The sequence below is a fragment of the Poeciliopsis prolifica genome, unplaced genomic scaffold (assembly GCF_027474105.1).
Source record: "Poeciliopsis prolifica strain line A6 unplaced genomic scaffold, Auburn_PproV2 SCAFFOLD021, whole genome shotgun sequence".
Classification (NCBI taxonomy): domain Eukaryota; kingdom Metazoa; phylum Chordata; class Actinopteri; order Cyprinodontiformes; family Poeciliidae; genus Poeciliopsis; species Poeciliopsis prolifica.
In genome coordinates, this window is record NW_026562396.1 from 2,842,409 (window position 1) to 3,130,766 (window position 288,358).

General features: G+C 36.2%; 3 protein-coding genes across 5 annotated transcripts; 1 reads left to right on the forward strand and 2 right to left on the reverse strand.

Annotated features, from left to right (window-relative positions):
• Nucleotides 1-27,707: 27,707 nt before the first annotated feature.
• LOC129369604 (protein diaphanous homolog 3-like) lies at nucleotides 27,708-174,957 on the reverse strand. Its single transcript, XM_055045118.1, has 29 exons — nucleotides 174,427-174,957; nucleotides 170,428-170,460; nucleotides 169,783-169,965; nucleotides 168,341-168,445; nucleotides 164,362-164,492; nucleotides 158,286-158,360; nucleotides 158,141-158,210; nucleotides 155,094-155,230; nucleotides 154,788-154,893; nucleotides 151,460-151,570; nucleotides 150,863-150,981; nucleotides 150,510-150,626; nucleotides 147,365-147,483; nucleotides 147,213-147,277; nucleotides 146,737-146,841; nucleotides 144,958-145,284; nucleotides 142,896-143,010; nucleotides 121,791-121,823; nucleotides 120,879-120,974; nucleotides 117,840-117,934; nucleotides 114,932-115,033; nucleotides 110,641-110,880; nucleotides 104,890-105,019; nucleotides 99,374-99,499; nucleotides 95,265-95,428; nucleotides 87,500-87,635; nucleotides 73,891-73,986; nucleotides 73,441-73,503; nucleotides 27,708-29,511 (listed from the first exon to the last, which is right to left on the reverse strand). The coding sequence occupies exons 1-29, from the start codon at nucleotides 174,544-174,546 to the stop codon at nucleotides 29,165-29,167; spliced, it is 3,666 nt and encodes a 1,221-aa protein (XP_054901093.1). The 5' UTR covers nucleotides 174,547-174,957; the 3' UTR covers nucleotides 27,708-29,164.
• A 3,655-nt stretch (nucleotides 174,958-178,612) lies between these two features.
• On the forward strand, nucleotides 178,613-192,257 carry tdrd3 (tudor domain containing 3). Of its 2 annotated transcripts, XM_055045243.1 has the most exons (14): nucleotides 178,613-178,806; nucleotides 180,036-180,120; nucleotides 181,525-181,590; nucleotides 183,180-183,340; nucleotides 184,684-184,825; nucleotides 184,994-185,065; nucleotides 186,472-186,621; nucleotides 187,027-187,179; nucleotides 187,714-187,891; nucleotides 189,819-189,944; nucleotides 190,108-191,054; nucleotides 191,266-191,391; nucleotides 191,570-191,709; nucleotides 192,020-192,257. In XM_055045243.1, the coding sequence occupies exons 1-13, from the start codon at nucleotides 178,769-178,771 to the stop codon at nucleotides 191,684-191,686; spliced, it is 2,361 nt and encodes a 786-aa protein (XP_054901218.1). In that variant the 5' UTR covers nucleotides 178,613-178,768; the 3' UTR covers nucleotides 191,687-191,709; nucleotides 192,020-192,257. The 2 variants fall into 2 exon arrangements, with proteins under 2 accessions (XP_054901218.1, XP_054901219.1); XM_055045244.1 differs by lacking the exon at nucleotides 178,613-178,806 and having other exon boundaries at nucleotides 180,060-180,120; nucleotides 181,511-181,590.
• An 18,992-nt stretch (nucleotides 192,258-211,249) lies between these two features.
• Nucleotides 211,250-220,418, reverse strand: LOC129369380 (protocadherin-20). Of its 2 annotated transcripts, none has more exons than XM_055044729.1 (2): nucleotides 220,348-220,418; nucleotides 211,250-214,913 (listed from the first exon to the last, which is right to left on the reverse strand). In XM_055044729.1, the coding sequence occupies exon 2, from the start codon at nucleotides 214,896-214,898 to the stop codon at nucleotides 212,292-212,294; it is 2,607 nt and encodes an 868-aa protein (XP_054900704.1). In that variant the 5' UTR covers nucleotides 214,899-214,913; nucleotides 220,348-220,418; the 3' UTR covers nucleotides 211,250-212,291. The 2 variants fall into 2 exon arrangements, with proteins under 2 accessions (XP_054900704.1, XP_054900703.1); XM_055044728.1 differs by lacking the exon at nucleotides 220,348-220,418 and adding an exon at nucleotides 215,338-215,466.
• Between the last annotated feature and the right edge of the window lie 67,940 nt (nucleotides 220,419-288,358).

A 288,358-nucleotide genomic window follows, 5' to 3' on the forward strand; every position in this document is an offset into this window, starting at 1 on the left:
TGGTACCAATAGTTCAATATTGAACTATTACTGAAACTGGACTGTGAAAAAAAAAAAAATGAAAATGGTACGCCTAGGTTGCATTGCACAAAATATTGAACTATTGGTACCTATCTCTTTGTCTCTCTGTCTCTCCCCTCACTCATGAATGTGCACCCTATGCAACCTAACCAACCACATTATCATTCACCAGTAAAAGAAGCCCAATGCTACATTTCTGTTTTTGCCTGGCTTCTAATCAAGGCCTGCCCCATAGCCCCATTGTTCTATTGTCCCTTTGTTCCAATTTTCAGGACGGAATGCCTCTGGCCTCTCCTTCTATCTTTTGACACACTCCTAAATACACACCCCCACACACACACACACCACTTTTAATCTATTTTAGTTTTTAAATTGTCAGAAGAGACGTTGTTTGTGATTATTCTGTTGTGTGTGTGTATTTGGTGGCCTGTAGGGTTGATTTCATTACTTCAAGAGAGACTAAATATGTTTGGCTAATGATTCCTGTCTATCAGGTCGTGGAGTGACTTTTTTTTATTCAAAGAAAATGTAACCCTCTTAATAAATTTATTCACAATAAATTATCAATGCCTGTTGCACAACAGTTTAGTTCAAGACAATGTAACTTTTAACTTTGTGTATAAGCAATACAAAAATTGACAGTTTTACTTGATTTTCTTTTCAATAGTACATTTGTATAAAGAAAATTGCACTGCCAGAGTATGGAGTGCAACCTGCTGTCTTGACTCTGTCTTGTACATAAAAACTGGTACATTGCCTCGAGCTGTTCCTGGGGGGTTTGGCCGAAGCCCACAGCACACCCATGCAACACAATTTTTTCAATGTTGTTAGGAGGGTTAGAGCAACAGGGCAGCAATTCTTTTTCCCTTTAGGAGTTTTTTATTTTTTTTATTTTTTTAAGGCAGCAAATAAAAAAAATAATAAACTGTATTTGGATTTCTCAGAGATGGCTAAATGCAACAGAGGGACCTGCAACAGAGGGACCTGCAGTTGTTTTTCATCTATTTTTTTTCTAAGTAAATAATTACTCAGCTATGTTTTGTTTTGATGGAAGTAAACCTCACCTTATTTTTTCAAAACTAACAATTATTCTGCAAAATCTTAGCCATTCTAAAACAATTTTCTATAGACACGTTCTATTATCACTAAAAATGGCAAACAATCAGTTAAATCCACCCAGTTTCACTGGAAAAATGAAAAATGACTGACTTCAATAACCTGCCAATAGTTTCAGTGTTTGTTGTTGTTTTTTACACATTCACAGGATAGGTAATGGAGTTGGTGTTTTTTATTTATTTATTTTTGCTGTGGAAATACGTATTATTAAGTCAACTCTCATTCAAAGCCCACATGACATGATGAGTAGTCAGTTTTTTTTCTATTTTCAGTTTTTATTTTTCTGTATACAGAAAAAGAATCCACAGCAACAAACAGGCCAGTCCTCTGAAAGATGGGGGACCTCTTTCAAAAATGCATAAGAAGTCTTTGGAGCTTTCTTTAAGTTAAGAATAGATGTTTTAGAACAAAGACTCTGCACCAAGGCGAGGTTGATCCTCTGTGGAAGGGGACACAGATATTCCTTTTATTAAAGATTCAAAAACTTTGGAGTAAGAAAGAATCTGCATAGCCATAGGTGGGTCACAGAGATGCAAAAAGATGTGCAAACACATGAGGAAAATTGGCTCTTTGCACCAGCCGTGTCTCAATTAGAGTGTCTACTATTAGTGGACTGATTTTCAGAGAGAGGTCTTTGTTATCCTGCAAAGAGAAATAAGAAATATTCTTCTAACCTTGGAAACCCGATAAAAATGAACAACTATAACAAGCGGGATATTCAGATAGAGTCAGAGGTAATGAAGCTGCGATAGCTGCTTCGGTCGCCAGGAGTTAGGAAAAAGCTTATCATTTTAAGCTGTTCAGAAACACAAAAGATTTTCTTTTATGAAAGTACAAACAGAAACCAACATAAGATTGCCCAAAGGATGTTTCCAGGAGACTTAAATAAATCAGATTAACTTTAGAGACCACATCATTTACAGAACTTATTTTCTTTTAATTGTGGTATTTTCCCCTTAATTGTGGAAATCCTGTTTGTCCGTAACAATACCAGTTTTATGAGCAGCATGCTATTCTAATTGGAGTCAGGCCACATGTCTATGTCTGGGGTAGCTCTTGTCATTTCCTTTTGACACTCAGCTGACATGGCCTTTCAGTTTACCACGTCATGTCCAGCAGGCAAACAACCTTATATTGCAAGCTTAATGATGCAGATTTTCATGAAACTTTCAAAGAACCTGGTCAGATATTCAAGTACAAATCTGACTAGCGAGAGAGTGGAGCATCCTCATTGTGAAAGCTTTTGTACTATGAAATAAACATAAATTCAGTCATCCGACACCTTGCACTGCCTCTGATAGCAGCTGCGACACCTTAAACAAAGACGGAAGTGTACCGTCGAAACGAGACATGTATGTTTTCAAAAAGTCAAAGTAATTTCAGTGTCTAATAACAGAAGAAACTGTAAGACATTCTCGACAGTATACTCGTTTGTACACATAATTGTATTCTTCAGTTCCATTTTTTAAAATATTCTGCATACAAAGCACTTATGTCTTACAAATAGACAAATAGTTGACTATTTGTCAACTATGACTTCCTATTATTAATTCTTTAAGTTATCAATTAGCTTATATGCCCCGCAAATCTGGAACAAACATCCAGAAAATTGTAAAACAGCTGAAACACTGAGTTCCTTTGAATCAAGACTAAACCTCCCTTAAAGATGCTTTTCAACCATAACAAATGAAATACTAAGATACTTTTGATGTGCATTGATGGCACTTGGCAAAATGTAAACTTTTAAATGTTTACTGTATGTTCTATGACTTTGCATTTTTGTGTTTTTACAATGTAAAGCCCTTTGAACTGCCTTGTTGCTGAAATGTGTAACACAAATAAACCCGACTTATTGATCAGAGCCTATTTTTCATAAAGAGAAGTGGAAATGGCTCACTTGCCTTATTGCATCACACAAAAACAAGCCTAACACCAGATATCAAAAAGCATTTAGAAAAATCAAGGCGTTTGTATTTTTCATTTGTTTTACTATATATAATCAAGAATTGACACTGAGACTCACTATTGTTGAATGATGTGTTTGTATGCATTAGTTGATTTTTTTACTCAAGTAATTGTCCATAACAGCCTTTTGACTCGCTTTTTAAATCTTTATTCATATCCCAATTCTTTAAATGGCTCATAAATGTAAATAATAAGAACATCACATTGACAGAAATGCTAAAGAAGGTTGAGGCTTGCTTCCAGAAGACATGTGACCCAGTTGGCTTAACCTGCCATTGTTCAAGTTTGGTCTCAGAGCCAGCTGCGACACGTCTGCCTCTGTCAACTGGAATCATGAGCTGTAGGACAGATGGGAAGAAAAAGAGACACGCTGCATACATGTGTGCTCTTCTCAGGCTTGTCTGTGTAGGCGAAGATGCCAGTTTAAAGTGCTGCACGTCTGCGCACAGCCAGGCCGCCTGGGAACACACTGACCATATGCACAGTAATGTTGGCAGACCAGCAGTGTTAATGACAGGAGAAAGGCCATTCAGCTCTGCTCATTTGGTCTGGCTTGGCTCCTGTAGTCTAGACAGCCCTGCGAGCGCTGGTACAGCACACACGTTGAATCCAGGTACGGTGCAATTTTATGTAAATGTCAAACAATTCTAACTTTCTTTAAAAAAATGTAACGTCTTTAACTTTCAACATTTAATATACTTGTTTTCAAGTATCTATGATGAGAACATCTATGATGTCCTCTTGCTTTATAAAACGTATATACAGGCACAGAGTAAATGTATCACAACTAAGCACAACTTTAAATAATCAAATTAAAACACTTGCCTTTTATTCAAATGAGTGGATTTTCACATGTTTTGTATTTTACCGTTTTAGCTTTTGGTTCCAGCTGAAGAGTGAGATGTTAATACAAAAATCACATTTCCACTAAAATGGAGGGACTGTAGAGAGTGACACACAGCAAGACGCTCAACACTTCTGAATATACAACTACATGAAAGAAGCCCTACTCTGTAAAATACTCAAGTATGAAGTATTCCTGTACTGGAAGATTTTTTTATGTCTATATATTTATTACAATTATAGAAATAATGACATTTGTTAGAATTTAAAAACACTGATTATTGTGTGTAATTGTTCATTTTTAAAATGACATGAGATACATTCAAACTATATAGCAACTGTGTAAAAATGGAGGCAAATACTTTAATACACATATATTTCCCCCAAACTTGCCTTATCTATGGCTATATTTTACAAATGTTATCTCGTTAATCTCAATCTGTGCATGACCATAATTAATTTTCAAATAATACATATTCCCCCTCCTCTGTTAAGTGCATATAAAGTAAAAAATAAAAAAAGGTCTAAGACATGACATTAAAAGGAAAAGACAAAGCTTCGATCAAGGAATTTAGATGATTATCAGAAAAATACAAAAAATGTAATTTGTTTTATTGGTGTCTGTTCTGGATTTACAATGAGGAAAATCATTGGCTTAATCAAAAACAGTAACAGAAGAGAGCATCTCTGGTACACAGCAAAAGGAGCTGGAGGAAGCAATCCAGAGGAAGAGAAAATAAAGTGTTTCAACTCGAATAAAGACAACATTAAGAGTTGAGGACTTGCTGCTAACCCCTACAACCAGTGGATCAATGTACAACCAGTGCATTTTGCAGCCTTTCTTTGGAATAGTAATAAGGAAGTTATAACAATACATCACAATCGTAGCCTGCTAAAACAATTTTTAAAGGTTAGAACTCTTCTGAAAATCACAACAAAAGGTGTGCTTTTTTACCCAGAATGTTACCATCACTATCCCACCTACATTTTATTTTAATTTTTTTCATAAAATGTTACTATGTACCGTACTTTCCGGACTATTAGCCGCACCTGAATATAAGCCGCAGAAGCTAAATTGCATGATTTGTACATATACAAGCCGCACCGGACTATAAGCCGCAGATTTTTTATGTTTACGTAATTACCATATGGTTCGTGCACAGAGAGGATTGTTGGGAAAGAGGCAACTGTTTGGGGAATCTCCTATTTATTAACATTTCAACACAAATTGCATATTTGCATACGTCAACTGTTACAATTTAGTGCAACAGTAGCTCCCATTTATAAACATTTGAACAAACAAGTTGCATATTTGCCTAACGTTTTCAACCATTTAGTGCAATAGTAGCTACAGAAGCTAGAGAACATATAAAGCTACAACAACAAATAAAGTGCCTGTGACACGACAGTAAGTCTAAATTGCAGTAACACGGCTGCTTAAAATATACGGTTATCAGCCTACCAGTAAAGTTATTACCATAACCCTCCTCTTCATCTTTGGTGAAGTAAACGGCTGTAACCAGAAAACTCAAGTCATTAATCCTCATCTTCGTCTTCTTCCTCCATATTAAAACCACAAAAGTCCTCATCTTCAGTGTCGGAAACAAACAGGTTCAGGGCTTCGTCAGCCACTCTCCCCTCTCTTTCGATGTCGCTCTCAAAACCAACGAACTCCTCTTCGTCACTGTCGGAATCGAACAGCCTCTGAAAGGCCTCAGGTGTGGCGGCGTCCTCCTCTCAATCACGCAGCAGTCTAGCCTTTCTGAACCCATTGGTGATTGTGAATTTTTTTACACTCCTCCACGCCATCAGGATTCACTCGCAAACTTGTGTGAGTGGATAATGAGGGTATCTCACAAACTGTCTTGTGCTGGCAATGTCCGTCTTTCTCGCTGTCGTTCTGTCTCGTACCACTCGCGGTAGAAGTCTGCTTCGGGAGGAACTCCGTGTTCCCGTGTGCGCGGCTACTTGTGTGTTGAAGCAAATGTGACGTCAACATGGTGGATGGTAAAATCCATGGATTTTATGGCAAGCCGTTTTAACATAAATTTGGTTTTGCCAAATTTTGCCAAACATTCCAGATATCTCAAATTGTTTTATGACTAGACATTTTAGCAATTTAAGATATCTCTAATTATATTTTGACTAGACAAAATACCTATTTGAGATATCTCTAATTACATTCTGACTAGTCAAAATGTAATTGAAGATATCTTGAATTATTATTCTTACTAGTCAGAATATAAGTGCAGACATCTTAAAGTACCATTCCGGGTAGTCAAAATGTAGTTTTGTCTAGTCAAAATGCATTTTCAGATATCTAGAATATAATTACGGATAGTCAGACGGAACCGAATTTATGTTAAAATGGCTTGCCATAGAGATTAGGTATCCTCCTAGTGGCCGTTAGCTGTAAAAATCCTTAGATAAGCCGCACTGTTATATAAGCCGCAGGGTCGGAAAAATGGGGAAAAAGTCGCGGCTTATAGTCCGAAAATTACAGTATATGTGGTTTCTGTACTTCCATCATCAATTTCCAACTTAACGCTTCTGGAACTTTACCAGTTTCTCAGTAAATGAGACTACATACATGAAGGTGTTTTCCAAACATTGCTGCGATGTTTGTCTGAAGGCAGAGTACTGGAAAGAGGATATGAACAGCTTTTTTATAACAACTGAAGGTAACATAGTTACTTGCTTGTGCTATAAAATTGCACTATGTGCCTGGAAAATACATAAGACATTAACCCTTTAACATAAGTTTTTCTGAGTATTTGCTGTAGATTATTCCACTCCAATGAACAATTAGACTATCAGGGGATGGCACTAGTGAGTAATTGGGCCTTTAAGCAACATCACAAGAGCCTATTCAGTTATGTTGCATATAGTACTGAGCAGTATGTGGTGAACCTTAACGAGAATAAATGATAGCATAAAGATTCTCCTTTTTACTGTGAAGTGTGTTTTTTCACATGGGATTTGATTAAAGCTGAACTTCTGTATATGTTCTTGTTCTCTCCACTCCCAATTAAAACCGCAGAAAGTCAGACCCAATCGAGTAAGTTTCAATATCAAAAAACACAGGGGTATTGGCCCAGATGCAGGCTTGATGAATTCAAAAAATAAATCCTGTCCTCCATGCAACCTAAATCCTCACATTCTTTTTTTTTCGTCGACATGAACACAGTACATTTAAATCCCTATATGACTAAGAAAATAGACCCCTTTAGGGACTTAACACAGTAATGCACTGTAAGCTAAGAGTATTATGTTATTTTGGTCCTCTGTAAATTGTTTTGTGCACAGAAAAATCATCAGTTCAGAGTCAGGGATTGTTTTTGCAGCCCCAAAGTCTCCCTACAATCACTGGCTGGGTGCTCTGCAGTGATACTGTGTTCCTTATCTGCTGTGACTTGAAGATACTGGAAATGGTACTGTTAACAAGCCTGGTTTCTACTTCCCATTGGGACAAAGCCTTTGCTTTTAATTGGAGCTCCATTCATGAGAACTAAAGCAAATCACAGTCACCATGCCTTTTTTTTTCCATACAAGAAATGTCAGAATTATTTCACAAAGCCTAACTTTTTACGGCTGATAGTTAGATCTAAATATTGCTGAAGTAGGGGGTTGAAAACATCGTGGCACTGGTTGACGACATACTGGTTTTCTCAAAAACTGTTATCAACATGAAAAAGAACAGAAGAAGTTGATTTAATGATGAAGTACAAATGAAGATCCTGCTACTTATTTCCAAAGGAACCTAGCTCAAAATTTAGCAATTAACCTCAGCAAATGTTGACAGTTGTGTTCCCATTCAGGCCCAATTTATGTTTGCTCTATTATCTAAAATCATGTCTTGGTCTCACATGGCTTATGAAAATCTGAAATAGTAAAGTATTCACTGGATATGACATGACAGATGGCTTTTGATAGTCAAAAGTTATGCTACACCAACTGATGCGACTATCTGAGTTTTCATCTCTATATTCTCATTTTACAAGTCATGCTCTTTGAATTTCACTTGTGGCTGTCATCTTAAAATCATTGTTAAACCAGTATCCATGCAACTTGTGCATTTTATCCAGGACAGTCATAACATCCATAGAAATCCCTTTCTTTAGCTACATCTGCCACCTCTCAGGGAACATTGATGGTTTCCTTATCAAGCCATTAAATTTCTCCAGTAAGTCCTGGGTCCACCCCACGTCCTCCTCCCAGTGGGACTGAAAATAACTCCCATGGGAGAGATTGGGAATATATCCTTACCAGATGCCCACACCACCTGAACTGGCTTCTTTAAATTCAGAGGAGCAGCAACTTCACTCTGAGCTGTTCCCAGATGGTTTAACTTCTTACCCTTTCTTCAAGCGTGAGCCTATCTACTTTTTGAGGAAATCTTATTTTGACCTCGTCTTTTCCTCGTCTTTTTCCTCTTGCCACATAGTTCACAACTATTAGTGAAAACTGGAGGTTAAATCAGTATGGAGTCCACATGATTGCGGTGTCTTCCACACTCTGCCTCTCTGTATCTCTCCTCTGATCTGTCCAAATTGTGGCAAAAATACTCATGGGCATTTGAGACCAAAAATTAATTGCAGTGAATACAGTGCTTCTTGGGAATAGTGTTGTTCACATCAAAATCTCATGTAGTACACTCATACTTCTTTGTATATTTAATGAGTAGACAGGTGATTCAAATCAGACTTAATATGTCGTTAAGGACTTGAAATCACTGAGCAATGCCACCAACACTGTGAAGTCCGTCTTAAAAACATAGGTAACACCAGCATCGACTCACTACCACACATGTTAAATCAGCAAGGTTTTATCAAGTTCTTTCTTGAAAGTGTTTTGTATGATTGAATTATCTGTACAAAATTAAAATGTAATTAAGTGCAATTTTGGATTAGTTGACTCAAGTCAACTCATAGTAAAGGGAAATATGTGTATTATAACTGTTACATATTACATTTAAATAACCCTCATCACCTGCAACAAGGAGCTACATAAGAAGGGAAAGTATGTCTCTGCATAGCATATTTTAAGCATTTCCATCAGTTCATTGTAAAATTGTTTAATATTTCAAAGTTCGCCAAAAAACTTTTGTCTTTTAAGGGTGCACCGAAAGTTTCTTATATTAGTGACAGAATATTTTGGAGGAAGCTTGATTTTTGAGGAGAGTTTTTCACCGTTGTGATTTCAAACGAGCGGGGGACTGACTGTTCCCCGAGCGAGAGCTGACTCAGACACTCTAACCCCTGCGCCCCAAATCAAACAGCACTGCTATCTGCCAGAGGATACAATCAAAGAAACACATCAAAGTTACTCTCTGAGGGTGATATGCTCAAATGCATGCGTGCAATATGGGCCCATGTGTTCACACAAAAGCAGTCATCAAATCACTCACTAATTGCAAATGAATACCCATAGCCTGACTCATAACAAAAAGCAATTATGCCTTTATCACTGATGAGAATCTACAACACTTGAATCGTATGCAGCTGTGAAGTTTAGAGAAGGCAGACCATGCCCTGGTATGCGCTACCTGATTTTCAAAACTCAAGGCGGGAGGGGATCAGTGGGCTTCCTGCCCAACAAAATGTCAGTACCTTCTCTCCTCCTTTTTGTCTTCTATTTCAGCTCCTCATTTACGCCACAACCTTCCGGCTCCTATTAGTGGTGTAGCCATGTGTGACATCAGTTGGCATATATTCCAACGCCTGGGACTGAATCCAGAACTAACGCTCATTTCACCCCTGAATATGGGGTCTCTGCGTGCGCATGTGCATGTATGTGTGTGTGTGAGAGAGTGGAAAAGAAAAAGAGTCTGGTTTTGTTTCTTGCTCAGCATGATTATATTCTCATGTTGCATGTAATCTCTGATAATAAAGTTGTTGTGGGAATTTGAATGTGTGTTGCTGTAATAACACCTCTATCTCAGGCTTGCACAGTATGTTTGTGCAAAAAGATGGGGCCCGTTCCCCCCACATCTGCTTTACACAAAACTCCTGGCAAGCCAAACATATAAATACATATTAATGAAAACATTAAGTCATGTATTCACAATCTAATTTACATTGCAGAGCAGAAAGATCATAAATCTAATGGATATCAAAGGATTTTACAAGATTTGCAAATTAGATGAGACAAGCTGTTTATTTTTTAAGCATGCGGTGGCTTTTGCCCCCTAACTTCATTTTAATCTTGATTCCTTCATTAGGCAAATTTGACAGGGGCTGCTTCCACCCTAATGCAATTTGCTGAACATGGCTATGAAAAATTTAAATGTTTGCATGTGAGCGCATGCATTAAATCTTGCCTTGAAACAAATCAACAAATTCATAAGCACGGAAGCACTCGGGCACACCAACAATATGCACCCTCCCATTTTAATCTTCTTTTTGGGCAAGACTTTTTGCCTCAAAGATGTTGTCAGCTTTGGCCCGAAAGCCACTGTCGTTCAAAGCAGCGAATAAATTGGTGGCTTCTGCTGCTCCAGCTACTAAAGAAAAAAAAATGTTTTTTTTTTTCTTCTTTTTTAAGCCTTCTGGGGGAATCTGGAAAGTGACCAAGGCAAGCTTAGTCCAACATCAAGGATGGATGACCTCGGGGGAAGACTGGCATGACTCCAGAAGTCTGGCAGTCTCAGTTGGTCCACTAGAAAGAGGCGGTAGAAAACATGATACAGATCAAAAGATACCAAAAAAGTTTAAATAAAAAAGGATAGAAAGGGCTCTGGAAACAGAATAGCCAGAGACAACCTTAAATCAAACAAAGGTAAGGTGAGGTAACGGGCTGCGCCACTTGAAGTTAAGCACAACTATGACAAAATCTGCAAAGCAACATGGAAGTGCTGAAGACACATCTGAAAGAGGCCCTGGGGGCAGGTTATCATCGAGCAGAATTCAAGCCTTAGTACCAAAGTACTCTTGACAACAGTTTACCCAAAAAGCAAGCACCAAACTAATCAGATGACAGCTAACAAGACTTTTCAAAGGGGAACTCAAGTGGAGCAGAAAATAAAATCCAAGACAGTTAAAGGAGGCACAGTGTCAAAAGGTCTGATAAAAAAATAACCCTAGTGGTTCTTCAAGGGCTTACTGAGGGAACATCCAGCAACAGGCTCTGAAGAGGAAATCGATGAAGCCCTTGGACATTTGACTGCTTCCCTCTGAGAAACAAGACACCAGCCAAGCATCCCAGAAGAAAGAGGAACACGGCTGTAATAAAGGCATTTGTCTCCGTACAAAATGAATGAGCAGAAACATGACAGAAAAGTTACATTTCTGGCTTTTTGGGACAGTTTGAACATAATCGCAAAGTTCAGCCAGTTGACATTTGCAGGAGAAAGAAATAAGTACGGGGGGGAAAAAAGCAGAAGTTTAAGAGAAACAGGAGCAAGTGGCAGAGCGGAGAAGGACAGAGTGAAGATTTGTATGCAACAGAAGGCACCTGTAGGAGGAGTATGTCTGGTCTGTCTGACGCTCAGTGATTCTCAGTGGGTCGGCAGCAGAAGCTCCCCCAGTCTAGGGAAGAGACTTATGAGTTTTATTGATCACAGTCTGGTGTGTATTGGTCAGTGGGGAGAAAGGAGTGGTGGGTGGAGCAGGCTGCAATGACTGACGTTTGTGAAGAACGCATTTGAAATATATCTCAAAAAAAGAAAGCCAGGACAGAAAGCTCCATACAAAAGAGATATTCTCATAGAATACATGTTCTTTTGTCAACTCTGCGGATAAAAAAGATCAATAATCCCCCTATAATCAGATTATGACATCATTGCTAGATGTCAGTGTCATGGCTGAGAGATGATCATCTCACTTCCACGACACTGAAAAAACAAACAAAAAAAAACAAAAAATAAAATGCAGAATAAAAGATGCGTGTATGCTCTGCTGCACATAGCACATGATGATAACATGGCTTTCCCCCTGACCTACTGGAGCATGAAGGCATTATTACATGTCTACACAGTCAGGGTCCATCTTTGGAGCCTTTGTTTTGTATTTGCGTCACACTGTTCAAATCACACCACCAACAGGCCCCACTTCATTGTGTGTTTTTGCAAACCGAATTGTGTGGAACTGAACATGAACGTGAACTTGCCTCGTGTTGAACTGTGCTGAAAGGTTTTATAAAGTGAGCAGTGAATTGGGAGTTTGAAAGAAATGGCATTGAGAAAAGGTCTGCACTCTGGGGCCAGTTGTTGAAGAGATTTGTTTTTCCTTTTTTTTTTCTCACTTTCTTTCTATTTCAGTAGATGTTGGCGAATGCTGTGACCCAGAAAACAGATGTATGTGACTGCATAGACAAGGTTTGAAGCCACGGAGGTTATTGTGGCCAAAGAAGCTGCCTCAGAAAAAGCATGAATTTTCATTTATCCGTCAACAGACTGTAAGTGTTTGATGCAGCCCGTTCAAGCAGCCCGTGGCTTACCTTGCTGCATGCTCATCAACTCCTTGGCAAAGTTCAAAATGACAAAGTTCAATCAATTTACCTTTCTGTCAGAACTTTACCAAGCATTTGCTGTTTTCTATAACACTGTTAAGGGCTTTAACCATTATTTAGAAAAAAAAAAATATTAAAAAAAATTGTCTCATCACATAGGAAGAATTCAGTGATTATCTGACATGTATTGATTTGAGAATATGCTGCTCAGTGTTCCAAGACATAATCAAGCAGATATATATTTTTACAACTAAATAAATAACTGTGAGAAATTAAATGAATAAAATGACACAAATTCTTAAAAACAGGTCCATTTTTAATAGCAAAATAGCACAATAGTTAAAGGACAGAGTGAGAATGAACAAAGAGCTCAAGATTAAATGTCAAGATGCGATTTCAAGACAGGGGTTACGGGTAGAGGGATGGAAAATATCAGACAAAAAGAAGCCAGAAAAGAAAATGCAAAGACCCAAGGACAGTTTGGGGTGTTTTGTTCATTTAAAAAATTGTTAACACAACTATGATTTTTGGGATCTTGAAGTAGAAAAGATAAAGCACACAAAGTTTTATCTTTGTTGCCCATGCTTCAATGACTTGATTAATGTAAACATCCAAAACAGTTACAGCTAGATAACCTTCCTTATCTTGTTTAAGATACATACAAATTCAATAGATTAATATTAACTAATTAATAGGCAAATAAAAAATCCATTAGCAATGCCTGCATTGTACCTTGGCTTGCAGCCTGTATTTAAAAGGAGGATTATATGTTATAATAAACAGTTAAAAAAAAAAAAAAAGAAAAACATAAAACATATATTTGGTCAAAGACCAGTAATATTGAGAAATTTACAAGAACATTACTGAAATGTATAAAACATCTGTGTTTTGTGAAATTACATATTCATCACAAAAATCTTAAATTCTTGGAAGTACATTAAAATGCTGAGAGATGTTTTCAGATGATAAAGTACAATTGCAGCAATTAGTTATTTGCTCTGATCTAACTAATTTATGGTCTTTGTGTTGTTTTTAGCCAGATAATTCAATATATGTATTTTTTTGTTTGTTTGTTTTTTGGGGGGACGGGTTATGTTGTTTGTTTTTTCTACGACAAAAGTTTGGCCATTCTTTTGAGACACACCGTACACCATTTGCCTGAAAAACAGCTTCATCTTTACAAACCATCTTTTTGATACAACACCTTTGCATTTCTATGGCCTTTTTTTTTTCCTTTTTGTGAGTCTCTTGAATCGGTAACTATTGAAAAGTGTTTTTGTTTTTCAGTCAGTAATCCTTTTTTGTTCCTCTGGACCTGCACATAACTACATTTTAATCATCTTCTCAGTGCCCAAAGCAGATTAGTGACTCATCACTAAAAATTACTTTCATCCAATCATCCACACTTCAAACCTGCTCTGCTTCAGCTCCCAGCAACCTTGTTTTCTTCTGGTTAGGAGTTAATGAAGGTTTGCATTTAGTTTTTCTGTTTTGTAAATCCCATTTCCTTTAGTTGATTTGCTGTAATTCAGCAACAAGTTCTGTTTTCCTGCTGTGCTTTTTTTTCAATTAAATATGTGTGGTTTTCAGACAAACATTGCCTTGTCAGATCATTCCCATGTCCCCTTGAATTCTCCCTCATTTTGTCATATTTCAACCACAAACCTTGTGTATTGTCTTTTATTCTATTATATTGAATGTATTTTATTGGGATTTCAAATGATAAACTAAAAACAAAGTAATTTCAAAAAGGAAGGAAAAAGGAACAATTTATACACATGAAGTGTTTCATGCACATATAGTCATTACCTTTTTTTCATGGGGGACTTATCTTTAGAAATGATCTAATTAGTGAGCAAAGTCCACTTGTGTGTAGTTTTGATAATTAATGTATTGTAACCATACATCATAAAGACCAAAAACACAGCAGACAGCTGATGAATAATGATGTGAAGACAGCTTGAAGCAGATTTAGCAATAAAACACAGAGCACTGCTCAAATCATTATCTGAAAATGGTAAAAGTTTGTCAAAGAGACAAAGGCAGCACCTTTGTCTCTGACAAACTGACAGGATGAAAACCATTGTCAGAAGAAATTCAAAAAACATTTTGAAAAAGGTGTTGAGACTAGAAAACATTCTTCTATACCAAAAATGTAACATTTAGATTTTACATGCAAAATTATGTGTCTTGAGGAAAGTTAACGCCACGCGTCTCTTGATGTATGGAGTTAGTAATATGGATGGTGTCACTGCAAATGGGATTGTTATGTGAGGATGCTTTTGTTCACCAAGGACATAAAAGATCTATGGGAATATTAATTTACACAATACAATACAATTTTAGAAGGAAACCCTTTAAAACTCTGAAAAATAAAAAATAAAAAAATTGCAACCAGGGCAGATATTTTCTTTACTGCAGGACAATGACCATACAAATATTTCCCGAGCTACAATGAAAAGCTAAGAAATAACATTGAGAACATCAGATTTCCAAATGATGTTCAGGTTGAAGTGACAACTTCTCATTGCCAGATCCCTGTAAGCTCCTGACAAATGTGTTTGTGACAGTGAAGCTGGCTCTGCTCCCTGAAGCCATCAATGTTCCTGGCACTCTTAATGAGAGACTGTGCTGTTTGAGCATGACGTTTCAGCGCCGTGGCAGATCAGGACCAGCGCCAAAATGACAGACAAGATGGAAGCACACCTCAGAAACAAGTCACCTTGTCTTCCAACATCCATGACGCTTTCCTAAACAAATGGACTGATTCAGACAAGTGATAAAATAGATGGTGGATTTATGTAATGCTTCTGAGCAAGGCAGCACACCACAATAAGTTACTGGAATATCTCCGGAGCATAGCGACACTGACTATATGCATCTTTTCAAAACATATGAAGCTGAAAAATACACAAATTACCAAATAGACCTTGTTGAAAGTGAACTTTAGCAAGTCAGTTCAAAATCTGTGGGGAACTTTGAAGACTCACTTAGTTTGGTCATTTTCACATGAATAATTTCAGCTGAGGAGGACGTTGCCTTTCTGCAGGAGACATTTTGTCTACACCAGAATGAAAATCTGCATGCAGAGGCGATCACTCAGCATGACTTTGCCTTGAATTGGAGACATATTTCCTCCAAAGGGGGAGAATGGACTCACACCATGCCAACAAATTGTGTAGCTGAGCCTTCAGATGTTTTCTCTGTAGAGGTGAAGGGCTTTGGAGGTTCATTACAGATCTGTGGTCTGGTTAAGGATGAGATTGTTAGGAACAAGACTCTACTCGTGTTTATCAGTAACCATGTTGTGCAAACTCTTTGATTTTGGTAAAGAAACAATATTTAAAGGTTGTGGCATTCAGTTTTGGCAGGATCCCATCCCTTTCCTAGCTGCTAATTCAGCTACGAACAGAAAGACAATATTTGGCAGCTATTCTACAGTGATGTTTGAAATAAGATATCTGGAAGCTAATAGTGAAAACTAAAATAGTTTGTGTAAGATAGTTGATGGATATTCAGAAAAGGACAGGTTTATTTCTAGCAGTTGCTAAAACCATAAAACCAACAACAGTTCCTGTGACTTAATAGTTTTTTTGGTTACAAAGGAAACACCTTTGTGTTTCCATTTACCCGTAGTCGAAAACTTCAGATTCATGCAGTTTTTTTTCCATTTTACAGTACAAAAAAAGAGCATGACATTGTCATTGACATTTTTGAGAAAAATTATTTCCACAAAAAGTAAAAAGACAAGAATATTTTCACTGCATTTATTAATTAAATAACATTCAGCGTAATTTGTCCATTTTGACAAACATTTTGGAGAGAGAACATATTCCCAAAAAGTCTTTATCTATGCAATGTGAAAAAAGTTATTTTGAGAAACGTTTTATGTAAGGTGTAACTTTGACTTACGCATATTAAAGCGTGTTCCTTCAGCGCATGCATAGCTTATTTCTGGGTTCTGCTGTTTTGTTTTTCACTGTTGAGATGTACGTATGAGAAAAGTTTACAGACATCTTTAATCTTTAAGTAAGTGAGAAAACTTTAAAAATCAACAATATATCAAATACTTATTTCCCCCACTGTATATCCAGGAAAACATTGAAAAAAAATCAGGGCAGTCTGATTGAGTGTGTCAGACAGCAGTGATTAGGAGGAGATCCACAAGGCAATAACTGAAAGCACCCAGCAAAAGTGACACAGCAATGGTTCAAAGACAAAGGAGGACATGTTGTGGAGTCGCCAAATCAAAGCCCGGATCTCAATCCAATTGAAAACGTAAGGCTGAACTTGAAAGGACCTGATCGAGCCTGGTCCCTGAGCAACCCGATGGAGCTTATGGTTTTTAATGTGGAATAATGGGAGAAAAAAAATACTATCAAGATGTGCCAGCCTTACTGAGACATATTCAAACTCCGTTCTGTGATTTCAGGAGGTACATCTACTAAATACTAACCGGAAGGGGGTGTAGACGCATGCAAACATTGACTTTACCTTGTGTGTGTGTTTTTTTTAAATAACTGTTGATGTTTTCTAAAATAAAATAAGATAACAATAATAATTTATTCAGTTTTATATCTAAACCTTTTTCTCTTTCTTTGTTTTTATAATAAGTCTGGCCAAAAGAGCCACACTGTGGTTCCATTTTAAAAGCAACAAAAGAGGTAAATGCTTATGGGGGGGCGAACACAACTGAAACTTAAGCCTGCATTTCACTATTTCTATGCACAATGCTTTATAATGAGGCTTAGAGTTTCAGACAAAGTAGGCGGGCTGAATGACTTTGGATCAAACCCCACTCTATTTATTGTTCAAAATTATAAAAAAATCATAGAACAGATGGTTTATTCACAGGCGAGATGTACGCCCTTCATATTTATCGGAGTAGGTCCCGGTTTTCAACCAGACCCACAGTTAGCTGAGGTGCAACACCTTTCCACTCATTAGACTCACTAAACAGGATAATGATTCCCCTGAGAGAGCGTCTCCATCGCTCTACATGCCCTGTCACTGCCGCGCAACACCGTCACCATGGTGATCAAAGCCAGATGTGCTCACTGCTGTTGCCACCAACAAAGCACCACTGTACAGAGAGTTTTTACAGTTGTCACTCTGCTCTATACCATAGCCCTTGGGGATTCAGCTATCTGCTTCAGCTGTTGTGCGCAACCCAAAAAAAGCTGTGCTTTCTCATGCGCTGCCACACAGTCTGTGGCGGGACAGCAAATTAAAACAGGATGAAATTGACAGATGAAAGGCGCTCATAATTCAGACTTCTTGGATAGCGGTAAAGCACGGAGGTGCTAATCTATTTTTGTGGTGCATCTGACATCCTAAAATAACTTCTATGCTTACTTGTACTGAAACATTTTCAAACATGTCTCCCCTTTTAGAATTAGAATTCCACATGTTGCCAATAACTTTTGTTTTTCTCCACAGCGAATAAATTATCATGGGACCAATAAAGATCAACTGCTGCACAACATAGAAAAAGCAGAAGCAAACCTCAATAATTTGCTGTGAACAAACAACACAGAGCTTTCAGACCATGGGATGCCTTTCAGCTGTTTGAAGAGGGAATAAATTGGTACATTGGGAGAGAGAGCAAAGTATTCAATAAGTCGTTGTGATTTTTGCATGATTGCCAAGTAGCTGCAATTTGAAAAGCAGCGAGGGACAAATTTTTCTGTCTTTTACCGTTTTAACAACAAACAAAACAAAAAAAAACGTGTCATCTGACATTAACGCATCTCTGCGCGACAGAACAACAAAGGCAAACAACTGCACGAGGGCGCAAATTTACACTGGTGTAATGCAGCAGTGATCAAAGAAATACAGACAACAAACAGAAAAACACCTGCAGTGACAGATGGAGGTAGCCCCAGTAAAGAAAACACAGGGCAACAGAGCACTGCAAGCAATGAAAGTAGACAGAGATGAGGGAGGAATAATAAAGAAGGTGGGAACATTTTATTTCTGATTTGAGTGCTCAGACACTACTTCTCACAGACACAAATGTTGAGTGAAAAAAAGGGGGCCTTGATTGAATCAATAAACAGCAAGGAACAGAGAGAGAGACCACCTTGTCCCCATACAACACTTTTAGGACTTTGGTTTGCCCCGTTACGCTCTCCTTCTGGACGTGAGCCCAGCAGCAAGGTGACTCAGTTTGAGTTTGCAGTGATGTGTCGAGCTCTGCTACAAAGCAATGAGGCGTCTTATGCAGCTTCAGAGTTGCGATCTGAAAATGACAAGTGAAAAAAAAAAATATTAAAATAGCAGCTCTTCAGTTTTAGGAGGCAAAAACAGAAAAAGCATATGGCAGTGATCCAAACTTTTTTTTTTCACTTTAATTTACTATAAGTGGTGTGCAGAATTTTAGGAACAGCTTGCACATTTTGGGTCTGGAACCCATAGCAATTACAGCAATTTTTCAACTCAGACATACAAACAAGAAAAAAGACTGTCTATCAATCACAATGATGGAAAGATCAAAATTTTGTCCTTGAACTGGTTGCCTGGTATTTTTTATTTTTTTAAATAAAAAGTTTAACACATTACTACTAAGACTTCAAATTGGCGTTTTTTTTTTTTAAACGTGCATTCAAGAAAAAAAACTATTTCCATTTTACTCAGAAGAGTCGTCTGTACAGGCATTGTAACAGCTCACCTTTCAGACCCGTAATAAGAATTAATTTGGGATTTGTCAAGTAGTGGAGAACAGCAGTCAGAGCATATCTCTCAGTGAGCGTTTCAGTAACAGAGCCAAGTGAGTGTGTTTACATGAAGGCCGGCCATTTGAAAGAAGACGTTCAAAAGTAATTGTATGGATGATTTGACAGACATGGATTGATCCGTTCTGACAGCGCTCCGCTGTGAAGGTGGCAGTCTGTAAATCTACCAGCTGGTGACAATAAAATCTGTCTGTGAGGGTCACTTGTCTGGATGTTGGCATCAAATGCACACTGGGGTTTTTTAGAATAACTACATGTGCATTGGATTAGTTCAGGTTTTATGTTATTTACAATGGATGGAAACTGCTTCCGTAGATTCAGAGGAATGAAAATTCAGAGATTGATGGAAATGTTTTGAACCACCTTTGCTTTTTTTTTTTAAAATACATCAGCTCCATCAACAGTCCAAACCCTCCTCCAGACTTTCCAGGTTTTCAAAAGCTTTTATTTGGACTGCTACAACTTTGATTCAATTCTGTTCAGTATATTTTTATAGTGCCAGTTCACAACAAATGTCTCGAGGCACTTCACAAAAAAAAGTCATTTCAGTTAAATTTCCCATCCATTCAGATCATTCCTAGTTATCAAACAGTCCATTAAGCTCAATTCATTATTCGAATTCATTGAAAAAGTTTCCAATTTAAGGAAACACAGTTGTTTGCATTGAGCCACTGACTTACAGCATTCACTGCTCCGGCCCCATTCTGCTCAACTGTTCTTTGTTTATAGAAAGGAGAGTAGGGGTAAAATAGTCTTTTTAAATTTAAGAAAAAAAAAGAAAACAATCTAAAACAAACATTTTCGTAAGAGGGAAGGGAGACTAAGAGGGAGCAATGAACAGCTGTCACAAGTCCTAAAAGTCTTTTTATTGTCAAGTGTGGGCCAAGTTTTCATTTCATCTTTCATCATCTCCATGTTGGAATTCATATACTTGTTGAAGTGTAATATTACTACCTTTGATATTTTTTATAGTATTACGTTTTGTCTTTATGACATGTTGTTAGTAATAAGGTGGCTAAATATCAAATATAAAATCGGTTCTTCTTTTGGTAATACCTTGAGAGATTATGTTTGTCTGCGATAGTTGTAGACCTAAACTTAAATGGTTTATTTAAATATGAAAATCCTCTGAACTTGGTCACTGGACTGCCATCAAGAACCCATTAAAAATATTAGAAAAAAAGGAATATGCTGCATGTTAGACAATAACTACTTAAAATATACAACAACTCTAAGATAAATGTTGTGAAAGAGTAAAATGTTGCTGAATTTGAAAATAGGTCAGAAAACCTATTTTGCCTATAGTCATTATGCAAAAGGTGGGGTACACTCTGGAGAGGTCACCAGCCAATTACAGGGAAACACAGATACACACAAGTCAGCTGTACACACTCACACCTAAAGTGACTACACAGAGGAAAACATTGCTAACAAATATTCCATGATGCAACTTTTACTTCAACAACAGAAGAAGAGAGAAACAATCAAAGCAAAACAAAAAAAAAAAACTGAACAATTCAGTAAAGATTACTTTTACACATGGCACTGCAGAATTGCTAATTTGGAGAAGAATTATTTGACCCAATAGATTTTTTGCATTATCATAGTTAATATTCAAACTTGTCTGAATAACAAATATGACCAAGTTATTTAAAATGTTAGATCTAACTTGTTGCCATTGTAGATGTAGTTGTTTGTTCATTGTTTTCACATGATCAGGCTGGTTTGAAGAACTTTTTTCTCTTACCACAACAAATATGTTGTTTGATATTAGATTTAGTGGAACATTACTTTCACCTGTCAGCAGACCAAAAGTTAGAAATTGTATTAACTTGTCGCTGCTGTCCTTGTCAAGGAAACACATTACATTCATTACCTCCAAATTTATGTGAAAGACCGAGTGACATTTTTCTTTAAGTGCATTTTTTCCCTTTAATTTGAGAGTATGATGTTGAACATGCTGTAGCTGCTGTTTACCCATTGGTAGCCTCACATCGAGACAAAATTACAGTCATCCATCAAAGCTTTCTTACATGCAGCCTACAAGAATTGCTGATCTGAGAGCTGCAGCCTTCTCTTTCAATTACAATCAATTTCTTGTCCAAATTATGTAAATAACATCAGTTTGTGTGCTGTAGTTGAGTTAGACATGGAATACAGATGCTAAGAGAGCACAGAGAAGGAAAAAAAAAACATGGAGACAACAAGCCGATTTCCTTCTTGTAAGTATGTAAGCATATTATTTGTTACTCCTGCACCCATCAATCTGGAAACTGTACATGTCAAACTAGTCATTTATTATTGCTCTAATATTTGACAAGTAAGGTTAGGAGAAAAACAGAAGCGGGAAATATGTCAAGTTTGTGTAGAAATCATGAGCTCCAGTTTGTGAGTTTTTGGGGAGTACTGTATAGTTTTACAAATTTTAAAAGTAAATCTCGTTTTCTGACAATAAACACTTGTTTGCATTTGATCCACACAGTTTGGCGAACCGGTCAATGAAATAATCCTTTTCAATTAGAATATTCTTACTGTGCTCTGATCACCAGGTCTAAATGTCTCAGCATTTATTACAGCATGAATTCAGCATCTCATGAAAGAGATCAGATTGTGGCTATCCTGAGGTGAAAAGAAAGCACAGGTGGAAACCTTTAGCTCATCTTGTGTCTCTCGTTATCCTTTTGACTGATACGCCATAGAATCTGTTTATGGTTTGGACTTTGGACCCCTGAGCAACAGTCTAGTGCTTTTTCTCATTAAATCAGGTACTTCAAACATTGTCTGGTGTTTAGGAGTAGCTTAGCTTAAGGAGGGACACAGCCATAAGCCCAAACCCTAGATATCCTGCTTTCACACAAGCTCCCTTTAATGTTGATTCTAAATAACCTGTTTTTCTTGCAAAACTATATATTTTTTTGGTTTACATTTCTAGGGAAGGTTGCAAATTACTGCCGACTGGACAACAATCAAATAAATAGTCTCTGTGATAACTGCTTAAAGCTTTCACTATGTTGTGGCAGAGATCATCTGTAAAAATCTTTTAGTTTTCCTTCCCTTTCCTTCTCCCAGCACTAACTAGAAAAAACCAATCTGAGCCAGGGGGCGGGTCTTAGCGCTGTCATTCACAATCTCAAACTAGCTATGCATAGCTCTGCCAATAACTCTGCCACATTAAGGAGCGAGCACATTAGTGCACTTCCTTCTGGCCTTGGTTAGTTGTTTTTGGTCGGGAGAGGTACATTTCTTCAGACCAAAACAGCAGAGGAGAGGTAGAAGATCTCTATTTTCACAGACTATTTGTCTCAAACATATACGATCACAATATGGCTGCAATTTTATCAAATACAAAAAAAAAAAGAAAACATATTCTTTATAAATGTTAGATACTGAAGCTTTAAGATAACACTTGTGTGTTAATGAACTATTTTTAGAGTCCTCTGAAAAGTGAATTTTGTTAAGTAAAAGCTCGACATATGCAAGTCTGTATGCAGTTAATCTAAATAATAAACACACTTTCCTTTTTGAATTGAATGAGTGCAACAAATAAATTTTTTTATGATGTAATTCATTTGTATCTTTTGGCAAAGTCCGACCAATAAGAGTTTTGGATACTTTTGGTTGGACTGAAATTTATATTCAGTCCCCTAACAAAGCTTCAGCTTTTTGTTAGGGAAAAGCAAAAGCTTCCTGCAAAAGAAATTGATTAGAGTGAAAGCAAAGTCAAACTGCAGTCGGGACCTCTGCAATGAGCTGACAGGTCTGACAACGCTTAGCTTACTGCAAATACTTAAGCAAATAAAAAATAGGCAGGTGAGAGATAGTTCACAAAGAATGGCCAGGTGATGCAAATTTCTAAGGGATTTTCAAATAGTTGTCTTACTTAGCTCAGAATGGAAAGTAAAAATGGTTGCATAGTTGTCTGCTTGGTGTGAAAACCCTATGGAGCTTTGAGCAAACTCTTCTTTGCCTCAATGAAATTTGAATCAGAAACCCTTCTTTGCATTCTTAGGAGGAAAACTGAGAGGCAAAGCAACTTTGTTTGATCCAAATCAATTTTAAATCAACAGATTACAGATTCACTCGTTACAACGAGAGCAACAAGCAGATATAGAACTATTGGTGATACAATGAGCACAAACTGTAGGAGAGTCAGAAAAATCACTTTAAAAAAAAGAGGTGACTTCGTTCATATTTCTTAGTATGCCAACAGTGAAGGCATGTATTCACAGAGCCCCCTTATCAAGGGAATCAGGGTTTTTATTTTATTTTTTTTTACATACTTCATCTCAGAGGACATACAGAATGTCAGCTGAGATGAACTCATGTTTTTGTGCTGATTTGGAAAGAGGGAAAACATATCTAGGAGCGTGATGACAAAGAAAAGTTGGGATTGTCATGGGACAAGCTGATGTGCCAGCCTGATCAAACATTGAGCTTCAGGTTACCTTCCTATTCACAAGGTGCATGTTTGAGTTTCATCTCCATGTCATTCAAAATAAAAACATTCTGACAAGATTCTTGGAAAGAGGAATAAATGATCAAGGTGTCTGTTTGTTTTACATTTGGTAGGGTCTATACGACACTGTTCATGTCACCAAAAAGAGTTGATAAAAAAAAAAAAAAGTTTTCCTCTCATTCTCAGAGAAGCAATTGCGAATTATTAACAGGTGCTATCAGGTGAAAGGGGAAGGGGACAAAAATTTGTGCCAACATTTTTTTGTTGCTATTTTGGTCTGAAAACTGCAAGCCCTCTCATTGGTAATCCACAATTTCCTTTTTCAAAGGTGTAAAAAAAAGATGATGCTACACAGAGACCTAATTTTCTTACCCAATCTTTTAAACAGGAAACAAACTAGAATTAAAAAAGGTAGGCGTGTGTTGATCTTCATGTGTCAGATAATGGCTACAGCACAGCCAATTGTCTAGCCTTGCCCATATCTGCAGTGAGAGCAGTAATTAAAAACTTAAACTGTGACAAACAGGGCTGCACAAGAACTCAAGTTTATCTTTGCGCCTTGCAGTGAGGAGGTGGGTAATGGAAAAAAGGGGTAGAGGGACTTTGCTGCTAAGAAATAGCGATAATTCTACAATCAAATACATATATGCTTAGATAAATGTGTAAATAATTTTCAAGTTTTAATCAGGGGTTCTTATGCAGTTTAGTACATAATCATATTCACAGCATACTTGCTATAATCTACAACAATATGCTGCGTTTACTTGCGTCAACATAGCAACTTAACTAAATTCCTTCAGTACAAATATGTTGTAACAGTAAAGCATAATCTTGGAAAGGTGCTGCATTTCCAGCAGAATGCATTTGACAACCCATTTAGCATACTTTTAGCATGTTTCGAAGGTTATGTGTTGATGAAAACATCTTTCTCCAGCTGCAACTGACACAATCAGCAAAAGATTACAAAATGATTCCTCTAAACAACCTGAAAATAGAAAGCAATCTTAGCACCATGAAATTCCACAATAGACGCATACGAGCATTTAAGCACAGCAGAGTTCTCACTCATTGGGAAAAGAAATCTGCGGATCTGCTTTGTACTTCCTACTATTCTCAAAATTCCTCCGACACACTTTTAACTCCGTCTCCAATCAGAGAAGCCCAAATTGCAATCTGCTACACAATATGTTTTGCTCCACTTTATTAGGCCCGAAGATAAACCTCGTGGATAGAACACAGGCATTTGAGTAATGAACGCTCCCTCAGCATAACAAGATCCTTCCCTCCTTATGCTCTCCTCCTCTCAATTTGCTGCATGTATGAGTTTAGTTGGTCATTTTCCTGATGCACTTTTAGAGCAAAGCCATGTCTGCTATGATAATGCAGCAAAATTTATTCATTTCTGCATCCTGCCTGCATAATAAGGAATTAAAAGCTTAACTCTTGGTTTAATGTCGACGTGTCCGTATGCAATCAAGGGTTAATAAAATAATTTGCAGTTCATGAGTGTGAGATGTTTAAGGTACTTTATGTAAAGTGGGAAAGTTTGTACATCCTGTATTCTGAGGTAATTAATATCCTTAGCCACCGTGAAATTCAGAAAAAAAAAAAAAAAAACCATCTACAAGATCCAGCCACTGATTTTCAGAGGTTTAGGCCAGAGGACAGTGAACATTGTTTCAAAAGCCTCGGCTCATGTTCATATTGGATTTTCAAGCCAATTTTGGATCATTGTCCTGTTGTCTAAGCCAACCTCGTTTCAGCAACTCTACTGGCTCCAAGACGGCTGTATCCAGATTTTGATATTTAGCAGAATCCATTCTTTCCTCCATCTGTTCTTTGTTTGCAGTGCCATCGACTGATGCAGTCGAGACAACCACTTCCACCAGTTGGAAAGGTATTTCATCAACAAATTCAATGACTTATCCTCTTTTAAAACATATATTTTGTAAATGTGACAAGAGCTTATCCAGGTGTTTCTTCACCAACTTCTATCATTTCTTAATACTGGCAAATATGGACCTTGAGGGACTATACACAATCTTTTTTTCCGCTGTTACTAGCATATGGAAGTATGTTTTGCCTTTGTGCCCAACAGATGTCCAGATCTATCAGACTTCTCTCAGTCTGTTGGAACTTGTTTCTACATCAGCTGTTACCTTGCACTGTTTTAAATGACAACCAGAACAGTGGAAAACAAATCTAGGCAAGAATCCCTTTGGTATCTTTAAATAATCTTCCCATTTTTTGTGACATTAATTAACTTCACTTTGAAATCTCAGTTGCTTTAAGGATCACAGATCTGAGTAAAAGCAAGGTGTGAGGGGAGCACTGAATTTGATTGAAATGCCTCAACAAAAGCAAAAATCTAATGAAGTTTTGAGTGCTTTACGTTTATGTACATTAACATTTAAGGAAAGGCTCACAGAAATGTCTCTGCTACAGCAATGGTGTTTGCTTTTTTTTCCATGTTCTAAATTAGCAGAGCTCAATTTGTCCAAGCATATCTCAGCATTTGCATACTATACGTGACCTTTATGTGTAAAAAATATTGTCTGCAAATTTATTCCAAATCTGGTGGCATCTGTGTAGCTGGTGCAATGCTAATAACCCAAACAACATGGAAATCAAAAGTATGTTCCAGCATGCTAATTACCTGAGAAATACCACATATAAGAAACATAGGTGTGTGGGAATTGAGGATTAAAATAATCTCTAAAGTTAAAAAGAAAAACTCCAGCAATAAAAAAATATAGTTTACTCTTGGGTGAAGTGGAAAATGAAAAGGCAAGACAAAAAAAAAAAAGAAGCTTTTCCTCTAACTCACACATTGAACTGATGACTGCCAGACTGGTGTTCCAACCTCACAGAGAAGCATAAAACACCTCAGTTTGATTTTGAACTGAAGCGTGCTGCTGCCACCCGAAGCTATATCAAGGCCTCTGGAGGAGCTCAGTTAGCAACTGCTCTGCTTTCCCCAAACGGTTGTTTGCATCGCTGGGGAGATGTTTGTCTTTGGCTCTTTTCCAAATAAGGACAGTTGTGGCGCTCCCAGCACTGAATAGATTCACCAGCTGCCAGGCTAAAGCAAGCAGACCTCGCCAGATACTGGGTTAACTGGTCTGCAGCTTTCTCTTCCCCAACTGTTCATTCTTGTCTCTGCTTGGATTATAAAAGACTTCTGGGTTTAATCTTTAGTATAGTCATGTACGAGACATTTATGTAATGAAGGAGGCATATGTTCGGTGCTATGCTGTTTAGTCTTTTTTAAACACAGTCAAATTCACACAGGTTTTTCACAAGGTTTTAGTCTGCAGTTAAACTGTTGGAAATATTTAACCATCCAAAGGTATTAAAAAAAGAAGATAAATTACTTTTTTCATTTTCTATGTGGATGATGAGGGATTTAAAAAAAAATAAAATAAAATCTAGGTAACAGTTGAGTGAAATGAAGCCTATTGTTTGATCAATTATGTATACCGAAACAGAATTTCCCAGGAAGCCATGAAAGGTGCACGTCTTAAGGGGATGTACACCTCTCAGTCAGATGCAGATCGTCCCACCTCAGGTGTCAATATCGACCAAAATAGCTGCTGCTTTTACACAGAGGCTGTCTGCAGAGTGCATTTACAATATGCTCACACACCTGTTCCAGTACACATTATGATCAAGCAGTGAAATGAGCATTGTGTCTGTGGTTAAGTTGCTGCAGTGAAGACCAGTACTCCAGGGGATTACAAAAAGTTAGAAAAAAATTTTATATAAAAAAAAAAAAAATACACTGGAAGACAGACAGGTAACAGATGATCTGAACTCCCTGGAGCTGTGTTGATTGTCTCACACCATCCTCACCACAAACATGATTGGAGCTTTACTTGCTGACTGGTGCTGCAAACTGGTGTTCAGTGGTTGTGAGGTTGTCTGCACTTGTTAACAACTGGGAGGTGTTTTGATGGTTTTAAGCTTGTCAGGGTTTTTTTCAGGGTCAGGATGTGAGGATGTAGTCAGTGCTTACCTTCCTTTAAATCTGCTCCAGAACTACATGTATGATGACCATGAGCAATGCTAAAGATAAAAAAAAGTACATACACAGATGACATTACAAAAGAATATTCACAAAAGGCAAAAGAAAACTGCTTAAATTTTATTGTAAATATTTCAATAAAAGCGAATACAGATAGACAAAAACATGTATTTGACGAGTAATGACAGAAGGAATGTTAGAATGAAGATAAACGGCATCTTTAACAGCGCTCAGACAATACTTCGGCTTTTTCTGCAAATTTAGGGGAGGCACACAAAAATTATGAAAAATCAGTGTGCAGAGACAAAATACAAAAACAAATTGACATTTACTAGAAAAACTACACAATGTTTCATTTTAAAATGTTATACTTTTCTAGACTTAAATTTCTGCATGTCTTATATTTGTTTTTATACCTTTTTGGAAATCTCAGAAAATTTGATTAAATATTAGAAAACAAAAATGGAACTGTGTGGCATTCAATCTTTTTGTAAAAATGATAAAAATACAAGATTTGCTCACATTTGACCTGCATAAGAAACATTATTCGGTTCAACCAAGATTTAGAGTCAATAAAAAGTAGTGAAAAATTAAAAAAAACCTCAGCATTTAAATTTTGTATGGGTATATATTCAGTCAACAGGTCAAAAACCCAAATACAGATGTATAAAAAGGATTAAGGACAGATGTATCAAATCAAAGCATTTTATTTAAATATAAATCAACATAAGATAAACAATAGCAATAAAACAAATCACTATGTATATAGCAGTTTTAGATATTTGTCCTTTTTGGGGAAAAAAAGGAAGGAGAAAATCTAGAAAATGAAACATTTGATTATGAAAGAAAATACAGTTCTTTGAGGCGTTTTTAAGATTGTGCAGAAATCTTGATTTAAGTACCATTAAAGTATAATTATGGCTTAATTCTTTGTCCATTATATTTCATTATATACACTTTTAAAGGTTCTTGGAGTATAAAACATATCAAAATCTTAGAAAGGAGTAAAAGTACAAATATTGCAGAAGAAAAAAAAGCGTAAATGTTTTTATTAACAAATATAATTTATTGTGTTAAACTGCTAACATACAAAGCCAGCATCTAACGCACAATCTAAAAAAGCACTAATGTGAAAGTTTTCTGTAACACTGCAAATCTCTAGAATACATAGAGCTGCTTACTTCTATCTATTTTCTACTACGATGTGCTGCAGCTTCAACAGCTTTGCGTAAATGTACTATTTGTATTTGATATTATCATATCAGTATAGAGCTGAAATTGTCTGGTTGATATGTAGCTATGTTGGCAGTACACATATCAGGATCATATTCTGCTAAATCTTTTTGGATATAATTATGTTTTTAATTGCCGTTATGTAATGAAGGATTAAAATCCGAGTATTCAGACTCATTACTTTCATTGTACTAACTGTGTGGCGACTCCTTCCTCTATTTAGAAATGTTGGTCCTGTGAGATAATGTTTTATGCTCACATAAAAAGCATTTATTTATTTATTGCTGTATTGTAACATTTTCTTTCAGTGATAAGAAATTAATCTTACAATGCTCTGAGTCTGGCCAGTAGAGCCTCCACATCAGGTTCTCCGTTAGCGTCGGCGGCCGTCTGGAGGACGGGACTCTCCGCTTTCATTTCTGGCTTTCTCTCAGCCAGCTTGACCACTTCTCTGTCCGCCGCCCGTTCCCTGTCCAGCCCACGGCTGTCACCCGGAGTGTTTTTGTACTTTTGGCCCACTTCAGAACAGGTAGACACCTTGGCCCTGGCTACAGACGGATAGCCTTCAGATTCATTGCGCACCTCCCTGGCAGGGGGAGGTTTTGACGCCGCCGAGCTCGCATTTACATTCTGCCGGGAGCGAGACCTTTGCAAAGGTGCCTTGTTGTTTTCTGCGTGAGAAAAACAAAGGCAAAGGAGTGAGAACAATAGTGAAGAGAAGACGGAGGAGAGCAAGGAGGAGGGAAAGCGTGACTCGTTAAATGAATGAAAAGCCAGAGAGGTTAATCAGATTAAAGATTAAATTACAAAGAGGAGAGGCAGACGAGTGACTAGAAAATGTAGTGACAGTTACAACACAGCAAACATAAAAGTATTAGAAAGTAATAAGCACTTTAGCAAGCATGTTGACGTGCAAAATAAATGGTCATGCATACAGTTCTTCTGGATGAACAGACATAAATACAGTGTATATGCACATTGATGAGGATAGATTTTCTGCAGCAGACTGTGGCGTGCAGCCAACTCGCGATGATGAAATGGATATGGCTGATCAACTGCAACAGAAACTCAATAACATAGTATGTTGGCCTTTTCCAATCTCGTATTCTCTTTCACGTTTTCCTCACAAGTTGCCCCCGCAACTGGCTCCACCTCCCTCGTTTCCACCATCATCATCCATTCTCCTTTTGCAGCATCTCTGCTCGCACAAAAGTCCTCTCTATCTTTTCTTATTCCTCCAAAACATGTTTCCGGGCAGACAGTGGAACAGAGCGACGCCCAGATGCCAGAATCAGACCTGCATTCTGATTTATAATCCCTGTGAGTAGATCTTAGACTTCATCATCAGTATGTGCGCACTGGAAGAGGAGGCGAAATCCATATTCATGTGACCTTGAGTGTGAGACTGAGAGGAGCGGCGAAAGGAAAGGCGCCGGCGCATTTAAAGTTTCCCGAGCCTGAAATGTCTGGCAAACAGGAGTCAACACAGCAGAGCAGAACACAGCGACCCGCTCTGTCAGCCAATCGGTAATGAGTTTGGAGCGTGGCCAGTCAGTCATGACAGTGTGTTTTATGGGCCAAGCTGACGAATGACAAGGAACGTCCCTGAACACCACCTCTGACAAATAAATAAGGATAAAGGGAGCAGAGCCGGGAAGAAGGACCCCAAGTGCAAAATAAGCAAAGAAAGCCAACAATCACACACACACACAAAAAGCAAACAAGAGGCAGTGAGGGGCGAAATGAGTAGCATGTGTTTACTTTGCTGGTATGACTGAACATTAACCAGAGCTGAAGATTCAATCCTTGGATGACTGTCTCACTCTCTTTTTGCCTTTTCTTCCTGTTGTAACAGTCTGAACAGTAACAGCTAACAATTACTCTCCGCAGTCTATCCGTTCCCAGTTTGCCCATCACATCCTGTTCTTTTGTCCTCCCTCTAAAACTCTGGCATCTGCAGCTGTCTTTCTTAGCAGCACCACACAAACATTCTTCCTTAACACATAAAAAAAAAAAATCTCTCAAATTCAAAGCTGAAGCTGTGAGAACAATGCATTGTGTTATTAAGTATTTGCATTTTGACATCTCTTTTAAACCAACACCAGGGAAAAAGGACAGATATTCATTGTGAAGAAATTTTAGGATGAATTTTTATTAGCATACATTTTAATCTCACTTTCAGGACTTCAAGCAGCCTTAATTATTATTTCTGAAAATCTACAATATGTGGTATCATTACATATCTACATTTTGCACTACAAAAAGAAGCAAAAATAGGAAAAATGCATGCTTGAATAAGATGTTTTATCTAAAAACCCATTTTTTCCCTTCTTTTCCTAACAGGGATTTGACTTTAGCACTGAAGATGATCAAAGAACTGGCAAGTTCAGTTCTTTCCTCATTCTGCCTGCCTGTGACACCAAACTGCCCCATCCTTTGAAGCTTCCCGAGCTTCTCAACATATGCCTTCATCTAAGCTGTAAAACACATCAGAGAAATGTAAAACATACCTAATCTCACAGGTTGGACTCATTTAACAAACAGCTGACAAAGGGTGGAAGGGAGAACAAGTCAAGTCAAATTTTAATCAAATTTGCTGCTCTGGACAGCCTTGGGTTTGAACACTAGACCAGCACAGGTTTTCCATAGAACGCATGCTGCGACAGCGCGGGCAGCAAAGAAAAGATCAATCTGGTCTCCAAGCACGTACCAAATCAAATTTAAATAGGTTCTCGGATACCATGTCAGTGACCCAAACCACAGTAACTGGCCGACTAATGGTGGTAAGGGCGCTACATTAATCAATATTGAACTGTTTTAAGGTTAATTAGTGATTGCATGAACAACTTTCTAAACAATTCAACTAAACATTTAGGCACGCTTGCAAGCACTGAAGTTCGATCACCTGACTGTTTGAAAAAAGTACATTGTAAGCTGACTGCCCACATGGCACATGCGAGACATAGAAAGTCAATCTTTATTTCTTTTTAAATCAGCTCAACTTTTCTCACATTTTGACCTTGTTAGCATACTTTTATTCCGATATGCCTCTGTTTATGGCACGATGGGAAATATCAAGAGAGCAGTTTCTAAAAAAAAAAAAGAAAAAATAGTCGAGCCAGAGATGCAGATTAGTGCGTCCATTACCACTTTTACACCCGGCTGATGTTAAATCACAGAATTAAGGCTTGTGGGAGGAGGTCAGAGTTTGCTAGAGAAGGGGGCCTGACTGATTAGCAACACTTTTCAAAATGATCAGCATGGACATCTGATCAGATTTGGAGCAGAAAAAGACAAATTATTTCTCCCACACTTAACAGACCTCAACCCCCATTCCTCCTAAAAAAAAAAACAACAACAACAAAAGCAAGAGTTCTCCATAAATAATTAGATATAACAAAAAGAGTATTCAGTAGAATCCCCATGGATGCTTTCTGCTTTTATATATTGACAGCTCTCTGGCGTTTATCTTAATTGTCGTTCAGTTTCAGCTCTAAGAAAAATAATTTGGTGCATGTCCGTGTAAATTGGGTAGTTTTTTTTTTGTTTGTTTGTTTCACTTACTGCCTTTGACCAACAGCAGTTATGGGGAAATAGGATTAGCTTTTTTTGTTTCCTGCAGCAATAATGGTGTCTTAGAGCTGCAGTTTCCTTTTAAAACCGTTGATGGTTAAGATAGACGAATATTGCTTTTGTGTTCTTTTAAATGATTGACAGGATATCTGGAATATGTACTCTAATCTATGTATGAAAACAGAATACTGATTTTCCAATATCAGCACTCATCTTTACACTTTGAAGTGGCAGTCCATTCGAAAGCTTTTCCTGTCCCATAAGCCTGAGAAAAAGAGCTATGTTCAATTTTCACAAAGCAACAAACAGCACTCCACATTTCCGTTCATAAGATCATTTGTTCCATTTATATTTGTAGCTTCCAATAATGCAGATGAGCCTGAACTCGTTCATCTCCCTCCACCTCCCAGGTGTTCTCCTCCTGTGTGGAAAAGTTGGTACGCAGGCAGGAGACAGTGAATTATGCAACAAAACCTGGCTGCATATTTCACTGTGTGATTCAAAAAGCCATAGTGCCATATTTGCAGTAACAATAAACTCATCTATTTGACTGGCTGTGAAGAGACTGGGACAAAACAGTCAACAGATTCGGAAGACCACTATTTTCCAGAGTGCAAACCATAAACACAATGTGATTGTACTAAAATACCAGTCTATCACAAACTTCAGTCCAACGCTGCCCTTTAGTTTCCTGGAAGGCAGACTTGAGAAGAAAAACATTGATAAACGAGCTGGCAGACGGAACTTCTCGCTTTCAGCTTCTCTGCAAAATGCTCTTTAAAATTGAGTCTCAAAGCCCAGAGCCTTTTACCCAGCGACTGACACCGCTTCTGTTGCAGCAGAAGACAAGTAAAATCTCAAATCAAACAGACATGTTGCAATTCTAAATGGCTTGAAAGCATCACTGGGAATTTCAAGATGGAACAATAGTGGATTTGCCACATATCTAATAAGACGGCATTCTGTGTAAACGTAAAGGGCCAAACGAAACATTTGTTTATTTTTCCCTTCCCCCTGCACATAACTGCTGAAGGAAACACACACTTTCTCCTTGCTTAGATCATTTGGTCCGTTTGCATTTGCCTGTTCAAATATAGATGTAGATGAGCCTCTCCTCTGCTCTTTTTTTTCTGTCATCTTTTATGACATTGGGTGCATTTGATCACTTTAAGAAGAGAGTAGTCATGAAGACTCAGAAAGAGGCACAGACAGTGAAGGGATGTTTTCCCTCAAAGCAATGACTGACACAACGAGTTAAACTTAGCAAGATCAAACATATACTTACTTACACCTGCCATAAATCAAAACGCAGCTTGTTGGCAATGTGTGTTCAGTGTACATGTTGACTTTCCCGACTGTCTTTTACATTTGCAAGTGCACTTGAATCATGCAACAAACAACAAAACCTTTAAAGAAACGGGAATAGTTCAAAATATAAATAAACAAATATTTCAACCAGCGATTAAACTGTCAAGTGTTTGATTACTTTTTAATAGGAGGTTTAGGAAAACAGCAAGAAATTTTCTAAGCCAGTTTTTCACGGCCATAGTTAACACTTTCTAATTGCTCTTTTTGTACAAACTGACAAAAATAAATAAAGCGGAAATACTCTCGCAGGCTAAAATCAGAATAGCTGACATGTTTTCCGCTAAATAAACGTAATAATGACTGCGCTGTCTAGTAATTATTATATGAAAGGGATTTTTTTTTTTTTCTGAAGCGCCTGTTGATAATGTGCAACATATACAATGATGCAGCCTTAATCTGCAGCTACTATGTCTGGGAGGATACATTTATCTTTTAATTTCATACTTTCTAGGCATTTCGATGCTGACTCAATAAGAAAAGCAATGATTTAACAAATGTAAGTGCTACTACAGCTTTTGATGATTTTGCTTATTATTTAAACAGGGTGGGAAAAAGCTATATCATCAGCTTTTATAGGCTCTATTATTGTATGCTTAAAAATAAATAACTTCAAAAGAAAATTATGTATGGTGTAGCAGATTTTATTATAAGAAGTCTGATGTATCTAATAAAGGAGGGTTTTTCAAAGTTAATTATAATACATTCTATTTAACTTTGATGCATTTAAAAATATAAAACAAAAATCTGAGTGTAAAAAATAATAAAGGGGAGGATTGATAAAAAAAAAAAAAAGCTTTATGTAGTTTTAAAATTTTATTCACCAACTGTTTACCAAGGTTCCAAATTAAAAAGCAGAAAAAAAACTTACTGAAATGATTAGATAAATCATTTGAGAAAACCTAAATACAAATAACAAAGCATCTTGTGAAATTATTTACAAGTCTCCACTGTGGCTGAGGAGAAATTGTTTAACAGCTTTGGCAACATTTCTTTAGTTCAGTGAAGTGTATAGACTCATCTTTTCACAACCTTCATTCAAAAAGGTTTGGATATGGACTCTGATTGGACCAAAATGCAGTGCCTGTGGATTTTGTTGCTAACTTTCAATCAATACTCAATTTGTAAAGCTCTGACCTGCCAATAAAGTTTTTGGCCTAATTTGATTTCGCTTTCTAATTTCTCCTATCAACAACAAGAAATCATTTTTTTCCACTTACTGTCTGAATTGAAAATGTACTGTCTAAATATGTTTATGGTAAAATAAAACATTATGTCAAAAATCCCTAATTCCCATAGTGTTGTCTATTTAGCCAATGTCAGAGTCTCTTTTTAAAGAAGACTGACATCTTTAAAAGAAAAAGTCAGAAGAAATCAGACAACATCCATCTTAATGTGGATGTTATGATCCTTCCTGGTTCAGTTTAGGTATCAGTGATGTTTGATTTGTGAAAATGCCCAATATTGTAACTGAGCCCGACAACACGGTAACTTTGATCATGTCTGACTGCCATCACTAGTTGGATTTTCTGTGAATCTCAAATGTAATTCACCGACACTCTTTTCGGTCGCTCTTTAGTAGATTTGTTGCTGTGCCTGGGATGATTATCTGGTAACATTATACGACTTCACTACTGTTTGTCTGTCAACAATTAGTACAAGAAAACAGATTCAGCAACTAAATGGCTTATTTTTATATTCAGACTAGAAAAAATGCTCGAAAGGAAGAAAACAGCCTAAGATAAGCAAACAGTGTTAACTTTCACAGCTTTGATGAATGGTTGTACAAGTTCAGACAGCAGTTGGAAAACAAACCTCATTATTTTGTCTAAAAGAATAAAATTTTATATTTTGTGACTTTGAAAGCGAAGGACTTGCATTTAAAGAAAAGTTACATTTTGGTTTGATCTCTAAAGTTAAGCATTTGGCAGTGTCACAAAGCAAGACTTCTAAGACGTAAACACTAGCAGACAGCTTGTTAGCATTCCTGTGTGTATCCTGGGTAGGCCGGCTGTAATTAAAGATCGTTATGGGGCAATGCAACAATCACCTAAGGTTTGTCCCTTGTTTGTTGGTTGTAGCCTGTTGTGTGTGTGCACACTGATCTTTCTGCAGACTTTGTCACAGAGAAAAAAAAATATCAAACGGGATTAAACATGAGAAGCAGAAGGCACTGAAAGGTGAGTGGAAAGAAAACAAGAGGGGAGGAAAAGTAATAATTAGGAAGAAGATGACAGGGTGGACAGAACCAACAGCCCAGAGACAGTGGCATGATTTGGACTCAATGACTATAATTTGTACTAGACTGAAATAAAGTAGAAAAAGTGAAGGTGTTATAAAGATGAGGCAGAAGAGAAAACAGAGCAGGCTTGGAGATGGATTGTTGAAAGAGAAACGTCGCAGTCCCTCTGGGTAATGTGAAAACAGCACTGTTTTAGGTGACTGAGGTGTTCTTTGCTCTAATGCATGTCAAAGTGTTATCCTTTGTTAAGTTGTGATTTAACACCCTCCGCTCTTGTATCCTTTTTAACACATTCAACAATCTCAAGCACTACTGTGGATGCACATGTAACACACACAAAAGAATGTGCAAAAAATAAAAATATTCCAGGAAACTTAGAAATATGAAGAACTCTGCTGTTTAATTAAAACTTAGAAAATTCCACTTGAGAACAGAAAAAAAAAATAAATAAAAAAACCACTTACATTGCTTTTGCTGCTTTCAGAGGCCTTCATTTAGAAGGTTTTTGGGTTGGTTGTGTTTTTGACTATGTTTTCAATAAATAAAATTAAACAAAAGAAAGAAAACATAGGCGCTAACAAAATGTAAAGTTTATGCAGTCCAAATAATTATTGCAGTAAAGTAGAATTTTACATATAATGACAGTAATATCTATCATAAAAAGCATTAGTTAGCATTTTTTAAAAGTCTGATTTAAACACAATTTGACAAAGGTCAAATTTACATAACTTATTACAAAATGGCAACTTGTAAATGTGCTTTTGAATGGAAAAAAAAAAAAGACTAACTCCATTTATACAGTCTGAGAGAGTTCTCTGTAAATATAAAACTAAATAAATGATCTCTGAGAGTTTAACATAAAGCCACAAAATGTTGAATGATATATCAGTGATCTGTGACCACCATGAGTGGAGTCTGTGTAAGTGGCTCAGAAGAGAGAACGGTCAGTGGTTGCTTGACATTTATAGGTCACCCTGTGACTACAGTCTTGTAAGAATTTTCTTAATGGATATGACAAAGACCTTTTCACACAGAAGTGTACAGACAAAACAGAAGACATCTTCAATATGTCATATTTGTTTAACTGCGTTATCTGAGAAACTGTGGATTTAGGTGTGTATATACAGAGGCATAACATTTGGACCGCTGGCCCAAAATGAAATAATTTCCTTTTTTTATTATTTGCGCTACAAAAACAGCTCCAGTCAGTCAGTACATGGAAAGAGGACATCTGGGGGCTTTCATTTTTAAATGGTGGTTTGGGCCCTGCGGGATCTGAGGTGGGATCTTTGTGGATTAGGTTTCCTTCCCGCAGATGTCATCAAGTCCCGTAACATTGGTACTTGGGGTGTTTGGAGGCAGGATAAACATCTCAGACTCTTTGACATCTTCTTTGAGCCACCTCTAAGAAGATTCAGCACGACCCACTTCAGCCCCGGCTGCTGTTACGGTGAAATGTTGCTGCTGCTGTGTTGGAAATAGGACCACTATTCTAAAAATGTGTCAGGTTCCCCTGACAGGACATTGTGGTGCAACAAGACGGGTAATAATTTAACTGTGGCTATAATGCAATGTCTGATTTGTTCATCAATGTTAAAAGAACAAGGCATTAATAGTGTTGTTAGAATAATTGACTGCTTAAATCCAACAAGACAAATCTGTTGGATATGAAAAGCCTGCGCTCAAGTCCGTTGGCTGAAAGTTTGAACCTAAACCTGCGTGCACTGCAGCCAAGCATGACATTGCATTAACACGCCATGGTGGACCCAATGCTGCTTTCAAAGCAAGCCTGCATTCCTGCTACTAGCACTTCTACCATGTACACATTGGATCATACTGCCAAAACACCCAGCAGAGGACAGAAAACAGCAAAGCCAAAACAGATGAAAAACGTTTCTTTCATGTAGCCGAAAATCAATCTTTTGACCATCAGCAGATAAAGATATGAGAACACATGATAAAAGTAGTTTCCATGTTCTGATGGCACAAATAGATCAATACAAGCAAAATCTCAGCAACGTAATGCACACCCATAACTAGATACAAAATAAAAGAGTAAATATATTATGTAATAATTATTAAGTTATTATAAAGAGAAAAACATTATAATAGCATTGCATTATGGCTTGAGGGATGAATAATCTTTGAGAAATAAGGACTTTTAAATTAATCTCAAGAGAGCTACATGTCACTGTGAGATGAAAGATTAACAAAAAGTCATGGTCATCAAACCTGCAAATATGAACTTTGCATACACTGGTGTAGAAAAAGAGGTGAAATTCTTCATGGAGCACAAATTACTTTGCCTGCTTTACAAAGTGGAAAGACACCTGGCAGATGGTTCCTGCAACCTAGTCTCTTACTCCCGCTTTAAACTAATTATTTCTACATGCAGGGTAATGGACTGAGAATGTTTCTTTATACAAGGACATCATCATTTCCTGGGGTCTCTCATCTCTGTTTGTTTGCCGCACACACACAGAAAAGCAGACATCAGACACAAACATAGGAAGACAGCCTGACAGACACACATCACTGCATTGAAGCAGACACACACGCACACACACCCACACACACAAATACACCAATGTGGTCTACTCCCAATAAGCACCAACTGTTTTACAGATACAGGTTTAGAGCAAGTGCACTCTGCTGCAACTGGCATGAATTAAACATGTCTTGGTTTCAGGCTCCGCTACCTGTTGTTGTTGTTTGTGTGGTTACTGCTGGTAAATATCCCCAGCAGTCGTAACCTAATGCATATGTATTTCCCCTCGGTGAGTTCACACTAACTAAGGATTTCTATCAGCCGCTTTTCTCTCGCAGTGTACACCTGTCACACAAACAGGGAGGAAAATATTGATCCTTCACATGCCTCCAGCCTCAAAGCTGCAACTCATTCGCAACTCAGAAAGACAGAAGCACACATTTCTCTGTTAGCTTTCAATCAGTCAGCTCCAAGAAATAATAAACTTATTAGACTGAAAGGTTTATGAAAAGCATGTCCGGAGGACTATGTCTCATTATGCGCAGAGGCTCACTGAAATGGCAGGGAACACTGTTAATTTTGGGCGGAAAAAAATCTGAATACTTAAGACAGTTTTAGAAATCTTTTTTATAATGAGCAACAACAGTTTGAATGTGGTCAACAATAGTTTAGGATATAAAATGCACAAGAAAATCCCACTATTATGATAAGAGAAAAAAGCATCTAAATAAACATGCACTGATAATTGGTTTCAAGATAGAAATTAGCCTGTTATGAGCAAACACTAAAAATCTTTAAATTAGTTATTTTCCTTTATTTCTGAACATTTTGGTTGCAGCTTCATATTCTGAGGTAGGGGGAAAATATTCAGAGAGAAGAATAAGCTCCACTTCATCATACTCTTCTCAAACAGATTGTTGTCTTTATTGTTTTTTTTTAAATAGGCTCTGACTCTATGCAGGGATATGCTTACATCCAAAAAGGCTTTTCATCTTTATGTTTCATTCTCACTTACGTCCTCATCGAAATAAATACCAGTAGATGTTTTAAGTTCATATTGCTTTTTCCTGTTCGGTGGCTCACTTTTATTGCAGATGGTCATAAACAAAGTGAGCAACCATATGCTTTTCTTGCACATTGTTCAGCTCACTCTTGGAATAATATGTTTCTACACAGTGTAACGCTAACATGATTAAAATGAAGCCCTAATAACACTTAAGTTATTTTTTAACTCTTTGCTTCTTAATGTTTAACCTGTAGAACTATTCAACTTGACAATGTTATGTAAAGACTTTGATGTAGATGTATAATAATTTCATGTCTAGCTGAACTTAAAAACAAGAAGAACATTTAGTCCTGCTGCCTCATCTTGGTGGCATTATTTTCAAACCTCTACAGGCAACATGTGCCGATTATCCTCAGTCTTTACAGTAACTGCTGATTCAATACTTCTACGTCCAATTGAAGTGTTTTATTGTTTGCCTCTTTTATTCCCAGTTTTTTTTCCACTGCCGTTGTTTGCACTGCCAGCTGAGGGGTTGTGTTTAACACTCGGGCCGACTCTGACAGCTCTCAATATGCAGGGCCAGTCCTGCCATGCAGACTTATGAATTCCAAACAGCCTGGAGTCATGCTCCATATTTCATTGAAGTTGAATATTTAAAAAGATCAACCCACTCAAAACCCTATAAAACCTATCGTTCTGGGGCCTTGTGTCCTAAAAATAAATCGCATCTGCCATATCATATTACAGACAGCCACATCAGCCACCATCTCTTAAGCATTTTCCTCTCTGTGTTCCCTTTTCTCTCTCTGACAAAACCCATCTGGTAACCAGCCTGTCTCCATCAACACAGGTTTTCCTCTCTGAAAAAACAAAACAAAAAATCATGCACTTCCTTCTGCCTCCTTGAAATCATTCACTTCCCCTTTATTTTGTCCTGTCTGAAAATCACAAGTTTCTTTTTAGTTTTTGCTGCTACTCATTCGTCAGCTGTCCTTCAACCCCAACTCTTTGTACAGAACCACAGATCACCAGCGCAGATGTGAAAAGTTCTCCATTTCATTCAAAAAGCAAAATGGGAAAAGTGTTCCAAAAACTCCCCCAAAAAACAAAAAACAAAAACTAAATATAGTACAATTACTTGAAACAGACAGTCAACGACAGCATATAATTAATCAGATCAAAAAGTGCCATAGATTAATATTGAGAATAGATCACTATGTCAAAATGTCAACTTTTAACAAAAGTCCACTGGGTGTACAGTAATTTGGATGCTTGGATAATTTTTCAGCTGTTTTAGCATTAATTAAGATGACATTATTTTTATGATGTCATCTTACAATAAGATGACATCAAAGGTCAGAAACTTAAATTCTTCAGCATCGTGCATTCCACGTTCCTTCACTCGTCCTTTGAGGCTATTGTTTCCTCTGCACCACTTTGCATCATAGTTTGTCCTTCCACTAAACTTTTCATAAACATGGCTGGAGCCTTGGCTACAAAAGTCTTAGCTAGATCCTTTAGGAGTAACTTTTAGTCCTAAACAATCAAATTATCATGATTGTTTAGGACATAACATTTCTGTATATCAAATTATTTAGTTGGTCTTATGCAATGCTCAAGATTTAGGATTTCATTAGCTCGAAGATAAATCACCTACATTTACAAAAACAAATACATTATACATAGTAATCTGTGTGCAATCAATGTCAGTCTCAAATATTGACCTAAATGAGTGAAATAAAAACATTTGTTCATTTTACACTGGCCTTTTATAGACTCTTTTAAATGAAATCATTTGTAGGGCTGAAACGATTCCTCGAGAAAGATGTATCTGCCTCGAAGCTTCTTTAAATTATGTTTTATTATGAAGTGCACCATGTTCTGCCTGGATCACTATTTGTGGTGGGCAGCGCTCTTCTGCCTATGAGTTGTTGTGAAGTACTAGCAGCATGGTGTTGAATTGTGCTGCGTTTTGTGAGAGCTTGGGGAGAAATAAGGATTGCTAAATTTTGTGGCACGGTAGTTGGAGTACAACAGAGGAACTGCGTCAGCAAAGTTTTGGAACGGTATGAAATGCACTGAGAAAGAGAGAGTGAGAGAGATCTGATTCCTCGATTAATCGTAAAAATATTCTATAGACTACAGAATTGCGGAAATATTTTTTTACAACAGCCCTAAACATTTGTGTATGAAATTCTTGTTTTTGCATTGTTTGCCATTTTTATTACATTCATACATGTTTTTGTATTGACAAGTTATATGACTTAAAATCATACTAACATTTTTCCAAAACCTTGGCCAAAATGGTGCATTTGTTACCGAACAAAATGGCCGACAAAGTGATCTACACCCTTTTGTGGGATAAAGAAAAATGAAGAAATTACAAAACTCTGATGAATAAAGCATACTAATGTCCCTTCATGCATTGTCAGTTGCCTACATGTATATTGTGACTTCTTCAAGAGTTGAAGCCCTATTGCATTTTGTGTACAGACTTTACTGTGGGTTGGTGAAAATTTAAATATAAATGAACAATGGAGACTCCATCTAGACATTGTTCTACAGAGCACAAAAAAGGCTTTTAATCCACAGACTAACATGTGCAATATGCTAATTTTATGCTTCCACTTTATCTCAGATTTTATCTTTGATGAATAAACATGACACACACACGCAGAAGCCTGTAGGCAGAAGGATATGCATACACCCACCCAACAGTTGGCGGTGGAAAAAAAATGTGATCAAATCAAACCATATCAGAATCAAAACTAAGAAAAAGGCAGAGCATCAGAGAAGAACTGAGCACAACAGAGCGACGATGACACTAAATAAATAACATTATCATAAATCTGGCAAATCTTTGGATGGGCTGCTACTTTCCATTCAACAGTTTGAGACATGTTAAAAACAAATGCAGATCCATACAGTGGGAAGGGCACAAGAAGGGAGGAAATATTGCACAGATTATGAGAGAACAGAGAGCATGCACAAGCTGACAAATTTAATTTGATGATGTTGCTGTGTTCTGTGCGGAAAACAAACCCTTTCTGTTTGAGGCAGCTGCCTCAAACAAAAAAGCCACCACATACATAATTATATCAATTCAAAACATAAGTAAATTAGTGTGGACAAATTATGATCTCCTTGATTTTCAAATTAGGGGGAGGAGGGTAAGGATCCATGCTTCTAAGCAACCATTCAGAAACGCATTGGTCACATTCCAAGCTTTTTGACTTTTTCTAAAATTCACTGTATGGCTGAGGGGCTCCAAAGGCTTTGTCTGCCTCTCATCCACAAAGTTTAGTGCTGCCCTGGCATCATGTTGAGAATCAATCCCCAAGTGTAATGTGAGCGCAAGCATTGGTCTGTCTATTTGTTCTCAGTGGCTTGATTCTGTGAGTCATCAGAGAAAAGAAAGAAAACTCACATGGCACTGCCACAGTGCTTTGGGCTAATATCGCTATGCTCTCCTGCAACCGTTGGAGCTCGCTGACATATCAATGCAATTAGAGTCATGGCTGTGTCACAGTGAAGGTCAGCTAGCACCACTCAGACTAACAGAGAGGGGGAGAAACAGAGAGACAGCAAGCAAGCAAGAGAGCCAGGGAGGCAGGCTCAGATGAAACAAATTAAGTGACAGGGCAGCATGGCTGAGTTTAACACTGCCTCTGTCCAGGGGCCTCCTCCTCCTCCAACTCCCAAGAATGGGCTGGCAATTAAAAATACATGCATCAGTGATCTACATGGCTCTGTGTAGGACATGTAATCATAAATTTTCAGAAGAAGCACACATCTAAATGGATTTAAAAAAAAACAAAAAAAGCTTTTTATGAGTCTGAGCAGCAAAATATTTCTTTGAATCCTGTACGTTGTTGTTTTCACTCAGCAAAATCTTTAATCGGTGAAGTAAACTAATGATGCCATGTAAATATTTCAGCTAAGGGCGACAAGTTAACCCATTCACCTCAATAAGATAGAGAAGAAAGAAGCAGTTATCACACATCCTAGTCATCTGCACAAGAGACAGCAGTAAGCCAAGGACAGAGCTGTTGATGAAATTGGACCTTATTGATTTTAATCAATATAGCTGCAAAGATGAGTCCGCACATTTTGCAGGAGGAGCAGCATTTAAACTGTGAAAGTCCATTTTCCAGCGAGTTGTTAGCAAACAACCAAGAACTGTCTTTCAAGCTGCAGCAATGACCTCAGGGTGAAGGAGCCAGCACAGGGCTGGTGTCGGTGTGCAGAGAAAAATATTCCTATCTATGGATAATAATTGAATGATGCCTGTTTCAGCCGTGATAGTTTTGCACAAAAGCATCCTTTGTAGGTCTAGCTTCTTACGATGCATGTGACATCCATCTTATCATTTCTGAAAGCTCCCGCAGGGCCGGCAGATATCCACGCTCCCCTCAGATATAATTTATGTCTCGACAGACCATAGAGGCTGTTGCAATGGAGGACAATAGAATATGTTAAAACTGTAAATGGCTGGCAGGGGTAACAGCCAAAGGTTGCCACCTATTCAAAGCTTTGACTCTGAGAAAGAGATAAGGAATATAGACATGTAGAATAATAAATGCATTAACAAGCTGGATTAGGAAAAAGTCCTGGTGACCCTGCACACAAATAAATAATTCAGCTGCTTCAGTGTTTATATTGACTCACAAGGATTCTTAAAGCAGATGAGGAACAGAGCCATTTGTGTGCCTGATAATCATCTTTCCCAGACTTAGTCACATGTAAAATTCTCTTCTAAAGTTTTTTTTTTTATTTTTTATAGATAAACATTGCTAATGAATTGAAAGCCAACCTGTGTCTTCACAAACAAACGCACACATACACACACTGACAGTGTTTCATGAAGTGAGATCGATGTGTATAGACCTCATGATTAGATGCAACTGTTTCTATTTTAATTGCTTGAATTAGTGTGAAACTGGGAAGGAAATAACTGAATCAATAGATGCATTTCTGTATCGGAAAGATCTAGCAAACTTTTAACTTCTTTAAAATAGGTAATCACAGATGTTATCAGGGTTTCTACTTGAGCTGCACAGTTTATTGAATGGCAATCATCATCACAATTTCCAAAAATTGCCTCAATCCAATATTTCTGGATATTATATTTTAGCTGCCCTAAATGCAAATTCTGCATGCTGCTAATATGTATTTGCCTGTTGGAAGAACTTTCATTGTCCTCAAAGCTAAAACTGAATGTTTTTTGTTGTGGCTTGGATTCTATTGCTCAGTGGAGGTTGAAATAGAGAAACGCAAAGAGGGAAGTAGGATTGATGTAAGGAAATAATTATATATTTGCACAAATTTTTCTTTGTTCTCTTTCTTCAACAATCACTTTTCTAGATTTTTCAATTAGTTTTTATGACACTATGAACACTTGAGTCCAAAACATTGGCCTTGCTCCATGTTGTTTATGTAGTTCTCTCCGTTCCCCTCATTTAACATTGTGTTGACACTGTCATCATGGCTTCTGGACAATTTTAGAATTAATTAGGTTTTATTTATTTTTTATTTCTTATGAAATGCAAATGCTTTAAACAAAGATGAAGCCAAATAGTTTTACACACAAGCTTTGTTACTCAAAAAAAAAATGTTTAAAGAGTTGGTTACTACCTAGTTTGTGATATTGAAGATCAAATCAAAGAAATGTCGTCTGAAAGGTAAAACGTAAGATGCGTTTTTCAGAAATCTTAAGAGAAAAAATACATAAAATGGTCTGGCAATTCAATTATTTTTCCCTGATTAAGATTTTTCTTTTCCATACTTTTAGGTCCACACTTTTCACAATAGTATAGCAGTTATGAAATTTGATTCTCTTTGTTTTGAAAGGTAAACTTGGGTTATTGAAGGTTTAATTGATTATGACTTTTGGTCAAAAGCAAAAAGAAGAAAAAAAAAGGTAAATTTTTTTTCAAGTATGTATGAAATCATACAAAGATGTTTTTCAAAGCAATGTAAGAAAATAACTCTTTAATAGTTATCTGTTTTACTTAATCAGCCAATCCGGTGAACAATGGCTCGGTGTGAGACATTAGAACATAAAGGGGCTGCCTGCAGCAAAATTGTAGTAGTAATTATCACATTCTACTGCATTCAACAAACACACACACACACACAAGACTAACTCAATAACAAAGAAGAAGGGAGGGAGGGTGAACAGTAAATAACTTCTGAAACAGCGAAGCATCATAACAGCATGCATCACCTTCTGTTTGAAAAAAAAAAGAAGTCAGCAAAGCTTTGGTGTTCTTTTCTGCTTCTGGCATTGATCAGACAGGGAGGAAAACAAAAAGGTAGTGAAAGCATAGCTTATATGTGCACATGTCTTTTGAATGCTTTGAGGAGTTTGTTTATCTGAAACTACTTTACTATAATTGAGAAGAAAGAACTTGCTATGTCCGTAAATATGTGCAGACATTCAAAATAAAGAATGAAACAAAAAACAAATGCATCTCAATTTCTTACATTGCCACCATAAACAAAGGAAAACAGAGCACACTATATAGCTAGTGAGCAGCAATATAAATAAGAAAAGCATGTCTTTAGTTATATAATAAATAAGTTATAAAATATAATAGAAGAAGAACTTATGATTATTGGTAAATGCATCTAGTATATGTATGTATAGAGACCTCAAGGAGGGTAGCAAATACTTCAACGTCATTAAATGCAATAAATCAAAATTTGCCTCGTCTTTCTGTACGTTTCCAAAACTATAAGACCTTTAGCATATTGCCTTCTGTAATTTGAGTTTGTTGTGGCCATCTGGCACATTGAGACTCCAACAGGCTAAATTTCTTATTGGCATGTGAAGTTAAAGCTCACGACACTTAGAATATTATAGCCAGTTATTCTTGCCACTGATATGCTGATATTATAATGAGGATTTATTTGTGGGATATTACGCAGGATGTTGGTTATTACTACCAAAACACCAAAGGGTCTAGCACTGGTGAAAACATGTCAAATAATTTAATTGTTTATTTAAACCCTGTCGAAGCAGATATAAAAAATTCAAAAGACGTTTGGGTGGGTAAAAGTCAGCTGCGAAGAGAACATAAGGGCATACATAGTACATGAGAGCATGTACTCGTGAAAAAAATGGACATAAATGTGTTATTTTCTTGTTAAACAAACTTAAAGCGGTTGCAAAAAACATGACGTGCTTTCCAAAAGCAGCTTGCCAAAGTACTTGTTGGTCTGGTTTCTCCATAATGTATAATCTGTGATCATTGTGTGAGGGATGATCATTCAGAGCTCATTAACTACTTTAATTGTGAAGTGCAATATGTGAATTGAGCCAAGGTAATGATTTCACAAATGCTCGAACTACATGAGCTAGTGAAGCTAGACCCGTTATTACAAACCTGCAAATATGTTCTTTTCTTGCTTCTTTTTGTCTTCAGGTTAATTGAAATGAACAGATCCATCCTCTGATGCGAGCAGACACTATTCATTATGGTGGCCCAGAAAACTGATCTTCTGACTACGAGACTCAAACAATCAATGCTGCCTCCCACACATCCCACACAGAGGACGAGGCATACATGAGCAACAATGAATTAGAGATCACTTGCATGGAGCTAAATGACTAGGTACTGAGAGGAATAAGCTGAGATATAAAATATCCATGACAATAATTATAGTGGTCAATGATGCAATGGTTCGCCACAGGTGTAGGCAACACTACTGGTTGTTTTGAACTGGTTCCAAACTTCTACTGCTGTGGTATAGAAAGTCATATATCTCTATTTTATACATCTTATTTTATTATTATTCTTGGGACAGATTCAAATGACATAAATGAATAGGGACTTATCAGTATTTGCATAAATGTGAATATGAAGGGGGACACACTTTGACCTGTGAGATAAGTCAAAATTGACTTTGGTGTGAAATAACGTCCACCACCATCTCACAGAGATATAATTTAAGCTTTGACAGGAAGTCAGTTAACAATAGAGGTGTCTTACGTTAAAATCAAACAAATCAAATGCTGACATTAACCTAGTAACTATGAAGCAATGGTGAATACTCAGAATATGATAAATTCAAAGGAATACAAAACTGGTAAGAATGTTTCTTCAGTTGCACGCTAATGTTTTTATTTTAAAAATGTCAAAGGGTTAAGACAGGCGGGCAGTCTTTTTAGGTCAAGTCCTAACGTGAAAAATCCCCTCTCACATTGAAGGCGTTTGAAAGATCCTATTTGTGTCTTGATTAATAATCAAGCTGAATTTTTTTTATTTTTTTAAACAAGCCAGCTCTTTTCCAGCCTTTATTAATAATATTTGTTACAAACACCTATTTAGAAACAAAGCTGGGTTGTTCTCATCACAGTCTACATACACCACTCGGCTGAGCCATGCAGTTTCTGCCAATAGACGCAGCCTTGTAAACAGGTAGACCTGGAACAGAACCAGAGCAATCAAGCCAGAGACCTTCTGAAGCAGGCTGCTGTGTGGCACCAGTTGGTGGCTGCTAATGGTTCATTGCCTTAGGTGGGTGGATTAGGAAAAAAAAAACGAGAGAAATAGTCTTTGTGGAGATCATGTTTTCCAGTCAGCATGCACACACTCACTGCTGTGAATAAAAGATGGCATAGAAAAAAGAAAAGGAAGCCGGAAGAAAGGGAAAGGGCATTTGGAGGAGTAATTTTTTTTTCATCTTATAGAGAGACAGATGCAGTTTTTCTGATTTTATGTATGCCTGCATACTTCTAAGCCAATGTTTACTTTGCAACAGAAGAATGACACCCAGTTCGTAGTACATAGCTAAAGCTCATTAATCTATTACACTCCATCCCAGTTTCATTATGCCCAGATTACATGACTTGTTGAACTGATATTTGAAACAGATGTACACATGCAGGTTTGCTGTTGTAAAATGGCCCCAAGATACAGACGATTGTACACAGACACACATCATGCTAATGTCTCCTCCTCTGTGGCTCCTTCTCAAAATGCTGGTGGCATTTTATACTGGAAGACTGTGACGAATCTTGACAGTATCTCCCTTGTTACTACTCCCTCTTCCCCTCACCCCTTATCTGTCATGCAGAAGGTGTTTCGGCAGCAAATGGGCAAAATGCCATCTGGTGCATACGCTTTGGTATTTGGATAAACTTAAAGGATAGATGGTGAGGTTTCCATTGTTTGTCAAACCGTAACTGTATCGACTGGGTTATAAATGTCCGAAATCAATTTAAAGCTGTAATTAATTGTGAGTCTAAGCAGAACTACATAAAAAAAAGTGTGTTGAAAGGAATTAACATTATCTTGAGAGAGAAGGAGACAGCAGGAAATGACAAAGAAGCAAAAGGGTAAAATAGAAATAGGTTCCTACCCCTATTTCATGGGAAAGTCCCACATTTTTTATTTTAAAGTACAAAATTCAACAGTTCGCCATGAATTTTGAATTTCACCATGAAAAAAGAAACAAAGAGAATAAACAAAGACGACAGGAGATGTAACTTGCAGGTGACAGAAGTTGTGAAATACAAACATTTTTCTATATACTAGAGAATACTGAAAAGAATTCCTGACTTTTCCAGACTGCGTAAGAAGCCTGAGGGTTATATGAATGATGGAAACGGATGGGTAAGGAAAGGAAGGACAAAAGAAAACCACAGAGCCTGAAGAGTCACAAGGAACCAGGAAGAGAAGAGTGGGATTTATTTTCACCTGTCAACAGCATTTAGACCTATAAACACATACAAAGCTGTAGCTTTGGGGCACTGGGACAATATTGGTCATGCTGTGAGTGGTTGTGTGTGATAGATGATTCATCACATTTCTTCAGTTTGTCATCAGGGTGTCGGTCATGTCAGTACTTGGGCTGACCCTAATCCTCCATGAGAAATCCCAGACTTGCCATTTTAATGCCTCAACACATGGCACAAAGGTAAATGTTTACCTTAACGGTTTTAGAAATATAGCACTATAAAGGAGCTGATATTTTAACTGATATTAAAAATCTCAACTCATGCTGTTGCTAAAATAGTGAGTGAGGAAAAAACACAAATAAAAACTGGGTGGGGTAAAAAGCTATTTGCGAGTGAAGAAAAAGAGGGTAATAACACAGCGAAATAACTCAATTCATCAGCTTTACAGTTTCTTGTAAATGCATAATGTCCAAAAAGTCTGCAGTGAACTACATTCTCACATGCAAATATAAGATGAATTGTCTTTGTGAGTATGCCCAGAAACAGAAAAGATCATTTTTACATCTACAAAATTTATTTTTTTTCCCATTTCTAGAAATTACCGCTAAAAATGTTAATCTGCAGTGTTGTCCTCCCTTTACAATGTGGTCAATTAAGATCAGCAGAAAAACATGAAGTTCTCTGTCAAGAAAACCATCTGTGTGTGTGGGTGTGTGTGCGTGTGTAAGCGAAAGAGAGTATCTGACAATTACAAGGACATTTGAGAAAATGGAACTACTGGTGTTTTATATCATTTGTCATCAGGGTGTCAAGCAAAGCATGCATTTGTGCTGTGTGTAATGAACAATATGCAAATCCTCAGTTTGCAGGCACTCTCGCTGACTAGAATGAAAGCAGCTGTTAAGCAGTAATAAAATGAGATTCTAATTCGACCGCCCCAGGCCAGAGATGTGAACAAGGTAGAATAATGAATTGATTACTATCAATAAAGGTGTTTCACAGTTGCTTCTTGATGTATATGCTGATAAAAAGTCAGTAACAAGAGCATTTCTAAAGTGACATGTATATTTCTGATGTATTTTATTGACCAATTTGCAAAAAGCCTCAATATTTTAAAATGCTTTCTTCTTGACATCGCAAGGTGATTTAACTACATTGCATTAAATAAACAACAGATGTTTATTTAATGCACTATGCAATCACTGACAAGTTTTTTGTTCTGGTAGACCAATATGTATGTGTGGCCAGCTGTCTGTATCTTCAACTGATAAACCGTGAAACCAAAACAGAAGGAGAAAGATGCTGCAACAGGGAGACAAGGCGGAGGAGAGTAAGAGAGAGCAATGCCTCACATGCCTATAGCCTGCCAGTTTGGCTCTGCAAGACAGTGACCTTGTTTGCATGATTAGTAGAACTACTGAGGCGTGATTGGCCTTGTAACATTATTCTCCCTCTCCCTTCTTCCTTCCTGTCATCTCTTATTCATCACTCTTGCTTTCCTTCATTCCCTTTTTCCTCTTTTTGGCCTTTGTTTAAAAGGGGTTTGACAAAACGCTTCATTTACACAATTGGATATGAAAAGACACTTTAAAAAAGAAGAAGAAAAAAAAAGATTTATTTTACTTTTTTTTCACCCCCAAGTGGTTAAGACAGTATTTTATTCCTGGGCAGAACTGGAATGCTTCACATATAAATATGACAACATCGGTTTGGTGTACCAACAACTGAACCAGGGATCTCCTGGATCTTGTGATAAACATGGTTATCATTGAAGGTACATTTAGAGTTCATCTTAAAATCCATGCATTCATTATCTATACCCACTTCCAGTAGGGTTGGAGAGGAGCTGGTGCTCATGTCCAGTGGCTACTGGGCAAAAGGCAGGATAAATCCTAAAGAGGTTGTCAGACCATCACTGGGAAATTCAAATATAAATTTACAAAGTCGTAAATATGGGCTATGTTGCTAACGCGTCTTTTTCTGAAACTGTTGACTACAATACTTTAATTGCAGGAAATGGATCATTTGCCTTGCTTTAACTAATAAATAAGATGACATTTTTCAATTACAAGTCTCAGCATTTTGTGTTTACAAAACAATGTAATCTCTTCAAGGAGAGCATGTTATTTTTCTTTTAAATACAAAAAAAAAAATCTCTTTAGATTTGTCAAAGAGAGAAAAACTGCTCACATAAATATCTAAAATTTTGTTTCCATTTCGTTTCAGTCATTGTAAATCAAGTTTTTTCATTGACATATGATTGAGATGGAACAGCTCTGACCTTAAGGTAATCATTTGAGATGGGCTGATACAGACAGAGTCAGGTGAAGACATTTGAATGACAGGGGTAAAATGGTGGTTGACGGGCAACCAGTTAGAGGGTGGTTTCAACTGTCAACTCTGTCAAGATGGGAATAGGAGCAGGACAAAGAAAAACTATGTGTGGGTGCATGTGTGAATGGGAGACTTTGTGTATAAAAGAAGGAAAATATAGTAGATAAGCAAGTCAAGGAAACAAAACAAATGTAAAAAACTTTGAAATGCAAAAGTGCTATATTAAGCTACAATCAACAATAGATTTTAGTTACGTAAATCAGTGAAGTTAGTATCATTCTCTCAAATTATTCTTGTTTTTCAAAAAATAAAAAATAAAATAAATTGGCTGCATATTAGTACCTTTTATAGTTATTTTGGAAATAAAGTCATCATAAGAACTTATCGAATTTATCAGAATGACAAACTCAAAATCTTGCAAGATCCTCTAATTTTAACAACATAAATGAACATCTCTAAGTACCATAGGATTCTTCGTGGTCTGACCAGTTTTTCAGTGTGACTATATAAACATCGTCTAAACAAGTAGAGACTATTTTTATTTTTAAGTCAATTCATCTGTACAACAGAAGGACATAGCAGAGCTGTGTTGAAAATGCCTTAACAAAAGGTCCTTACACTTGACTTATGTCAAAGCACAGCTCAGACTTTCACAAGGTTCTCAAAAGCTACGCCATTTCAAAATATCCACTAATGAAACAATTTACTGCCATTTACAGAAACGTCTATTATTTGATTTGAGAAATAATAATTTGTGGAGAACAGTAATTTCACTTCCTTGGTATTTTACAACAAACATATTCATCCACACAGAGTGGTAGCTCTTTGTCTGGACAGCAAGCTCTGTGCCAACTGTTTAATGAACATAGGCTGGCACACCAACAAGAGCAAACTCTGGCCCACACCAGTGTTTGACGATTAGCTACATCCCACAGGGATACACACATGAACCAACACACACATTGAATCAATAACCATACAGCAAAGAGAATGCGTTCAGTATACGGAGAGTTAATAATGGGTTTATTCTAAGCCCACAAAATACTTAATGTATTTGTCTCTCTGGTTGTCCAGTTTTTTGCTTTACACTTAACTTTGCTCAACTTATTTCTTTTATGTCTATTGCTATTTTCCCAAAAACATGATATGGTGCAAAATGTACATATGAACTTCAGGACAGAAGCAAAAGCCCATGTGCAACAGTGTCTGGACTCACACAGGAGAGAAGAAGGACTTACTCAACATAAAAAAGGTTGATTATAGTTTACAAACACATACACCCTAATTTTTGGAACCATGTCATGTGGTCGGTCTGATTAAACTGACATAAAAGTGTCCATTTATCCTGTCTAAAAATCAGGGAACTTTTCGAACCAATCTAAATGTGAACTATCAGGGTGGCACTATTATGTTGTATTCCCACAGGTGGCACTGGTGCACGTCACGAAATACATGGCCGAAGAAAGGAAAGGAATGGAAGAATACTGAAGCAACATCTTAGGACATAACTGAGCTAAAACAACCAGTGAGAAAGAACGTTATGCAACTTTTGCTTAACAGAAAACAGAACAGAAACAGAAAATTTAAATTGTGCTTATTGTACGTTTTTAATATAATTTAAGATTGAAAAGTAGGGTCAGTCCTCTCTTTTCTATTTTGGCTAAATGACTCTGGCATTCATAGGTTACATCATTCTTTAGTCCTCCAGAAACACCTCAGAGATATTTTAAAACTTATACACAAACCGTTAAATATGTTAATACTTACTGATCTAATGGAGTTCAAAAGAACTAAAAACACACTTGGGAACTCAATCATTTCAACACAGCAGAAGAAATGTGCTTGCTGTTGCATCAGTTTGCAAAGGTGGGAAAAAACTAGAAGCAATGTGTGTGTGAGTGTGTGTGTGTGTGTTAAGAATTTAGATGAATTGATAACCTGAGCAGTGTGACAGCAATTCCCATAACTACACCTTTAATTCATCCTTTTCCATCATGCAGTGTTCCCTAGTCATTTTGGAGCAATGTTCTGTGTGAATGATTTCACCCTTCAAAACAAAACAGAAAGGTACATCACATAAGCCTTTGATTGTGTTTCATATACAGGTAGGTAAATGATGAAATATCCTACAAAATATCACAAATATGCTCCGGTTGGATTTTCTTGATTGATGTTTCAACTCAACTGTGACTTGTTTATTTAAGACTAAGGAAGGCACCATGTTACAAAGAAAACTTGGAGAGAAATAAATTAAGGCCACATAGATATTTTATAAACAGATGATTAAGTGATGTCAGACTGCCTGTGTTATTAAAGTAAAGCAGCAGAATAATTTGAAAAACACCCCTCAGGTTTCCTGTATTTCAGGCTAGAACAACTTTTTTCCCTTCCACCACTGGCAAAGATTACAGCTGAACACAAAGGTCAAAAATATGAGTTAAACAAACATATTCTTATTGCGATTGCCACCAGAGAAACAGAAAGATGCGTAGCAGTATAGTCACTGTAAAAGGTTCATGGAGAGGTTTATGGGGTTACGAGTGTAAGGAGCTTCTCATAGTGCTTAGTGTTCATTTCTTATTGCTGTTTGAAATCAAGTTTAATGGGGTATAGAACATTTCAATAATCTTTTTAGCTCCCCTCACCAACATGTGCAGGGTAGGGCTAGTCAAGTCAAACGGTAGACAAATAGATTAAAGCTTAATATGTACTTGCCACATTTCATGCCTTTGTGCCACAAAATAGAAGCAACATATCCTAACCAGAAGAACATTGTTATTCTTGGCAACCTATCACTACTGCCTTGTTGTAGCAACACTGCATTAAAAGCATTAGTTGTCGAGAACAAAACATCTGCTTCCTTTTATGATTTTTTTTAAAACTCCACAAGAACAAAATATGTACTTTAAAATTAAACAATATAGAGGTTAGATTTTGTGGTGCAGACATTTTAAACATTTGGTAGCGGTGAGTCCTTTGCGACAATATCTAAAAAGGTAGAGTATTTTCAGTGTCAGTGACAGTAATACCAATAATATATAAGGGAATTAGGCACTTCATAATTACCAACACTTAATCAAAAGAGTGATGCAGGGAAATAATCAGAAAATTTCCTGTCTTTTAGTCCACAATTGACAGAATATGCTTTTAATTAAGTGAAAGTATTATTAAACAAAGCACCTTTTCACCATCCTTTGTTACTAAACAATGACTTCATTCCAAAATTGTGTCTTAAATTTCTGGAAATCAAAAGAAACTTTGTATTTTTTATTCTTTGTTAAATCTAAGTACAAAAACTGAGCTTGTTTTAAGATATTAAAACAAGCTGATTAAACTGACATAAAAGTGCCTATTCATCCTGTCTAAAAAAACAGGGAACCGTTCGAAACATTCCAAATGTGAACTATCAGGGTGGCACTATTATGTTGTATTCCCACAGGTGGCACTGGTGCACGTCACAAAAAAGAGAAATTCCTGGTACACCTTTGACAAATGTAGCAATGTTTGATTTGTTGACATCATTATTCTGATTGTATTTAATGAATCTCTCTGAGAGATTGTTATCCCTTCAGTGAGTGCATGTTAACTGTGGTGGGAAAATTATTATAAATTAACATCTGCTGATCATGTTACATTAAATGCTTGTGAACTCTCACCAAAATAATCCATCTTTCTTTTGCTGAGAGCTGCATAGGAACCAGAATGTTTCCCATGTTTTTGATTTCTTATCCTTGGTATAAAACCTATGTGTTAATTGTCTTACAAGCTCTGAATAGTTTGCACAATATACAAATAATTCTGAGTGATTTCATCTAAAAGTCCTTGGAAATTATTCTCTTCTACAACATTAACATAAATAAAAAATCAGTACATTTAAATGTAAGTTCTACCGCAGCTATTATTTCTTGTCTGAAATCCTTCTAAATTGTAATGGATGGCTTTTCCCCAGTTTGAAAGGAAAACCAATCAGCAGATGATGTAATTATCTGAAATACCAATGTGTATCAAAGCACATAAGTGTGAAGAAAATGGCCAAAGAAAACACATACCTGCATGCAAATGTCATTCTCATGCTTCAAAACAAAATCAATGACTATACAGAATAAGTCACAATTAGATGGAGAGTGCTTACTTATTGGAATGTTGAAAAACAATAAACTTGAAGCAGCTAAGGCAATGCATTAGCTGAAAGTATAGCAAAGTGCACAATCAACCTTGGGAAAATCAGAATTTTAAAAGACAGATAAGAAGTCTCATGGGGTTGGGGGAGTAAAAGGAGGCAGTACCTAATGAATCTGCTTTTAGATAACATTCTTTACTGAGAGCTGAGTAAATATCAAATGGAAAAAAAATGTGTATAGTCCACATGAGCAAAAGGTATCCTATATGTTTGTGCAGGAAATTGTTCTCTTTTCAAGTTGTCCTGTTTCTTCTAAATTCATTTTTGCATCACAAAAAATAACTTAAAAATTAATTAAATGTTGGGTTGAAGTGAAGTAAGACTTGTTTTCAAGGAATTTCCAAATTAGACTCCTGACAATTGACATATTACTTATCTACAGAGTTGAAACCAGAAGTTTACATACACTGAATAAACACAATTTTTTGCTCACGCTGAAGTTAAATTAGACAAAATGTCTGTCTTATATCCGTCAGAATTACCAAAATTATTTTCATATACTAAAAGTGACAATGAGGGCAATCGTATTTTAGAGATTTATTTATTAATGTTTTAATAATCACTTTGGCACTAATGACCATTACATTTAAGATGGAAAAGATGGTGCTTGTGCTTCTGGGAACAGAATCCCAACTGTGAAGCATTAAGGTGTCTGCATCATATTGTGGGACTTTTTTGGTGCATGAGAAGCCAATACTGACTGACACCAGTTCTGTCAGGAATGAATGGACCATAACTCTAGCAAACTATTATGAGAAACTTGTGGAAAGAAACCTAGAATGTTTGTTACAAGTCAGAGTTCAAAGGCAATGCTACCAAAAACTAAGGAAATATATGTAAGTTTCTGATTTTGAAGACACTAGTAAGTAAATTTCTGCCTCTTATTGTTTTGGCATTGAGAAATAATTTTACCTTACCTAAAACAAGATAAGTTAGTCTGATTTAATCTTAAGACAGCGAGAGAAAAAAGGTGCATCTTGTATTAGGTGTATGTACATTTCTAGTTTTAACTTTCTGATAAACTATTGCACCGACTAAAATTCAAATGTAAATAGGAAAATATATTGTATACTGTGGAGTTTATAAAATTACTCAAAATGTCAATGCACTACCATAACAAACAAAAACAAAGGGCATGTGTAGCCTCAGGAAAGTTTTCTTGGCTACAAATATAGTGTTGCAAATTGGGCAAGTCCCATTCATGTGTAGAAAAGGCTCTGCAATAGGTATTACCAAAATCACAACACACACAAAAAAAAAAAAAAAAATCAAGGAGAGATCCAAAAATGTCCAAAGGTAGACAGTCAAGAGTTTTTATGTTGAGTATAGTCAAAATGAGGTGAGTAAATGGAGGCATATGAAATTAATCAATGACAAAATGGGATCCACCCAATTTCCTAGAATTACTAAATAAATAAGACTGTTTCAATATGTCAAAAATGTTACATTTATTTTTTCCTTCAGAGAAAATATGCAATCCAAATTAGCAATATTTATTGCTCATACTGTCTGTGGTTATCCAACCACAGTGATCTCTGTACAAGCAAAGACAAAACAGATTTGACAGTTTTTCCCTGGTTTGTGTCAGTCTTTTTTAGTATCCCTATGTAAACTTTACTTCAGCTGAAAAAGACCGAAAGACCCTTGGTCCTTAGCTGGTTTTCTTCTACCTAATAAATCAGCTCTCGTCATGCAAGCACATTTTGAATAAATGTGCAATTAAGCAAGTCCACATCATAAATTAACACTAGGGTAGAAATTAGGAAGGATGAAAAAAATATTAAATCACAATCTATAAAGAATATTTAATGAAATGACAGATAATTAGGGGTGGTGTAAAGGTGGCTCCTTCTTGCAAATCCTCAAATAATCAGCAGCCGATTTGCCATGAATCACTGGCTGCATGTATATGTGACCAGAAGGACTGCACGTACACAGTAGTATGAGCAAAAAAAAAAAGGTCATCCGTGAAATCTGATTTTCAGGGCGGTTAAAATTTAGATGTGCTCACTCAACTTGACGCATTGTATGCTTTAAAATTAGGCACGCTTGTAATGCTCAGCAGGTACAATTTTGGAATGAAGTCATTGTTTGGCAACAAAGGATGGTGAAAAGGTGATTTGTCTAACAATACTTTCAGTTATACCTTTGGAAGGCCATTGACATCAAATTATAATTTAAACTTATTTTCTTTCAATCAAGAAGCTTGTTTCTGATCCGAAATTACATTGATTTGCCACCAAAAATTGTATTTAAAACTAATATCAAACAAATCTGCCAGTGCTATGACTTAATCTTGGCTTAAATTTAAATGTGACAACACTGTATTATTTAAATTGTTCATTTTAATTTTCAACACGTATTTACTAACCATTCTTTTCAACTACAATTGATTACAATCAAGAGTGTTACATCTGCTCTTATGATCAAGTATGACAATTATAAAGTATAATTGCAAGGCCTGTGTTACAATGTTGCCACATATTTTCTTTTTCCCTTTCCATGATTATAATCTTTTAGCAAGTTTTAATAAATAAACATTTATAGGAAAAAAAAAAAACACTGCATGAGAAAACACAAAAGAGACAGCTTGTATTGAATACAATGATGCCAAATTTCAGTACTAAAATGAGTGAAAATGAAGCAGAGCTTAATGAGTTTATTTTACCTTTAAATAAATCTAATTATTCAAATTCAAAATACTAGACCAGTGAAGGAGGAAACAATAACGAGTTTCAATGAATTCTCTCCACATCTAAAATCTACACTTACTAAGATATTTAGTGTGCATGGGCCAAACATGCTTTTCAAAGTTTATAAACTTCAGTCTGATATCATTTGCCTATGCATAAATAAAAAAAGATAAATTAGCAAAAGTTGCAGTGTAATGTAACAAGGTACCTAAAAATTGATTTTAATTACGCATTCTTTGCTCACAATAAAATATTGTAGTTGTTTACATCCCACAAAAACACACTGGACTACCACAATTATAATTCGATTCCAAGAGCAATATTGATGAAAATAATTTTTCTTTTTGCATGATTTAAAAACTACTTTGTAAGGTTTATTCACAAACTAAAACACTGTGCTAATGTAAGACAAATGATAATGTAAATTGGCCTTGGTCTGGTCCGTTTCTTTTAGTCCCCAGCTTTTCTAACTAGGTGAACAAGTGATTTCGGCGTGTTGGTAGATGAGTAGACAGGGAATGATTGAAAAGTGAAGCTGCTTACCCGTGGCCCTACTTGACTTTGACAGGGACAAAGCAGCAGTCTGCTGCGCCTGTCACTGACATTTGTTATAAATCACTGCCAATTTCATCATTCAAAACCGACAGAGGGGGGAAGGCGTGACAAAGAAGAAAGAAATAGACACCTGTCTCCCAACATTGTTTATTCCATTAGTCCTCACTTTGAGCTCAGCTCTGGCACCCTTCCCCCCACTTTCACAGTAGTCTATTCTACACAAGACTATTAGGAAAGCTGTGCAGACCCATACACTTTAGACGGTTTGACTCAGAGGAGCGAGGCTGTAACTTGTCTAAAAAAAAAACAACTGTTACAAGGTACAAAAAAAAAAAAATGTTTGCTTTGCCTCTTGTGGCATCAAGCAGTTGGCAGACTTACATTTTATCTGGTCAGATTTTAGTTATCCGTCTCCAGGAATCAATTTGGCCACAACATATGAAAGCTACATTTTCTGGTATTTGGGCCGTCTGATCCTTTGATCCTCGGAAGTTAAGATTAAGGGGAGGGAAGTGTATTTCTGACAAATGAAACCAGTAGTGTATCAAGACTTGTATGTTTTGTTTTGTGTACAAGTCAGTGTGCAGAAAAATTATTATAATTTCCAGACAATGTACTTTTACAATATACAATTAGTGCTTTGTTTAGGAGTTCTCCAAGCAATAAGTATTTGACTATGTCAATATACCCCATTTCAAGCAAAAAAACACGACATGTCAAGTATTAGTATTACAGTTTCTCTTCATTTTCTTTTTTATAAATAGTAATCACTTTTCTTGCAACACTATTGGTTGTAACATTTTTGAAACTGTGAGCTAACAGACATCCTATGTTGTATTATTTTTTTTATGTAGGCATCATGTTATTAAATAAACTACTATCAGAATAATCTCAAATGACTGTGTTGAAATCTACTCAATTCACTACATCTGAATTTATAACATACAGAAGAGATTATTTTCCTCAAAATCTTGTCTTGATTTTGGCAAAGCTTATGTCTAAGCATTTTCAACTTTTTTCAATTGCTTTTGCACAAAATAAAAGAATTGCATATAAAGTAATACAATCAAATATTAGATTTGCATGATCTTTGAATAAAAGTACACAAATCATTTCCCTCACTGGAAAAGAAAATATCCTGGATGTAATATTTTGTAACATAAACATAGACACAGGCTAAAAACATAAGAAAGCTTTGTGTGTGTTTTTTATGCGTCTCTTATTCTCAGGAAGTACAGCTGAAAAAAATGTCTGAAACTAAGAAAGGAGCAAAGTTTAGTTGGTTTGTATTTATTGTTTGTTAGTGTTTAAATCTTCAAAGAGAATCATTTAAGTCTACTAAAGTGGATGTCAACTTCTTTACCCTCTTTCATCTCTGTAGGAATGCTTCAGTCTTGGGAACCGGGACAAAACATAATGAGTGACATCAAATGAGAAGAAAGCCTCCATAAGTAAGATCCAAACCAGTCAGCTCCAGAGCCAGAATGACCTGTCAATGCGTGATGTTGTATTTGCACATGAAAAGCACAGCGGTTTAACGTTAAGTGTTTCATTTTTGATTCCACTACACAGAAAGCAGACGATCAAAGATTTTCCACTGTCCCTCATCTATTTTCGTGCTCATCATTTTCTCCTTCTAACACCTGAGATGCATAATCACCCATTAAAAGGAAGATAAGTGCTACATTTTGTCATCTGTTTCCGAGTAATGTGATTTTTTAGAATATGCCACTGCTGAGTGACGTGTTGGAGGGCAAGCCATTACTGTAATTAAATGGAAAATGACCCCCCCAAAAATAAACAACAAATGAAAAAAAAAAAAAAAAAACTAGAGTTATTATATATTAATTTTGGAAGAAACAGCCTTTCTTGAGGAACTTCATGTGTCCATTTTTCACAATCCTCAACACACAGGCAACTCTTTGCATGTCTTATGAAATAATATGGGATCTTTTTTTTTTTAGTTCTGCCTTTCTGTCATATGTGGAAGAGTCACATAATCACTCAGCTCCCTGGTACATAATTTCTTCTCTGTTGGAGCCCAAAGACCTTCCTTTGTCTAGTTCAGATTCAACTTGCTGTACAGACTGAGAGATGGTTCACGAGCAGTCTGAGTCATCTCTCTAAAATCGCCCTTTGTGGTTAAGTCTCATTCATTAACCCCCTCGCACTTCAGAGCCAGAGGTAGAGGACCAGTCTTACGCTTTGTCTGGTAATACAAGAACAGTGAAGGCTGACTTTATCCAGGAAGCACTACAGCTGTGTCAGTGTATACTTGCGTGTTTAGGAAGGACAAATACGGGTTATTTTCTAAAGGCTTCTAGAAGTAGTGTCACATAAAACACAAAGCTGAAAAGCTGAGCTTGGTTCCAAGGATTTTGTAAATACCAGGTCTCTTAGTCTGTGTTCCTGAAAGATTTTATTTTATTTTTTTATTTTTTTACGTCCTATCCTTCAAGCAGTGTACATGCAGTCTTCAAATGAATGCAGATCAACCTAATTTTTCCAAGGTCAGCACAAGCAGCAAAAAAAAAAAAAATCTATATTTTACTTGATCATATTTATTTAGTAATCATTACATTAATTTCAAAGAGCATGTTGAATTGGATTTAAAAGCAAATTCTAATGGTTGTGTTGGATAAATCAAGTAAGCACTACATTTTTTACCACCTTCATAGCAAAGAAAAACATTTAGATAGATTGTTTAGAAAAACCTAAGAAATGTCCAATTATTTTTAAGAATTGACTGAAAATTTTGCAAAGACAAACTCATACCGTGGTCAAACTACTGTGAGATTTATGGACAGAAACTTCTTTAAGACAGTGATGATCACACATCACCCATTCAGTTATCTGAATCAGAACTACAATGTAATGTTATCTCCGGTTATGCCAGACTGCAACACATTTTTAATCATGTCAACTATCTGTGGCATGAGTATCGCCTCTCCGAGATCACATCTATCATGCACAAATGTCCATTGCTACTGAATTATTATGCACCATTTTAACAATTACTTAAAAAACGGGTGATTTAATATGAAATTATACCTTGCAGACACTATATACACTAATGAAAATCAATTTATTGCAGCATGAAAAATGCTTGGAGTGGCAGCACGGTAGTGGCATCCTAAATCTTGACCTTGATTTAGGATGGAGTATTTTTTTCAACTAATTGGAAAACGCTAATAGACAGGAGCTACTTCTGCAGTTGTAATGTAGGTAACGTCCCTACATATGTTCATGTTATTTGTGTATAAATATAAGATCTTTTCTGTCTGTATTAATTTTTCCTGGTTTCACAAGTTGAAAAAGAAAGCACGTGAAGGGATTGCATTGAAAAATTGACAATGCATCCAAATAAGACACAAGTGGAGTACTTGTGCATATTTTCATTTCTATCGTTGCAGAAAATCTAAATGAATTTGCTGTTACAGTATTTAGAAGCTGTCTGTGTGTGTGCAGCTGTCCCATACAAAGGAAAGGAGGAAACTCATAGGGAGAATAGAGTCACACACAAGTGTAAAGCTAATGCAGTAAAATATGTCAACACCCCTGCTCCACATGTTTCGCCTTTACCAGAAAATTAAGGGAAACAAGCAATATGCTGTTCAATTGTGAATTTACATCAAAGCAAAAGCTAAAAATAATTTAGCCTGGTTGGAGATAGTCCTGCTTATTTAATAGAATGAGTGTGTGCCACTGTGCTTTGAGAAACACAAAACCAACTGTAAAGTGCATTTGTAGTCTTTTTCCTTTCCCGTTGACTCTGCAATTACCATTCAAACTAGCCACACTAATTATCTCCCCATTTAGAAAAAATGAATTAAGTGTGTACACAAATCAAGTTTCGTCTCATACATAAAGGAGTGAAACGCAAAACAATTACATCCACTGAATATAATTTTGATTTTATCATATGTATTCATATTTGTTAAATAATATTAAACCCCAAATCATCCTGCAGCATCACTTGACTTTGTTGATAAAACTTTTGAAATTGTTTTTGTTCCATTTTTAACTACTTTTCTTCCTATGTGGTTCCTATTAGATCAATATTGAAAATCTTGACAACTTTTATTTCATTTGAAACACTTAATAAATAATTTGAAGTTGGAAGAGAATAATAAAACATCAGAATTATTTTTTTCCAAAGCAATGCCACAAAATACGTTAAACTCAGAAATGTTTGAAATCACTCAGCTGAATGCTACAGCTCTTCAATGTCAACACCAATTTCTTGAACCTCAAACTGAACAGTACGAATAGGTCGAACTGTTATTTATGAATATATACATATAAAAAACATATTTCCCCCTTTATTTTCCAGAATGGTTTTGCAAAGGTTTATTTTTAACCTTTAGCCAGTCAATATAAAATACACCTAATTGCTTCATATAATATATAAAAGCTATTTTATTAAGTTATATTGTTAAATCTAGAAAATTTTTACATCACTGTCACATGAAAAAACAGAAATGTGGAGACAGAGGGAAATACCAGCTTGGAAAGGACTAAAGCAATAACTTGAGTCTTTCTAAAGTAATCTTTCTACCCATGCCCTTTACATGTCAGCAGCCAGTTCCTTTTCCTTTGCTTCTCTGTCCAGTACCTGCTTTATTGTGATGCTAAGCAGTCGGTTTTGACATTCAGAAGGGCCCTGCCAAAGGACAGACCAGTGGATGCAGTAGAAAAGAGAAAGCCTTAATGGGTTCAACTGGAATGGAAAGCATGTGCTAGTCTCCACAGGCTGTAGGAGAGAGAAATGTCAAGTATGGCTATTACAGAGAAGGAAGCAGCTCACCTGAATGAAAAACAGCCTCACACCATGCACATCCACAAGCTACAACTCCACACATTAATGTCCTGACAGATGAGATAAATTAACCCTTTCAGACCCAAGTGCTACTAACTAAATAATGTCACATACATATTAATAAGTACACAAAAATCAAGACGACCCTGTTATAAGCAGATTGAACAATCTGTAACTAAAACACATTTAAACAAAGTAAAAGCATTAAAAACAGTTCAAAACACTGTGGATTGAAAGAAGTGTTTTTCAATTTTTAAAATAGCTGTGAAAACGTATTTGCACTATTTCAGATTGTATCTGTTTGATACACTCTTAAATTTGAAAGACAAAGACAACAAGGGCAAAAAAAAAAGAAAAGAAAAAGCATAAAATCAGTTTCCTCAGTGCGAAAATCCATCTGGCCTGAAGTGAAAAATGGAATTGCTTCTTTGTTAAATAATGAATCAACTATGGCCAAACACAATTGTTTAAAGGCTGAATTAAACTTCACTTGACACCAACACCTAATTACGGCCTGATGGACAGAATCAACAAATCTCCGCAATAAAACCAGACTAACAAGAAGTCAGTAAATATATATATAAAAAAAACAATCATTTAATCTAAGAAACATTTAAGGACAGATGAGCAACATGAGATGTTTCCAGTGCAAGAACCTGTTCAGAAATTGTCTGGGATTGTGCTTCTCCCTGCTGCTTTACAGTGCAGAAACCAAGCCGGAAAAAGACAAAACTGCACAGGAATGTACTCAGAAAACAGCCTTTGTGGGAAGAAATTTTTTTTGGGCTGGACCTTGAACTAGAGATGGTGGTTTGTAAAGCAAAGATGTCAAACATTTCTCCCTGCTGAATAAGCCCAGACTGACAACCTTTTCAGGGTGTACTGTAAAAATGATAATTGAGTATAGACAACAGAAGGATGGACAAATAGTTCCAGAATTTCATTTCAGTCATCTCCCTGTTTTTACTTCTCTGTAATTAGTTTCTATATTATTGTAATTTTAAATTAAAGAAGAGTACTACACCAATAAAATCCACCAATTCTAGTGAAAATATCAAATTAAAGGAAGCATGAACTTCCTCTTTCTGAGTTTCAACTAAGATGGAGGAAGAGTAATGATCTCACCAATGTCTGTTTAAGAGATTTGAACCAGTAAAGTTAGAATATTATATGTCCTGATATACAGATAAAAGCAATCGCAAATGCCCAGGATTTTTGATCGCTCACAGATTTTAAGTTTGAATAAATAAGATTCACTTCCGCAGCTGCTTCAGCATGCAAATTCAGTTATAGACAACTCTTTGGTTCCAGTTAAGAAAAATTTGTGGATCATCACAAGCTTTCTCTCAAGTAAAATCTTTTTTAATCAAATTTCAGAGCTTAAATACTATGAAATGATTGTAAACATCTTTTATGGAAGTTTTAAAGTCCTTTAATCTCCCATTTTCAACGTTTTCAACGATACAAGAATCTGATAAACAAATCACAATGATCTGTTAAGACCACATGAATGGTTTGCAGAACAGGTCCATTCTCCCAGTTAGTGAGATCTTTCAGTCACCATCCTGATCATACATGCCACCAGTTCAAAAGGCAGACTGTTTCTGCAGTGTGTTAAAGGATTTAAAGTTTTTTGCATAAAGCTAAAAGTAATGTGATTATTTTACGTTACTTTGATTTAAAGGTAAAACTTAGATGGTGGAAAAACTGTAATATAAAGTGTTCAGATATCAGCAGAAATCTCAGAGCATTTCTTCAGAAGATCACTTCAACTTGTTTTGCTAATTTGCACCCCTGAGGAATCTAATCAAAGCTAGTGCCAGACTAATGAAGCTCTTTAGCCCAGAGGCCAGAAGCGCATACATGGCTCTGTCCTTCAGGGCTCAGTGTGTGTGTGAGTGTGTGTATGAATGCACAAGTACCAGTCTGTGCACGTAGCTGTACACAGTCAAATGTGTGAACGAGGGAGAGCATGGACATAAAAGGGTGGCATCGCAGCAAATCAGGAAAGCCAAAACCACACTCTCAGAGAATCCTGCATCAAACAGATCTTGCTGCCTAAGGGCTGGCCTCCTCGTTCTGTCGGCGTTCAATTTCCCGTTGTTGCACTAAGAGCTTCTGCCTCAGTGAAGAGACACTCGGCTGTTGGAGTGGCAGCAGAAATGACTGCCAGAGAGCACGACACAAAGATGAGGCAGTTTGGAGGAACGTGATCATCAGCACAGTCTGAAGTGGTCCAGGGAATCAACTGCAGACAGAGCCTTGATATCTGTTTCTACTTCTGTGTGAAAATGGTGCACTAGACACAGCTTGCTAAATAAATTATTGAAGGAAGGTAAATCCAATTTTCAATCACACTTTACCTTTTCTTTATTTTTTTTTTAAATTACTCTGGATGAAATTGTGCCTGTGCTTTTATTCTTTTAAGTTACAACAGTTGAGTAGAAACAATCATATCACATGAAAACAGAAAAGCGTGTATTTCTGCCAACGTCCACATTTTAGCCATTTAAGACTGTAGTCTGAAGAACAATAACAGAGAAATGGTTTTCTCAGAATCAAAACAAATAAAAGAAATTTTGTACTTGATAGAAAAATGTTTACTTAGCATTTCACAATCTTACCGAAGGTCTGACAAGAGACCTGCCAGCTCTCCTCAGAGTGAGCCAAGATATAAAGGTATGATAATGCTCACTTCCCACCCAAAACAACATAAGTTCATATAATTATCTCCCTCGTTACTTCTCTCCCTGACGGCTATGTGACATAGCTGCTGGCACTGGCAAATGTGGGAGGACCAGAAATGTGTGTGTGGCTGGAGCGATAAGACTGCTGTAAAATTTAATTAGCACAAAGCCATGGTGAAAATGACTTCATTTCTCACTGCATTATTAACTAGAGTACTGCATAAGAGCCTAGTCTCAATCATTGTAAATAACAGGTTTCTGTGAAAGAGGAATACAGAAAGCGAGAGAGAAAGAAGGAAAAAAAAATTGAATCGTGGGAAACCTCTAAAAAAATATAGGGGATAAAAAATGGGGCACCAAACAGATGTGTGATTTAAGATAATAAATTGCATTCTCTTTCCTGCATGTCTTCATACGGCACATGGTTTTATCATTGCCTTTAGAAAATAAAGAATGTGAAGGGATATCAGAAGTGTGCTGGATAGAAATCCCACATTAGCAGCTTCACCTGCGACTTTGGGCCTGAGCTGCTGTGAATGGACTGATTAGGGTCCTTGGCTCAACATGCTGAACACCACTTTCTATTTCACGACTCACAGCCCTTATTACAGCCAGGCTTCCTCATAATCCAGCTAAAAGTGGATATCTGAGGAGCCTGATCGGCTTAGGACTTGGGCTAAAAAACGCAGGGCGTACAGCACAGAGAGAGGGACCAGAGTGCTGAGGTGTTTGCCATCATCTTTTCTTTTTCTTTTTTAAGGATGGTAAATGGATGGTGATTTCTGCACGTGTGTGTCAACTCTGCTCTCCTTTACACTAAACTCTTCAACAACTCAACGCAATATAAGAATATGTAGCATTCTAATTCACTTTCCCATTTCCTACTATTGTGAAAGCCGAACAAATAACTCAAGTATCACATACAAAGGGTTATGCTGACATAATTATTGTTATACAACTTCATGTTGGCAGGAAGGTTCCATATATGCATCAAAAAACACTCCTGAAAGTTAGAGACAAATTGCACATCAGCCAAGCAAGAAAAGAGAGATTTTTCAATACTCACGTCCTTGATTTTAAAAGCAGCAAAAGAGGCAAACACCATTAAGATCACATTGAGAATGATGTGAGAATTAGAAAACCATAATCCAAATCACACACGGCATATGGTGTCCTTTCAGATACACTACACATACACCAATTTAAATGTTGTTAATTAAGCGAATGGCTTTAAAGGTAAGAGAGGAGGGCCTGCGTGTGTAGATGGTGGTAGATTACTTAATATAAATCCACAGAGCCAACAGACCAGACTGTAGCATAATGTGCCATGTCCAAATATGTCTGTCACCATGCAGCGAGAGTTCACATCAAAACCAAAATAAAAACAAGTTGGACAAATCTTTCAGTTTTGCTTTTTACAGCCTTCAATTATTATTCCATAAGTCACACAACACAGACTAGATCTAATTACACAAGCTACTTTATTAAGGTGCCCTTTTGCTCCATCTGTTCACTGTATGCGTGCACAGGCTCAAACCAGCACACACCAACTGTAGCCTTTCAAATGGACAGACAGAGACAAAGGCATGTCAAAGTACATTTGGCCATCTGTATGTACCTTTGAGTACAAGAGAAATTAAACATCAAGAACAGCATTCAACAGTGCTGATTCTGTGACTCAGAGTGGCCAGATGACTCTTTACACGAGTACAGAGAGGTGGACACATGTCCAAGGCAAAAACGCAGATATTGCTTTGACCTAGAAATCAGCCTGATATTCTCTCCTTACAGGTTTAAAAATAGAGATGTTTCAATTAGGGGGAAGCAATGTGGATTTAAAGGTTCATCATTTGTTGCAATAATAATAAAAGTGATGATGAAAAGTGTTCAAAAATCTACTGCTCTGGTTTTTGGCAATTGATTATAAGACTGTAGCTGCATGTCACTAAAGTGAAAATCGTACAATCACAAATACTGCTGTTAAAAAAACAACAATAAAAATAGATATATAAAAAAACAATAACACAGAACTTTCAGAATATTAACCAGAAATTTTTTTCTATCATTAAAAAAATAAAAATAGAATAATAATCCATATCTTGTTCAGATTTGCAGGTCATAAAAGGAAAATGATTTTTTTTTCTTCTTGATTCGGCTTTTTTTGGGAATAAAAAAATGAAATTTGGCAAAGAAAAAAAACATTTTTCTGCTCTCACATCAACAAACATATACTTTTTAATAAAAAAAAAAGACTTAAGGACATGATTCATAAATAGAGATAATCTTGTAATTCCCTCCATTTTGATTAGATTCAAAACTAATTTCTGTATCAAACAACTTGCAGCACATTTTTTCCCATTCTTATGCATGATAGCCATTTCAGCTCTGTCACTCTGACATGTCTGTGTCACATTTAAATCCCGTCGGAAGATGGACTGCCTTAGGCAAACAACATATAATGAATATACAATTTGATCACCAGGAAAGTCAGGGGGCCACAGAATTATTTAAAATTTTGGAAAATTTATCATGGGTTTTGTAGCTCTCAAGCTCCACACGTATACAATACTGTTGCAAAATTTACAAAACTGCAACTTAAATATGGCAGTACTGACACAAAAGTAGGATCACTCAATCTCATGCAACACTATGAGAACACTCTTTCTGCACTGATAAAAGAATCACTGATCTTACGATGCCCAACATCTGAAACATGAAGATGAATTGATGCTTTGACCTACTGTCTGGCTAAGTCAGCCAAAATAGCCAACCACTTTGGGACACTTGCATAACATTTAGATAATATATTTAATTTTGTAAAAAAATAAATAAATAAATAGTAACAATAAAATAAAAAAAAGATATGGAAAACAAACAACGAGGCAGTGAGACTATGCAAAAATAATGCACCTATCATGAAGAAATTAAAAACCTAATTCCAGCACACTTATCCCAGACCACCAAACCATTCAAACTGGATGCACACATACTTCAAAGATGCTACAGAACTTGATGTTCTACAAAACCCCACTCATTTGCTCATGATTATAACAGTGGAGCATGCATTATGCCATACACTCACATATGCAATAAGGTCAAAAAAACATTAGCTTTTTAAAATAAAAATAAAAAATTAATAAATAAAATTTAAAAAATACATCAGTTAAAATCAGAATAGGAAGGTCAGGCATCACAGTAATCAGTAATCAGTTTTGGTCACAAAAAGGCTGATCGTGCATCTACTTTAACCATGGCTTAAATAGCTATTTCCTATGAATATATGCAAAAGTTTAAACATTTATGTGAGAAAGTGAACACTGACAACAGAAGCTGCCTGGCAATAATCTGTCACTGTAATGAAAAGCGCACATGCGGCATGTGATGTGTGAATGATATATTGTGACTAAATGCAGATAAATCAGCAGCTTCTCCAGTTACACTTTTGAAACCATGATGTCTTGCATCAATTGAAATAGATCAATGTAGGAAAGAGTCTCTGCTCCTCTTTTTTTTTTTTTTTTTTTTTTTTGTTTCGAGCTCACTGAAACGATTTAATAACCCCGCTCCTTTTCTGCTTATGTCATGTCTGGGGGAAAGTAGCAAGGCAAGGGAGCCGATGAAGTGAAGACGAAGCAAAGTCAAAAAGTAAAGACTAGACTTGGAAACTTTGGAGGAAAGCTATCTTATGTAATAGACAATGATATGGAGAGACAAGGATGTGAAGGAAGAATGAAAAAGCGCAAACACATTCTTCAGGATACAGTTAGCCCACAGTGGATTCCACATATCACAGTCTATAAGAGGCCAAATCAAATAGGAAAGTATCTAACAGCATTCCTCTGGAGCTTCAGAATCTCACTTCTAGTGTTTCACATGTGGAAGAGGAGAACACACAGAGAAACAAATTCCCTTTACTTAATTCTACTTTTTATGACTTTCAGTTCAACTTCACATTCCTTCCAGACTCATCCTAGTAATGTTCTGCAGCACATCTCCTTAAAAAGACTGCAGGCTGGGCCTGACATTACTCTTATTATTCCTTTTTCAAGATGTATTTACATCTACACCAAAACCATTTAGTCCTTGAGAACACAAACTTGAGAATACCAAAGTGCTGACGTTGAATATGACATAAATTCAGTAAAAAGGGTTATAAAGTTGACTCTGCAGATATATTATGAGAAAAAACATGCCAAAAACTTAAGGTTTGCTTTTAAGCTAAAGATATTAATGCTTTCAGCTGCAAGTAGGGAAACATAACTTGTCTATTTGGTGGCAGGATTCGCAGACTTTGTGAAGTGACCTTTACATCAATTACAAGCTGTAGTTCAGAGTCAGACCACATACAATAATTGTTAGGTCAGGTGTCACTAAAGACATTTAAGGTAATTGCTCTTAAGCAAAGAAGTGTACCTGACCTTACTCATCATAAAAGATCAGTCTAGGGCAAAATTATTACAGCCAGCACATGCTCTTAGTGGTCCTCTGACTACCTTTGTTTAAAGAGTTGTGGAAGCTCTTCCTCTGTCAAACACAACAGGGGGGGGAAAGGTGTAGTTGTTTGATTCCTTCCCACATGTACATGCTTTCATCCAGCTTGGGAAACAGAAAGGTTGTGACAGGATATTCCAGATGGGGGCTGAAGAGATGTTTCCAAAAGGAGACAGTTAAAAACTGTCGCTTTCTTTATAGATTCAATAAAGAATCTTACACCTGTGTGGCAAACCACCATCGATCCATCATTCTGTGGAGCCCGATCCAATTTAGAGAGCTCAGGAGCCGCAGAGCCCCACAGCCTTATCCTAAACCAGGCCACAGCCAGCCCAAAGCCTGCTTACCTTCATCCCCTAAAGTCAGCAGGTGTGTCAGTGCGCCTTTATGGCTGTTTGTGTTTGTATATGTGTGCTTACGGAGACAGCAAGCCATGCCAAAAACACCTTTGCTGCTGGCTCAAGTCAAAGTGAGCTGAGCTGTAAGGGTGGGTCTGGAGACAAGAGGGGAAAAAAAAGAGGTTGAGAAAGAAACTGAGGAATAGAAGACAAGCCAGACCAGAGATTACAATAACGTATAAAAAAAACAAGAAAAAAAAAATATTTTAATGTTGTAAATAGTGACTTTTTGTAATCCTCGAGGTACTTAACCAAATCTTCCCCTTCATTCATGGCCATATCTTCTGATTTAGATGTTCACTTTTTAATTCTCCTCCCTGCTTCCCTGGAGTGCAGCAAAACCCAAAGCTCTTTTATTAAAGGGTATTTAAAATATCTAGGCTGGGTGGTATGACAGTGAAAAAACCTGGACCTCTGACTAAACTTCAACACCTCCCAAATAAACAAAGAGGGTCATACGGCTTTCACTCACTCCAGCGACTAAACCCAGGGCAATTAAGGCCTGAATCTCTGTAGGAGTAGAGGAGAGAGAAAGGAAATGGGGTGAAGGAGGGGGTCCGTGGCGAGGCAGCAGCAGCGGAGAGGCTCCATACCAATAACAGGCAATTATGTATGGGTAGGGCCATTGCCTGGCCATGAGAGTATAGAAGAAGACAGCAGGGATATGGGATGGTAGGGAAATGAGGAGGAGTGTTATTTAGGAGGCAGATGGCAGAGAGGGGGAAATTAAGATGAATGGGCACAGAGAGGGCTGAGCTGGTGCTGGGGCTGGGCAGAGAAAAGTAATTAGCTGTGGTTGCTTTGGGAGGCTGGCAGTGAGTATGATGCTTGCAGTGACAAGCAAAAGCCTTGAGCTTTATTAGACAACAAGGATGTGTCTGAAGCTGCCAGCAGGGGGCAGTTGGGTCAGCAACCTTTTAGTACCTTCTTACCTTGCCACCACACCATGGGGTCTTTTCACAGCATGGACTGTGAACAGGGGCTCCGTTTTAGTAGGCACTGTATTTTTTACTCTAATCTTCTCTAGAACAAACATATTTCAAGCTTGTTCCCTGTTATAGTCCCTCTCTCACTTGCACACACATCCTCGCAAGAGGGAGTCCAGTCTGTTTCGCCCACACAACTGCACAATCTCACCCTTACAATCTGGCCTTCTGCATCTTCCGCAAACCATCTCTACTGTTACAGTTCCATCTATCCGTCACTTTCCTCCCACCTTCCCCTGTGTCCCTTTCCAATCTAATTTCAAATATACTCTAACAGAATAACAGAGCAACACCTTTTATCACATCTATCTATGATGTGGGTGGATTGTGCGCAAATAATTTCGTGCTTGCGCCAAGCCCACTGGGATTCCGATTACAACTAATAAGATGTAATAAGAGTAACAAGATCATTCTTGAAATACCTAAGTGGATGATCTCTTTAAAAAAGAAAGCTGAAAAACACATGAAACAATATCGGTTCACAAATATAATTATTACACAGATTTAATGGAAAGTAATTACATATACATTCAAATAGCGATGGAAGCTCATACACTTACTTAGAAATGAAGCCTCTAAATATGAGGGTATGATTTTAGCTATGCTTTCTCTCCTGAATAGTTTCCACCTTATTTCTGTCACAATCTTTCTTCAGTTTTGAAAACAAAGCTTTAGACAAGTCAGCATACACACAAAAAAGAAATTCAAGACAAAAATATTCTATTTAAATAATGCCAAAGATTAAATGTGCATTCAAAGACCAAAGAATTTACTGAAAGCACCACTCAAGAGAAAGTTCAGAGCAGCCCACACACCACTCTCAATGCCACCACTACCTCTCTCAGTTTGCATGCTCCACCAACTCACTCAGGCCGATTTTCTTTCAAATGCTCGAAAGATGTATGCAAGGTAAAAGAAAAAAAAGAAAGATGTGAAGCACAAGATAAGCAGGGCATATCGACAGCAGGACAAATTTGCTTTTGTGACACGTGCAAGACTTGCTTAGATGCAGATTCGCATTGGTAGATGAAGAAGAAAGCTGAGAATGCTCAGAGCTTTGAAAGTGTTCTTTCGACAACTTTTTTTTTTTTTTTTTACCATAGTTAACGGGTCTGAGAACCTGGCGGAAGGAGCTGGGGCTGATCGTCTGCTGGTAGTTATCTGTAGGGAGTGCAGTGGACAAACAATGGACTAAGAGCAACAAACCCAGTGGTGAAAGACATATTCCACAGCTCAACGTTAAAATGTTTGCTCACAAGAAAAGCAACGTCTCAGATTTCATTTATTGAATCTCTCTAAAAAAAACAAGAAGAAATAAAAGTTTTTACATGAATTGTTCAGTCTCTCTTGCGATTAACTGAAAATGAGAGTCCAACTATAAAACTATCAGGATGCATTCATTGTGGTTTCCCACTAAAATTAACAGGAAAAAGGACAGAAAAAATGACCTTTATAACTACTGATTTTCAAACATATGACCTGAATTAGAAGAGGAGTATTAGATTTAATGGTCTGTATTTGGGGATAAATGTGAGATGTAAGACTTACCTCTGGGTCTTGGCGCTCTCTTCCTACGCTCTCTGAATGCAGCTCCAGACTGCAGGGCTTCCAGCAAACTATCCATCACACCTGTCTCATCATTCTCTGAAAAAGACAAAGGAGGAAGAGAATGTTAAAAAGAAGAGATATTCTGAAACAAAATCATACAGCACAGCACAACAGTTTCTTTTTGTAGTAAGTGTAGCTATGCCGAGTGCAACAACATATAACTGTTAAAGTTTTAATTCTAGGCTTGCTACATGACGCAATCCAAGAATGGTGTACAGGCCCTTGGCAATGAACTGAGTAAAGCCACAAGAGGGAGAGAATATCAAAACTTCGACACAAATTCACTTTTTTATTTATTTATTTAATTTTTTAAAAGAACTGGTGTATGCATTGAATTTAAACAATGTGTCCGTGTGAATGTGTGGGTTCTCTCTTGGTACTTCAACTCCCCACAACCACATTGCTTGTTAGTTGGTCACCTTGATAAATGCCACACACTAAACCAGTGGTTCTCAAATCCAGGCCTCGAGAGCCGCCGTCGCGCAACATTTAGATGTCTTCCCGGTCCAACAAACCTGAATCAAATGGCTGAATTACCGCCTCAGTACGCAGTGAGTCCTGCAAATGACCTGATTATTTGAATCAGGTGTGTCATCATGTAAATTGCTCCGTTGCTGGAATGTGCTATAAAATATAAACTAGACTTGATTCCTTGCGCTGCTTTATGATGCACTGGCAACCAGGGTGTAACCATTGTTTGTCATAAATAAATGGTAGGGCTTCTTTTTTAACTCAAGCAATTCCTGTTTCGTAAATCTGGTAATCATTTATTTTTTTGTTTTATTTTTTATTTATTTTTTGGCATCTTCATCTTTAAACGTCAAACAGTTTGAAAGGAAACTGTGGGTTCACTACGGTAAATAAACCCACCCTCTGATTGGTCCAATGTGACCCAGGAATAGGTAAGAAAAATAAACCAAGCATGTTCTTGTTTTCAATCAGTGGCTTTTTAATATGTATGGAAGAACTGATTGGCTTAGCAGACTGATAAATCTTTTTTATGTATAATTTGCATTATTCTGGGAAGTCTGCACTGCGACGGACTAGCAACCTGTCCAGGGTGTACCTGCCTCTTGTTCTTAACGTTCGCTGGAGATTGGAACCAGCAACCCTCCCGAACCCATTAGGGACAAGAGTGTACAGAAAATGAATGAATGAATGAATGAATGGATGGATGGATGATGGATGGATGGATGGATGGATGGATGGATGGATGGATGGAAAATCAGCAATTCACTAAGAGCATACTGGTGTTTGAGCACTGTTTAGGAGCAGGACACATGAGGATGGCAGGGAACAAGAAGCTCCATGTAATAACATCAATAAGTGGAAATATAGCTCCACATAAGTAGTTTGCTGCTGCAGCTTCAGGATTTAAAGAATCACATATTGGAAAATTGTTTGAAACCTAATTGACAATCAGTCATTTTAAATCAGAACAGATGGCTTTGGCATTGAACATAAGACATGTTAGTTGTTGATCAACTGGTGTAGAGTGCTAAATGTTATGAGAAAAGAACAGACTGCAGACACACATAATGGAGACTAAAGTATGGCTGCCACAAATTTGCAAATGACTCAACTGGCTGAATAAAACAATTTCTTGAGCCAATATCGCTTGCGTCAATTTTACTTTACACAACTGCATACTGTTCTGCTGCCCTTTTATGGCTTCATGGGGAAGGTCACATGTTTCTCTGGGGACGCTTATTGTGGTTGCATAACATGCTTCTGTTTAAGGTAACTGTCATAGAGAGAAGGAGAAAAGGAACATAAAAGCTGAGGAAAAAGGCGCCTAATACAAAGAAGAAGCAAATCAAAATTAGCTTATTTACAGAACAATCATTTCTCCAAGACATTTGAGCCTCCCATTCTGAAAACGGCAGTCGCTGGGTCTGAGACAATACTCTACATTGAACCCTGTTGAGCTAAACTAAAAACAACTCAAATGGTACTGAGCTATATTCATCTGGAGTAGAGAAGGGGGACCAGATGTCTCTGATTTCCTGTGACAGTCCCTGTTTTAGACTAAAGCTGTCCTCAATTTTAGATATGAGCTCATGTTACCTCATATCTAACATGATCGGGAAGTCAGAGTTCTTGATTAGGAACTCTGACTACCTGATCAGAGCTCATTCAACTCTTACTAGAACTGCGCAATATATCGCAAATATATTGTCAGCATATCAATGCATACAGTTTATACACACATCTATTGATTCAATGATTAAGTAGTAGAAAAGCATTTTACAACACTAACAGCAGGTACAAATGCCCAAAACAAGGTAGGCTGGAATATGCAAGTGTGCAAGTGGATTTGAGTGGGCACGATTGTGATGAAAACATGGAGTCAGAATGTCACGTGTTGAACAAAGCTGGTGTGTTTCTTTTAATGTAATTAGTACAGGAATTAGTCGATGGAGTACCTCTGTATTAAATTTGGTAGTTTCAGCTGTTTACTAAGGCCTTTCCTCAAAATGAATTAAATTTGTTCAGAACAAAACAACATCAAGAATGTTTCGTCTTGACATGAATAAAATGACTCCAAATTAAACATACATTTGAGTCTTATAGTGTTTACTTTGACATAGGTTTGCTCAAGGCTGATGAGGGCAGAAATGGAGTGCGTTATTGACCTCAGAGATGTCTACAAGCTTCTCCCCTGACTCCTTTAAATCTTTTATGAGACATAAGCTATCACCACCAAAGTCTAAATGTACAATGTAGCCTCCAAACTGAAAGTTTCATCTTGTGTCATGCACAAGGCAGACATGAAAAAACTGTCAATCACCACCAACATACACCGTCCCTTGACATCAACACTCCTTTATACTTAAGATTCTGTATTGAGGGCAGAATGTCCCCTTGGTACTAGGAGGTGGTTATATTAAATCCCAACGCAGGATTGTGAAAACACCAGTACAAATTTATAATGACCCACTTCCTTGTCTGCTTGGTCCTACGTGCACATTTTTGTGTTTTTCCATTTGCAACCCCCACTCTCCTCTCTTTTGCTGATACGTGCCTAGTTCTTCATCATTACACTGAGTGGAGAGGCAGCTACAATTCCTGAGTAAACCAAACACTCGTCGGCGTTCAAATTTGTCTCCACTGCTGCTGTAATTTATCACAGGCACTGAGCTTTAAAATTTGCCACAAGACACACACACAAAAAAAATAAAAATACAGACAGCATGCACAGAAAGCAAAAAAAGAGCAGATCAATCTATCGCAACCTGCAGTGAGCGCCTTCTTGTGCAGAGCTCCGTTTGACTCCAGTTTTCAAGAACATGAAACATTTTGTGTGCCTCTGGAGGCGAGGAAAAACGAAGCCCTCGCAGATCTCCTGCCTTAGGAATATATGCTAGTAAAAACAGTCCAATTTTACACTCGACTCAGAAGCAATTCACACCGGCTGCGACACAAAACTCCCTCACAGAACACAGACAAAAGGTAAAGACCAAAAGAACATATATTTATATGCTCAATGCCACATTTTCACTAACTGAAAGATCACAGTCGTGTCACATTGGTAGTAATGGTGGAGGGACACAAGGCAGGAGAGTATTAGTCAAGCTAGCTGCTGTGAAATGGCTTTGAAACAGCCCTTCAGTCTGTGAAAAGATGTGATGTTAGGAACGAAAAAGAGGCCAGAGAAAAGGACGTCAGCAAAAAAATATATTCAAACCACTACAGCTAAGCTACTGATTGGTGCTTTGATGCAAGTAACTTATTTCTATTTTTGTTTGAGTTGATATGGAGACCGTCATAATTTGATTGCGATTTAAATGGAGACATGCTTTATATATGGAAAAAATAAAAGAAGACAACATTCTAACCGGTTAATATTTGTTACAGATGCATAAATGGTGTTTACCTCTTGTTCACAACTTTGCTTTTGAAAACCTATAGCAGTATTCAACACCTAAGCATATAAATGCCCAGGCTATTAAGGCAAACTAAAGAACAAAAAAACAATGAAAAAAATATTGGGATACAGTATATGCAGATTAATGTGCTAGTGTAAGTGTACATGGGAAGGTGTTCGATCTACCAAAAGAAGGGGTTTACTTAAAAATAACAATACAAAAAGGGTGCAAAATCAAGATGAAGCTGGACCTTCACCTCAGGGGGAGAGGGAGCTGCAGCTACCCTCCTGTCTGAAGTGAAACTTCAATCACCATCTATTTAATCAGGGCAAGTTCAGGGCAGAATTGTTCTATTGTCTGGACAAAGAGTCTGTGTGTCGCTGTCTACTCTCTATTCAGTCCAGGACTAATGTCTCCAGCCACTTCACTCAACAGCACGTGGCACTTATCACCAGGACAATGACCAAGTTGTAACAGCGTGTAACTGAGGTGGGCCAGACAAAAAAAGTAGGGGCAAGGGGAGAAAAAACAAAAACACAAAAACACACACACACAAAAAAAAAAACAGTGTTAACAGAGCTGGGATGGCAAAGTTATGGAGAGAAAAAATAACATGTCTGACTACTGTGGTCTCTCAGATACTTGGAAGACAAATGGTACAAAAAGACAGTCAGTCTTTCTTCTACTTTAGTGAATACCTTTTATTGGACTTTACTAATATATTGCCAACAAACAGCAAGTAATTTTTTTTATGAAGACAGGGAGAAACTCAACAGAGCCTGAACTTTGTATCTGACCACTATCACCACAGTAATAAGAAAATGTTCTTATGCACTTTTGTTAGACCTTGGTTAAAATGATAATAATAATAATAATAATAATAATAATAATAATAATAATAATAAAGATAACATCTTTAATTATTCTGAGTTAAAATCCCATTTATTAAACTAGTGCAAAATGTTTCAGCCTCCAACTAAACAACGCCTGATAACGTTCTGTTGATATATTTGTCAGTGATTTTAGGTAAGATGCACCAACAGAGCTATCAAGCTCTTTTGGTTGAATTTTGTGCTGCCATGTTTTTTAAATCACTGCCTTACGTTTCAATGTGTGACTTGCATAACTGCATTTTACGCTGTTCACATTATTTTCAAATTAACATTTTCATTTGGTTTATTCATTTAGATTTTGTTATCAATGTGCTACAAATACATTAAAACAAGATGTCTCGTGATAAAAGACTGGGGCAGCACTAGGAAAAACAAAAACAAGCCAACACGCACACAACCCAAAACAAAACTTTGCCGACTGAATTTAGATCTAAATTTCAACTAGACTTCAAGCATTCTTCAGAACACGATCTGCTTGTAAATATATATTTTTGGCAAGAAATGAAATAAGACATTTTCACCAAATAATGGCTTGAAACTTTGAGCATGTAAAGTTTTTTTTAACTAATAATTGAGGATTTTCCCAAACAGTCCAAGTGCTTTTCAGTTGTTGCAATGATGTAAATATGAAAGAGGCTGTATTGATTTCCACATCATTTGATCAGTTCTTTACACTGTGTGGGAGAGTCTTTACTTATACCACTTTTAAAGCAAAGCCAAAATTTTTCAAGGCAGGACAAATTTTTCTGTCTGCAACACAACTAACTGGAACAGTACTGAAATATGTAATGGGCTAAACTGCCAATAAATCATATCAAAACACTGCACACATATAGAAGGAGCAAAACAGTTTATTGACAAATGAAGCTCCATCTCATCTCAGATATCTTCCACATTCAGAAATACAAGTGCTAAAGCGACATAAGTATTTCAGGTGACGAGCTGTTAGAACAAGACTGTAGCTTAAATGATGAAGCAACTGTCTTGTGCTAAATCCTGTTGGTAAAATAAAATTAAAAAGCTGACCCTAGGCCAAATGATATTAGTGCAGTTTATTCAATACTGATTAAATGTTCTCTATTATTTTCATCCACTTTATATTTATTAAATTTAATTATTATTGGTCATAGTATTTATTTATTTATTTATTTTTACTTTTATGGGTACTTTACCGCATTTCCATTAGAAAACATCTAAGGTTAAAAGAACTGGTTTGATAATGGAGTAAAAAGAGCCATGTTGGAAAATGTGGCATTTCTAATTTAGTCGGACTGAATGAAAATGACTTGTGAAATGTAAATGAGAATAAATTATGCAATTGTTTAAAATCTGTAAATGTTTCAGAAAGCTGGATAAGCTTCAAACATTTCTCACACATTTTGAAGGAAAAAACAAGTGGCTTTGCAGTGTTTGACTAAAGTATTTGGATTTTATTTAACTGGAAGATTTAGTCAGTTTTGTATTTAATTGCACGGCTTGTTACTAAAAGGGGTACTTTTTGAGAGAAAAACAGACGCAAGTACATTCTGGATTAAAATAAAGACAGACATTTAATAAATATCATCTGTTGACAGACTCTTGTTATCTTGTTCTTTTCTTAATCTCAAAGCTGCCATTTAATACCTTGTCAATTTTTCCCCCATTTCATGTGAAATGAAAAAAAAAAATGCATGCATGTGCATATACCTTACTCTTCCAAAAGTATCACAGATGCTGCTTCTTGAATGGACCTTTCCTTTCTCTCATTATTCTCATGGTTCTCGAATATTTTAGCATCCTTGCATGCATTGTTGCATGTCGTGCTGTTCTTCTATTTGACATCTTAATAGTTCATTGCTTGTAGCCATGTAGAGAATGTTAAATAAAGCTCTGATGTGTAATTTGTCGCTCCACAAACAGTTCTGCTCCTGGCCTACCCTGGGAGTTAATGCAACAGATTTGTCATACACAAGCCAGGCACAGCTTGAGGAGGAGGAAAAAACACCTATTCAATCTGAATTTCAATCTCTATAGGGCTCTATGCAAATGCACACAAGCTGACGCTCCCTCTCTCTCAAGTTGCCTGAACACACTGATGGCAAATCCAGACGCCACATTATAGTGTATGTAGAAGCCCAGGCTGGCAGGTAAAAGATGGTGGAAAATGAGAATGAAGCGGGAATGGTCTCACATTTCAAGAATGCATAAGCAGGCAAAACTAAAACCAAAATAAATGCAGATACGTCTTGCAGGTAAGGAAGCAAAAATCCATTTTGATCATTTCCTCCTGAAACCCCTCCTCTTTCCTTTCTTGTCTCTCATTGCTGTGCCCTTCAACATAATGTGGATACAGAGCCTCTCGGAGGCTTTTTAGAGAATTGATGGATAATCAGATGATTACATAGAAAATCTCCATTGAGGACAATCCTTCCCGACAAACAAAGAGAAAGCTCTTTAGTTAATAAATAGGCTGAGAGACAGACAGAGGGAGTGTGTTTGAGAGGGACTAAGTAAATCCTGTCCTAGGCTAACAGTGAAGAGCCAACTCTCAATCACAAATTTAGTTCATGCAATCTGCCCTTGTATGCATATGTATCTGTACATATGTGCATATTGAACACACTCAGAATCACATATTTGCATACATTGTATAAAGAAATAACCATTCACTTGCTATTTAACACCAAATCGGAATCACATTTTGTATGTTATTAAGTCAGTTATGATTAAAAAAAGTTATCTTCCACGCCAAAACAATGAGCAAAATAATATTTTAGAGAATTTCTTCACATTCAGTTTACATACACTAAAACAGGAAAAGGTCATATGATAATGTGACTTTGTAAGCTTCTAATTAACCTTCATGTTAAAAGGAGACAGCTGTGGCTTTATTTTTAGGCAACGCTTACGCTACACTTCTCCTTTTATCATTGAAAATTCAAGAAAATTAGCCAATAATACATCAGGAAAAGAGCTGTGGAACGCAAAACTTTCTGGCTTCTCCCTCAACATAGCTTCTCAATGTCTGAAGTTGTCCTGTTTGTCTGTTCAAAGAGTATAAATACCACTCTAGACAAACATGTTTTGGTGTGAAATACGAAAAGCATCCCCAGGACAACTGCAAAAGACCTTATGAGGATGGGACTGAAAGCTGACAAGTGTGTCTTCATCTACATGACTAATGATTACACTACTTCAATCAGGTATAATGAGCAAAATTTCCACCAAACTATTGTGAGAAGCTTGTGGAGGGACATTCAAAATGTCTGACTTAAATCATATAGAGGAAACGTCTATCAAATACTAACATATCTGTTGTTGTGGCCATTTCTGCAAAATTTTGTGGATTGTAATTTAGTTTTGTCCTTTGGACAGTTAAATATATATTTAAGTTAGTTTAGAACCAAAATCTGTAATTAATTTTATATTAGTAATTGTTTAGATTATTTTGGTAATTATTTTACCCTCTCATTGATTTGAGTAATTAAGAACACACTGGGTGCTTGGAAGAGGTCTATTATTTGATAAATGTCCAGTGTGACGACGGGAGGTTTTTGTACAATTATTATTCTTTTTTACCACCTTTTGAACTTGAAATGTGAGATTAAGTTAGCTTTCATTTTCAACTAAATTGTAAAAGATTTTTAGTAATTATTTTGTCTATTTTTACAAATAAAACACATTTTTTCAAACAATCAAGTCAGAAGTGCGTGCAAAAATCAAACCACCTGTTATCATCCACAGCCTTTGTTGGAAATGTTTGGTTTTGGAATCTAGAAGGCCTCAACACCTGTAATCTTCTGATACATCTTTAATAACTTTGCTTCCCATACTAACATTTATGAATCACTGATATTTTTAACTTGTTTGAAACAGGAAAGGTTTTGCCTAATTTAATAACAGTCATTGAGGTAAAAATGTTATGAAATCTTACTTTTAAATGAAAAAGTTTGTAATAAAACACAATTTGACACTGCCAATAAAGAATAAATTCCCTTGTGGTTTGGTTTATTTTATTGGTTTACAGTACTGAAACCGGATTATTGTGACTGACAGTAAACACTTTGTTACTTGTTAAATAACACAAAGGTTATTTGATGAAGAAACCATTTATGATGGTAATTATAATTACAAAATGATGTCTTTAACAGCCTAATTTTACACCGGATATTTCCAGAACAGAACAGTTTATCTAACTATGGTTCACTAAAAATGTTAACACACAGCTTGAAAAGCTTGGAATATCGTAATTTTTTTCATGGTATTTTGTATTCTGGTCTTAAGATTATAGGGGGGGGTTCTCTCAGTATTTGGGTGCAACTTCATAGATTTCAAATAGCTTACAAAATCAGAGAATTTTTCAACATATAACCACTATAAATACTAAATATTTGTTACGTCTGCATTCACTGGATGCATTTTGATTGCATGCTTCAAGCAAAGTTATCTAATCAAAAGTTCTCATTGCTCCTCCATCAAACAACAGTCAAATATCAGTTAGTTGAGGTCGACCCAAGTCATGCAACATTTATATGTGAAAATGTAACAAAAAAAATCCCACTGAAAATCTTGGATACCCATTATTTGATATGCCTTAAATGTTAAGTTAAAGTCCCTAATTAACCTCACTGACAATACCTCAAGATGACAACTTGAAAGCACTAATAATCAGTCAATGGAAATCAAAGTATAGTTCAAACACAATCCATAGTGGCCCACAGGAGCAAGAGTTTTGAGTTCTTTGCAGTTGCCATGATTTTGGAATTGATTATCCACACAATGCAGGCTGACTTGAGTCCTCTTGTGTTCTTAAATATCTTGTGTTCTTAAATATATACATGGACAAACACAAACTGGCTGAACAAATAATACACAAATAATGTATTTGGCTATTGCTTTCTTTTATAAGCAAACTTTTCACTCACAAAAGAGGCAGAAAAACAGGTGACATACTGAGTATAGTAATTCATGGAGACATATTTCAGAAACAACCTTCAGAAGCACTTTTCTATAGCTGCTTTTGGAATTTTCACAACAATAAAGAGGACTTATGGACCATTCTTTCCTTAAAGCCGTTTCTTTTTACTTGTATTTCTGGGACGCCTTGATAATGTCAAATAGCCCACCTAAGGTTATGCCATAGCAACTCAGTTGGATGAAGGTCAGGATTCTGACTAAGGCACTTGAAAACAGGGTCTTTTCTTTCTAATCATTCTGTTGATGCTGTACGTGTGTGCTTTATGTCAGGGTCTTTTTACGTCAAACATGGTGCATTTTGCTCAAGGTCAGAAAAAAATATATATATAAACTGTTCAATAAAATTTCTTCCAAAAACTGAAGGTAATTGTGTTCCTAAATATAAAAACCCATCAAATATTTGAGTTAAAAAAGACAAAGAACTAACATCACCATGTTAGTGGGGAAAATGTACAGTTAATGTACACAATTTTTTTCTTCAATACATTTCTTAATTATAAAACAACATCTTTGTTTTAATTTTAAAAACACAACAGAATGACAAACCACAATTTGAAAAATATTGAACACAATCTCTAGAGGTTTATAGTAGCTTTTATCATACCCCATCATCAAATGACATGCAAAGAAAACATATAACATTCAATTTTAATAATTAACCAAGCAGAGTACATCATTCTAAGAATACAATAATTCAGAATTGACAGACATGTGTGTGCATACACTTCCATAATACAAAATACACCTTGTTGTCAAAAACAACAACAACAAAACCAAGTGTTACACAAAAATACTTTTCTTAACTCAATACCTGATCAACAGCAGCTTTAGGATTTTTTTGAAGACATATCCAAAGAATATTAAATAATCTTATTGCTGAATTAATTTTGTTAGCTACAAAACAGCAAATAAAGCAAAAAATAAAAAATAAAATCTATGTGTCTATTTATCCTGTGTATCTGCTTAAAGTAACTTCTCCACAATATAATTGATTTACTGAAAAAATGAGAGTGATTCTTAAAACTTTTCATTTTCAGATTAAAGAAAAGTTGCACATATGCAATTAAAAGGCTTGACCAAAATGCAGAAGTTGGTGCTTATAAAGTTTGTGCTTCGTTCATATAAAGATAAGAAAAAAAAAAACATAAAAATCAATAGATACTAAGTGACTGCTGTAGGATTTGAATGGTACAATAAAATGCAAAGATTTGGCATGGTTTGACTGGACAAAATGGCCACAACAGTTCTTTGGCCTGTTTACCAACTTTCACAGGAGTGCTAAATTGACATAGAATATTTTCCACCTAAAATACACGTTCAAGCCTCTCTGCCTGATACAACTGCTCTGCCAGCCTTGGCATCAAACTAGCTTCTGGCACTGCAAAGCAAAACAGGGCAAAAAACAACTAGCTGGTAAATGCAAATTCTCAGCCAAAAGCAAGAATTTTTTTTTTTCTGACAGAAAGGTGGGGTGTTCAATAAATTTTTCAGTTTTGTGTTATAATCTTGAAATGTAAAATCAAGATTATCATAAAACAAGTGTAATTTCACCACTTGCCAAAGGTTTTTTTTTTCCCCTTTGGTCACGTTATTTCCATTTTGTTGCATTTTGAGTGAAAGCTCTTTACTAGGCAAATCAAAATTCTTTTGGTCAATAAAATGCCTTTACAAAAATATTATCAATTGTTATTTTGGCAACATAACAGCACAACTACTGCATGAAGCCCAACTTTCACCAGCATATATTTGATGCTGTGAAAACGTATTTGTTCTCCTACATCTTCACATAAAAGAGCTGCTGAATGATTTTTATTTCAGGAAAAGGCTATCAAAATCAAATTTATCTGGTGTGAAAAAGTAATTGGTGGCAACAACAGCCACAAAGTGCCTGCAATCACTGGCAAAAACTTTTACATTGTGGTGGAGAAATTCTGACCTACTTTTCTTTGCATAATTGTTTTAAACCACTACACTTGATAAGCTACCAATCATGAAGAGGTTTCCACCGTTAGATTTTTTATTTTTTTGTGTGTGTGTGTGTGTTTTTGTTGCTTTGTGTTTCTTTCCTACAGCTGTTCCTCTTCTCTCTGCAAAGCTTCCAGCCTCCATTAAGATTTATCTGAAACATGTATGACAAATCTATACATGTGGATAATTTAACTATTTTATATCTTTTAAACCTAATAACCTGCAATGTGTGAATTTTCTTATGATGGATGAATTATCTGATCTTTAAACTTTTAATGTTGGATTTTTTTTACTTATGAACGCACTATTAAACAGAATCAGTTGTTTTAAGTGTGTTGTCCTGGTTTAGCATCTGTGAATTTTGATTTGGGTTATAGGAATGTGTATTTGAGTCAAATCTCGAGTCATGACTTGCTTTTCAGTAGATGTTTGCCTGTTTTTATTTTTTCTCAGAATGAGCAGCCAAACTGTTGCTTTGCTTTCAGTCTGAAATTGTTAAAGATCAAATCTACTACTAGATTATGTGAGGGGAAAAAGCTGCAAAGTTTGTTGCTTTTGTCCAGATTTTGAATGATTGATTACTGTTCACAGCCACACTAGAGACTTCAAAATTATTATAGTAATAAAGAATGGATTTTAAATATTGGGATATCTATTACTCTTAAGTGGGTTTGTTATTTTTTTGGACTTTTAAATGCCAATGACTGACTCTTGTTTGTTTTCAATATTCTTTAATTTGAGACATGTTTCTTTTAGATCTCTTAGCATAATTCATGCTGTTAGTTAGTGAAAAATGTTATCAAATGCACAAGACGGTTTAATATGGAGGACATTGAAATTTGATTATCCAAAAAAAAGTGTCACAAAGAGTAAGAACAGAATTGTGTAAAGAACAAAGAACTGCACGTTAAATATTAAATATTACCTGCGAAATGATAAATCTTATGAATAGTTGTTTAGCGTTATTACTGAGTTGTAGTTTCACAATAATTTATTTTTTATATAGAATTATAAAACCAATACCACCCAAAAGGATCCTTTGATCATAACTGTATGACAGACAGACTGACTGTGCCTGGCATCTAAAAACATGTTCTCTTCATGTCTTGTAAATACACTTTGATAAAATTATTAGATCAGAATTTTGTTATTTAAAAGACGAGAACAGTGTGATTTATTTCTTTTCATTTTTTTCTCCGAAGAGTTTTTGTGGCGCGAGTGGCTCGTATTTTTTACAGTAGAAAGACAGGAAAGAGGGTGAGGAGAAGGGGGAAGATATGCGGCAAAGGTTGCCAGGACCGGGAGTCAAACCCGCGACGTCCGCGTCGAGGACTGAGGCCTCCAAACGTGAGACGTGCTAACCCCCTGCGCCACCACAGCACGCCCCAATTTCTACTCAAATTTCTTTCTTTTAATGTGTAATGTCACCTCATGGATTGTTCAGAGCTCAGAAGATGAAGTACACTTTCTACCAACTGGAAGGTCAGTGGTTTGACCTTCACTGTTTAAAATGCGTGAATGGCTTAATCTGCACAAGCCTGCAAAGTGCTTTGGCTGGTCTTAACGACACAAGTAGCAAAAATGTCTACTTACAATTATGTAAAATCAATCAAATTACACACACATTTATTTTCTACAGATGTGGCTTTTTGTACTTCAGAAGATAAACAGTGCATTGCGAGAAAACAGATGTCTCCTGTAATCCATTAAATTGAGACATGTTTGTTTGTTTGATAAATGAGAGTCATTGTATTTGAATGATCTCTAACACCATTTGTAACAAGATTGATTTGGCACACAGCTCTCTGTAAAGCCTTATCTTTGCGAGGAGTTGACAGGCAAAGTAAATTGAACAGTCTTTACCTGCACTGACTTCCAGTAACCTCCTCTTCTTCTGCTGTCTCTCCTGCTTTTCACGCTCAGCCTTCTCCTTTGCGGCCCATGCTCTCCTCTGCTTCTCTTCCAACTCCCTCTGCCTATAGTTCTCCTTCAGTGCTTGCTGTAAAGGAAAGGGGGAAAAAAGTGATGAAAAGATGGAGAAAGAGAAAACATGACAGACTGCTAAGTTGGGTTAATTACAGTAGTGTAGGCCCTGTCAAAGGCAAAGGCAGCTGTCAAACCACACAGACGTCTTTATCAGGCACTATTAAAGTCAGATGACGCTTCTAAGGTGAACTGTCAGAGTGGTCTTGGCAGACATAAAATGGCTTCAGAACAGAGGCTCCATACGCTAGAAAATCATAGGACTGCTGGAATAATAACCCTGCATTTTGCCTCTGGCTCCTTTTATAGACAAAACAACCTGCTATGCAAAGGAATCTCACAGCTACATTTCAACATTGTTGTCGCCAACCCTTATTTTTAGGGGCAACAACATCGTTCCAGGTATTCACTTATAGGCTAACGGTTTAAAATAAATTCCTGAAGAAATTGTTGTTCCCAAGTGTTGAGATTAACATGTTCATCCTCACCAGGTTGCTAATGTGGGAACTTGTAATTGCAATGCTAATAGAGTGAGAGGTAACTTTCAAAAGTGTAACTACAATTGTGTAGCAAATGTAAACATTTTATACTGTTAGGGTTGTGAGTGTAAACCCCTCTCATACCCCTGAGTATTTTCTGCAACCAAAAAATTAGAACCGATAATAAAAAACACCGACAATGTCAGACGGTACCTCTATTCAATAAATAAGTTGTTAAATATTTAGCTATATACATTTATAGATGAATATATTAAACAAATTATTGTTATCTCTAATTATGAACATTTTCACAAATTTGAAATTAAATAGAATAAAATAAAAAATATATATAATTATGTTTTTTGTTTTTTTTTATAAGTTGTTGAATTATATTGTTGATCCGTCATGTAGTCGAGCATATGGAAAAAAAAAAAATTAGCATCTCGTCTTTTGTAGATTTTTAAGGCTGCTCCGGTTTAAGGGGAAACAGTGTTTGTGACATTGTGCCATAAATTTTGTGGTCTGAATTCAGGCAAAGTCGATAATTTAATCAACACGTCAGGAGGGAGGAGGCGCGTGTCGGTTTCTAAGCTAGCTGTTTCAGGTTTCTGTAAATACCGCCGTCTATGAGCCCCAACCAGGTGTGTTACGTTCACAGACAAATTTGCTTGACTTGAACTAATAGAAGAAAACAACTTGGGAAAACAACTTCAGCCGCTCAGTTCAATACTCCAGTTTCTCACGTCCGATCTACATCATGGCGCTTCGAATGATTCAGTGTGGTAGTTGCAAAGGGTCCTCTTTGTCATGAATGCTGTTTCAATCTAAACAACGTAATATTATCTGGAAGTCATCTGGCTAATGATTCAAAGCTTGATGCTGACGTGTAAGCGTCAAATAAATGCAAATCAGTCTGATTAAAATAGCAATACTAATGCATGCATGCTGATAACTACAGTGTAAAAAAGATCCGTCATAGCACCCCCAGTAAAATGCACCTGCAGGAAAAAAAGATTCTGGAGCCGCCACTGCCTTTGTGTGAGTGTAAAGTAAAATGACATTGCAAAATAATGCAAGACAAGGTATACAAGCACTTCTAAATCCAACCTGTCCAAGTAGAATGATACAGAAGATAACCTCCATACATCAAACCAAAGAGGAAACAGGCTCTGTAATCTCTATTGTTACATTTCTACAATGTCAATAGCTCAATAATCCCCCAGCAAGACATATAGTGCATATGATTTAATAGAGTGGTGGCCAGACTGCCATCCCAATCAATAGCCTGTCACTGAAAGCGAGGAGGTCTGGGTTTTCATCTAACATCCGACTCCTCCCCCTGAATCGCCCCACCTGCTGTGGACACACCGCCCATCACAAGTCCAAGAAAGAATAATACTGATGCTAAGACTACATAAAAGTAAAAAAAAAAAGAAACACATGCTCTAACACTCTATTGTAGTATACAGAAAAAATGTAGTAGCACATTAAAAAGGGATAGTTTGTTTATTGATGCCAACTGACAATCTCCAAATATAACTACATCAAATTAGCAAATAAATAAAACACAAGAACGAAAGAGCACGCAGAGCATGCTCATTGCTCTTTGATTGTTTTCGTTCAAAGTGGTGTGGTGCCTGGCTTCAAGCAGTGAGAGAGAAGTTGAGAACAGTCATGGTGAGCGCCTTGTGCTTAGTGATTTCTTGCTTGTTGCTCTTTGGTCAGTGTTCATAGTTGAGCGGTGTTTACCATCAGGGCATTGCCTCAATTGATATGTTTACAGGTGCAGAGAGTGGTGATTTCTGACATGAATAATATGGGCAAATGCCCAGGGCATTATCTTTTGCAGAACAAAGCGTTCGTTCTGCATTTAATATTAGTTAAATTTATTTCAGCTCTAACTATTTAATATCTAGGTCTGAATCTTTCAAATCAATTTGATTAGCAATTTTGATCATAATTAACATTTTATTGTGTCATATAGCCTGGGCCTCTGATCTTGGTCTTGTCTTGGTCTCAGTTTAGGTAGTCTTGACTACAACACTGAATGGCACAGTCAACTCGAATTCAAAAACAGTTCAGCGTGATCAGTATAATGTCAGCAAACTACTTGGAATACAGAGAAATTGCAACCTGAACAAGACAAATATATAAACTTTCAAATTACCACATTTATCTTTACTTCATAACTGTGTGTTCTATAGCTGAGATGAGTAAATCAGCTACTGCATAAAGCATACTATTAAATATCTTCACAATATGGCCTCCATTGCATGTTAACTGTAGGTTGTTTTATCAGCAGATTGACCTAAAACTACTGTGCTCCTTGACTCTGGTAAAGCAGTAAGGTGAAATTAAAGATGAATGTAGGGGCTCTCTGCCATTTTTCATCAAGAGCACAAAAAGGAAAAAAAAATACCACAGAGAATTGGAAACAACTTGGCAGAAAGCTGGGGCTTAGGTAAATAAAGAACTCTGTAAAATTTGGTGCAGAGCTTTTCATCACTTTGTGGAAAAGTCGAAAATGTGATTTTTTTTCATGCAATTCCAAACTTGAAGATTCATAATAGTTTACGACAAAGTGTGTAATCAAGGTCCTAAAATGTTCCTATCATTAAACCTGACAGTTTAAATAAGGTATAATGATATACAATCTTCTATTAAACCACCAGTCATGTGGGAATGAGTCTTAATATCAGCGTTCTATAAAGACCGTGTTCAACTAAACTAACAATAATGAGCATGGTTATCAGCATCACAAACATTACTGCTAATTAGATTTATTACACCATCTTATGAAAAGCAACTTGCAGTCGAGGAACACTGTCATGTACTGATAAGCGTATCAGAGAAACTGAAGAGTTCAGTGTTTCGCTAAAAAATAATCTGTCACCTGACAGCCCCACTGCAGGAAGCCAACATCTACCTGGAATCTGACCCATTTAGGCTTAAGGAACGGATCTTTATTTGCAGGGTTTATAGGCCTGGCGGGCAACCAGGCTTTACTTGTGCCCCCACCAGGCTAAGCATTCCTTATTTATTTAAATCTTTTTAAAATGTTTGCATTTTTTAAAGATTTTATAGTTGGTGTTTAGGTGTTAATCTTCCAATGTTTCAATAATAATAAATATCAAGCGATATTTTCAAATTTCCTGTCAACTTTTAACGTTTTTTTAACTCAAAAACATGGCAGGCGGTTGGATGAATCACTGCCCCATCACCCAACCACCGGCCTTAGCAAGTTTTCTGGGAGAACCGTTATTTGTTTTCAGTAAAAGAGTACGGTTGTGGCAGCATCATGTAAAGGGGTGTAATGTAACTTGAGCTTCTAGCGAGCTGGTCACAACTATCGGACCCGCTGATTAGCTTTGCTTTATTCAAAATACCACCTTTCTAACCTGATGGGACCTAAAAGGGTTTATGAACAAGAACTGGGGAAATTTATCTATGTACGAAGCTAGTTCTAACAATTTCACATATTGAGGTCAAGGAGTTTAGTAAATTTTCGAATTTAGATTTTGACCTAAAATGTTTACACACCTACAAAAATAAAATAAGTTCCCTTCTCAGTACAGTCTGTAGAAGGGGTTTGAAAATACAAATGACAGTCTTCGATTTGAAAGGAAGGTATTACAGCTCAAAGGACATGAGGAAGATGAATGCCAAATTACTGTGATTGAAGCTATTCAGAGCTCTCTTTTAACTATTTTTAAATGAAGGCCTCTATGTCATAAATTTATCTCTGAAATGATGGAATGACTATTGGTTGTTCATGGCAACAATTTCTTCACAAGAGAAGTTTGCAATAAACGAGAATCTGATTTGGTACAGTAAAGTGGAGGCAAACACTAAGAGAAGGTGACAGGAGTCATTTAATCCTGAATGGATTTTCAGTAACAATTAGGACCAGCTCACACCTACACACGCTTGCTAGTTCTGAAAATGTTTCAATGCTTTAGTGCTCCCCACCTTCTAAAGAATTATTGCCTTAAACAGAAACAGAACCCTTATTCAAACAATTTTGTCAAATATTTTACACATTGTCACTTATTTATTAAGAAAAATGATTCATTGGTACAATGTATATCTTAATCCTTCAACTTGTCTCTGTCCTTTAACGAGATAGATAGCACCCAATGATTGGACCCAGGGTTTTGTACTACACTAAAGGTTGACTGTTCATCTTCATTTTGTGAGAAGTTTCAAAGATAAGCAACTGGAAAATGATTTAATGCAAAAAGTTTGAGTTGTTAAAGTTAAATTCTTTTTGGAACGCACAGCATTTTCCATTTCATTCTTCACATACCCACATATTGAGTGAGTGGTTCTCATTATGTGATGTTCAAAGACTATTATTTCATACAATGAATAAGTACATAAATTGCTTAACAGGGGTACTTTGGATCTAACTATCCAAAGTTCTGAAATCATCTGCCATTCATTATTTTAATCCGATAGTGCTGAGAGAAAAAATGTGATTTCTTTTTTCTGTTTTTTTTTTTATCATCTTTTATAAGCAGAATGAGAGTGTGCTGGTGTACTTTGGTAAATGTTTGCCCTCTTGCCCTCTTCCTAGTATCTTATGTTGTGGTGCATATTGCCTTTCAGGGTTACAACCTTTAGACAAGATATGTGTAGTCAACAGCCAATGACAATGTGCAGATGTGAGGACAATACATATATGGCAATCAAGTTACATCACTCTTTCTCATCTCTGCTCTCAGTGTCAACAAGGTGGAGGTCTGAATAGTTGAGCCGCACACGCCAGGAATCATAAAGCAAAGCAGAGCAGAGTAATCAGGTGTCCAAACTGAATGAAGCCATGTGGTAATTCCTGCATTACAAGGTGGCGGTGTCCCGGTCTTTATTTGAGTTTTAGCATCACAGTAGGCTCACAGCAGCAGGACTTTCACTAAATTAGATTTAGGATGCATCATTAACTGCTTTGTCTGCATCAACTTTGATTTGGTTGCACTTTGAGCTCGTGGTAAAAAGGGCCAAAGTTAAAACACTTCATGTCATTCTGAATTGGTTACTGGTCATTTTTGACCAGGAAATCTTCATTATATTCTCCAAGCTTCTGTCAAATCTGCTTACTTGATTTGCATTCATCAATAATTTGAGACTTTTAGTGCATTTAGTAATTTTCATGAAGAAATCCAGAAAAAATTTATTTTCTGACTTCAAATTCATTAATCTCTCTTTTGTCAAGATATGTTTTATGAACATGAAATGAATGCTACCACATAATATATATTTTGTTAGACTTTATATATTTAAATTTAAATGAAAGAGAAAGAAAGAAAAAAAAACTAGCTCACTAAAATAACTGCCCTCCGCTTTTTTTCATCACTGCAGGTCTGCTTCACCATCTTCCTCTCCTGGATGTCCACTATTAGATACGCTCAATTGGATTTCTGTCAGATGTGTGGGCCTTGCCCTGGGTCTTCTTCCTACGGGTGACTGCACTTGCTGCATGCGTGCACAAGTATGTGTATGTCTTTGCGCTTCGTGTGCAAATAAAACCAAACTGAGAAGCTTCTCCTATAAAAACTGCCCAAAAGAAACAACATCCACACACTAACAAACTGCACAAGCATGCATGCTTTACGAATTTAAAACACACATTCAAGGGCTCAGTTTGCTTTGGGGATAAGACTGGAGACAGCACAAAGCTATTAGCATGGGGTTTGGCACAGTGTGGTTGGTATATGCTGACACAGGTTTGACCGAGAGGTTAGGATGCGGAGATTTACTGTATGCCTGTGTTCGCTGACCTGGCCATGGCATTTCCCAAGACATGTCTGTGTGATGTGACAATTTGTACGAAATGCTGAGGGTGTAAGCTGCTTGTGCCTTGACCCATCACAGGGAAATAAATAGGTACCTTGGGAGTGTTGATCTTATAATGCAGGTCTTTATAACACTTGACTTGTTCACCTTTCACAAGCCAAGTCATTAAACGTTATGTTTGGTCAGAGCATAAAAGCTAAAGCAGGACACAATGCCAAGAGATGGCACTAAATGGCTGAAACCATAGCCAAAAAACTGGTTTAATTTTCTACAGTTAATTAGCTGAAAAAACTGTACATTGTTAATGCATAGGTCTTGTTGTTAATTTATATACATGTTGTTAATGCAAATCTACACCAAGCTAACCTATGCAAGTATTTAAAAAAAAAAACAAAAAAACATCAACACATTTGTATTGTTAACATTGACATTCAACTGTGAATCTTTCAAGCATAAAAATGATCTAAGGCTGTGGGAATAAATCAATGTGTCTACACATAATTGCCTCTTAAAATGTCTGAAGAAATTAGGGCTAGTTTTTGATGTTCCATTTTTACAATGTTGAAACTAAAAAAGCAAATGAATTCTCTATTGCATGCTCACTTGAGCAAAAGTATGTATAATTTATTGTGACAACTCTAAAGGAGGAGTCAGGGGGCTTATGTTCTGGCCCAAGGGAGTACATAAATTTTCCAAAATTTGGATAATAAGACTCAACTAAAGGAAAACATCTCTATGCCATAAAAAGGGCATGGACTCTATTAGTGTCTGTAGGGTAAATTTTAAGTTAGGGGCAGTGCAAGAACTTTAGTCGCTTAATTAGCTACTAATTTATGTCATGTCCAGTGACCTATGGTACTAATCCCCCTGATTTAACACAGTGGGTCAGCACAAATCCAGACCTCAAAGCAGCACCAGATAAATAAGTCTAAGGAGCAGAGCAATAATATGAATGCCTGGTTGAGAGTGGCCAAAGCATCGCTCTACACTGCATATTAGAATATTAAAGTTATAGAATCATAGAAGTAGTTTGTGTCCCTTTTTTATAATTACAGTGTAACAGCAGATTTTTTTCATGTCTATCATAATACTGCTGAAGATTAGGATTGTTTGGTGCTCATATGCAAGCAGGACAATTCAGTGAAATGTGGAAACAACTTACAGAAGCCACAATCAACCTAAAGAAAGCGAGCCACCGGTATGTATTGACTGAGTAAATTGTTTTAGAGTAAAGAACTGTTTTGTCAAAGGCTTTCAAAATGGAAAAAAAAAAAAAAACTTTATCACTACAAAACAACTCTGTAAACATTACAAAAAAGGAGTGGGGAGCTAAATACGAAGGACAGCTCCAGTGTTTGATTTAGCATACTTACTGTGAACATGGAACGGAAGTTGCTGAGGTCGGTGAACAACTCCTCCACAGACGTCTTCTTGGGATCAACAGCAAAGTACTCCAGTAGGTTCTGATACATGGTCTCCATATTGCTGTGCATGATCGCCAGCTTTCCATACTGCTCCTGCGCCACTTTGCTGAAGCTGTAACGGGGTGTATGTCAAGGTCAACAAGACATCCATCACATATGAGGGCATCCATCAAATGCTGATCAGAAGATTCTGGACGGCAAAGACGAAAACATCCACTGCGTTTTTTTGGAAAGTGAGGAGATCAGTCAGATGTAAACTGTGATGTTGCCATTAGTGGCTCGGATACAATCTGTCAGGTTGCTTTCACAGTGTGTTCGCGCCCCTGCAGCCTACACCATCAATGTTCAGCTTCTGGCAAAGTGTCTTAATATATTTCACACACATAACCGCTTAACATAAACTCAAGCTAAGAAAAAGGTAGCATGGTCAAATATGCGAAAACACTGAAATTCTCAGCTTTGCTGCATTGAGTACTGATTTTATATAATGTAATATTTATGCAATTCTCACTTTCATGAGGATGTCATTTCAAAGCCCACCCAAAAGCTGCAGCATGTGCTCACACTGTCTATGTAAAATTTTTAAGCACCAATAGGTCTTTGCATCTCAAAGCGATTTTAAAGTAGTGAAATGATCCCTTATTAAAGGAAAATCTAATAACTACAGCAACCTCCAATGGCTTTAAGTCGCCTGCAGGATCTGACTGAAACATCTTCACAAATTCACCCAGGTGAAGCAAGGAAAAGGACAGCTTCTTATTCTTTGGCGTGTTTGTGTGTGGAGGGAGACAAATATTGTAATAGCTCTGTCAACGTGTGCCGTAGAGGTGTCAGTGTGGGAGCGAAAGCGCTGAAAAGCTCTGTGCCAACCATCAGGGCATGCAGTACTGCAGAGGAAAATCTGACTCCACACACGCCTCTAAAATAATTTCTGAAATGCATATTCCTGTCTATTTTTTTGCACATGCTCACCATTGTGAGCTGAAAGTCAAAACTTCTGCAGCGTTACCAAAAGGAAAAAAAAAAATCCAGGTTCATATTTTTGAAAATTTCAGATTAGGTTTTCTTGAAACATCCTGAATACACAATCAACAACCTAATGGCTAACACTGTCATCTAATGGCAGATAAGAAGCAGGACTGTGAGTGTGGTGTCATACAAATGTGTGTGGGCAGCATTCTGGCTCTGATTTTGCACCTTCATTATAGCTCAATTGATGGACCTATTTGAGGTTTGGCCTCAGCCGAATCTGGCTGACGATGAGACTACCTATTCACAGCTGGATAAATGCTGTTCGATAGGCTCTCCGCCCAGACCGACTTGTCAGTAATATGTTTCCAAGCCAGAATGTGAGGAAAGGAAGGAATTAGGGAGGTCAGTAGGAGAAAGAAGAAAAGAGAGGAAAAAAAGCTAAGAGTTGAGGGTGATAAGTGTTGTGGAGTGTACTATCTGTCCTCTTTTTGTTCGCCCATCTCCTGACTTCTTTCCTGTTCGAGAGAAACCCGCGGCTCTCCGCAACTCAATCTCAAGACCTTCTTTCCCTTGAGATTTTCCACTTACCCCCCCACACGCCCGGTTCCATCATTCTTCAGTCTCCATTTCTCCATCGCCTTTCTGTTTTTGTCATGATCTGATCTGCCACCTTTACAAGCCTGAGCTCATATTCAGATGTGCCACAGCAGCCCCCATGACCCAGTAACTGTGTACTTAAGAGGGGCAAAATGTGAAGAGGAAATTTTCACTTAAGACATCCCTTAGCCTTTCATGTTTGGCCTGACAAAAATGTATTAAAGCGTAGACAAAGAGAAGAAATTCTCAGAATTACTAATCATAATTCTGAGAATTTCCTTCGGACCACATTGCAGTATTATCTGCCACATATCTTCAATAGAAAGATTTTTTTTTTTAAGAGGCTCACTCTGAACATAACAGAATCTTTGAGATAAATTGAAAAACATTATTTGCTTTGACTGAAAACTGACAGACATTCAGTGATGATCACAAGATGGAGCGTACTTTAAAGAGCATTGTACAAAAATGACTGACCTTTGGATAATGCGAGTAAAAAAAAAAAAAAAGGTAAAAATATGAAAAATTTCTAGACAGTTGAGACTTGTACGTGAAGCTCTAAATCAATATTGTATAACAGTTTCCGGCTAATGTTCAATAAAATTATTATATTATATTTTGCCATGTTACAACCTCTTTACAATAAAGAGAAAGGGAAATGACACATGGTTTCCTTTGTTCCTTTTTTTTGGTTTTGTTTTAAAGAAAAATCTAAAGAAAAAAAAAATCAGTCACGGGCACCCTCAGTCTACAATTTATTCTCTCTCTCCAATTAGATAAAAAGCATCTTTTAACAACAAGTTCAGTGTTTTTGCCACATATTTTCAGGTGGAATTAGGACTGAACTTTGGACCACACAACACATAAATGTGATTTGATTTAAATCACTCCATTTAAGGGCTGACTGTTTAAAGTTATTGTTATTCTGAAAGTTTAATCTAGACCCCACTCTTAACTTTTTACAGGATTTCATCAGAATTTCTTCCAGGACTGTCATGTATTTAGTACGGCCCATCAAATTTGACCAACTACCCTGTCCTCACTGAACAAAGCATCCCAACCTGACCCTTCCAGGGATGCTGAGTTCAGGATGATGTGCAGAGTTATACATCACACATTCTGTTCTGCAAAAATACTAAATGCCTCAGTTTTGGTCTCATCTAAGCAGAGCGCTGTCTTCCATTAATTGTGTCAATGTGGTTTGTGGGAAACTACAGACATAAATTCTGATGGCTTTTAATAAAAATGACTATTGCAAGGTTACCCTAACTCTACCCCGGACTAGATTTCCTTTAGGGATATCAAATTGAAGAAATAAAATAAATTAATTAAAAAAAAGAACACATATATATATATATATATATATATATATATATATATATATATATATATATATATATATATATATATATATATATATATATATATATATATATATATATATAGGCCAATTACAAGGGAACAAATTGTGAAGTAAAATTTCTTTTAAATAATATATTTCAAATGTTGTTTGAATTTGTGAAACCCCCATTATTTTCATAACTGGAGGTAATATAGTTACTTGATAATGCTATTTTATAGCGCAATGTACTTGAAAAATATATAATACTTCCCTTTAAGCCCCTCGACACACCATGCAAGTACAAAAATACAACAGTGACAGTTGCTTGAAATTCATTTTGTCTGAGAGTTGCTCTCAAGTTCTCTGCTAACTACCTCAGGACAAGTCATCAGTGCCCCAGCCCAAGGCTGTTGATCAAAACTACATGAAGGGGCCAAGGAACAGAGTGTATTATTGAACACACCTGGCCTGAGTCGTACCTGTCAGCCTGATCCTGTAGAATTTCCTCAGAAGACAATGAATAATTTACTCTGCTGTCAAATGCACACCAGCTGTCAGCAGTGGACTGAGATATCCCGAATGGGCAGCTGGAATGTGTTGACTCTGTTCATGCATTAGCGCCTTTGTTTCTGGATAATTAAATGACAATTCAATAGTCTAATACATTACTGCTGCTTGGGGATAAACTGCATCTACCGTCACTGCCAGAGTTTAAACAAGTGGAGCACCAAATCTTCTCCAACCCTTTGCCTTTTGTTTGAAGTTGCATTCACTCTTAAGAACCTTTTGGAAAAAAAGAAAAGAGGCTGAGGGAGAGGCTGGAATAGCGAGTTGACTGTGGAATGGGATGTACTCATTACTTGTGCACATCATCATTGATAATGAAATGGAAACCGAGTGTGACCAAGGCTGAGGACGCAGCACATTCTTATCTTCCTATCTTTTCCCTGCAATAGAATCTACACAAACTATATTAAATATTCAAAAGATGTGATGGTGGAAACTTGGAGCAAGTTCAATTTATTGGATCTTAGCAATATTCTTCTGAGTTCATTTATCGTTTTATATATTTATTTATTTTTGCATTTAACACACTGTATACCGCCCTCAAGCAATAAAGCATATGCATAAATGTGAAAAAAGGATATAGCCATTTTGGTGAGAAACATGTCGTTAGGGTCATCGGTGGAGGAAAAAGTCTCCAGGTCTTTCTTGAGCTGCAGCAGCTGCCTCTCCATCTGCCTGAGGCTCTTTTCCAGATTCTCTGCTGAGACTGAAAGACACAAGCACATATTTTCAGCCACAAACACGCACATTTATGGTGGCGAACCAAAAACAAACGTGATATAATGTGAGGAGACACAAGCAAGCAAAACAGGATAATAGAAACACACCCACACGCACATCCGCACATACACACACACACACAAAAAAAAGAAACAGAAAATGAGTGAGAAAGCTGCCTCACATACAAAACATGATTATTACAGGTTCACTCGGTGCCAGAATTGTTGAGGGAATAAATGAAAAACATAGATCAGAAAATACGTGCATGTATAAAGCCCTTTTTTTTTTTACTATGTGAACCTCATGGTTGCCTAAAATTGGAAGGTCTTTCATCCTTTGTGCTTCTACCAACAGGTGCATGGATTGTACACCAGGAGAGGACAGGAGAAGGCTGAACCTAACTTTCTGTTACCTTGGTCATGGCTGACACGTTTGCTTGTGAGTGAATACAGCATGTGGCTTAAATTACCCTGATTAAACCCTACTTCACAAAAAAAAAAATCATAAGCTGCTTAATCTTAAGTAGTTTCACATTTCCCTTGATCCTAATAAACGCTTTACGAAAAAAGAAAAAGAAGAGAGTAGCTTAGCTTCTCTTTGACTTTGTGACATAAACCCCCTTTAGAAATGAAAACCCACTGCGCTAGATGTTTAAAAAAAAAACAGAGGCCTACAATAGCTGATGTTGAAAACAAAATTCTTTACATTCTGATGAAAAGAGAGTTTATTTAGTCTTTTCACTATGGGTAATGGCGAGAATCTAAATAAACACATTTACGTTTCTACAGGAATAAGAGCAGGCGGGACTTGTCTGTCACTTTTAACTGAGAAAATGGCAAAGCGGAAACAACAGGATTAGAAAGCAAAGAAAACTAAATTTAAAGCAGTGAAAACATCACTCCACACATGTAGTTGCCAAATTATTTGCACACTTCCCTCCTCTGTAATGTACTTTATTCTGTTGTTTTCAATCTCAGCAACAATTTGTGGACCATTTCTTAGTTTAAAGAAAAATGTCCTTGCAAAAAAGTATTTTTTCTGTGTTTTGGCACATGTTTTAATCCTATGTACAGCCATTCAAAATACCTCAACAATATTTTGTTTGTGCTGGAGTGAATTTGTCTTTTCTAGGCTTAACAGGAAAACAGAACCTGTTACCTGAAATATATTCTTCTTATCACATTGATTGGGCAAGCCTGTGATGGTTTTATGATTACTTTTCCCCTATAAAAGAGAAGATTGATTTCTAGAGATACTTTGGTTAAGTAAAGATCATTAATTGGATGTCATAGCATCATTAAACACACTGCGTCTGGTGACACAAAGACACCAACAGACAGAAAACCAGACTAAAACAATCAAATGATTAATAATTTTTATAGTGACACTAAATCCATCCACCCAATTTGAAAATACTGTACTCCTTCACATAGTAAAAACTAGTCTCGGTCTTGGTGTTACACATCTGTCCTTTCATACATCATTATGCGAACTGGAAAATTAACATACATGTTAAAGGACATTGCCTTGGAAAAGTATTCATACCATTCTTTGAATGGTATGAATACCATTAAAAAAATTAAGCGGGTAGAAATATCTCAAAAAACCCGAAGCAAATGTGTTTCTATAAAATACTTACTCAAGGGACTTTCATACAAAGTCACTACATACATATTTGTAAAAAATAAATAATTTAATGCCGGCTTCACAAGTATTTGCTGTTAAGCAGTAGTCTTTCATATAAAATAATAGAATATTTAATTATGCGTTTGAAACATGTCAAACTATAAAACAATTTCAAGGGCTAAGAATGCTTTTGAGATACACTATTTATTCACTGGATGCCTGAATTTAATATATTTTCTTATTAAATGTTTCAACGAGTAGGTGATATTTTCAGTCATATTAAATAGCGAAAGTTTTAGTAAACAGCCTGCTCCTTTACCTCCTTTTTATCCTGTTCGCTTTTTATCCTCTGCATTACCCGGCAATCAAATTTGAGTGAATAAGGTGTGGGCAGAATGAAAAGTGGAAGGTTGCCAGAGAGCCAGTCCGTTAATAGAAATGATTAAAGCCCGGTGAGATGACGTTGCGACTGAGAAAAGAGCAAAGGAGGGCGAGACAGAAAGCAAAAACAGACAGGAATCTCCTCTTTCCTCTGTTTCACAAGCTAATCTGCAGGCTTTTGTGATGTGCCTCACTCACATGGAAAGATATGTGAACAATGACTGACAAGAGAGGGGACAAACATAGAACTATATGCTATAAGAGGAAAACCTACTTGAAGAGCGATTGTGGCAGTTAGAATGTGTTGCTAAACAGGAACGAATGCCCTTCAAAACAAAGGTTTACCATAAACATATGTTTGAAATGCATAACTGAAGAATTTATATATACTGGCTCATCCTGTGACTAAGAAACTAAATACAAGGAGGGAAAAAAAAGACAAAGTGGTGTTTGTGAACGTTTCATTCTCTTTCTGGCCAAGCTGTTGTTGCCTTCTCATTCTGAGCATTAAGGCGTGAGTGATTTTTATGTGCACTGGGACCTGAACGCCTCTGGAGTCCAGAGAGGTTGCAGACAGATATAGGGTGTTTTAGAGGAATAATAATTGCAGTATTTGTAGAGGTCAAATTCCCCATTGACATCCTTTTATTACTCTGTCAACCTGCTGTGCAATAAATGAGACAAAGAGAGGAGCACACAACTACGCATATGAGCAAAGAGCCATATTAAAGACAAGTCCACAATAGATCATCTTTTGATATATGGAAATTAGGAGAGTGTAGAAATGCAGATCTGCCCTCTGAGGCCAAACCCTGTCAGACAAGTGGGACTAAACTGATGGAGCCAGAGGCTGTGGATGTGAGACCTATTTAGAAAACATTATACATGCTAAACATCTAAGATACAGCAACTCTTAAGAGCAAAGCACCCTCTGAAATGTAGCCGAGAAAGCCCCTTCCACATACTTTAAACCTCCGGCTCATCATTCAGACTGCATGAGGTATGCATGAGAACTACAAAGCAGAGCCTGAACGGCATATTAAACAGCCACATCAATGTCGTGGAGTCCTCACACAAGTCCTTAATGACTCTTTAATGCAACAAGATGCTAGAAACAGAACTTCTATATTTTTGCTGTGCAAAAATGTATGCAAGCATGTCTCTTCCAAAAAACAAATGAGCATCATTTCTATAGCCAAAAGGTAATATTTATATTTCTAAGATGAATTAACCAGGTTGAGGCCATTAGTTCCTTCCAACAGTCGCCTGCTTTACACTATCAGTTTAAACAAAGCACCGCTTTATGCCATCTTAACTGGCCAAAGCCGCTGCTGTTCGTCAGGTCTGTGTGTGTTAGCGGGGGGAAAAAAAGAGAAAAACGGAAACATGAACAGAAAGACTGAAACCAAGAACAAGAGCGAGACAAGAAGGGAAGGATCGACAGACACAGAGGTGTTGACAGACAGATAAAGAGAGATTCATGGAATATGACAGAAGCAGCAAAAAAAGACTGTTTCTCACTGTCAGTAGAAATAATGATTCCAGAGCTGAGGAGAAGAGAGGGTAGCAAAAATAAGAAGACAGATACGAAGCAACGCTGAACTAAAGTACAGTTTCGCCTCTGCGAGAAGAGTGGGGGAAACGAGGGGTTGTGTTATATGCATTCAAAAAAGTAGCACCTTCAGAGCTGGAACACAAATCATTACTGCTACCTCTACCCAACCTTGTTTTCATGCCCAAGTAAGCTCTTTGGTTAGTGTCTATGAATGTAATGCAGCCTTTTAGCGTGTCTACAGTCCTCTCAAATGGCTGTCAAAATTAATGAAAAAGAAGCCACTCAAGAGCCCCGTTTGAAAAGAAATGGGATTTGTGTGTCTGAATACGAGATGTGGTGTAATAAGACACTTAATGTGAGCATGTCATAATGGTACAGAAACAGAGAAAGACTGTGACAGTGAAAGAGCACTCCATCTATACAGATGTAAATACTCAGCTTGATGTCTGTAAAGCAGACGTCACACAGTCTGAGGAAAGATCTAAGAACTGTGCTTCCCATTGATCTCAACCTTGTACTTATTAATCTTGGTTTTGTGGACATGCAGTCTAGTTGGGAGAAATAAACCCACAACAGGGGTGTCATCATCTACCGTTTTCAAAAAGGAAAAAAAAATGTAAAGAAAATCTAGAGGGGTCTTTAAGAGAGAGTCCAAACAATGAAGCCACACAAATTATCCCCCTACGTTTTCTCCTCCTCACACTTTTCCTCTCTCCCTCCCGCTGGGACTAGAGCAGTGGGTAAAAATCGTCTTTGGAGCCGGGTGAAAACATGCTGTGAGGGAACAACCTCACACACAAACAAACACAAATTCTGCACAGACTTCTGCTTGCCGCTGCTGCATGAGAGCCGCCTATAGCAACAACGAACAAAGAACAAGACCGAGTCTCTGACCACCCAGTCAGCTCTGCTTGTCTCTGACCTTTACCGTACTCAGGAGAATCGGACCAGACTAAAAGCACTTTGAGTGGAGCCATGTTTGTGAGAAGAAAAAAAAAAAAAACGCCAAATCGCGTTAAAACCAACACAGCAACTCCAAGCGTGTTCAAAGAGAGAATTGCTCTTCATCTCTGTGGCTGACATAACCTGATGTATTTACTTGTAAAAAAATAAAATAAACCTCTTACTTGTAAATGTGCGACAGCTGAAGATTAATGCCGGTATCAAACAGCGGAGCAGATGAGCAGTGTAACGTGGATCAAACAGTAAAATAATAAAATGCATTGTTTACGGAATCAACAAGCCATCTAATTCTAGAATAACCCCAAGAGATTTTTACAAAAGAATAAAGCTTAGAGAAAACAAAAAGACTTACTGAACAAAAATGTTTTGTTTCAGTGGAGGTAGGTCATTCTATTTCTGCGCTACGCAGTTAAGCAAACAAAAGACTCCAATTACTCTAAAATTGTCATATACAAAACCAAATATACAGGGTATTTTGATAAATCTTACTGATTATACATATCTTCCTATAAGGCAAAGTAAAACAAAAAAGTGTTGAAGTACCTACCATCAGAATTTGATGAAGCTAAAATCTCACATACAGTATCTCGTTACATTTTATTAGGTTGTTCCCATTATTTTTCCTCTGCTTTTCTGTTCAGTTGTCACTATTGTTTATACCAGGCTTTTACAACGAACGCTCACAATGGAACATGATGCTAGTGAGTGTTTACAGTAAAAATATAAATTATCAGTGAGTTTTTAGATGTAATAACATCAGCAGCAGCTAAAACAACATATGGAAAACAAGGGAACAAATTTAGAGGGCTTTCTTTATGTACAAAGCTACAAACAAAGAAAAGTTGATGTACCTCTGCTTGCTCGATCCACGTGCTCCAGCTCGTCAATAAACGTTATCACATCAGGAAACTGTTCCTCACACACTTCTGCTAAAAAGTGCAGTAATGTGGTCTTCTGGTCTGCAGACTTTGTGTCCTTTAACTGTGGTAAAACACACAAAAAACATTCGTTACAAAGCTTCTAATGAATGAAGTGAATGAAGCTACTTTTCTAAGAGGAGAAAATTCTAACTCAAACAACAAAGTAAGATTGTATTTGCCAAAAAAAAAAATATTGAAGTGTTTTCAAATGGACATTACATAACTTTATGCTATATAAATGTACTCAATTAAGTTGACATTAGTCTGATTTAAATGTGAAATGTTCATTTAATAATCATGTCTCGATGGAGACATACTGGAGTACATAACACCAGTTTTAAAGTCCCTCCACTTTCTCCCTGCAGCTCAAAGAATAGATTTTAAAATACTGTTGTTAGTTTACAAATCACTGAATGGTTTAGCGCCACAATACATCAACGATCTGCTGTTGTTGTATCAACCTGGTTCTGGTCTGCTTTGCATCCCCAGAACCAGAACCAAGAGAGGAGAAGCAGCTTTCAGCATCTATGCACCAAAAATTTGGAACAAACTTCCAGAAAACTGTAAAACAGCGGAAACCCCGACTTCCTTTAAATCTCAACTAAAAACACACCTGTTTAGAATTGTATTTGAAACGTAATATGTAACAATGTATTGTTTATTATATGTTGCATGACTTTGTGTTTTTGTGTTTATGATGTAAAGCACTTTGAAATGTCTTGCTGCTGAAATGTGCTATACAAATAACATTTGATTTGATTTGATAAATTATATGTCGCATTGGCTTGTATCGATGCACATACCATATCTTTTTTAACCTATGTGTGAATCTACATGCATCCATTTGTCTGTCACTTTGTTGCACGTAAACATGAATTTTCCCACCAAGGTACAAGAATATAAGGTAATTTTGTTCTATTTTATTCTATTTGGCAAGTAAACTAAAGTATTAACTAAAAGGCAACTGGATCAAACTATACTCTTATTCTCCTTTTACTCTACTTTGTGATCCATCTGTAGCAACACAGAGGACAGACCAATAAATCCTTCAATGAAACTAAAACATGCATTTCTTCCACTAATGTGGGATAAAATGAAAAGCTACGTTCTATACCTGCAAACAAATGTCAGCTCTGCACTATTTCTAAAGTACATATTTTTGTTTATTTATGTTTCTTGTTAAAGTGTCAAACAACTAAGACATAGAAACTGACATGCAAATCTTCTCAGAGAGGTAAGGAAAGAAACTTATGCAGAAAAATGTCGTGAGGCTGTCAGACAGTATTTTTACATGCTCCAAATGATAGAACGCTGACGTTAGCTGGACTGATATAAATGCCCCTCTAGAATAGCTCTCAAAATTGTACCTTTGTAAAACAACAAATTTTTGAGGCATAGCAAAACTGAGACGGTGTTATGTCATTTCAACACTCTTTCAAAATATTTATCCAGCAACACAAAAATGAAAACAATTACTAAAGAAAATAGACACAGAAAGATGCAACTCTGGTTTTATAAGTGAAACTTCAGAAACATTGCTGAAGCACTTTTCAATTGAACTTCAGTGTTCAATGTTATGTGGTAGTTGTCTATCAGCATTTCACATTTTACTCACTGTTCCATGCAAACCGTCTCCTAATCTTTTATATTGTGAGAACATTTTTTAAGTGAACCAACAAATTTTCGCTGTGACCCTCACAATGCCAGCTTTCTAGAAGTTTTTGGAGTCTAAGCCTTCTGGCAATTGTAACCAAATGACGACCAGTTTAAACATGAGTTACAACAAGGTACATATTCCTCAAACAGAGTTGAAATTTTTGTCAAAGTGGCTGGAGTGATGATTCATTCAATCAACACAATACAAAAGAAATCCTTTAGTTATCCGGGTCCTCTCCTGTGGAACCAGCTCCCAGCTTAGGATGTGTGACTGAACTGAAAGGACTTTTTGTAAAGAGCCCTAAAATAAAAAAATATATATTATTGTGAAAAAACAAAATTTAGATTGAGGGTTGAATAAAGGTGTTTCGACATAATACTATTTTAAAAATGATTTTTTTTTTTTGGCAAACTGCATAGCAATTTTCATTTTTATATATTTTTTGTATCTAATAAATGCATTTTTACTTACATTATATAGAATATGTGTTATTAAAAGGAGGAAAGTCAATTTCCTCTTTTTAATAAAAGGAGGAAATTTTATATTAAATATTAAAATATTTCAAATTAAATATTTCAATGTTTGCACAATTTTGAACTACTATATTATCTTAATATAGAAAACACTAAAATATTGAACTGAAAAATTCTCCCTCACTTGAGGAGTTGATGAGGAGAAGGATGCAGTCCACCACAGATTAAAATCTTCCATAAATGATCAACTGAGCTGGCAGAGTCTGAAAAAGGCTCACATATGACTCACATTATTTTCATAGTCATCCAATCTTTTTATGACCCCTTGTAACCTTTCATGGGGGCACTGTCATCCTGGAAGAGACCAGTTCGCTCAAGACAGAAAAGTTTCATCAAAGGAAAAATCACTCTGAGGAATTTTATATTGATTTGCACTGACCCTTCCCCCCAGGGGATAAGTGGACCCAAAGCAGGTTGTCATAGAGAAAAAAAACATAAAAAAGATATATGAAAACAGAGGATAATAGAGCAATGAATTTTCCAAACCATAAGGGCCTGGCATTCAAGGTTTTCCTTTGATGTGTCACTGCCATGTATGTGTATAAATTGCCTCCTTTTTAGTTCCTGTTTTCTCTGTCCAAAGAAAAAAGAAAATCACAGTGTGAGAGCTTGTCTTGGCAGACATGTTTGCTGCAGCAGACAAAAGTTGTCAGACTTCCCATGTATCACTTCAATTTCACCCACGACATTAGATGGCAGTATCTGTTGGGTATTATAAGACAAAAAAAGTAATGTCTCAATGCCTGTGTTATAAATGTTAAGTGTTGACAGTGCAATGGATGATTTTATATCTCATACTTATGCAGCAGATGCAATTTCACAATGTGATGACCCCCCTGCACTCGCTGCGTCTCCCTCAACCGCACACAACAATTTTTCAATTTCTCTGATAAATTTCCATCATTGCTCTTTTACAGTCTAATTCCAAGATGCCTCTTAGTATCCCTGCTGTGCATCCCTCCTGTGGAGTGTGTTGCTGTGTATCTCTCTAGGTGATCTATTGGTAGACAGCAGTGTACTCAAACCCGCTGGGTTTAATCATGTTTGCATTATCTCCTCCAATCAAACATTCTCATCTCTCTTTTCATTTCGGTTTTTCCTTGCTTTTTTCTTCCTTCCCTAAAAGCTTCAATGGCTCACTCACAAAAGGTCCCTCTCTGAATTTAGATAGATGGTAAACATAGATGACAATGTAAACATTTTTTTTCTTTTTTCCAGCTGGGCTGGGTGCAATTTCCTTGTGCTGTGAAGTGTGTCACAGTATTAAGTTGTCAAACTCTGGGGGAGGCATGAAGGTGATGCCTTCCTATACATATTGATACATACATACCGAGACATCGACTCACCGTGGTCAGACAACGTCAGCGTGATGAAAAAAGAAATCGACACACTGGAACAGTGGCGCTAAACTAAATGGAAGACATAATCCACAAATAAACCTCTGTTGATTGATTATGTTATTGTTCTGCTAATGTTTCTAGTCCATCAAATATGCAGGAATCCACATTTGGCAAATGCGCTGGTGTTTATATGAGCATAAGCATCCAAGTCTAACAGGGCAAAGAGGTGGCAGTGACAAATGGCTGCGGTGGCTGTTACTGTGGAAACTGCAGCACATGTGCCAACAGCTTTAATGTAACCACTGCAGGAGTTTCTCATCCAAAGATTACACCTTGTTTTTGTCCTCACTATCACACGGGGGATACTTGGTGCTCAGTCTTCATCAAAAAGGTATACCTATAGGCCATGTCTTCATCCATGAAGTGTTTGGTTAGCCCTGAAGGGTGCGTATGCTTTCAGAGGGATCGGACAGCCGCAGCTATCTATTGTGGGCAGAAGAATACAAACTAAACATGGCCTTTATTTTAATGTTTTTTGATAAAAGCCAACTGATACGTAAAAATAGTCTTGTATGTTCACATGGTCTTGCAGGCCTTACTGTGATAAAACAGATGAAAATCAAATCAGTAGGCACAGTCAATTCTTTCACTAATACTGCCTTGCAAAAGCAGCAAAATACTAAGAGCTGTGTATGCCATTATAGAAGAGATATGCAAGACAACATATTTTTGAAAGAAAGCCATTTCCCTTTACAGTTTGCTGCAAGTCATAAAGGGGACACAGCCGCCTTACTAGAGGGTGTTTGGATCAGACAAGACAAAAATGTTACTTTTTTGGCCCATATGTGAAGCACTCTGTTGTGGATGGAAGACAAAATTGTTAAATCTGCAACAGACTTGAGACTGAGGTAGCAGTTCACCTTATACCTGGATCCCCTAAACATACAACGAGGACAACTATGAAATGTAATAGATTAGACTTAACATTCTGCATTAGAATGGCTGGACCAAAATTCAATTGCAAAGGTTTGACCAAACTTGAAAATTGTCCTTCAGCTGTACTGAAAAGAAAACAATTTTTTTCCCCTCCATTTGTATAGTAAAGCTGGTAGGCATATATCAAACGACTTTCAGCTGAAGAATACAGCAGAGTGTGTTTATATAAACTAATAACCTACAGGAAGGATAGAAATGTCATTTGTGCTTTTTATATTTGTAAGTCAGAAAAAAACCCACAAATTGTTCTCCTGCTTTTTAATTTTTGTATTGACAAAAGTAAGGCTTAGTCCAAATGACACCAGAAATTAAATGTTGCAACTTTGATGATGAATATATCAAAGTTAATATATATGACATCAAAAAATTAATTGGTAGGTAAAGTAAAACATGACCTCTACTTGTTATTTGCTGCTTGGTGGTAACTTTTTTTTTAGCTTATGGAAACTTAAGTTGTGCTAATTAATCATTTTGGATTGTCTTGGATTGGTTGTGCCCATTTGCGTGAGACAGGATTTTGTTGGAATCTAGCCCACAACGTTTGCGATCAAAAAGTTGTGGGCTAGATTCAAGAAGCAATTGTGCCCCAGGGCAAGGCGCTTATCTTATGAAATTGCCTAGTTAACTGCATATTATTGCAGGAATGCACTTTTAAGTGCAAATGGGTGAATGTTCCGTCAGTGGTCAGTATCATGTGAAAAGTGGTATTTAAACTTAGCCCAATTACCATTTAATTAGTCCATTTTATTTACTTGACAATATTTTCATTGAGTTACATTTTTTTTCTATTTTCTAATTGTAAACACACTACAAAAATAAACCTTCTTTCACCTTTTTACCAATTTATGATTCTTTTGTAGTCTTACTTCTTTCAAAAGCAAAAGCTGTTTTTCTAAACATATTACAGACTAGAATAAAGTGTGCTGCAGACCAAAAGAGGAGCCAGGCAGTCCATTTTACATAAGGCTCACTTCACGTCTGTCAAATCTTTTGTTATTGCTACTTCAGGTGTGCAGCTGCAAGCACAGCTGTATAAAATCAATATGCAGTATCAGGAGCTTTATTGAACAAGTGTCCCTCATGTTGAACCAGTGTCAATGGGGTAAGAAAGAGCTATGAATGTGGACAAAAAAGATATGTATAGGTCAGTATTTACCTTGCAAAGGGAGCTGAGGTCAAATCCATATGACTGGGCATTTCGAGAGCCTGCATTCATATAATTTCCAAGCAGGAGCACCAGTTCCAGCAGGTGGCCAAAAGCGCGGCTCTTTCTGACCTCTTCACATGCTGCATTTACTGCCAGGATATCTGGTCGCAAGTTGTTTACATGCTCCTCAAACTGGAGTCGGAAAAGGATGTGGCTAAGCCGAGGTCGGAGTCGCTTCATGCTGCTCATCTGTGACAAGAAAATGCATGCATTAATATAAATAGAAAATGGATGCGGAAAATCTGAAGGAAACCAGGAAAAAAAAAACAAGAACCACTTCAGAAAACATACTCAGACCTCAAAATATCTACAATCACATTTTTGCCACTTTCAACATTTAGCCGATCTAATTTAACGCACCTTTATGCAACCTGCATACAGGAAAGTGTTGCTTTGCGGTGGTAATAGATGCTGGCAGTGATTTGATTTTAGTCCCAGGTCTGGTAAGTTAATTGTGGAGTTAGTGTCCATATAGACCAGGCAGTAGAGGGGGTGGAATATACAATAGCCTGCCTTGGATTACCACTCTCACACAATTAGAGAAAATTGAAAAATATTGCATTGGGCCCAAGACCTGGCCACTACAATGATTGTGTACGTGTGTTAGAGATAGCGGGATGTAAGTTCCGATTGTCTAGTTTAAACAACAGCTGGCTGTGCAGTTTGATGTCCCCCATCGAGGGTTTAATTATAGCTAGTGCAATCTTATCAAATAACTATTTTAGAAAGTGACTCCATGAGTGTATGAGACTGTCAAAGCGTTTGTGTGGAAAAAAACAGGGTAGAGAGCAAAACAAAGAAAACTATGTAACAAGATTAAGAATAAAATCACACAAGAAACAAACACGAAGCTAAATGGAATCCTGAGATTGGATGAATAATTTACAAGACACCATCACACCATCAGCAGCTTGAATAGCTTTAAAATAAGAAAGTTAACTTTTGAAAACAAGTGACACAATGTTCTGAATTTCTTTTTTTTTTTTTGAGGAAGAAAACTAACTCATGGACCATAAAATGTAAACATTTCAGAGACATGGAGTTATAACAGACAACATCGACAGAGAAAAAAATAACAAAAAACATTTTGTTATTTCATTTTATTTCAAACATTTTAGTTCTTATGTTCCAACCTGTGAATGATGTGTGTGCATGTTGTAGGTTTTTCTTTTTTGAAATGGTGTAAACAAGATAACAAATCAACATTCGTTTTTCTTAATGAGGCCATGCTCCCCTAAAAAAAAAAAGTATAATTTTTGTCAGCTCTCTTTATTTTCTTTGACTGTCTGTACTGAACAGATTTTCATTTCAAGCAAGCAATGAAATGTGCAACTAGGAATAAACACTGTCTCTCAGATTCTGTCAAGTTAACAGTTGCATATCCACAGTATCCTGAATCCTGTGAATTAGTGCACATAACTATTTTATTTTTATTGAGAGGTTTATATACATTGTTGAAATAATGAAAACTCTTTCTCAATATTTGCAAATTAAGAGATCTTGAGAGATACCATACTGGTAAATTCTTAAAATTTGCAGTACACAAGACGTGAAAGATGAAGATGTCTGTTGTAGCACAAAGTCATTTATTTAGGCCACCTTTTAATAAGAGGAAAAACAATTATCAGCTGTCCAGGAACAGCTTGAAAACACTAAACCTTTGGTTACCTTTCAGGCACAGACTACCGCTCATTTATTTGCGCCCGGCAGGTTAGAGGACATGTTCAGAGTGCTACCACCTGGCCCATCGGACCAGCACCTTTCTGTGCTCCTGGGCCTAATTATTAACAAATTAGCCATAAGGCAGAGGTATGATCTAATCCAAATGAAGATAAGTGTATCTTTCAGCACAATGGAGATGAATGGAGAGCAGCTATAAGTAGAATAATAAGCCCTTTATTCAAGTTTTATACATTTTCTAAGAAAAGCTAGAGTGTAAAACTGCACTGTCAATATTTGAGAGAACAAAGTACAGCAGAATCACAAACACATTTAGGATTTAAAGTTACGATCCAGTATGTTTTTAGGATGGTCCAATCAAGAAAAAATAACTATGTAATGTTTTTTTCTTTTTCTTTCCTTTGTCTTTCAGCAGTAAACAGAGTTCTTTTTTTATTTCTTAAATGGATCTTTATTAACTTCAAAACCTTAAAGTGCAAAGCTTAGAACTTTATGGAAATGTGGTTAATATCTGGAATATCCATTATATCTCTAGGACATGTCTCACATTATTCTGAACAATGCTTTTGTGGAGCTCAAATGGTATTAACATTCTGGAAATCAACATAATCATCAGACTTGGCTGCTGGTTTATAACTTCCAGCCTTCCATTTCCCTACTCTTCTCATCTGACACTGCTTTGTGGTTCGTCTCTTCTGAGCTGTAGAAACAGTAAACATCCTTTATTGTTGCTACTTGGTAGAGAATACAGAGGGAATCCTGCAACATTTCTACAAACACATAAAAAGAAAGAAGGTCTGCAAAGTCATATTTCAAGTGACTGCACTAATTTGTGTTTTTGTGTTTTTAGCTTTTTTGCACTAGTCTTTTTTTTTTTTTTTTTTTTTTACCATTTTAAAATAAAGCAATCAGAGTTCTTTTTGACGTCCTGACTCCAGAGAGAGTCTGTTCCTCATCAATCCCACTTAACTCTAAGGACTGTTCTTAAAAATCCCCAAAAGGTGAAATAATGCATACTGCTTTTGCAAAGTTTTTAGCCACATGTTTTCTTCCACTTTATTTTCTGAGAGCATGCCTGCATGTAGCCATAATTAAACAGCAAGCTTCATGAGTGAACCTCTGAGTGTTAGTCATCCTTGTGGAGGGAGTCTGCTGGACACCAATGTTCCCTGTGACTCTTGAAACATAAAATGGGCACGGAATAATATGCTTGTATTAATGTCCTGTTTTTATTGGTGTAAGAGTATTATGTTTTAACTTCCAGAGAAAATTATTTTAGTTCTTCCTTAGGTGTGGACCAGAGTCATCAATATTAACATAAACACAAATAAACATTTGCAGCATATGTATGAGTAAATGTAAAATACAGGTGTCCCTATCTGAACTGAAGTACTGGAATAAATTACCTTTTCAATTGTATTCTACTGTATTGAGAAACACTTGAATTTTATACAGGAGTCTGCTGTATCAGTAGCTCAAAATTATGCATGAAATTTGATGCAAGAAATGAAAATTGAAAAAGAGTTTTACCTATTGTTGACTTTTTGGCACTAAACCATATTGCAGTTTTTTTATTATTTAAGATTTTAAACTTTCTGCACAAAGATATATGTGTGCACAGCAATTTTGACAATGTGCTTCTCTGAACAGGCATAATTAAAAATACAGGAGACCTCAATTAAAGTGTGAGGGAAAATGTACTGAAAATAAAGACTGTAAAATGTACATCATTATTTTTTAATATAGCTTTTTTTAAGGTGAAACCACAACTTGCTTTGGGCCTACACAGTCACGGTAAACAGGATTTACCTGGTTCAATTTTGCAAGGTTTACAATAAAAGGTGTTCTAAACACTTCATCTCCTCCGTCCTGTCAATCAACCTAATATCTTTTCTATTTGAATCCCAAACATAGATAATAAAGTAGATTGTCAGATGTTTTTGTCACCAGCTAAGTTGTTATAAACACAAAACCCACAAAGCTCAGAACACCCTTTAAGAATAAATCTGAATAAACCTCCTTTGGAACGTCTTTAGAAAATGATGCAGACATAATAGGGTAGCAAGTGCTGCTCTTTAATGTGCATAAATTAGTTCGCAGGTGTCCTAGTTATCTTCCTACCTCTTAAAATGATACAATTTTAAAAAGCCTTGAATTATGTTAATCACATGAACGCACTCAGTGTGTGCCTGTGCGTGTATTAGTGTTTTCATAGAGACAGAGAAAGAAATGCAAATACAAGACAAGTTTAGATAACCATAAAATTAATGAAGTAACAAACATGGTTGCTATATCTATGCAGCCGGTTATGTTCCGTTTAACTATTCTGTTCATGCTACACTTAATTTGCACTATGCGATAAAGAAAAAAGTAGAGGTTCTGAATCATCAAAATACTATAGTGTAACATAATGCCAGGGTTTTTGCATTTTGTCTTTATATTATAAAGGCAAAAATGGTATGCTCTACTTGTGCATGTGATTAAAGCAATAGCCATTTACTCCAAGTTGGGCTGACAGTTTTTTGTGTGTATGCGAGTGTGCGTGCATTAGTGTACTCACCACAACCCCGAACTGCTCAGGCTCTGACAAATTAGAGTACTCGTTTTTGTACTTGGCCAAAGCATTCAGCTGTTCCTGCTCTGGGAGGTGCTTTACAAGGTTCTGCAAACAGTGTGAAAAAGAGAGATGAAAGAAATGAAAGCACCAATAAACATGATACCAGACATGATTAAATTCAGTAAAGAGGACATGGTGTCTTGTTAAACACTAATTATTGCTTTGACATTTGAACTTTGCTTTGAATTTAAAGCATTTCACTAAGTACAGAAGTGTCATCTGAATTTTTAAAAAAATAAAATGAATGCCACCAGTCAAGCTGAAAAGCAATGTATATTTTTCAGCTTCCCATTCAAATTAAGAATCTTTTACTAAAGAACAGGGTGTAGATGATTAATATACTTTTGGTTTGAATAACACAATTGCTTTGTTAGTTGTCCGTTTTGACAAGAAAATGCTATTTACATATTCTTGTAGTAAATATGCTTCAGTTCACCTTTGATGAATATTGTTGATGTGCACCCAACATTTGCAGTCTTGCATAAAGAAATTGTTCTGGTGCCTGGAGTCAAATAAAATAAAGGCTTGTCTATTATTAAAAGTTATTTTATTGATGTGCCATAACTGAAATTGCCTTAATGACTATTAATTGATCAAATTAATTATTCAATGTATGCCTCTGTAGCTGAGGTTTGTTTTTATTTGTTTCCACTCAGTCTGCACTTTTGACAGCAACACAATCTGAAACCTTCAGAAGCATTCATTAACCTCAGTGTTTGGTACAAAAATAGTCAGCCAAAAACCCAATAAAAAAGTTAATTCACCAAACTGTTTTTAATCTGTTTTGCACAGAGTTCTTAGTCTTTTTTTTTCCTCTCATGTGTCCCATACATTTTGAAATTATCTTATATTAACCTTTTCTTAGTTGCATAAATTAAATAAAATCCAATTAAACAAAGAAGAAGAAAAAAAAACATTTATAAAAATTACAATTCCATGTTTGTGTCACATGGTAACTTAAGAATAATAAAATAAGTTTCCAATGTGACAATACATTTTTGGCTATAAGCAAGATACACCAGTAATAAAAGAAACACAACTAATTAAAAGTACATGCGAAAATACAGATTTGTTAACATGATAAAAATGTATGCACTGTTGCTCCGTCAGGCCCCAGTGTTGTTTTGCTCATACCCTTCTGATAGAAGTAGCCAAGTGTTGTTCTGCAGGGTTCAGTGTTGGGACATATACATTCTCCCCTTTTGAAATGCAATTCAAACATTTTCTGATGGTTTCTATATTTCCTTTTCTTGTGAAAGACTGAGTCCTAACCAAAAACCCAATTGACCCAGAAAGACTTCTGGAGAGTTCAGTTTGCCAACCTACAATCAAGTAGCACCTTGAGGCATACGCTTATTTTTTCTGTAAACCTAAAAATTCCTGAGTTGTTACTTTGTCTATGGAGCATCATCTTAAGACAATTAATAGACCTGCTTCTTCTAACAGAGAAGTATCTCTATATTACCACAGTGTTTAATCAGTTTCAAAAGTTGTGAATGTGCATTTCACCCACACACACATTAAGCATTGAGCTTATAAGCGTAATGCGGAAGTTTTAACTTGTGAGTGAAACTATAAATCGTGAGAGGAAATTTATGCACTGTGAACGACAAAGTAGTATCTATGTGAACAAAAAGAATCTGTGTAAGTGACTTCCAACCAAGCCGTACACACAAACTTGCAATCTCGTTACAGCATAATAAACATAATAATTGACAGCTAAATATAAGCAAACCCCTCCCACTGTGGAGGACGCAGAAATTCTAACATGTATTTACAGATATTCAAAACTCTGAATGAATTACTCTTCTCCTGCTAAAACTTCAGAAGCAACATATCTTAATGCAGAGCTGACAAAAAGGTTTTTCAGCATACATATCAGCATACATAACATGAACTCAAATGAAATAAATAAATTATATTGTTCCTGCTAAAACATAATTTTAGGTTCTGAGCAGGAACTTAAGAATTTTATTAAAAGAAATTCAAAGCATTTTCAGATCAGTTACTGTTAAAAAAATAAATAAATTACTCAGTGCTAAACTTTAATACTTATAATGGCTTATCAAAAGCCAAACTACCTTCCTGTTTCTGTTTTAGAACAACCTCATGACATCTCTCTAAATATACCTTGTTTTTAAGTCCACAAGTGTTGAATAATCATCTCCTGATGCTTTACTTCTGGAGAGTTCATTAAAAAAAGGAAAACCCAAAAGAGGAGCATAACGCAGAAATGTGACCGCAAACTGCAACACGACTGTGGATATTGTGACCCATCTCACCCCCCCTGCTAATTAGGCTTCTAAGAGAAGGACAGAAAGATAAACTAACAGATTAAAGTATCGATGAGAAAAAGTACAGAAATTGAAATAAAGTGTTTATACATATGACAATCAAAACGCATGCTCACAGTAAAATAGTAAAGCAAAACAAAAAATAAAGGATAATATTAATCAGCCATGGTAAAAAATCTCCAATACATGTTTTCAATTAGTTAATTTACAAACTAATTGCCTGGTAGTACAATCAGGGTGTACTTTATATCTTGAGCGATCCCATATTTTAGCCTTAAGCTGCACTGTTTTAAGGTTGACAACTAATGAAGACGACAACAAGAGTTAGGGCATGAACCTGTGTAGCTGTGTAGGAGAAGAGCAGCACAAGAAATCCAATTCCAGCCTCAGGTATGTAGTTGTATATTGTCGGATGAGTTACTTTCCAATATTCTTTCCATCTCACAGTTGAGTATGACTAGATTTACTGTAGGCGGGTCAACAAATCCTTGCACTCATGATGCATAAAAAGCTGAGGCTTCAAACATTTTTGTAACTTTATGCAAAGCCTGTCCTACCTGGATCATGGGTTCAGTGAGCTGATCCTCATCCACCTCCACGATCATGCGACGTATTTCCTGATAAGGCATGCGGTAGGAACCCAAGAAGATCGCTAGTGAAAGAGAAAGAAAATAAAACAAATTACTTTTACATATATTGGAATGATTCACAACTGTTTATTAGACAAGTTTCATACAACGTAAGAAATGAAACAACAGAAACAGAAAAAAGAATAAAGGAATAGGAAACAAAAGAAATCCAGCACACACTAAAAGAACACATTAAGTAAATGAAGTAGAAAGCAAAGAGAAATCCAATTAAAGCTGCATCAATGCATGCATCCATGAGACAAAGCTTTTATCAAGTGTCTAATTTTTAAAAATCTTGGCTATATTCAATACTAACTGTGTGATAAGAAATGGAATGAGCAATGGTTTATATCAGGATAGATAATTATTCTAGCTCTAAGAATTAAAAAAAGAAAACATAAACCTCAGCCAGATTAAGCTTTTTCAAAACAAACAAACAAAAAAAAAAAAAAACAAATACAAAGATGCTAGTATGTTTGTATTTGGGTGAAGTGTAAATAAATTCACATATTTAACTTCAAAAGACATACAGCTGAGCCGATACTGTTGCTTCAATAAAGAATCTGAATATAGGGTGCCCATCCCCAGTTTCCTAGTTGACATATTACTTCTTAATTACAACATAACAGCTCAGTGTTTTGATTAATGTGTTTACGGTCTTGTTTTTCCAACTACTGTCATTTTTACTGTCTGAACTTGTGGGAAAAAAAAATACAATTCATTAGGAAGAATTTAACTAAAACTGAACAGTGAAGCACAACTCAATCAATAAAAGAGAAAAACTGAGTCACATACTCATTATCAACTTCAGTCAAGCCTTTTAAACCCTTTGCCTACTGTGGTGAAAAACATACTGTAAACCTGCCCACTCTCCCCGTTTTTTTTCCCTTCTTTTTTCTGCTCTATAATTTCTACTGCATGATTTATCACTGTTACTGGGCTGATTAGTCCCATTTTCTTTTAATACATGAAACAAAGGTCACAGCTCCCCTCTATATAAGCCAATGAGGTGCAAAGATCCGAGAGTGCTTAAGAGATCAGCAGGATTCTCATTAATGCCGGGTGCTTTTAAACGATCATTTTAGGGCCAAGCATACATGTGCGAATGCATATGCGTGTGAAAAAGTGAGAGAGAGAAAAACAGAAAGGGAGAGAGAGACAATAAGATGGAGAGACACAGAGAGAGAAAGAAAAAGGAGACAGATCTATGATATTATGTGCCACAGCATTTTTTTCCTCCCTAATGGATCCTTAACATTGTTAATTAGCTTTGTGTGAAGAGATGAGTCAGAAGTATCAACAGCCAGGTTCACATTAAGTGCCACCTTAATGTGAACAAGCAAATCAAGGCAACAAGCTATGGCAACAAGCAAAGGGATGAGAAAAAGGGCAAAAGTTTGGGCACCCCTGCTAAAAGCATCTGTTCCTATGGATAATATAGTGAGTTTATTATTAAATGGTCATCAAAAGTACATCAAACTCAGGATGCAATTTTCTTCTTTGGAAATTTTAAATTGATTTGTGTTTTGCTCTAATTATGTGATACTTCCTAACCAGAAGAGGAAATTATCACCGATCACTGGCCAAATAAATTTATATCCAAGGAAGCTGAAAGTGGGCTCACAATTTGAACAGGAGAAGAGTGTCAACTTTTTACACCAACTCACCAGGGAGCACAATGTACCTGACCTGCAGCTAGACTACTGCACAAAAGAAAAAAAAAACACAAAGCCTTTTGAAGTTAATGAGGTGCTCATATGATGAAAGGTGACACCAACTTGCCTCAGTGGACATTTTGCCCCTTCTGTGTTTTTTGTTTGTTTATTTTTTGTGGGTTTTTTTGTCTTGCAATTTTTGTTCTTTTTTTATATTTCATATTTGAAAACTAATAACTTAGTTATTAGATAAATTCTTGATAATCTATTATTTATTTACTTATAATTGATAATTGACTCAAATTCTCTTTGCCAGAGTCAGATGGCTCCCATTGTCCATCTGAACCAAAGTCAGTGGAAATATGGTCAAAGAATAAAATCTTGAAAAAATAATCAGCATGTAAATTAAATTGTACACAAACTTCATTTTTAATACAGTCTTGCTAGCATAATACTGAAGTAGACGTAGATGGTATTTTGTCATACTGTATTTATTTTACAAAATAGTTCTTTGCAGCAAAGAACTATTCTGGTGAGTAAGAATAAATTACCAGAAGAGCTTTCTCCTAACCCCAACCCTACCTCTACGAAGAGTTTCTGATAAAAAGATATTGTTGGTAAAACGGTTTTATATAAAATATGTAAAAAGATCATATACAATATGCATTTTAAGACATTTTCTTTCATATTCTCTATTAATTGTTTCATTCAGACTCAAGTGTGAAAATTAGAGAGGATCAAGGGTCGTTTTCAGTGATTCGTCTGAAGTAGTGAGATTTCTTCTGCTTTGTCTTCTGAGTACATACCTATGATAGTTTAAAATACTGAAAAGATTGTAGTTGTAAAGGGAAACTGTAACCTGTGTTTCTTCACTAAACATTTATAGGCAGATCTACTGTACCTTTGCTTTTGCAATTGCATAAATATGCAGATGTGCACTCAAGTGACCAATACACAAAAAATGACAAAAACTTAAAAAGCTCTTCAACATAAACTGCACAAAATCAACTAAAGCACTTTTATATGCCTTGTTAAGAGCATTTACAAGTTGTGACACTTGTTTAAGCTTGTATCAGTTAAGTGCTGAGTGCACCTTAGCTTTTCTTGTGCTTTATTTATATTCTAAACCTGCATAAATGATTGAGTAACCCATTCTGTGCCAAGTTATTTAAAATTGCATCAAAATTCAAAAGTACAAGAAGAATCAAAAGAGGGATAAGAGCATCCAAAAGGCCTGCAACACTTGAAGTTTTGAAGGCTCGTATAAATGTAAATCAAGGGAGAAGTGGCCTGAAAGGAAAAGGATACTTACAGAGATTCTGTGCAATCTTGGGATCGAGCACCTTGAGCTCTTTAATCCTCTTCTTTATGGATTTCTTTTCCTCAAGATCCTCTTCCTCCTTTTTAGCTGATGAAGAAAAAAATACAGAAATGTTACTAAAAGCAAAATTGTGGATGTAATAGAAGGAAAATAAGTTAATACTAGAGGATATCCTGGTTGGTGTTGTCTAGAGCCACAAAGACCAGAACATACAAAGAAAAATGTCTCTTTCACTTACACCTCTTTAATCTAGGTTTCAGTAATACTTTGGACAGAGCTAAACTGATTTTCATCAATTTGTTTAATATTGAATAGGATATGAGAATTTCCTTGCGGCAATTGTTGGGGTTAAATAGGTTGTGGATGTTTTTTTTTTTTTTTTTTGAGAGAGGAGAACTTTTACATGTTTGCTAAATCATCTCTCTATTGACCAGGAAGTGTAAAATTTAGATTTGAGCAAATACAAAAAAAAAAAAAAAAACATACCCTCTCAAGTCACGCTTACAAGGAGGAAGTCCTGGATGCTTTTAATTACCTAAGACACCAGATTAAAAGAACCAAACGTGCAACCCTTGGAGTATGCCGGGTAAATGTCTGATGCTGTAATCATCAAGAGTGTGTGCTGAAAAGAGAGGAGCGGATAGTGGAATATAAAAGAGGGGAACATCGTCTAGGAACACAGGGGTTAATCCGCAGGAAAAGGTATGCCTGCTGTTCCATGTGGTCTTGTTCTCCTTTAAGAAATCCTGTATCCAATTAAAAAGTGAAGAGGGATACTTGGAGCTCCCACATGATGGAGACTAGTAGCATGAGCACAAATATGCACACTTACAGCAGGCTCACCATGGACAAAAACAAAGAAAAACAAACAGAACCACACACTGAGTAATTACTTAGACTTACGTGGCTCCTCCTTGACTACATTCTCCTCACAATCTTTGTGTGAGCAGGAAAAGAGAGATGTCGAAGCAGGACAATAAAAGAAAAAGTGCAATATAAAGCAAAGAGCAGAAAGAATGAAGACATAAAAATGCATCATAAGATTGTAGCATAAAATACAGACACTACAGTAAGGAGATAACTACTTTGGCATATAAATTTGAAATGAAGTAGTTTCTGAGGGCCAATTACCAGAGAACTGCAGCAAACATTAGAAAATAGAAAGATACTTGCAAAAGTTGCACTAGAAACATATATTTAAAGACAACTAGAATTTGGACAGCACTGAAAATTTATTTTGCAAACTTTACTGAAAGATTTGGTCAAAAATAAAATGATGTAATACGTCTGTCAAGCTGCAGGAAATTACTCCCAAACATAAAAAGAAAATTGAGCCCATTGTTACAGTGAAACCAAAACAAGGTCATACAAGTTCAATATTTGTAATTTTTGGGGTACAACTCTTCTCCACAAGATTTTTAAGAATAAACTTTGTTAGAAACTTAAAGTATAAAGCAAGAAATAGCATCTGTTTTTAATGGGGTAGCAATTCATGCAGCTTGAACTTAATCACTGAAAAAGAAAAAAAAATATCAGTGAAAACATATTGATATACAAGGTTAAATAATTATTTTGCAATACATCTGTCAAACACTGCATGTTCATCCTATATGATACCAATCATAACTTCCCTCACATTCCTGGTTCTTATGTGCGCTTAACATTCAACGATGCAGGCCGAATTGCCTTTCAGTTTCTTAATAAATTTGTGGCGAGACAGCTCTTGCTCGGGAAAACATGAAAGTGAATCATGACAAAATTTTAAGACTTACAACCTAAATTAAATAATAAATCCAAGAACTAAATTATTCACTCAGAGAAATATAATCTTGTATTTGGTGCTATTGGGCTTTTTAATGCAGTGCGTAGACAGACTTCTGCTTACTTCTTTAAGATGCTGTGTCAATCTGATTTTTAAAACTTGAAGCCTGGTGAAACCTCATTAAACCTCGCACATAACACATATTTTTAAAATGTACTTTAAATCTCTCTGCCTCATAGATATACAGTTGTTTGTAAAAGTATGCAGACCTCTTAAATATTTACATTTGTGAGAAATGCAAATTTTATTTTATTTTATTGTGATTTTACATGACAGACCAACACAAAGTTTTGTGGAATTCCCCTGTTAGTCAAATACCCTAACAAAATTATAGATCAAGTAACTGCCTTCAGAAGTCACTTAAAGTTAGTTTCGATGAGAGTGTTTTGTAAAAGGTATAGAAATTTCATATTGTACATTACAGCTGGAATACACCAGTCAGGTCACAAATGGACATTTGAAGAAGCTTAAAGATTGTTTATACTACAAAATAATATTGTAAATGCTGAGTCAAACACTGCTAAATAGAAGGAAAAAAAATAGAGGAATCAGCTGCAAGTCAGGCTGGAAGAGATTAAACCATCAGTCAATAGTAGTGTGGAGGAGCTGCAGAAACTCACAGCTAGGGTTGGACAATCTGAGGATAGAATGACTATTTGTTGTGTGCCATATAAATGTGGCTTCTCTGGAATGGAGTTCCATATAAGAAAGCTATTGTTGAATAGGGAAGTCATGTTTATAGTTTACAAGAGGCGATGCAGAGAAACCAGCAAATTTATGGAAGAGGACACACTGGTCAGGAGAGACTTAAATTTATTTATTTTCTTCCAACTAACATAATCCTATAAATAATTCTTAACAGAGAAGAAAAGCATTTAGAAACTGGGGTGTAAGTTCACCTTCCAACAGGATAAAACAGTCAGAAATATAATAGAAGAGTTTAGAGAGGTGCAGTACAAACTCATAAAGTTGAGAATATGATGCAAGCCTTGAAAGTTGCTGTTCACAGACTTTACCCAGTCTGTTGAAGCTTCAGTTAATTTGCAGAGTCATAGATTTTAGTCCAAAGAAGAGCAAAGTCATGAACTAATTTAAGTGTAATGTCTGAAAACTCTTTTTTTTCTCATAATCACAACTGTGCCCCTTTTGTTTTGGCCTGCAAGATACATTCCCAGAGAAATGTATTGGCATTAGTGGAAACGATGTGACAAAATGTGGAACTGTGCTACATCCATTTGGTTTAAGAGATACCGACAAGATGCAAATCGCATCACCCACATAGACTCAGTCTACATCACCCCAGTTGTTATCAGTTAAATTGCCTAATTAGATTGGCCCTTTCCAACTACACCCCCCAACCTCCCTGGCTTGAGAACGGGTCCTCTTCAGGGAAATCCACTCATTATATATCAGCCAATTAACGTGTCCTGCTGGAGGTCGAAGGTCACTGGTTAATCAATCAAAGAGAGAGCAGATAGCTGCAATTATCAGATTGCGCCATCACCCGGGAAGTATGGGAAGATAAGGATACTCTTCTGAGAGCTGAGCAGTGGGGAGTCTGTCACAAAAGACATTTGGCAAAAGCAGGAAAGAAGAAGCACTTACAGGAAAGATATAAAAAGCTAGAGAGAAGCAATGATGGATGTGCATTCCTTTCCACAAAAGGAAGGTTTCTGAGTGTCTGACTAAAACCAATTAGAATGAGGAAGCAGGAATCGGCAAAAGTGAAGCTAAAGCTGTCTGTTAAAGACACAACACCAACATAATGCATCTAAATTGGGCTATTTCTGCTGCATCAGCATTCAGAACTTCTTAATATTTTAGGTCACGCCCCAATTTAGGTTATGGCCACTCCTGTGATTAATGTCAACTCAGAGATTAGAATGGGTAAAAATTTTAAAGAACATAAAGGCTGCAGCTACTTACTGTGCTTCACTTGAGGAACAGTAAAGTATCTACTCCCACAGTAGAAAACATTAAAATAATCCACCAACTGCATAACTGCCCATCCCCACTAAGCATTTTTATAAATGTTCCCGTCAAAAACATTGATGGTTAAACAAGAAAGGAGAAGATTTAAAATTTTCTCAGAAAAAGCAAAGGAATGTTTAGTGGCTAGATCAACTGGGGACGCAAGCAGATTTTTTTTTTTTTTTTCTTTAAAAAGTTATCTAGACTTCTCACTTGTGGTAATTTTTCTGTTTGGTTTTGATTTTTATCTCTGTCACAGTTTAAAGGCACTTGACAACATGTAACACAGCGCACACACCCGCTTCCCAAACAGCAGTCCTTCCCACAAGGCAGTATCAGTGAATTCCGCCATCAAAGCACTAAAGGGAGTGGTGGATGAAATAAAACTGCTGTGAAAGAGCATGACTGATGCTGTACATGACAGACGGGCCTCAGAGACAAGCGAGTAACACCTCAAATTCAACCCCCCGTCCAACTACCCCCCTATCCCAGCCTACACACGCACACACAAATCTCCTCCCTTCGTCTTCGGCCCTTTCCACTCACACTACCACTTCATCTTATCACAGCGGATTTCTAATCAGAGGAAGCGCCTTACTGGAACTGGCCTGGTTCTGACACATACATGCAGACACACTCACAGAAAATCTAATTTAGGTATTTTGCATAGGAAACGTAAAGAATTGATTAAAGTAAACAATTTACAAAATTTTAATTGATAATCATTTTACCTTAAGTGACTCTATGCTTAAAATCACAAATATATAAAACTACACAAATTGACTATTTTATAGTTAATGTTGGACTGGAAATGTGTCCAGCCTGGGTTTAAATATACATGCATATATATATTTTTTTATTATCTGTATGTCTTAACATCTAAATTTCACCTCTGTGGAACTAAAAAGGAATTTTTTTTATTAGATTCCAACACTATTGTTTTCTGGGGTCTCATGCCATCTCCCTGCAATGAGTGAGACCTGATTTACCAAATAGGAACCCTTTTTAATAATGCTCTGGTGTTCCCTGAAATCAAACTGTACCTCGTCTCTTACCATCATTTCAATTCCAGAAAGTAACTAATCAAGAGACAGAAATTCCAAAACTGAAAAAGAATGACATATGCTACTAAGTCTGAATAACCTCTCAATTAGTATATATCAGTCTTTTATTTCACATTTTGCTCCTTGTAGCACTGAAAATGGCATTCTTGTAGCATGGCATTTTCATGCAATACTTGATGAAAATGGCATCAAGTACTGCATTTTTCAGAAGCGGTGTAACAAGGTTGAAATTGTAATACTGTGAAAACCTAGAATTGAGCAACTTTCAAACATATTTTTCATCTAGGAACAAAGCCACTGATTTTGCAATGAAGAACCATGGTCAGTTATGTGAGGTCAACTATTTTCAGGGTTAGCAAACAAATACAAAATTGCCTTGAAGACTGCAATTTCACCAGAGATTTTAAAAAAGGCTTTGCAAGGAATTACAAGCATACAACTAAAAATATTAGTTATTTAATATGTATCCATTCATGTACATTTTCTCAACTCATACAAACGAGATCTCAAACAAGGTTTGAGATATATTTTAAATAAAGTACTCAATCTCCAAATAACATCAATATAAAAAAAAATAAAAGGAAGCATCCAAAGGAGGAACTTTGTCCTCATTGTATTTTGACATCCTTTACTAATCTGGTTCTACCAAGCTCCACTTTTCCACTTCAAATCAGAACTGCAAGGTTGAGAATCATTTTATGATCTGGATTTTCAATTGGCAAATTTATAAGATAATTCGTGTATCTCTTCCATTCATAGCACAGAAAATATAACAGCTACTTTTTGGGGGTGAAGTCAGTTCAAAGGTAAAAGGCTGCAACATCATTATTCTCCTAGTTTAAATGTTGGCAATCTGCATCTATTAACACTGCAACACATAGCAGCCAGCGACTGTTGCCTTTGGCGTTAGTACTTGGGTCAAATCGGTCAAATGCACTTTTGTGGCAAGCAAGAGATCAAAAGTGTGTGTATGCATATTTAGTCCTCAGTTTTATTTTTGGTCTGTGTCTTACTTTTTATTTTGCTGAAGCTGCTATAGCTAAACACATGACACAACCATCTCTGCCAGAAAGGCAAACAAGCACACAGCAAAGAAAGACTGAGAGGGCACCTGTCATCAAAGGGTAATTTAATTATTGTGTTGGTTCTAATAACTAATCAAGGTAGTCATGCAGGTAAGGTTTAAATCATCACAGTTAAGGGAGGCTCATAAATTATCTTGCCAGGTCAATTTCTAAGGCCTCACAATTGAATCGGCAAACCCTCACATACACACTTAGACACAGATCAGTACCTTCAGAGGACATTACAGAGTTATGACGACAGACTCACAGCAAGCCAAACCTTTAAATTAAACTTATATATACTTATAAATTAGAATATTCTTTGCAATTAGGCTGCAAGCAGATTTAGCTCTCCATAAGATGAGCTATACCTGGAATACACACATATTTATATTTACACACACACACACTGTTGCCTGCAGCAAAATTCACTTCCAGACATCAGATGCACAGAAGGGGGCTGCTTGCAGCAAGTGAACAAATCCAGCGCTCCGACAAATATGTCAAGTCTACAGTCAACAGAGTGGAGAAGAATAGTCAGACAGGCTGCACAATTTGACTGTTGACTCGCTGTATGGTTCAAATTCCACTAAGCCCTGAACTTCAGTCAGTCTGACAGAAGTACAAGAAAGCACAGGAGACATCAAACGGACGTCCACCTGTTACTTGAGCTCTACATACCTGCCCTAACGTCTTCTCGCTGCCTTATCACAACACACAGCTCGGTACGCACAGCCATGCGAGAACGGCTGCAATTGTCTTATTTGCACATGGAGCATCCTCCCCCATCAGCTGTGCTAGCACCAGCAAAAGTGAGACAGCGAGGGAGATCAGAGTAATGAAGTGAAGGAGCTGTGTTGTGAGTGAGCTAATCAAAGTGAACCATGCAGGGCCACCTCTCCCTGTGATCAAGACTAGATGACCCAGGGCCATAATTAGTCTGAGACTTTCATTCTGATAGCAGCAAATTAACAGACTTCATTAGGCTTTTTTTCCCCTCCTCTCTCCATCTATTCCTGCTGCACCAAGATCACTAAAAGTACTTGTGTGTCAGCACTAACATCTACAACATCACAGTCATTTTTGTTTTCTTTTTATAAAGAGAAAAAAATCTATCCCACTGAGAGAACAAGTAAGTATACTCTTTTACAAAATACATTTGCAAATCTTGACTGAAGTTCACTGACACAATAAGATTCATGACTGATTAGAAGCTTGTTAATCAGTGTGTGTTGGCCTGTGGGTATGAATTTCACCAGGAATTTTATTCTCAGTGGAATAGTGCCCTCTATAGGACTCCTGAAGATGCACCATTGCCCCCTTAATATGTTTGTGTATGTCTGTAAGGTAAATGAGTATTTTCAGACAGCTGTCATATCAGTTTTGAAGCATTGTTATCTCAATTTCGTTTCACAGTGACAACACGTGTGTGATCTTAACAGTTGTTAAGCACACCCTAACAGTTCCCAAGTCATTCAGTGGACTGATGACAGCCTAAATCATTCATCACTGAAGTAATTTGTTGTTCTTTCCCCCCCTTCTCTCCTCATGCTCCAACAAACATGTCGACACCCACCCCTTTAACACCCCCTCCCACACTGCGTACACAAACTTGCATTGCACATGAAAAATCACAGTAAAATATAAAGTCGCAAAGGCAAATATGCTTTTTACGAGTCCTCCCATTACCTTAGTGATACGAGGACACAGAAAAACAAAGCAGGATCAAATTGAAGTGCTGATGCCTGAAACACTGAGGCAGAACAAGAAAAAGAAAATATAGGAGTAAAAAAAATAAAAAATAGGGGGGGAAAGCATGACAAGGTTAACAACGCAGGGGAAAAAACAAAAATGGGAGCGAATAGCTTGTGAGGACTGAGTGTTTGAGGCAAAACTGGTGACATTTTCAAGCATTTCAAGACAATGTTAAAAGGTGCAGGTAATTGGTGTGTAAGGCCCACTGAAGTGCTGTCAAAGCAACATAAAAGCAATTTGGCATAGTTGTGCTATGTACACATTTTAATATATGCTGAACAGGAATATAATGGGATGGACATCATTTAAAGACTGCCATGTTTGCAATGTGTGCATTACGTGATCAGACCTTCCCTTTCAGCAGCGACATGAAAAGCCTTTAATGATTTTTGCATTTGATGATATGTGTCATAATGGCACAGATTTTCTGAGCCACACACAAAAACTCATTATAGAACTAATGGTGCTCTTCAAAATGTCAAAGTAAAAAACATGAAGTGAATGGGAGGGTAAAAGAAAAAAAAAAAAGCAAAGAAGAAAAAGACAGACTTGCAGGAGAGAAAGTCCATTTGATCAGAGCCGATATGTACCCGTAGAGAAATACTAACTGCAAGACAGCGTGAGACAGATATCCTGCTGCTATCCTCTGATACAAAGTGTTTCATAACAAACTGCATTTGCAGTCTTATGTCCTTTTAGAGGCTAATTCTATCTCCTAACCTCAGTAATCTGACCACATTTCAAAGTCCTCCTGTGTCAACATATATTTTTCCTTTTTACTTTAATAAAATCCAGCAGAAACGAGGAAAGTAATAAGGTGTCTTAGGTTTTGCACTTAAGACAAATTGAGGGTAAATGAGAATGTAATAACTTCACTTGCTAAAGCCACTTGGAGGTATTTAGTTTAAACAAGGCCACCTACGACCACTTTATTCTTGTCATTTCATCCCCACCTTCTCTGATGTTCAATCCACCATAATTCCTACGACGGTGTCCACCAACCTCTTCTCAGCTGCTTTTGTCTCATTGTAATTCAAAAGCTTATCAAGTTCTGCACACAGCAGACTACGAAAGCTCCTGAATTTCTTAGAAATTTCTCCACCTTTGAGAGACATATTATCCACCACGGATATGTTAAGTGGATATGTTAAGTGGGTCCAATTTAGATGTATTCTGAGGGTTATTGTAGTTAAGGTTGACAGCACTGAAGCATAAATTTGAATGATCATGGCTCTTTAATGTGTCACATAGTTTGACAAGTCACACCAAGCTGTCAGCTCTGACCGCGGACTTTAACTCCACCTGGGAGTCTTCACTTCCCAAAACAACCCATACGAGCTTAACCTCTCACACACATGCATACCATCTCTTCCATCAAGTATTCTACAAATATGCATGGTGCAGACTGACAGAGCCCACACAAACACGCCATCTTCCTAGGTCATTATATTTATATGGAAATGTGCTGTCTAATTATCTCTTACAGTGTGCTAGTAGTGAGCAACAAACTTGTTGTTACCCAACTTTCTCTTTAACAGGCTACATTGATCTTGAGAGCAAAGCATTAATAACATACAGGAAATGATATCTAGAAACTACATGGAAAGACAGAAACTTATAAAGCTTCTTTGTTTAAACACCTGATTTCTTTTTCCCCCTACAGAATGAGGGTAACAATGTTTGACAACTTTCCCAACTCCAAGCCTTTAATCTTTTAAATGGTGATGTATAATTAACACCAACTCATTTCAAAGTAAAGATCGACTTTCAATTACTTTCCAACCCATTAATAAACATAACCTCAATAAGTAATAAACCCTGTAATATAAAAATAAACATAGCAAGCAAGAGCAGTGAGCTCAATAAGATTACAAAGTCAAGATTATAATGTTTGCAAGGATGAAACTAATGCCATAAATGTACATGGAACAGGTTGATCTAATTACTGATCTATAAATGTGAGGCAAACAATGGAAGGGCCACTTCTTTGAGCCTCTGCATCTATCATCACATAAATCCAATGTGCTGTGATTGCTTTCTAACACCATTATAGTGCTACAATTCACGCAGTGAAAATACCAAATGCACAGGAATAGCAATGCCACTTTACTGCTGCTGTTTTATCTTCTGTCATGTGTTCTGCACACACAGCATCATGGAGGAAACACAAAGATAACCAGCATTTATACTGCATAACACTTGATGTCTGTGTTTGGGGCACCAGGAAACATTTACCTTAGTAACCATACACTTACTCTGGCTGACAGGAAGTTTGCTTTAGTTTTATTATGCTTTTATTTGAAGATTACTTTCTCTTTGATGTCAACCTACTGAAGGTGATACTCATGGAGAGCAGCCATGACAAACAACTAATGACTTCACCCAGATTAAATTCCCTCAATCATCTCCTTGTGGATATTTAATCTGTATTAGTAAGTAGCCAGATGTATGTTACATAAATAAAATAACTTTTGTAGTAGATTTTGCTGATTGGCTTATTTATAAATCCACTGTTGAGGTGAAGTCTTATAACTTTGATATGTTTTTATTTATTTTTCCCAGGTCAAGTCTGAGATGTGATCTGCCATACTAATAATGTGCAAGAACCCGCTACTGGGGCCATGTGCTGTAAATCTTTTTGAAAATCAAATGAAAGGACATTCAGAACTCTAAAAAATGTCTGTGACCTGTTGCTGCCTTTTTCATCATAAGCTGTGCTTTGTGCTGGTTTTTCTTGCTGTTTGAGGGTTCAACTAAGTTGTTTCCATGCACTAAAATTCTGGTCATCAATTATTTAGTGAGTTAGCTTAACTTTCACTGTCTTTATCCTCACATATCATATTGGTCTTTGTGATCAAGATGTTAAAGCTCCTGAATTGATCGGGACATCTTGATACACATGGAAGAGAATGGTGAGGATAGTTATGGCAACACTCAATAACAACATTTTATGTTTTTTTAAGATGTGCCACTCTGTTTAGAAAAGACAAATTCAGCTATTTGTATATATTTCCTTTCATAAGAAACAGCTATAAAAGATAAAGGAGTATTACCATTTCTCTGAATAAGGTAATGCTGTTTGTCAATTATGAGCGACATGTCTGTTAAACAGCATTTGGTCTCCTTGCTGCAAAAAACAAATGACCGGTCTAATTAACCACCTAATCTTAGCTTGTTAGAATTGTCTTCCTCAACTTTGATTTTTGTGTCTTTAAAAATACACCTAAAAAGAATAAGAAAAGTAGGGTAAACATTTTTTAACAAGCACATTATTTGTAACCCATCCTTGAAAGTGCAGCTTTATCCACAAAAGTTTGAATTAAGCAAAATAGCTTATGTTGCCTCTTTTTAATAGATTATGCTTGAATGGTCAGATCACGTGACTAGGTTATTTAAAACTCACTGACTTTTATCAATTAGAAATATCTTTCTCAGAGTGAAAAGACATTGTTAATATAAAATATTTATGACTTTCAGGCTGTATCTAAACATTTACATGCAAGTAATAGGTAAGAAATATGACTAAAATTGAAAGAAATGCATAATCACACAACTTTTCACTATACATACTATTTATTCATGGGTATTTTTCCTTGGATTGCAACTTTGCAATTGGTTTAGGTTAGGCCAGTATTCTTGCATCCTAAAAAAAAGTGATCTTTGTGGGTTCTGTATAATTGGATCTTATTTATTAGCTGCCCCTAGGAAAGGGCAGCTCTCACACTGCTGTTCTTTTTTCAAACGCTCCAGCAATAGCTTCGTATCTCAGTCATCTTTTGATGAGAAAGTGATAAAAGGAAAAATGCTTTATATTCTACACATCAACTGAGATATTCATGTGGGAATATTTAAAGTGAATGCAATAATTGGTACAACTGACAATTTCAAATACAGAAAATCTGAGAAGATCAATATTATTACAATAGAAAAGAGATTAAAGGACAAATTTATCGACAGCATAAAAATATTCCTTTTACTGTGATTTATAGATTAACAGAAATCTAAGCATAAGCACCAGTTCATTGATTATTTGAAATACCTTAAATATACAGCATCCAGAGATGAGCACAAATCTGAGAAAATCATTAGTTACAGATGTCTCAAACAATTTTTCTCCATTTCACCATACTCCTTCAAATTAACATTTTAGTTTCTAAGACAGCAATTGTTTCAGTAAAAACTGAAAAAAAACTATAAATATTAGTCATGACTAATATAATTTTTTGAAACATTGCAGTAAACCTCATAAGCACTTCCACTAAAAATTACAAGTGTACAAACAAATCTGATGTTCTAAACTGAGAAGTTATGGATTTACTATTACATACCTCAAAACAAATTCTGTTTTGTAAATTTAGAGAATTATAATAAATGCCAGGCATCTAAATTTAGCTGCATTAACCAAATTCCATTGTGTACTTAATGAGGGTGCCACAACCAGTTTAAAGATTTTCAGGTTGGTTTTTTCAATCCCAGTCAGATTGCGTCACGTTGGTTTGTCAATAAAATATCACTACATCATTGCAATAATACAGTCTTTAAATTTGTCCTTAATGTGGAAAATTAAAAAATAGAAACCATAATCAAGAACGTGGAAGACACAATTGCTGGAATAAATTTAAAAACAAAATTCACCTTTTGTTTCTGTTCCAAATCAAGCACAGCATGCAGCCAAGCAGAAGTTCAGTTGAAAAAGCAGGTTTAACAAAACAAAAAAAACAAGACAAGAAAGAGAAAGAAGCAGAAACAGAGCCAAGAGGGGAAACAAAGATGTTAGTGATGTCTGAAGTGAGCACTGATTCAGAGTTGTTTGTTAGCAAAGAGAAAATAACTAACCCGCTGCATTGTAAAATAGATGTGTAACAAACCACGGAATGCGCTTACATAGATTAGGTTCAGTTTGCACTTCTTCACAAAAGCGCATTTGTCAAAAGAAAAACAACCGAGTTTACTGTAATTACAGAAAATTGCTGAATTTCTGTCGATATGTGCAAAAGGACTTAATGTTCCAGTAGAGATTAACGCTTTCAGTTTCTAATGAAACTGATAGCTGATGATGACAGTCGCGTAATTACGTCAGACATCACAGGTCGGAACCATTTAGACCTCATCTGAATGAAACATAATATCTCACAGATTGGTTTCCATCATTACAGGCATTATGTACTAATATTGCCCGACAGATTCTTAATACGCTGGTACCTTTTGCCCAATTTCATTACAATAGTTAGAGAAAAAAATGTTTTGCATTTTCAGGTTAAAAAACAAAATATTTTGAAACAGCCTCAAGAAGTTATTAAATTCTAAAAAGTATTGTAGTATTTATGAAAAGGGCAAATTTAATAAACCTCAATCATGTGGAAATTTACTCACTAATATACAGTTTAAAGGAAGTGAAACCTGTTTTGGATGTGTGCAATTATTGAAAGTTAAATGATGCATTCTTAAAAAATAAATAAATACAAAAAAAAGAAGAATTTTAAAAATCTACCATAAAGAAATTAATGTACAGTAACACTATATTCAGGAATTTTGTATGGAGAAATTTAAGAGTTCCCTCAAAACATTTTTCAAAGCAGATCACTTTTTGTGGGAAACAACATGCTCCCTAAAACAAGGATTCAGTGACAAAAACGCTCCATTTCACTTGGACATACTCTAGTCAATCTTCCTAAGTCCTTATTTGAACTTAATTCCAGTTGGGTTGCCCAACTTTCCATTTTTTCGTTTAAAAATGTTTAATTGTATTTTTCTTTCACCATAACAACACATTTTTCTACTCAGTGGCATTATTTAAATATTAACAATAAGGCATCTAGTTTTAATTCTACTTCTGAAACTATCAAACACAACAAAGTACAACTTAGTGGGAATAAGTGCCATACAGTAAATGTAAATCAGAGCAGGGCTAGCGTATGTTGATAAATACAATACACACAATTTAAAACCTTTCTGCCAAGGCAATAGCAAACATTAAAAACAATCATGTGATTTTCATATTATCTCAAGAACAAGCATGCAGAGAACAATGTGGTGTGGGTTTCCATGGCTGACCTGCTAGACCTAATCAAAGTCCTTGCATAACCAAGAGCAATTCAAAGCACTGGATGCAGAGGTGTAAAGCGTACCACTGCTGGATTGTAAAGCAATAGAGACATGTTTTTTTAGATTTCTGAATCATATCTCTTTGTTTGGGTTTCCAGTTACTACAAGAACAGAACATGCCTGACTACAATTTGCCAAGACTAATATTTGGTGTAGATGGGATTGAGGTGTAGGAGTAATTTTCAGGAGTTGGGTTTGGCCCCTCATCTACAGTGAAATCAACTCATATTGCGTCGAATAAAACAATTTTGGACTATTCCACATGTTGCCATCTTTGTGGGAACAGTATGATAATGGCTCCTTAGATTTTAACATGACAATACACTAGTGCCCAAAGCAAGATCCATTCCTTTCACTGCTTCCTGATTTCAACAGTGTAAAGCACAGTCTGGATGAATTAGAGCAAACACAATGAGCCAGGTCTTCTACTTTAACATTAGTGTCTGACCTCACATAGTCTAGAAAAATTCACATAAGCACACTTCTGAACATCGTTGTCGCAGATGAGATACAGCCACTATAACTTCAAAGTTTGCACCTTCATTGTATAAGAATTGATCATTGCCCCTGGTCACTTTAGGTATAAAGTAATCTTAACTTTACCAACAAGTTTCTTCTGACTTGAAGTAATATTAACATTTTGAACATCCCAGAGTTCTGACTTGAACCTGATACAGAATCTGTGAATGGAACAAAATTTGATGATAAGTAGGTCTTCCATATTCAAAGCGTTGCTGCTCAGTGGCAAAGGTAAATCATCAAATTATAAAAGGAAACATGTAACATATTGCTCAGCAATTAAACTCTATCAGGTGTATAAATAATGTTTGTGCAGTGTTGTGCAACCAAAATTTTAACATATATTTTATACAGTGCTAATTCTGTTACCCTGAATTAGTGAATATTCAGGGTAACAGAAGAACAGTGAATATTCTTAATATTCACTGTTCTTAGATCACCCGAATAGATAATTGAGAGTATATGCTTGACTGATTGTAGCAGAATTACAATTGAGACCAGTTTATTACTGACATTGCAATTTTATTTCTTTTACTCATTCTCGACACTAAAGCCAAACAATGACAGAAATATATACATTTCTTCATCTGAGTTTGTGGGGGAAAAAATGTTCCACAGATGATAGAAGATTTAATCTTTGTGAAATAAACAAATATAACCTTTCAGCTTTACGCTAGGGGAAACGATAACATCTCAGGACACAAGTAAGAAGAAATAGGACTGCGTGCCTGGGGTTGTAATGCCATGAACTGCCCATGTGTGTAGAAACACAGGGTCAATGTAGAAATAATTTCTGAATGAGGGTCACAAGTACTGAGCAGTTCACATATATGTGCATGGGGGGATAGAAAACTGCCTCATGTTAAAATAACATAATACTAGATGTTAAGATTATTGCAACATAACTTATAATGCTCTGCCAGTAAACAACTCTTTTCTTTGTAAGAGACTTTCAAATGTCTGTCTCTTCTGGTCAATACAGAACTATGCAAAATCTCGAAGTAGATTTCTTTTTTGGAATAATTGAAATAAAATGGTTACATCTGATTTAATTTTATTGAAATAGATCCCCAAAGGAACTGTCGCAGAAATCTGGAGTCTGACATTCATTCCACTACACAACGATCGACTCCATACCTCCAATTTATGCTGCTTTGAAAATAACGTTTTATTTTTCTAAGAAATCAAACCGTCAGACACCAGTCTACCGTTGTTTCAGATTACCCAGGACAAGCATCTGCTGTGCTACAAGTGAGCAGAAGAGGGAATAAAATGCGGAGAGAGATACAAGAACAGCAGGGTTGGAGATGGCTTCTCTGACTCAAAATTGAGTCAGAGAACTCTTCAGAGAAACTGCTTTTTCTAGTATTTGCTCCTTCAAAATGAGTGTCCTTTTAAAAGTTTTATGTTTTCTTGCTGTGTTAATGTGTTTGGGGTGGCAGTACTGCTGTAAAACCTAAATATGTCCAAGTCTCCAAGCAGACAGTTTAACGTTGTTGTTCAGTATTTTAGTTTGCCATCAAATTTCAGATGTATTTTGGGTTCTGAACAACTTCGACTGGCAGGGCTACCCTAAAATAATACTACAACGTTTCTCACAAGACAAAAATAAAGCCAACAAACTAGAAAACATTGCTGGTCTGAAAAGAAAGGTCAAAAGATCACCAAAGCATTAACAAGTAATTCTGGGGGAAAATCTGATAACTATATTTTCCATTTCTACCAGACACATCTCAAAAATGTCAACAGAAAAAAGTCATGGGATTACCAAACATTTGACATCTGGTGTTATCTGGAGACCACAAAATGTCTACAAATATTTTGTCCATAAATCTATAAAACTGCAGTGTTCCTAACTTGGGGGTTACAGCCCTCATAGTAACAACCAAAATTATTCACACCACTGGCATATTTATTAATTTTACCAAAATCTTTGACCAAATCAGCAGTTGCACAGGGCATTTCGGAAAGCTTTGAGTTTTCTATTTCTTTTATGGCGTTCTCAAAAGTAAATTGCCTGTGTGTTCTGACATGCTGGTCAAAACAGGCAGGCTACTTTACACGCATTGCGCGAGACTATGCTGAATTTTATCCAACCACAGATGATTTCCTTCATTTCAATTAAAGGAAAGCACATAACCACAACTACAGAAAGAAAATCCAATCTGTTGGGATATACCCATCTTTCAATCAGAAAGAAACTTCTTGGTTGAATAAAAATAATTAGATTTAAGTCCACATGAATAATTTCAGATTTAATACTATTAGAATAACTACAAAATAATGCTGTCATAAAACTATCCATTAAAATATGTTATTTGAGATCAGATTGTTGATTCTCTATTCTGCTAAGATGCATGCTAGTTTTCACAACAAGGAGAACAGTTCCAAACAGTACACAAACTGTGAGTTTGCTGTATTTTCAGTCAGAGTACATAATTGCTCATTAACCACATTTTTTATAATGATAACAATAACAATATGAGCTGTTGAAAGCCCTTAGCACAAAGCAGCCGGAAATTGGATGTAATGATGCTGTCAACAGTGAAGCTACGCTGTCACTTTTCACGACAAAAGGTGGGATGTCTGAAATACCCAGACAGTGCCCAATGTGCTAATTGAAAAGGAAGGAAAAACAGCTTTAAAGAACTTTAAAAGGAACTAGTGCTAACTATGCACTGATTGACACTAATTATGTATGTGTACAAACATTTGTTGATTTGTTTACTCCAAGGTTACGACGAGCTCGCTCTTCTCACATCATCATCATCAGTGTGTGGATGCATTTTATTCTTCTTCACACCAGCAACGGTACCTCATAAAAACAGGTAATTGAATCCTTACAACACCCAAAAGCAACATGTTTACCCTCTCCTTGCTGACGGCTATTCACATAGTCATACAACCTAGGTTATGTCCTCCATTGTCTATTTATTCAAAGGTGACAACATATTAAACTTGTACAGCAAAAGTGATAAGAGCATGCCATATCTGATGGAAATTGGGGTCCAGCACAATCTAATTTGCTTTTTTTTTTCAGCAATTAATATAATTTAATTTAATTTTTGCATGGGCTTTGGGAGTCAGCACAACACAGCAGGTCAGTGAAAACAAACTGCTAGCTGCTATTCAGCTTAATAAAATGAATCCATTGTGTATCGTTTTATCTGCAACTTGTTACTGTCAGGTTCAGAGCATCCATTTGAGATGCTGATGAAAGAATTGCAATTCAAAAAAATGTAAGCTTTGCACATTCTTTCTACAAACAGCACCCCAACTATACTGTACACACACACACACACACACATATGTACACCCACATTTATGGTAGTCAAACAGCACACTGGCCTAGATCACAGATAGATAATTTTAAATGAGTACTAGATATGAATTGCTTTAGGGTGCAGAAGACTGCTGATGTGGCCAAACATGAGATACACTTTTGTATCATGTTTGGCCAATGTTTGATGTTGTAGAGTGCAGTAAAGTCATCTTTACTAGTTAAAGATATTAAACTGACTTTAAAATCCAGCACTGTCCACTTTGATGAGCCTCTAAAAATGTGAATAAAGAGCCTAGAAAGCAGTAAACAGTTCTTCATACGAGAAAACGTAGTTTGACTGCCAGTCAAATGCATCAAAAGGTTGCATGCACCTCGGAATGCTCAACAAGACACTGCTGCTGCTTTGAGGTCTCATGGTAGATAGTCCTTTGTAACACTAAAGCAACAAATGTAGAGAAGCAGGAACATGAGCTGCTCGACTTGAACCGTCTGGTTAAGAAATTAAAGGGAGCTACCAGAATCAGGAGGGACATGTCTGAAGTTCTGTAGCTTCTCACCTCAAAGCTGTTTAGTTCACTGGAGAAGACCACATGAAGGACAAGCACTAGGTTTTCTACAAAAAATGCATTCTCAAATTTGTATTCTGCTTTGCGGCGAACCCTCTCCCTGTCTCACTCTCTCAGGAGAACTATGCCTTATGATCACTTTTTAAAAAATTACAAAAAAAAACAAGCTGCCTCCTAGCAAGCAAACTATGAACACGGTTCCTACGCTTTGCTTTATATTAGAAAACCTTGAATGTCATGTAGCTCATGTCAAGACCTATAATGTATTGAAAAGTCACCAGATTATAAAATGCCAGGAAGCTTAGCAGTAATATTAGTGCAATATGCAGGAAAGCTTTGTCCTCTAAAATAATTGTCAATGAATCTTCGACTAAAGTCACAAATGCAGAAACAATTATCTTTCTGTTTTGTGGTGCATTTTTATGAGAATGCTAATTTTAATAAAAATGCTGTTCTATTTAGGGATTTATATGGTGTGATTTTAAACTTTCTTGGCTTTGTTACAGGGCTGCAGTCATACTGAAAAAAAAAATAACCTACTCTTTTTTATTTTATTTTATTTTTTTTTACCCATGATTGCTCTAGTGTTCCTCTTTTTGGCCATCACCCTGTGGACAAACACATGTGATTGGAAGGATGATGCTTGAGTTTCTTTGACACCTTGTGTTTTTAGTATCTCAACACAGGGTCCAACTGTCTAGGCTTTGGCTGCATTGTTTTGCTGCAGTCCACCAAATTGGTCATCTTGTCAGGCCTGAGGCATGGAAAGTTGGCTAGCAAGTCTTTAAAAATGCATACACCATGGCCTTTGTGCAAGGCTTCTTTCTGTTCCTTAGACAGTGTTATCATTCCTTTTGGTGCATTTTCCTCCCTTCTTTGTCCTGTGTTATTACAATGCCTCCAACCATCTCTGCACACCATCACCTGTGTCAGGTTTTATGCACATGCTGCAGGGAACTTGAGCCAACAGGCCAAATATAATATCAGCAGGCAAAGCATGACATCTAGACACATGGAATATGTAACAATTTACAAATTCTGCACTCCAAAAAGTGAACGTGCTTAATGTTGTTACTGCAAACACTAATATAGCAATGATTATATGCTGTAAGTATAATATATTGTGCAGCCCGAGATGTAGTTAACTGCAGCGACAGTGAAAGTGTTTGACTGGATTTGTTCCTGGATTTGACTGGATGGTAAAAGCAGTATACCATTATTACTATAAAAAAACAGAAAAAACAGTCAATCATTAACTATTTCTAGCTAATAGGTAAAGCATGAATTTTACTAATAGGATTGATTCATTACAGGAGACAAGTCCAAAAGTCCATTGTAGCCTGATGTTAGACCAAGGTCATTTGTTTCAGACAAACTGAATGACAAGACCATTTGTCTTTTTAATCTTGAGTCCTGTATTAGAGAAGCAGTATGACTCAGATCTGTTTACAAGTTCTTTTATCAAAGTCAAATCTCAAGTCTTTCGCCCCAAGTCAAGAATCAACTCTCATGTCTCCAACAACTAAAATAAACATTTTTTTTCATCAAATCCACAACTAGGTCATCCTTAAACCTGGAGCACTCTAGTATTCTTTTCAAGTAATGCATCAATCATATATCATTGTCGTATATTTTCTGATCATAGTTAATAAAGTACAGGCGTGCTGCTTCCACAGAGAGGGGATGGTCTCGCCAACATTCCCCAGGAACAAAGTAAACCCACCATTTTATTTACAGTTTGGCAAGAACTCACTCAGAAAGCAGAAGCAAGAAACAAAAGAACAAAGAAGTTTGCAAAGCCAAAAAATGAATTGTTAATGACAAAAACTGTGTTAATGCTGTTTCCTTTTTAATGTTTAATATTCACCCAGATGCTACTGCTCTTAAGTGAGATGAAACATGATGCTACAAGGCTATTTTTAATAACTCTACAAGCCCACAAGCACATATGCATGAGAGTTCAATAACTGACTCATAAGGGATGAAGCAACTGGATTTGACAGCATGACACAATAGTCATATCTCCTTCAACCTGAAGTGGGGCTCGGCAAAAAACATTTGCTGAACAAAAAATAAAAATGAAGAAAAACAGATCATTTAAAATAAGTGTAGAGTTTTTATTTGTGTTTTTTTTTCTTTTTATTTAAATGCAACTAAATTAAAAATTTACTGCCAATAGTTGTTAAAAATACAACAGACCAAGGGTGGGTTTATGTGCTTTAACTAAAGTTGGAAAAGTTTGTGGGTTCAAAAGACTTTGTTACTTTGAAAATGAAGACATTTAAATCTGTGAAATTGTTTTCTCTGTGAATCATTGTGTGGTTAAAAATTATGAAGAGCCCTTGTTAGGTTCATTAGTTTAAGTTTTACAGAATTACTTGAGTTTTGAGATAGCATAATCTAAAGAATTCTATTAGAAAAGATATACAAGATATTTCTACGATTTCATCTTGAATAGAGCATTATGTATAGCTTCTACCAGTAAAACCCTCCTTCAACTAAAGACAACCATCCCATCTTAAAAGGCGCAATTCCACCACAGCTAAGACAGTCAAATGCCAGAGATTAAAAAAGAGCAGATTTTTATTCTATCAACATTACTTCATAGCTGTCATTAATATGAAACTTTCTTCAAGTCTTAATGTACACTTGGTTAAAATCACATTCTTTTTGAAACAACTTACAGACTGCAATCTGTTTTAGCAAGGAAATGCCAATATGAGCTTAAATAGTTGATCACTGTATTTTGCTGTGTTTTTTACAGTCCATTCCCCATAAACGCTCTCCAATAAAACTTAAATCGCTACATATTATTGAATAGGCTGCTTCAGAACACCAGTTGCATTATACAGTGCAATTTCACCCCTAAACTGAAAACAACTCTGTTTAACCACATTTTCATATCGACTGATATTTATTGACACTCTCATAGACCCAACAGTGGAAAACATACTTAGCAAATTAGTCAGTTGGGATTTGGAAACATGATTATAGTTTATATGTTATTATGATTATCTTGAGAGGCTATTTTGAGCTCTCTGGCAACAGACATGCAACAATGGTGGTTCAACTTTAAGTCCTCATTTCACTAGTACATGCTTATGTTATAAGCACTGAGGCATGCAGAACACATGCGGAACAAGGATTGAAAGTGTCTCTTGTAAGGTGAAACTTTTTCCCTGTGGATATCTCTCTTTTGACCTCCCAAGAAGATACCTGTATGTCTGTTTATCATTTAGTTCAAGCTGTTTTATTCAACACCTTGACGGTCAGAAACTACACTGCAGCTGTGTGTTGTTGGGTCTTAGGCACCTTGAGAGCAGCAGCATAGAGTTGTGACAGGTAGATAACACCTGGATGAATAATTCAAGTTGGCATAAGCGAGCCAGGCACTGACAAGAAAGAAAACACAAGACGTGAATAAATCATCAGTGACAGGACTAATAGACCAAACACAGGGGAGGACAAAAGTGATAAAATCTCTAGCTACCTCCTGCTCTGGCTTTAATCACTCCAACAATCTCATACATGAATATTGCAGGTCTTACTAGACATACTAATGTTCAAGGATGTAACTGTGTGGTGTTTTGTGAAGCAGAGAAATCTGTACTGAAAGTCATTTAGTAAGCTCCAGAGTATCTCCTTAACTTGAAACAGCTGCAACTTTTATGAAAAAGTTTCACTGATCCTGCGCAGATGAATAGACCAGTTATTAACACCCATCAAAAACACATGAAAAATGCAAAGATATTCTTAGATAATGACAAATTGAGCCTTCAAAGAATACACAAGCAATATAGATGGAAAGTGAATATGTATATATATATATATATATAAAAAAAACTTAAAAGCATCTGACCTGTTCTCTGTGAGCCAAAAGTAAGAGCAACTCTGTTGAGGAGTTCTGGTTTGGCATACTTGTCCTCATCAGCCATCACCCAGAAACAACCTTCTGACATTTCCTGTGGACGAATCTGAAAACACAACTTTACATCAGAATAAAATTCACCAGTACTCCTGATGCATGATCATAATCAGAAACCATACTAACAGAAAAGCTGTATTAAAAGGTATAATGACACAAACATAATAAATTAAATATTAAAATGGATTGTAATCTGCCCTCAGCAAACTTGTATTAATCAAAAACTTGCTATTGTAGGCTATGGATGCAGACTTATTTCAACTCAGAAATAAGGATATGTTTGTAAATATACCGACAAAACCTATGAAGTCCCTGTTCTAAAAGTTCTAAATCAAAAAGTCTAAAATCACTTAGCAATTGATTTAAAATAATGCATTTGATTTTTTTTAGAAAGGCATTATTTTAAGTGGGAATTCCCAGTATTTTTTCCATTTATTTTTTAGAATTTTAGAAGACCTCAATCAAAATAGAGTAAAATAACACATGCTCAATGCAGCAGGCAGGAGTGAATCCACTAGAATCACAAATAAGTTGGAAAGGTGCATTCACTGAAGCAATATCAAGAACACCTATCATTTTAAATTTGAATAATCATGCAAGCATTCCTGTAGAATGACCTCAGAACCCCAAAGTATCATTCTCCTTCACTGTGCAATTATCCAAGATTGTTGCACTCCACAAGATAAAAAAAACATAAAAAAAACATAAATAGAACCAAAAGAGACAGACTCCTAGCAAAGATGGCAACATCCTGATCAACAGTGAAAATAAAGTTGCAACTGCAATCAGGACACATAGAACGCATGATAGAGCCACTTCAGGAGAGCAATCACTTGCAGAAGTAGTCACTCTTCTAAATAATGCTTTATAACTCGTCTAAATTAGGCCAAAATACAGACAGGACTTTGCAGCGGGGTTCCTAAGTGAAACCTTTTTTTCCTGAGACAGTCCACAGAATTTGAACGATAATGCACTGTGTTTGACAGAAGAAAAAAAGACTGATTAAAGAAACTCTTTTGAAAACACTTAGTTGAAATCAAGATACCTTTGTCTACAGCCAAGATAAGGTTCAGTATGAGAGGAATGAATGCTGACAGAGCAAAATGTGCCAAGACAAAATTTATAAATGTTTCAGGAAGGTGTGATGAAAGAAAATTTCTAGTTGACAAGATGTATCCATAAAAGAAAGGCAAAAGGAAAAGTAATAATAATCAGACTAGTCACATTTTAAGAAACTTCTTAACAGTAAACATGAGAATACAATGCTATGGCCAGATGGTGTATTGTTGTAATGTAATGCAATAGTCTAAAACAGCAAATTACATTAAAATATTTTTTTCTAAATCCAATGTGGGATAAATGCAAACTTCTATAGTTATGGGAAACTTAAAAATATTTTTTTTAAGTTTAAGTGTAAACACTGGAATTACACTTTTCTGCCGTTATGAAAAATAATTGCAGTGAGTGAGCTGTGTTTTTGTTGATGGTAGTTTGAAAGCTTATTGAAAAACTTTCAAAAGATCTTTGTCCCAAACTCAGCCATATGCTGAGCTCTCCAATAGTTCGATCACATCATTCAATTCTCTTACTTTGAAAAGAGTGACTTGAAATTTTGAGCAGATGTTTTAGTTTGTTGAACACCTGTAGTGGTGCAAATGTGAGTGTAAATTATGAATTAATATCCAAACCAACACCACTTGTGGTATCAACTAATATTGCTCAAAAGAGAAAGAACATCTGTAGGGGTACCAAGAAGGCCGCTGTGACATCTGATCATCTGTTATTTTCAGTAAAGTCTGGCTTGGCACGGAAGAAAAAAAGATGTTTCTTTTTTGGAAAACATCTGTACTGTTTGGACGCTGCCAAAAACGGCATGAACTAAGTAGATTACAGTAAGTCATTTTTTATAATGTGTGGCCTGGATTTTCTGTTTTGTCTTCAAAAGTTTTGTACACCAAAGTCCAGTAGGATGTGTAAGGATAAAGCAAATTCTAACCTTCGACCAGTTGAGGCGCTTCATTGAACTCTCAGGTTTGAATTCCTTCTTTGCCTTGAGGCCAAAAGGCAGCGTGTGGTGAGTTGGGGAACCAAAACAGGCTGGAAAGGCTGGAGGAGGTGGAGGTGGGACTCCAAACGGAGGAGGCATTCCAGGTGGAGGAGGCATTCCAGGTGGAGGAGGAGGTGGAGGAGGAGGTGGTGGAGGCGGAGGGGGACACGGCACCCCTGATTCAGATCCAGAGCTTGGTGGTACAGATGCAAATGCAGGCGATGGTGATGATATTCCAGCCTTAGCGGATGTCAGACCGGCAGGCACTGATCCAAACTGGGCACAAAATCAACAGAAATGTTAAAACATTCATATATGTAAAGAAATATAAACAAAAAATCTTTTTCACTGAAATCAAAAGTCTGCAGTTTCAAGTTCAAAATCAAAATCTACAAATAACTGATGGGTGTGTCATGTTTTTGTACAGCATCACTAGTAGAGGTCATGTTGCATATTACAAGTTTGGGTGTTTGTGAAAGCCAAACTGTTTTCCTAACTTTATTCTGGAAAAAAATCTTTAGATGTTCATTCATGTATTGCTTTAAAAATGTGTAGTCTACATATGTGAATGTCGAGAAAAGAAAAAAGTCAAAAAGCATACTGTTCCCCACACCCTAGTACATTGAAGAAGGTCAAAACTTTGCTGAATTTCACATTTTTGTTTTTTTTTACACCGTGTTAAACGCTGCAAACAACAGGGAATTCACGTCACTCAAAATAAAATGAGAGGGGGGAAATGAAAGCAGACAAGCCACAGAATATGTTGAGTGTGGAGAGCATGTTCTTATTTGCTGTCTCATAACCAATATTCTCATAACCACTGTGGCAAAGGTGGGTTATGTTAAGCAAAATCCTATTAAACAGTCCTGATTCTGTTCGGAATATAACTACAATGTTTTTTATTTCCCCAAAGTAAAAATTCTAATGTTATTACAGCACCTACAAGCTTTGTAAATTGTATTGCAGAGAGCAAATGGATTATTGATCCGTGTACGGTGCCATTTTTATATTAAAGATGCACTCTAAAGGTCAACCTAGGGCCCTCTCTCTGCCAACGCCTCTGCAGCAAAGGGAAAGCCTCTCGTTCTAGAGTGTTGGAGGAGGTCAAGATGTGGACGGACACATTCAAAGGAACAAAGTGTGCATGTGTGTGTGTGTGTAACCACTGACTAAACATACCATCACCATCTAAACCAAAGTATTATTTGAGTATTCACTCAGTGTTTGCGCTCTCAAATTGAAAAATTATCAAGGAAAAAAGGGAAGTTCTCTTCCGTTCTCTGAGTGTGTAGTTATCTTGCAGTGCCATGGTGTGGGAGTAACTCTCTGGAGTAATTGGGAGGGGGAGGAGTAGGTGGTTGAGGCTGAAGGGGTTGTCAGAATAAATTGCTTTTAGAACAATTTCCTCTTATGGGATAGAGATCGGAGAATTAGAAATGGCCAACATGGAGGACCGGTCAGTGTTCTCATTAGACTTGGTGTCAGCTCGCCAGTAGAGCAGCCTCCATGTCAAACCAAACTGCAGGCTCCAGTGGACAAACCCCCACCACCATCCCCACAGCACAGCCCAAAAATAACAAGGACATCTCATAATAAAAAGAAAGTTGAATTGTATCTCTTATCTAAAATCACAAGGTTTGAACTGCGATTACAACCAGTATCCTCAAACACCTTACATCCTGCAATAACAAAGATTGTGATATGCAACACTCTGTCCACTCTGTATACCTGGGACCTGAAGGCCTGTAACTCTGCTTGGAGTTCAGCGATTTGTTCTTCGCACTTAGCCAGCTGAGCTTGTGCCTCTTGTCTGCTGAGAAACTCTTCATCAAACTAAAATGAAGAACACAGATCAACCGTTAAAAACCTTTAAAACAGAATCAATGCAACAAACCAATCAGATTCTCAATTCTTTAAAAAAGACAATTCTTTAAAGTACTTAAACTTTTTACTAAAATTTTGACAAATTACATTATGATTAACCATTATTTAACAAATGCATGTGGTGGTAAACATTCTCATCACACATACTTTGACACAGCTTGCAACAAAGAAAGTCAATTAAAAACATGTGGTCTTCAAGTGTCAGTCAGAATATATGTAAGAGATGCACACAGCTGAAACTAAAACTTCACGCAAATCTACTACTACAAACCAATTTCAAGTTGATAATTTGCTATGTTATATTTTTTTGTTATACTTGCCTTCTGTGCCAGTTCTAAGGCTCGTTGTTCATACTCATCAACACGAGCTTTGTCCACACACACATCTTCAAAGAAAATAATAGTTCAATTCAGTCAAACTTCTTTGCAGAACAGTTCTCATGGTGATGCACTACCAAAGGTGTTAAACTTGCCCAAAAGGTGGCTGAAGTCCACATCTAGGCGCTTGCGGTAACTGAAGTCGGGGTCAGTGCCACTGCGATGCAGCACAATTTGAGAAATGCATTCATCAATGATTTTAAAGTATTGGGGCCTGAAAGTCAAGATGAGAAAGAAAATCAAGGGAGATAAAAAAAAAGAGCACAATGAACTTAACTACAGGTTGGTTCAGTTGGTAAAATTGTGAAGTCTAACACCACAGTATTGGCTTAAAAACACATTTCAAGAAATATTATTTTTCATTATAAAGCTTCAGATTTTTTTTTTCTTTTGGCTGGTGAGCCAACAACAAAAGAAAAACAAACTAACATTTTTCATTAAAAAAGTGTATTTATGTCTACATATACACATATATATTAATATATATAACCATAATAATGTTTTAATAAAAATGAAACCTGGGAAATACATGATAACCCATCAGAAACTACGAAGCACAAAAATCATATCAAATGACCCCCACAAATAACCAAGGCCAAGCACTAATTTGCATTAGGAAATATTTTATTAAACCGCAGCTGACATGCAGCCCAGGGGGAGATTGAGCAAATTCAAGTGGGTGAGAAACTGTTTGATCTGCTTATTATCTTACAACAATGCCACAGAGAGTCCTAATCTCCTCTACACCAAATCATTAATAAACATTGAGATACTTATAAATAGTGAGCAGCATGAGATATTGGTTTTAACCCATTTCTAAAACAAAACTAAGATTGGAGATGAAACTGAAGAACTGAAGAGTGTGATCCACTATATCAAGGGAATTCAGCCTGAATGCAAAAGAAAAAAATAATAATAATCCCACTTTATTCATAGTACTACTGGAGGTCTTTTATTCAATTACTTCAGTTTTTAAGGTAAGCAAGATCTTTGAATATTGCAAGAAACAGTCTTTTAAATGATTCTATTTGGCTGTTTCTAAGTTATAAAAAAAAGTGTGTTAAATCTGGTTGAACTTTTAGGTTATGCATGGCATAAAATATTATATCTTTACAGTCATCACATCTTCCAGATGAAATAACATGCTGTGATCCAGACTTCTCAATCTTTTGACTCCCCTGATAAGTCATTTGTATGCCATCTCCACCTGAAATGTCAACCTCACCACTGAACAAAACAGCTCACTGGATGCCACAGCAACACCAAAAAACATGACACAGCTAGTATGTGTCATGGGCAGGACTAGCACTACTGTCCTCTTCTGTTGTTGACATTATTCCCAGTATTACACCAAAACACAAATTCTTGATTTTAAACACAGACTTTCAGCATAGTCTGAGCAAATTAATCTTTGAGGTTTTACTTTGCTTTACCAATCCTAAGACCTAAGATTAGCTAATATATTCAAGAACCTAAGCTTCTGGGAATACAAGAAACATATATATATATATACATATATATATATACATATATGTGTATATATATATATATATATAATATATATATATATATATATATATATATATATATATATATATATATATATATATATATATATATATATATATATATATATATATATATATATATGCCATTTAAACATGTATGACCAGAACTCTTGGTCATACATGTTAAAGAAAGTTATATTTCAGACTTTTAAAGATTGCTCCACAATTAAAATTATTTTCATTTATGACCTACATAAACTTAAAGATAAATTTACTAAAAGCTAACATTGCTTATTGCGTCCGTGTATTTTCAATCACTTCCTTACACTTGTGCAAAAACAATTGCTGAATTGTATTCTACTATGTGTATGGTCCACAAATAATCTAACAACCCGATTGGCTTCCTAAAATTTAGATAAAATTAAATAGTTTGTATGTTTTATGCAAAAAGTTAGTACATTACTAACTACATCTTTCACAAAATGCTTTGTTGAAATTACACAGCTAAGTCAGGCTCAGAGTAAAGCATGCAATAATGTTATGCAATGACATTACTGCAAGTTAATGCGATGTTCCGATGAACAGCAAAAGAGAATAAAAATATGTGGAAAAAGGTAATTGTAGAAAAAAGTTTCGGACCTTTCCAAACAAAAGAAAAATGATAGTATTGTTAAAACCTAATTAGTTTTCCAAGACACATAATGTCTTGTTCTCAGGCCAAGAACAATAAAAGGTATTTAGTATAAATTAGAGTTTCACACCACATCAGATCCCTTTGTCAATGATAGCTGATAGCACACAAGAGAAGAATGAGCAAAAGGTGAGTTAATAGTAGCTCATTTTAAATCAGCATTCAAAAATAAAATTGAAAAAGCATGTTTTGATAATTTTGTGAAATTAATGTAAAATCAGTGTGACTAAGTGGATACTTTTATGTTGACCACGTGGATTAGTAAACAATGTAAATTTTATTTGATAGCTGTAATTACTTATTTGTTCAGCAATTTTATCAAAATTGTCCAGCCTAGCTGGGAGAAGCATCTAAACTGTTCAATTATTTATCAGCTGCAACAAAGTACAGTGAGAGGCATGAATATATATGCTGTGTCCTTTGCTTGGGTTTTAGCTGAAAAATTTATCCCGACAGAGGAAAAGACCGCAAATGTATAATGTCTGGGTGTGGAAAATGGCAGGTAATACATTTTATACCTCTGAGAACAAAAGCTCCACCTTTTGATCAGCCTAAGGTTCAAGTCAAACCCAGCCTTTAGTGGACCAACATAAAATAAGCCTTTGAAATTTTTCCTCTAATAAGAGATGAGAAATGCACCAGAGCCCTTGCTGCTGTAGATGGCTTGGAGATGAAAGAGAAAGCATTCTCTTTGTTAGCCAAAGTCATCGAGAGAGCTCAAGACAGAGGGAGTTGGACCCCCACAAAACCAGATCTTTTAACCAGGATGCAATATTAACGGCGCTCAAATCTACTCAAATCATTGCTTTCATTTGATGCCGGGTAAAATGAGAAGAAAATACTCCAAATCTATATTACCCTTCATAACAATCAAATTGTATAAATACATAAAATTCCTTATTGAATGAAGAGTTAGGATTTTTATAGCAAATTTATTTTTTAATCACTAAAACGTAAGGATATGAGAAAGTTGAAAGTGATAGAAACAAAACAAAAAATATCGAATTCAGACTGAATGTCAGTGGTTGATGTAGTTTTTACCTGATCAAGTGATCATTGCGAATGAGCATCAGGTGCTGCAGGATGGAGAGGAAATAGGGCTCTGCACTGCTGTCCTTCACCATGCTCAACACAATACTGAATACATCTCCCGCATCAGTACAGAGAGTCAAGGACTTGTAGATTAATGAAAACAGTGCATATTCACATGAAAAAACTGGAGAAACAGATGAAATAAGAAAAAAAATAATAAAAAAATTCTGGATTATTGTTTTGGCTCAGCAAATTTGATCTCTTCCTCCAGATAGGTTAGCTTGGAATTCATCAAATTAACACAAGCAGACATGAAATCAAATATGAGTTGCATGTTTTCTGTTCAGTTTCAACAAGGATATTCTATTTCACTCCTGATGTCTTCCAATCTATGAGAGAATTCCATCATGTCCTCTTCCTTATGCTCTTCAAAAACCTTCAGCTGAATGTCCAGAGCCTCACTCCTGATGGTCATTAGTTGCTAAAGAATAAATTAATAAATGAAACAGACATAAGGAAGAAAAAAACTTTGCATATGAAATAAATTTGATTAAAAAAAAAAAAAAAAAGAATTTTTGTATTTATATTAAAAGCAAAAATGTAAACTCTATAAAGACAATAAGCACCATTGTTCAAACTAATATGGAAGTTTTATTTCTAACTTTTCACTTTAATTCATTTTCTTCCATGGAAGCAGCAGAACAATCGTTTACAAGAGATAAACATGTTTGGTATATCGCGTAAATCCAGCAGAAAGATTATTAGCTGAGACACTAGACACTTTATTGGTTTCTGCACATACTGAGGACGTACAAACTCTCCTCGATGTTTAATAAATTATTTGCCGGAGCAAATCAACAATATTTCACAGAAGTGGATACCTCATTTAAATATTAATACAAGGTGAGAGTTTATAGTGTCTGTATGTGTGTACGTGTTCTGGGTCATGTTTTACTTACCGGCAATATCTCTTTGAGGCCACAACGCATAAACTCATTTCTAATATGAAGCCTGAAGTCCAGCTCATCAGGAGATGTTACTAGGGCATTGATGAGCTGCATGCATGCCACCTGCAACAAACAACAAAGGTACAAAGACAGAGAGAGAGTGAAAAGTGGGAGAGAGAACCAAAGAATGAGATGACAAATTTCTTCTATGAGCAGTTGATAAAAAGCACGCTGGCATGCATTTGAAATGAGCCATGTCCCTTGGAAGCAGAAGACCATAACTAATGCATGTCTATTTTTTCCAGTCACCCAGTGGGGTGGTGGTTTTAATATTAATGTAACAACTGTAGACCCATAGACTGAAATTAACTAGCAGTCAATATAAGGGCAAATGGGCTATTTAGGACAGAATTTCTGAATTCCCTCCGAGTTTGGTTTACTAAACAGTGACTGCAACACCAGCTGGCAAGCAAAACACAAACAGAAAAATCAATTATTGACCACAAGAAGAAATTCACTCATGTGTGAAAAGAGAGTATAGCATTACTATACATTGAGGGGCTTAAGGATCAGTGTCAGCTTGATTGTTACTTAGTTTTGAGGGCATTTATCTTAAGAGAGTAAGAAGAGTTTAATATTGTGCTAAAAGTAAGATTACAAAATAATTGTCTTATCTAACATAGCTTTAGAAGTATTGATACCTTGAGAGGTTTTCTTTATATCATTCCCTGCGATAGTTCAAATGCAACTGGACCCCCAAAAGCCCATATAATTCAGTGGTATCCAGGTGTGGAGGAATAGCCCTCCAGATACAGAGCTATAGATATTTTATAAGGGGTTCAATATGAGAGAGTATAAGTGAAAGGCCAATAAAGAAAATGTGTGAGGAGCTTTCTAATGTCTGACACAAGGTTGCAATGTGCAAAACCTTCCAGTTATTGGCAACATTCAAACATGTCCAACAATCCTTAAAAACATATTGAACGTTTACAGCAGTAGCGCAGTCTTGCAATGAAAACAATGGTAAGGTAGGATCAAAATAATTTCCACACATCACTGTAGGGGAACTGTGTAAACAAGTTGCATCTTTGGGTCACCAATTAATTATAAGAAATATTATAAGACAACCTTGTTGTTTGGGAGGTATACTAAGAATAAACATTTTGTGTCCTACCACACAAATGCAAATATGTAGTATTTATTTATTTTTTTTTTTTACTATTGCTAGAAATGTAACTGGAACTGTACTTACTTAGCCTGATAAAAATCAGCCCCTAGACCTATGCTTTGCTTCGTATAGCGGGTCGGGACTTTTGCTATTGAGGAATGATTGCTTGCTGGGGGCGTGTAATGCACCAGCTCAATAAACCTTACTGGAAATTATGTGTGCTGTAAACAACCACATAGGTAGTAAGGGCCATTTCATCTTTACCTCCAATAAAATCTCTGAGACATTCTTCTAAGACTGAATAGCTTCAGTCACTTCCTTCTCTGCTATTGCCAAATAACCACCATAGGCAAACTGGCACAAAAAGTAGACATCACAACTCCTCGTTCTTTTTGTTGATAGGCTCGGTTGAAATTTTAACAGAGAAATCCAGCTTAATGGGAGAAATTCCAGACTGAGCACTGAATCAAGCTAAATTATGTAGGAAGGCAATAGTCAGTTTACTGATCACTGTCTTATAGCGCAAAGTTGAGGCTTTCTGTAACAAACACCGTTTGGTCAAGCATAAAACCACACAATCCTTTTTGAAGAAAAAAGAAGACAAAATAACACCCAATCTTTTTAATGGTTGAATGGTTGTCACTGGTTCTTCCAGTTGGATCTACAGAAAGGTTCAGCTATAAAACAAACATGTGCAGAGGCTGCATCTTGAAGACACACCATATGTAGAGGCTGTAGGCCTTGGTCATTTTCTGCATGTCTTCTCCTTCCATTTCCTTTATATATTCCAAATATATTGCATCTCAGTTCGTAGTCCTAAGTCCTATAGATAACCTACAGAGTAAGTTAAAGACGACACTGAAGAAGCAACCGAGAACTCTGGAGATGCCTCATTTCCACTGAGCAGTACGACTAAAGTTGGTGCTGAATGCTATTTTGTCTATTTCCATTATAAAAGCGTACCATAAAACCAACCTGTACCACAACACCCATAGTGTAGATAACAGTGGTGCAATACTATTAGGACTGAGTTTATAGTTAAAATTAGAAATTATGTTGCAATTTATCTTTCACTTTAATGAGCTGGCATTAATTTGTATCCAAGAACTAATTATTTAACAATAAAACAAGTTTTCAAAAAACAAAAAAAAGCCCCAGTGTGTTTTTGTGTTTATGCATGCTTTCAGTTCCCCTAAGTTACATCGCTAAGCTACTGATTAAAAATTCAAACATCATATTTACAAAATGTGTTTCCACATTCTTGTTACAAACCAGTGCTGTCCTATTTACAACAACTCATAATCAATATTTAAAGTGTCTCCATCAGCAGGGAGATGGTAGGTTGTTGTGCATAAATCAGAAGAATATCTTGTGCTGTTTACTTTGTCAATTTCTGCCTTTATAATCTTATGTCTGGTTTACTTTCAAAAGATAAAATCAAATTTGGACTCATTAACTATATTTTAATCAACTGATATCTATCTGAGCGTCAGTCCAGAGAAAGTGTGTGCAAAGGGAGCAGATGGAAAGGAAAGTGCTTCACACTGATATGGACTCTTTGTGACGTACTTGCTGACTGGATGTAATTTGTGGCCATGATGTGAAGTTTCAACAAACATTGAGGACATACTATTTATGATTGCGGTGATGATAATAACAGACTGACAAATAACAAACATCATAGATGAATTTGTGGGCCGGCTTCTAATTTCTGTCCCATCTGTGCCTAAACTGATGATTAAATTGGTCATTTATGCTCAATAGAAACATCTGGTCCTTAATATCTATGTGCATACGATGTGTTTTAAGCATTATGATGTTGCAAGGATAAACTGAGAAATTCTTTTATCATTCCTGCTCTACATCTCAAGCATTATGAACAAGTCTTTGACAAGTTTTGACAAAAAAAAAAACAACTAAATGTAATTGCTACTCAGCAATATTGTCAGTTATACAATATCTGTGGAGGTCAAAATGAATCAACTTATATGGTCAAATCTAAGGGACGTCTTTATGAAGTGAATGTTTTAACCCTCCTGTGATCTTAAGAGATGGGGTCATTTAGATCTACAATTCCTGTTCAGCAATAGTTTAACTATATCTGTGAATTACAATGTAATTCACTTAGTTTGGACCATAAAGAAGTGTAAAACAAAAGAACACTGAACTCACTTGAAGTTGAATGGAGCGATCTCGCAGTCCCTGCACAACTGGACTGAACCGCTCAATGGCTCGCCACTCCCCTGCTGTTGTGATGGCCTCAAGAACCTTCTCCAACCTGTGGAAGAGCATGAAATTTATTTGAGATAAATTACTTTTAATTTATTATCATCACAAAAAAGAAAATGACTATAAACTAATTAATTAATTTAGGAACAACCTAAGGCAAAGGACAGTTGTATTAAGAAATAGGTGTTATGTTTTTGGGAAACAAAACAAAAGTTAGTCTGGTTGATGAATAAAATAAAACCAACATACGTGTTCTCTTCGCCAACAATGCAGATGGCTGATAACAGCTTTACAACATCGGTCATCATGGCAGACTGGCTGGGGTCGATGGCTCTTGCTAGTAAGGCAAGGCTTTTCTCCTCCCCCAGAATTCGATCCAAGCCATACTGCAACAAAAACGGTAGATTGCTCAGTTATATTGCAATCTGGCTAGGAGGCAAAAAGAACAATGTGCTATCTCAATTGTTAGAAGATAAAAATGAAAATATAAGGATGTAACATTATTCCATAGTTTCCATGAAGCCATTTTTTTTTTCCCGCATGACAAAATGTGTGACAGACGAAATGCCATATTTAAAGAGAACAGTCATCCTAGCCATCTGTAATGTTTTATCCAGGATGTGAGTGCTGATTAAAGGTCTGGCTCAATGCAGTAATTATGGCAATGAAATGCCAGTAGAAAATGCTGTTGAACTGAAAAATCATTATTTGTAAAGTGCTTTTGCACCATTGTGTTTTTTAAAGTTATTTAGACCTTAGTAGAAAATCTAGTTTTTATGTCAAAGCTGGAAGTACTGTATACTCAGGTAGTCAGTTGACCTGCAATTGGTCAGGTTGACCTGGACCTGACCAACTGCATCAACCCCAGATCATGCTTGTACTCGGCATCACTGAAGGGAGACACATCACTGATGCGCTCATCATTCTCGAAGAGGGTAAATCTGGACTAATAAGATCGCATGCCCTTCTTTGACTACTCCAGACTCCAATTTTTCTACTACTTTGCAAGTTAAAGCCTTTTTCTTCTGCTAGCCTCACTTATTAATGGTTTTCTTATAGCTACACAACTTTTAAGTCTCAGTTTCTTGATTTCCTTTTGCATTCTTCATGTGAAAATACCTTTGATGTTTCCATTATGCATAGCTTTGAGTTCTTCTGTTGTTTCCTCCATTTGATTTTAGCAAATGTTTAAGTGTTTGTCGAACCTGGTCATCCATGATTTTTTTTTTCCTTGAAGACATTGGCTCCCCACCTTTCTTTTGGTTTTTAATAATACATTGGACAGTTCCTAACCCATGTTTTAGTAATGTCAGCAATCTCCTCAGATGTCCCCTCTGCATGTTTGATGCCAATAAGCTGACTCTTCTAAAACAGACTAAAATCTTTTAGGCGAACAAAAGTTGTGTGTCAACATGCTTGATTAAAAAATAAGAGGCTACTCATCGCATCACTTGGGGATAAGTAACTTGCTGCCATAAAGATAACCCCCGATGCAGTGATTATCCAATGAAAGGCTTGTATCCATTTATTTTGTTACATCCAGCTGGGAACATTTTTGCCCATGTAATGTATTTGTGCAATAAACTGTACATGAGTTTTGTAACTTTAGAAGAAAAGTAAATGACAAAAAATAATGGCACAGAAATTAAACAGATTTAGCAGTCATTCTAATTTGTCATTTTGCTAGTAGGTTGCTGCAAATCACTGTACCATGTATGAACCACAACAACTCTAGTATTAACTTAGTCCTTTAATCCAGGAACTGTCTGCAATTCTTGACTTTCAAGACCCAAAATGAATTGTAAAACTAAATTATCCTTCTGTTGCTCTGAAAGCGCAAAATAGTCAAAGCTGTTTGATATGCCATATTTTAAATACATAGTACAGAAAGGAAATTATAATTTGTGAAAAAATGTCTTAAACTAGCTTTAAAAAATAAATAAATATGTTGGACTCTTCAAAGCACAATGTTATAATGTAACTTTTAGAACATTATTATAAAACTGCTTAGGAAAACAGAACATTTGCAAAAAATGGGAATTGACAGACGAAGCAAGAAGAAAAAAAAAACAGGTTCAACCGACAGCTGGTCGAGAACACCTGTCTTCTTGGCATAGCGGGTACCTGCTGTCCCAAGATGCCTCTCCAGCCCAGGAAAGGTCTGGGCTTACAGAAAGGCCTACGGGTAAATGCTGGTGTCTGGCGCCTGTTGAGACGCAGGATTACAAGAGACCCTACAGCAGAATTTATGCCAGAGGGGTTGTCTATCTGTCTCTTCTGGCTTTTAGCGTCATATGAGGATTATTTTTTTTCTATGTAGTAACTTATCAACTAACAGCAGAGAAAAACAGGCTTTATAAAATAGTGTTCACAATAGAATACTGTGGCTGATTCAATATGACACTCAAGGGATTATATTCTGCATCTTTTTAAAAAAAATTTAAAACTAAGACATATTTATTTTTTTTAAATCAATTGTATAGCTTTTATACTTTCATTGAGATCTTAAATGAAGCAATTCAACCAAAAATCATTAGTTTTGATACAATGAATAATATATAAATAATTAGTAAACTTTGTACACACATAAAATAAATAATTTAATATCTACCAGTAACAAAATATGTTTCACTCATCTAAAATGTAATAAAACCAGACATAAGTTATTATATTAATGTAGCTTTGATAAAAATAAAAAATAAAAATAAAAACTTTAAAGTGTAATAGTTTCAGTTTCTTTACTCTCACAGTTTGCTCATCAAAAACAGGCACATTAAACACACATCATATTCAATAACTCAAGAAACACTTATTGTATAGATTTTCTATTTAGAACATTATTATTTTAGATATGCAAATTCTTAATCTAACACATGCATAAATATAATTTGATTACTGTGATGGGCATTTGGTAGACAGATAACTTAGTGAAAAAATGTCAGTCTGGCCCTTGAGGGCTGGTATTTTGCAATGTCACAAGTCCACCACACATGAATCAAATGACTGAATTAACGTCTCATGCTTTCAAATACTCTAATCCAAGTAATGTGACAGAGTTATGATGACATACAGACACATCTAAAGTTGTGGAACAGTGGGATCCATGCCTGAAGTTTGACATAGTGGAATGGGCTACAGTCCAAGAGAACATGGTAACAAGTTCATGAGTTTGATAGTCACTGGTAAAATGTTATTACCTTAACTTTGAACCATTTCATTGCAGTATTAGCAATTTATTAAATTATTTGTAGCTTCAAGAGGAAAGGGGGGAAAAATTGACATAAAATAGACAATACCTTATTGTTCATGAAGGCTTTGAGACACTGGACAATTTTATGTTGGTTTTTTTTGTCAATCTTCTCCGGCCTGTGGACATGACACAATAAAGATGAGGATATATAGCCCACTACAGAAAAAAAAATGAACTGAATATAAACTTACTGTTTCTTGAAAAGCAACCTCTCCAAAATGTCCAGCAGTAGTCCAAGGCCCTCATGCCCAAAGCTCTGCACCCAACTGGAAAAGAATACAATAAATCAATACCACAACAGCTTGAGACTGACATCTGACAAGAGCAATTTCATACTCATCAACCACCGTGCAAAGTTTTTAGACACAAAAACAAGCAGAAATCCAAACTCTGTGCTGAGAAGAAAGGCAGCAGTTATAAATGTTGCAGTTCTTGCCTGAGAAAAAAAAAAGACTTCACTAAATCAGTTCAGACAGGGGAAAACAACAAAGCAAAGGCACATTGAAGGAGTCCAGAACTCTATGATGCAACAAAAATATTTTTTCATGAAATAAAATAGTCTTAACAATATTTTAAAACAATCATTGAATCTTTCTTCAGAGTGTAAAATTAATTTTGCACAAAAGTGGTTTTACAAAAACTGCAATTTCTCCAAAACCAATAAAAGACTTGATAGAAACTGGTGATCAAGACTGTCCAGAGGTAATGCATCATAAAAAATCCACTGACCATTCCCTTAAATGGGTTCATATTCAAGTCCTAACATCAGCTCGACAGGCAAATATTAGATAGATAATCAGTTCAGCTGCCTGCTTCGGGAGCCAGATTAATTTTTATTTTGAGACAGCCAACTTGGTACTTCTTGCAAGCAAGGTGAAAGAGTAGTGACCTTTTTAAAACATTCATACAGGTACCAGCCAATACCTAGTTAATGGTGATCCTAATAGTGATAATATGCAGTGAAAGCAGTTTTGGGCAAAGGAACGATTTCAATTCTTATAGAAGGTATAGAAGGTATCCTTTGACAATTGTTAGACAAGCCTCTCCCTCAAAAAATTATGCACCTAATTAGCTGTATGAAGGCTGACTTTGTGCTTCACATTCTTTGAACTTATGGACACATCTTAGAGAAAATGAAAGTTTAATGAGTAATACCTTTTATTAAAGAATAATACTGAAAGAATAGAACTAACATCTAATATAGATGTATTTTTCTTGCTGAAAGCTATATCTGTCAGAGACAAAATGTATCTAAGAATAAACACTGTAGTTAGGAAAGACAATAAAACTAAATCTAAGGTTGGTTTATTTTCTCCAGCTTTTCTCTTCAGGAATCTCAGACATATTTTCTTAAGTTAGAAATGTACTAAACCATTTTGCTAAATACTATGAACCACTGACTCGATTTTGTCTCCAACATTAAAATCATATTGACTTTTTAATCATTTAATTTGATTTCCAAAATAGTGTATTTCAGGCAGACAAAAGCAGCAAAAACTTTCCAGATTTTAGTATGATATTTATAACCAAAGTATTACATTCAGAATGTGAAAATGGAAATAAATAAAAAGCATTTTAGTGCCTGCACCTCCTTCAAATAAACCTGGATATAAGCTTTGAACATTAGCATTCACTCATGATCATTTAATTAAGCAGCCAGCACAGCATGCTTTCAAGCATCAAATCAACAAAATTCTCAAGGTAGAAAGATGGAAAGAGAAGCTGTAATTTGAACTGAATTTCTTGAGATGAGAAAAACGGTATGGTGTGCCCATGAGGTACATCTGTCTGTTTCTTGTTGCTGTATCGTTTCACCTATATTAATGGAAATGTGATTTTAAAATTCTGAGCTGAAACAGATGATGAAACACTATTGTTTAAAAATATTTGTTGCAACAACAGGATTCCAGTGGTAAACTTTATCAAGTAGCTTAGGTGTGCTAAAGACATAAATTGTATATAAATTCTTTAATCGTCCTTTAAGAATTTGAGGCAACTTATGAGTCAGAGTTCTGAATAAGGTAAATTGTTCTGAATAAAGTAAATTGTATTCCTTTTTTAGAAAAACAAGATAAAGAGAATTTGAGATTTGAGCAACTTTGATATATTTTTTGAGTGAGAGTGAGAATGAATGTGTTACAGGGTCAGAACTAAAAAGGAGGGAAGAGGTAGACAAAACCTGTCACAGCCTTGATGAAGATTGTGAAACCTGCTGCCAAGGAATCTGAGGAATGGGACTTTCATGTTAAAGAAGAAAAAAAAAAAAATCAATTCAGCTTTCACTCTTGAACGTGTCATGGTCCAGGCCATTCTGGTTATAGAGTACACAGGGTCTTGACAACAACTTCATTGAAATGCATAGTTCAGGGGCAATTGCATGTTAGTTTTTCATCATCTGTAGGTGAGGTATACGGCAAAAGAAAATAATCCGATGATGTATGGAAGGAATTATTGCTGCGGAAACCAACAAGCCTACACCATCAGGATCTGCTGCTATAAATTTTAAATTTGCCTTGAAACACATTAGAGGAAAGTGGAAGGGATCGAGGTGACAAATCGGCTTTCAAAAGCTTTTTGAAGTTTTAAGCCGTTAGACATTTTGAAAATCCTGGAGGTCAGAAACTGGCAATGTAATAGCTTTCTGCCATGTCCTGAGAAAAGATTTCAGTAGCAAGAACAATTGTGCAGAGTCCATTTATAAGAGGAGGGTGTCTCTTCTTTCTCTATAGGAGGTCAAAGAGGGCTGGGACAAGACAAAGCAGGTTTTCAGAACCTGCAAACTGTGCAATTTTATTCCATGTGTAAGAGGAGTTATAAACAAAAATTAAAAATCAAACAGGATTTTTCTAAGCAGATGCTGAGATGATACTTCAGCCATTTGAATCAGCAGGGTGGGGTTGCAAATACATTGAGAACTTGCAGGAACATGATCCTAAAAGACTGGAGTTGGTGTACATTATACTAAAGTTCACAATAGTTTATACATATTTAATGTGGCAAATGCCAGTGCAGCAGATATGAACCCATGCAAGTAGATTATCTGTTAGACAGCTCAGAAAAAAATCCATCAACAGTCATTACAGTCTATCCAATATGGTTTTGCTCGTTATTTCCAACTAAGGACATCGACCAAACACGAACGGCAGCCAAAGAGACTTTCAGAATTATTCACAGGTGACCAATTTAGGGATAAAACACAACTAAATCTGTCTGATGTCTTCCTGCCTGTTAATCCTTGAGCAATTAGATGTTTTTTTATTTGTCATACAGCCTGTCTAAACAACTAAAGTATTTTAGATTCAGTTTGCTAATCTAACATACTCTGCCAGCCCTTGGGTTTCATTAGTTCCTAGCATCTGGCAGCCCTCCCACATCCCCAATGAGAAAACTTCAATTACATTTTCTCCCTGAAAGTCCTCGGTCTGGAGCCATATTGAGCACAGCTCATCACAGTGCTGTGAAAATACATTGCTGACATTGGGTTGTTCACACAGTCACTTAGCAGGACAAAGAGGAGAAACAGAATTTATATTATCTCATTCCAAATTGAGGTTTGCTGTAGATGCTTTAACACCAAAATAATTTTGCAAGTAAACCTTCCTGAAGAGGTCTGATTTAGAACAGTGTCGTTCATTGCCAAATTACAAAAAATCTAATTTCTGTCCAAAGTCTTTCCCTTCATTCTTAGTCCAAACACAATGCTTTGCATGTTCAGTGCAAGGATGTGGGCTGTCCCACTTCCTTATTTAGTGTGTAGGAAAAGAAAAGTAGAACAGTTATTGAGTCAGTAAGAAAATAATTGTTTCGGAAAATTTGGAAACAAAGGGAAAAAGTTGCACTTACAGTAACTTCACAAATGGAACAATAATTTTTTGTTATATCCAGCTTCAGGGGTTCAAATGTGTCCCATAATTTGAACATTTTGTATAATTATACAAGCATAAAAGTGAGATAAAGCAGGAGGCTAAAGTTAAAGCAATGTTAAAAACCTAAAACAAAAGATGAAATATTTCCACAGGATATGTAACAAATGTTGAAATGAAAAGTTCTCTTGAAAAATACCTTCCGCATAGGAAGCATGACTCATTATTTGAAGTTCATGGCAGTGTGAGGCAGAAACGGCATCCAAGGTTTTGTTTTTTAGTATGATGCAAGTAAGAAACAAGAGTGTTTACCTTTGTGGAAGCTAAGCTAAAAATAAATGACTGTGGAGCCTTAAACATGAAGGTCAGTTATAATACAGTATCAAAAACCAATTTCCACTTTTTTGTCAGATCCATTTATCAAATCCATTTTATACAATTACATTGTGTGGCCTTGCTGAACCTATAAGTTAAAGCACTGGCCGCTTTTTATGAAAAGGGACATAGAACTGAAGATGCTGTGGTAACGCATAAAAGAGTCAGACAAGTGCCAGAATTATGAAATTAACTTTAGGATGGTCTGTTCTACCAGAGAGATCCAGATGGGAAAATATTTCCTCTTGCCTCCTCTTGCAGGCTACACACACTGCACTGAGGAAATGCTCGGGAGCTGTTTGCATCATTGCCAAGAAAGTGACACTGATCAGTATCCAAAAACTGCAGCAGAAAAAAGGTTTTACTTCCAAATCAATCCAGCAACTCAGGACTTTAATGGCGCTATTAGAAGGCGAGAGGTTGATGCCGTTTCTAGCCAAGCCAGATTTATGATCTAGTCCATACTTTTGTCATTAGGCTTGAGTCTGACAGTCTGATCAGTGGACCCTTCATCAAACACCAGAGCTTACCGGCCACATTTCTCCTGACAGTCACTTTTACTGAAACTACTGCAACATAAAAAAGAAAGAAGACATTTAGAAATATCTATCCACTAAACTGAAAGACTCTAAACAAAGACTGGAAAGGCTTAAAAATAACTTCAAAAAAAAAAAAAAACCTAACAGCATGTTGCTGTGTTAGTTTTATGTGACACAATTACAGCTTGGTATTTTTATATGTTGGTTTTACTGAAGAATATTGTTTGAGTTAAGCAGCATGCTCATATTAAGTAGAAATCCCATTATTATTCATGACAATTTCAGATATAGATTTAAAGTAATCTTGTAATTTTACCAACATGTTTCTCCTGAAAGGAAGTAATATTAATGTTTTGAATTGGCCCAGTCAGCGGGCCAACTTGTATCCAGCACAAAATCTGTGGAGGGACCCAAACACTGAAGTGATTGCGAGCTCAGCCTCAAGGACTTGGAGCTCATTTCAAAAGATAAATTGTTGAAAAGTTACTGGAAACAAGCAACAAGCCTGTCACTAATCATAAGTGTTTATTTGCTGAAATGCCATTAAAGACTCTTCACTGTAATTATTGAAAATAGTGTAAAATACTTTGGACATTTTGTTAAAATGTAAACAAAAACTAAGAAGGATTGTATTGTAAAGGTTTTACATTTCGTAATCTCCCAGGTGTCTAAACTAATTTGGGCCTAAATGTTTCAGTTTGCTGAGACCATAGGATCAAATTAGAAACAATTTGAAGGTTTACCTGCAAACTAAAAAACAACATTGTTGGAAACATTTCAGAAATTGGAGCAATTTTATTATGTAATCTGATCTTTTTAACACTGAATAGATTTTGAACCCGTTAAACTAAACTGTTTATTAAGTTTACCTTAATCATTCATGTGCACACTCAGGATTGCCAAACTAAATATGTGAAAGTCACTTTACTTTCACTTACACAAGCAGCCAGCTCTTTTAAATGCTACTTCACTTTTGATGAAGGAAAATTAGACATTTTGTGTCAAAGAATAGGACCTCTTAATGCCTAATATGCTGCATTAGAAAGCAGGCCCTTTTATTATAGTCACTTTAACAAAGAGAGAAAAAAAACAGCTCATATACATTAAACTAAGTTTTTAAGTAATACAGTTCATCTATGCATGTCATAATTAAGATTGCAAAAGTTAATGTGAAATGCTAGAAAGGAAAGAGGAAAGATCCACAAACGTCGATTACAGCAAAAAGCATAGTGACCAACTCTCCCACTAACAGTTCAGGTCCCTTATTCAAGTTCATTAAGATCTGTTTGAACTGAAAGACCTTAAAGCAGTTCAAAGAGTTCCAATTTAAACATTTGAATAAATTTCAACAAAGTACTAAAATATAAAGGCAAAATCTAAATTAAAGCACATTTTAAAATATATAACTACAAAACAGGCAACATGCATAGCGACTAAACTCAAGAGGGGACTTTAGTAACCATTATTAGACCCTAATATCTTATCTGTACCTCACAGGGTTGCTTGTCAGGGACACTCGCAATGAGTCCAGACAGGCAAACAGACGTTCGTCCATCACTCCTGACTTCAGCTCACTGAGGAATTCCTGTGGAGATATCTGATGGCTTTTCTTCAGGCTTCCCTGAAAAATTGAAGAAAGAAAAAGGAAAAAAAATCCCTTATACATCTACTTAAATTTTGAGTGAAACATAATAAAACCAACATTAATTGGTCCTTGTATGGGTATGGCCAGCCAGTGGGCAGGCCTGGTGGGTAAGAATTTGGCACCACAGTTCAACCCATGATATTAGAGTGAGATCCTTTACCACCCAATGGCAACGGCAGTATGCACAAAACATATGGCACATGGAACAGACGGGCAAACACGAGTGGGACATGTTCCACATATCTGCAACATTATGAGCTAATGTTTATGTTAATCTGAGTATGATTAGGATTTTCTGGTTGGTTCATGGAGATATTACTGTTTAGGTAATTAGCCTAGTGTTTATTTTGTATTTCATTTGAAAGGTTACACAAAGTTTTGCCAATATATTTTTGCTAAATGAAAAGCCAGTTTACTGCCTCCCATCTAAAAAACAATAAAAATAAATAAGCCATAGCAGCCCCTAGGAATATTCCTCTAGAGCCGGATGTGGATAAGGCATAATGCATTTATCAACATTGATCAAACAAGATTGGTGATAAAAGATATTGTGTATGTAAAACTTCAGAAAGCTGCATTTCTACTCTACTTATGTGATTTCCATTCCTTTATTTAAATATTTATTTTTAATTTTCTATACAAGAGTAGCAATAAAAGTGCTCAGCAAAGATATAAATGGATTGGCATTTATATCTTTACTGAGCACTTTTATAATGATTTTGCAATCATCAGAGAAAATAAAAGCTTAAACAAGACTTTGATCAACAGACAACACTTCTTATGATTATATGGTTCTGTATAAGCTTTCCCCCCCTCTAAAACAACCATAAATCATTCAAGTTTGACTTTTTTAAATGTCAAAACATGCCTTTGAAGAAAGCAAAAAGAAGAGACAAAAGAATCTATATCAAGAAACAAGAACTTGTTTTAATTTTGAAATAAGGAAGCAACTTCAAAAGTTCCCAAAATATCATTTGGTTCACTTTAAAGGATATCTGCTTGGCATCCCTTCACAGGAGCGTCCTCTGACCTGCCCTGCTGTGGGAGCGCAGGGTAACTTCCACTGCAAATAATAAATTTCTCAGTGTGTTTTGCCTGTGTGGAGAATGCTCGGGGCCCAGTTGACAGAAAGAACAATGGATCAACACATCTACTTTAACCACCCAAACTAAACCCCAAGACAAAAGGTCTTTAGGATGAACTTGTGCTCATAACATGCACTCACACTTAATAGTGCACAAATAAGTACTTTAAATTGTAAGTATACATTTAGTTTTCATAAAAAAAAATAAAAAAAACAAAGCAATTGACAATATATATCCAAAAATGCTTTAAAAACATAAGACTATCGAAGACCATGTTTTCATTGGCCTCAAGTAGAAATTCCACCAGAGCTTCAAGTGAGTGTGTCAGTGATATTTCAAGGCTCTTTGAATTAACTTTTTAAAAACAGCAAGCAGGAAGACTTGAAAATTTCACATGTGCCACAATGTGGATTTTTTTCCTCCACTGGAGACTATGGGCTTTCTTCATGATCCCCTTACAATAACATCATTGTTCAGAGATCTTCTGACATTGACCATAAAATAAACCTTGTAGCATTTCATTTGTTCTTTTTGTTTGTTTTTTTGCTGTTATGATTGATTTTTTTTCATACAAAATAAATGTTCAGTAACTAGATTTTTTACCTTTCCTTCATATAAAGATAAACATATTTTCAAGTTTATAAAATAAAACATCTGGCATAATTCCAAATACGCCTGAAAAGAGAAATGCACACAGTCTTTGCATAGTAAAGACTATGTAACAGATTGTGTTGACCTACATTTGCAAGGTAGATGAAAACTCTCTTTGACGGATATGCAGAAGTTTTAGTGGTAAGGCAATGTGCTAAATATCTATTTCCCTTCATTACCTCTTCAAGAGGTGAAAAATCTTTTAGGCACGTATTTTTTTGCGAAGTTGCATGCATGTTCCCTCGTGAACTGAAAGTTTGTTTACTTAAACAGAATAAAAATATTGACAAGTTTCATTTTTTTGTATCTATTTTTATGCCCTTAAAGAAGGGTAAACATTTTGCAACAGACAAAATTGTTACTTGCATCGTATTAAATGGTAGTACAGCATTCCTGAAATATTAATTAATGGTATTAATCACATTAATCATAATAAGATCATGAAGACTAACCTTAAACCAGTTAGTATACTGCAACATAAAACAAAATTAGTGAAGTGAGATATTTTAAATATGGTATAATCAAAATCAATGTTTGTCTTCATACTGGTTTCTTTTTAAACCAATATTGGGCGGATTCTTGGAGGGTAAATAAGAATACATCCTACAATCTACACTAAATTATGCCAGTTAAGATGATTTTACTGGGATGGAAAATAAGATGTATGCATTTCAAAGTAGCAGCATTACTACTTTGAAAAGCACTGCTACCTTTTCCAAAAGATTTTTCTGTGTTTCAGGAAAATATTTTGTACTCCAGCTTTCACTTCCCTGAAGCACAACATGAAGCAAGGGTTGGTCTGATGGTCTCCAAATAAACACCCCATGAAGTTTAATCTACAGAGTAATTACTTTTTTTTTTTTTTGCATGAATCAGTAAAGTTATGAAAATGTGCGTGCATTCTTTTTCCTAACAATTTAAAAATAAGAACACCAAAGTCTGACTTGAATTTCAAAAATCTCTGAGAGACAAAACTAAAGGGATCTTGAAGATTTGTGGTGTTTCAAAGACAAAAACTGAGTAAAACATAATTTCCTGCACAGCAAGGGCATTCCAGAAAAAAAAAAAAAAAATCAGACTAGGGGTCGTTGAGAGGTATAGTGGTTATTTCAAGTCAACTACTGCAATACACACAGTCCAAGGTCAACAATTATTTTGAGCAACAGCTCACGTGGAAAGTGTTTCTCAAGAGAGCCATCTACCATATTCATACAACAGTGCCTTGTGAAAGGTTATTTAACTTTTTTTCCTTTGTTGCTTTGCAGAATGAAACTTAAATGAATGCATTTTAAGAAATCATATATAAAAGCTTGAAAAAAATAGAATGAATTCACTGAATTCATGAAAAATAATCTAGAGCTTGATTTATGTTCATAAGGTAGTCCTCTAAAATGGTGAAAAGGTCTCATCGCATGTACAAATGTTCACAACATTACTAATTAGCCAAACATTAAACCTGGCATGTACATCGTTACTGGAGTCAGCATGCAGGCCATGATGCATTTGAATGAGTAGCATTGAAGATGAGGTGCACAATCATAAGATTAAAGATCATCAAAACTATTACTTTGCACCCACAAAGTGACATCACATAATACACTTTTTCTGACCAGTAATTATCCTGTTCCAACTGCTACAAAAATTACACCATACAGCGATCACCAATTTCTGATTTTCTTTGAAGTCTGAACAGAACCTGTCAATTTTTTATCAACTTCAATATTTTTTTTTACCAAGCGATACAACATAGAAGAAAAACACTCATCAGTTTCACTGATAGAGGAAGCAGTTTTAAATTCAAGTGAAAATGAATGAATTACAAGATTGTCCCTGTTTAGGCATTAAAGAATATGTCCTCAAAGGGCATATCCCAGCAGGGGGAAGTTGGTAGTTTTGCTCCACTTCCTCAGGGGAATATGTTTTTGGGAGATGACCTGACAATTATTGTTCACAAACAAATAAAGAAAATCCATTTCAGATTTCTTACTAATTGAATTGTATACCTCAAACATTTAAGAAAAAAATGACATGACAAACTAGATGGAAAAAAATACATTTGGTAGTAAACTTCTAAGCCAAAAAACTCACTGCTTTGGAGGCTGCAAAAATATACTGGAGGACCATTTCTCGCTTTGTATTGAGGTCTTTTTCCCTCAAAGGAGTCTTTTTGTCCTCATTCAAGTTCATGTCCTCCTGAAAAAAAGGTGAGAGATGTTTGTTCAAAGACAAATACAAACCACCATAAACAAAATGACAATTTTGTTGATAAAACCACATAAACCATAAGTTGTGACATTATGTATATGAGGAGCTGTTTTTAACACAACAGTTTGTCAGTTGAAAAGAAGATATGGAGTTAGGCAAATAGAAATAGTCGCATCAAGTTTCCTTTTGGTGATATGCACATAGTTTGTTTAGAAATATATAATTTCTCTGAGCTGCCAGGGCACTTTTTTCCTATGAATAAATAGATGCTTTGTGATCTGAAGCAAGTTGGGATGATGTCAGCCATTGCAGGTGTTTGAATGGGTGCTTACCAGTTTGACTCTTAATGGCAATGCTTGGTCCTAATTAGAGTAAATAACATGGTCTAAACAATCCTTCCTGCCAATTACTGATATTATTGAATAAATTAATCATAAGCTCTAATTGGGTTTCACATCATTTTCCTGCTTCACCCAGCTTCTCTAATTGACAACGTCTTGACTAACCGGAAGAGACGATGTAGATTCTAAAGTTACTTTTAATTACACTTAATTGCATGTGCATTATTTTGGTAAATTTATTTTCATATTTTGAAAAGTTATTGTAATGCAAGGTAGATAACTCATGATGACCTTTAACATACATTTTTATTAGAAACTATTTTCAGGATTGTACAATACAAAGTATGTACATTCTGTGCACTGAAAGGAAAATGGTTTCAACTTTATTTCTTTTTTTATCCTTGTATCTCATTTACTGTTTTTTAATTAAGTTGCTTTTTTGAAGAGACTCGGCAGTGCAGATGAAACCCATTAAATCAGCAGTCCTTGCACCAAAGTGGTCAAAAGAGCAAAAACATAACAAAAAAAAAAGAAAAAGAACACAGTGGACACAGCCTAGACTTTGATTCAAGCATTAACCAATTAAAATAATCAAAATGTTCACATTTTTTAATTCACATACTGTACTTTGTTTTAGCGAGTGACTCATCTGATTGTATCTGAGTCAGCAGGGCTCACAGAATTAAAGGAAAAAACAATTGTACAGATATGTCATATGTGGCAGGAGAAAACCAAGCTAAGTTGTCTATTTCTTTACAATATAAAGATCTATAGAGTTTTAAAACTTGTAGATGTTTTGTTTTTTTCTTTCTGAAAATGAAGATTTCACCATAACTACATTTCAGATAGAGCAATCATTTAAAATATGTTTTGATATCCTTATAACTTTGCAACTGGCTTTGCTTAAATTATATTAAGTGTATCTCAAAATGCTTTAAATTAAAAAAGATAATTAAGGCAAGTTAGCATAATGACAAGACATACCATCATCTTTTCAAACAGAGCCAAGATCTCTTTTTCCGAGGTGATCTTTGAAGAGAACTCCTCAAAATGATGGAGGGTTGATGCTGAAGCAGTGGACCAGTCATTGGAGTTATGTTTCGGTAGCGTTAAGGGTGGACGTTCCTTTTTGCTGCCAGGAATTCGAATACTTGCAAATCTGTCCAGCTGCGGAAAAGAAAGAGAACAAGTACAAGAATGTTTTGGATCCAGTTGGAATGGGCTTCAGCTCACCTCAGTGCTAAAGTGTGAAAAAAATATATTAATGCAAAGACAAGGTAAACAAAACATGAGAGATTATAAACACATCTAAGAAATTATCACATAGAAAAGACAAAATTTGAACAATAGGCCAATAGCACTAATTCATGCATAAATTGTATGAAAACAAGCCGACTCTGCTTGCCAAACACAGTGCAAAGCATTTTCTACTCCTTAATGAAAAGTTGACAAGGAAATTATTTGTTAGTGAGAAAAGCAGCAGTCTCTACCCAGTTGTCAGTAAATCTAAATTATCACTATAAAAACTAAATTCCACTTCACATCAATGGATTAGTTAGTCTTAAAAAGTATTATGTTAAATAGTTCACAGTCTGATAACAGAATATGCACTAGTTTCTCATATCTTACCACATCGTCTGTGAGGTTTTTAAAGGCCAAGTTCTATAATGGGGAGTAAAACAAAGAAAGAATTCAGGACACAAATCAACTTCATCCTCTGGAAGGCAAATATTCCCAACCATGTCCTTCTGTTTAGAAGGCCGCATTTCTAAACAGCAGGACACAATGCAACTCACAATAGCTCAGAAAAATGTTGCAAAGTCTCAAATTAGGGATAAGAATCTCTCTTCAGCTTGTGATTTTTATGCCACTTGGCAGCCTTTATCTGACATTTAATAAATAATAAAACCAGAGACTAATCCCAGAATATGTGTTCACTCCATTTTGTAATGAAAATGAAAATGAATCCTTGAAATGTGTTGTTACATAAGCGACTGTGTGGCACAGAAGAGCGAAGCCGCAAGACATATAAAGCAGATAAGACAAATTGACGATCAACTAGTTTGGTATTGCTAGTGGAAAATGATAAATGCTAATCCACACCTGGAGACTGACAAATAACATAAATAAAACTTTTAAAAGTGAAGACTGAAAAGTTTGTTGTCATAAACAACCTGACTGTTGCAAGGTCTTAAGGACTTTAATTCTGGCCTGAGCACTGAGCCTATGCCAAATAAATCACAATAGGTGTCGTGGAGACAAAATGGGTGACAGATGGAAAAACTACCAGAGGTGCTTCAAATTCAGCTTCTGGCCAATTACAGGTATTAAAATGTATTTTATCTCACTATTTAACCTGTGAAGCACTTTGGTTGCTTTATTGTGTGCAATAGTCTTCCATACATAAAGATTGATTGAGCGATTGATTAAAAATCCCGACCTGCTCATTCCAATTTTTGACCGACGAAGATTTTATTACTGACAGTCAGGTATTATAATACAAGGTCACAATACACATTCAATATTCCAATCTTATTTTCTTAAAAAATATTGAACAATAAGCTTGATGGGCAGGTTTGTCAGGCAGCCTTCTCACACACCAGAGCAAAAGGGAACAGCTTATTTTCAGACCTTTGCAGAGTTAAATAAGATCTTTCGGTAATGTCAGCGGATAAGATCGGTTTCACATGCAAGTATCGAACTATTCCTAATCACCCAAAATTAAGAAATTTGGAGTTGATCAATCAACGCACCCCTATAAATCACGCCATATTCCCTGACAGTCAGTATTATTTGAAAGTACAATTGGTGTAAGCCAAAGTTTCTTCACAAAACAATATATTCTGTGGCTCCCATTTATTTGCCTTTGTTGAAAATCAGCAGAATCTCATGACTAAAAAAAACCAAAAAGTTTGGTTGAAAAACTGTGGAGGTTTATTTATACAGTGGAAAAGATTTTGATCTTTTCTGTTTAATATATGTTCATCAGCTTCTTTAGTGCCAGTCAAGTAAATGTGTTTTCCTGCCCTAGTAAATGTTACTTTACGTTTTATGTTGCCAGTAATTTCATTCTCAGTGTTTCACTGTTTGTATGGCATAACTCTTTATTGCATTTAGGCTTGTCAGTTTTTTGCTGTACACTCTTAAGAGCAATTCTTGATTATTTATAAAGTGCTTTATATGGTACTGCTTTATGTGTTGCATTTTATGCTATTCTGCACACATCTTACGAACCTCAATGTGCTCTGAAAACCTATTCTAATAAAATAAAAAATTGTAAAATATTTTCAGTGAAATGTAATCAAAATTATCTAAACATTTTAGTTAGGCTCAAGAATAAAATAGGAAAAGAGCATAAATATTCATATTTGGACTCTATTATATGCTTTGTGAGTACTGAAAGTGCTTTAAAGGAGTCTAAAATGATTTAGACTAAGTTAAAGTTATGTAGATTTGGTGTAAAATTACTAATCCACTGATAAGGCTGAAACCTGCTCAAATTACTGTGACATCTCTTCCTAGCATCTGTCTAGCCATTTTATTTAAAAATGAAAGGGCAAATTTCAAAAAATCTTTTTTTTTTTCCACAAGGACGCAGCAGCAGGCTGTGTCCTTAATAAATCTGCTGGATTTATTACGGACGCAACCTTGCATCTCCAACCCTGAACCATGGACTCGTTCACGTCAAGTTTACGTGTAGCTGCTCTATTTCCCTCCTGTACGGCCAGATCAATAGCTTTCAACCTAAAAGCATCATCTTTTTCATTGTATTGTTTCTATGATGAGGGGGTATGAGTTTGAAGAAATTTCTCCGACATGCCTGCTGATAGCGTGTGCTTGTTCTAAATGAAAATTAGCGCTTTCTTCTTTGATTTCCAACTTTAACTTCCAATGATTCATTTTCTGCTAAAGAGCCCCCGGGTTGAAGAAAAATCCACAGAAGTGCCGCACCGGGCTATAAGCCGCATGGTTCAAAGTGTGGGAAAAAAGTAGAGGAGAGACTTATAGTCCGAAAAATACTGTTATCCTGTGATGACAACAAAATCAAATTATTGATGCTTGCAAACAACAAATACTGGAAACAGGAGAGGGATTTTCTTTCTGAAACACTGAACTATTTTTCTACTGACTGTGCCAAGAGGTCATCAATAAATTCAGTTTTTGCTTGAAAAAAGTTATGATTGTGCAATAACTAAATGTATGTGGCATTATTTAGTACTAATACATACATTTTATTAATTTTTTTGTCCTATTGTCTGATTCAGAAACAAATTGAACAGAACTTTGATGAATTTCTAAATGTGTTTTTTTGTAGTTCTTTTTGTTAATACAATAAATTCCAATATATTGCAATACAAGTTACATATCACCTATTCTGAATTCAAAGCTCAGTTCAATATAAGTTGTACTTTAATAAAAATGAGACACAATCTTTTCAGAGCATCCTACTGACTACGTTTCCAACAGTGTTCAATTTATTTTATTATGTTCTTGGAACATAAACTCTTGACCAAGTAGCTTTAGCTGTTTTATTATAAGTTTTAGCATAATTTGATGCACAAAAATTGATCCTGGGAAGATTTTATCAAGCTTATGTAATGTTTTATTTCTCGCTATTGCTATCCATTTCCAACATTCTTTATTGAAACCATTTCCATAGATAAATGTCAGACAGTTTCAGTGAAGGAAATAGAGTAGAGTAGTATAAATAGAATAGAATAAACCACCATCAAAAAACTGAATGAATCGCATTCTTTCTACAATATGTAATTATAGTCAAGGTCAGTCTTCCAACCTGACTTCACAACCCCTCTTAGATCCCCAGGAAACCCCAATCACAGAGGGTCAGTTTGTTTCCTTTAGCTGACTAGACTGGACTGGACTAGACTCTGAATATGGCCATGACATTGACTTACACTCAAAACACTGGGGTCAAAAAGAAATTAACAAAATTTGTGTGATAAACAACTTTCTTGTCTACAAGGCCGTCAAGTGTGTGCAACAATAAACAAGCCCCCCACCGCCTGCCAGCAATAGACACTAACATCTCCCTAGTGAATGGAAGCAGACAGAGCCCTGATTGGTTTGTAGTAGCAGGAAACACATAGATTAGGGTTGGCTAAACCCCTGTGCTAATTTTAACTTTTGAGTCCTGACATGCAACAACAAAGTCAAAAAACAACCAAGGTCACATTTAAAATGGACAATTCAAGCAAATACAAAATTTTGCCATCTTAAATGTGATAATTCACAAGTGTGAACCAGGAAAGGTCTATCAAAAGAGAACATTTCTTGCAGGAGTCCTCTTCCTGACCTGTTGTTTTTGTGTATCTGGTTTTGTCTTCATTTTAAAACAAAATGTTTACGTTAACAAAAAAAAACATTAAACTAAATTTAAAAAATATCTTCTTTACAAACATTTAAAACAAAGTCAAAACACACATAATAGATGATATTAACACCCTTTGTTTTTGTTTTTTGCCGCTGATTTTGTTTTTTCCTGTCACTAACAAAACAAGTCTGACGTTATATTGAGAAAGGATCTCAGTTTGTCCATCACATGTTTACTTTATGTCCAACTAGAACTAGAACAAATTGAACCCTTCTATTTATTCATTTTATACTTACAAACTTTGGTTTGCGGTCTCCGTCATCAAACCCGGACGTGCTGTTGTGAGAAGCTTTCTTCTTTTGATGTTTACTGTCTCGCCCTGTGCTGGACTCAAACCTTTGGCTGTGGCTTTCCATGTTAACTAGATTTCGTCTCCTTGAACTGACTGGAGAACTGTGGAAAGTTACTGAATGTCTGTAACGACAGGAATCACAGAGGTGCTTCTCGCCAATTATGAGTTATTAAGCAGATGAGGCATATTTCTACCATTAAGTTAGTAAAACAGAGAAGTCCAAAGGTTAACGTAGTAGCACCAAGTTCCAGCTATCAGCCTAGCTAAGGAAGAAGTAGGCTACATCCATTATTTTACACTGGCTTAACTGTGGGCTAATCCAATTTAAGAACTGTCACGTAACGCTTAAGATTACAATACCAAGAAACAGTTGCAAAAGACTTAACAGTGTGTTGCAGATCCTTTACGTTTGCCCCTTAATAAGAAAGTACAGAGTCTTTACAAGCGATGTTTCAGGCGCTTCCTGGAAAATATTACAGATTAGCGGCTGATAGTTTTTTGACAGACCCGCGCTATAAAACGTCAGTTCCGTATGTTCAACCTAACCAATAGAATAAGAGATTTTGCACTTGCAGCTTCTGATTGGTGTAGCTGAAAAGTTTTAGAGTTAAAAAATGGATTTCATTGGCCGCGGCGAACTGTCACTGTTTCTGTAGTAACTTTAGGGCAGTGACTCTGTCTCCAGAGGAGGCGCTTGGTTTAACCTGATGCATGTTGTGTTTCTCTTAATTTATTTGAAAGTTAAATTAAATAAGAATTTGTTTTCTAAAACAAGTTATATCATTCTTGGATTGTTGATTGTTTCCAGTTTATTCATTAAAAAGAGAGTACATGTCTTTTTTCATCATGCTTTTTAGATGTGGAAGCTCATTTTCATCTGTGTTCCTTTTCAGGTATAATAAATCAAATCAATTTTTGTCATTCACTTTTGTACGGATTGAAATGACAGCAAAATTACCAATGTGCAACAGATTATTGTGAACAATTGTTGGAAAGATACATATTAGAAAGCAAGATGAAAATGCACAAAAAAAACTTTTGCAACTTCCGCAGCTTAAAGAAGAGGGCTGTGTAACAGTTTCATGGTTAGGCTTTTGACTTGTCATTATCATTTGGTTCAAAAGTTCATAGAAAAGCTTTGACAGTCTTCAGCGCCCTATCCACGCGATGGCTCTGAAACAGATGCCGAAAGGTCGAAATGTTCCAATGACATTCTCAACTCCCCTCACTGACCTCTGCAGTGTCCTGTTTTTTAGTGTATTACATATGTGAAATTATTTGTCTTTGTGGAATACTGTCATTTATTTTTCTATCATAACACTCTCCTTTCCAGACCATATTTTACTTTGTGTTCTTATTTTATATTTTCATGCCCATTTTTTCTAAGTTAAAACTAAAACCTTTAAACACAATAGCAATTTGTTGTGAGCAATAAAGGTATTTTAGGGAACAGGGACATCTTCTTGTACTGGTAATAGTTTATCTAATAATGAAAACATAAATTAAGAAAAACATAAAAAATAAGTCCAAATCACAACATAAAATACAATGGCTTCAAACTGTGTGTTTATTTATGAAATTTGCTTTTGTATTTTAAATATAAGTCTTAATGACTCTGATTACTCATGCTCCCATTAGCTTTTTCATGCTGCAAAAATGGAAAAAGCTCAAACAAATTATCTTTCAAGAATAAATGAAAGGTATTTGTCAAAGCATCAGCAAGATTTTTAGAAAATGAATTTAGAATATGAATTCTAAATATTAATGGCACCCTTTTGTACAAGGATCAGCTCTAAGTCTAATTCAAATAAATAAAACCTGCAGCCATCACATCAGATTTGATGCTCCTTGGATTAAGCTTCTCAAAGCCTTGTTATCTTCAAAGATTTTAAATAACATGAAGGCCATCCAAAGGACTTCCAGCAATACGTTAACACTCTTCGTCTGGACAAACGTGAGCCTTAATTTTCTTGGACACTCATCGAGCCATTCTAATTGGTTGCTACAGGGTGATATACACAAACACTTTAAGAGTCAAAGAATCTGAATTTCAAAGTTTCTGGCATGGTAATGACATTGATTAAGGCTATTTGAGAAAACATTCCAAATAGATTCAAAATCAATCTCTTAATTTGCTTTTTCTATTTTTTAGAAATGGGGTGGGCATTATTTTATTATATATTTTTTTTTATATTGTGGTCAACATGATTTAAATATATTTTAAGTATGTTTACTATTTTCAAAAAGCCAAAAAACAAACTACACCCTCCTACCCCCACAATGTAAGACGCTTTGTCATAATGGAAAACATTTTAAAAAGTCTCAAGTTGATTTTGGAGAATGCTATGAAACAATGGTAAATACTCTTTGGTTTGTGTGAAATTGTAATTTTTCTTCAAGTTTTAAAAACAATCTTCCAAAATTAAGGATAAAGACAAAACAAAAGAAATTATATGCTCGCCATAAGCTTTATTGCCATTGAGATCAAACGTTATCGCAGTGATTCAGAATGGAAAACAAGTTTCCATTTAGTGTGCATATACTGCCATCCTCTGTTTTTAGCTGTACATCACATGACCAGAGCATGTTTTCTCATTTTCATTTGCAGCTGGATTAAACCATGACACAAGTTCAGCATACTCCTTACTCTTCTCACAGCTAATGAAAATCTTTGACATTTAATTTCTTTATGCAAAAATGGGGAGTAATTTTAAAAATGTATGATTCCTGCTTGAAAGTGGTTACCTTCAATAATTTGAGCATGCATTCTGATGAATCGTGTTTGTTAGTTTAATAGTGCCTTTTGAAAATATACAGATTGATGTTTTGGATTAAGTTCCACGTGTTTTCATTATGCCTGATTCAAAATCCTCTCTGAATCTGGATTTCAGACAGTTTTTTCTTTTGAGGTTTTCCTTCCCAAAACAGAAGTACAGCCATATCATATAGATAAATTAGAAAAAAAAACTTTCTTCAAAAGATGACATGATTGTAGCTTAACATTATAGTTAAAAATGTTAGACTACCTGAAGCTAAGCATAATGGTCATTTCTTCATCCCAAAGGGTATTGATTTAATTTTGCCAGTGGTGAACAAATGCAGTGACCTGGCAGAACTCTGAAATCCAGGGATTCGGCATTGTTTACCAATGCCTTTTGGAGACATTTCTATTCAGTAAATGTTTATATTTTCATTCTTTCTTCTTTTCTTTGTTTATATTGAAACATTAGTTTGACTTTTCCTTTACATATTTTGCATCTTTGCTCTATTTTGCTGTGATTCTTATCTTAAGATGCTGCCATTCTGATTTTCCAATTGAGAATATAAAAAATCAGAAACCATTTGCATTAACAACCAGATGTGTTTACATAACATTCATCTATTACAATGTTTTGTCTTTAATACCTGACAGGTTTCAGTGAAAGAAGATATTAATACTCAATATTACTTGTCTTACTCAAAACAAGACATGCAATAATAATAAAAGTTACAATGACTTTAATAAAGCAAAATGTTTCTTTGAAAATATGAAATGGTTATGACTCCACAGCCATCCTAGGTTTACACAAGTCTGTAAAGATTACAATTTAATTGCAGATCATGATAACAGGTGAAAAGAAAGGTCAGTTGTTATATTATGTTATGTCTAAAATGATCATAACCATTTTGTATTGTAAATAGAATAGAATACAATTCTATCCTATAAAATTCTATAGAATAGAATAGAATAGAATAGAATAGAATAGAATAGAATAGAAAGTAGAAACGACTTGGTAAAATTCAGGTCTAGAAGCAGCAACAGGACAGCGAGTATAAATCAATATCAAGACTTCTAGATATATACAAAGACAAATAATGCTGTATAAATACAGCATAAGAAAACATTGTTAATGTAGCAAGTCAATACCGTTTCCAAAACAGTGGATGTTTTTGGGAATAAACAGTTTTTTGTAATGCAACTCCATCAATGTTCTTATTTATTATTCATAATATCCATAAAAGAAGAACTTACTTATAAACAGTTGCATTTCTAAAAATGAAACGCTTTTCCTTTTCTTTTAAAGCAAAGAAAAAGAGAAATCTCTTTTTTGATCCTCTCGGCACTCCGTACTCTCACAACGCGTCTCATTCGGTGACGTATTTACGACTGGGTCATTTAGTGCTCACATTAACGAGCTTTGTTTGAAAGAAAATATTATGTATCACAGTACCAGATAATTGTTTGTTACTTGGTCACTCATTAAAGCTACCATTGTCTTCATTAGACATCTCCAATTTGGACAAAAATGACCGATCTGACAGAATCTCTGGTCAAAGAAGGCTGGTAGGTAGCATGTTAGCTTATGTTGCTGCTAGCAGCAGTTATGCTGAGATGTCAGACAGGTTGCAATAGTCTGCTGATTTCCAGTCAGAGTATTGTAAGAGTCCTACCTCAGCCAGACTTACGCACAAAAACCCGAGAATATGGTGTTCGGGAGGATAAAATTATACTTTCAATAACTTATTTTTTGTTGTCTGCCTCAGAATAGCAAATGACGCTTCTGCTAGCTAGCGCACACTTAGCATTAAAGACAAACAGATGCTTCTTCTCGTGGTCAGTGAACAATACTGTTGATATGAGAAGACAGTCCTCTAAATGAGATTCTTGAACTACATTTAAACGCATAATATGCAGCGATTAGCAGTGCTGCGTTTTGCACAGTCTGTAGAATCCACTCTGTGCAGCAGGTCCATACATACATAAGATGTCGTTTTTACGTCTCCTGGCTAATAAAGTGTGTCAGTAGTCACATGCTTCTTTATGTTTGAACTAGAGCACTTCTGCGGCAAAACAATGGTTTTCCTAAATGTTAAGATTTTAAACGTAATAAACAAAATGCTGCATTTTTGCCCCTTCATATTTTTTTACATCATTTTCTGTGTGTAAAACAGTTCACTCCATTTAAACGACAGCATTTAAGAAGTCACCCATCGCGAGAGGTCAAAACAATGCTATTATTACATTTCTGTCAGTACTTGTCTTCTTCCTGCTTGGCTTTCTAGTTTTTTAACTGTTTGTTTCATGTGTTTATTTGCATTACTCCATTCACTAATATACTAAAGTTGAAGTACATGAAGAAAGAGCATATTTAGTCCAGCACTGTATGTTCAGGTCCTATTCTCCAGGCTCTACGTAAGAGAGTTTTTTTCTGTCTTATAAAATCTCTTTGAACATCATTTAAAGTGAAATAAACAGTGTATTTTTGTTTTGTAATTCTTATTGGGTTTGGTCTCAAATACAGTGGTTTAACTAAAAGGTTTTTCCCAGTCGATGGAGAGAACTTTTTTTCTTTTGGACTCAATATACTGATCTACTCTTAACAAATAGAGTTACATGATACAATTGTTTGTTGCTTAAACAATGCATCATCAAGGTTTTTTTTTTAAAAAGTTGATAATTATTCTTTACCTTTTGAAAAAAGTTAACTTTTTTTAATGTTTACAAATCCATGAAACCACATAAAACCCTTTTCAGGTTCATCATCTTTTTTCTCCACAATGTGTATCATCCAGGTACCTCAGTGATGAAGGCATAGCGGAACTGAAAGGATCTGCAGAGAAAGTTACACTGAGTGACCTTATTCGCATTGCACTTGACGTGAGTTTTAATTTTCTACGTTTTAAATTGGCATTTTTGCAATCCAACAGCTCTATTTTTTAGTTTCCAGGGAAATTGCAAATATCTAATTTATTTTTTTTATTGCTTTGGGTACTAGACGTTCTAAGGGTTTAACTTACATTTAGAAAAGTAATTAAAAAAAAACAAATCTGTGGGCACAATTTTGAATGGCATTTCAGTCCTTATGGCATATGACTTCAATCTTAATGTCAATCTGGGACTTATTATTGGGAAGAAAATTGTGTTGGCTGTAGTTTCCCTGCATGTAGAGTAACACTTTCTCCTCACCTCATTTCTCTTTGATCAACTTCTCAGTTGGAAGTGAGATTAGCAATGTATCATTTTTATGACATGTCAGCATGTCAGTAATCTTCTCATTTTCATGATGTGTGTCATTAAAGTGATGGAACCGGTATTATTTCTCAATTCTATGTGTATTTTCATATACACATTGTATTTAGATGGCTCAATTACTTAAAAGTTACCGTACTTGCACGTATTAGAAAAAAAAATTAACATGTTCAGACTGGGGAGCATTCCCTTCCCCCTTCTGTCTTCAGAAGGACAAAAAGGCAGTTCATCTTACCTGTAGTTTCAGATGAGCACAGAATGTTCGCCTCCACTACGAAAGCACTGACCTTTACGGTTCAGCCTGGAGTGCTGCCAAAAGATCTAAAGCAGCACTTGCACACGTCGCCACAGAGCAGCTTCACCCAGCCTTTTTTACTTTAAGATAGAGATAGACTCATAAAATGTATTAAAGTTCAAAGAAACTTAAAATAAAGCTAATATTCTTAATATAAAAGCAAAGGTTATTGTTGGTTTTTAAATAAAAGTATGATGGAGGAAAAAAAGTGGAGAATTAGAAAGGATTGCTTTTGAAGTAAAGCCCTTGGTTGTTATTTCTATATCAAGGGAATACTTTAAAATTGTCACAAAGCCTGTAAAAACCTTGGGTTTTATTTGCCATATTAGCACATTTATTGCCCCCAGATATGAAAAGACAAAATGTAGTTTGCACCAGATATTAGATGAAAATGTATTTGCTTTTCATTTTATTCATTGGAGAGAATCTTTAAACATAGACAAGCCTGATAAGAGATTTAGTATGGTGTGATTTGTTAAATATTTGAAAATGTTATTAGTAATCTAATTGTCCTTCTCTAAACCATATTATTTGTGGCCACATCAATGCTTTGGTGTTCTGCTGTGCAACTAGGTGGATGAAATCAGTTTTATGTTAATAGATGCTCATCAAAATGTGAATTGTAATATATATTGTATTTTTTAGCAGTATCTCACAATGTCATTTTCATTTCTTGTCATTTATGACTGCTGTGATATGTGTTGTTTCTTTCTAATGATGCAGTATGTCCATTACAGAGTGATCTTAGGCCTATTGGGAAAAAGATTCTTCCATCTGATATAAATAGTGGAAGAACTGAAAAGGTAAGCGTAATTCATGTCTATAAAATGGCTTTGAAAAGATTTTGTGATCTTATAAAACTTTGTTTAAATTTTTTGGTCACAAATACATTTTTCATGTTGTCAGACAAATGAAACATGAGTATAAGCAAATTGTTTTTTTAAATGATGAGTTCACTTATAACTGAACTTATAACTGAGTAACTTATAACTCATCAAAAAGCTCACTCTATGTGAAAACTAACCTTCTCCATTGTTCACCACAGTTTTTTGGAAGGTTGAGTTCAGTTTCTCCACCACACCCAGGCCTGATTACTGTAAACCAATTAATCTTTTTAATAGAACTTGCCTGACAACACAAGGTTGGGTCAAAGACTTTTACAGACACACGTCACAGTCTTTCACATTTGCCATACTATATCTTAATATAACTTTAGGAAAATATTCTGTGAATTTAAGTAAAAAAAAAATTAACTTTTTATACAAAACTACCACAGCATTTTACACATGGTGTAGTAGTGTGGTTTGGGGTTGTTTCAGGACGAGGATGACTTTCTGTAATTAATGAAGGTATAAGTTCTTCTCTGTACCAGAAAATCATGAAGAAGAAGAATGTCCGGCCTTCAGTTTGTGACCTTAAGCTCAGAGAACTCTTGGGTTATGCAGCAGAACAAATGATTCAGAGCACACCTGCAAGTACACCTCAAAAAGGCTCAGCAAAATAAAAGGAAGGTGTTGGTGTGTCCTAGTTAAAGGCCAGATGGAAATCTGATTGAGATGCTGTGGATTGAGCATAAAAAGACCATGCTGGAGAAGCCTCCAGTACATCTGACCTTAAACAATTCTGGAATAAAAGAGTGGGTTCGTGTAATTTCACAGTGACTGTGTAATGCTCATTAATGTTCATTGTACATTGATGGCAGTTTTTGTCAAGTATGGCTCAACCAATTTCTAGTTTTAGGGTCTTTTTTACATAGAACATGATAGTTTTGAGTAGCTATTTTTTCTGAAAATAATAAGAAAACAGATTTTCTTTCCTGCTTGCTGAGGTTGTCTTTGTCAGAAATTAAAATTAAATTGATCTGAAGGATTCAAGCAGGAATATGTAAAGAAACACTTTTTTCATAACAATGTATGGATCCTCTTCAATAAAAAATTATGCACTTTAACCAATTTTTTGGTTTTAGAAGAAAACCAATGCCTTTATTTTCATCCATAATGTAGTTCTCAGAAGTTCCACTAGATGGTGCTAACAGACTGGCAAATAATTTTTTTTTTCTTTTTTTTTTTTTTGCTTGTGATGCTGAATCTGAGTAATTGCAGAGAAAATGTTCCAGCTATTAAAACAAACATTCTTTTGTGTGTTTAGCTCGTCTTCTCTCTCCAAATACGAAATGCTGACTAAATCCAAATGTAAGCGGTGGAGCAGTTTGGGGAATAAACAAACCTGTGCTGTCATTAGCCTCTTAAACGGAAATATTTACCCATGTCATGCTTCAAAAAAATAATTTATTCTGAGTGCATCCTGCACTGCAACTGCTGGAGCTTTTGCTTGCACCGCATGCCCATTTTCCTCTCAATCTAATTTAGTTTGTCTTTTTGCAAATGGACAGTTGGAGGGTCCATGTGTCCTCCAGGTGCAGAAAGTGAGAAACATCTCGTCTCCCAAAGACCATGAAGAGTCCCCGGGAGCACCGAGAATGCTGCGTCTCCAAATGACAGATGGGCACACCACCTGTGTTGGACTGGAATATAAACATCTGTCCAAACTCAGGTAGTTTTTTTTTTTTTTTGTACAAAATAGCAGGTGCAGTTTTTTGTATTTGTTTGAAAAGTCTATGTTGATTAATATTTCTGTAGGAAAAGTAACCATTGCCTGAAAATGGATTTAACTGTTTATATTTTATTTTTTATTTTTAGGATTGTTTGTTTCATAACAATAAGTGTGTCGATAGTTTGTATTTTTCTTTTGCAAGATAAAATGAGCTTGCGTCACAAAATCTACACGAAAGCTGAAATATCCTTGTTAATTCATGTTAACTTTTTCTTTTTCTCAATAAAACTAAATGATTAATAACAATGACCCGTTAAATAAAACGTTAATTTCATTTCTCTTAGCAAAATTGATGTAGAAAGGTACGCATTTAGCCACGTCCTCATATTCTTAGCTAATGTGTAAGGCCTCTCTGCACACACTCCTCTTCCACCCCCTTGTCAACACTTTCACCCTGCCGTGTGCCTGAATTTCTCCTTTATCTGCAATTTCCATGTGGCAGCAGCTGATTTAACAACTCGCAGCCTTAATTACATCTCCATCCAAGCAACGGTGGCCTTGGTGATTGCTGCCATGGTGACTAGCCAGTCTGTACAGGTGGAGTGGCCAGAATGTAGTCCGTGACTTCCTGATGGGAAGAGAGGAGAGAACAGAACAAATCCCCTCTTTATGAGCGCCACACACACACACACACACACGGGCATCCGACAGCAGCGCTTAATGTTTCTGATGAAAGTGTCCGCTTTAGTGTGAGGGAGGCCTTAAGTGGATGGAAAAGAAGGATGAGATGGATTACCGAGCTGTTCACTATGTAAGACAGTGATATAAAGGGAGCACAATTAAACAGTAAGAAGCAACTATTGAGGTTGAATAGTGTGTTTGTGATTGAATTAGGGATACGCTGCACCTCATTTCTACATCGCCGGTGTCATGAGAACACCATCTATCCCAGAGGTCTGGAGTGAAATCCCTAATTGTTACTTTGGCTTCCAGCATCAGTAGCTGGAAATCCCTCCAAGTCCCTGTGCTTTCCTAATGAGAGAGGCAGAGGCCTTATCAGGCCTGATGAGATAGAGGCGCTTTTAATTTACCATGAGGATGGGCGAGCAGCTGGGATTATTAATAGTCTCTCTTAGCTTTGCCACCCATCTGCTGGCACTGCTCCATGTCATTTACAGAGTGATAAGGCAATAGGGTGTTAGAGCTGGTAGGTACAGTTAAAATGTGCTAAATCCTTGAAATCTGAGCTGTGGGCGTAATAATTACTCATAGCTGTTGTTTATTTTTCTTTATTCATTTACTTTTATTACAATTTTCTTGTCTTTTGTTTGTATATCTTTCAGTTTGAATACACCTCCCGGGACCAAGGTAAAGCTCATTGGTTCAATCCAAGTTAAAAACGGTATTTTGCTGCTCGATGACTCAAACATCCACGTCCTTGGGGGAGAAGTGGATCATATGGTAGAGAAATGGGAGCTACAAAGGGTGAGGATCAACTAAAACTCAGCTTTGTGTTTTAACAATAAAACCATCATTATATTTTAAGTTATTTTAACTGTGTAGTTGCCACCATGTGTCTGTTCTGTCAATGTTTTTGGAGTTGTACTTGTCTTTCGCATTTTGAGATGAGTTTGTTTCTCCTTCAACCCGCAGAGTCTGGCCAAACACAGCAGGAGTAACATTGGAGCAGAAGGTGGACCTCCACCTTTCGTGCCATTTGGTCAGGTGAGGGACATTACTAATGACAACACCGCATCTTTTTTTAACCATACCTTGAAAACTGGTTTTGCCCTGATATAAACAACAAAATTGTTGAATCTGTTTGAATAATTGTGCTTAAAAATTTAAAAATTCAGCAGAGATTTGATGCAAAGTAAGAATTTTCAGAGCCATCTGCAAATTTAGTTTTCAGAGCAACCTTACTGCCAAAATCGATTATGTGACTCATAATTGTTAACCTGCTGCCTGGAATCTGGATTCGGTTTTTGTCATCCCCTTGACGTTACAGAAGCAGATAAATGCAGTTTTAAAATCAACTTTTTGCCTGTCAAGAACCATTGCCAAGATAAAACCATATATTCATCTTAAAGCCTTGTGCAAAAAATATTCTTGCCCTTTTATGTCTCCTCTATGTTTGTATATTCTTTATGTTGGTCTAGGTTAATTCTCTGCATAGTTTTCAGAGAGAAGCAGCATGTCTCTTAATGGGCACAAAAATACACAATCATAGTCAACTTCAGGGTTGTCATCTCTCCAATAGCTTCCTGTTTTGCTTTTAGTCCGATTTGGACATTTTATTAACTTTTTTAAAGCTTTAAATGGGGTAAACCCATCATACCTAGCTGGACAACATTCACACACCAGTCAGAGAACTTTTGTCAATTAACCAGTTTCTCTTGGGTGTCCCATGATCCAGAACAATAAACGAAGACGCTTATCCAAACATGTTTAAAAGCTCATCTTGCACTAAAGCGTCTTAATGTTCTTTCCTGTCTTTATGTTGCGAACAAGGCCTACATAAAATTTTGGTTTTATGCTCTTTTATTTCATTCGGTCAATATTTGCTGTTAATTTCTTGTCTTAACAAATTTGCAGTAAAGTTCTCTGATCTCTTGGAACAGTTGTATCTTTTTAAATCTTTAAAAAGACACTCGCTGATTTTAAAAAAATCGGCTTTGGTATAGATGTGTATATATAAAAGCTCTGGTCTTAGCTGCATCTCTAGTCTTGAATTGCTGATGAAATTCATAGAACTGCCACTTGAAATGTACAAAATGTTAAAATGTTTAAGTGGAATGATCCCTTGCTATGCATTACAAGGGAAGATTAGGTTGTTTTAATTTAAAATGTATACCTAACATTATTATTATTATTTAGAAATTAATATGATCTTTATTGCTGCATCCTCACCGGCATAAGTATTGTGAATCTGATTGCTTGGATCTCATTTTGGAAGCAATAATGCATTAAATTTGATTTTTTTTTTCTCCGACTAGTTTTTTTTTTTGTCCAAATGTAAATTTTTTTAATGTTGGCACTTGCATATGGAAACACATTTGCAATTTAAGTGTGTATTTCCTTCATCTATTTCGCTTTAATATGTGGATCATGTGTTTTTAACCTTCTTACAGAAGTGTGGAAGAAAGGATGACGTAGACAGCAGGGAACTAGATCAGAGGAAAACCCTGCAGACTCAAAATGTGATCAAAAGCACAGACGAGAACGACGAGTTCGAAAAGCAGCGAACGGCAGCTATAGCTGAAGTTTCGAAGGCTAAAGAAGTAAGTAACCCCACCATAAATTTGTATGTAACCAGTGTCACTCTGCATTGTAGTTATCTAAAACATAAAGTTGCAATTATATTCTTGTTTGACTAATTGATTAACATCTTTCCTTTTGTCTTCCATTGTTAAACATAGGCCTTTTCTACTATTGTTTTTCTTTGGCTGACAAATCACAGCGTATTGCATATTGATTGCAGTTTTAGCACAAGCTATTAAATTGGTTCTATATTTAAAGTACATGAGACTTATTGACATTCAGGTTAACTTGAATTATTCCTTCGACTCTTTGAATTAAAAGTCATAATTTCACCACCAGCTACAAAGCATTATGTTTTGATTGGTTTTCTGCGACTCCATTGTCCCTAATGTTTTTTTTTTTCTTCTTTTTTTTCCTCTCCTCAGGGCCCTCGCACATTTGGCGGTGGAGGAAATGCGGGCAGTAATTTATCCACTGCAGCATCCTTCTCTCGAAGCAAAGACTCTTACCAGCAAAGGAGGCGAGAAGACAAGCCGGAAAGAACAGAAAGCAGACAAGATGGAAACTATAGAGAACTGGTGAGAAGATAAATATAATTTGGACTTATGTAAAAATGTTCCTGAAAAACAACCCTATGTCTGTTAATGTGCATTGATTGTTTCAAATTGTTTAGTTTTTTTTCCACTGGATCTTGGTTAGTGCTCCTTTTTTGGCTCTTTGATTTTGACTGAGCTTCTATTTTATGGTCCAGAGGCTATATAACACATTGATTAGGATATTGAAAAAATGTAAATGAACTGAAGGTAAATGAACTCAAGTGGCGGTCAATTTATCTTGGTTTCTTTTTTGTTCTAGTGTTTTCTAGTTACACAGCTTTGGCTTTGACAGAAAGTGGAATTGAATAGGATGTGATTAAGCTTGGCTTCAAAGTATGTTAAAGATAGTCGGTTTAAAACTTAAATCCACAGCCATACAAAACCTGAACCATCTGTTTTGGTCTTTTCATTCTAGTATTTTAGCTTTATGTAAATGTAGGTTTATAAATTTTTGAGTTGTCCATGCAGTATATCCAGTTCATATGTATTCTTCCTCTCATTACGTGTGGTGTCTAGGTGGATGAACGGGCTCTGAGAGACATTATGGAGATGGGCTTTAATAGGGAGGCTGCCCGACAAGCTCTGATGGATAACAATAACAACCTTGAAGTAGCACTAAACAGCCTACTGACCGGATCTTCCGGTAGCAGACCTGGTTCGTTGGTCCCCGAGCCTAACAAGCCACAACTTAGAGGTTCATAAACACACACACATACACACACACTGGAACACAGATAACATTCCTCACCCTGCAGTACTTCTTGGATCTAGAAAGTTGGCAGAGGTTAGGAAAAGGTTGGGTAGCAACGTGGCGGTCCCTGAAATGTGCTGAAAATCACCAGAAGCCTAATTAACGGTCCACGATGGCTGTGCTGCGGGTTTTAGTTCATTTATCAAGAACTGCTGCAATGCTGACTTTTCCCCCCCTAAAGACATGATAAGGTTTCAGTTGGATATTGTTTTACCTCGGATATTTTATGTATGTTTCTCCACGCTAAAAATCGTCCCGCAGCAACTTGAAACTTGTTTAATCATCCTAAGCTTCTTATAAAAACGTTATTGTTGTTACTTCATACATAAATCATAATCAGTCCAGAGGGCTTTTCTCTCTGATCAAAGCTATCATGCTTGATGAGGATGGGCAAAGTCTTATAATGAACACAAACCATACATATTCACAGACTTGCATAAATATACACACCTGTGACCCTTTCCAAAACTCCTAGATAAATTAATGAACATTGTCTGAAATATAATGTAGGTAAAAACATGTTTCCCCAATTAAATTACTCAGATGATGTATTTTAGGCATTTATTTCAGTTAGCTTTGCTAATTATGGCTTGGAGCTATTGAAAGGCCAAAATGTAGTTTCTCAAGAAAAGTGAATATTATAGAGCACCAATAAAAACTGGATTTTAAAGCAGAGTTGTTGACTTATTGGAAAGTACTTAGTAGATGCACTAAATACTTGGTTGGAGGTCCTTTTGCATCAATTATTGCATCTTTCCTGTGTGGCATGAAAGCGATCAATTTGTGGTTCTGCTAAAGTGCTGAAGGAAGCTCGGGTTGCTTCAGCTCTCCTGCCTTCTGGGTCCTTGTGTTCTTCCTCTTCATCTACTTCATAGATTTTCTATGAATTTTGTGTTTGCGCAGTTTGCTAACTGTTAAAGCACAATTATAACTCAGTCATTAATTCAGTTATTAGTGGTATTCAATGTGAGTAGGGCTGGAACTTATATCAGTCACGATAATGTCGGTAAAAAAGCTAAAAATCAAAGTGCCGACAGTCATTTATTAGAAATCTCTATGAAGAATGGAATAAATGGAAATGAACAACATCCCAGGTCATTAGGAAGTGTGCACAAGCTTTTACTGTAATGTGTCATATATTTTGATGTTGAGCATTTTCCTTCCACTCAATTTTGCACTAAGATAGTAGATATGACACATTTAACCAGCTTCTTTTTCAATGAATTTTGTTTTTCAGTCTCTTTGATGACTTTGTCTGTGACTGTCAGGGCAGCAGTCTCCCCCATGATTGTGTAGGACCATAACATGTATTAAATCAAAAACATTGGTCTTTTGTTTTACTCCCATTTCCTTTTGTGGAAGATGTGATTAAGCAGCTGACATATTTATCAAAGTAAACATATAAAATAGGGGTGCACCAATTTATCGCCAGCTGATTTATTGGCGTGAATTTCCTTAATTCTTGGGGAACCGTGATTGGCCGATATTTGCATGTGAAGCCTATCTTATCTCTCGACCTTATCTACCATAGCAAAGGTCTTAAAATCAACCACTGTCCTCCTTTGCTCTCTCATGAGAAAGGTTTGATGGGTAGACTGGCCCACATTTGGTCATGTCTGCACGTTTGCAGTTAATAGTCATCCCACTGTTGCCAACCCAGCAACTTTCTTGCTATATTTAGCGACATTTCAGACAAAAAAAGCAAATGGTATCAGCCAAAATCGGAATCGAATAGTCTGACTTCTTAAAGATCGGGAATCGGCGATCGGTCAGAAAACTGCTTTCAGTGCAACTGTAATATTAAAGTACAACAAATTCAAATTATGTGATCAAACTAATCTTAACTTTTGATGTATGGTCTTGTTTGCAGGCAGAGGAAGGGGCAGAGGTAGGTCGAGAAATGAAGACGAGGAGGTCGGAGCAGGGGGAAGACCTTCTGGACCAAGCACCCTATTTGACTTTCTCGAGTCCAAGATGGGAGCTTTCTCCATTGATGGTAGGTGACTGGTTTTCTCATTCAACACTAACCACAAGTTTTAAAAAAAATGCCCCCCTAACAAGTTCACTCAAGTTAAATCTGGAGTAGAAGAGAATTGTGTCAGCATTCCGTGAGTTGTAAATATTTCTCTGCAATAATTATTTGCTTGGTTTGTTTTCAGAGCCAAAGAATCAGATAACACAGCGGCAGTATGAGAACAAAATTAGTTTTTCCAACTCAAACTATCATGCCAAAGATGCATCCCAAACCAAGTTCTCACACAGTGACCACAGGCAACAGAGGAACGACAGGCCGCCCCGCTTTCATAAAGACACAGATTTCCCCAAACCTGGCCAGGAGGCAGGCTTAAACTCGGGAACACCCCAAATGTCGGTTCCTGCCCAGCAGTGGAGGGGCCAGGAGAAATGGCCCCGGAGCACATCTGACCGAGCGCAGAACGACAGGAGAGAAATTAGAGACGAACAGAATGTTCCCGCCACCATTATGTCTCCTCTCGCACATTTAAAAGAATCTCAGCAGCAGACTGAATTTAGCGGGGCTTACCACCAGCGGTCTCGAAATGGGAACGGCAGTAATATGTCTGGACCGCCTCACAGGCGAGGGCTAAAAGAAAACGTGCCCACCTCTAAACCGAGTAATCCTGCAGGAGGGGAAGTAGATGGAAGAGGAAATTATAAACGCTCAGAAAGAAACGAGGAAGCCGGCAACAACAGGAGGAAGGGTAGAGTTGAGCGGCCAAACTCTGACCACTTTGACAGACAGAGGGACGGTGGGCCATTGAACTTTAACCCGAGAGGAGGAAGCTCAGGAACTTCACAGGAAGTGGGATTATCACAGGGGTCCCGAACTGTAACGGGCGATCCTTCACACTTCCAAAATGGAGAGTTGGAACATAAAAGGACTGGGCCCATTAAGCCAATAAACTCACCCTGTCCTCAAAACAGAGAGCAGCAGCCCAAGAGGAACGCTCATAACAACCAGGGATCTAAAAGGAGGACAGGGCAAGGCCGAGGTCAGGGACCTAGAGGAACAGAAAAAGGTTACATCACTGAACATGCATGGAAACCTGGAGACGCATGCCTGGCTCTGTACTGGGAAGACAACAAGGTATGACATGCTTTGACTAACCTGAAACGTGTTGAAACCATTTCTCTTTTTTCTTGAGCTTGTTTTATACCAAAAATAGTCTTTAGAATCTTCATTGTTTTTTTTATTTGATTGTCATTAAGTAAATAGTGCAAATGTTTTGCATATGGAAGTTGTTTTTTTTTCTATTCAAATTTGGTTTCATTTGTTTTTCTTTCATTGTGCCTGCAAGTATTACCATGCCAGGATAGACGCTGTGCATCCTTCTGGCTCGACAGCAGTGGTCGTGTTTAGTGATTATGGAAACTGTGAAGAGGTCCTCCTGCATAACATCAGACCTGTTCCAGATGACATGATGGTAAGCGGTATACTACTATTAGTTTATCCTCAGTATAAGCGTCCGAGCTAGCACTGTTTTTAAAAACAGTAATCAAATCGTATTTCTGTGATGTGCAGAAAGCTAATGAAATATTTATGCAGTCTAGTCTGATTACAAGCAGCGGCACATCACAATTATGTCAAATCTGCATCTTCAGGAGGACGATGACGGTTACTATGACAGTTCACTGGAGTTTCGCCGTGGAGGTGATGGACAGCCGAGACGCTCGAGGCCCACGCAGCAGTACTACCAGCCACCCCGGGCGCGTGATTGATGTTTCTGTGTTTACACTGGCAGGTAAATTAATAGTTTTTTTTTTAAGACAATCATTACATACAAACGTGATTTTTGACTGTTTCATTCAACTCTCCTTCTTTCTGCGTCATAGAAAGTGTGCTCAAGTGGTTTTTCTGTTTTATTCTCCATTTTTCTTTTTTATTAAAGGACATATCTCCTTATTACCACTTTTACATCCTCCATTGGTGCGATGCAATGTCTCACACTATTTCACAAGGTCAATGATGATTTCACAAGATGCCCAAGGAATGTTAGTGGGGTTTTTTTGTTTTTTTTTAATGCAATAATGGTTTTTTTCTTTGCTCTTCAGTGTCATCGTCCTCCATGCCTCAACTTTCTGCAAGAATCTAGAGTGCTTCCTGAAGTTTTTAAATTTCCACATCCCACGGACTAACAGAACTTTTCAAAGGGCTTGCACATAATGCAAAAATAATTAAAAAAACACTTAAACTCCTGTTGTTTTTTTGGGTTAAAGACATATCTACTGTATATGTTTTGAAGATTTGTTAAATGGATGCATCAAAAATAAACAACTAATTAATAGTAAATCCAGGTTGGTCATGTTTCATCTATTTTATCCAACTATGCAACTTGGGTTAAGAATAAAATAATGCAGGGCAGGAGAAGAAGAAATGCATCAAGGGATCATTGTTTATTTGACTTTTTTCTGAAAAGTTGTCAAAAAAGGACCAAAACTTTTGTGCAAGAGCTTGTTCAAGGATTAGAATAATATGAGCAGGTTTATTGTATGTATGTTTTTTACATAGATCATAGGGATGTCAAAACAGAAGAAGAGGAGAGATGTATTTTGATGGGCGAGAGAAGCCTCACAAGGCAGTAAAAACAAATGCTCTCATAAATATAGCCATTATATTTATTTTACTTTATTTTTTAGTAAATTTGTGTTTTCAGACCTCACCCAGACTTCACAGCCTGCATCGCCTGCCTCTATCTCCTAGTTTAGCTGTTACAATTCTCATCTTGTAGATAATCATGAGCTCTACAAGTCCATAGCAAGCAGCCCGGGCTCATCTGTTGTGTTCTTTGAAGCAAATCCGGAGGGTAAGACAATCTCTTCCCCCACTGTAATAGAGACTGTTACACTGCAGAGATATCATTTTGCACATTACAAAAGGGACTTTACCAAGCTCTTCAGCCTCTGCGCACACTCTGTTGGCTGCTTATAGGCGTGTGCTGTGCGAGAGATGCGGTTTTACACATGAAGGAAATGATCTCCACCTGGGCTCCAGTTTCTTTCTTACTAGCAGCAGGAGATGAACGAACAATGCAGCTGGGTTCAGCAGAGAGGTCACAGTGCTATTCTGTATCGGGAGTCCAAAAGGGTTTGCTTTATTTTCCGAGTGAGGTGCCAAGCGAGCGTGCATGAATAATTAACCATGGGTAATATGGAAACCCATCCGCAAGGAAGGAATTGAAAGTGTTTGAGGGGACTAACCTCATGCTGGCTGGAAAATAATAAGGGATTGGTTTTCAATCAGATAAATGGTGATACTTTGGTAGAACAGCTAAGCCACCTTCACACCGGATTTAGTTCTAAACCCTATAGGTTGTGGAGTAATTTGGTGGATTCAATAAATGTTCAGCTTTCCTTTGAATACCACAGACGAGTGTGTGTGTGTGTGTGTGTATCCCAAATACCCCAAATGATTTGTAACTGTAGTAATAGCAACTTACTTCTTATAACTAATCCTTGTACTTCTTAAAAACATAATTAAGCAATGTTTTAAAAGTGAATTGTAATTTACCTTTTAATATCATACAAGTGAAATTTCACTTTTATGATTTAAAATTTTAATTGATATTAATGAGGCTGCTGGTACTCGCTCATAGGTGAGTGTCATTACATGATTGTACATGGGTGTATTCATACATAAGCACTCAATACACAAATGGAAAAAAAAAATTCTCATGGATGCTGTTAAATGTTTTTTTGTTTTTTAAGTTTTCACTCAGGGTAGTGAAAGCTGACTAGATGTTTTTTGTGTTTATGTAACAACACATTGAATGCTATCTGGTTGCTGAGATCAGAGTAAATCTACAGCTTAGAATACTGTTTATGTAGTTTTTTATAGATATATTTTTGTGACAGAGCCTTTAATAGTTGGATATGATCTCAAGTATACGACCCACAACAAAACAGCCTTCGATTATGATTGGATCTTACATGACTGGATTTACAGTCAAAATGAAACGTATTGGGGCAGCAAATTACTTTTTAATGTTGGGGCTTGACAGGTTTTAGCACAGTCAGCCTAAGTTTGATTGCATTTCCATTTATATTGGATTACGAGATGGCAGCATGATTTCTTCATGGTTAGCACTGTCTTCTTGCAACATAAGATTTTCAGTGTGCAGGTTTGGAGAGCATGTTCCTCTAATGGTACAAACAATACTGGAATCAATGAAATGGTCTTTCTATACAAATTTATTTTCCTGCACCTATATAAGGCATGTGATAAGCCTTAGATAAATACTGACATAGCTAAATGGATAATTCTTCTGAAATGATGGTAATCTGTCCAGGTTTACCAGTTTGTACCATTTACCGTGGTGTGTAAGTCTTTCCATTTTTGCTCTGGCTTTCTTTGGGCTTCTTTCACACTGCAACTTGATAACCTTCAGTAACAAGAGGAATGCTTTTTACTTGTTGAGAAGGAACAGCCTTCCTTCCCACATTAACATCCTCTTTGCTGTGGTGCTCCGTTTCCCACCTGCTTGCTTCTCCTCATTTTCACCGTTCCCAGCTGTTGGCTATTGTCTTTCTGCCTACCTGACCCCTCACCCTCCATCTCTCCACTGCGGTTCCTTTGTAATGATGACATCTGAACCCTGTGATCCTGCTAAATCTTTTCTTTTTCTTACATAATTTCTACATCGGCTCATCAAACAAGTAAATTCTGTGTTTCATAGTTGGGGAGAAACAAAGGTGGCCATTTGAAAGTGACTTCTCTGGGGGCAAATTTCTTTGCAAAGTTCTTGGTGAAATAGGAGATTTGGTGCAACATAAATAGTTTTGATGGGCTTCTTTAAAACTAATCAAATTTGTAACACATCTGGAAATAATTTTTCAGACACATAATTGTATACAGTATGCAAGGATCAAACAAAACAAACGTCAGAATATTTTATCAAATCACATTTGAACCCAAAACCTGACAAAACATTAAAGATTTAACTTTGATGAGCATACATCTGAGATTAAAAACAGAATTTTGTTTGACATGTTATACACTGAAAATATTTGTTAATTTTTCTTTACCCTGATGATGTTTTCTCCACATGTTTAAAGTGTTGTTTGCATTTGCACCAATGAATATCAGAAATTTAACGACCACCGGCCTGGTGAAAGGCTGCACTGATAACATGCAAAGCAATAGGTTTCATGCCTTGTTTGAATCTCTAAGCAAATAAAAATTTGCCTTGCAAAGCCCAGTTCTAACTTTCAGATTTGAAAACATGACAGCCAGAGTGTCGGGGAATGCCACCTCCTTTACATAAAATCAAGAACATGGTTCCTGAATACATGGCATTTTGAATGTGGGTTCATGCTGGCTGGAAAGTAATAAAAAAAATGTTTTAGTCTGGAGCATAAATGTGCAAGGCATCCATACATGTGCCATACAGCAGGGGGGAAAAAAGTATTAGTAAACATGAAAATGTAATTGTTTAAACAGTTTTTTTCTAGGGCTATAACATGAGGGAAATAATTTTGAACGAGACTTTCTCTTACTTACAAAATGTAGTTTTGAAGCTTACATTATCTTACTTTGTGCTCCAAAATAAAGTTCTACAAAACTCTGGATTGGAGTTATTGTCCCTCTGAACAGACAGACCTTTTTATTGAGCAGCCGCTCAAACCATCATTGTGCTATAGTGTGCTTAAACTTTGTGATGCTTTAAGCAGGTCAAATCAAGTTTAAAAAGTTTTCACTGATCTATCAAATCTGAAGAAATTTAAGAGATTTTTCAAAAAAGATATATAGACTGGGAATCTGCTGGAGATATGTCAGAGCCCTGTTGAAAACTATAACAAAGAACTGTAGGCTATCCAGCAAATATGATCCATGAATGACTAACACCATCTGGGGTGGCTGCAATTACTTTGACCCAGGTAGCTCTTAGAAAGGCTGAGTTTAACACTCTTTGCTTTGTTTAACGACAGATGGACAGACAGATAGATATTCACACAGCTACGATACACTAATTAAAAATAAAAAGCTGGCTGGGTTTCGACTGTATTTCGGAGAGTCAACCTTTAATGAGGAAGATAGGTGCTACTTGTCAGTGGTAATGACTGTTTTCAGTGTGCAGCAGACCATGCACTGTAAGAGTCATTCTTCTAACATTCTGCCAAACATTTGTTGCCAGGCACCCTTGTGCTAGTCATAACACATGACAATTTAATGGTCAAAATGGGGCCAGTTAGCTTAACCAGAGACAGCGTGGACTAGGGGTGAATGATGAGTCAGCAGTCGGTTATTGATCTTTGCCATTACGACGTATAGATCTAAGCAGGAAGGCAACCCCTGGGTAAAGGACCCTTCTGTCATTTTTATGAACTATCTAATGGTAAAAAGAAGACTAGACTAGTTTTGGTATGTGAACTTTAGTCGACTTTGTGTGAATGTTTTGGTGCTGAAATAAGGATTGACTTTTCCAAATATATATTTGTTTAGTGTATATATTCAAAATACACAAGATAGATTAAATAAATGCAATATACATGATATATTATTATGTTGCAAACTTCTGCCCAGGTCCCTCTTGAAAATGAGATCCAGATCTCAACAAGGTGTACCTGGTTAAATAAAGGAAAGAAAAATTAAAAAGTCAAAAATTATTACAAAGCAGCATTCTGATGGTACATGTGGGATGCTAAATTTTGTGTGGATGTTACATCTCAATTAGCCCTTATACCATTTCACATTTTCTCACAACTATTAATTTCAGTGGATTTTATTTAGATCTTGCATAATAGAAAAACCAAAGCAGTGCATAACTGTAAAGTAAATAAATAATAAAAAAACAAAAACAAACAAAAAACACCACTGTTTTAATGCCCCCCTACAGTTTGTTCCCATCCTCCGGGAAAAAATATTAAAAAAATAATAAAAGTGTTTCTATTAAAATGTATGTTTTAACAGGAATAAAACTTTCTGAAACTTTTCCCAAACAGTTAAGGGAATGAAACTGTTCAAAATGTCTTGGGATGTTGAAATACTGTATTAAGAGTTTCTTTCAAAGGACCTACAAGATGAGCTAAATCCTTAGAAAAAGTCCCATACCATTACCCCCTCTGTAACAAACTTCTCACACTTGACAATGCAGTCAGGCAAGTACACCTCTCCTCAAAACTGACCCATTTACTGAAATGCCAGATTGAAAGGCAAGATTCATGATTTCAGAGATGTTTCCATTATCCTGTAAGTTGCCTACCACTTCTTGGCTGAGTTGCTGTCATTTCTAAATGCTTCTATCTTGTTGTAATAGCTGTATCTCTTAACTGCAGGATACGCAGTAGCAAAGATACTTTATGAAAGGACTCGATGCATATTGGCATTGGATTACAATAATATGCTAGAATTCACTGATCTCTTGAGAGTGAGCCATTCTTTCACGAATATTTGCAGAAGCAGTCTGAAAGGCCAGGTGCTAGATTTTATTACACCTGTGACCATGGAAGTTATTGGAACACCTGCATTCAATGAACTGGATGGCTAGCGAATACTTTTGGCAACATAGCATTTTGTGTAAACGGCATGTGAAACTGATGTAAACTGACAACTGCTGGTACTCACAAAATAACTTGCTGTGGAGTTTCTTGTGTTATAATGGGTGCACAGCTGATATTTCACATTGCATACCATACAGGTTGCTGCTCACATACCTGTGTCTCAAAGGTAATCATCTTGTTTATCCAGTCCTCCAAAATAAGAGTTAGACTGCAAACTGAGCATCTGGTTGTTCCTGGTAGACAAAGTTCCAAGAACACACGAGGCATGACTTTCTGATCAATGACTGACAGCTATGATCAAAGTCATCTCACAGTGTGGAGCAGCACTGTTTGTATAGTTTTTCCGGCCGCTGTCAGGGTGTGGGAGAAATATATTTTCTTCTATATCGTCATGGGGCTGCACAGCAGTATGTTGACAGCTTGGAACTTGTTAGCAGCCATTGTTTCAACAAAGCCGTATGGTACTTCTGCAGGAAAGTAAATGTGATGTGGGCAATTAAAAAAACAGCATTTGTATTATATTATTTGCTATCTTTTTATCACAGTGCTAAGATGCAAAAGAAAACTTGCATACACATAATTAACTTATTGTTATGTAGAATAATGCAGCTATACTTATTCACTTATTCACCTTCATATTCAGACAAAGCTGGTATCTATTATTACAAAAACAAAATATATAAACATGAAACTTACAGGCATAAATACTGTATATAAATAAAATTATAAATAGTTTTATTTGGAAGGCAAAATTAAATTTTTGCTCTGTTTTACAAGGATTTGTCTTTAGATTTTCATAATCTCAGTATTTAATGTTCTCAATAAACACAGTATTTATCTCTAAAATAGGTAGTGTAATAACTAGATGCATAGCTAGTTATTTCACCCCTAGGGAAAATTTGGAAAGACCAATTAACCTGACAGTCATGTTTTTGGACTGTGGGAGGAAGTCGGAGTACCTGGAGAGAACATGCAAACTCTGTGCAGAAAGACCCCGGGCCGGGAATCGAATCCAAGACCTTATTGCTGCAAGACAACAGTGCTACCAACTGCACATCTGTGCAGCTGTGAAAAGAAATAATGGACTTTATATATATATATATATATATATATATATATATATATATATATATATATATATATATATATATAGCTCAATGAAATATTCATGATGTCAAGAGTATTTTTAAGATTATAATATTTCTACCTCATATAAGACATGTCAGGTAGTTTGTTTCAAATGTAACAAAGAAATCAGATCCATCAGAATGATTTTGTCTTCAAATGTAAATTTCAGATACATCTCTCCAACCTATCAATCCAAGACCTTGCTGCAAGACAACAGTGCTACCAACTGCACATCTGTGCAGCTGTGAAAAGAAATAATGGACTTTATTTATATATATATATATATATATATATATATATATATATATATATATATATATATATATATATATATATATATATTATATATATATATATATATATAGCTCAATGAAATATTCATGATGTCAAGAGTATTTTTAAGATTATAATATTTCTACCTCATATAAGACATGTCAGGTAGTTTGTTTCAAATGTAACAAAGAAATCAGATCCATCAGAATGATTTTGTCTTCAAATGTAATTTTCAGATACATCTCTCCAACCTAGCTGATTATGGTATGCTTTTAAGCTGGTAAATAGTGAAACACAGATCTCTCTTTGACCTACAAATTACCTCTCACAGAAAAATGCTGTGAACAGCTCCTCTGGTAACACTATCAGTTTCTGTAATTTGCAATAGGACATGGTCAAACAGAGGTCGGGACCGTGCCGGAAAAAGAGATAGCAAGTTGTGGATATGATATTGATACAGTAAATCTGCCCAAGCAGAACACATTGAGGCAGCTTGGGAGCATCAGTTCAGTAAAACTGAAATGATGCTGTTGAAGAAATGGAGCATCTAGTGTGATCATATCATAATCACACATGCCTTCATAAACTTGTGAGTACATGAATCGGAAAAGGAAAACCAAATGGGAAAATTGAACCAGTCACATATAGGTCCATGCAAACCAATTTCAATTTTTACAAAATCCCTCTATGGAGTCTACATGTAGATCACTTACACAGTCATCAAATTAGTATCCAATGTGTCATCGCTCATCACAACTAAATCTGACCTATAAAGTATGGGTCAGATTTAATCCCCTAAAAACCCAGGATTAACCTGCAAGCGAACAAGATTTACATTTTGGCCACAAATCATGATCCAGACAGAAGATGAGTGCCATAAGGCTTCCTTTCCACTAAGTGGCTTATTAGTCACAGTAATTTATTAATGCCCACCTGTTCCTGCTTACAATCATTTCACAGTTCAGTTACCAAGTATGCCAAAGGCCAAAGGTTTAGCTGCAAGGAAAACTAACATAATCATTATTTCTGAGTGAAAAAAATAAAATAAAAGTTAAAATGGCAGCACTAATGACAAATAATGATGAATGTGAACAAGAGCAACCTGTGTGTGCTATTCTATTTTTCTTTTGCTTTCTGTTGCTCCAAATCAGGAGTGGGTGGCTTTTCTCTCATAGACACAGTCATTGCAGCATAACACCACAATTGAAAATGTAAGTGGCAATGGTAGACATTTTGCACTATTTTTCTTTCATATTCACCCAAAAGTAACTTGGCTCACTAAATGGCTGATTTGTGAAAAATTGTCAACAATGATGAAACGAGCTGAAAATAGGTAGTTTGACTGCTCTCTGACACAGGAACAGAGAGGATTCTGAGGTATGTATATAAGACACAGTGTGTAACTCAGAACCTGTTGGTTCTCAACACTCAACACATCATCTCACTGTTGCCCTGTCTGCTTTACCTCCATACACCCACACAATAAGTAACTTTCCAGATATCATTGCAGTTCCCATTTACCAATCATCATTCCATCCAGATTTAGTTTTCTTTTTCAGAGTTGCTGAAATAAAAAGCTGAAGTCAGCAGCCTTCTCCCCACTTCAGAAATGTAATTTCCCTGGTGAGGCAGCATTGGTGAATTCCCACCCAGCTGGTTGTGGTCAGGAAAGGTAATTGAGGGAAGCACACATTTTCATATAATTTAATTTCGGCTGGTATCTTTTGTACAGTTTTTTAGTAAGTTGCTTCGGTGCATTTCACTCTCTAATATTAACATTTTCAGAGCTAGTGCATTTTTCAAAAACAGTGAGTCCAAATCGCAAAAGTATGCCACTTGTTCAAAATGGATTCCTCAAAATCAAGGAGTTGTGTCAGCAAATGGCTTTGTCATGCTTTCACTAAAACAGTTCACTCTGTGTTTTCAATGCAAAAGATTCAGTTTACCTGAAAATGCTAAACATGCAACACACTCTTTGCACAACCATTTGAAATCTACATTTAATTAAAAGAAAAACAATCTGTATTTCATGAGGGAAATGACCACAAGACATGTGTGCTTCACATTTTTGCTGCACATGCTATTTGCAGGCCTAATGTATTCTCAGAATTGTGTGAAAGCATTTGAGAAAAACTGCCAATGTCTCGCTTTTTTTGGTTCAATATTTTAACAGTTGCATTGTGTTTAGACAAAGTTCTTCAAGCACAACATTGATGCCAAATTCAACTAGTAATGAGCAGAAATTATTTCATCATGAAAATGAAATAACCAGGGACAAGTCAGTTTTGTTTTATGTAGTTTAGAGAAACAGGGAAGGCACAGATGAATATACAGGTCAGAAGTGCAGAGTTCATCACATCCAGCTCGAGTTTTTATGCAGGGTGCAAGTTCTGAAAAGTGCAAACCTTTCATGGAATTTAATTGCTCCACAGGGGACATCCAGATTTGAACTGGAGGACCTCTTGATCTGCTGTCAAGTGCTCTACCACTGAGCTATGCCCCTTACATCAAGGCGTACCATTGACGTAAAGTTAATGATCAACCACATCATTTGCATTTTCTGTGGTTTACTGCTTACAAACAACATAATCTCACTAATCAACCCTACTTTCCAAACTGTCTTCAGTAGATTCAGTTCTGACTTCTTTCTTAGAATTCCTGAAACTTTTCAACAAGATTCAGGAAGGAAACTGACGTGTAAAGGGTGCTCAAGATTCAACTGAGTAATAGCATAATGAAGGAAACAGCAAACATGTAGCAACACAAAAAAATAGACAAAAATTAAGTAAAAGTAAAGCCTGTAGTGAGCATTTTCTTCCGATCAGTACACTTTTTATTCATGTTTCTTCAAGTGATTTTACTACAATTGCCGGAAACCAAAACCGGAAGGACCAAAATTTCACAAACTTTAACTTCAAGAGTTTTCATGAGTGTGACATATATATTGTAAAACAAAAAGATAACCAAGATGAAAACAACCTGTTACATGCAGCTAAGAGTTCGACAGAGCTTGTCAATAAATGTGAAGGAGACTTGCAGGTAGTGAGCATCTGAAACACAATATTTATCCACTCAAGTGTTCAGATCTGAATTTGAGACCTCTCCGTCTGCAGTCAAATGTGCCACCACTGAACTAGTCTAAAACTTTCTTGACAAACGGTCTTGATTTCACCTACTGCATTTTGTAGGTGCTGTTTCAGTCAGTCTCCTATGGGGATTAAGCTTTGTCTTCCTGCTGATGTATTTCATCAGTTTGGAGCCAGAGAACTGTAATAAGACAGAACCTTGAATTTATCTGATGAAATACACTAGGCAAGTGAATTACTGAAGACACAGCGTACTTTGTGCTTCAATGTTTTTTCCAGCTTTTTCTTATTTTTTCCCCACAATGATGTTGCAATGGTTCATGGACAAAACATAAAATTCTTGCAGACAAAAGAATGAACCAAGGAACTGCTATTGAGCCCGAATCCAACAGCTACATCTTGAACATTGTGGAAATTCTACAGTGGAGAGTTTTAAATATTCACATGTTAATATTTTCAACACATACACAAAATTGGGGGTCTGACTTCCCTCAAGAAAAGTGAAACATGTTTTCAGTGAATTCAGACAAGTTTTTAGTAAAATTGAATCAGAATGGGATGTACATAGCCCCTCATTCAAGTACAAGTTTGGAAAAAGGTGAGATGATGAGAGAATGAGTCCTAACAAACTGGCAACATGTCTTTTTGTTCATTTTCAACATTCTATAGAACAATCTGTGACACTACTTAATTTTTCATGGCTGCAACATGTAAATTGAAGCTTGAATATTTCATACACTGTGTTAATGCACCTATAAATTATGCATATTGTGTATGACTTTATAAAATTAACTTGACCTTCTGAGTGGTTTTCTACATGTTCAATAAAAGTGAGAAAGATGTGGGATGTCATAAAATTGTTTTCATTTAAGAAGTAAAGGACTTGTTGAATGATGACACTGGATCACACAATAGCATAATTGATGGTTTCAAGGTTTGCTACACTATATAAGAAGTGTGGAAAAGTATTGTACACATGTACACATGAAGAAAAGCTTGTATCAAAACATAGCCAGCCCAGACACCAACTAAAATCTGATAGTATCTCAAAAGTATGCTTGGAACTGTGGCCAAATCACTGGAGAGAGCAAATAGATCTTCATAAAAAAAAGTCTTACTTTTGCAAACATACCCTATAAATAGTAATGGTCACAGCTACATTTCTAAATGTCTGAATATCCCAATTAGCACCACTGGACCCAAAAAGCCAGAAGCTGAATTAACATAATTTTAGCATAAGCCAAAAACTGCCAGATGCTCCTCTCTTGAGATTTCTAACAGAGAAATCTTAAAAATTCCTGGTTCCATGGTTGATTCTTTTTACATCCTTGGCATTTAATTAGTGCCTTTTTTTCTCAACACTTTTCTTGTGACTCTGTTGACTATTAGCAACAAAATTTTTGTTGATTCTGTGATCACACGCCAATATGTTTGCAGTTTCAAAAGTGCTGCATCTTTCTGAGAGACTTGTAATTTTGACTGTACAGAGCCAGTTAATTTCTTTCTGGGTCATTTTGACTAAAGAAAAGAAGCTGTCTACACATCACCTGCTATGCGTATTAAAGACTCAGGTTTATCCAGCTTGTAGTCAGACAATATGCCTAAAATTAATGACATTGTCAAAATACATTGCTTGTCGAATTGTCCAGGAACTGTGGAGTGAATTTCATATCAATGACCCCAGTAGAAAAAAAAAATAAACTGAGAAATTGTGGCATGTCTATTACTTGTTTAATCTCTAGTATAAAACACGTTGAAAATAACTTTAAATTTTATTTGTGTAGGCTTATTCAGTTATCAACATCCAAGTACCCACATGTTTTTACTTTTCTGTTCTTTCTCTGTTCTTATTCAACCTGCTCTGTGTGCCTGTCTGCATTTGTGTTTGCATTTTTGTTGTGATCCTTTGCCTGAGGCTGTAAGCAGAGAAACTACAAATAATCTCTGGGGTTAGGTGGTTTTTCTTTTCTCCCTTTCTTCCCCCATTGCCCTCTGATTGTCATGTAGACCAAAGCATAACTTTGTTCTCTTGTCTCAGGTGAAGTGTCTGTCTCACCACTATAAAATACAATGCTGAAATATGGAAGGACAAATTATTCCCTGAGGTCAAAGAGTGTATGTTTATGTGATGAGCATGAACTCTGCTCTGACTGTCCTCAACCAGTGTGCAAACATGGCTGGAACTAAGTTATAATGTATTCAATCAGGAGGTAAATGAGTGGAATAAAAATATACACACATATGAAAACATGCTCACACACCTGCATACGCACTCACATTTTATTCACCAAATTAAGTGAGGAGGCTTAGTTCCCCTTGACAGAAAGAGAAACAACTTCCTGTGATGCATGAGTGGCCAATATTAATAAGGAAAGCTCATCTGGCACTCCATTAACTTGGTATGTTGCCACAGCTCAGACAGCCAGCCAGCCAGACAGACTGACCCTAAAAGGCATCTATCTTTGAAGTCTGATATTTTTTTCAGATGGAAAAAAGGGTCACTTTTGTAGGTGATGCAAGGGTAGTTCATTCAGCCTTAATTCCTTTTTTGCCTTTAAAATGAGAATCCTTCATTTAGAGTTCTTTTTAGAGTTTTAAAGTGGGATTAATAGCTAACCTACCTGCAAGTGCACCAGCATCATTCACTTGAATTTATGGAAAGAGAGACAATTTCATTCTGGAGTAAGGCTAGACATTCAAGATGCATTTTTTTATTTTTCCTTTACATAAAATAGTTCAATCATCCAATCATGTGAGACAGTCATTCTTCTGGTGTTATTTTGAAACTACTAGAGATAGGATAGTAAGCAATTGCAGCAGCAAAGATGACTTTGCCTTTTCAGGGGAGACAGGAGCATATCTGTATGAGCCAGATAATACAGAGGAGGAACTGTAGGTAGGAGAAAAAGCAGAGAGAGAGAGAGATTGCGGTTGTTGAAACTCCAAAGAGAGCAGAATCTGCAGAGAACTATTTTGTTACCGTCACATCCTGTGTTCTGATACTGGCATGTCTGCAGCCTGGCAAGGACTTCTCTATGTAACAGGGATGCCAGTGCTTCAGTCAGACAGTATCACATGGGAATGGCTCCAAGCACTTCAAATTTTCATTTAAAAAAGTAAATTGACAATAACATAAAAACGTAAAAGACTAAATTCAAAGGTTTACTAACATATTGGAAGACTTATATATGCAAAATAACAAGTCACAGCCTATAAGTGGTCCCAGGGCATGCTATTTAGCAGCAACAACCAGCTAAAGAAATAAATTCAGCATATGGGAGAAGGATCAGGCAATATAATATCGTTGTGCATTGCAATGACATAATTTACAGTATTTACAAATTTCTAAAACATGCATAAGTGACTCCACTTAAACCAATATTTGCCTTTCTGTGGTATGAGGATGTCTGCAAATTCATTCCACTGACCTCTTCCTACTTTAAGATGATAACAACTCACAACTACGTCAAAGAAACTACTTCAACAGTCAACTTCTATTTTTACTTATTTTAACCAGATGACCCTTGATATATAGTCTACCTTATCAAATCTTGACCTACACAGTACAATGGAAAATAAGTAAGTTTTAATTTAATTTTATGTTATTATCACAGCCAGTTAATTAGAAACAGAAATGCTACTGAGTTAAATTTAAGCAAACAATAGTTAATTTTAAAGCAAAGGCTTAATAGTCATTTCCTCAAACCAATAAAAGATGCAATATATTGACCATAAATAGGCACTTGTTTGTAGTAATGGGCTTTTCCTGTCACTTATTTCCTTTCACACTGACATTTATGGCTTGCCTCAGGGATGACCAGAATAACCCTCTTCAATGGTTTAGTAATTCATTTTCCCATGTTTGTTCTCAAAATATTTGATTACTACAGGACTAATATATAATACCAGTTAAACTAAATTTAGTGTTGATCATTAGTAAGATACAAGGGACAGAATTGGACAGTGGGAACAAATGTCAACACTGAAGTGGTTGATGTGTACCTACAGGTCTGGAAACTCGTAAAACTGGTGTGTGTACAGAGTAAATTAAACATAAACACAATATTATATTTTATCAGTTGTCAAAGATAGTGTTTTCAATTCTTGAGGCAAAATTAATCAAGATACCAAGGCCTTGATTATCCTTACACTTGATTAATCTTAACCTTTTTATCAAGAGAGGAAACTTCCAATACCTCTGTACATGGGAATTACATCATATTTTACATACTGCTCATTTAAAGACTGGGTCAGCCATTATGTATTGAAAAGTTAAAAATTTTTTCTAAAGATTTGACTTGTATATGTGAGAAGATGACATTACTTATCCAAATGGAAGATGCCCACTTTGGCTTTTCAAAAAGAACACAAATAATATGCTTTATTTGGAAGTTATTCACAGCACACAGCAGATGATAGTATTTACAATGAGCTGAGGGTTGTATACCCAAGGTGTAAAAAGAGTATTATGCAGATTAAAGAAAAAAACGGAGTCAATGGCTGAGATGGTTGTGTTTCTGAATCCTACGAGGGGCATAATATTGGTTATGCAATTCATGTCTTGATATTTTGGCTCAGTCAGATGAAAAAAATGTCTCAATAAGCCAACATTTATGTATTTATTCATCTTGCGCAATATTTTAGATTAAATGTCATATTTTCATTAGCTGTGCATGAAGAAATTATCAGAATTAACAGAAGTAAAGACTTTCATAGACCCATATTGTGTTTCACGTAGTAAATTGAGTTTCTAAAATAGATTAACTTTTTGACAACATTTGTTTTTGAATTAACTGTCCATACACTGTATAAAAACACTCTTTCTTTGGAAATGTAGTTAGTTTTCAGAATAAACTTATGGACATTAAATGAACATGTTTATGAACATTAAACATTGTTAATGTTCTCTTTAAAAAAATAACATCAAAAGATGTTTATCAAGACTGCTAGCATGTCTTAAGGAAATAAATTAGTTGTGTTTTCATTTGCTTGCATCCCTTTACATAAAGAAGTAGAGATGATTTCAGGATTTTATTAAGCCACATTTTTCATAAGCACACATATTGTTCAAAGTCGCTGGCAATCTTTGTTGTGATTTGGTTTTGATGTTCTCCTACGTTCTTGGTCTTTTATGGGTGGCCCAGCTTTTTCAGGCAGTGAAAAACAAAACAAGCTATGTTTTTTCATAACTGAGATGCCTTTATATGTGTAGGTGTGTGTAGGTGTTTGTTCTTCAGCATGGATAGTCTCTTGCTTGGGGTCTTGTTTGCGCCTGTTAGGTGCTGGGATAGTCGCCACCCCTAAAATGTGACTGAAATCTAACATATATTTTATCTCCAAATTTTATTGTTGAAATAATAATAATCATATCATCCAAAAGGTCTACTGTACCGGTTAGGAAAGGAAAGACATCCAGTGGCATGACATTATAATAAATCATCAGAGCGCAGTTGTGGGAAAAAATAAGTTGCTTAGGCCCAAGTTGCCACAGTTAATTCCCTGAACTCCTGTTTGTGTTTTTGCAGGAATGAAACAGATGAAGCTGAGAGAGAAATGGGGACGGAGGAATAAAGGAAATTAGTAACGTAATCCACAGCAGGATCAGAAGAGCGCGATTGGATTATATGTTGTTGCATCACAGCAAATGAAAGATGTTTGAGATCAAAGGCAGTGATTTTCACTGGGAGAATATGGAGATACATTATTGAAGATTGAACAAAGCATGTGTGTCTGTGTGTGTGTGTTCTTGTGGTAGAGGGCCGTATTTGATGTCATAACTTGGGAAATGTAGCCTCCTCCATTCACTGGAGCTGTGTAACCTAACCTAGGCCTCTCATTGTGTCTTTATTTGTTTGATTTCAAGGCAGGGACCTACAATTAAGCCAATCTGGAAATGGGATCAGGCTGTGACTGACGATAATTACCTGCTGTCTACACCATTAAGAATTTAATGTAATTTCAGATAGACTTTCCTGGAAGGGGGGTAAAAGGCCCAGATGGTGATAGAAAACAGAGAAAGTATTCAGGGGCAAAGGTTGAGATGTGTTTGTGTATATCAGTATATAGCTCTCTATGCAGTGTTTAATTCTCTTACAATAAACCTAGTCACCTTTCAAAAGCTTGTTCTGCCCTTGTTTTGAAAGTTTTATCAGAACAATTACTGATGGGGATCAGTCATGTGGAAAAGCTGTGAAGTGTCTCTAACTGGCACCTTTCCCAGCTGTTTCTATCCGTATAAAACCCAGAGCAGGATTCACTTAACAAAACATCCCCTCGAAGATCAAGTTAAGCTCAATGAGATCTTACAGCTGATTGTATAGATCAGGGTGGACAACCGAGTTCAGTTGATGTTTAAAATATGACTGACCAAAGAACCCTTTCTAAACAAAAGGAAAGAAAATATGATTTCTATAATGTTTAATAGGTTTTTTAAAAAAATCTGTGTTATGTTGTTTTTCATACTAAAACCAGTCTGAAACGTCCGGTAAACCACCCAGTAGTTGCAAAATAGAAGTAAAGATCAGACTAGCACCAAGACCATGGTCAAAACTAATAAGTGCTTATTTCGCAATAAATGTACCTTCACACTGGCAGTGGAGAAATTTATGCTAATAGATTACAGCACCCACACCTGCTCAAGATCCTGTCTGTTGCAAAACCGGTTCATTCTGGGGTGCGAAGTTTGCACAAAATCAATCATAAACTGCACAAAAGTATTTCTTTATCACCAGAAGCAGAAGAAAAAGAGTGCTCAGGGAGCATATGCATCACAGCTTTACAGTGGCACAAAGGCTTAAAATATGAATGCACAGCAGCAGGTGTGATGCAGCAATTTAGCAATGCAAATGTACCTTCACAGCCATGCAGGTGCTTTAAACCTGGAGTAAAGCGAACCTGCTGGGAGTTTGCCACAAAACTCTTGACAGAAACACTCGTTAAGAAGCAATATTCACATTTTAGATTAAACAAAGACTGAATTAATTGGTCACAATTGTCAATGATATGAAGAGCTGATTTTGGATATGCACTGATGCTTTTCAATTAATCTGTAGTCATATACAAGAAAGGTGTTCCAACTTCCAAGTTTTTAAGATACCCTTACAGAAAAAAAAAAAAAAAACTTGAATCAACTCTTTTAACCAAATACAAATATGTTTCTACATCCATTTAGACAATAACTATCTGACCGCCCTCATTTAGAAATGCATTGTCAAAAAAAGTCCAGGTTTCTTGAAGGACAAGCTTAAATTACTCTTGTAATAATCTCATCTTCCACCCTGATTTTCTTTAGTGCAACAAACATGAGGGACTAGTTGGTGTTTTGTGGGCATATGAGCATGTTGACATGCTGTTCAGGTAACTTATTACAGCTGCCTGGAGCCTATATAAAATCCTTATTAAGTTATTAAATATTGCTAGTTTTTTCTGCACACAGTTCTGGCTCTAATCTACAACACTTTGTAAAAAAAGAAATAACTTAAGAAGAGTAGAAAGCATCTTATAAGGAAAGGGTGCATGGATGTGATTTTTGTATATATATTTATTATTCTTAAACTGCTTCAAATCTTACTGATTTTGGCAAAACAAAGACTGAGCTCAATCAAGCAAATAAACACATTGTCGGACACTATCAACTTTAGTGTTTCTTAAGTATCATGCTTATGAGTGCTATCATGACCCAACAGTCTGGTATCACCTTTTCCTGTCCCAGCATGTTAAGGCAATAAAAGAGGCCCACTGAAAGACTGAAAGCTGGAAGGGGGAGAGAAGGGACATGGTGAATGAAGTAAGACCTTCGTTGTTATTTCTGCAATTAATCACATTCCTGCAAGTGCTTGCACAGTGTGAAAAACAAATGTAAAGTTATCCAGACACTGTACCAAATTAAGGGTTACTTGGCTGCAAGCTTTTTTTGGTATAGCCTTGATGCGTCACCAGGGTATTGACTGAGCAAGAGTTCTGCTTGATGAATGAGGTTAAGACATATCACCTAATTTTCCAAGGGTGAACAACACTTGAAGCAGGCAAAATGCTGTACATTAATCAATGAGTGATACTATTGACAAAAGCAAGAGGGCTTCTTTTGGGAAACACATTACTTGCCTGACTGTTCTTTTAAGAAAATAGTTTCACTGTTGCAGAAAAAAACCATTTGAATCCAGTTATACTTGTCTTGGAGCATAAGGCAGATTAAATGCGTTCCCTTAATGTCACGCCTTGTGAGATATTTTGTTCTTGTTAACGCACCTTCCATTATGACCCGTGATCATATTTCAGCCTATTTGTGTAATGCACAGTCTGGCCAGTGATGATTACTGAAGATTACGCTGAGGCTGATAGCTCCTGATGTGCTCTGTGCCTGCATGGCACACTTCCGTCCTGAAAAGCCTGTGATCACTTAAGAAGCTGCTTGGGTGAGCACATTGTGAGCACAGGTTTGTTTGGATGTTTGCCACTTTGTGAAAGCCAAACAGGTTTCAGTGGTGCTTAATACAACAGAATTCCTCTCTGGGGAGTGTACATCCCGTTAACAAGAAAACACAGAGTCCTGAAGGCTTTGTGTCTGCACAGCTTTCACAGTAAACACAAACAAGAACTGCGCAGGGAGGCGGCACCTTCATAAAGCTGAAGATTAGGTGTTCGCATGTTGGGGGAGAACCTGTCACGGCCACTTTCACAATTTTATGGGTGATATTTTATGAATTTGTACTGATTGTAGCAGTAATAGAGGTACAGTGCAACTCAAAAAATGTGAGGAAAGTTGATTTGACCTTCCACACAAGAGCAATGTTTTACCTCTAAAGTGTTACTCTGGGTGTTAGTGTACCAGCTCTGACACACATGCAGGTGTTGACAGCGATACAGGGGCTGTTTTTCAACTGTTTTCTGGCACTTGCATTGTGTGTAGTGCAATGGATTAACCATTTCCATACTAGATCAGAAAACTGTATCTAAATTTTAGTGAATTTATCTGATATCAAATTATTATATTTCATTCTAAAAAGCCAATTTTTCCCATAATTGGTATTATAATTGGTGTTAAGATACAGATAAGATCTGTGCATTTACTAAAGACACACATCAAATTAATACATTGTGGGTTTGTTTATATATTATTAATATTTAAATAAGCTAACAAGAACAAATGCAAACTTGAATCTGTGAGTTATATTAAACAACCTGTCAATAAACAGGGAGGTGAAATGAAGTATCTTCAATCTTTCTTGACATGATAAAGCATTTCACAGAAAAACAGTTTTAAAAACATGGGACATACGAGACATAGGATGATATCAAATATATTATAAAAATAAATATCTTTAATAATTTATCAGATTTTCTCTTTCATACACTTGCAGTTTATTTTACAGACACATTAAAAATGGCATGATTTAAATTAGATTGACATATGAAACATCAAGCACATAAATGTTATAAAATAGTGTTTCATTTATCATCTTTGATAAATGTTTAGCTGTGTTGGGAGGGATTTTCTGTTAAATATGTTTGACTTCCTAAGACTTCAGGTACTTTTCAGTTGTGGAAGTCTTTTTGTAGTTACTCGCATTGTGCTCAGACAAGATTAAAAAATAAACCAAAAACACAGACAGGGACCCCATGCATGCTTTTTTTTTTTTAAACAATTATGTTAAAAAGAGTAAGACAAAATTCAATCGAGTCCAAAATAACTTATCGAGCTAGACAGTGAGGCTGATTGTTCTGATAAAGCTTGGCAGGGGTCTATATGTAGGTTTTAAAAATTAGCAAATAAAGCACATGATTTACATACAAATGGTCTTTTCTACAACATTCAGATTTAGAAGTTAGATTTTTGCTTTGTGAATATACATGGACAGTTTTTGAAAAAATAAATATTTAAAAATTTCTCCAACTTTTTCTGATAACCTCAGTGGATAATTTCTTTCTTAAATTGATTCAAGAGAACGGACCTCCTGTGGTGAAACGTCTCTATTTATACCAGTGCAAAAGTGTTACATAAAATAGTAAAACAATTTTTTACAATATGTACAAAATAACTCTGTAATCTCATCAGTTGCTCTTGTTGCTTTACTATAATGCCATTATTACTTTCTTGCCAATAATTTTCTAATGTGCCACATTTGAATTAATTGAAAAGAATGAAATATAATGTATCGTATAGGAGATGACAAAATAGAACTTTAAACTTAGCTCTTCCTCTCTTGGGTGTATCGCAGTAATAACACTGAAATTACCAAAGCAAAAACAGCAACTTTATGTAATAGCTGTACTTCTTACAGTTATATTTGTAAACATTCACGTAAACAATGGTAGTTTTTGGATATGTACAAAACTGATGATCAGATGTTTGACATCTGCCTGAGTTTTCTGTTCAGAAAGTTTGCTGAGCCATTTTTTAATTTTAAAGGTACTTCCACTTCTGATCTTTTCTTTCTTATCTTTTTAAATCTCTTGCAGCATATATATGATATCAATATGAGAACCAGGGAAAACAAACCGAGACATGCCACTGAAAGACTGATGAGGATGGGCCGACAGGGGAACAACTCATACCTCTCTGGCCCATCTGTCATCTGACTGATGTACCAGGGCTTCTCTTCAACTTCTATGTCAACGTCTCTGGTCAGCAGACTTTGGATGTAACTCTCATTACTCACTGTTTCATTGACAAAGAAGTTAACCATGACCGTCGAGTAAAGCGGTTCAGGTTGACCGTGATCACTAACTTTCACCAGAAGGCTGTAAAGCCCTCTGTTGCTGAGCTCTCTCTTTAATGTTATGTTTCCTGTTTCTGAGTCAATTGCAAATGACCCTGGCTCGCCCCCTTTCCTTTTAATGATACTGTAGGCAATCACAGCATTCATCCCTGTGTCTTTGTCCACTGCGTACACTTCTGCTATTGATGTTCCAGGTGTTGTATTAGGTAGTACCAGCATGTAGGACTGGTTGGACTGAGGGAAAAGAACAACCGGCGGGTTGTCATTCACATCCAACAAGAGAACAGTCACCATAGTAACAGAGGAAAGCGCTGGCACCCCACCATCAGCGGCCTCAATCCATAGCTGATACGTTCCTTGCTGCTCACGGTCTAGGGATGTCTTGGCCCTTAGTGCACCTCGGCCAGTGTCTATCATAAAAATGTCACTGCCATTAAGGATGGACAGGGCTACCCACCCATTCTTACCAGCGTCAGGATCAGTCACAGTGAGGACACCAATCTCCCCATACCCAGGAAAGTTCTCTGGCACAAAGAAGGTAAAATCCTTGTTAATGAAACGTGGACTGTTGTCATTGCGATCCAGTACAGTCACCACTATCGTAGCAATTGACTCCCTCCTGGGCATCCCCTGATCTACTGCTCTAACTATGAATCGATATTTTTCTTTTTCCTCTCTGTCAAGAGATGTCGCAACAGTCAGAACCCCCGTCAGACGATCCACTACAAAAATTCCAGGAGTATCACCACCAAGGATGTAAATTACCTCCCCTCGACTTTCACTGTCTGGGTCTGAGGCTTGGAGCTGAGTCAGAAATGTGTTTGGTGAATTATTTTCCTCAATTGTTATTTCCACTAAAGACTGTTGAAACACTGGTGCATTATCGTTCTCATCCAAAACCTGCACCTTTAGGAAAGTCTTTATGATTAGACCTTGAGTGTTGTTACCAACCAAAATTAGCTCATATTCCTGAGTCCTCTCATAGTCCAATGTCTCTGTTGTTTCTAGTAAATACTCATTCTCTAATTGCTGGTATGGGACAAGCCTGAAGGGACCGAACCCTTCCAAATAACAGTCCACCCTTTGGCTTTTGTCCATGTTTTTGATAGTAAAAAATGCTATTGGAGAAAAAGCTGGCTCAGACTCCTTTAGTGTCACCACTCCATCCTTTTCGGGTGCAATATATCTAGGTATGACAGCAGGGGGTCCTGTAACCACTTTGATGATGTAGACAGTTACAGTTGCAACAGCAGGGATGCAGCCAGGTCCATTGGCCAGAACAGTCAGTTTGTAAAATGTGGTTGTGACAAAGTCTAGCTTCCTGGCAAGCTTGATCACCCCTGTAATTTTGTCCAAATGGAACAAGCTCCTGGTGTCCCTTGGCACACGTTCACTGTAAGCGTAGCTGATCTGTGCATTAGCACCAAGGTCAGGGTCAAAAGCATGCAAACGTGCCAACTGTGCCCCTTTACTGGTATTCCCGTGCAGAGTGACATTAATTTGTGACTCTGTAAATTTAGGGCAGTTGTCATTTACATCTGTGATGGCAATTTTTAAAGTTGCTGCTCCAAGAAGGGGAGGGGTCCCTCCGTCTTCTGCAATGATATCTGTAACATATTCCGCTTGCGTCTCTCTGTCTAAAAAGTCTGTCACGATGAGGAATGGTGTCAGCTCACCTCCATCATTCTCCTCTACATCCAGAGTAAACACACCAAAGTCGTTAACCAGCCAGTAGGTCTGCACTCCATAAATCCCCAGGTCCGGGTCAATGGCAGACAGTTCCACTGCAAAACGGTCATTTATTGCTGTGTTTTCTGGGATAGATATGCGGATTTCATCTGTGGGGAACTTCGGCCTGTTGTCGTTCACGTCTTCAATTAAAAGCTTTACTTTGACAAGCTGAAAGTACTGCTGAGGCAACACAAACACGTCCAGTGAAAGGAAACATCCCTGCTCCTCAGAGCTGTAAGGACACAGGGTTTCCCTGTCAATCTCAGCAGCGGATGTGTAAAGCTCCCCAGTAGTATTATTTATGTTCACATACTGCTCACTGACCTTCTTTTGAGTGAGACTGAATAAAAAGGGGGGCTCAACTGTGAAATCCAAATGTAAGTCCACTCCAATAGACCCGATGAAAGTCCCCTTGGGTAATCCCTCCTTTATCTTATAGATGAGCTCTTTTGCTTGACTGAAATTTGCCAGACAGGAGAGGGGGTTGGTGTACAACATAAGGATGTAGAAACCCTGCAATACAAGAAGATATAGGATGTTTCAGGTTGATTAAAAAAAAACAAAGTATCAGAAAACTATGATTTTGGTGAAACTGAGCATTTCTTGTTTGTAGTTCTTTGTACAATTTGATTCTTGTTTTATGTTGTTAAATCTGAGTGATATCATAATTACAAGCATCATTACAGGGACCAGTTAAGAAAATAAATCTAAGCCATGACTTAAAATGGCATTTGTTACAAAGAGATCATTTATATTAAAGAAGTTCACATCGTAAAAATGCATAACAATAGAAAGTACCTTATGTATCCATGTTGATGGTACAAAAGTTGCTGTTTTTTTTTTTAGATCACAGCAAGATAGTTTTTTGTTGGGTTGCATTTATTAAAAAAACAAACACGCAAAAAAAAAAAAAAAAAAAAAAAACCTGAAAACTTACCCATATGCTCTCTCTTTTGCTGGAGAATTTGCTCCTGAACATGTTTATGTCCTTGTCCAGCACTTTCCACTTACAGGAGGAAGAGTGGCAGCTTAAGTAACTCAGGCATTTTGAGCTGAGCAGACCTCTGCCGAGTGCTTTGCCTTATTTCTCTCTGACTTGAACAAGTCATTCATCTCAGTGCTGGCTCAGGACACTCCCACCACATGCAAATTAGTTTCTTGTACTAACCAATGAGAGGTGATAGTCAGTGGGAAATCTTGACTTGACAGATTCCTCTTTTGTACATCTTGTCAAAGAGCACTAACACAGACCTGTACTTTTCACAAGCAGCATTATTTTTATAAGGGCTTGCATACCTTGCATTCCTAAGTCAGACTGAAAGCATATGATTATCAGCAGGGCTTATGATGGCACGATTGACTGGGCAAGATGGGAAATATCAAGAGCCAAGAGATTATTTTAAATCCAGCAGTAGTTAAAAATATAGCTAGAAAAATGATGTGTCCAAGGTACCAAGAGAAATATTTGATATTCTAAAAACAGACTCTGACAACTATAATGTTTTTTTTTTATACGTGCAAAATAAAAGGGGGAAAGCATATTTAAGGTGTCTTACAATGACAATAAGAAATTTATATGTGGCATTATTTGTGGCATTCTGTATGCCTGCAAGCAAAACAAAAAGAAGGACATTATCACAAAGTCAGCAGAGAGGAGAACGTGGCATCATAAGTGCTTGTGTGGTCTCACTCTGGATTGAGCCTCTAACTAAATCAAGCCCCTAATCCCCATGTGTTCTAAATGCCAGGCCAGCTGTTTGGTGGGATTGGAAGCATACTGCTCAGAGAAATTGAGTGATTGAAGTTCTCTAGACAGGGGCGGATTGAAACTGTAACTCACACTTATTTTGCTTCGTAGTGGGCTAAATATCTTCCACCATTACCCAAGAAAGGAGGCCTATGGTGGAGAAACAACTGAAATCTAAACATTGTCTCTTAAGAGTTTGGAGATAATTTTAAAATACATATTACACTATCACAACAGAGGTAGGAGTATATTAAATAGGATTTAATGACAAATACATCTTTCATTCTGCATCTAGAAACTTGTTGGCCCATGGAGCGAGCCAAGACATATTTCTGCAAAGCAAGACTTAAGGCAAGTAAGGCCAGGGGGCCTTGGAGTGTGGGAAAGCTGCGGGTCAGGGAGAGTTTGAATTTAAAGTGGCAGTGTTATGTAAAATCAACTTTTGTTTTCAGCTTTAAATCATACTAAGATGTTATTCCCTCAGTCATTCAGCTGGTCAAACTCTTGGGGAGCCGAGCATTGTCTTCAAGGGCGAAGCTCCTCCTCAGAGCTGCATTTTCTAAGCTTCACAGAACAGCTCTCCCTCTCCAGTCAGCTCCTTCAGACTAGATAGAAGCAATTGGCAAACACCTGGTTGAACTGCACATCAACTGAGCTCATCATACAAACTAATTATCAGTGAAATGTTTTTATAAACATGAAAGAGGGTTAGTAGAGGAACGATGTGGCGAAGACTTCCTGAAGAGACAGAAGCCCAATTTCAAGGTGTCACTTAGGTAACATAGTTACTTGTTTGTGCTACAAAATAGTACCATGTGGATGAGAAACTTGATGCTTTTTGTTCTTTTAAAGCAATTTAGATTGAGTGAACCCCCAACTAAAGATTGTGAGCCGTTATAAATATTCAAGAAAAGAAAGACATAAAAAGGAAAAAAAAACAAAATATACCCTAAATCAATCACATATGTACCATATCACCCTCATTCTGTCGTCCTTACATTGGCTGCCTACAGCTCAGAGAATAGACTGATGGAAATAAATTACTGCATTTGGAAATGTTCACTCTTATATACATATATATAAGTTTAGAGAATACATAAATAAAAACCACAACTGGAGTCCACACAAGGAAAGAAGCCAAGGCCAATCGAGGCAGTATTACTCTAGTTTAATTACATCATTTGTTACTATGAGTCTCTGTGAGATGAGGCAGTGTAATCACTGTGCAGATTTCCTAACAGATGTCTGGCTAGTGTCTCGGTCTTTACATTTAATCAGAGAGCTCATAAGCTATGTTGATAACAGAGACACAGCTTTATGTTAAGTGAGATGGACACCACCACACCAAATTATTGGGATTTTAGTTTTGAATTAACCTTTAATTATAAAAGAAAAAGCTTGATAGAAGCTTGATAACTAAAATCTCAGCTCTTGGTCTAACTTCCCTGATATCTATATCTATATCTATTCCTTATTATGTGAGTTCAAATGTAAAAATGAAGCAGACATTGTCATACTACCAATCTCATCAGATCTTTAAAGTTTATGTGATGAATGATAAATTCTGGGATCGGTGGCATAAAATTAACTGATTTACTGCATCATTTTTGGATGGATTACTTTCTTACGACATTATTATCTTGAGTTTTGTTCTCCTATGTTAAATGATTGATTAACCCTCTGGGAATACAGCAGTATAGTAAACAAATGGTACACTGGTAGATGTGATTAGGTGATGTTATTAATAAGTTGGAATTCTGTAGTAGAGGTATACATGCATGGCGTATCTAATTATAACAGTAGTTACTTTTTTGTCAGTAAAAGCTTAGTATGACTTTTGAATCATTAAATCCATGTAATGATTCAAAATGTTGAATGCTATCGCTACATGACAAAGACTGATGAATAATGTCTCATACAATCCAAATAAACTCAGAGGGCAAAAAATCCTAATTACTAGTATTCCCAGAGTAAAAAAAGCCAGAGAATGTTTCAGTAAAGCTTGAATTGGTGCCACTGCAAATTTATCATGTCCACTTCAAGTCACAACCATCATAAATATTTTCAAGGATGGAAAATGCCATTTAAAATGCTTATGTTTTAAGTTTGAACTACCCAAACATGTGTTACCTGTTTTGAAAAAGCACACATTTAATTTGCATAGACATCAGTGTTAGAGTCAGTAGGTCAATCAACAAGGAGGAAATCTAATTGGTCCACATATTTTCATTGTGACAGAGGCAAGAATTTGACTGAAGAGTTAGCTCTATTGTTCCATTAACTCTGTGATACCTGGATGCAAACAGATACTTGTAAGAATATTACAAACTAACTGAATGGTGAATTTATTTCAGTAAATCACTTCATTAAGTGAAATCTAAAATATCATAGATATGATAAGAAAATCAGGGCTGGTTTTGGCATAGGGGAGTCAACTGCTGAAGGGGGTGCTGATCACAAATAGAGAAAATAAAAAATGAAATAAAAAAATACCACAATGTGGACCCTAATTGCCGTCTTTTTCTCCTGCCTTTGAAACCTGTTGTTTCACAGTTTGATGGACATCCCACTGCTGTTAATCAAATGCTCTGAAAATGGAAAACTGAACCTACCTGCTGATGCACCACAATGAGCTCATTCAATGGGAATAGGTAAAAAAATGTTTAAACAAATTTGTTAATCTTTGAGTGAATTTCCAGGGTGTCAGTGATTACTAACCTTTTTAACATGGTCCTTAATTTACAGTTAAGCTACATTGTATTTACATTGTATTGTTAAAAGCCAAACTTGGCAAATGATTTATAATTCCTAAAAGGGTGTGATGAAGTGGAAGAGATTATATTTATTCTTCTCTTGTCCTTTAAACATGTCCACCAGGTGTTTGCTAATTGCTGCCGCTAGTTTGATGGAGTTGCGTGAGGAAATGGAAATTGCTGGAGAAGAGGTAAGCTATGAGGTGGAAGCTTGGCTCGAGACTGCAGCACCAAGGAACAGCTTTGTGAAAACAGGAGATGCTTGGTGAGAACAAGCATTTGGGCATCACTGAATGACTGCCACGGGGAATGAAGAAGGTTAAAATATTATCATTAATCACACGTTTTGCTCTTAACCAGAAGAACCCTGTGCCTTCAAAAATATTGATATCAAAAATAGTATTAAGAATATATATATATTTTTAGTTTTGGTATAGAGTTTGAAATGTAGCTGTCATGACAACCCTACTAGAGCTATATCAGTAATATTTGTCTATCTTTGAGCCAAAACATTTTTCCCTTAAAACTAATCTTTTAGAATTTTTTGATTAATTACAATTTGAGTTTTTGTTAGCTGAAAGCCACAATAATCAGTATTAACAGAAATAAATGTTTGGAATAGACATCTATATATTGAATGTGAGCGTCATTGAATTGATTAAACAAGTAACAGATTCAATGTTATTCAGATTTATTGAGGTGTTCTTTTATATTCCGGACAGAAATATAGACTATAGACTAAATCTTGTCTTATCACAAACCCCCCTGTTGTAATTGTTTGACTTTTTTTTTAAATAAAATGTACATTTTTGACAACAGGCATCTCATAACTCTTTGTCAAGTTAACAGTTTTTAAAAGTGCCTACAATGAGAGAGTTCTCAGATTAAAGGCAGTAAATTCTCCATGGTTCTAAAAACAATTACTTTTTATTTATCTTAAGGGGCAATATGATGAGACTTTTTTGTACAAGGCACTCCTGTTCTGGTGATTTAAATGGCACTAGTTCTTGCTCTGTCACTGCCATCTACTGGTTGGATTAGCATAAAAAATAGATATGCACAATCAATTATGTTTCAGTCATTACTTGCACAAACTCCTTTGAGCACAAGCTTCAAGTGAGACCAGGAAAAGTATTTTGGGATCGATTAAAAATTTTGCAATATTACATTTCCCCTTTTACTGCCGAACTCTGCCGTAGATGTTATGAGTTAAATCAAAGGCTGGAAACAGCAACCAGATTATGTGTTATTTGTTTTTGTAGAGACCCAATTTTCTTAAACTAGGAAAGCGCCAGTGGCAAAGTGCTTTTAAATTTCGGTGTGGTTTGCCTTTATGGGCTTACTTTGGTGGGACATTGAGCTGTTAAAACATGATAACACACTACACAAAAGCTGAACCCCAAATGCCCCACTTATCTTAAGCAAAAAAGGGAAGAAAAAACCCTACCTTGCCTACCCTGTTTTGCTCTCCTCACACTTCCCCGGCTGCTGCTCCTCACCTTCACTGTTTGCTCCCATAGTTTCCTCCCTTTATGCTCTTGTAAGCTGCTGAAAACGCATCTTAGCACAAATGTGTGAAAGCTCATCCGGAGCTGCAGGACAGAAACAGGGCAAGAGTACGAAATAACACAGAAACCTTGTGAGCCTGCATTTGATAGGCAGACAGATACAAGGACAAAAGATGGAAAGTGTTAATCCACGCAGTTGTGTGAATGCGCCTTTGTGCTCCTCCAGGTGCAGGCTGGATACATTATTGAGAACAGGTGCTGTGGTAGAATGTATGCCCTCACAGCTGCAGCCAAGGAGATTACTAGCCATGCTTCCTTATAATGAAGTTTCTATCGATTGGCCCACCACAGGTTCTTGTTTTTGCCTGCTAACAGCGAGACTTTTTCAGAGCCTCAGCTCGATGTTTTTGAGTACATCATTTAAGGTATAAAATTGAGTTTTGGGTAGGGGCTCGATTTGTTGATGGTAAATCATTGCTTGGTGACTTCTTATGCATCCATAACTCAAATTCTTGTCCCTTTTTGCTTTACATGGGTGAGAAAAATCAATCCATGTTCAAGAATGAATCTCTATGCAATACCCCACTTCCTCTAGTGTTTTTTATATCCTGTTACAGTTACAGCTAAAAGGTGTGAGACACTTAATTAGTTTCATCCCAAACCATTTTGACTGCTTGAATAATTTGATGTTAGTAACATGTCTTGGTGGTGCTATCAAGGTTTTAGAAATCGGTATACATTTGTGGTTATTTTCAAGAGACGTATGCAATGGATAATATGAAATATTGTACAGTGTGTTAGGAAGTGTGAATAATAAAAGATAAAAAACAATTACACACACCACAGATTTCAGATCCCTTCTGTGAATACATTAATCTCAAATATCAATTTGCACGACTATAATTATTTTAATAATCCCCTATGATCATGCAGCAGGATTTCTAAAGAAGTCTACTTAAATGATAAAGTGAATGTTCTGGCTATATAGAATGGCTGATTGCTCTGGCTGTAGTACAAATACAATTCAATTTCAGCATTTTGTCTCTTGACAAAAGTCTATCAACATTCCCCATTTTGACTTGTCAATATTGCATCTTTAGTTCTGGCTTGACTTGTGAAACTTTAGTTTTATCCTTGAGAAAGCATTTTTTTGTGTATTTGGATGCAAGTTTTGACTCACAGATGGTGGAAAATAAAATCTATTTTCATTATTATTTTACCAGACATTTGAGGTTTTGTGCTTATGACATTTGTAATTTTATACAATGATCCTCATCAACAACATATCCTATGACAGAATTTACATTGCTGAATTTGTAGATATCTAGAAAATACTTTACAAACATTCTTAAATGAAATGCAGACACAATAGAAAAGTTAAACAAATTTAAGTAAATAGTTTTTCACATAAACAAAGTGTAGAAATTATTATTTGAGAGCAGATCAGTGCAAAATCTTTTTTTTTTTTTTGTTGACTTGAGAAACAAAAAAATCAAGGGGGAATCTGAAACTAAAGGATGGATACTGGCTCTCAAATAATACAAACTGATAACATGGGAGACAAAAATTAAATAACTTAATTACTTATTATAGTTAAATTGTTCCTATTAGATATTAAGCCATGGCCAGAAATTAAATGAGTCATTCCCACTAAATGTAAAGTTTGGTTTCCCCTGAACCAAAGAAAGCAAGTTACAAGCCTTTCAAATTGTGACGCTTTTGTCGGGTTAAATTGATATCAAAACATTGTAACAGCACCTGTGCAGGGGGGGCCTAATAAAATCTTTTGTCAGGGGCCCCAAGATTCCTGGCAGCACCCCTGCCCATTAAATATAATTCATGGAAATACAAAGTTCAGCTTTGGTTTGAATGGAACTAGACACATTCCTGCAAGACTAGACTATTCCTTTAAAAGAAAAGTCTTGTGTTTTGCTGTCATCTTTTGCATTTCTTCTCATAGTTGATTGTTTGTTCCATTTGTTACATTCTATGGGGATGTCACATTAAAGATGGAAATGTATTGAAAACATGTATTATTGTCTTAGATTTTTACACCACAAAAGACAGTTATGTGCCAACTTTACTGGAAATTTGTTTTGTAACACTATATAAATCTTACTGTAAAATCACTGCTAACTTAAACAATATATGTTGTCATCTGACAATGCACTGAGAAACTCCAAGTTAAAACAGAATCATTAAGGACAATGATTCTATTTTCTCTTATACAACGCAACAGAGACACACTCATAAGGTCTTATACTGTATACAGAATAGTAAAACTATACTGACTTTGAAAGTGTGCCCAACAACCTACCTGAATGTCTCAAAATCCACTGTGCAGAGTTGACAGAAAACATCCCGAAAACCAGTGGGCGGATAACCTTGTTAATGATAGAGGTCAGAGGCTAACTGCAAACCTGGCCCAAACTGACTTGAAGGTGACAGTAGTACATATGGCATTGTGTTACAGAAGTGCTGAATGCACAACACATGGAACCTTGGACAAGCTTTGATATTCTGGTGGAAGACTACAATCCACTGGTGTCAGCGAAGAGCAGAAAACCGTGGTATTCCTATAGCCTAGCTACTCCAAAACAAGACAATTAAAAATATAAGTAAAGACAAAATAGGCAGAGCATGAAAGGAAGTTTGTTTTAAAGATATGTCAGTGTTAACATATGAAGGAATGCGTATTTGTAGAAGGCCAAAACTGAGATAATTAAGAACAAAAAGCAGAAATGTATATGTTGGTCCTCCACAGAAATATAATGGTTTTGTTTCAAACAATTGTCTTTTTTGAAACATGTTACCACAACATATTTTAAAACACGTTGTCTTTTTCCAAAACTGCCATCTCCACATTGAACCATTTCCAGAAATATTTTATCAACACAGAAACAGAGAATGGCCCATCCCCAGACCGGTAAGTGGTGCTAAACGAGGAATATGGGACATGCCCATAAAGCGTCCTCCTGAGGTTAGTGTAAAACACAATAAGAAAACAAGAATGTGAACCAGCAAAGCAAGTGTAGAGATTTTAGTTGAATTTTTTGAAGCTACTGCAGAACGTTTCATTACGTTTTTGCAGCAGCTTTTATTTGACGCTAGTGAAGAGTTTGGGGCTATAGGTCAAGTTAAAATTTCGGCAAATGTGTCAGTATTTTCACAAAATATGCAATTTTGCTGTCTACAGCAATATGTAATGATTACATTTCACTCTGTAACCCATTTCACCTAAAAAAAAAATAAAATTAAAACTTTAGTGTCCCCTAAGCACCATTTTCATGTGGATCCGGGACACTAACAATTAAAAACTTTACAGTTTCAGAAAAAATGTCTTGTTTGGCTGGGGACTCAGTAAATATGCTTCACGGTCCTACAGACTTGAAATCAGCAAAAAATGCCTGAAGTTGACAAAATATTCAAGACCAATACATAAAAATGGTCAATACAAATGTGCCATTCATATGCTTAATCTTTATTCCCCGGGACATTTAACTTCATTATGCATAATTACTCTATTCATCTTCGAAATGTGAATTTCTGACATCTATTCTGAATTTCATGTCAATGTGAATGTGTGGAGGCTGCTACTCTGTAGCTGTGACTCTGGAAAAAATGATTGTCTTGCAATCTGAAAGTTGTTGGTTCGATTCCAATATGCTCTGTCAAAAGTCAATGTCTGAATGAATGAATGAATAAATATACTTTATTAGGTACAACGCACAAACAAACACTACAAACTGGGCAAAGCACTTAACTGAAAGTTGCTTACTGATGAGAGTATCTACGTTTGAGAGTGTGATTTTTGAAATGTGGCTCTGCTGTAAAGTGCTTTGAGTGGCTGGTATGATTAGAAAAACTATATAAGTTCAGTTCATTTATCAATCAACCAAGTTTTAATTGTTTTCTGAGACATTGATTTGTGCAATGTGTGTCTTTCCCACCGTAAATTATGTATATTTACTTATGATCAAAATTTAGAACTATAAAAATGGATTATTTCAAAAATATATTCATATTTCCTCCAGGAAGAACAAAATATATTTTTTTGACAAAGTTCAGAGTGAAAGCTAAAATCATAATTTACATGATGTGAATACTCCACTATCACGCCGACTGTGTGATAGCCAAGGCTTTAACTCCAGTGCAAGTTTCATCTCTGCAGATTAATTAAACTGGATTTTGGACAAACTTTCTCCTTTTTTTTCATGTTATTTCTGTCTTTCGGTCTTTTGAGTTAATCAGTGCTGAACATTGTGTGCTTGTTAAGTACACTTCACAAGAACACCGAGAAGGAACACTAAAATGATGAATCGAACTCTAGCATGAAGAAAGGGAGTACAGCGCACAAACAAGGTTAGTGAAACCACAAAGGACTATTTCATAAAACTAATTTTAAAAATAGGCAGGTGTGCTTCAACTTCTGTAATGCAGTCCACTGCAGTAAGGTCAAACATGGAAAAAAAAATCCTGTTAAACACAGTGGACTTACGAGAATTTGCACAAAACACAGTAAAGATGCCAAGTTCATCTGTGCCTTGAAACCTGAACGGTTCTAGGCTTAACAAATATCACTGGGATTTGCTCACTGGGGCATTAGAGTTCACATTTCCAAATTCATTAATAAATTAATTATTTATAAGACAGTCATCAAACCAACTATGTACCATTTCAATTAGGAGACTTTGGCAATTTTATTAATGAGTTGCATTGATAGAAAAGCTGATTTGTGAGACTTCCTCATACATGTAACCCTAATGCACCTAATGTGTGTCACAACAAAAAAACTGGGTCACATCACTGTGATTTCATTAAATTCAGAGGCTGAAAACTTTCTGCCTAAAGAAAATGTTTCATAGAAGCCTCAGTTTCACAACACAAACAGCTGTAAGTTATTTGTCCTCATTGCAGACATTTAAAAATCATTTTCAGGCTCAGTTAGATTTAAGCTGTTGGATCATTTACAAAACCCAATGAACTTTTCACCACATAATGATATAGTCAGATGATAAATGAGTCACCATGACTGAGTCACAAAAAATGTATTCAGCTCAGTCGTGACAAAGACAAATTGTGCAAAAAAGCATTCACATATTTATATCTTTAGAAAAGAATAACAATAATACAAAAAAATCTTGCATTTAATTTTACCTAATATACATTCACAGTCCATGCAGTCTTGAAATTAATGGATTAAAATGTTTATTTTAGAAATAGGATGCATTAAAAGTTTGCATATAAATGTTGAGAAAGAAAAGAAAACGGAGGAAATGGACTTAAAAGACATGAAATTGATGATTAAAGACGGGAAAAAGAGACAATGTTTGTGCAAAACAATCCAAGAGTCCAGTTATTTAGGTACATTTGAAGTAGGCTTTTTTGTAAGAAAATTAATTTGAGTGCTTTTGAAATTTTATGAGAACTTGGTTCCTAGTGAGTTTGTCATGGCATACAAATGAACCTAATAAATAACCAACCATGAGACATACAAACATTTTTGAAATGCAGCTACCTTTCCTCTGGCAAAACAAATGTTATATTTATGCAGAAAAGAAGACAAATTTAATTAAAACATTTATTTTCAAGTCATGAGACTTGAAAATAAATGTTTCATGACTTCAAGTCATGAGACATGACTTGAAAATAATGTAACAGTTCAGTCAATATACTTCTTATTTGCACAAACTTCAATAACTGCTTGAAATTTTTAAAGTTTATTAAAAGTCATGTGCAACATGTCCAGTTGAACATAATATGTAGCTGTTATGTACTGGAAACTTCCACGCATTTTTTTGTTTGTTTATTTATATGTGATATTTTATGAAGGCATTGGGATGCTGGTGGTTTTTGATAAGGCCATTCATTCAACATTGCTAATTATTGCACTTGAGGGCTTGATTAATATAATCTTGCTAGTTTTGCTCCATATTGACAGGATAACATCCCACAGTTACAGCAGATGTTTTGGCTGTACATACATGATGGCAATTTCCAATCTGCAATACCCTAAAGGCAGTGTTTGTGAAAACACATCAGACTGTTGTAAAGTAATATTGTCTGACAAATGTCCCACTTGAAATGAAAAAATCTTTTTGAACAGAACTTAAATGTTGTGACCAAATCTGCAATTGTTTTGTCTGTTGGTGTTGGCGCAGAAACTTTAAGTGGAAATCGGGCACTGAATCATTCAAGATTTATATTTGTTTCCATGTTATAGCTTTCCTCACTGGGTTTCTGTATTTCTATTGGCTGCATGACTTTACATCATGGAGCACTTAGTATCACATCCAAGCTGAGCAGATTGTGATGGAGAAGTGGAGCGAAGTGGTACAAACCACTGCAGCAGCAGCTGCTCATAATAAAATATAAGGTATCATGTTCCAGAACTCTATGCAACAGGTTCTGATGCAGCTAAGGAGAAAAGCAAACCTGTCCTGATCACATTAACACAATATATATGGTGTTTAAAAGATATTCATTTGATATTAAGAGACCCAAAGTGTGCAGAGAAGTGATCTGCCAAACCATTGAACAAAAAACCTCCAGTCTGAACTATCGGAAGAGAGCAGGTTGAATGGATGCGTGTTCAAGTTCTTTAGGCCAGATTTTGACAAAACCACCTGATGGTTTGTCTGATATCACAATTCCTCACACAATTCCCTGGTATATACTTTTAAACTTGTATTATTTAGTCCTGATAAATATATGCAAATTATAGACTCAGTTTTCTGTTCATAACTGTCAGGTCTGAAAACTCATGTGGTTTTACTGTAGCCTATCACAGCTTGATGTGTAATTTTCAGAGTTGATATTTCAAATACCTATGTAACAACTGGTTGTTTGAACTGGTGTTTCCTTGTCATTATTCTCCTCTGACCTTGGAAATCAAAAGGAAATTATCTTTTTTTTTTTTTACACAAACTATTCAGATATGACTGTGAAAATCACAGTTTCTGAAATAGTCAAGACTGTCTATCAACTTCTGCTCCTAACAACATCACAATATATTTACGTTTATTTAATTTGTTTAAAATTACATATCTACTTCATTTAATTTTTTTTGCTGAACTTCAGCAAGTTGCTTTCACCACTTCTAAATGCAGAGTCACTGGAATATGATTGATTGGTTTGTAATAGTTTTAAACAAGTAATTGAACAAATGCTCTTAATACAGCAATTCAGTCTATTTTCAGGGTGTTGCAGCAACTCCAGCCTTCTTTCACATTAAAAAAAAAAATCCAAATGAAGAAAAAGAAAAGTCACTGAAAAGCATTAAAAAATATGACATTGAAAAGTTTTTGTGAAAAAAAGAAAAGCATTGAAATCTTGCTCTTTAGTCCTTAGAATTACTTCCTTCATGACTCCAAAACCTGCAAAGTATCTTTAGGAGTTATGTAAATCCTTGGTAAACATGGCGTGGTTAAAACTTATGAAACGGTTTGCCAGCACTACATTCAGTGTGAGTCAAGAACCACAGTCTTAGAAACTACAAAAAACACATCTATTAGAAACTACAAAAAACACATCTATAAGTTTTAAAGTTTATGTCAAGCCAAACCATGCTCTGCTTTGATTGTACACCCATTGAGTCACTGTTATCCTCTCAAGGATATTTGGTGTTATTCTGAAAATAATGCATAATGCCATTTAAGGGGGACACAAGGACAAGACAGGTTTAATCATAAAATTTCACAAAGAGGACATTTGAACTTGGTGTACTGTACAGCTCCAATAACCTAAAATGACAAACCAGCTCCAGCTGTTCACTAATGCAACTGATGTGCAGTTATACATCATTGTAATGCTGTTCTAGTGTTGTTTTTATTGAAGTGACTTGATGTGATAGTGTAAGTGAATGTCCTATGAGACAATGGACTTGCTCAAGGTCATATCTGACTAGACATTACGAGCCCAGCCCCTCTGACTCTCTGAGGAGGCAAAGTAGAATAAATACAATATTTTTCTGTCCTCTACTCACATCTTTTCTTCTCTTCTCTCTGTGGTTAGCATGCTGAGCGGGCCCCTCTAAGACACAATTTGCTTGATGTTTTAGATTACACTCTCTGTTTAGCATTAGTTGTATTTGCGCTGTACGCCTCTTTTTCATTCCCCATGCAGGAGGATTGCACATCTGGATCACTATGAAACAGCCTGCTATAAACAACATAATTCTATGCCAAAAAGCTCTCCAGGTGATGTATGTCCTTCTGCCCTCTGGAGAGTTACGAGTGGGAGGAAACGAAAGCAGAATGTGGATCCTCTGGTGTCCTTTTGATGGCATCTTTACTACCCATTTGTGACATCAGATGGAGAGCCCAAGGAAACTGCCAGGGAGAAGGGAAGGCTTTACTTATGTGTCATACTGTGTGCATATGTAAGTGAATATGGAGATAAAAAGAAAAAAAATACGAAGGGGGCAAAACAGTCGGGGGGTGCTAGAGATAGGTAAGTATAGGTTAAGTAGAACTGGACATGATGGGAAGAAAGATTGCACCAATTAAGTGGAAGGTATGCTGGGATGGAACGGAGCATCCAGAGGAAGGCACTTTTTCTCTCCCAAGGGTCAAGCTGTCAGTGCGACTTGGTGGCATTTGTTGTCCTACCTTTCCACTGTGACCTTACACTGAGCCAAGGGGAAACAAGAAACAAGCACACCGCCTTGTCATCAATATCACATCTGACACTATCTTGCTCTCGCCCTCACTCTCTCGCTGTCTCTCTTTTTCTCTGGCAGATGCATGTCATCCTATCAGTCCACATTGCACTCTCGCAACACCAGACTGCATTCTGGAAGCTCCATCTACATTGCAAGATTTAAACAGAAGAAGTTTAAATGACAACCTATTTCTTTGCTCATGGTTGCATCATAAGCTGATTTTAAAGCTAGCAAAATACAATGTGACAATCTGGAAAATTGTGACTGTTCACAGATGTTTTTGGGGCTTTTTCTTTCATTAAAAAGAATCCATATTAAAGCTCATTTGCTGGTCAATTGCAGCAAAGATTTGTATTGATCTCTGAAGAAAGAAAAGAACTGTCAATTACATACTGTATAGCCCACCTGGAATATTAATCCCCTTTGAGATACATATTTTTATTCATTAGCTTAATGTAGAAAATTGACTAATACTTGCCAAAGAGTAATGAGGTGGTTACCACCTCCATCTGCTTTGAAATACCTCTTTGTCTCACTCACACACCCACTCACACATTCACATTTTAATCCCCTCATTGTCCCTCCTTTATTACCTTTTATTCATGTGAAACAAAAAAAGACCTCTACATGATGAATTTCCCAGAAACCTGTCTCAACTATCCCCCCTCTGTGTGATTGTCAGCATCGTTTACCCTGGCCATATTTTCTCACTTTGCTAATTTACCCACAAGGTGACAAGGTGCTGGGAAGCTCCTAAAAGTCCTCTGGCTCCAGATGTCTGGACCAGATGTCCTGTTATTTCTGGAGTGGGCCTGTGAATTTATTTTTATCTGTTTCCTGCTCTTTGCACCTATACAAATGCTCACCGTCCCTTGGAGAAGAAACCCGTGTCTTCAACTTACTTAAACATCTCCTGATGAAAAGTTTACTGCTGAAATCTATGTAAACAGTATTCTTTTACGGACTTCAATGTCATTGGTATACTATGTAAATTGGCTAAGCTGTTAAACTATAACAGCTTAGCCATTAAACAAATGATAGTCTGGCTCTGTGTCTATGTCCTTTTTTGTGTTGTTCTTATGCAATGCATAATAAATCATCTTGGGCCACATCCTTCTGCAAAGCACACAACTTTTATGATGAGAACAACATTTATTAGGAGATACAATGTAAATGTGGATCATTGATATATTAATACTTAGTATTTTTCAAAAAGTATTTCTTTATGTAAGCAAAGCAACAAAAAAAAAAAACTGTGCTGTTGCTACATGTTTGTTTGAACAATCTTAGTTATGTGCAACATTTCTAGAAAATGAAAATGTTATATTTCAAGATGGAAAAATTAACATAAAGGTCCCCTGAAGTCAGAATTGGATGAGTCAAAGCTGAAGTTTTCTCAGAAACACTGGCACCCAAATCCAAAATCGCTGACATTTATTTAATTTTGGCAGGAAAACATTGTCAAATCTTGTCACACATTTGTCTTTCACAGCACTGTAAAACATAATTTGTTGGACAAAATTCATAGAGGTAACATTGGTTTCTAATCATTAGTCATTTGTTGGTATGTTTAGGTTGTTAACTTTCAACATTTTGTGCCACTCAGACTCACTGAATATGTTAATGTGTGTCTCTCCAATGTCTATATCATTGAAGACACTTTTTTACAGAGCACCTTCTCTTCTAAATTATGCATTTAAAAACTGAATTTTGTGTTTACTTGTGTGGTTTTGACAACATTTAAATTGGTTTGGCATTCTTAAACACTCAAGAGTGACAAATATGATACTTAATGGGAGAAATAACACCACATTAAAAATCTTGAGAAATGTTAATCAACCACAAATACTTTTTTTCTGACGTATGCATATGATGTAATACAGAGATGTGACTTGTTTGTTTTACAAACAGTAACATGAAGTCTCCGTTTTAAAATGTTTTTGTTATTGAAAGAAATTAAGTATACCTCCATGGTGATGAACGTTGTGGACTGGTGCACAACAGTTTTTGACTCCAGACTATGTCCAGACTATGTCCAGACTATGTCTGGAGTCAAATAGTTTAATGTGTGAAGTTTTGACTTCATTACTTCAGCACAGAGAGTGCATGTGGCTCCAAAATGAAACATTCATGGTATACCTGTCCTTACAGGAGTTATTGAATAACTGCTTATTTGTATGTTATTTATTTATGCCTAAAAGTAGGCATAAATAAGTTACAAAGGTGAAACTCTGACTAAAACAATTAATAGCCCATTTCAATCTCATTTAAACTTACTTACTGTATTTTCCAGACTATAAGTCGGACAATAGGATATGGAAGTCAACAAACATGTCATGAAGAGGACAAAAAAAAAAAAAAACTGTAAGTCACACTTGAGTGCACACATTTATACTTATGTAGTATCTATACTGAATTTTTGTGTTCAGCTTCATGCTTTTAAATAAACTGATTGAAACTGTCTACCACCATCATGGTTTGGAAGTCTGCTGTCACATCGATGTCCATACTTTAAGTCAACATGGTCTGGAACGACTCCGCTGCACACTTCAGCAGCAGAGTGGAGATGCGTGCAATGTAAATCCAGGGTGATAGCGAGGCAGTTGCATTGCATGAAGTGATAAAACCAAGAGGGTCTTCCTGCAACATCATTTTCATTCATCTCTTTTGACACTACCAGGGCGTGACTATGTAACTTACAGCCTGCAAATAGCTTTCCTTGTAGTTACAGATAATTTTAATTTTTTTAACAACTTATTCAAGTTATTGGAAAAAAAAAAAAACAAAAAGTACACAGAAGAGAATGAAGTACAAAAAACAGGGCACATCATGGAATCAGCCTCAAGAACTTTCAGTTTACATTTAAAAGCACTAAACGAAATGAGTTCAGTCAGTCTAAGGGTTTCTTGTAGCAAGTTTCACGAAGAGGGGGCAAAGTGAATGAGAGCCTTCTCACCAATTCAGTCTGAGCAAAAGGCAGAGAAAATGTTCAATCATTTGCTCATGTCCTTCAGTAAGCATTAACATTAATACATTAAGTCTTGCATAACACCTCATCTGTAAAACTCTGTCTCAGAGGAGCTTTTGATCACATTATAATAATGCAACTGTTTGAAATAAACTGTACTTTTTGATGCAGGTCTTGCAGAATTGATTACCACTAGGTGGCAGTGAAGCACTACATCAAAACATCTGGTTTGGTTGCCCATTGTCACTGTTGGTTGGTTCTATCTTATCTTTGCTTAGATCCTTCTTTCCTATTGTAGCAGAGGCAGATAAAACCTGCCAGTGCAGACCAGTATCATATAGTGATCTGTTGCTGCTGAAAGCACATGGATAGTTAGAGCACAGATAGAGAAAGTGGAGAGAAGGAGAGAAAAAGGAAGTGGGAGGAGAGGACACAGAGAGAAGGAAAGCAGGGAAGAGATAGAAAAGAGGGTTAGCAGGGGAGTAATTGGCCTGAGACATGCTGCTAATGCAGCTTCGCCTTCACTGTATTATTTCTTCAAGCACTACTTGTCCTCCCCCCTTCTTTCCTGCCTGGAAACTCTACATACCCTGTTTTCAACCTCCCTTCCTGCACTCCTCCTTCTTTCTTCCTTCTTTTCTACTTCTTGACTCTTTTACCACACTCATTCAGAGCATTTTCTGTCCTACTTCACCTTCTTGAGTTCCTTTTCTCACACTTTTTTTTTCTGCAGCTTTGCATACAGCACCTCTCAGTTGTCTTCATCTGACACTTAGAGAGAATGAACATCGGCAAGAAGCACCAAAAGGTTAAAGGACACAAGAATTCCCACAAGGATTTCTGGTCAGCATTGACCTCTTTGTGTTATTTGGTAGCTGGATGAGGGGGAAGTGTTTTCTTTTTCAATGCTTCTTGAATTTTATTTTAAGAAACAGCACAAGTCACTAGAGAAACACCAAGGAGTAAAACCTTTTCTCCCCTCATGACTACTTGCTTTTTATAACCCCAAAGTTAAATGCTTTAGGTCTCTACAGTATATGACATACTGAGCATCATTCAGGGAAAATGAATGTTGTAAAACTCAAATTTCACAAGATTTTTAAACATATTTATTAAAACTATCACAGTTTGACTTACAATAGAGCGAAAGTCAAACTGTAAATGGCTTGTACTCTGTCCACAACCAGCAGCCAAGGCAGGTCAAATGTCTTGCCCAAGGACACAACAACAGCAGCAGGAATCGAACCGATAACCACAGCTTGTAGGGTTAACTTTGTGGGTTGCTGGGTTTTGGACAAACTCCTACCACCGTTGTCACCATCAGGACATATATTCTGTGAAAAAAAAATTGAGCTCCTTGGCCTTCTCCCAGTGCTCCCTGTACTAACAGCTGAAATATACAGCTTGGTCAGGAATAACCAAGCAGAGCCAGGAGGAGGGTCTTCTCGACAGCAGAGCCTGTCAAGAATGCTCAGGCTAGTTAGCATGGCCAGTGGTGACCGCAGATAAACAGTATTTCTGGAACATTGATTTGTTTCTCTACCATTAGCACACTGAGCAGCACTTACACAAGACTGACTGATAGTGCTAAAACCCTCTTCCTGGCTGTGACTGGTAGTTTTTGAGTGGTGAGGAGTGCGGTTTTGCTTTATGTTTGCTATAGTAATTCAGGGCGGAAGCAGAGGAGCTTGATTTTAATGCATGGTATCTGTCTCATACTATACTGTCACAACATAGAGTCAGTTTTGACAAATATGTAAAAAGACATTTTTTTATTTATTTATTAAAAGCTACACACTATCGCTTGAAAGAGTCATTTAGGGTAATGGCTGTGGGCAGGAATGATCTCCTGTAGTGGTCTATATTATACCAGATCTTAAGAAGCGTTATCCTGGCCGTTTGCCTTCCTGCACAATTCTGCTCAATTATAATCTCTGGTAACAGACAGTCTGGGCTTTGTCCCTTTGACTTTGATTCCTCAAATAGAATTTCAATTGGGCCAATCACAGAACAGAAGGAGAAGTTGTGAATGATTATGTTGATTTTCTGAGCTGTTTCAACCTGTAGTTGCCTCAATGGCAGTGGAGGACGAATGGAAGAACAAAGATATTCAGTCCATGTTGGCCATACTTCCAAGAATTGAATCAAGATTAAAACTTGTCTCTTTTGACCTGGCACTTCTCTCTTTGCAGTGTGGGATGGTTGTTTATTTGGCAGGCAATTTCTGGTAAACTTCATAGTGATCGGCAAACATTAGCGATTAGCATTTTTCAATAGTTGATTCCAGACACTCAGGACAAAGTAAATAGCGTAGAACAAGGGACTGGCTTTGATGGATCACAGTTTCAAGTAGGAGTTGCAGTGTCCATAATGTTCATCTTAAGGAAGTCTGATGTATACAGAGTGAAAAGGAAAGGTGAGAGTACAGTACATTACTGTACTTCTATGCTATTGAACACATAATGACTCACAGAACCCCTCAGTCTCACCAACAGTGGTCCTTTAGTCAGATAGTCATAGATTCAGGGAGCAGAGATAAATGCACAAGCGGTCTCCATCTTTGTTAAATTATGCTAAATATGCTGGTGAAATTAAAGAGCATGATCCCTCACAGTGCTTCCTGGTTTATTCAGATGACAGTGGGTAAAGCTTATCATGATGATGGTGTCATCACCATGGTGATAAGCAAACTGTTGTTTAGTGTTTATTTGTATACTGAGGTGAGCCAACATAAGTCTCTTGGGGATTCATTTATAGAGTAGGATGTGTAGGATCCATACCAAAAGTGTACATATGCCCGAAAGACAAACTTAGAGTACGCCAAACTTCCCCCACTAAAATTTTTTTTTTAAAAGTTGAGATATTTCCATGAGAATGGAAATATTCTCATTTCCATTGAGATGAAAAACATCTCAATTACTTTTCTCATGAGTAATGAGAAAATCTAAGGAAGTATTACGTACAGACGAATGCATGCGGCTTCTGAGGCTTTCATTTCCAGCAAACATCACACCATTGACCATGATGTAGACAAAAATGAGTGTACATCTATTTTTCTCTGTCAAATGCTGGCCTACAAATGTGAGTTACTTCAAAGCCCCTCCATGGTGTATCAAATTGTGGTAAAATTTGGATTTTTACTCCACAAATCAACATAGGAAGTGTTGAATGTAAATCCGCATTTCTGATTCAATGATCCATTTCGGTAGTCCATTATCTATTTTCAAATTGGAGCAGTCCACAATCTTTTAGTCAGGTTTTTTTTTTTTTTTTTTGCTACTCTGTTTAGCCAGAGTTACAACAATTTCCTTTGATTGCAATGGGGAAAAATGATGTACAGGCAAGTGTGGCAAATTGTTTGCTGTTGCAGAATAAATTCAGTGTTGTTTTGTGAGGACACTAAAAGCTTTGCAAACAAGAGAAGGAGCACATTCCCCAATTGTACTTTATCACATTTGCTTACAATCTGCTCCTCACTTGTGCATCAGCTTATGGCTATAGTGTGCGTTTTCCTACCAGTGCCTTGAAACCTCAACCTGCTAAGTTGTCTGGCAAGATTGTACACCTGCGCTGCTTTATTATTTGAACAAAATTGCACTTACACTTACACACACAGTGGTTGAATATAGATATGTTTTCCTCCAAACCTAACTTTGTATTTTAAACAAGCTTGAAAGTTAGAGGATTTTGGAAGTGACTGTGAAAGTAATAGTTTTCTAAACAGATTGCAACATAAGTCCCTCTCCCCATCCCCCCCGCCATACATACTCACCAAACAACTACGCACAATCACAGACACACAGACATAATTGGACCCAGCACAGCAGTCACAAGGGGGGACCCATCTGGAGGGGTTGTTTATGTGTGTATCTGTGTGTTTGTATCTGTGTGTTATAAGGTACATTTCTCTTCCAGTGCACCCCTTAAGCCCTGGGCTACATTTGCTCCCATCCATCAGCCAGATGAGCTGTGTCCTTTTACCACTGCTGACAACATGAGGAAAAAAAATAATAAAGTCAAACAATATATTTATTTGTAGATTAGAATCCAAATCAATAACCCCTTTTTCGGGGAACGGGTAATGCTGCTGATGGAAACAGATGGCTCTGAAATTAGATTTTAATAATGAGAGCTTTAGATTTTTTTTCAACAAGGAAAAGGGTTCTTTCTACTTAAACTCCACTGTAATCATCTTTCATTATGTTCCTTTAAAAGGACGTATTATGGAGGCAACTGTTAAAGATGTGTGCTGCTCTCCAGTGTATAAAAACAGAGGTTGCATGTTTTTATTGAAGTAGTGTTGTTTGGTGTGGAACTATGCATCCATCAGCTTGTTTTTTAGTAATGTCTGCTTTTAGAATAGCTTCTTAGCTGTCACCTTCCACATTACAGGGTATATATTTACTCTGTGTGTGTGTGGGTGTGTGTGTGTGTATAGCCGTCTTTGTCAGGGATTATTTCATATTTATATGGCATGAATGTGAATATGCTCTCAATATTGCTTGTGTTGGGGCCAGTCAGTGTTAATCAGATGTTTACAAGTAATGCATAGTAAATGTCTTACCAAGTTAAGGTCGAACACGCTTCAAAGAACACTTTATTGTTTATCAGAATGAAGCCACATTTTAGATTTGAACGGTCTCACTGGTACATGCCAAAAAAACCCAAAAATAAACATTTTGAACGACGACAAATTTGCATGGCAGATGTGGAATCTTTCACTGCAATGCTATTTGTGAACAGCCCATATGTTTTTTTAATTATTATTATTCAAAGGCAACTTAAGAGAAGAAATCATTTCAAACATTGATACAACAGATGTATAAGAAACAGTGTTGAAGAATTTAAAATGCTATTAACTATTATCCTCTGCAGCATCACCCACTCTCCTTGAGTCTTTAATAAAAAACATAAGCTTACATCTTCACTGACAAAGCCATGCTTTTTCTTTAACTTTAAAAACACTGTTGCCCACCTACTATGTCAGGCCATACGCATATTTCCACCTCACTGGTCCACACCAAACAACTTGTCTCTACCCCGAAGGCAGGAGTTGCTGATGTACCTCTATTTCCATACCGATTCCCATTAGCTTTCAAGTGCCACTACTACCCATGTCTACTAGTCTGTCCATCTCCCTGGGGAGTGCACACATCTCTTGAGCCTCCCTGTGTTCTCCCCTCTGTTTCCCTTCAACAAACACTTTCTTAAAGGTCAGGCACCTGCAAGGCCGGGAAGATGGAGGGACATAGAAAAAGGGGCTAAAGTGATGCCCCCAACTCTTAAGTCGCCGCTGGAAGTGGTGACTTAAGAGGCTTGACCATAAACATGTGACACTTATTGACTTCAGGTTAATATAAAAGGACATAGTTTGATGCTTTGTATCTCACTGAGGAATGGCAAAGAGACAACTAAAAGTAGGTTTCACTCATTTGTAGCACATGTATATGTATAGGTCCTTTACTATACAGTAACCATTGTAAGGGCTTGATCCGGCATCTCTGTTCTTGGTGTATATGTTCATTATTTATCCCCTCTTTGAGCTACTGTTTTTTTCTTTTATCTTTTGATCTTTCACTCCTCACAGCACAGCTACCCTCTTCATCATTCTGTCCACCATTCCTCCCATTGCATCTCTGCATCTGCAGTTCAGTTCTATTTACCATCACTGCCTAGTTTCTGTCTTCTCTCTCTCATCCCTTCACACCCTCCAGCCAATTTCCTCAGAGTCCACTCTCTAACATCTAGTTTTCTCTTTATATCACCACTGATCTACCTTTCATGCTGAGCTTGTACTCGTTCTGATACCCTCCCCCTGTGTTTATTCTGTATGAGTGTTATTTGTATACTCTACCTGCCATAGTGATCCTCATTGCGTTGTGTAAGGCACTGTCAGCTCCACCCAAAGCCTGCACAATGTTTGGTGTCAGTGGGGCCTAAACTCTGAAGATTACACTTCACAGAGCAAGTAGCCTCACTGCAGGCCCTATTCCCAGCAGATGTGGCTAATGCAGCCTTTTATCATTATGGCCCCATGCTTGCTCTTAGTGCCTCCTTTTCCACTCCATTGTACTCCCTTATTTAAAGTTACCATGGATGATCCAATGAAACACTATTGTACATAAAGGTGAATTGTTTTATTTATTTAAAAATTAATGTTGAGATTCTGGTAAAAAAAAAACAAAAAGAAAAAAAAAAAAGAAGAAGAAGAAAAAAAAAAGAAAGAAAATAAAGGGCCCAGCTGCAGGACTAGGAAGCAGGAGGCAGGCCAACAAAACTAAGAGTGCTGCAGAAGCAGGAGGAATATATTTCAACTAAACTACAGCTGGACACAAGCTGGGCCAACAGGAAGTAAGGGCAAACAGCGAAAACAACAATGACAATGATGTGACAGTGAATTACTGAAAAGCTTCGAGTACATATTTACCAAGGGAATAAATGACAGACAGGACAGCTGCGCTGATTGACAAATTAGGATCAGGTGTGAGAAAGGAGTAGACCGCACATCCCAGAGAAAAATAAAATAAGGGCACAGACTATAGGAAATGGAATAAAAATAATGCAACAATGATGAGGTCTCACTGAAAACAGAACCACAGAGGACAAACATGATCCACCTCAAGCAGGGGTGGGGAATTCCAGGCCTTGAGGGCCGGTCTCCTGCAACTTTTAGATGTGTTTGTACTTCAACACACCTGAGTCAAATAATGAGGTCATTAGCAGAACTATGGAGAACTTGACTGCATTTAGGATGTGATTCAGCTATTTGAATCAGCTGTGTTGGACCAGGGAGACATCTAAGAGTTGCAGGAGACTGGCCCTCCAGGATCAGGATTGCCCACTCCTGACCTAGAGGATGATGGACTATTTACTTATGAATGTCACACTTAAGTCGAACTTTGCTATAGATATGGCATTGTGAAACATTCCTCTGAGCTTTTGGCCTACATTGACATGTCTGAATCCTGAAAGTGTTGCAGATTTTGTGGCTCCATATCGATGTCAATCTCCATTTTCAACACATTTCAAAGTGGCTCTATTGAATCAATAGTCAGAGTTTGTGCAGGTCACTGTAGAACATTCGTTTGTTTAAGGAATAAGTTTGATTTGTCTGAGTTTTGTGACGTAGTGCATCAACTTGCTGCAGGTAACTGTTAGAAGATGTGTAGTGTGGTCATAGCAGGATAAACAAAATCAATAACAATACTCATGTATGCTGTGAGTTTTGAATAGTTTTATTTGTTACAAAAGATCACATGGTGTACCATGAAAATCAAACACCATGTAACCAGCTAATTTGTAGGTACAGGCAGTTTAGTTAATGTATCTTATACCAAATTCTGACTCTTTAACCAGATAAAAATTTATGTAATATTTTCGATGCGGCGATTGCCTAATTTTCATAAGTTTGTGAGAATTGTAGCTGCTGTTCACTGTTCCTCACTGACAGCAGTGTGCTTTCAATGTGGTGTTCAGCTGCTGTAGCTCATCTCCTTCAAGATTTGACGCAAAGATGATCTGATGCATGTCTTTTTGCCAGGGTTATTTTAGCTGCAGTCGCCTTCCTTTCATCTGGAACCATTCAGCCCATTTGCCCCACACATAAGGGAGAAATATAAGTCTAAAAAGATTTTTGTTCTCTTTTTTTTTTAACTATTCTTGAAAAACCTAAGAGATGGATCTGTGTGAAAATCCCAGTTGATAGCAGTATGTGAATTCCTCTGACCAGCCTGTGTGGGACGAACAATGACGCTTTGCTCGAAATCACTTAAATCGCTGTTTTTCATATTCTGATGCTCGTTTTGAACTGCAACAATTTATCTTCACCGTTCCTAAGTACATAAAAATATGGAGTTGCTTTCCTGTGGCTAACTGAGTTGCTGTTTGTGTTGATAGTAAAGATCTAATTTCCTAATAAAATGGCCTGTTAGTGTGATATTATGTTAAGTGACCCATTTAACTTCCAGCTTTGATTTTGTTTCAGTTAATTTTGCTTGTCAAGAATTTTATTGACTCTGTGTTAACATGACAAAATATCCATGCAGTTTATGAATTAATAATTTCAAGGGTGTAGAGATTAAATTACAGCATTATAAGCAACAAGTACATTTTTTTAAAATAAGAAAACATGAATATAGTCTTGTCGTGATTTAAACCTAACATTAAAACCAGTCAGTTTTGCAAAAATTCTTTCAATCTGGAAAACCATTTGCCATGTTTGACCTCCACCCACATAAACCCTTACTCTGTACACTCCACATGGTTACCTTTTGTTCAAAATTTGTTAATATTCATTGTTTATTCTTTTTTTTTTTTGTGTGTGTGTGTCAAGAAATTATTTCAGAATGTTGTTCATTTGAAGGACCACCTGGTTAAACGGCATCTGGAGAAGGTCTGTGGCCTCTGCATGCCAGCACTCTAGCCAGTTGGTCAGGGCACCAAGGTTCAACTGCTTCACATTATCCTATGACCTCCTCCTTTTCACTTCCAGCTAAAGATCACAACACTTAGAGGGCACCTCACTTTTGCACACACCTCACAAATTGTTAGTATTTTTTCCCCTTTAACTTTGTGCAACTAAATGTTTCTTTTTCTAAAGTCTCATGAACAAAAGTTTACTAAAGGTTTTGAAGCTGAATCTTGTTTCAGTACAAAATTTAAACCATAGCATATTTCACATATTTAATAAATATCTTTTGGGTATAGCATTGAAGTACTACTGACTGACAAATTATGTTCAGTTAGGATTAATAATAAACCTGTATATTATTTATAAAAACAGAATACCACTCTCCAAAAGTACATTTACTTCAAAGTAGCATTAATTCAACACATTTGCAGTGAGAACAAAAGGTGTCACAAATAAGACCTTGTAGGATTGTAGTTCTGGGAAAAGTTCTTGCATTTAGATGCAAGTTAGATTAGAAGTTATTTAATTTGTTCTTACTTGACACTGGAAGAATATGCTTAGTTATATTACCTTGAATACTATTGTTTTGACTAAATAGATTTAAAAGAAATGACATAATCAAAAATTATGCAAAGTTAAATGCAACAGATTTTTTTCATCTGTCTAATGGGAGAGTGTCACATGTCATTATTCAAAATGCTACGGCGAAGCAGTTGTAGTCATCCATCACTTAATATTTTTTCACTGGAAGTACCAGTAAAGGGGCACAATTTCATCACAAATACTTTTGCGAAGAGTTTCCATTTAATTAATCCTCAGATTTTTCTTTTTTCTTTTAACTCTGGGAGTTTTTCTTTCTTTTTACTATCGCCAATATATTCGAAGAATCTAAGCCTTGGTCAGTCTTGTAGAATAATTTACTCAACTTTTCTGGGATACTCTCTTGTTAAAATTGGGAGCATGACTGATAGTTCTTTGAGGAAATGTCAGGACTTTCTCTCCTTTGACCTCTGAACAAATAGTTTGCCACCATTAGTTGTACTTAATTAAAATAACTGAGGTTTTAAATGGATGTTTTTTCCACAATGGAGCATCAAAATAAGAGAGGATAACCTCCACACTATTACAAATGTTGCATTTTCTGGAACTAATGTGGGTTTGAACAAACATATGACTGCACAACTGCATAAATCAACAGAGGGGAGTTTGTTGAAGTGGACATCAGGGAAACCTTGACCACTTTGACCTCTCATGTGTGAAGGGTTTTCTAGCTGGCACAAGGTCTTGAACCAAGAGGGTCTGTTTACCAGACTGTGTCTTTGTTCACTATTCTTTTGGCCACACAGTTCAAGTGCACTTCTGTCAAGTAAAATTAGTGGATGAATACTTGCTCAGTAAAGTTGCATTACTTATTAGTAGTCACTGATGTGGGGAAAAAACAAAGAAACTGGAGATTAAAATTAACACATGGTAAATCTATGTATAAAGCTAATGCTAAGTATGCTTTGCATGGAGCACATGGCTGGGAATAAGTTAAAGAGCTGATAAGAGATATTCACATTATTGGAGTGAAAAATATTTTTTCAGCAGAATCAGGAAATATATGTCTTATATATGTGTGCTTTTTTCATACTGAGATTCCAGGTTTGAAATGCAGAAAATAAAAACAACTTTTTGTTTTTGTCTTTTTTATTGCCCTTTTCAGATTCTTTGGAGTTCCCATATAATCTGGTATATCTCAGTCACTCCCACCCTGCTGACTTACTTAGAGCTGAAATCACCACACTACAATTAGCTTTGTAATTTTTACATTTTATTTTTAAAATATACAATTTTCTGGCTTATTTATTCACAAACATAAAATTTATTTTTAAAAACACTTTTCATTAAAAAAATGTCTTGAACAAAGAGAAAAACATATAGAATTGAAGGAAATCAAACTACGAAAAAAGCTAAATGTAAAAAGCATAAAAACAAGAATAAGATGTAAAAATAAATAATCCACATAAATAAAAAATAAAAAGCATGTCAACACACTGAAAATCATTAGAAAGCAATAAAAACGTGACATTAAATGTCATGACAATTCAAGTTTTGCATCAAATTTAGGAAATCTGTCCACGACGTTGGCCTGAAAAAACATCTAATGACTGAGCAACGTCATGCTCTATGGTGTTGGTGGACAAGATGAAAATGCACATTAACCAATAGTCAATGAATGTGAAAACAGTCAACAGAAACTTTTTTTGCCATTTCAGAACAAAATCCATAAAGGCTCAACAAAAGAGCAACCTTGAAGAAACAATGGTGTGAATTAAACATCTCATTTCTAAGTGACAGGGAAATTATACTGTTTGAATGACATTTGCGTTGACTGTTTTGCAAAAGGGAAAAGGATGAAGAAAATGTGTCAAACCAATGAGAAAAGGATACTTTCCCATCGTTACCCTAGCTAAGTGGGTAGATCCCACTTTCTTTAAGCAGGTCAGAGCAATCAAGAAAAATTGCTCTGCTCAACAATTTGAACAAAACGAACAAATACGAAGTTAACTGTGTGAACTCATTATATAACAATATGCATTCATGCCAATTAAGGATCCGTGAAGTTCATTGATTCTACATTTCACTGCAATTGCATTTGAGAAAATTCATCGTATACTTTACATGTAGAGTATTATGGTCACAACATTTATTTATGTTTTCTAGTTTTACTTCTGGAATCATGCTTCTTTCTCTCTTTAGATACAGTGTTGAGATACTTAAATCCCATCCATGGGTCTTCCATGACACCAACAAGCACTTCTCAAGTTGCCTCTGCCTCACAGGGTCTGAGAGATCCGGTTGCTGCATCAAGTGCTACTACTGTTGCTTTCATCATGAAGGAATTCAATCATGCATCAGAAATAAGGCTGTACCCATAGCCACGCGTATCCACTAACTGAGCAGGTCAAAATGCTTTTGTTTCTTAAGTAATTTGTGTTTTGTTTTTCTTTCTGAATAAAACAAATTCAAAGTGTTTAGTACATTCGGATGTTAAATGGGATGATTAGGGATCTGAGCAGGGTTTTTTGCCAGTGGCCTGCTCAAGGGTGCCTGGGCAATTCCATGTACTACATTACTTTTATATCACTTTTTTACCCGCTGACTTCTACAAAAAAGTTTTACTATCCGCATCTCTCATTACATCAATCGCTGTTGAAAATGTGGGTCATAAATGACCTCAAAGGAGTTAATGAAATGCTAACATTACTGCAGAGTGTTGATGTCATGTTGTATGTGATCACAAGTACATCAAAGTAACCATGGTGTTTACAGCAATCTGTACGGACATCCACCAGTGTAATTGTGTCTTCATTCTCAGTTTTAAAAATATTGGCAGAAGGGTAACATTAGGTTATCCTTCTGACTTTCTGTATATTATCAGATAAATATTTTTTATCCTTATTTATTTATTGATTGATTTTGTGTTCAGCAGATGATACAATTATCTAAATAAACTTAATAATTTTATATTATACAATGTTGTAATTATTGTCAGAACAAAGCAATAATTGATCAAGGTAATCTAAAATACAGTGGTAATTACTATTTCTTTGTTTTTTTAGTGTGAAGGAATTGTTGTGGAAAAGATTCCATTGATCTTTGGGTTTTTTAAATTCCACATGGATCAAAGAGGTAATGCACAGACCGCTTAGCTCATTTAAGCATGACTGACAACATGGTACCACATAACATTCTTTGCTCATCTAGACACGTCAGTGTCACATCAGTCACATCATTATGTGTTGAAACAGTGCAAAGTGGGTGGTGAGTGTTGTCAGTCATCTCCAGCTGGCAAAAAAATCTAGAAAGACGTGTTCAGACAGGCGACAGTTGTTGCCACCCAGGCACTACTGCTTCCATGGAGTTGTCAAGAAGAGATTTGAGAATTCAGAGGCAAAGACTGAGAGTGGTTTTCTCTCCGCTTTTCATCCTTTGACATTGCTCTCCTTTAAATTACTGACAACAAACATTGGAGTGGATGGAGGCAAACAAAAAAGCTGTTAGTTGTGCCAAATGTTAGTTGTACTTCATAACGAATAGAAGAAAATAACTAATAGGGTTTGTTGGGAGCAGTGATGGTTATTGATGGTTAGCAAAAAACATGCACTCCATCACATTGCATGTGTATGTTGCTGTATGGTGGGTATAATGCTGTCTTCAATCCTTGATCATTATTTTAAAACACAACAATTTAAAGAATTTCATTCCTCATTTTCTGTGTATTCCATGTTTCTCTCTCTAGACATACATTTAAATATTATTAATTAAAAAGGGAGACATTTCTAATAAACTTACCTCTGATTGATAGGACATCAAATTTAGCTGTCATTTTTGAAACTGATATAAATAAAACCTTTTGTATAAACATTAAAATTGAAACAGTCATGATCTTTGTATACAACATGCAAAATATTGTGCCTTGTAATATTCACATCTCCTGAATATGAGAAAATGTTGTTGTTTTATTACCACAAACTTCATTGCGTTTTGTTGAGGTTTTATGTGACAAATCATAATCATGATGTATAATCATAAAGAGGAAGGAAGTGGTACATGGTTTTGCACACAAACATGCATCTGAATACTGTGATGTGTATACCTTAAAGATATTATAATACTTTTTGCTGGATGTACTGGACATAATAGAAAAGTTTAAAACTTCCAGTATCTTATTCATTTTATACCGAGAGCGACTTCAGGAAAGGAAGATGCTGAGTGTCCCTATGATTGTAGCTCTGCTGCCAGAAAAAGTGTGACAGCTAAAATGTGAACCCACCCATTTTGATGCAAAAGAGTATCTTTGAATTATACATTTTTCCAGTATTGATCAATTGCTAATTATTTTGACAACTCTTTTTGTAGGTTTTATATTTATTTTTGGTTTACTTTTTACAGGTTCTGGCACTTTTCTGACACTATTAAATAAAGGCATCCTCAAAGCGTGATTCTGTCCCTGCCTTGTTTTTTTGTGAGGATAGTGTGTTCAGTGTGTGTGTGCAGTGACAGGTTTCTGTTACAAACAGCATGCATCTTGGTATTTAATTATAATGTTTAATAACAGAAGTATAGACTGTATCACGGGGCCTTCAAGATGTTCATTAGGCATTTGTCTAAAAACTTTTAAAGTGCGAGCGAGGTGACATTATATGCGAGAAGTAAAGCATATTTTTTACATTAATATCAAGTAACAGAAAGTTGCATGCCCTATTTAAATCATGTCTAACTTTTTATTGTTGTGATTTGTTCATAATTGATTTTCTAAGATTGCACAGTATTTATATTACACCTTTTGTATGAACAGAGTACAGAAACAACAAAGAATTGGCTCTGACTTCAAAGCGAGGACATGACATTAATCTCTGTCATCAGCAACAGAATACGTTTGTTTTTCATTTGACAAGGAAATGATGAATTGCTACATGAAACATTCTTTTCCTTTGGTTCTGCTGATCTGTAGAAGGAAAGTCACTGCTATCTGGTCACTGCATTCTTTATATTCCTCATATTAAATGCAGAATACAATGGATCACTGGACTTGTTCCCTAACCCTGGACAATAGATTAGTATTTGGAAATGATCATGTCAAAGTCTATGATGCCTTTGTGGTCTAACGTGGAGGGATTTTTGCCAAAATTTTACGTGCACAGGTAACAATCATTTAAGACACTTTATAGAAAATGTAAGAAACTGAATCTCAACTTTAAGTACTTATGTTTTTAAAGAAAGAAATTAAATTACATCAATCATGATTTGTGACAATGTGTCATCGGAAGGAACCACATTTGCACTATTTGATATTGTCATTGGTGTCTGCAGTACAGCTTACTTTAATTCCCCTTTTTACTTGGTTGTTAAAAATCCACCCACTACTAGCAATAAATTAAGAGTAATTTTCTTCAGTCTTTGCACAACAAAGGTCATAGTGATAGCTTTCAAAAGTTTCCATTGTGGGAAGTAATAAATCAATGGTATTCCGTTATACAAGACTCTCTAATGCATTTTTGTATTTGTCAAAACAATATTAGTTGTGCTTCATTCAATGGTGATTGATGTGTTCATAACACTCGCAAGAATCTATATGGAAGAAGTTTCTAATCAGAACAAAACAGCTTTTGTTCGGCGCCTATTAAAAGTATTCAGCCCCTCGAATGTTTTTTGCTTTTTCTTGCTTTTACAAATTAATCTTGAGCAACAAAAAAAAAATATTTTAACAAAAGAAAAAAAAAAAAAACTAAAACATCTCTCAATGTCAAAGGAGACACAGATTTCTCACAAGAAATAAAAACATTTCACATAAAGTAATTGTATAAATATTCAAGCCCTACAAGTCAGCATTTAGTAGATACTCCCTTGCTACAATTATAGCACATAGTTTGTGTGGATGCATCTCAATTTGGCTCCATATCTCAAAGCTGCAATTTTACGCCATTATTCCTTGCAACACTGTTCAACCGTCTGGCTGTATGGGGATAACTATGAGCAGCCCTTTTCTAGTCCCGACTCAAATTATTTATTGGACTGAGGTCTGAACTTTGACTCTGCCACTTTAAAACATCTGCCTTGTTCAAGGCATTTCTGTGTAGATTTAAGTTTGTCATTGTTTTGCTGGAAATAATTGTTTTCTAAAAGCATATTTTCTTGCAGATGAAATTAAATTGTCCTATAATTTGCTGCATTAATTTTCCCTTCTGCCTCTACAAGTCTTCCAGGGTCTGCTGCAGAGAAACATAGCCACATCATAACGCTGACAACATGAATCACAGTGGGGGTGGTGTGTTTTTGGTGATATACACTGTCTGTTGCCCAAATAGCTCAGAACAAAAAATGTTCTCATATGAAATTTCCCTCATGCCCCATCGCAAATTTAAGTCCAGCCTCGAAATGAATTTCATCAACAGTAAGTTTCTTATTGTTTTCTTTAAACTGCTTTTTACAAAGTCACTTAGTTTGTGAAGACAATCCAAACTGTACAAACTGACACCTGTGACATATTCCTTCCATGTCTTGATGAGAGACTTATAACTCCAATGTTCAGCACCTTAGAGCTTTGTTTTCTCGCCATGCCTTAACTTAAACTTATTAGTTTAAGTTAGGGTCATATAAAAATGTCATACAATAAAATGTTTCTGATTTGCTAGGAGTTTTCTTTTGTCTTCGTTCTGTATTCATAACCAGCAATACTGGTTAATCTGTGAGTGAAACTTCCAGACACAGGTGAATATGCACTCCATCACACTCTTTGTGAAACTACTAGCACCAGTTGGCTGGACCGCTGTTGAATTAGGTCAGTTACATTAAAGGGCAGCTTAGTCATGTAGTTGTCATTCAATTGTTTTCACTTTAACATTTGAAACTTTTTTGGTCAAAAGCCTGCTTTTATTGTGATTGATTTGTAAAAGCACTACAAATGCTAAAACTTCTAATGAATACTTTTTATAAGCACTGTAAATACTGACATGGTCCACAATGTTAGGTGATTACGTGACTGTTTGTTAATGGCCTGCCCTCTGCCAGAAATTGAAATCCAGCAGCTATAATTAATGATAGTGACAGAAACACATCTGCACCCATTAGTGGGTGAACAGATATTGAATATAGTCTATTTCCTTTGTCAAAAACATGGCTCTGTTTTATATATATACACACACACACACACACACACACACACACACCCCCACACACACACACACACACTCACACACACACACCCACACACACACATATATATATTTGCATTTTAGATTATGCATGTGTACAGTTCCTAGCACAGATGGCAAAATATAAGGGGAAGTCAAATAAGAAATATGTATATCATCACAGATTATTAGGTTACCCTTCTGACTTTCCGTATATTAACACATAAATATTTTTTATTCTTATTTATTTATTTATTCATTTTGTGTTCAGCAGATGACACAATTCTCTGAATAAACTTCACGATTTTACTTTGTACAATGTTGTTATTGTTGTCAGAATGAAGCACCAATTGATCAAGGTAATCTAAAATACAGTGGTAATTAGAATTTCTTTGTGTTTTTTGTAGTTTGAAGGAATTGATTTGGAAAAGATTGAAAGTCTTGACTTAATTCAGCAGAGTAACATCCAAGTTAACACTGAAGTTACTTTTGTGAATATATATTTTTTTAAAGTTACACTTTGAAGTAATAAAGGAAAAAAATACCTGTGTAAAGTATTTGATTCAAAAGTATGAGCAAACTACAGCTACACTTAGGCTATTAACGATAGCTAAAACAATGCTAAAGGATTGCAAGTTAGTGTGTAAGTGTGTGTGAGGCTTTTTATGAATGTTTGTTTGTGCGACTTGCATGCTGGGGGGCATGAAGATGGGAGTAGGGCATTATTAAAAACCATCTGCTTTCCTGCAGAGTCAGAAGGCCGTTTGGACACAGTCTCTTAACAGGGAATGTTTTTCAAGATGCCTTCAGGCAACTTGATAAATTTGAATCCCCAAACTAGAAACTTGTGGTGGTCTGTAACAACTCTGAGTTTGTTAATAAGTCTTCATACAAACTATAAATGTAAACTTCACAGCAAGGTCATAGAAACATTTAAAAAGGTGCACCAGGGAGAAGAGAGACTTTGTTTCTGATTTCAATAAATATTCAAAGTTTCCAAATGTTTTAAGCATATTTCTTAAGGCAGGCCTCAATTCAGTTGAAGGTTGAGGATCAGGAAGATATCTGTAAAAGATTTACAGATCACATTATTTAACTGGTCCAGTTATTTGAAAGTAAGTTTGTGAAGGTATCTCTTTGCATAACTGGAAAAAAAAGCAACTTTTTCATCTCCTCTTCTACGTGATAACTCGAAATTTATAATGTGACTTTGGCAAAAACTCAAACCTTACATGTGCATCAAAATCCATCAGAAATTTTGATTAGTTTATTGGATTACATATTTTTTTAACCTTCCATAGATGTACCACATTATTTTAGAGCACAAAAGCTAAAAATGTAAATGTGTAGGTAAGTAAAATGTAAAATAAATATGAATAAAAAATGCAATAATAATACATTTCTTGCTTTTCTGCACAGCTCCCTTACATGCCCAGCTCTACATTCATGCACAAAGTTACTGTTCAATGTTGGCATGTGAGGAATGTTTCTTATGGCAGAATATCCTGATAATATAGAGATTGTAGGTTGGTCTGGTTATTTCTGACAATGCAGAATGCAATAAAAAGATGTCAGTAAAAGCAGGGATTGGATTGAATTTATTTTGAGTTGCTACCACAATGCAAGAGAGTTTGACACAAACACATCTTGAGGAAAAGAAAAACAAAAACAATCCTAAGACACCAGTGTAAATCTAAAACAATGCTGTTAGCCATGATGACTGCATTTTCTCAGATGAATCCCACTTTATATTACTCACAAGACCTATTCCTTTCACTTGGTTTCTTTGCCACAAATAGTCTATTGAACACTGCAGATGCTACAACACGTAGAGAACACAATACCGCTATGCAGTCGCTGCCATTACTTGCAATCAGTTACGCCTGCAAGTCTGCTTCTCGCAGAGAAATGGTTGTGATTAAATCCAAGTTATATTGGTTCAGACAAATGAAAAGAAATGGCCCTTCTTAAAAGTAAAAGACCATGTAATGCTTTCTTGCAATAAATTAGTCACTGTAGTGAGTACTTCACATCAGAGATGGGTTTAGGTTAATATATGATCCAAACTATGCACCTTTAGTTGTGATATTTTTAGAAAAAAAATAAACAAAACAAAATATTGAAAATGACCAGCCAATACAATACAGAGTGAAATTAAAGGATCTGATTTTCTTTGGATGACAGACTTTTGATCTTAGTTTTTCTTTGTTTGCATCACAGCACAATTCCCTTTCTGTTCTGTTCAATGACCCTATTTTTCCCCTCTTCTCTCCTCTAGTGGCATAAACAGACAGTAATGGCGTCTGCATTTTCCTTCCCCTTCACTGGTCCTTCACATGGCTCAGCAGCATAGCTTGACAGCTCTGCTGCATGTGGGTTCAATTGGTGGAGCTGAAAGCCTTTTGCAGTGATGGGGTTTGGTCTGATGAATCTGCCTTTTACCTTTTACCCTTAGGCTATGAGAGAATGACGTGATGCTAAAAAAACTAAATGAAACATGGAAAAAAAGCAGCAATGTAAGGATGAGGAAATGTACAAGACAGCTTTAGGAGGCTGTCCCTAAGCACTGTGCAGTCTACTGTAACTGTTACCAATTTGATGTTTGGTTTTAAGGGGTAATTCTGTGTCAAAACCTTTCACCAATGCTTGGGGTTTCTTGATAGACATCACCTGACAGACTTGCATGCACAAATGCACACAGTTATCACCCATGAAGAAGGTAATTTTCTCCATTTCATGCAGAAAGTCATTTAGCTTTGGAAGCAACCATAAAAGAAGGATAGAAATATTAAAGTAATCTCAGAGGAAAAGTAAAGCTTGATCTCTTTTTAACGATTGGATTTGTTACACTGATGTAAAATTAAAAGTTTCTGATATAGAAGAAAGCCCAAATGAGGGGGAAAAGACAAAGAGGAAGAAAAAAAGTGGGCTCTATTCTTTGGGAGGCTTAATCCTGGCTGATGTGAGGTACTGATAAGTATAGGTATGAGATAGACTTGCGAGAGGATTGATGATGAATGACAGCTGGTTGTTGGGAATTACAGTAAAATTATTGACAGGCAGCTGGGGTCATGGTGGAGTTGTTAGTCATGATGTAAATATCTCACAGAGGGCAGAAACAGCCTTCAGAGAAGATCACTGACATGTCAACTGTGGCTTCCAAATGAATGCCTCACACAGTATACTGCCAGAGGGAGAGGAAAGGTGAGGTTCATTGTCATCAGCATACCACTAGTAAGTAATATGGCTGGATGACAGAACAAGGACATCTCTAATAAAAATGGGAAGAGAGTCTGCACACAAATGAATTCCACAGCAGAGAATATTCAGAGGCTACAGTAAACAATGTATTGACAGATGATGAATTATCAAAGGCCTGTGGATGAGAAATCTCAGTGCAAGGACTGGAAGCCATCCGAACCTTTGCTGGTGTGGAATGAGCCATCTTAAGCGAATGGGTGAAAACAGAGGGATGGTTTTAGCTGCGATGAGCGCTGCGGTGACAGTTAAGAAAGGGTGAACTTTGAACATGGACTTGGTTCGGTTGTGGAGACGTGACACATGACATGCAGCAGCTGTGGCAGCTCAGGTGGTAGCGCTGCTTATCAAATAATTGCAGATTTTAAAGCATTCAATCTCCAGTCCTTCCATATGCTGAAATGTCCTGAAGGTAAGACAGATCAAGATACTCTCAGGAGACATTCTTTGTCTTTGTATCTGCACATGGAAATCTAAAACAAGGACACAACGTTGGATCATTATGGTGACCGGGTGTCGGGCTTTGTGCGGTGCTGCACTGCATTTTCTATTCCCTGTCCCTTGGCCTTCACGTTGAGACACTGTACTCTATTTTCACTTGCTCCATTTTTCAACAGTTAACACAGTCGATCTGGCTTACATCCAATGGCTGCAAAGAAGCACACAATGCTCCTATAGGGGCTTTGCAGGACATTTGCTACTTAGCTATGGCTGCTGACCCCCTTCCCACTACCTAGCACAAAGAAAACTAAATGAAGAAACCTCAAAGTCACTGAGAAACTACCAGTGAGTGAAGTCACCAGAAGGGTGTTCACAGAGAGTTTAGCCCTTTTGAAGAAGCTTGGAAGTGACATTACATTTAAAAGAGAAAAATGTTGCCCAACCCTCTGGATAGTGAGTGGTTCAGATTTGCTAGAAGAAAATACATAGCAATGCATGTCCAATGCTAAACTTGGTCAACCATCTACCACCTTTGAATACATCTAAACTTGTATCTGCAAACATAAACTAACACATCCAGTCTGTTCTAGTTTAAAGTGTTTTGTTTAACACATTAGAGAGATGAACTTTTTCATCCTGATTACCCAAAATCTAGTTTTACAATATTAGTTTTTCTGTTCATTTGAATGCTAAAAGTTCAACCTTAACTCAAAGATTAGAAAATTGTGTGACAATAAACATCTAAGTTTACAATTCGTCCTGTAATAGGTAAAAGTGAGACTTTGTAAACAAAAACAGAAAGAATTTTCTAAAGATATAAATTAAAGCCTGATGAAGACTGTCTCATCTCATTGTTTAAGTAAATGTAAGTTTTGCCCAGCTTGCAAGCTCATTTTAAACAAACATGTTTCTTCTTTTTTTTTCTATTTATAAGAACAACTCTGTTACTCTTCAAGAGTACTTGAGTTTCACATAATTTCACCTGTAAAGAAGAATCTGAGGTCAGAAACCTTAAATAATGAGAAAATGTAGTCACCCGCATTGCTTTAGGAATACAGATAACACTTGCCCCTGGAATTGTAATGACGTTGCCTTAGGCAAAAAGGGAAAGAAAAATAAAACATTAACTTGTGCCAGGCCAAATATCATAACTACTTTATGTCTCAGAAACTTGTTTGATGACCTGCAATATTACATCAATCTGATGATTACATGTACTGATTTCAGATTCAGTTCATTTCAGCCCGGCTCAGATTTACTTCTCATTCCAGCGAGAATGATTCAGTTCGACTGAAATTATGAGGCAATTCAGGTAACCATTAGATACCACTTAATTACATTTCTGCTGTACATCTGTGCAGCTTTGTCAATATTATACATTTTTTAAAGTGATACAAAAATGATGAAATACATTAGTAACTTTTTTAAAACTGCACTTTTGAGGAGGGTGGACAGTTTTTCTTTTTCTTTTTCGCAGCTGCAGAATCACATTAGAGATAGAAGTACAACAAGAAATGCACAGCAAGAAAATTGTGCTGTTGTACCTGTTTAAAAAAAAAGTGAGAATATTGAGAAAAGGTGACAGTTGTGCAAATGCTGATGGTTGGTTAAATTAGAAAATAAACTGAATGTCTTTTACAAGATAATTTTGGACATTGCTTGATATTTGTCGTAGGTCAGAGAATACTGCTGTATATATAGACACACTGGCTTCTGAAACCCTGCATACATCTCACTGTGTAAGAAATTTAAATTTTGCCCTCACACAGTATTCTCCACATGTTAAAAGTGAACCTTGTCACTATCTGGCTGAAACTGCAATTAAAAAAAATGAGTTTTAATATTTTTGTATTTGTCCACTCAGAAAAAAAAAAAAAAGTTTGTGAATTTTCTTTTTCCCTGTTCATTTATGCCTGTTTGGTGATGAAAAAATTAAGCTCACAATCAGAGATTTTGTTTTCATATTTTAATTCTTTCACAAGGATGACCTCCCAAGATGACCTCAAGCAGGCAGCAGTCCCTTCAATGTGAAATGAAAACTAAAGGCACATCTCGACTATAGGTTACTGAACTTTATTTCCTGGAGTCATTTGATGAACCCATGCCCTTTTTTGTATGTGTTTCATCTACGGAGTCTAAAATTATCAACGTAATAATTTGTTGGTTTATTTGGGGTGGTGAAGGCTCTTACAAAAACAAACACAACACACAAAAAATTAGGTACTCATGATATTAAAAGGTTTTTTACTGTAGAGAGTCCCTAATGCAAACAAAAAAGCAACCAAAAAAACACAACGTACAACAAAAACAAGACAAACTGTCATTTCATGTTTGATCTCATTGTCATGTTCTGGGCTTCATACTTTACAGATTTACTTTAAAAAAAATTTTTAGCCTTCCTTGCAACAGGACTTTCCTTTTCAGTCTTATTCTTGTAGTTCTTGCTCGGCATACAGGAGGTAATGCAGAACCTTAAGTCTATCAGGTCTCCACAATGATATGGTTTTCAGTTGTCCATGCCTATAACAACTCCAGCGCAGGGCCTAAATTGACTCCTCTCACTGTGAAAGAAGAGGGAGTAATATGATACTGGGGTCTTCCCAAATCACTGAACCTGAGACTGGCCACATAATGGAGAACTCAAACCCTTGTTAAATTGGTTTAGTGAGCTCATTACGCAATTCCACCATAACAACAAATGTTGAAAGTGAAGAGAGGGAGAAGAAAAAGATACCATATGGGCTCTGAAACATCTGCTGCCCCGGGGGGTGAGCAGCGACCAATGAAGCTCCATTTCTCAGATGGATAATACATTATCATGATTGAATGGATAAATAAACGATTAAGTCACATATAATTGGCTTAAGCCCTGGTAAGTTTCAGAGAGTTTATTGTTCATCTGTCTTATTAATACATATGCGGCAGAAGTTATTGAGTAAGGTGCAACACTGCTCTTCTTTTTCGCAGTGCAAAATTATGTCTGCATCACTGGTCAATTGCTTACAATTCAGAATCACACAACAAGACAATAATCTAAAATTCTCTACTCTGGCCATGAAGAAAGTTCAGTAATAATTGGTTAAGCTAAATATAAATATGACAAGAATCACAAATGAAAGGAAAAAAAACCCTCTAGGCTTATTGCGAAGACATTACACTCAATGCATTCAAAGACAATGCTTAAGTTTTTCTAGAGGCAAAACAGCTGCAACTGTTGTTAGTATTGTTGTATTTATTCTAAGGGAACCATGTTTTGCTAAAGTCTTTTGTCTTATAAAGACAGTCTTTATTCACCTTGCTAGTATGCAAAGCATGCTTGTGCACCCATGTCTTTGAAATAAGTTTCAAAATGGTTCTTAGATGTGATTAATTTCTGAATGAAAGATAAGCCACATTTCAGTCTGCAGGAGGTTGACAGCAGGTGTAATGCCCACAGATTCTTTTTGCATTTAAATTCCTGTCATAGGTTTAATCCACTGAAGCACCTTGATTGGGTTTCTGTGTTAAATCAGAAAATAATGTGCCACTAAAATGAGACAAGTTAGGATCTAAGTATAAAAATGTCCAAATCAATGTTGAGTCAGAAACAAAATAGAAAGAGTAAGAATATTTTAGAAAAGCATAAATCTTGTCAGAACTGTAAATCAGATTTATGTCAATTTGATTGTGCGTCGGTTAATAGAATGCAAATAGTATATAAATGCATGTCTTACAACCAGAACAAAAGACAGACTTTCTTAATAGGCAAAAAAGCAAAAACCTGGATTTTTGTTTTTTTTTACAAATTAAAATTGATGTTACGATGGGATGCTGGTACTTGTTCACCAGTATCAAATAAAGAACTGTGTGTTATTTCTTCTCTTTTATTTATTGATTTACTTATTTATTTGTTTTTGTATTATTCAAAAGCAATTGGAAGTCATGCTTTAATCAGGTCAGAGTCTTTATTTTCCCAACACTAGTGGTCTAAAGAAAATTAGTCAGAGTATTTTGTAGCTTGGTGCAATGACATCTAACGTTTATGTGAAACTTCTAAAGCTATCCTGTCCATTACCATACATTACAATTTTAAACATGCACTCAGCCAATCTTCAAAGACTTTTAGCCACTGTGCCCAATATTTACCTTTTGGGATGGCAAGGGGATCATCTCTCCAGGCTCAGACACACAAATTACTACTGATAGACTTACTGCTGATTTGTTAACCCTACGGACAGATATGTCCAGGGGTAAAGCTGTATTGGTGAAGTGTGGTGATCCAATAAATGTGTCATTTTTTACTTAAAAACAGCAATCCCAGAATTGACTGGATAGAATGTATGATAAGGTTTAAGTTTTTGGCTAGATGTAAATATTTATGTGAGTTAACTTATGTTTGAATGGTTACAATTTATTTTCTATTTTTGTTTTTGTTTACAAAGTCCAAGTAAATAATAATAATTAAAAACAAAAAAAAACAAAAATGGGTTTTCAAATAATGATTTAATTTTTACTTTCGTACTGGTGATCCGTCAAGACACTGGAGCGGCAAAGCAGTCCCAAAGCATCACATTACCACCAACGTGTTTGATTGTCACTTGTTGATCTCTTTCTGAAATGCCAGATGTCCTGGGACACACATCTTCCAGCTGGTTCCTCTTGTATCTTGCCATCCCACAGAATATTTTTCTCAGTGTCTTGGAGATCACAAAGGTGTTTGGGGTTTTGATTTAGTTTTTGGTCTTAACCTTGAACTCTGCGTGAAAGCCTTGTTGAAATAGCCTCATCGTTGAGTCATGAGCAATGAGACAACTGTGGCAAGTGAGGCCTGCAGTGCTTTAGATGCTGTTGTTGGTTCCTCTGTGATCTTTGGATGAATCTTTAATGCAATAATGCAGATTCCTGACCAGCCGTGATGAACACGGAATCTAGATCTATCAGTCTGGAAAGGGTTAAATCTTGCTGGAAGCCAAAGCGTTAGAGCAGAACTTGTCCCACAGAGCAAAAGTGCAGAGTAACAAGTAAAACATTGAAAATTACAATAATCATTCCTGAGCAATGATGATGTGCTTTTGACATAGTTTATCCTTATTGCTGTTGTGAGACAAGCTACATTTGTGATGTGTTTGATCTATTGGTTTAACAGTGATCAAACTTAGGAGTGGGTGCTGAACTGAGTTTTTCAGTCTCCATTCTCAGTTTTTCTGATAAATTGGGGCAGATTGCATGTGGTGCATTCAGAGACAGCAGCAGTTTGGGTTGTAAAGCTTGTTTCTTTAACAAGTGGTATAGTTATTCAAAAACTGCATCATGTATCTCTTTATTTTTGGCTATATATGATTTCTTTAAAAATCTGAAGCATTTAAATGTGACAAAAATGCAAAAAAGAAGAAAATCTGTATAACACATTATAATACTTTTTTTTTTATTGTACTTCATTTTTGGTGTTGTGTGAATCCAATGACTCTTGAACCAACAATATGCCCCAAAATAATTAAGTACAGTTTTATAGCCTACATTAAATGTGCTGCTGTTATTGCATTGGAGGAAGAATTAAAATTTCCAGAGCCTAATCTAAGCCCTGCAAAGGACTCTATGAGAAAATGCTAATACCAAAAGCTACAATATACACTAAAAAGTCATTAAAGATGGTTATTCTCAGAGCCTGAAACTGCATTACAGTAAATTGCACTGGCTTTTCTTTCGTGCATGTCTGATCACAACAACAGACCGCTATTAACATGATCACTTTCTAGTTTTAGGTTTTCAGCGGAATTAACACTAGATAAGGTGTCAAAATAGCTTCAATTCCTCCCACCTTTGGCGACTCCACAGACATCAAGAGAGGAGATGAAATTAAAGCCCTGACAACTTGATAATAAGGATTTGGTTGGAAAATAAAGAACATTCAGAGCTTATAAAGAGCTTCAGCCACTTACAAAACAGAATTAGCTTAACCCTCCTGTTATGTTGCAGGTCAAATTGACCCATTTTAAAGTTTAAATTTGAAAAAAAATAAATGGAAGTATTTTTTTTTTGCATGAAATTATACAGTACAGTCCAAAAGTTTGGACACACCTTTTCATTTAATGAGTTTTCTTTATTTTCATGACTATTGACATTGTAGATTCACACTAAAGGCATCAAACTATGAATTAACACATGTGGAAATATGTACTAAACAAGAAAGTGTAAAACAACTAAAAATACACCTTATATTGTAGTTTCCTCAAAGCAGCAACCTTTTGCTGTGATTACTGCTTTGCACACACTCTCCATTCTCTTGATGAGCTTCAAGAGGTAGTCACCTGAAATGGTTTTCACTTTACAGGTGTGCCATGATAGATTAATAAGTGGGCTTATAAATAGTCATGAAAATAAAGAAAACCCATTGCAGGAGAAGGTTGTGTCCAAACATTTGGTCAGTACTGAAGGTGTGTAAAATGTATACACTTTACACATTTGAAACTGTCCCTGCGTCTACTTTTTACATGGATACTGTTTGGGTCAATTTGACCTGGCAGTCAAGTTGAATGGTTCAAAAAGATCAGAAATGTCCAATTCTATGTTTCCTTAATGCTTTGGACCATTTTGTTACCACACACACATGCACACGTGCACATAAGCCCACTTTCTCACTGTTCTCATTACTTCACGAAGAAAATGCGAGACAGCAGGTGTTCATACAACTTTTGATGGGAACCTTTTCTGTTCCTGTGGGCAAGCTCCACCCACACTGAGTGGACACTCAACAGAAGTGGGGGGAGGAACATAAATACTCTCTAAATGACTCATTTGTCTTGATTATAATCAGCAGGTCAAATTGACCCTGAACAGTATGTCAGTATATCAAATATAAAGACAACCCCTTTGGAAAAAAAAAAATCTAAATGTAATATAAAAACATTTACCAAAGATAACTTTCAAGGAAATTATTGTTTTTATTGTGTCTAGGTTTTTTTTTTCCAGAAGACATAAAAAAATGTAAATGGAAAAATGTAAATTCCACTTCTTGCTAAAATATTTTATGTCCAAATGAGTAAATGAGTGAGTTGTCGTCATTGATCCTTTATTTATGAGAAATAAAGAAACATCATTGCACAAGTATTGATTGAAATGTTTAATATTGGAGGTGATAATCAGATACAAAAATGTTTTGGAGTTATGTTTTGGTTTCGGACACTATTGCATGATTAAACACGCCCCCCCGGGTCAAATTGACCCATGAACATTATTGCTGTACCCCAGAAACGGACATAAAGGAGGGTTAAACAGTTTGTTACAGAGTGAAAATGAATCCTTCTGTAATTGACAGGCAAAAAAAAAGATGTCCCACTTTTTCTGCATGGATATTGATGAGTTATGTTAGTGTTTTGATGTTTTTATAGACATAATGCGATTTTATCAGTTATATTTTGATAAACATTTTCTTCCTCTTTGAGCTTAACTTGAAACTGTGTAACAACACTGTGAATTGTATTTGCAAACTTTCAAAAGATTTCAACATGCACTCATTTATCCCCCGATATCGAAGAGCATTTGCTCCATCTCATTGAAGTCACCACATGCATATGTATGGTGTTGAGTTGTTTTGATTTCCCAATATGTTTATTTTAAAGTCTTTTTTTAGCTTTACTCATAATTTTGTTATTCCAAAGCAGATTGTCTTGATGTTAGAAATTATAATGAGATTTATTTTTCTAGGACACCATCGGAAATGAGGCGGTTTTAGTCTCAGTAGGATGTTTCAAGCACTCAGCTGTTGTTTTCCTTTTTTCCTTTTTTTTAACATTAAATCAAGTAAAGCAGCAGATGACAGACAGGGGGAACAGAAAGAAAAGAAAGAAACAAAGTAATTGAAGTATTTTAAATTATAAATGCGATCAGCAATACATTTTTTGGACAACAAATGAGTACATTTTCAGTATATCATGCACAAATTAGGTAATTATAAAATATATGCATTATGCCTTTTCTAGGGGTTTTTGCCACAGACATAATTCAGTCATCACTTCTTGAATGTTCACATCATCCAGCTAAAACAACCAGCAAATGAATGCACCAAATAATAATTAACAAGCTTTAACTCAATTATGTTTATCTTATGCCATACATATTTGAATGCATGATGGGCACCTAATGTAGTTTTTGATAAACTCTTACTCCCTATTTTAATTTTCTAAGTCCAAAACAAAAACTACATACTGTGTGGCAAGAATAGAGAATAAGCCGGGTCTGCACTGAGGATTTTCTCAATTCTTTAAGATGGCAGGATTGTGTTATTTTATGGATCTTGGGAAGCAAGAGATTTTTTTATTACTTATTTTATTCAGGTATATTTTTTTATTCCATATGGTACAGGGTGAAGGAACATCGAAACTTGTCAACTGAGATACTAGTTCATAACCTCACGTAACCTCACTTGTTTCAAAAAGGGAAATAACAATACCAGTTACAAAACATTGGCTCTTCATATCTCACATTTTCTTTCTCTGTTAATTTTATAAAGCTTTATGTAAGACTTTTTGAATTGGATATTTGGTTTCCCAAAATGTGTTTTATCAAACCCCAGTAATATGTGTGTGTATGAAGCAGAGAAAGATGTAGTTGCCTGCTTTGTTGTTGGTGTAAATAAACTTTTGTATATTTATTCATCATTCCTTGTGCTACTCTTTTCTAATCGTAAGCTCTCTTATTATTTTTGACATGACAGGTGACTTACAGATTTTAATTAGCTTAAGACTGTGATCTTGCATGGCCTATCAAATGGTGAGATTTATGTTGTAATCCTACACTAGACCTTTTTAAATAAAAAGTTACAGAAAAACTTTGTATTTAAAAATAAAAACTTTTCTATTTGCTATTTCGCTTTTGCACAGACATAAGCGTTGCAAAAAGGATCTTAATTAAAACACTCTCGATTCTATTTGACACACAAATGCTCAGTTTTAATTGAATCTATCTTTGACCATACATTTGATGAAACTACTCATTATTATAACACAAAATGACTTTAATGTACATTTTGCATGTTTCATGTCATGTAAGAATTACATATCCACCTTAAATACATTTGAATCGTTCAGTAATCTCTACTAAAATGTTCAATGACCGCAGTAGCACAAAAGCCATTGAAACATAAATAAATATATATTTGACAAAACTGAAGATTTGTTTGGCTTTTACTTTGTCAAAGTGAAGACCAGAAGAATATTGAACACATGTGCAGTGAGCCATTGACCTGCTCTGAACAGGTTTAGCTATGGACTTTGTAAAACATATTCATTCTTGGCACCAGCGTTGCTATGTGCTGCTGGATGGGCATTACCGGACCCTCTGCTGCCTTCTCCTTCAATGTGGAGTCACCAAAATGCCAAATAGACACGGTTGAGAAAGTAACCTCATTCATTTCAAACTGTGCCAACATGAAAATTAGCCCAGCGGATTAAGTGGGACTTTTCACTCGAGTCTCCAGCAATCAAAGTAATGTGTGAGGTGACGCTTCAACTGACTCTGTCAATTATTGCTCCTCACAAGACTTCAAATATATTCAATCTAATGAAGAAGAGTGGCATAAAGAGATAAAGCATTGTACGAGGACGGGTTGGGAACCACATTTTCTGGTATTGCATAGTTAAAACGAAAATTTTCTGCAACAAATGATTTATATCATGCAAAGCAGTTTGTACGCTGGAAGTAGTTTTGTGCACATACGCTCAAGTTTCCTTTTTTTTTTCTTTCTTTTAATCAGCAGCAGCTCTGGACTCACATCAAAGGAGCTACTTCTCCTTGATGTTGAGTACGCTTGACTAGTTGCTGACATGAATGACAACCAGGTAGGCCTACAACAACAATAACAACAGGAAATCGACCACCTTTTGTGGCTCATGAAATAGCTCAGTCAGTCACAGTCTACTGGAGCGCACGGACGTGGATTTGGCAGACCTGTTTTCCTCAACCTGAAATTTGTAAGTTAGACACCACCTCAGTCAGCACTGTTGCAGTTAGGCACCAAGCCTTCTGAAATTAGCTGATCGATTGATATTAAAGTGGAAAACGCTAAACTTTTATCTTGCCCTAACACTTACTCACGTAGTCATTCACACATCTCTCCGCGCAGCAGCTCTTGCACTTCTTTCTCTCACCTGCTCTCACACGCACTTCTCTCTCTGCCTGCAACGAAAGGTTTAAATTGGCACTATGACAACTACTGTAGCTGCCAATGTCACAACTGATTTTACAGCTGTGGGGCTCTGAAACGTCTGATCAACACAGCTCAGGCTGACAACTCTCAACACATCAGCTTTTAAATTTCATGTCTTGGCTGGGTGGCAAAATGAAGAGTCTTTAATGTTAAAAGTACTAAGTGATAAAAATAGGCTATATTCTTCAAATTTTGCATTATTTAGAAAATGCCAATCTCAATATTCTAACGTTGCTATTTTCAGCTGTATTCCTACAAATTCATTGCCAAAAAAAGAGTTTTTTGCAAAGTGAAGCTGAAGTGTTTTAAATTTAAATTTAGCTCTTTCTTTTATATAGATGCTTAGATTGATAAGAGAATCACTTTGTTTTATGTAAAATGCCAAAATTAGTGTTTTTTTTTGTAAACTGGTTATATGAAGAAATTTAATCAAATTGAATAATTCAGGTGTGTTTTAACACTGATTACATTTTTCACAGCAACAAACATGTTTGGAAGAAGTGACTACGAGGCTTTAAAAGCACTGCTTTGGGATTTTAGCAGCTCCTGTAAAATCCAAGTGTTATGGGGTGGTTCTGTGTGCATTAGTAAGAACTAGCATACATATTGCTGAGATAACTTTAGAGAATAAAACATCAAAAGCACTTAAGTAATTTCTGAAATATTTAACAAAAGCAAGGTAAAACCTTGTTAAAATCTTCCCTCTCAGGTACTTGTGTCCTTATAGAAATGCCTCAGGGTGACAAGCTCAAGTCTTGGAAAGAATGGTACCATCCAGAAGATTTTAATGCAACATATATTGGATACTGAATTATTCAGATTAAAAGCCTGGAACATATGATGTCTCAGTACTGAACAGGAAAGTGCAGCTAATAATTGTTTAACATCTTGCCCAAACTGACAGATTTCACCAGTTTGAAATGGGCCTTTATTAAAGCACAGAGCGATGTCTGATGTGTGCTTAAAGCTATCCTTTTCAGCTCCTTTTTTCTTCTTCTTATAAATGTCTGTCTGTCTCGTTGAAGGATTCCAAAACGACAGCATATTTCCACAGCAGGATCAAACTACAGCGGAGCAGAGAAAAGCCATCTGCACCAAGAATTGCCTTGAGTCAAACATCTTGTGCAGCAAATGGGGAAGGTGCTCCTTTAGTGGTGCCTGTGGAGTTTCAGCAATATGTCCTTTATTCTCTGTTAACAATAACCCTGTCCATTTAGCCCTTTGAGTGATCACGGCTTTAATGAACTTAGTTTTGGAGCCACAGAGTAGCTCCACAAACCATTTATTGCATTTCTGCAATGAGGTAATCAGTCAGTGTCTCCATACTTTTTCATATGCACAGCTGAAAATGTCAAATAATTACATTCTTTTAAAGCATACTACAACTATGGACTCTGCATAATGAAGGACAACATTAAGACTTTTTTTTGTTCACATGGTGATTAGGACAAAAAAAAATCTCTTCCTTTGTAAAAGGATGGTTATTGTTAGAAATACATTCCAGCCTCTTTGTCTCTTTTAAGGTTGATTCCTATTAATAAGAAAAATAGCCTAGCAAAAAGGCTTTCACTACATAAAAAACATACAGCTTCTTATTCTAATGCAGGTCAACGCAATGCATGCCAGAATGTTTCTGAATGCAATGTGCAAGATGGAATTGGCAATAAAAAACAAGTTTTCATTCAAAAGTTCCTTAAGAAGCTAGTCCTGTCAATCCATGGGTGCTAAAAGCAAATGTTACTGCTCTGTCCGTGGAATTATTAATCGCTCCAAGCTCAAATATTTTCCCCGTCCCTCCCCTGCAGTGGCCACTGTTTCATTTCTATGGCAAGCACGAGCTGCCATTTGCAGACTAAGAGAGCAAATGTTAATTTGCCCCATGTGCATTTGTGAACCTTAGAATCGGGAGCCGTGGTAAAGAACGGGTGAGCTGAGTTGGGTATTTACATAGGATAATGTGATTGAGTTGTTCCCATAAATTTATCAGTTCTCCTATAATTTTTCACATAAGGTGTTTTGCATGTTGTGCTTGTTGGTGGTTTCTTGGGGTGTAGACAGCTTTTACAATCATTCAACAAAATTATTGCCTTACATTCCTCAGTGACTCCATCTGATATATGTTAGTGACTGCGTTTTATCAATAATGCAAAAATCTGTTGCATTCCTGTCTACAGATGGATGCAATGCAAGTGGGCAACTTTAGAAATATATCAAGCAGGTGTTAGTAAATTGTTTTGCAATCTGGTATTTGTATGATTGCGTTGTATTTAATCAAGCATGCCTTGAGTAAGCTACTGCAGTCATAAACTATGGTAGAATATTTGTCAAATCCAATGTTTTATTTTTAGCTATGATTGACTTTTCTTTTATGTTTTAGGGTTTTAATTATTCACAATCACTCATAAACCCATGAAAATGGCATATGCTAAATTTTGTTACATATTTCAGCAACAGCTAGAGATAAACAATAGTGCAAAAGTGAATAACATGAAAAAAAAGATCAAAATAATCATTATCACACAGTCATCTCCTGAGTAGCAACACAGCATCTACTACTGCCAAAAATATCTCTTTTTCAGAAGATGATGCATTATGCATTCGCATTAACGGCATGTCTCTGTCAGTAATATTATGAGGAGATTCAAACTGTTCTCAAACTGTGAAATTCCTCTTTGAATTGGACCATAGGTGGTAACAACCCATGTGTGATGGTATGAGGAAATATAGCTATATAGCAATCAAAGTCTGTGGACGCAAACTTTCAGCTGTTTACAGGATGTTACTTTTTAGTTTCAAATTTTTCCCCTTTTCATCTGAAACAGTAAAAGGCAGCCAGAATATATGGTAGAAGTATATGTGGACATACAATGTTTGAGGTTGATGAATACCTGTTTTTTTCTTCTTCCCCTTTTTGTGTTGTGGTAGCCTATTGGTTAGCAGAAAAGAATTTTACTTTTCAGACACACCACCGTAGCACATTAGAAACGGACATTTCCAAAGGTCGATGTGATTGATTTTGAACTTGGGCAGCAATCTTTTTTCCACAAACTGAATGGTTGTCTCATCCAAAACTAAATGGTTTTACACAGGAGAGGAGGAAAAGGGAAGGAGAGAGAGGGAAAGCAGGTCAGTTGTTGACATGGACAAATGAGGAAACAGCAGAATAGGAAACACTGTAGTGACCCAGTTAGGACCCCCGAGTAGAATATTATATTATATTATATTATATTATATTATATTATATTATATTATATTATATTATATTAATAATTTGCAGTTCTTTGCTATTTATGCTTTATAAATTACAGGCATTTTAAGAGTCTACTTTGATAGCAGCAAGAGACAGAATAAAAAAATATATAAATTGATCAAGTATTGGAAGACTTCTGAAGCGTTTGATCATATAATTTACAGAAGTTTCAGCCACATGGGGGTGCTGTTTGACTTCTACATGGGGGTGCTGTTTGACTTCTGACTGTACACCATCAACAGATTATCTGCTGCACATATTGCCTCCTTTTAGTCCCTCACTATCTCATTTCAGTCCCTCTCATTTTGACTTATAACATCCCCCTTCACTCTCAGTCTTGCTCTTCTTCCTTAACATAATGGGAGATGAGGTGAGGTGTTATAGCAAATTAAATGAAATTAAGACAAGGGGACATCCCCATTTGCATATATTGTGTATGACTTTTATTGTGCAGTTCCTGACAAAGCCCTGTCTGTACTGTCCTTGGAGATGGGTGTTGATGACAGACTGCAGACCATGAAGGGAGTGGGAGTGTTGCATTCAGTGGAGGTGGAGGTGCTTGCACAACACATTATCATTCACCCTCTATGCCTTTTTTTTGTTCTCCTTCCCTTTTCCCACCTTCTCTGTGATTCTTTTCCTCCTCCTTTTTTTCCACATCTTTTCTTTGGCTTGGTGCCTTCCCAGTTCTACTCATTTTGCCTTTGTCCTCCCAGTCCATTGTCTTTTTCTACAGTTCCTATAAGTCTTGTCATTTCCAGAAATCTTCAAGTCGTTTCCATCTCTCCTTCCCCAATTCGGCTGTTATCTGTACTGCCACCTTCTTACCAACGTCTACCTTTTTTCCTCATTCTGCCAACCACTCCACATGGCACCTGTCTAATTCTCCTTGTACCCACTCTGTGATGCCACTCATAGCTTGCTCCTTCACCCTCCCCTTCTTTCCTTCCTTGGCTCTGTGTGCCATGGCAGTCTGACAATTGTTGGAGCATACACTCCTAAGCAGTTATCACCAGCTTGCAGAGGTGTGTGTGAGTGTGTGCGCATGCAGGGGTGTGTGTCTGCTCAGTAATAACCAAAAGTGAATGCGTAGATGTGAGCATATGTGTCTGTGTGTGCATTTTCTTCCGTTTATATTGAGGTGTACAGCTCTTGTGTTTGCTAAAACAATACAAACAATGTGTCAGACAGGTTCTATTATACTCAAGCTTGTATGGCTCCTCTACTGTAGTGTAAAATTTTTTGCAACAATGAGGGGTAAAATGATACTGAAAGGCTGCAACTCCTCTCTTACCCCTGCCAAACATCCCTGGTGTTTGGCTGCTCTGGATCCATATAAAAGGCACTAATTTCTTTGTCCTCAAGGATTTTTTTCCCCTCAGTTTTGGTCCCATCTGTCACTGGGAGATGGTAAAAAGAAATGAGAAATAAACCCGGCTGGAATCCTTTGTCTATTGAAGGTAGATCACACCGTGGTAAGACCAGGACAATGCTACTCTGGCCTTATGGGTACACTGAGAGATGAGGGATGCAGACGAGAAACCTCAGAACCCAGGCATGCCAAACAATCATCATGCATACTGGGCATCACACTCAGCAAAACATGTTCTTTTATATGTAGTCATTTTCATCTTTCTTTATGTTTTCAGGGTCCATGCAATCGCTCACTATTTCTCTTAGGCATTCAAAAAGGATGCAACTTAATTGAATGCCATTCAAATTCTGCTTTGTACAGATGGTTTTAAAAGTATATTACCAACCGTTACGTTTAAAAGGAATGGTTGGTAGCATTGTTGCCTATTATCATAAAGGTCCTGGGTTCAAATCCCGGTCTGAGATCTTTCTTCATGGAATTTGCTTGTTCTCCCTTTGCATGCGTACGCTCTCTTCAGTTACTTTGTCTTCCTCTTACAGTCCTATGGCTTTACGAATAAACTTCTATTCACTTACCTTGAATCAATCTTTCATTGAAACCACTTGTGATCCAATTTCAGCTTTCAGTCTTGTACAGTACAGAACGAAAAGAAATCAAAGGGAATATGATTAACCAGAAATCCTTGCAGAATATTACTGATTTTTGCTAATTCGCCTCCTTTGGCTGAAGCCATGATTTACATAAAGGTTTTAAAATATCTCATGTTACAAACATGTCAGTCATGCAATACAATTACATAATTAAATTGTTGCCATGTCAAATAAAATAAGCCATCAACAGTTGAAGATATTATGGGAGAACAGGAGGATTCTGCAAAATGTATGAAAACAGAGGATAGCAACTGCTCAGGGAAACTGCCAAGAGGCCGACAGCAACACTGAAAGAGCTGCAGGAAATTCTGCCAAGCACTGGTTGCACTCTACTTGTGACCTAAAATTTCACCCTCTTTTTCTAAAATTGTATGGTCTAACTGAAAACTAAAGTATTTTCTTCCAAAAAAATTATGCTGGCCTCCCTCAGTAAAATCTCTCAAACCCTTGCTTTGCAAAGTTTAATGTACTAAAGAGACCAGATTTGAACTATGGGTCATAATTCTAAAAGGAAAACTTGATAAAAGGCAATAGTGAAAATTATTTCAAGAATGCTGCACCAGCAGCGAAACATAGTAACAGCAGCATCATGATCTGGGGTTATTTTTGTTCGTACTTGTAAACCTTCAGGTATATGCCAGAATGTAGATAGAGAGAAATTTAATTTTTCAGTGCAACAAATCAACAAATGAACAAAACATTTGAATGGCTCAGCCATTGTTTAGAAGTAAATCTGGCAGAAAAACTATGTTGTCATTTGGGGGCTTTATAATTATTTATTATGATCTCATAAAAAAAAAAATGTCTTACTCGATTATACAGAATATGACCAATTATTCCATGGGATTTAAATCTATATTTTGTTGCATGTATGTTTGCATTGGTCTTCTTGGGTGGACTTCCAAGAAATGTTGCATTTTGGAGTTATTAAATGTATATGCCATACTAAATCCACATCAAGCCTGAAACATGCATCTGTGAAGTAAAGGGCATTGTTTAAAAAAACAACTCATATGAACTAAACAAAGAGTGAAAATGGCAACTAAGTCCAAGCAGCAAATATAATTTACCATTTTTCATAGAGTAACACATTCTGCAATATTTAAACACATAAGCAGCTTTACTGATGTAGTGAAGCTACATCAGTAAAGCTAAAAACTGTTTCTTCCTTGAGTGAGAACTGCACATTTTGACATTTATGTTATCTGGAAACACTCTGACCTTGCTTTGGATACTGTAGATAACATATATTGTTTTTTAATTCAAGTTAATAAATTCCACCATTTGAGCATCTTATTTACCACAAGGCACATATACGTGCCTTATTTGTGGCACTGCCGCAGTATTTACACATATGCTGTTCAAATACATGAGCAGCGATCCAAGACTATAATTACTTTATTTCATGTATGAATGCGCTCTGCTGGCAGACTGTTTGAAACCAAAAAGTTGAAAATGTTGCCATACAAATTAAAGTCTTTTGGAAAAATATTTACCTTACCACTAGGTGGCACTCATAGAAAATTTAAGTATAATTCCCATATAATCAGTTGATTCTTGACATGTAAAAGAAAAAGATGCAACTTTACGTAGATTTTTTTTTTTTGCTTTGTTGTGCACAATTTAGATGGGTATTTTAAGTGTTTTACCACAAATAGTGCATTTCCCAATTTGAATTTAAGCTGAGTTGTTTTCAAAGTCTAGTGTAAATGAAACAATGTTTCATTTCCTGTTAAAGTGCATATCAGTGTCTTCAGCATTGTCTAAAGGAGACAACTGACTGAAAGCAGGAAACAGTCTTCTCATCTGTTATGTTATATCCACTCACATCTCAAGAACAAGTGCAAAAGGCAGAGAGAATGCTTCCTGCACCGGAAAAACAAAACAAAATGAGCATTAAATTGTCTCGGGAGTGAAAAAGGAACAGCATTAGAGAGGTAGGCTATGTCTTATTTTCCTCTCTATGCATAACTTAGAAATTATCAATGTTTTTATTTTGCTCTTGCCGCATATTGGATGGAGGGCCCAGGAGACCTATTAGAGAACCATGGGAAGAAAAACACCAGATTTCATCTGATTCCTTGGAGAGCGGAGTCTTACAATGCTAAGAACACTTAGTAGAAAAGTCCATTGCAGTGCAAAAGTTTCATGGTAAGGCTTTTTTCCTTCAGAAGTATTGATCCATTTAGCATTTACCCTCTCTGGTGTCTGCAGAAATAACGCAAATTAGAAGGGCTTGAGGCATCTCATGCACCAATGTTCTTCAAAGTGCAACTATGACCAAAAGAGAAAAAAAGTAAAATAAAAGATCATTCTGAAAAAGATAGCACTTCAAGGAAAACTAAATATAATTTAAACTGTCATAAATCCTTAAACCTTCAGCTATTATCATTTGAAGCAATACATCCAAGATTCAGGCTTTTCCATGCCAGTTTACAGAACTAAACACAGGAGGAAGTTCTTAAAAAGGATCACTTGATATGAAATGTAAAACAAAAAGAGAACATTAGTAATGTTAACTGTATCCAAAACTATAATTTAACTCTCACACGCAATATTAATTTTACATCAAAAAACATCCTATGAAGATCAAGCAAGATACACAAATAAGGAAAATTACTAGCTGCCATTAAAATCAGTTTGAAATTATGGGTACCAAATTGAAGACATCATTGAGGGATAGACATAAAAAAAATTCAATGTTTCCATAGGAAAAATTATTATTCTGCAATAACGCAAATGACAATTACAATTAGTGTATATTCTGCATAAACACATGCAAGTCAAAATTCTACGTTTGACAAATGCTCTGTTTTCTACGGACATGTAACCTCTATATGTTATGACAAATACTAACTGTTTTGTTCTAATATTCAACATTTGTCCTTTTTAAAATGTTTATGGAGTTCAAAAAGCATTTTAATTAATATATAATTTTGCAACTATAAATAAAAAGGTCAAAATGTAGTAAATATAAGATACATAACTTTAAAGTCAACTTTCACAATTAAAGAGCAAGATACAAAGAAATACCACTGGACACAAAATACTTAGATAGTGCAAATAATCATGGAGCCTTTTCTGAAATGTTTAGAAACGCAATATGTGTTCAGTTTTAAAAGAGCGGTAAAGGTTGCTTTCAAAAGTTGCAGAAGTCTGGATTGGAGGGAGTCAAATCAAGTTGAAGAGCACAGCTCTGAGTCTTTCTTATCTGAAATGTTAACATATTTATATTAGAAACACGTGTTTTTGTCACTGAATTGGAAAAAGTACCCTTGAAAAGTAAGTAGAGGTCTAGAAATAATTTGCCCAGGTTACAAAGACATCATGTTGAGTTTGTAGACAAACACAATCAAAAACAAAACCTTTCTCTGGATTTATAGGTGGAGACTCTAACAGGTTCAATGAAAAACCTCCTGCATGAACACTGACCAATTTTTCATTTACTGCGAGATGAGCAATCTAAGGCCACATACTGATAATTCTCCAAGTTACTGTCGGTACTAACTGGATGAATCTCCTACACCTTTATGTGACGCACAACCATTGTTCTACAACTCATTTATAACAGTGGCAGGTTTCTGTTCTGTATATCTCCATTAATTTATCTAAACTTACACATATTCTTTTTCTAAAACTACAAAGAATGGCATAGAACTGTACACATGGAAGTTGAAATTAAAATAAAGCTATTCAATAAGGCATGCAAATTTGAAAAGTTCTGCATAATCATCTTGTTAGGATTTGTGATCACAACACAGATTCCCCAGTCAAATATTAAGACAGAGCCAAATTTAACACTGAAAGCAGCATTTAATTCTGGGAAACCCAAGGCTGAGTGTAACTGTGATTTGTCTTACTCAGGTCTAAAAATGAATATGGGAAATGGGTGTTAAGAATCTTGAGACAATGATTAATTTATAAGCAGCTTCATACTCAATGCATTAGCCTACCAGATAAATAAAATGTATGAAGACTTCCATCACAGCACTATTGGTGCTGTCATTCTCCCTCCAGGCAACACAGTCAACAGATTTGGACATCAACAGTACCATGTCTCACATCAAGCCTCTTTGGAGGTACAACAAAAACCTTGTGTTTATGAGAAAATGTTTTTGACTAATGCATTTGATGCAGCTGATACTTGAGGATCAGTAGATCCTAATGCCACCGAATTTCCCCCCTTTGCATTTATTGCGATGTCTTCCTCTATGCCTGGAGGTCTTTGTCTTCCAGGCATAGAGGACAGCAGCACCTATCCTGCTTTGAAACAGTCTGTGGTGGCATGTGCTATCCAATTGTGGTGCAATTACTACCATTATCCATGACTCTACAATGAAACCCCTGACCATCTTCTCTCGGGTAGATAATTCCAGTCCTTGAAGGTTAGTGTTTTGCATATTTTAGGTGTTTACTTTCTCAAGCACACTGTAATTATGTGACCAGGCCATTAGCAGAGTCCTGCAGAATGTGGTTACAGAGAGATAGTTTAAGTTCAAGTTTCTGGAACAGGGATTTCTTGGAAAAATTAAAGAGTCCAAGGAAAGAAAATAGTCAAACTCTGGTTCAAACATGACTGTGATACCATGAACACAAGCAGCAGTAACTTCAATAAATGGGAATATTTTTCAGATGAGAAAGTTCCAGGAACTGAAATAGGAACAGTCTTTTAAAGCATTAGTCATCTTGAGATAAGTACTTGTATAAGACTTTAATTTAAGTATTCTGAAATACATAGCACTTTACAAAAAGCCGATAAAACACATTAAATCGATGCTCTTCTAAGCAAACAAGTCTTAGTGACAATCAACACGCAGCAGTCACCGAATGCCTTGAGGTGAGCAAAGAAACTCCAGGCTTACTCTTTCAGTACTAATCATTGATGACTCTATTAACATAATTGTAAGTTTATGTGATACAATTACACATACAGCAATCATGAAGAAAACTTGAGAACCAAACAACAAACAGATTTCAAAAGAGGCCTGAACTCCTGCATTTTGCCTCGGAGTGTGCAGCTTCTTTTGATAGGGTTAAATTGAAATAATAATTTTAATTTGCATAGCATGACTTCCTTGATTCATTTTTGAACCTGACAGGATGTGTGACATTCTTATGGATAAAACAGGACACTTTCATGTGGATGTTGTGTTAGCATTTGCTATGTTTGATGGTTTTAATTTGAATCCCGTGGAGATCACTGCCCTTTTTAACTCTTCTTAAACCAATAAACTGAATGCTGTGGCTCTGGTCGATATTAAACTCATAAATTACAATTGACATTCCAGTTAATGAGTCTATCAAAACATGCAAACATAAATGGGAACGAACACAGAGAAAATCCAAATAAGTATTTGTATCACTTGGAAGCTTTTTGCAGCTTCCTAAAATAGCAGCAATTTTTAAAAAGTGTAATGAAAATTCAGTCACTCCCACCCTTAATCACAAGTTCCTTATGAAGTTCTGAACCCTGATAAACCTCTTGTCTGATTTTTCAGAATCCGATGTCCTCGCCTGACATAATCATCAGTTCCGTGATGCATCTACTGTAATGTGATATGTTTTGGGTTAAGTTATCTTCCTTTCTTCAGAACAGGATCTTGATGATGCATCCAGTTTGGCACCAGCAGGCACTGGTTGGATGAAGTGCATTTACTATCTTAGATGTAGATGTAAGTCTGTCGAGGGTAGCAGGTTCGGTGGTCTGATGGGTCCCATGTACAGTTACAAACAGACGTTTTTACATGCTGCTCATCTGCTTACTGTCTGACTTTAAATCTGATGAAAGATTTCCTTTTCCAGGTCAAACTCATTACATTTTGCTGGTTTTATAAAAAGGAACAGATAAATATACATTTTTTAAATTCAAAAGTTTTGCACGTACCACGATTACTGCATCTCTGAACAATTTAGGAAAGTCCACATGTCATGGCTTTGTGAGGTTCTGATAGGTTAAGTCAAGACAATTTGAAGGACCAGGGTATTTTAGATAAAATAAGTGACCTTTGTCTGAAAACTAAAAATAAGTTGTCAATGAATCTTTTAACAAGATAAACATATTGGTCAAATCAACACAGTAATGGTTCACGTGGAACATAATCAGCAAAGATTATCACATTCCCTGACCTGAATTGTTGAAAATTCTGTTTTGGGAGTCAAAAAGAAATAATCGTGTCAGAGGATCTGATCATCTAGAGAAGCTTTTCAAAGAGTATTGATCAAAAATCAATTTCTAGGTAAGCTCCAGACATGTGAAAAGAAAAAAAAAAACAGAAAAAAACATAGTGAGATCTTTGCAGTACTAGTGACGAAAGAAGGATGTGCAAAGTCTTCGTAGCCTATGTCAGTGTGCCTATCTTAGGGTGAACCATCTTATCAAATGAGTAACTTGCATGCTCTCTGGACAAACCACAATTGCACAGATTTTGCTGCATTACGGACAAAAAAAAGTATCCTGCTTTGTTTATGTTGTACTCTGTGATTAATGTAATAATTCGTGCTCATGTGAAATCTACTTGATGTTAATTGCAAAGACTGACAGATATTATGTGTTGTTTCTCTGTTTACATTCATGTTTCAAGTCACTTTATCAAACCAGGGCAGAAAACTCACAAAGCCTTTTAATGGAGAGGCTGTTTGTAGGATGTTCCATTTCCAATGCACTGCCGAGGGGGGTTCGTGTTTGTCACACCATTTTTAAGAAGAGAACAAAAGCAGGTGAAGTGGACCTGCTTGTGGTCCTGCTAAAGATGTGGGTACTTGTAAATGTCATGAGCAGTGTTGATTATTTGTACCTTTGCAATTGCTCCCTCGTAAAGATTGTTTAATTTGGTCCTCAGAAGGCATAGAATGCATGAACTCCATGGCGAGGGGCAAACTGCTACCCTATCAACTTTGATAAGTTGTTTTTTTTTTCTGCAATCAGTATCTGCGCAATGTTTATCTGCTGTGTAGGGAAAGAAAAATAAAATTGTGGCACCAGCTGAAGCCTGAAGACTTGAGTCCTTCTTCTATCTTAGATTCATGGATTTCCCAATCAAATGTATTTACTTTCAATAAAATTTAAGGGTTTGATTTTTCTATATTTGTCAATGTTAAATTATGCTTCTGCATTCTACGCATCTTTACCAGAGACACCAGTTGGTATGGAGAGGATCATAAGTTTTTGTCTTTTAGATTTGTGTAATTTAGAAAGAAATATTAATCTAAATTTATGTAGAGTAGAGTCGTCATTTATAAGAAATTTTGAAAGAAATATAATTTACAAATTACAATTTGAAAAAAATTAAGTTGTAAAATGTACAACTTACAATTAAAATTGTATTACAATTACACTGGCGTTCTTGTCTTTTTAGTAAAGCCAGTGTACTTGAACTCCAAGCACTGGGTCAAATAAACAAAGAGAACAAGCACCTGTCTAAATGTTCTATGAAACCACTATGCTGAATGATTTTACAATAATGTGGAACTGTTCAGCTAAATTGTTATTTATAGTGCAGAATTTTGAAAACTTTTCATAGAATTATATGACAGAAAAAATATGAGCACTCTTTAAAAATTGTGGTCTAATGGCACAACGTTAAATTCCAGAAAACTGCAGCATCTTAGGAAGATACAGATGTTAAAACACACACAATGGGGAGGCGATGTTAGGAAGTGTGCATTTTTTCTGTCAGTGTCAGAGGTTGAAAGCAGATGACTGAATTTGTTGCAAGAAAGCATTTTGCCCATAGGATTAAGATTGGATGGCTGGGTTTAAACCTGTCAAAAAGAGCAGACTCAAATCCCTCCTTCACAAACACTTTATGGTTCTCACTTGAGGTGGTTGTGAGCAGTGGTGGAAGGAGAAATTTCTCTTTCTTGCCATCTACTTCAGAGGCCATTTAGCACATCAACTGGATTGTGGAGGATTTGTAAGGTCCTGAGGTGAGATTGTGGAAATTAGTTGTCATGTTTTCCTTTGTAACATTTGTTCCATTCAAATTGGAAAATTGCACAAGCTTTATGTGAGGGTTTTCTATATCTTTATAACAAATAGTATGTCTTTTTTATTATTAAAGTGCTTTGATCTGTTGAGAGTCCCAAATTATTATGACACCAAAAAAAGACACAGGAGAATTCCCTCCATGAACTTAAGAGTTGTCTCACATTTCATTGTAGGATTTGCAAACTTACTTCATTATTACAAAGTTAATGCTACTTTATAAGCTTTAGTTCTCTCAAAGCATCTTTGAGTTCACAAATAATACTTAGTCAGATATAGAAAATAATTAACTTCAGCAAAGGATTATTTGTTTGTGGGAGTTTTGTCTTTCAGTGTGTCGTTAGTGTGATGGTGAGCGACCAAGAGGGAAATTGGAGAGGCCAAACAATAAAAACAAGAAATAATTTCTGGGGAGATGTTATTCGAGTAGAATTACAATGTGTTGCTATTTTGCTAAATTATACACTCTTTGCACAAAGAGCACATCACTTGGGAATTGCCTTGTGTATCATGCAAATGTTACTTCATATACACTATCCCCCGGTTTCTAGTTACAAATTTGAATACCTTCCACATTATAAATATTGATATAAATGAAACATTTCAGGGCTTCTTGCTGATGAGAAATGCCTGACATTAAAGAACATTGACTGTGGCACTGCAATACACATTGAAATATGCAATAGTATAGGTAAAAAAAACAAAACAAAGTACATTATAATTGATTATACTTTCCTTGCCTGCAAAACACTGACAAAATGGCTGCATATACCGAACATAATTCCAAATGTTAATTTTTTGTTATCCAGTTCAATTCAGTTTATTTGTATAGCATTAATACAGTCTCTGTAAAGTCTCAATTTTTTTTTTTTTTTTTCAAATAATTAATAACAATTCAACCTCGTCATACAGAAATATTATAAGTCACATACATAGGATCAAATTTGATCTGGGCTTGCAAACAATGCAGTGAAGTTCAGCTTACAGCACTTAATAAAAATAGTCATCCCCCTCGGATGGTTCATTCAATCGCTCCATGCAATTGCTTGGTTTTCGTTTGATAATACAGAGTGTACAAAAAGTACTCATCAGCTTGAATGTTCACCCATTTTAATGCTTTTATAAAGCAGTCCTTGATCAACAACTTTTTTCTTTTAGGCAAAGAAAAACACACACAAAAAAAACACTTGATGCTGAAATGAAAACTCATTTCTCCAAAATGATGCCACTTAAATTAAAAATGCCTAACATCAAATGAGAGACTGAGTAAATATTTTACTATCTTCAAGTCAATGTTTAGTAGATGCACCTTTGGTTTTTCTCATTGCCATTAATTCATAAATCAACAGTTGTTGCCAGGATACTTTTTATATTATTAAAAATTGGTTACAGAGAATGAAGGAAAGTGAAGAAACATGGTCATTATGTCATCCAACTCCCAATGTCCACAGCAGCATGACTTTAAAGATAGATTAGAATAATTAGAAAATAAGCTTTTTATCAAAAAAGGAACTGAAGGCAGTAATAGTAGACAGTCACAGAATAAAACTGCGAGTGGGTTCCATTGAAGAAGAACCTGATGATTAAAATATCTCTCTCTCATTCTACTTCAGAAACTCTAGAAACCACCAGCAACCCTCCAGTCTCAAAGACAAAGTGCTTTCTTAGGAACATAATGAAGGCCAATAAGGTCCCCTATGTACGACAGAACTTCATTATTGATGCTGCATTTGTGAGAAAGATAATTTTAAACACTATTCTGGACTTTTCATGGACTCTGTGAAGAGAAGGTAAAATTGTAGAAGTGTAATTTCTCTTTTTTAAAAAAAAAAATTCTTTAGAGCTCCTGCTGTACTGTTTTAAATCAGCTGGAGCATTTTAACTGCATTTTTATAGGTTTTTAGCTACATTTCACAATCCAAATGTGAAAATTTAATTTTTCTTTACGCCTTGTTATTTTGTCTTTGTGGAAAAATGTATGTAAGACCTCTAGATAACCTTCGAAACACTTTGTAACATTCTTCCATGTTTATTGTCCCAAAAGCTCGTAATCAGAACTGCGTAAATTAGGCGCTGTGAAGTATCTTGGGTTGCCTGTGTAGACTTGTCAGCTGTTTAATTAGTTCTTGTCAGAATGGGCTTTGCACTGTAACGGTGAGGGATGTGGGTGTTGCAACACCCTCACTTTCGATTAAATAGAATTCGTACCTATTTCTGTCCTATTGGATTAAACTACTAATCCAAAATGCACAGAAATAGCAAAGCTGTTCTGCACTTAAAAATGTTTTCATCTATACACTTATACCTACACAGTTTCTCTGTATGTAAAACTGACATGTATCCATGCAAAATGAGGTACAAGTGTAATCCAGAAGAACTATTTTTGTGTGTCTTTGATTCTCCAGATGTACCTGTAATTTATAAGGATACATATATGATAATTACAATAATTTCAGTTGCTAGAAACACTGGAATTATCATAATTAAAATTTTAACTAAACTACAGCTGCACATGACCTCAAACAATCGACTGTGACATTGACAAAAACAGGCCTATAATGCCCAGATTTTTTTGGATAAAGATTTGAAATGTTTCTTATTTGAAGGAGGCGTATATATATATATATATATATATATATATATATATATATATATATATATATATATATATATATATATATATATATATATATATATATATATATATAGTGGGTTCCATATATATATATATACAACAACTTTTTGTTGTATATATATATATATATATATATATATATATATATAATATATATATATTATATATATTATATATTATAATATATAATCTATTTTATTCCACTTTATAACTGCAGTCACACATAGATAGCATTCCCAACCAAACTATTTTCTTTATTTTTTGCTCTACATTTTTTTATTGTACTTTATTGTACAATAATATTGTACTTTAGTTTATTCCGTTTTTTCTGTCATATCACTTCAAGTTATGTCTTTACAAAAAATACTTTTCTTCTACCTTTATTCTTAAGAAACAGCATTATGCAAGAACAATTACATTGTCACTGGATTTTACTGTTGCCATTTCTAATACTGCTGCTAATCATTGCTCAGTTTATTGCTCTTAAATTGAGCAACTCAGGAAAACTCAGAACAATATTCTATTCCAGCCCAGAGTTCACTGGTGCAACATTTCATTGCTATTGTCTTTTACAATGTTTAAATCTGAAATCTGTACGCGCTAATGCTGTCATGCTTTCCTTTCCTTCTTCTCATGTTTTTGTCACAACACAGCACCAGGATGAAAAAGACTGCTGCTTTTAACCCTTTTTAAAATTACTCTTGCATGGGACTACTATACATAATGCTTGCATAATGCTGATCATTAATTGATCAATGTTTAATATTTTGTAAGCCAGATATTTCTTACCTGGATATTGCCTGGATATTGAAGGTCACATCTCTAGGGTGAAATGAGGTCACATCTCTAGGGTGAAATGAGGGCTTTCAGATGAGATGACATATCATGTTTTTATGAGTGCCCTCAGTTTGACCACTTAGCTGTACTAAGACTGTAGCCTTTAGGTCAGCCAAGGCTGTGCAATGTTTTGAATTATTTCAACATTTCTACTACTGAAATAGATTATGCACTCCCTTGGCAGTAAAAATACAATAAAGGGGCTGTTGCCTTAACTCGGTTAATTGGCATTACAGGTCTCACCTCCCCATGAACTTGGTCCAGATCAATTTCAGCTATTGTTGTGATCATGTTCAGATGGGTATTGTCATAACAAAGAGGTCAGATGTATATATTGTGACTTTCCATTTATTATGAATTGTTGCTCTGGAGCAACACTGTCGAAATAGCTATTGATTAGAAAGGGCTGTTGGTGGCTCGGTTTGATTAGTCATGTGAGGACTAACCTGAGCAGGATCAATGTGGCCCCAAGGATGAGATCTACACAGAAACATATTTATGGTAATAGAGGTATATGGAAAGATGCGCATATAACACAGGAAAAAGAAGAGAAAGGTCTCTCAATAAATTGGAGTTCTCAAGAAAATATATCCTGACTAATGTATTTAATTTATCTCCTTTGCATCCATGTGTTTGTCTATTTAGGTACATACACAATAAAAGCTTGTCTCTCATTGAGATTGAAATATTTACTTGTATCCTCTCTCTCTTTCTGTTTTTTGTTTTCTTACTCTCTTTTTCTTGGTTTGTCTTCTCTCTTCGTTTTTGCATCTGTCCTAAACTTGTGTTAAGCTTGTTCATCCCTGACTTGTCTAGCATATATCCTCGTTCTCATTATAATATTTATTTTCTAAAAAGCTTCTGATAATTTCACAGAACAGCTGTATTTAGGTGGAGACAAAATCATACAGGTCACAGGGAAAGAAAATTGGGTTCAAGTCTGGGCGTGTAGCTGTTGTTCCTTTATTCTCTTCTCCTTTTTATTTCTCCAGCTATTCCCTTCTTTGTTTGTTTTCCTTTCTGTTAATTTCCTGCTCCCTACAGGAATGATCCACTTCAGGTCTGCTTGGTCGGCACTGCTTGGTAGACTTGAGTTCGTCCTTGATGCCGCTTTGCACACCTGCAATTGATTCTCCTCCTATTACCTTCAAGCCTTTTAAGCCGAGCTCAGACTAGAGTTCAAGACCAGTCCATTGACCTTGGTGATTCTTGATGCCTCTTTACTTGAGTAAAAATCGTCCTGAGTAAGATCACTTGAGATTGCTTCACTTTTTCTCCTGTGTGATTTTGTGAAAAAAGGAGAAACTCCTCCTCTGAGTTTTTCTTGTTCAAGTTCTTCTTCTCCCAAGATCTGCAGTCTCAAGAGCAACCTCCTGTTTAGCTCAACAGATCAGCTTCCAGTAACTCTAGTTATCCTCTGGAAAGTCCTGTCTGCTCTCCAGTGACACACACACCATAACCGGACTCACCTGCTCTCCTCCTTGCTCTCCCTGCTCCTCCCCCACCACATGATACTCAGCAGCTTCTTTTCCCTATGCAGTAAGATCTCCACTCAGTCCTGGAAAAGAGTTCCTGAAAAATCAATGAACTTTCTCTTTTTATCCTTGACAGTCTTGCCTTTCAGTATTTGGATCAGGATATTGGCTACATTGTGAGAGATGGTTGGCTGAATCTGATTTTGGAGTGAAGGAGGGAAAAAAAAGCTCAATACATGTCATAACACATAATCATGTAACATTTATTTATTTATTTTTATCATCTTACAAATATTTCTTACTTATCATTTAACACCTAAAATTCTGATGTCTAAGACTGTGGTCTGAATTTTTGATTGTTTTATGCCAATATGATACTCTTTTTTTAGATTTTTTTTTTGTTACACTTTATCAGCCCCACCAAGAAATTAGTAACGTTCGAGTATCTGCTTGCTGGCATTTGTAAGAACAGAATGAATTGATCCGTATACTTATACAATGGCTAAATACATTCAGCATCCTACTCCAAGTTGAAAAGCAGCAATAAATACATATTTTATTTTTAAAAAAAAGTAAAATATTGACTTATCTTTGAATTATCTGTAATTGTACTCAGATTAAGCAAGATTCTTCCTCACTTTTGACCCCTGTAGTGAGAGGCGATGACAAGACAGATTGGGACAAATAAGCGCAACTTTAAAATGATCTGCATGGTGAGATCACAGAGTTGGCACACGGACCTTGTATCTTGATGTTGACCAAATGGAGAAAAGCTTCGTCTGAATTCTTGCCCATCAGGTATACATTGCCCTCTTTATCCCTGTTCCAATTTCTAGCCTCAAAAAGAGTAGGGGGGGAAAAAGAGAACAGCAGAAAAATAAAAAAAGAAATTTGCAAAGAAACAAAGGAGAAAACATGAGGGGAGAAAATGCAAAGAGAGAAAAAATGTAAGAAGAAAATTAAATAAATGTATAATAGAAAAAAGTAACAGTAAATAAAAACGTCAAATAAGTAAATTCTAAATATGAAGAAATATGACAGCAAAAAAATCTATGACATCAATGAATGAGAAAAAAAATGAGATAAGAAAGAAAACAAAACACAATTTGAGATAGAAAAATAAAGTGATCAAATTAAATTAATACTGTTGAAAATGATAAGATATTAGTTTATATTACACTTTATAATCACGAGTTGGGAAAGTTGTTTTTTTTCTTTTCTGGGATGCAAGTTTTGGCATATTTACAATGTTATCAAGTCATTCATTTATTTGCCAATATTGTCAGCATCCATCCTTACAAGTGAGCCTGCAATTAGAAAGTAGGACTCATCATCCAGGAAAAGCTCCTAATTATTAAAATCCATCAAATACTTGTAAACCTGACAATCCAACAGTAGCTCAACAAAAGCTCAAAGCAGGATCTGTTGTGTGTATCCCGTTGGATGCTTTTGCTGATTTCTGTAGATTTAATGCAGTTAATGGAGGGACAAAGATGCCAGCAGAAGCTGCCTCTTCATCATATGCAAATATACAAGGAAGTCAATTATTTCACCTAAGAGAAATAAAGATGAAAAACACCATAAATTAGAAGGCACACACAGAGGCATGGTGTGATGTGAATTACAATAATGAAGGCTGCCTCCTCCTCAGTAACAGACATCAAACATCCAGCTGGAAGAGCAGGCTGAAAATGAGGGTCCATCAACCGTGCATTATCTCTCACAAGTGAGAAATGTTTAGAAATATGAAGGAGAATATGTTTGTGTTTTTGTCTGCCTTCTGGATGTTAGAATAAGGTCTAATTTGTGAGTTTGAATACCTGTTGTTCAGTCCCATTTTATTCAGTTTTAATATCAGGACCCATGAGAGCACCCTTTTGCTACAATGACTGCAAGCAAAGAAAATCTCAGTGCGATTGGATGCCTGGAGGTCAATGTTTGGAAATGTGGCCCCCTCATTGTGAGCGTGTGTTTCACTTCTCTAAATATGTGTATTCCTGTAGTGTATCTGGATGATAAAATGGCACACAGAGCAGCAGGTGAGCCTACTCCCACCTGAGAACCCTGCTGTGAGGTTCCAGATTTGGCAGGGGAAGAGCAGGAGGCCTTATCAAAAGCCAAGGGAGTTGCAAAAACCTCAGCTGCACAAAGGACTCCTTAGAGAGAGAAGAATCTCACATTTAAAGAGAAGGTTGCTGCATCTATTTTCTCCATTTGTTCTAATTCCACACAACTGAGGCTCTAACTGAATTTTCTCTGCATCCCAAAATAAATAAATAAATAAAAAGAACTGGGATGAAAACAGCCCTGCTCCTTCTCTAATTTGACATAGGTCTGTCTGGGTTTGTCATAATTTGAGAGAAAAAAAACAACAAAGATTTCATACAAATAATTTTGTATAGGCACTGTGTTTATGTTAATCTCCAGTGATCACTTCAAGGTGATGGGTCTGACATTTACTGGCATGTTTTTGTAGTGCCTGAATCATTATCCTTCATGGAGTAAGATGGTTTTGCTTTTGCTTAGATGCTTAAAAATATTTCCTTAATGTGATGCAAAGCTCAGTGTTGTTGAATTAAGTCTTTTTTAAAAATGTATCTATGGGAGAGAGTATGATGAATAAAAAGAAAATGCAAAACCTTGCTCAAAAGTTCAGGGTATGTTTTGTTACTTTGAATCCCCCACTTTATTGTTAAACTGCAAGGGCTTTGGGAAATTTAATCCGATACATAGGTTTATGGGACGCATTTGAATGCAGAAAGTGTGATGAGAGCGCATTGCATTCTTTACAGCAGCGCTTCTAATCTGTAGAGTATTATTCACCCAAAGCTGAAAAGGAAAGCTTCAGTATTCTGAAGAGATTAAAATTTTACAAAAAAAATTAAACCATCATGGAAGGCCATGTTTCCCAACATTTTAAACTGTTTGCATTGAAACATGTAGCCATTGCAATGATTTAGCCGCGTGTTGTTGAGAAGCTATGGAGCTCCTCTGTTACTCAACCTACACAACAGTCATCAAGAAGAAAAATGCAGCTAAAGTCCTGTTACCCTTGATTGCTGTCGTCAGGCAACAGGACCAGACAAATCACAATCCTGTTTCAGACCTTTCATATTTTCAACTTTTAAACAAATTGCCGTCCTCTCCTTTGAAGTGCTGCATATTTTGTCCTTTTCAGCACTGGAACATATACTCTGTGTCTTCTTGGCAACTCTTGATGCAAAGCGCAACCACCAAGGTCAGTTTGGTCTCCCTGGCAACTGCAATACATTTGCCGCATTGTCAGGCTATTTAATCAAGACCGGCTCTATGTGTGTCAGATGAACTTGGACATTCCTTTTATCTCTGAAACTGCTGAGCGAGGAGGACACCCCTCCCGAATTTGAAGGGGACAAGATGTGTCTTAAGAGAGCTAGAGGGAGAAAGTGAGAGTAACAGGAAGAGAGCTGGGATGTAGCAGAGCATCGCTATAGCGTCAGTTGCTGGAAGTCCTTGATGATGCTTTTGTATTGATCAGACCGCACCACGGTCACCCACAGTAAATCTATTCACAAATAGGGCAGCAAGACGAATATACAGAAACATTCCGTCGACTGATTTTCAATCCACTTAACCTCTCCCCTCCTCATTTGAGCAATAACAGGGCAGTAGAAGGGGACAGAGACACAGTAGATGGGATAGGGGTAATTTTGCATCTCGTCTGTTGACAGTCAAGCATGTTGTTATCATTGTGCGCTGCCCTCTAGTTTATCTCCCCCTGGAAGATAGTGGCTTGCTTCTCGTGACTATGGGGCCAGACAACCAATTATCTATATGCCCTCTATCAGATGTGATTTATATCACCAGTCTGTCCCAACTCTGCTGTCCCCTCTCTGTCCATGATCAATCACAGCACAAACACAAAACAGGGCTTTAACAAAGAAGTTAATTTTCTGAATTGAATACTAAGGAGACCAAAGATATTAACTCGCTTTTCAAATAAATATAAACAACACACAGAGGACAAGTTTTCTATAAGTAATGCAATTTATTTTCACGAGTGAGTCTTGTGGATTTAAGACTTTTTAAATATTTTCATAGGATACATTCTAACATTAGAAAAAATACAAAATGTAAACTTTGAACAGAGTCAATTAAAAAGTAGATTCAACTTAAATACTGTGAAATTAAGTCTTTTTGTTATTATCAGTTTTTAGGTTTCTAAAAACAGGTTATGCATGTGTTTAATAATAACCTTGGTTCATTTGAGTAAGATTACACAATGATGAGCTGAGACTTGTTAAATTGTGTATAATATGAAATATTTTTGCGAAGAACAAGACAGCATATGTAGGAGAAGAAATTTAAAAGTGTCAAGAGACATGAATTACAGTAGTTACATGTCCTTGATTAGGAACTACGCTGCTTCATTCCTTCAGGCATTTATCAGAGGTACTCAGCATAAAAAAACATATTGCCCATCTCTTAACGCAGAGTTCATAAAAAATATAATAGATAGTTTAAATCCCAGGCAGTGCTGAATGAAAGTATAAATTCTGTCTACCTACTTGTGTTCAGTCTATATCTCCTCCTCCAGACACTTTGAGCACTTTCTACTTAAAGTCTTCTCAACACTACAGGTATAGAGAAAACAATTCCCCTCAGTATATTTTTTTGTTATTGTTAGAAGGTAGTGAATATTTCAGGATTATGATGTGATCAATACTACAAGGCTGCCTGGTTAATGATGTAGAACCTGAGCCTCGTCAGGGAGAGAAGTGATGATTCAAGTCACGTTTGTGAACTCTCCTCTTTCATTAAAGATGTGATCAGTAAGCACAATGTGTCTCTCACCCAAGGACAGAGTTCTAAACAACTAGATACCAAAGTAACTTTTTCTGACTCCTATATACAACTGTATCTGGAAAAACATGAATGTGAGTGGGGAGAAACAGATTTGACACCAAAAGTGAATTCATTTAGAGTTGCACCTTATTTCAAATGTAAGCAAGTCTTAGGAAATGTGTCGCTGGATACAATCATTATCTGATTTAAGTTCGGCTGATAACATCAGATCTGCTGCTGCAGAAATCAAAGAGCAGGAATAATTGAGCACTAAACTCTCAACATTTGATTATAGATAACCTTGTGTTCGTGCTTAACCAGGGATAGGGTTTTGTTTTGTTGACAGGATCCGATTCTGATTGATCTTGTGAAAATAGGAGCATATCCACAAAACACTCTATCTGTAAGAGTAAAAATGGTCAGCACTGCTTTGCAGGATGTGCATTATTAACTTTCAGCAAATTTCTCATTTTCTCTCAGCTTTTGCAGATATTGCCTTTATGCCTACCCTTTGCTTTTAGTCTTAAGCATTAGACAATAAACATGACTGACATGACTGATAGCAACATTCTCTTTTTCAAACAAAGTTTGCACATATAAAAGCCCTCACACACCCCTACCCTACACCAATACAATGGTCAGACACTGAGTTGTTCACTGTTTGAAGTGACAGAGGAAATCTGGATAATTGTATGATTGATTCTTTGTGTTCCTTCTCCACTTCACTGAACAGGCTTCATGTAGGAACTGAAGAGGGAGAGAAATCTTGAGATACAAGATGCTTGAGCCTGCGCAGACTCACATGTGAGCTAGGTGCACTCTTATTGATGCACACACACACATAAACCCACCAACTATTTTTGGATTGTGGTTGCGCATTGTGGAGTGTGGCTGTGTGCATCCATGAGTCAACCGACTCTTTCTCTGCCCTTTGTTTCTCTGTCACTTCCACCTCAGAAAGCCAGGGAAGATCACATTAAGTGGAGCTTCTGTTGCATAGCTGCATTTGGCTGAGTGCTGAGGGAGATATGGGACAGGGCATTACTCTAAGTCAGTCCCTATAGGCTTCAGCCGATCCAGAAACAACAAGGCTGGTGTAATTCACAAAGTCAGATGTCTTCACTTCAACAGTTCAGAGTCTGATATAAGCTCATGTTCTCTTGTGGGAGAGAAAACTGTCCCATATTGACCATTGTTTATTTTATAACACCACAAATATCGGTGTGTGCAATTTAACCTGACACTGAAGTTTCTCTCTTCTGTTTGTCCTCCCCAATTAAACAAAGTTACATACTTTCACAGCACAGAACATGTGAATTTTGTATAAATGGCCACATAGTTGCTTTTCAAAGGGCAGAATGAAATTACGCAAGAATTGCCTCACTAGAGAATAGTGGAAAAACTCCTGTTGTGGACTGTGATGGAAACTGAAAAACAGCCTCTATCCCTTAAGTAATCTGATTTAGTTCCTGCCAGCAAGGCTTAGTGTTAATTAATTCCCAGGAAAGTAACAATACTGTTCTCCAATACTGCTGTACCTGCGTTGTGACAATTTGGATTTGAAGAAGAAAGTAAATATGAAAGCTTTCCAGGCTCCAAGAATCCAATTATTACTTAGACAGAACACAATGATAAAAGGTGATCGCTGTATGTGTAATATCAAGCCCTATGACTGACATCAATAGAGCTGTGGAAAGTCTTTGCACCTCACAGATTTGTTTTTAATTAAATTTAATTGTTTTTTTTTGTCAAACATTTTAGATTACCTAACACATTTTATAGTTAATCAAATGAACACAAAACAGTTTTTAAATTTTGTTTTGGTAGGTGGGCCATTTACTTCTTATTCAATTCAGCTAGATTCTCATCTCCCTTTTTGGCTTTTCCTCCATTGAGAAGGATTTCTCAAGTAAAATTTCTAATTGGCCAATCAGCAAACAGAAAGATAAGTTATGAACAAAGCTGCCAATTGTTTTAGAACCTATTCAGTCCATCTTGCCCACACTTCCAATTATTGCATTAACAATAACAACTCAGCACTTCTCTTTTCGTCGAGGGGAATGGGTGTTCACAGCACAAGCAATTTTCAGTAATCTTCATAGCCTCGAACTGGCGCATTAAATAAGTCACAGGAAAATGTTAGTGACTGAGTTCACGCCTCTGGGAAGGATTTTTTTTTCTCAAAAGCCCAGGAAGGGCTTCATACAGAGGGACCAGACCCTCCGTATGAAGCAAAGTGTAGAAAAAGAGGCTGATTTTTACCAGGCTAATTATTTACTTCAATAAGGAAATAATCTATCCAAAACAATGTTATTGTCCCTTAGATACAATAATTGTATCTAGACAACAACTGACATTACTCATTTTTGAAAACTGCCAACGAGGCTTGTGCATCACATCTAAGTGTGACATAGCAACAATAGAAAAAAAAAAGCTAACATGTAAATGTGCAGTTATTTTTTTGACAGTACTATCTGATGATCAATAGTATGTTTGCTATTTAGAAGAGCAGCCATGTTAATAAAAAGCATGCTACAATAAACATTTTGAAAACTGTACTTTAAATATGTTAATTCATGTGCTTTTGTTGAAACAATTTTTAAAGTGTTTAAAAAATGTGTCATTACACTCTACAACTAATTTACTGGCACAGCTCAGACAATGTTAAATGGTTTTCAATTATGTAGCGCTTTTATTGTCTTGTCTACTGGCTACATTCAACCATTCACACAGAGTGATCAAGCAATCTGTGAAACACGTTGTTCAGTGTCTTACCCAAGGATAGTTTGACATGTACTGAATGGAGGGTGAAGATCAAGCCCCCAGCCTTTCAGTTGCAAATGTATTTTCTTCCTCCTGAGCCTGTTAGACAAAAACAAAACAATGCGGTAGCATGGAAATACCCAGTAGGAGTTAATGTAACTACATGTGAATAAAGACAATGCTGCAAATGGCAGATATGTTCTTATTAAACATAGCTTAATCAATATCAGGCTTTTGCCTGCACATGCCTTGAGGTTTATGCAATCATTGAAAGGACGCGAAAACTAATTCCGGATTTCTCTTTGTGGCTGATTACTTAAGTGACAATTAATTAATTCAGTCTTTATTGAAGATAGATTAAAACTGTCCTTGCAGTCATAAGTAAAGCAGAACTTCAGGGGTATGAGTCTGATGCTGAGCTGCGTGCAGACACTTGCATAAATAAATGTTAATATTAGAATCAGTCCACATTGCTGTCAGCATTGGCTGCTTTGAAAATTGAATGCTGCTGTCGCGTATTTCATCTGATATGCAAATGTTTCTAAATTGACATCAA

What these genes read in the sequence shown, in the direction of transcription:
- LOC129369604 (XM_055045118.1), bottom strand. Translation starts at nt 174,546, where the DNA reads ATGGAAAGCCACAGCCAAAGGTTTGAGTCCAGCACAGGGCGAGACAGT. An exon ending in AAAACCTCACAGACGATGTG is followed by an intron (nt 169,966 to 170,427) that starts GTAAGATATGAG and finishes TCTTTTCCGCAG; the next exon opens with CTGGACAGATTTGCAAGTAT. An exon ending in CTGACAAGCAACCCTGTGAG is followed by an intron (nt 158,361 to 164,361) that starts GTACAGATAAGA and finishes ATTCTTTTCCAG; the next exon opens with TTGGGTGCAGAGCTTTGGGC.
- tdrd3 (XM_055045243.1), top strand. Translation starts at nt 178,769, where the DNA reads ATGACCGATCTGACAGAATCTCTGGTCAAAGAAGGCTG. An exon ending in TCTCTGGTCAAAGAAGGCTG is followed by an intron (nt 178,807 to 180,035) that starts GTAGGTAGCATG and finishes TGTATCATCCAG; the next exon opens with GTACCTCAGTGATGAAGGCA. An exon ending in GGGAGCTTTCTCCATTGATG is followed by an intron (nt 189,945 to 190,107) that starts GTAGGTGACTGG and finishes GTTTGTTTTCAG; the next exon opens with AGCCAAAGAATCAGATAACA.
- LOC129369380 (XM_055044728.1), bottom strand. Translation starts at nt 215,379, where the DNA reads ATGTTCAGGAGCAAATTCTCCAGCAAAAGAGAGAGCATATGG. An exon ending in GCAAAAGAGAGAGCATATGG is followed by an intron (nt 214,914 to 215,337) that starts GTAAGTTTTCAG and finishes CTTGTATTGCAG; the next exon opens with GGTTTCTACATCCTTATGTT.